This window comes from Balearica regulorum, chromosome 11 (genome assembly GCF_011004875.1).
Source record: "Balearica regulorum gibbericeps isolate bBalReg1 chromosome 11, bBalReg1.pri, whole genome shotgun sequence".
Taxonomy (NCBI): Eukaryota; Metazoa; Chordata; class Aves; order Gruiformes; family Gruidae; genus Balearica; species Balearica regulorum.
Window position 1 is genome coordinate 16,345,788 of NC_046194.1, and position 243,793 is coordinate 16,589,580.

Here is a 243,793-nt window from a genome sequence, read left to right on the forward strand (position 1 = left end):
CTCCAAGACAGTAGGATTCCTCATGAAGTTGGGGCAGGAGGGGGTTGTATTTTGGGGGAGGTTTTTTTGGGTGTCTTGGTCGTGTAGTGTCCCGTCTCGCCCACCCCCCCCCCAACCTTGGCACACAATGTTAGTGGGGAGGCAAACACACACACAGTTCCGTTGTTAGGGTTCTGCTAACACAGAATTTGTGGCCCCGGAGTGGCTGGCAGGAGGGAAAGGCCGTGCACGTCCCTGTGCTGCCCATTAAACCTGCATCGTCCCAGCGCACCGCCATGGCTGCTCTGCAGTGTCCCGTCACCGTACATGAGCCCAGACGTGGCAGGTGTCAATCAAATGTATCTCGGAGGTGGTGGTTGGGGGTCAGGGGCCTTGGGGGGGGGTGGGGGGATTGGTGGTGGTTTTGGTGGGTTTGTGGGGTTTTTTTGACAAGGCTTGGTAGGAAGGCAGCCAAGGCAGAGTCGTTTTCTGGCATTGCTGTGGCTTTGAAAGCAAGTCCAACAAAAGAGGGTTGGGAAGGGGTTTGGGGGGGTTATGGGGGCAGTGGGTGTCCCGGCTGGGGCTGTGCCATGGACACAGCCCTGGGCTGCGCAGACAGGGAGGGCGGGGGGGGACGGACACCCCTGTCCCCGCTCACAGCCTCTCAGTGAGGAGCACAGGGGGTTTGCAAGGATGTTTACATGTTAGATTGGCCTTGCTAAAATGAGACATAAAATGCACTTTATCACGTGCCCCCCCCCTTTATTCTCAGCACCCCCAGCCGCTAGCCTAGCTACTGGGGTGGGGGGGGTGCAGCTGCCGCACGGGTAGAGCCGTGTTTTCCAGACATGCTCCAAAGGACAAAATCCCACAGTCCCTTTTTTTGGGGCTTGCTTGGTCCCTGCTCCGTCTGCCTCCAGGCTGGGGGAAGGTCGAGTCAGGGCAATGGGATTTTCACCTTATACTGTCGCTCTCAAAAAAAAAAAAAAAAAAGAATAAATAAATCTCTTTATTCAGGTTGATTTGTATTTGTTTACCTCGGTGTTAGCGATGACCTGTGTTTTTGGGACACATTTGGAATTGGGGGTTGCTGGTCACACCCACTTACAAGAAAACACACACGTGACTTGTTGGTGACAAGCGGACTGTAGGACGGTGACCGATGGCACCTGCGTCGGGCTCCAGTGTCGGTGTCGACCTATTAGTCATTAATTTTCTGAGGCTTTCTAGTACACAAGTACCTATATACTATATCTCTCTATATATATAGATATACAGAGCTATGTATTTTAAATATACGTATATATGTATGTACATGTATATCTATATATAAATATATATATAGGCTACACAATTTCAGACCTCTGAAAACACAGGCAGCTTTAATTAATAAAGTCTTGCACTTTTAGCATATTTGTACATATAAGCTAAAGCCTGGTGGGTGTAATCAGGCTGGTTTGACAAACACAGTGAAAAGTTATTGTACATATTGTATATATTCCATGTAAAAAAAAAAAAGGAAAATAAGAAAAAAATCTTAGAATTGAGTATAAATCTTGGTTTATTTTATATGATGTTGAATATAGATACATTTATAAATGTTACTATTCTTAAAAGTATTTTGTAATGGGAAAAAGGAAGTGTCTTATGAAGATGAACAGTAAAGATTTTATTCTTGTCTTGAATCTATGTCCCTGCACAGCTCCATTGAATGGGAGCCCGTGCATTTTGGCAAGCTTTAAACAGATTGTACATAGTATTTAAAAAAAAAAAAAAGAAAAGAAAAAAGAATTAAAATAATACTTGTAAGACCTCTTACACAATACGTGCTGTTGTCATTCCCTGGGTGGTATGGGGATTAGAATCTGCTCCCCAGAGCCGCAGCCATGGCGAACACGTGTACGAACAGGTGAAGGGATGGAGCTCAAGACAAAGACTGGGATTTCCATGACCAGAGCCAGAAGCAATAGGGGCAACGGATAAATTTGAAAGAAGGAGGCATCAGAGTCCATGTACACATTTGCACACTCTAAATGTTTTAATTTGGATGCCAAACCTGAGTGACAGTAGCCTTCCTGGGCTCACGCACTTCCCGTCTCAGCACTGAGGCACGCTCAGGCTCTACGCGAGGCTGAACTAGTCCCGGGCTTCAAAGTCCGGGTCTGCTCTTCATTTTTCCTCCACTTCGGGGGAGGCTGGCATCCAAGCATGGATTTTGGCTTCGTCCTTGATTTGGAAAGCCCTGACTAAACATGGCTTTAACATGACTAATGCTCTTGCAGGAACTTCTGAAACAGTCCATGAGGAGAAATAATAGTGCCTCAAACACGGATTTATTTTTTTTTTCTTAAATGAAACAAATTTTTATTTAAGATCCCATTTGTCTTACAGTACTTCAGCATACAATACGTTGTATAAAAAGCCAACCCGCCAACACAAACGTGTTGCCTTCTTGGTAAAGTGACAAAGCTATAGCAAAAAAGACAAAATAGCCTATTTTTCTGGAAACAAATTGGAATATTTCTTTTTCTTTTAGTCCAGATAACAACTGCAATCGCAGTCAAGAACCTTGTATGGTACAACTGGATGAGAAACTTCTAATCAAATAAACACACAGTTATTTGAGTCACTATGTAGCAAACTCTTCTGAAAATACATTATTACCTAGCCATTAGCGTGATGAACAAGTGGCTTGTTTTAGGAATGGATGGAAACAGAGTGCTTTCTCTGAACCACACGGCAGCGACCACTTCCACGTCCCAGGAAAGGCTACTGGTTGAATTACAAACAGTTCTCCCCCGTGGTTGAAAGGGCTCATATTTTTATCACTATTAGTTCAGCCATTCTCTCACCTTGGGTGTTGAAGCCCTGAACTGGGCGCACAGAGAGGTGGAACAGCCAGCTCCTCACGGTGCTCCGGCTGCCACCGCTCACCTGGAGCGCAGGGAACGGTGACGGGCTCCTGGGCAGCACGCTCCCTACAGAAGACAGAGGGACGGTGGCAGCTCTGCTGGCCGTCCCCCTTGGCTAACAGTGACGCTTAAGAAAAGGCTGCTTACGTGCATAGCGACAGTAACAATGGCCTGGTTGCTAGAAAGGGCCGTGCAGCCTGCGCTAACGGCCACCGAGAACGTTTTGGGGTAAATAACCACGTCACACTGGTGACAGTGCAACAGGTAGTACAATTTTAAAACTATAAACAGCATCGCTAGTTTTAGTGATCTATATCCTGCCTACAACTATTTTGTACCAAGTGGTGCACGTCCATTTATTTCCTATGACTGAACCAAAAAAATAAAGACAGATAACTTCATGAAAACTGTGATAGAAAAAAAATAACATGGATATGTGAAATGACACATCAGTACTCACTTAACCAAGCTGCTTCCTGTTCGTGAATGAACTGTTCAAAGTTCAAAAACACTTCGAAAGAACTTCCAAGTTAGAGTTTGAATGGAAAGTCCCCCCTGGGGAAGTAGGTGAGTAATTCTGGGTCAGACGCTCTGCAACTGCCAGCCTCCTTGCTAGTACTTCTGCTTAATTCCCAGCTACATGTGGCAGCTGACCTGCAACAGAAGCGTGCACACCCGCCACCTCCTAACGCAATGGGATGTGCAGCTGGGTTCATCTTTGCATCACCAAGAACTCCAGATGGCCAAAAAGCTCTGTCACACGGGAGCCCACCCTGACTGCGTAAGGCTTTAAAGTCAAGGCATCAAACTTCGGGACTGAAAAGGGGGAAAGAGCTTCTTTTGCTCTAGCCTCCCCGATCCCCGCTAAGCCTGTGTGTATTCGTTAGCCAGCCTATCTCCGCAATAGGAAAGGGAAGGAAAGGAGCTAAACTCCAGAATTACTCCATCACACACAAAGCACAAGTGTCCCTCAATGTTACGCACACAGTGGAAGCAGCCCAGCAAACACACCTCTGGGTCGCGCTCCTTGGAATCACCCGGCATTTGCTACATTTCGATCTCCCCAGAGGATCGGCCAGTGATCCGCACGCTCCAGAAGGAAGAACTTGCCAGTTAGGCAAATGACCGAGTGCTGCCAGCCTGCTGGAAGGGACGTCCCTGCACCCTCCGTTCTGCTGGGGCTGGAGGCCTGGCCACTCCAGTCTTGCAGGATCAACCTGCAGGTGTGTTGCAGGAATGACTTAAACACATTACCCTTTTTGGGAGAAAATATAAAAAAACTGAACAGAAAACTCATGCAGTTAATAGAAGTTAGTGTTCCCCTACATATCCTAACTTCTCCCCTTAAATATATATTTTTTTAATATATATATATGCTGGTAATCTCTCTTTATACATAGATATGATAGCTGACAAGAGCTACTACATAATTGGCAATGGCTCTACAGTCTCTTGGATTGACACTAATAGAAAATGGTATTTTAAAAAGGTGCCCAGTTTTGCATAACCAAACCAAGTAGTGTCACAAGGCTACTGTATTTTGCAGTCAAAGTGCAGTCTTCTGCACTTTGATCTTAACATCCTGGCTCTCAACCAAAACATTTCATTGAGTTTTAAGACTTTCATACCTCCGTGCTACCTTGCTTAGCAAATAGTTCATACCTTTGACTACTTCTTGAAATTAATATCCATCATAAACCTACAAAAGCTTTTTGGATGGACAGCTGCCTCTGTTTTCATGGGGCTCCACTAATTTCAGCATGGCTATTTGCAGAAGAATTACTCGCTGAGCAAACCTTATCTGAGTACGTCCTGGACTAGAACAACAGTATCGTCTACTCTGTATTTCTAAAACAACATTAGGAAAACAGTGAGTAAATACATTTTAAAAATAACACAGTGTTGCCCTACTTTGCCTCAGAATATCCATATGAATGGATAAATTAGTTTTTATATTTTACGCATAAAAATACAAATCAGTATTATATTGTATCAAGTGTAATTACTTTGTGAAGGCTTCTGAAAAAAGCTTCCTCATTTCTCAGATATATGATATAGTTTTTGGAGTTACTGTTCATTTTTTACTTTTTTTTTTTTTACATTAATACCTGAGAGCATGGGGGAGAATAAAATAAATAATTCATAAATTCATTGCTCCTGATCAAAACTGTATTCTTTAGAAGCAGCATGGGAACTTTAACACCAACAGCAATGATGGTATTTCACCAAGTGTTTGTAACATGTCAGAATTTCATTTTATTCTTCATTCATATTATTGCAAAAAAAGCCTCAGTGAATGACACCATTCCCATTCTGCTTCTGTACAAAAAACATGCACAGTATAAAAAATAATGCTGCTCTGCAGAGAAAGATTGTCATACAGGCTTTAGAAACAGCCATTTGTAACTAGCAGAGAGTCCCAGTTTACTTTGTTGTTAAAATAAAAGCTCTTTCTCTAAAGCCATTCTTGTACCAGCTACCAAAGGTTCAAGGTCAACATTTATCAGCATTAATGCTGGCAGAGCTTGCCTCCACAGGATCTTTACTGTATCATTTTTTATATACTAAAAATTTCAAGTCAGATTCCAGAGGATTTTCTTGTTTCCATGAATCCTGGCAGATAGCAAATACTACAGCAGCAATAAGAGAGCTATAGAAAAGAAAGAATAATTACTGGGTTGAGGTATGGACTCAGGGTAGGCAAAGGAGCAACTGCAGTCTGTCCCCAGCACTTCAACAGTCAGCATTCAGCTAACTATGAAGCAGCTAAAGACGGTCTGTGCTTGGGTTTTCCAAACACAAGCAAAACTATACATTCCATCAACACGCTCCTAAGCGGCCAACAATGGCTTCTCTCACAAGATGAATGACAACCACCAAGCGGTCAGACAGATTTAGCCACTGCTTTCCCTTGATTTCTACAATCTATACGAGCTTTTGCATCCATGTGCAGCCTGGATGACCGAACAAGCTTCCATCCTTTTCACCTGTACTGTAGGAGGATTGGTATGAAAATGGGAAAGAGAACTCATACACAGGCTGAGCTAGAAAAGCAGGAAACCAGCTGTTTGCTGCAAAAACTGAGACAGGGCCTGGGAGAATGCAGTCTGCAAACTGCTGATGAGGGGCTGGAATCTGCAAGAGTCCAGGACCATCGGTAACACCAAAGCAGAGGAACTGAAAGCAGGGCAACTTTCTTCTCTAACCTCACCCTCTTGCACCTACCATAGCTTCTATTCTTAGTCTTCACCTTGCTTTGATCGCAGTCCACATCTCAGTTTGGAAATAACTAATTAAACTAACCTGGAAGACAATCTCTAAGCTGTCGATACTCCTTTTAAGTGAAAATGGCTGGAAGTCATTCCCTTATCACTGTAATAGCACTGAACCTGGAGAGCACACACTGTAACAGCTGTCATTCAGACAGGTTTGCAATAGGTCACATCCAGTATTTCCAAGTAATGTTGCATATTTTAATAATATGGTAAAGACAGTTTATTATTCAGTCCCTTTTTTGGAGTGAAACTTATGAACAATGCAAGAAAGTGATTGTGCTTCAAACTATTTTTATTTACATTACATACCAGTATTCTGACAGTTAAAGCTATCTCTTCAAACTTCATTCCCTATTTAAACACCAGAGTCAATTTCCACACCCACAACCTTCATTTGTAAGCGCTTTATGTGGTTAATTCCGAGTCAAAGGTAAAGAAAATTACACTCTGGTTCTTGCTTTAAGTTGTAAGTTTTTAGCACTCTCTATTCTAACTTTTATGTCATGAGGTTTCTCAAAAAATCTCACAAAGGCTGGCTCATTTAATAAGGATGCCAGAATCTGTTCAAAGGCAAAAGACCACTCATGGTTCCCTCTCAATCTCTGTGCTCTACTGCCTTCAGTCTGCTCAGAACTGTTTTCCTCCTGCCCTTTTCTGGGGATTTCAGCAGGCACCTCCGTAACAGCAACTGGACTTTGGACCGGTGATGTGGGACTCTGCAGTCTTCTCCCAACTTCTTCCATTTTCAGCAGGAGGCTGGTAACCACCGCTATAGCCCGATATAACAGTTCCTCCTCGGGATCCCCATGGAACAGATTGTACAGAGTTTTTGAGAATTGGATGAACTGAGACTACAGAGAGATATAAAGGAGACTATTCAGCAAACAGCAACACAACTGTCCTGTTTCACTGCACACTGTGATCAAAATCCAGTGCTGGCTGCTGCCAGGCACCTGGTACAACAACCACTCTAATAACAATACGGGTGTGGACCAGCCCTGATAAACCTAAGTGTGTCTGAAAGTCCCTCTCTTCATAAGCTTACAGTTACAGCAGTTTAAAAAAACAAAAAACAAAAACCAAAACACCCACAGTCTAATGATTAATGTGAAGGTCTGAAATTTAAGAGATCCTACAAATCCTTTAGAAAACTACTAATCGGACTTAAAGGATAAACAGCAGTCAAAAACAGACTTACATAAGACTCAGACAGTTTACCTGATTCATTCTTGGCAAATCCTTAATGTTTTCTTCTTTTTTAAGAAGTTCATCTTGCCATTGCTTCAGATATGCCTGAATGTCAACCCTCCCCTTCCCTACTTGACAAAGAAGAAGAAAAAAAAAAAGTGAACAAACAAGAACTAGGAGCTTCCCATGAGGGATGATGAGCAAAAGAACTGGCATCCTCAGTGTCATTCCTTCTCAACAGAGTGGTGGGGCCAAGGACCAAATACGATCAGAGTTTACTTTTACCTCTCGCCCCCCAGGACTATACTTATAAAAGCAGATATAATGTTAGCACCACACTAGAGCTGACGGTACTCAGTACACTTTGTCACCACACACTTTCCCAGCTCTACTCCCCTAAAAGACGGTTACCAAACGTGTCTCCAGGATTCTTTACCTTTTTCTGGGCTGCTCTTCAGGGAGTAACTTTCAAGACTATCCCCAACAGATGAAACTACAGTTTAGGAAGAGAAAAAGAAGAAAGATTTATTTACTTGAGAAAGGAGGACCAATGGTTCACTTCCTTTTATCAAAAATTCCTTCCTTAAGGAGCAAGACCCTCACTAACCCCTATGTTCTCAACACAGATTAGGCCAAGAAGAAACCACATAGTAAGATTTGTATACTTTCTATAAAAATAGAAGCCACCATGAGGCTGGAGATCATGAAAGAAACTGCAATCAGTTATATCAAGCAAATGATCTTCACAATGTTCATGGCCCATGTCTCGAACACTGGTGAGAACAGTACACATATATTACAGATAAGGTACTTTTAGATAGTTTTAAAAATCCAAAAAGGATCTGTCTTCTGAAGAAGTAAAAACACACAGCTTTCCAAACAGAACATTTGATCAACTCCATAAACTTAGACCCCACAAAACTTTTTTCAGCTTATTTGGTTTAACATGGAAGCAAAGGATTTTGAAATGCTTGCTTATGTGCCTCAAAATAATTATGGATTTGGATATTTTATTTCTTGAGGTAGGAAATATCATCCCTTTATGCCTTGAACGCAAAAGTGAAACGGCCATCTCTTCAACAACCATTGCAACAGGTGGCCTGCTATGCTAAAAAGTGCTGACCAAATACACTCCCCTATTTCCATGTAAACACCCGTGGCCTTTGAATTCAATCATCAGACTAGCTAGCCACAAATTCTGTGCTACTTTATGAAAATGTAACTACCTACAGAAGATCTTTGCAGATTATTCTTGTTAACAGTGATATGATTTACTGGATTTACTAGTTTTCAGAAGAGAGCTCGCCATTTTTCACCACAAGATAATTAATAGATTCCTCCTAATATTCTACAGACAAAGCCCTGCACTCTGGAGCTTACCACTGAGTTGGCTGAAGTGGATCAGTTCTTCTTTTGAAAGATCACCACCTTTGGAAGGGCTCAGAGATTCTACTTCAGTAAACGCTGCAGTAAATAAATGAATAAAGTGGTTTTGTGGTTCCCAAGCATTACCAAAGCAGTGATAAAACGCAAAAGCTTTGTACAGACAAATGGTCCCTATGAAGAGAAATGGTGTTGGAGCAGATGAAGTCCTTCCCAAAGAATACATGACTCTGGAAGAAATACACATCTGTATTCAGCTATTGGACTACACTGTAGCCAGGACTGGTGACAACAGGAAGAAAAGTAAAGCTAAGAAAAAAAAAAAAAAAAGCAAAGATGATACAAGCCAGGAACAGCCCTCCCCAAATGCCACCGCCTCTCACGTACCTGGAGGGATGTGCAACTTAAAAAGAAGCTTGAGTTTGTCAGTGAAACTTCCATTATACATGGTATCTGTTAGAGGAAAGAGGCAAGACAGTCTGTTCAGCTGGACCAAACTTTTCCTCACCCTCTCAACCTAAAGAAACAGAACCCAGGTAGGTTGGAAGCGGGCATGTGTCCCACCTTACATCAAGTATAATTAGAGATGAAGCTTAAGGAAGTATCACCTGCAGCTGAGTCTGGGGTTTGCCTAGAGGAAAGAACACTAATAATGTCTATGATTTACTAAAATAAAACCATAGCACCAAAGAAATATAGCGCTAACATCTTCTCAGCATTTTCCCTTAAATTCTTGTTTCCTGAACAACATTACTTTGAAAACAAGATTAAAGGAACAGAGTAGTAAGTCAAGAAAACTTTCAGTTCCCCAGAGATATCAGGCATTGGTCATCTTGCACAATTTGTGTATGAGACAGCTTAATATGAGGAAGCATTTATCATCAACCAAACAGACTGGGCAATGAGATCACACCATTTCCTAATTTTCTGATATTTTGATGGTAAAGCAATATTTAAATTTCATCTCAAATAGGAGATTATTCTCCAGGGGATTAACGTCTCAGAAAAATTACTAGTTTGTAAAGCCTTGTGCTACCTATTTCATGGTGAAATACAGACAAGAAAATGAAAGCACAGTTCCATAACTTAAAGCCTTTATCATACACCTAAATAGTGTAGCTCCCACTCTCAAGCTTATAAATACATTTCAAGCATTTGACTTGCCATTCAAACAGTCTTTGCATTTAATGTCATATGATAAAAATCATATGTCTAGTCTAGTCTCCTTAGGCTCTTTATATAGTACATGGAAGGTGATACACTCCAGGACTACTCCCAAGATGGAGTTCCCTTGTGAGTGTGCTACATATATATGTTGCTCTCGTACCAAGAACACAGGCAAATTGTTTGAAGTTTATAAGGCAATCGGAGCTCTCATCCATCAGTCTGAATGTCCACAATGCAAGCGAGTCTCTGTTTGCACAGTGTGACCAAGGGCTCAAGAGATGACAGAGAACCCTGAATTGCTGGCAATCAATCCGATACTGGTCAAGATACGGCAGGCTGGCATCATGATGTTGTAAGACGGGACTATTTACATTCCAATAACAGGAAAGAAAGTGCTCCTTCTGCAAGGGAAATATAAAAATGTTAGATTTTCTGAGACAAGTCGTCTCTCTGGGTGAAAAATGTGGGAAGTTAACTATGTAATTTGATTTAAAGCTGACATGTAAAACATATGTTGAATCTAGCTTTTATCTCAATTTGTTAAAACTGTTTCACACTCATAACACCGTTCACCATTAAGATGGATGTTTGTTAAGTGAGGAAAATAGCACATTACCTTGAATAATTCATAAAGCTCTTCAAGATCACTAGGACTGAATTTTACATCCTGGGACACAACACGTAGCTAAAACAAAATCCAGAGAAAATTAATTAATGAGTCTTCCCTCCTTGGAATAAGCCTGTAGAATAAAGTTATGCGAGACTTAACCTTACATTAAAACTGTTTGAATATTCCAGGTTTTGGCATGTTACAATTAGGAGTAAGAATAGAACTTATTTTTAAAAGCAATCAGAAGATTATAGACTGAAAGAAATAATTTTTCAAAAAAAAAAAGGGGGGGGGGAGCTTAAAGCTAGTTATGTTACTTGCATATATGGAGACTACACTATGAAACCCAGGAGATAAAACTCAAATATTTATAACGATATAACATATAGCTTCCTTTAAAGGGCAAATGCATGTACAGCTCTCAACAGCTCTCAACAGTGAAGCCGAATCCTCATTTTTTAAATTAAAAAAAATACAAATTGTTCACAGCTTTGTTTTTTAAAAAACAAGTTAGCTACAAAACCAGGTTCCATCTTCACAAAACATACATTTTGTAAAAGTTATCATCTTAGCAACAGCATTTAGTATCAGTTGCTACAAGCCACATTTACTACAGAAAGAAGCACTGCTTCTTAAACAGGCTAGTATTATCATCAGTTGTTGGAAATGAGCCACTGAAGAAAACAGGCAAAGGAAGCACCTTCCAACCTCCACCTTCATTCAGGAATCTGAACTTGAAGGATGATGTTGGCAGCTGAAGAGCTACCACACGCATTACCAGACATTCACACACAGCACAGACAAAAAGCAACCCTTGTCTCACTCTTCAGTGACATTTGGGATTGCTTCCCAGAGTAAAAATGCAGGTGATTAACTGTTCTACTGTAGCACTGTGGACATTTTACAGTGCTCTATGCGTCCAAGAGAAATGCATTAACAATTTAACAACAGCTAGAAGTATAGGTCAGCCTGTTCCAATCAATGCAAAGTGTCAGAGATATGCCAGCTTTTAGAAGTTGTCTGCGATGGTGTTACTTGTAAGAAGACCAGAAGGTCATGCTGTGATTCACAGACTGAAAACGTCACAGGCCAAACCTCAGTTCACAGACACCCTGCAGACAACAGGAATTTCAGTGTATAAAATTACATATTTGGCCCTTGAAAATGTGGCTCTTCCCAGAATTTTCCAAAAGAACGAATTTTATCAGAGGGAAGGGTTTAGCTCTTCCAAGTCACTCACCACATTCTGCTTGGTCGTAGCTTCTAACGTCTGAATCACATAAAGCCTGTTCCTGCAGCGCATGCTCTCAACATCCTCATATCGAATATCGCCATATCGCTAAGAAGAAAAGCATCGTTCCATGAAATCAACTGTTGCTAGACACATCTAAGCAGACATTTTTGTCTTTCTTGCATCTAAATACAATGCAGGTATGGACACAAAAGAACCTCCCAGAAACTGAGAAAAAAATCATTTATTAGAGCAATAATTCTCCCTAAATAACATAACTTTTAAAAGGGCAGGTGTTTCAAAGAGTGATGGAGAAAGAAGGAACTGGAGTAGTTCACTGTGTGGGAATACAAAGCAAGGGATTTTACCATGTGTCGGCTCTATATCCAACTCTGCTATCACATGGTGACTACTGCTGCAGGGTAGCAAAGTCTAAGATGTGTAAGTTGTCATCAGGGCTTGCAGTTCACTCTAGTGAACTTTAGAAATTAGCTGAAGTAATTTCTGAGCCATTCCTAGCTACCTCTGGAATTTCGGAAGGACAGGGAAGGTGTCTGTGCATTGGAGTAGAATAAATACATCTATCTTTAAAGAAAAGTAGGATAGCAGCCAAAAACTAGAAACAAGTTCCCAGAGAAATCATGGAACAAATTATCAAACAATTAAAATCTAAATAGAAACAGATAAGATAAATCAAAACAGGCCAACATTCTTTATCAAGATGATGTGAAATCAATTAAATTTCCTTCTATGAGGAAATTCAGTCTAGTGGGTAGAACTGCAACAGTGGATAAGATACATCTTTACTGCTCTAAGGTTTCTGACACTCTTCAGCAACACATGCAACCAGGATGACAGGGCCTAACCACGATCATCAGGCACTATGTGCACAACTGGTTCTATTAAACTCTGAGAACAAATGAGCGGCAAACAACCAAACCAGCAGGACTTTCAGACCAAACTTTTTTCGCAGTGTGTTTTGTTCTCATTTTCGGCAATGCACTCACAACAAGATATGAAAAACTGGAACACAGTCATAAAGAGTCTGAGCACATAACCTTTGAGAAGAGGTCAGAGAAACTGGTTATGTTGAAGCTAGGAAAAAAAAAAAAAGATCAGAGTTGAAAGGGTAAGTGATGAACAACCACTACCTAACAGCAACATTCAAAAGCCAAACCAAATCAGAGGCTATTGCTTTGGACCAGTTACCTGCCTGCAAAGGCAGGGGAAGGAGAAAGGGAGCTTCTTTTGCTTTGTCTTTCAGTAATGATTCCATCTCTGTGAAAGCTTCAGATTACACTTCAGAATGCAATATACAGCACTTCATTATTTACCATCTCTCTTTACTCTTCGAGTATTCTTTACTCTGCAAGTATTCACCCTCACTATGAGATCTCCCCATGACAAGAAAGATCCCTAACAGTTTGCAACTCTTCTTACAAGAATCATAAAGCGTTTCACAAACGTGGTTCTTCAGTATAACATTCTTGTGAAACAATACTGATAGCAGATGCACAGACTTTTTATATGGTTAGCTCAATGCTGTGAAGACACTTCAAGAGAACTCGATTTTCTGATTCTTGTCTTTGTTCATCCCACTAAAGGCAAAGCCCTCTTCTCAGTAAAAATCAATAGAGAAAGGTCCTAAATTATATAAATTACAGTTAGTTAATCTTTTCTGAGCCAAGTCCAGGACATTTTTCAAAAAGAGATGTATTGTGGATCTTTCACTAGAAACAAATGACAGAGAAAAAGAGAAAAAAATAGAGAAAAAGAATCATATAGATAAAAGAAACCAGCTAACAGAAAAAACAAAATGTGAACAAATCTCTCTTCTCTCAGCTTGGCTTTCACTTCAGGTGAGCTAAACAGAAATATCTACAAATGGATTCATACTCTGATACAAATCATGCCAAAGAAGGAAACATTAAAATCTGAGGACAAAAGGAAAAGGAGAAGTTAGACCTATTTCCTCCCCAATGCAGAGCTGCAAAGCTAGACACTGCAGAAATCAAACTTGAAAATTGAAAGAAAGTGCTCAAAAAGATCATAACTGGTCTTCCCCACCCAATACATCTCTAAACAGTCACTTAACCCATACAGTAAACTACTCAAGTACAGAGCTACCTGCACGGGTTATTATGTCAAATGTTACCACTATCTGCAATGTGCAGTAATCAGTCTCAAATTAGCAAATGCAAGGGCTGCTTCTGCTATACTTTGTCATTTAGTTGACATACTAATAAGTAAATGAGGGATGGCAATACATAACCTGTGATGAACCTAGGGAGCTCCATTCAGGACAGCCTAGCAAGCACATTCCAAACAGTTAAAAAACCAAAACAAATCTATCCCATAACATACAGGGTTTTCAGCGAGGCACAACAAAATACAGAGCCCAATTTCTACCAATCTAGACAGAATTTTAATTCTAGTTTGTACAGTGCAGCTGCACTATTTTCAGGGTAGCCCATGCAATGTAAACACTGCATGGGATGCAAAAACATACCCACAAGAACACATACTTCATTTGATTCTCGGATCAAATCAGTAATGTCCACTTTTGGATGGTCACTCTTTGTATCACTGAGGTTGGAGCCCTGCTGCACAGCTTGAGGCAAAGGACTGTCTTTGTTAGTGACACTGTCAAAAAATCTGCACAAAGCAAAACACACGAGAAATCATCAGGAACCAGTTTATGACAGCAAAACAATAACATCAGCATCTACTGAAGAAAAAGTGTGCAGAGAATGGGAAATAGCAAAGAATATCACCATGAGTAGCACAAATATGCTGTAATAGTTAGCTATACAAACATGGGAACTGGCTACCCAGATAAGGTTGTAGAGCTTCTAGCCTGGGGACTTTCTCAGACCCAGCTAGACAATACCATGGCTGATGTGATCTAGTAATACTCTTCTGAGTGGGACATTAGACTAGAGACTTGCCAAGGTCCCTTCCACTTGGCATTCCCCTGGTTCTCTAATCCATCTAGCAAGGTTGTACGACATAACTGGGAGAGGGGAAAAGAAGACTGTCCTGAACTGTGACCAAGGCAATCTTTATTCCCTCGGACGCATAAGCCAAGACATGCTTGATCACACCTACATGCCCATCACACCTACATGCCCAGAGTAAAGAAATCCATCATGGAGGCTGGTCAACTGCTTTGCCAACATCGAGGAACATGTATCTACAGACTGATGGCTTCCTTTTCCTTGAGGAGAGGCAAACTACTGTAATGATTTTTTTTTTAAATATACCAGCATGCTGCAGGCTGGATTAACTGTGCAACAGGAGTATTGCAGCCAGATAAAATGTTGAAAGCAACAGTTCCAAAGGAGTTTGTAATAATCATCAAAAATCTTGGGTGTCAAGTGGAAACAGCAGCCTGTTTAGTTCAAGGGAAAATTAAAATTTCACTAGACTTCTAGATTTTAAATCTTAACATATTTAAGCTGGGTGAATGTGCTCTTACTGTTCAGTTTTTTAAGTGTTAAATATTTAAATGAGTACAGCCGGGTTTTACAATAAATACCACGCTGTATGGTCTCTTATAATAAAAATCACACTTTCCTCATTAATTCTGTAGCTCTTACCCTATTCAAACATGCAACATTTAAAAGTGTCACTAAAAGGAAATTCTTATTATCAGTTCTTAACAGTCATAACTTGGTGCCAGCACAGTCATTTTTGCTGTTTTAATACTCCATAATTCACAATCACAGCAGCAACAACGGAATTTAGGTAGGTAGTTTTACTTGCGATACATAGTTTAAAACGCACTTTTTGTTGCATATTTGAATTTATTCTTCAAATGCTAATATAGAACAAACATCTGGTCATGATTGTCCTCATCGCATGTTTTTTGTCTTATTTCTATTTTAAGTCATGAGCAGCGGAGGAGCCAGTAGCCTAAACTACAACTACTGAGGTGTAGAATATGTTGTCACTAAGTTGATCCCCAAACCGTTTGGAACAGTTGTAGTGTGCTGTAGATTACCTCATCATTAAGGAAAGCCACCTTCTCTAAGTGATTTAAATTCCAGGCAAAAACCACATTGCTTTTACTTTAAAATACACAAAATAGCAATGGTTTTAGAAGAGGATGAGATTTTCAGAGGATCCAGGCACACTTTCCAGTCACCCCTTCCAGAATTTCGGCCTGAGATAACACTTAATTCCTTTGAAGCCTTTGGAAATCTTGGTCAGATGTCTTCTCAGCTGCCCCAGAATGACTTATCTATTTGCACTTATAGTAGCTGCTATGCAGCCCATAAGAATAACAGTTACACTGATACCTGTTGAGAACAGTGACTGCTTCTGCATCATCCTTACAAGTCAGCAACTTCTCCATGTTGTATTCCAGCACTGCGAGACCCAGCTGCAAGATTGCCTTTATTCCATCATAGAAGAAACAGTCCACCACATTGACTGCACTTTCAATAGGCAGCACACTGATAAAAAGGGTAAGGAACCAGGAGAGAGAGACCGAGGAGAAAAAAGTCATGTCCGTCATGTGGTCTGTCAACTGAGGCAGATGAACCCTGATGAGCTCCTCAAACACTGCCTGATCTACCAAGGCACCTGCAGGGAAAGGATAACAAAACCACCACCCAAATCTTAATACAGAGAAGCATACTTTTTGCAGAGCACTGGCCAGAAATAAAGCCCCATCCTTATGCAACTTTGTTGTAAATCAAACACTGGCCTAGCTGCATGGAACCATTGGCTTTGTTCCCCATGCTGGAAGCGATGCGCTCTATGCCTGGGTTCACAGCCTTGCTGCATGCTATAAAGTGTGTTAGCACTTTTGTGAGTGTGTGGCTACTTCCAATGACTCTCCTGACAGCCAATACACCCTCTCTGCAATTAGAGAAAAACTTCACATCCAATCTTCTTCTAGCATACGCAACTACAAGTACTGAGCATGAGATCAAAGACTAAGTCTGGACTTGGATGGAGTAATGCTTTTTCCTTTATTTAAGCTGACTAAGTTTCAAATAAATAGTATGAACTGCAGTTATAATTCCAAAAGAACAGTATAATAGTCTATTTGACTGCTTCCTGAGTAGTTATGCCTAGAGTAATAACAGTATCTGAAAATCATATCCACTCCTGCTTAAGGAATCATCTTGGGACATTCTCTGTAACTTCCATTTTCTACTTCACAATACTGAACCAAATGCAACAGTTTCTCTCCACTGTTCAGCCTTCAGCTCATTCCTTACATTTGTTCTTAATGAATGATCATTTACATTCAATTCTAGACAGATAAAAAGACAGACGGATGTTACCAATGATTCGACGATTGAAATAATCGGGTAGCATCCTTTCACACACAGCAACCAAAAGCCAGAATGCTTCCTCTTCCTTAGCATATAGCAGAAGTACTGATGTCAAAATATTCATTGCCTGTAATATTTAAACAGGAAAGGAAGCATTTACGAGGAAAGATGATGAAAACACAACTGTTGTCATTTGTTAAAATTTGTATTTCTGAAAGCACTTTACAGCACATTTTTAGAGTGCTAGGATAACCTACAGCCGTAACCAGTATAAGACTTTTACCTCTGTATTATTTAATACAAAGCATAGTATTTAAACTACATAAAAATATTTTTAACTGCTAAAAGTCTAGTAAGAATGCAAAGGCATATATGAAGTGGACATGACAGCATTTATCAACAAATTCAAGCACAATGTAAAAACTCATGTTACATAGTAGGACAAAATAAGCAAAGTAAGTGAACCACTGAGCAAGAAACCATTACATATTTATGTGATTGATTTTATGAGGTGCCACTACACTGCCATCATGAACTAATATTTAGACAACCAACACTAAGAGTCTCAAAACAGCTGTACCTGACAATATCCAATTTGGGGATTCCTGTATGCATACGCTGTAAGAACTCTCCTGAGTGCAGAAATTCCTGTGTCACTTTGAAAAGCAGGATGCTCAGGTAAGGAGCGACGTAAATCTCGTTCAATTTCATCAGTAGCTAAAGTGCATGTTCCTAAGGACTTTTCCACCAGCTCAGTGTAATAACCAGGGTTGGATGCCATATCATTTACAGCACCTGCCAATACATTGTATTGCACAGTATTAGAGGACAACAGTAAAGTATCTACGTGACTGTCTGCAGTTTCTATAAAATTTTTCAGTGACTATTGAGGTACCCCATGAGTCACCAGATGTTACTGCAGTAATGTATGAGTAATTCTACTGAAATTCATGGAATTACTCCCAAATGAAAACAGAAAAGCAAAATAACATAAGGCTTGGAGGAAATCTAAGTTACTTTCCATTATAAAGTTGATTTTTACTTACTTGTTTCATCGGGGGGGGGGGGGAAGCTTCCTTTCACCTACAATTTTGCCCAAGTTTTCTGGCAAACACAATACCTTTCCATCTGTAAAGCTGGGAACAGATTAGAAAAACTGGGCAAAGGACTGATATTTACCTAATTAATCCTGTAACTTTTATGTCAACACCTTCCATGACAGAGATGTTGGTCTGGTTACAGAAGCATAAATGCCTATGTAAATGCTCAAAGAACACTAGCAAAGATAAATCTATGCTCACATGTCCTCAAAAGGAACTACCACACAGTGGGCTGAGTGAAGAGTATCAAATGCATTTGGTACAATAAACAGATCCTCTGGAACAGCAGAAAGCTCTGCCCCGGGGAACACAGCGAGTACAGCTAGCAGACTAGGTCCTGGGTGCCTCCTCAAAACATGCAGCTCATTTTCTGAATCTGACATGGGCTTCTTGTATGTATGACCATGATCAAGTTGGTGGCTGCTGCTTTTCTAAGTGTTTCAGTGAATGGGAACAGAAAGCACACAGAGGTGTTATAAAGCAGTATCTTAATCCCCTGGGCCTCCCTTCCTCAAGTTAAGTCCTCTGACACAGGTGTGTTCTACAGAATAAAGCCACAAAAGTACATTCACAGCTTTGGCAAGAGATCCCATGTGTGTAAGACAGTCCACAATTCCTGTACATGTCACTCTTTAAACCAAGCAACAGCATATAGGAAAGAGCTGCTGCTAACTGGGGCCAAATTCTCTGCCAGGAAAACATTTTTCTTGTGTCTGGTAAGCTTTCTGAGAGGATAGTGTTAAATCAAAACAATTGAAACACAGTCCCACAAATATGCTTTTCATTTTAGCAAATAAAGAGGCTTTGCTGAAACTGACTGTCCCCTGGAACAGCATGTATTCTTATCGTAACTTCTCAGTTGAGTTTGTTGTAAAAAGAAGCAGATGCAGATTTAGTTTGAATCAATGCAAAACAAAATAATAGACAAAATCATCCTGTTCATCATTTTGAGCTGTCTTCAGAAAGGTTTGGAGATGTTGCCAGAGGTAAGAGCATTTTTTGTCAGACTACGTTCAGTCAGTAACTAGAATATCTGTACAGTAGAGTCCACAAAACTGAATCAATTATATTTGCTATGCAATACCTGAGAAGAGTAGCCAGAGCTCTCCTCTTAATGCCTCCGGGATCCCTCTTACAACCAGGTCTCGAGTCTTCTTTGTTCGAAACATACTGACACCATGTCCCCGTTCGACAAAGAGGATGTTCCAGGACTGTTCTTTCATTTTTTCTTTCAACTATGAAAAGCAGAAGACAACAAGCATTAAGTATACTGGAAGATTTTCCTCGTGTTTCAGAGAACAGAACCAACTTTTGCTCTCAGTTTTGTTCATATAAACTGGAAATGACGGCATGGGCATCCATATTGATATGTGAAATGAATGCTGATGCAAATCAGAGCAAAATCTAACCTGTGTATGGTATAAGTTTGGCTATAAGTTTGGCATACAATGCCATCTCCTACATGGCCTACTACTCTTTAAAGTGTATTATTACAAGAATATCTATACCAGATCAGATCAAAGGTAAATCTAAGCCAGTATCCCATCTGACAGAAACCAACAGCAAGTGCCACAGGACAGTAAGGTCAAGTAAACATCTGCAAAATCCTCCGCCATCCTCCAGCAAACAGAAGCACAAGCACCTCTCCTCAGCAGAGGCAATCTCTCTGAATTTAACAACAGACAGCAGATTTTTCCCTGCAAATTGCTTTCTGAACCCAGACAAACCTGCTGCCTTCTAACTTCACTTGAAGCCCCCTTGGTGCTGTATTAAGACACTCCTTTTCACCTTTTTTTCAAGTCACTCCCAAGTTCAACTTTTTCCTTACTTCCCACTTGAGAATGACTCCAACCCATAAACAGCAAGCTGGATTTTAATTTTAGAATGAAGTCATCACCATCTATTTGTTATGTTTTATTCTTCACTATTCTGCTAAACTTATTTAAAAAAAAATCACTAGCTATTTGTTACTTCTAGATTGAATAATTTGCAACTTTGACAGCACATCACCAAAAACTACCTAATTATCAAAGGACCACGAAGTACTAGGGACTTAAAAGGAGTCAATGAACGGTTATAAAGCAGTAAGACAGCTAATCAGTGCAAGGTGCAACTGTGCAGACAAATTCTGCCATCATATTTCTCCTGAGGTGTTCCAAAAATGCATTGCCAGCGTAATGGATAAGAAAGTTCAACACTTGACATAATTCCTATAGCAAAAAAACCTGAGGTACATTAAAACTTCCTCTTGTAAGATTCTTTTCAGCTATTTGCATGTAAATATATACATATGTTTGTATGATGCATAGATACATACAAACAAATCTGCTTATTGTAACTTGGATCAATTTTGAAATATCCCATTTTTTGTTGCTGCTTTGTGATAAACAGCGTAAGATTCTTTTGGTAAAGAGTAAATCAATAGAAGAAGGAAAAAGGATGAAATTGAATGAAAGCAGTAGAAAAGACAACCAGGAAAAATAGGTTGAAGAGAAGGTTCAGATTGCTGATGTGTGGTGGCAGGTTTCTCTGTGCTAATTTGAGAGCTTTAATATGAGAAAAAGTATTTGGCCACGACGGTGCAATGAAATCAAGCAAGTGATTATCTGCGAAGTCAACTCACTGTCACAGACATCTGCTTAATTACTCTGATAAATTAACAGATTTCGATTTCAACATGTCTATGAACTGTTCTTTGCTAACAGCAATAAAAATGTACTAACTCTGTTACAGATGAAATAATATCCCACAGAAACTCAACAGGCGAAACAGGTTGCTTCCTTTTTTTTTTTTTTGATTCATCATGCTTTGTTGCATTATATTAGTTGACAGATTTGGAACAGAATGTCTACAAATGGCAGAAAGCACACAGAGGGATGGCATGACATCAGTGTAATTATTCTCCCACAATTTCTCAGTCTTTCCTCAGTTTATTTAAATGAGTTCCAAATAGCACTAGGAGAGAATCGATAATCAGGAAAATTTGCAGGAGAATGAAGTCTAGTTCAATTAAGGAAGGGAACTAAAAGATGAAAACACTTATGCCCATATAGGTTTTACATTTAATCAAATATTTATCAACCAGAGAGAATGTTTCTACAAACTAGCAATTATTATCAACGAAGAAGACAATAGGGTATGCATCTGAACTTCAGTAGGGCCAGCCACATAAGTAAAACATGCTTCACAAAATGAAAACTGGTAAAAATTCCCTGTTCAGACAAAACTGAAGTTACAGACATTTTACATGCAAAGTAGAAGGAGACTGAGATAGTAGAAATAGTGAAATAGATCTTTGTAAAGTACAAGATTATGGATAAACTATTCATTATGCACCTAAAATGCAATTCAATTTCTCTGAAGCAAAGCAACTGATGATCAGGTGCTCCAACTCATGCAAGGCTCCAGGGCTGAGACAGGATGAACATCGTCACTACATTTTCTGTGCATGCAGCAGTAAGATTTAATATTGTTAAAGCAATTAAAGGTGCTGAAAGCAAAAGCAGATTTTCTCCACTTTTGTTCAAGACAGAACAAAAAAATCTGGATTCCCTTTTCTCCTGCCCAAAGGGTGTTTATTTTCTGATATTTCTAATGTCAAAAATTCCATATCTTAATTTACTCACTGCTGCAAAAAGACTTAATTTGAAAATAAAACCTTTCTGTCTTCTTGCACACACTATGGAGAAGCAAAAATAGGATGCCCTGCTGCAAAAACAATTAAAGAAACATTCTCCTGAGCATAACTTTGTTAGACAGAAGTACAAACGAATGAAGCAAGGAAGACATTAAGTCAATTTTTTGATAAGGTTCTCCTTGCTCCCAAAGAGTTTGTAGTGACTTTCTATCTTGACAATTCAGATAGATACAAAACATGTTCACTATCACAAAACAAACAGCCAACTCTTCCCCGAGGGGTGGGAAAGCAGGAGGAATTAGCTCCATGAAGATAAGGCATATCATTATTAAACAAGATGAGCAGAAAATTGAATGGAGCCATGAAGAAGCACCCTGTGGACTCCAAATGCAGAAAATGCAGATGAAAGAAGGTTGGCAAAGCCCCAGAGGAAATCAGCAGCCTTGCTGGAATACATTTTGAATATACTTCAGTCCTTTCCAATTAGATTCCAAAAACTGCTGGCCATTTTATTCCTTACCATTTTAGAGTCTAGATTCTCAGCATCCTGAGGGTGGTAGACAGTCATTAGGGCTTCTGTACTGACAGTTTTGCTGTTATCTCTCTGACCCATCTTTGATGGTCCTGCATCAAAATCCTTTGGACTGTCAGAGGCAGAACTAGCTGCAACCTTGAAAAAAAATTTAACAGTGGTAGTCATAAGTGCCAAACAATCCTGCAAGAAGTAGCACTGATACCAGAAACCATTTTGCTTCTGGACCATCATTATTTATTATATTAAGTTACAGGTACCAGATACAGACTTCCAAAATAAATGAGAACCGGCAATCCCTGCTGTGCACAGCTGGGCTTTCAGGAGGCTGCATTTAAAAAAAGAAAAACAAAATGCATCTCCGCAGCCAAAAACTTAAATATGAAAGGACAAATACTCATAATGAGAACTGTAATAGATAGGGAGATCTGACTGTCCATCACCACTGAAGTCAAAAGAAAAACATTAATTTAAATGCAGCCATATACTGAACTATACAGAAATGTGAGAGCATTTAAAAACCAGCATTAGAACCTGGATTGTTTTTCAAAACCTGATGGAAAACTAAGTAAAAGAACCCAAAATAGAATGCATTCATAGTAGCACCACTGTTTAACACATTCTCTTTCATATGGGCACAGAGTTATTTATTTTTCCACACCTTAAAACCAGAGGTACATGACTTAGCATGGTAAATCACAATGATGCTGATATAACCCAAAATAAGATAATCTAAAACGGCATGCCCCTGAGCACCAGACCTTATCACTCAGGTCTCCCAGGGCTCTGCTGTACCCTTATCAGCTGAGCATTTCTGCTGATATCAAACTATCTTGCTTTTATTATTCATTTTTGCCTTTTAACCCTTAAGAATCAAAATCCCAAGGTAGAGATTTTGCTGATACACTGATTATTTTCTACCAAAAGGCATTTATTTGTACACTTCTCCGCTCTTAGAACTGTCACTTTAGAGGCTACTCCAGCTGATTGTATTTAAATTTTTTTCAGGGAAAAATCTTCAGGGAAGAAATACAGCAAAAACAATAAGTAATGCTTGTTAGGGATGTTTTGTTGTTGCTTTCTTATTTCTTATGTATGAAACTACACATACAGATTTCTTCACATCTAGAAACAACCTTACAATCCTTCCATCAACTTCTTGAGCAAAACCCAACACAGCTACACTTAATTTTCCATCTGACTGCTGGACTTGTGTTTTAATGTGAAGGGCCTGAAGGCAAGAACATGTTCATGGGAACATGATTTTTAAAAGAGGAAAAAAAAAAAAAAGATTTAGACAACTTGAAACTTAGAGGTACAGCAGACATTGTTACCCATCTTGTGTCTAGATTCAGGCTTAAATATAAATGTGTTGCATTACACAGCAAAACACTGACAATGATGCATAAACTCTTAGTGAGACTACCCAAACTTATTCCTAGGAACAGGTACTAACAAATTAGAATTAGCAGAGCAGCTACCTCTGTATTCATGATGTGTTGTGGACTTGAAGTTGCATTGCATTTCATTCTGAGCTTTGCCACAAGCTGTTTGAAATCTCTAACCTCCGTGAAACGAAAAGCTGTTTTTCCTTTAGTACTAATGCTGACTCCTCTGTTGGCTGGATCTGCCTTATCCACCCCTGTGACCTATGGAAGCAAGGATGCAAAAATTAGGCAACAAATTTTACCAGCTTACTTCTAAAAGAGAAAACCTGTTAAAAATACATCTGTACAGGAAACAGCAGTATGAAGCACCACACAAGCAGATTTAGTAACACTAGTAACAAACTCACTACTTTAAAGCTCAGTGGTCTGGAGCTACTTAACACAAGGTAATAAGTATTACGCGATAGATTTTCGACAGAGTACCAAAGATCTTTGAAAAGGTTTTCCCAGTTGTGAGTGATGAGCTTATCTGAAAATCTTGCCAACTTCTACCTGCTGAAGCTGTTACTTTTATTCTTACAATCCAAAAGCAGACAAAACATGGCTTTTGCAAGTAATCAAATGAAACAAGTTTCACAAGAATTAATTCCACTGAGAATATCCTTTCAAAGACAACTGTCACAACACATGACAGCTGGAGCTGATTTTAATTGCCATGATGGAACAGTTATAGATTAGAGCAGTTAATACAGTTTAATAATGCAAGTACAAGTGAGACAATCATGAATAGCTACACTTGCTGCCGTTGCTGATGCTTTTACTTTATTATAGGCAAAGAATGAAAGACCACAAAAAGAAAGTAACTCTGCGGTACTGCAGAACAAATAATGAGGGCCTGACAATCCACAAGAATAAATCTAGAGTCAGCTACTTTAACACAGCCTCTTCTTGTTTTTTGCAGGTTATGGAAGACTCTATTGTTTGCAGGATTATTTATAGACAATCGAACAAATTACTTTATCTGGGTGGGGAACACCAAACATATTGCTGAAATTAGCTCAGCTCATGCTCCTATGTCAGGTGTCTTATGTCAGGCAGTACGTACACAGAGTATGTACAGCAATTACAGAACCTGGTTAATTTTAAGGCTATTGTAAAATATGTCTGGGTGCTGATGAAAAGCTTTTAACACTGGAAGACTGGAATGTGGCAATGTCCCATATCACATGAAGTCAACAGAGGGAGGGAGAAAGGTTGGGCTTTTTTCCAGAAGTTATTCCACAGCCTAGCTATAGTACTCTATAGAAATATGAATGCTATGTCCTTCACAATACTGTCCTTATTCAGTTTGTTGAGCCTATCAGCTGTAATAGCATTGATACTTGTTCACTGACGACTGTCAATGGATTTTCCTATAGACTTTTGAACAGACAGCACTGTTCAACTGCTGCAAAAAGAATTGCACTACTGAGCTAAGAAACACGGTAGACTGATTATTAATCTTTAAGATCCTCTACCCTCCAATTCTTTACTTTTTATCTTGAGAATCTCTCATTAACTCAACTTCAAGAATTAAGCATAAGCTTTTTCATTTAAAAAATAAAGTATTAAAAAATTTGGATTCTGTACCCAGCTACAGAAATCAGAGAAAATAGAAAAGGGAAAGAGGATACAGGCAAAAAGGCTGAAACATGAAAGCAGGTCTATAAACCTACAAACAGTATTCCTACATGCAGTATCCAAGGTAGGGGTAACCACATGACATCATGTAAAGTAAGCAGATTCTAATGCAAATCTGCTAAACCGGCATTAAACTACACAAGTGCAAAACTTCTGGTACAACTGGGTCCAACTTGTAGTTGGCATTACCTCTCTTAATGGAATGATTACACTGCACAGGCTGCCATCCTGGCTAGCAAAGCAGATGTAGTTTTCTGAAATGCACATTTTCCCGTGGGTGTTGTAATGACTGAAAGGAACCCATAGGAAGCACTCGTGAACTTCCTTCAAGGTCTCTTCTTTGGGTAGCCTGAAGAATGCACTGAACTGCTCACTGTGGGCTCGGCTCTCTAGGCCTCTAGATTAAAAACAAAACAAAAAACAGGGTAGGAGAAACAAAAGAAAAATTAAGTAAGTTTAAAATGTCTTTACAAACGCAAAAGTTAAAAATACCTTGGGAAAAGACAGTAAAACATCACGGTCTCCCATAATCTGTGGGGTTGATCTGGAGGGTTCAATGTTTTGCTTGAAGAGGGCAGGACCACACCTATCTATATACACCCGCTTAACAAAATACTTAAATACTTCACTAAACAGGACTAGATTCAAGGATGTTCTTACACAGTGAAGCACTTTGCTGAATCAGGGCCTACAGGCAGTGCAGAAAAACATACTTATAGCCTAATCTGCTGTGGTTCCCCATCCATCAGTATAGTCCATTTAAACCTAAAATGAGTTTTGGCTTGACAGAGGTTAATTAGGTAGAAAAGTAGCATACGTTGTAAACATCTGCCATGGGCTAATTCTTCACAGGTGACTGCAGCCAGAAACAACGTTTTGTTTGTAGAGCAACATCCCAAAACTAAATAGATTTTTTTTTTTTCTTAAATGGAGCTTTAAGTAGGAACAATCATTAGAAAAATACTTTATCGTAATTTCTGATTTGCAGATGGGTGACATTTTCCAACAAAGATTTAGTCCCTTTATGTGAATTTAAATTTCCTACCAACCGAGTTGCTTCTCCTGGTTACTTTTCACAGTAAATAGCTGTGGTCCACAGATCAAACCTGAACATCTGAATGAGAATTTGGACAGCTCTCTGAGGAAAAGGCAACATTTGCTTCAACAGAAACCAGAACTGAAGAGAAACCATAAAATTACTACAAGGAATAATCACATACCTTCCTTGAGCAGGAAGGGACCCTAACTATCAGGTTACTTAAATACACATCTTTCCCATGCCTAAAATACTGTCATAAACAAGGAAAGCCATGCACCCATCTGCAACTCATTGATTTTATCAGCTATCTTCAGTGGCAGAAAAGCCAGGCAGTTATTATTTAGACATGTTTATTAAATTATTTATTCTCCACCTTATCCTTCCTCATCAGGTTTCTTTGGAGACACTACAGCTTCAGTCTTAATTTTCTAATCCTAAATGCTGCTAGAATGCCTTTTAAAAATTCAAACTGCTAAAAACCCTATAGTTGAAGGCCAGCTCTGAAGGTTTGATAACTTCCTGCCTTCATACAGACTTTTGATATTGCAAAGTAACAGTAAATTACAATGCCTCACATTGCTTTGATCCCAAATTTTAATGAGACACTCGTTTAAGAGAACACCAGCTTTGCTGACATTTACGTATCTCCTTGAGACAAGGATTCTCTTCCCCTCTGCCTAATAAGTACTGGGCCCAGAGCAGATAGACTCTAAGGAATATATTACCTCTTAGTGATCTGCAGGGGGTCATGAAGGACTACGTCATTTTCAAATGTCTCCTTGTCAAAAAGTCTCCTAACAGCATAGTTTGCCAGCTGCTCCATGAGAAGGAACGTTTCGTTAATGTGCAGAAACATGGAAAAATAGTGATCTTCCCCATGGGAGCACACATGAATGCTCTCTGTCAGAATCACATTGGAAGTCTTCTCAAGTTTCGATATTTCATCCCAGGAGATAGTAAGTTTTACTGAAAATACAAATACAAGCATGTTTGAGTAACTTTTCGTTAGCTGCTACCCTCACACTAAAACCAGAAAAGTACTAGTCAACAGCACTAATAAAATATAATTAAGCAATACAATTAAATGATAACCCACTTGGAAAAGGCTACAAACTCACAGGCACAAAACCTCACTCTTTTTCACAATTCCTATAAAATAATTCCATCAGAAAGAATTTTATAGAAAGAAAAACATTAGAAGATACACCATGTATGAAAAGACAAGCTTACATCACCTTTTTTTTGCTCTCATGTGAAACTGCAAATTGCAAACACCATCATAGATGCTACCCCACTTTAACAGTTTATCAATGGGGCTTCTTAAAGTAAATTGATCATGTACTGGCATTTAGAGGAACCATGCCCACTAGCTATGACATTTCCCAATATAAATGAAAATTAGCTCAGAAAGGATCCTACTTTCTATATGCTTTCTAGATTTCACATAAATACAGTTATAGCTCACACTATTAGAGGCATTTGTTTGGGCATTTCAAACTAATGTTACGCAGGGGGAAAAAAAAAAATATGTGTGCAATTATCACCAGTGCATAGTGCACCCATGTGAAATACTAAGTCTGTGTGCGAAGAAATAACTTTAAACCTCACAAGCTCAATTAATATGCAGCATGAACTGAAGATGATGGACAACTTTTAGTTACAGTCAACTGCAACAGGTCTGCCTTCTCTCTGAAGCTTATACAGAGGAAGAAAACTAGTGGACATTGCGTAGTAAGTTACACAAATGTACTCATTGCCATAAAGTATTTTATGTTTGCAGTTTTTTCTATCCTGCTCACATGGCAAAATAGCTCCCTTAGGACATAGGAAGAATCCTTCCAAATCTGAAAGATAAACAGTAAAATGTAAAGGGACTAGGCTTAGTATCGAGGCTTACTTACTTTCTGCTCCCAGCAAAAATGAGTAAAAGCTAAGGAAGTTGGTACTAAGATAAAGCCATCCTTGACAGGGCACTCTGCCCTTCCAGTAACTGCACGAGTAGTAAGTAACCAACTTCTCCTGCTCTGGCAATCCAAAACACTTTTCAAACTTCATAAGACCTTCACGAAACTTCTCAGGATCATCTTCTTTTACAAAAGAACCTTTTCCCTCTTCAGCAATCAAACCCTAAACCAAAAGAATCGGTTACTTTACATATGTATCCATGTGGGTGGATGTCATATATGTCCCCTGCATAGCTACAGCACAGCATTCTCCTAACAGGACAGTTTTAGAAGAGGAAGAATACTCTGAGGATCAAAACACAGGTCACAAATCAAATGGGTTATTTCAGACTCATGCACCAAGCTTCCCATACAGCTTAGGCAAGACACAAATTCCCAGATCCCCTCTTCTAAAATAGATATATTTTCCTCACTTAATCACAAGAATTCCTGGGCTAAATATTTAGCATATATAAAGTGAACTGTTGCACATTCAGAAAAAAATACCATATACTTCCCAGGTATTATTAAAATAATTGTGAAATAATTTATCATCAGTTTTAGACCACTATCTAAAGGCATCTGGTGCATCATTTACCAAGAAGAATTTATGTCAAACAACATTACTTAACTGTGGGGCTGATAAACAGGAACAGTGGAGTGTGTTGTGGCTAATAGCTGCGTACTACCCAATCAGAAGTATGTAGCATTACGGTGCTGTCCTTTCATATTCTGAAGAGGACATATTATTCATGTATGTTGAGAGGAAAAAAATACTTAGCCTTTCCCAGTTAGCCATGTGCCTGTTACTTACTCTTATTTTTCCCTGGACAAAGCTTGTAATATCTTCATTTGAATCAAATACCGATAAAGTCTTCATAACATTGTGTTCTAACCAGTCCCAGTGTTCTGTTATTTCTTCTCTGCTGGATCCTGATTGAAAGAGAAAGTTAGTATTACTTAAAACTAGAACAGACTTTAATCATTTCACTAAAAATATTAATCAAGAGAATACTTCGCAAATTCCCGATTCACAGAGTAATTTAGATACACAAGTCCAAATCACAAGTCTCAAATTTATTGTCCAACTCCTGTGTACACTAAAAATGTATTTGGTGTACATTAAAAATATGCACTGCTGTGTTTTTATCTTTCAAGCCCTTTATGCAGTTTATTTCTAGCCTTCACATCCAGAAGCATCTCAGCTTTGTCAGCATTGTGTGGCCCAGTGCCGAAGTCTGACTTGGACTGACAGTTCCTTCAGTCCAGCAGCACCTCTCCAACATGGATAGCAGAGCAGAGCATCACTAGAACACTCCCAGGCTAATGGTCTAGAAGGTGCCAAATGTGAGATCAAATTCATGAGACTAAGAAGAAAATGAAATCCGGGCCTTTGATATCCTCAGCTTTGATCACTGGCCCACGACAGTTTCCAGATTAGAAGTCCAAGACTTAGACCTGCTGTGCAAAATTCCTTCTAACGTGTAAGGATGTAAAGAATACATCACTGTAACCAGGAAGGTAGCAAAGATTTCTCTTTGAATACACGAAACAACCATTTGTGCTGCTTACAACAATCAATCAATTGCTACTTACTTGTGCTCAGTATGTGTCATGGTTTTACCTCATTCCCTGTCAAGTCACATTTTAACTATATTTCTAACCACACTAAAGCTTAGGCAAACACCGTTCAGGAAACAATGTCATCCTACCTAAAATAAAGTGCCGCTTATGCTGTCATTCCAAACAATGCATTGTTTTTATGCAGTTGCAGGCTTCTACAAGAGGACAGAAGCACAGCTGCACCCCTTATGGAAAACATATACTAAAACTAACTCCTGACGCAGGAAAAAAGGCTCATTGATTCATACAAGCTGAACAATCCTTGAATCAATGTTTGGTACCACCAGAATCAGTATTTTTTCCTTCTGGACCCTCTGGGACTCAAACACATGGGAATAAAGACTGTTTTCTTTTCTTTCATTACATATGTACAAGAGGAGGAGTAACTTAAAAAAAACTGTTATCAATAACCATAAGGAATGTAGAAACCATAGAGCCAAGATAAAATTCAATGTTCCAAAAATATAAATACTGCATTTTCAAACACCTCAGAGAGAAGCCAACCTTGTTACTTTATTTACTTTACACTGCTTTGTAATCTAGGTTTCAGAGAGCTGGCAGCTACTATATGGTGAATATGGTGAATGCCACCGCAACTTTACAGCAAAGAAAAACCTGTCTCACCTGAACTTTCCAGAAATACATTTAGGTTACTTTGAATACAAAGCAACACTCTTACCCACTAGCTACTTTTATAATTAGAGGAACATGGTAGGGCAACTTCAAAACACTTATGATAATTCCTCTTACTCTTTTCACATATTCAATTACCAATTATGCAAGTGGTAACAGGTAATAAGCAGAGATGATAGTAGTGAAACAGTAGAGGTCCAGCAAATTCAAAAGGTGGTTCTTTAAAGACAGGTGGCTCCCCATCAGATGGTGGGAGACAGGGAGAGAGAAGGAAAAAATATACATAGGTTTGAATAAAGGGATTCTAGAATATAAACTAATTGGCAGTTTCATCCTCCACAGGAATGCTCGCAAATGCAATCAGTCAGTGTAATCACATACTATCAATACCCCTAAGCAAGAACACACTTTTAACAATTTCTTTTTTTTTTTTCTCAATTTACTTTGTAAAGACTAATTAAACAGCTTTCAGTGGACTCCACAGAATTAAAGTTGTCTTGGGAATGAATAGAAATTGCTCTAAATATCATTAAATAGTCAGACTGCACCACACAAGGTGGATTTGCAACACTTTAAAAAATTATACAAAGAGTAATTAACATAGCAATTAAATTGCAAACTAATTATTTTTCTCTGACTACTCATGTAGACCAATTATTTGAGTCACAGTGTGAATCAGAGGCACAGATGTGACACAGTAAAGATGAAACTTTTTAATACATTTTTAAATGATTTAGAAGCACTGTTTCAGACCCTCAATATGTAATAGCAAGAACAAATTGTAGTCTCTTCAATTTCTTCACTTCACAGAAGGAACAATCTGTTTTCTAACATAAAGTACAACTATATTATGTAGCCTTTTGTTGTAAAGTATACTTACACAGCACAGAATTGATATAAATTCAGTCCTAAGGTGAAGACTACTCTTTGTGTTTTCCCAAGGGCTGACCTGATGGCATTAGAATTCCCCAGAGTATATTTCCAACATACTTATCAAAGTACCTTTTTGATAGCCTGTCACCATCAGTTCTGACTTCTTCAGTAGTCCTAAAATTTTATTTACTGCCAACTCACAAACTGTTCAAATTCTATCAACTTCATAATGCTGCCATTTTAAAGTGACATGTAAATCATTATTAAACAGTTCTCTCACTGACTACTGCCCTTCAGAGAAGTCCTTGTAGAACATGAACAGGAACAGATTAGCACTGCAGCATGAAATGTGTGAACTATTAACTAAGCATCTAAAAGGAAAAATCTGTATTTTGAAGGTAGCTAACTGTATAGAAAACCAGCAAGAGGCACAATTTCTCATTTAAGGCAAAGCCATGAAGATTCATAATAAAGTGATAACAGCAAAATCCAATGTAACGACAGCATAGCACTTACTGATGGAATTACTCATGCATGTAAGTGTTTGCAGAACGGTAGATTTCCTGCAAAGCTCATCTTTTGCCACAGGCAACTAAAGGGAAGGCCTAGAGCCCAGAGAAGTCTAGATGGAGTCTTGTTTCTTTAAGGAACACTACTAATTTAAAAAAAAAAATTAAAACATGAAAAACTTAACTAAAATATATGGTTCTTTTTCACTGTGATTACAGACATTTTGAGAGTTTTCAAAAAGCCTAAGAAATAGATTAATTCCACAACAGTGACTCTTAGCATTAGACCACATGATAATATTCATTAATTTCAATGTAAAGACAAGACCATGCCTTGGAAGAAAAACCAATGATGTCTATAAATAAAAGAGACCTCTCAACTTTTGGAATGGAGGTCTCTTTGGACACTCAGTAGTTAAGCAGCCTGTAAAAAGGAATTAAGACTTTATTTTCAGCAGAAGCTGCAAAACTTAAAAAAAACAAAACAAACAACACAACAAAATAAACCCATGCACGCTATCAAAAAGCATGCTCTAGGAAAAAAATCACATACTCCACTCTCAAGGTCAATTTTCTTTTCCATTTCCTACTGATTCATAATGCAACATGAAAAAGAGAAAGAACTTCTCATGCTACGAAAGCAACAGATATGAGGAAGACTTCAGCTCCGGCCATGACTGAGAACCTGGCTCATTTTAACAAGCAAAGATAAAGTAAAAAACATTAGGATAAGCAGCTCCTGTTATTCCTACCTACAGCACACTTAGTACTCCCCAAGGTCAATTTATCCCTATCATCCTGAACTGGGTCAAGTTATACCTGCAGCTTACAGAAGAAAAGATGGTGCCTCTGCTATTGTGAGAGAGCACCAAGGCAGTTCTTCAGTACCTGACAGACTGCTGCAGAGAGCGGGCAATCAAAGTCGTAATATGAAGAGTCCATAGGTATATTCTGAAAAACTGGAACCACACACTACTGTCAATCTCAGGTTTCCAAGTGATTTTAAACCATTTAGAGGTCACAGGAATGAATAACGATATGAGAGGATTAACCCAAAAATGGATCCCATGCTTGGTACCCTCATTTTTCACTATATATACTCAATTATCTTCTAAATCATAGTACATACCGCATGCAATGGACCAGTAGACTTGAGAGTCTGGTGTCTGATGCAGGATGCGAAATGGGGCGACTTTCGATGTAGAATCCAATACCGCATCTAATGTTCCCACAAGAAGACCTGTTGCATTCAAGAAAACGTATACAGCATAGTGAAACTAGGTTTTTGAAATGTACACTGACTTCTGATTCCTTTCTTAGCGAAAAAGAATGCTACTAATAAACTCTGAGAAAATAAGAAGCACAAAAGAGTAAAGCAAAAAGTGCTCCCAGAGGAACCTCTTTGGGAGGTGATGATATTTTCATCCAGTAAAAGCCATTATAAACACAAAATGAGGGTGAAAGTTTTTTGAGATGACCCCCTTGGAAGCGATAGGCACATAGTATATGGTAAACCAGAGGACAACCTGAAACCTTAACATGGTAGTTCCAAGCCTTCAATGAGCACAAGCAGTACTTGAACTATCTCTTAGTCATTTGTCGTTGTCCTGTTTTCCAGTCACAGGAAGTAGCTCTTAGGAAACTGTAATTCCATTACATCTGATATTTATAAAAATCTCACTGTTTTTACAAGAGAATACCATACCATACTTTCTGTACATACAAAAGTATTGCTGCTTATACCACACTACAGCTAGAAAATGCCTGCCATGCTTTATAAACAGTCTATCAGATGACTCCTACATAAAGTATGGAACACTAATATTTCATCCTACCATCACATGCATAAAGTGCATTATTCCCATATAGATTATACACCCAAGATACAATGGCCATGTCACCTCCCTGCCACTAAATACTGAATTAGCTCCTATTAAACAGGGTTCAGATCAAAATATACAAATTAATGAGACATACTTCATCTCTCCATAACTGGGAGCAAGAAGTTTCCTGAGAAAATGAGTATGCATTTTATCTTGGCTGCCAAAATTATTCTCTCTGCACAGTAATAAAAACATTAGCCTAAATATCTTAAAAGTTCTTTTCAAATCTAAGAATCAGGGAATTCTAAAAGAAAAAAAATCCATACAGAAAAAATACAAGCTTTTGGATCCTGATGCGCAAGTAGAACTTTTTCTTCTTGTTATAACAGAAACAAAAATACAAGCAACAATATCTTATGTTTCCTTCCTGTACTTCCTATGCTTGCCATCCTTCTAGCATGGCCACATAAAGAGAAAGTTCAACTAAAGCAAAGCTGCCAAAGCAATCACATGCAGCTTGTATTCTACTACAGAAGAAATGCAAAATAAGAGATGAGAATACCCCCAAAAATATGAGAGATGCAGTTACTCAACGAGATGCTGTAAAGTCTGTTCCACAAACCTGCTGAGATCACGGATGCAGGGTATTCCCAAAAAACCATTGTTAGGGTAGAGAGCTTGTATGCAAAGTTAATATATCCTTATAGCACCTCAAGTACCCTTCCATGTTTAATGGAAAATGATCTTTTGATTCAAGTTTTTGATATTCCATAGAAGCATTAGATTTAGATCATTTCATCCCTCAAAATTTATTCAGGAATTTTAGGTTGGCTTCTGGTACTTTTTGTTCCACTTCCTTTCCAGTAACCCCTTCTCAAATTCCGGAAAATATCAATTGTGAGAGAACACAAGAAAGCAAAGTAAGACAAAATTGAGGAGTTTACGTAATCGTGCTCAGAACACGGTTTTCCCAAAGATACACTTTCAGCACAGAACCTGTGTAACTACCTTACCGTGGCTATTCAAGTTTCAGAATGCTTTTGCTTCTCTTCAAAAAAGTGGAAATGAATAATAATACTGGAAAATACAAAAAACCCCAAAGACATTACATGAATCAAAAATACTATCTTGTCTTATCTGCAATTCAGATTGTAAGTTACTGTTGGAAAGTACAATTTTTTTCGTCATTTCTAACTGAAGTCAAACACTGAACAGGTGATAACATTTCTTTCTGTTTAAAGAGCTTTGGCTTACTGAACGAGTCATAACACTGAGCTGATCTCAAAGTCAGCTTTGCTTAAGGAAGTGTTTTATTATTTCATTCACAATTGTCCTAATATCATTTTCTGTTATGATATTCAGTACAAGGACACTAGTCACCATTTTTAAGGTTGATGCGACTGCTCAGCTTGAGAGAACGATTACAACAGTGCACTAGAAAGCAGCACTAAATGCCCTAACAGTTGGAAGGTCATTAGATTTTAGACACAATAAACTACATCAGGTTAGTATCAGTCACTTCAACAGTCCCACTAGCCAATACTGCTTTGTCCATGAATGTAATATAGACTACAGGTTTGCGCTTAAGTTGATAAGTACTCAGAATGTTACAAACTAATTCCACGGCTATGGTCACTGGCATAATTGCGAGGAATCAGCAGAGTCTAACCTTTTTACACTAGTTCTGAAAGTGCTCTAGGAGCTGTGAATTTTTTTAATACTGTATTCTCAGTCAGGGTTTCCATAACTACAAGTTGTTGGGTGCTTTCAGCAAGCACTCCCTTTTATTGCTATTTCTCAATGGGAAACCAAGACTTGTGTTCACCCAGGCAAGCAGGACCACTGGCGAGCGGTTTGCTGGCACTCTGCTAACTCCGTTCACACAAGCCTACTAAAGAATGATTCACTTCCAGGGTTGCAGAGATTTAAAATTCACCTGTATAATGACATTAATTGTAAAATAAGGGAGTAGATAACAAAAGACATCAGTAATTGCTCAGCCCAGACACTAGCCTTATGTCCCTAAGGGAGGCAAGGGGAAAAAGCAGCTCAGGCCATACTTGCCAAACCCTCACTAATGAAACGTGGTACATGTTGCTCGCAAACAACCAACTTTAGGGACAACCTACAGAAGGTCATCTACTCTCATCTCTGTTCAAAGCTAGACCCCACAGCTTCTACAGGGGATTCCACCTAAATCATCCTCTTGCCTCACTCAGGAAACGATTTCAGCTGTAGATATGGAAGGTGATGCACACTGACACAAAGAAATGGCTCTGCTTTTAGAATACATTTTCAGTTTCATAGCTACTTAAGTAAAACTACTGGGAAATACCCTAGATACTTAAATAAATAGGGTAAAATACCCTAGAAAATAAAATAAAGGGCAAGGAATCCAGAAGAGCTTTGAAGTAAGGACGTGTTCCTCCCAAAAGGCTCTAAAATAGTTGGTTAACAAAATACCAACACTAGCTGCAGAGACATGCACCAAAACATAGGAGCAATGAATTTTGCTCAGTTGTACCGATTTATGGCAATAAAGCCATTATGTTACATGAAAATAACTGCCCAGCATTTTGCCATTTGACGGCAACATCACTTTGTTCTTCTATATTTATTTCACCAACTACATCAAGAGAGTACTAATATTCACCTTTTTGGGGGTCCCCTTCAACTCACAATCTCAAAGATTATTTTTTTTTTCCTGGAATAGCTGTCAGTTACATCTCTTTTACTGAAGACAATCTTCTTGATTTTAAATACATATATGATACTCAGCAATCTGACTACTTCCTATCCTTTGTGGGACTAGTGTAATGTAGAATAAGCTCCATTTTACTGATGAAGAATTGGAAGCAAAGAAACCATGCTGTTGTCTTTTTTTAAAAGAGCACTATTGTTCTGAAGCAAAGTTAGTACAAGTCTGTTCTCTCCTCTAATGCATCACAGTACCTTTGAGGTCAATAATTAATTATATTAAATCTGTATTAGGCAGTCTCCTGATTTTCTGCATTAGAAGTGTTAAGGGACATAAAATATTTATAAGACCGTAAGCGTTCCTTACAAACAGAAATGTTCTATTAGCGCAACACTGGTCAGCACCATTATACTAAGGATTTTGAAAAGTAGACACTTCGATGGACAACTGAGTTCTCACTCTTAGTTTATTTACACCATTGTAAAAAGGAGCTGTTTGAAAATACTGTAAAAGCTTTCCCTGAGTGGCAACAACTGCAGAAAGTGATATTCTGCAGCTACAGTCAGCTTCATTTCGGCACTAACTGCTCATCTCTACACTCTGAAGAATTCAAAGGCTAATCAGAGCAGAACCAAAGGGGGAAAAATACTGTAAAACGACTAAGTTTGTGATAGATAGTTGTGGTGGGTTGACCTTGGCTGGAGGCCAGGGGCCCACCAAGCTACTCTACCACTCCCCTCCTCAGCTGGACAGAGAGAGAAAAAATGTGACGAAAGGGTCAAGATAAGGACAGGGAGATCACTCGGATCATCACACGTTGTCTCTGCCACTCCTTCCTCCTCAGGGGGAAGACTCCTCACGCTCTTCCCCTGCTCCAGCATGGGGTCCCTCCCACAGGAGACAGTCCTCCACAAACTTCTCCAACGTGAGTCCTTCCCCCAGGCTGCAGTTCTTCACAAACTGCTCCAGCGTGGGTCCCTCCCACAGGGTGCAGACCTTCAGGAACAGACTGCTCCAGCATGGGTCCCCCATGGCGTCACAAGTCCTGCCAGCAAACCTGCTCCAGCCTGGGCTACTCTTTCCATGGCTCCACAGGTCCTGCCAGGAGCCTGCTCCAGTGTGGGCTTCCCACGGGGCCACAGCCTCCTTTGGGCATCCACCTGCTCCAGCATGGGGTCCTCCAGGGGCTGCAGGTGGAATCTCTGCTCCCCATCATCCTTCCTCCATGGGCTGCAGGGAGACAGCCTGCCTTACCATGGTCTTCTCCAAAGGCTGCAGGGGAATCTCTGCTGTGGCACCTGGCGCACCTCCTCCCTCTCCTTCTTCAATGACCTTAGTGTCTGCACAGTTGTTCCTCTCACTGTATTTTTCAGCAAAACCTCTTTAAAAAGATCAGAAGATGCAGGTCCATTGAAACCAAAACACCATAGCAGATGGTATGTAACTTCCACAAAGGCTTCTCCAGTGCAGGATATAATCTCAAGGGAGAAATACACATCCAGAGTGTACTGTTGCCAAATTACAATGCAGGAGACCCAACCAGTAAATCCCTACTACAGTAAATATTTAATTTACAGAGACAGCATAAAGCTTCATTTCCTAAGAGCAAATAGTTTTACAGAGCATTTTGGTTCAGGTTTTTTTTTAAAAAAAAAGACTGAAGCCCCAGTTTTCACTAGATAAACTAAGATACAAATACACACCAAATAAACCAGGAAAAGCCATCATCTCTGTGTATTTGATTCAAAACACATCAATGTCAACTTATGAATAAGAGCCTTTTTTTCTATTTCCTCAAATTAAGCACAGAACTCTTTTTTTGCTTAATTTTATTTCCCAAGTGAACTTGATCTCATGACTAAGAAATCACAGCTTAATGAAATACTGAGCATGGGCTGAGATGCAAATGTTCTTAGTCAATTGAGATGTAAAACAGGTTAGTTTAAGCCTTCAGTAAAAAAAAAAGATTTAATCTCCATTTACAATAACTCAAGTGCATTATGGTCAGTGGTTATGACTCAGGTAAGACAACAGTAACTGATTAAAGTAAGGTGTGTATCCACTGTGGCAATCTATCTTGCCTATCTGTGACAATAAAGATATCCTTGAAAGAAGGGAAAATTAGAAACACAACTCTGAAAAAAAGGTAAGTATTAGTCTCCTTGGTAGGTAAAGTGTCGCAAATATCACAGCTCCTCCTTATCTTCGCTTCTGTACAGCTAAAAAGCTGTATAACACGAATTGGGAAGCATGTGCTGGTCATTTCCCTGCCTGTAATCCCCAAATGTAAATATGCTTCTTAAAAGAGTGGTGTTATTTGTCTCACAAATATATGCACTGGAAAATACTTACAGCTGCTGAAAAAAAATATGCAGCAGAGATCACTTCAGATCTTCACTAACCAGCATGTTTTCCTTTTGATTCCCATCACAGTTGAGGACTCACAGCAAGCAAGCCACACCAAAAGCTCAGTGTGCTAAAACTAAAAAATAAATGATTTCTGACATTTATTCTATTACTGTATATTTAGTTAGGTTACAGCACAGACCTTTAAGTTTTGAAAAGCAAACATAATCTTTGCTGCAAACCAAATCTACCTACAGCGCAAGTTTCCTCAGTTCCTGCAGTTCCTACCAAAAAAAATTTCTTTAAGTTTGTACAAAGATCACCAAGTACTTTTTTAATTGGTCCAACAGGAAATTCTGTTAGAGACAAGGTCCTTGCTGTTGACATCCACTACTTAATAATACTTTAACATTACTCCTTTGGACAGATATCAGATAAGGAGAATTTCCCCAGAGCGCACATACAAGCCTAGCTCTTTCTCCCCTTCCTCCAAACTCATATGCCTGCAAGCTAGCTTAGCAATGGCGCAGACAAGCTACATCTTTTAAAAAGCAGGAGTACCAGCAAGGGCCTTCTGCAGACTCAGGATGGCAATAACTGCCGCAGGAAATCCAGGACTTGAAGAGTCAGGGGTTTTTTCCTACCTTTCCAAGCATGGCATATACAACAAGCAGGGAAGACTAGTCCCAACCATGTACTTCATTGATAGGTTTTCTCCTCTCACAGTTGCATTTTGCTTAAATTTCTCAAGCAGAAAGAGTCAAATTGAAACAATGGAAGCACAAAACAAATAATTTGTTTGTTCACATTTTAGTCAAAGACTGGTATTTTATGACACCAAATACTCATTTGTATAACTACTCCAGGAATACCCATCTCCTAATTAAGGTCTTGCCTAAACTATAACCAAAGCAACATCTTTGCGACCAACATGCTTATCTCACTAGACTTTGGTTATGGCACGTGCATTCACAAGACAGGTTTTGTGTCACCATAAACGCACTTCAGCACATGGGCCATTTTGCCTAACTATATTCTTATCAATACACTCTAGAAAACCTCAGTAGCTCTCCCATACTGGCTCTGCAGAAGACAGAACAACCAGAGGACACGGTCACACGGTTGCACTGCCAGACATACAGCAATATACTTTGGGACAGTACATGCTGAATTATCCGATGTAGAACCAGTCAAACAGGTTACTGTATTTGTATCCTTAGGTGAGGTCTAACAAAGGAAAGAGAACCAAATGTAAAGCTAAACAGGCGCATGCCTGTTTAGAGAGCCGAGGCCAAGTAAAACCAGCACAAGATATTTTTGTCCATTTTTATGCACACTAGCCAACTCAGAACTATGCTGTGTGTGGACACAAGCCCTAAGAGCTAACTGTATCATCTACAGATTACAAATTGGTGCAGAAGGGTCATACAACCAAACCCAACTGCAGCCTTCTTTCTAAACCTAGGACAGCACCAGAATTCCCAGCCTTCCTTCAGGTGTCTCTGCTGTCATCTACCTTTTTCTCCTTGGTCTGTACCTTCTCCAGCTGTTGGCTGCCTCCTCACAACTCACATCTGCCCTCCTTAAAGTCTGTCTTACCATGGGTACTCCTGTATTCCTGGGAATCCTTTACTACTGCCTCCTCAGCCAGTCCCCATTACTGCTATTCAAACCCTGCAGCAATGTTCATCTTTCTTCCCATTCCTGCCTTGAGGCATTGCCCCTCTCTTCCTCAAGACTTACTCTCGCACTGCTGGCTGCCTCTTTCACGCCCAGTCCCCCAATGCTGCCAGTAGCCTGTAGCCTTGTCTCACCAGCTGAAAAATGCTGTACAGGAGAACAAGACTTTACTTGGCACGTTTGCGATGACCTCATAAGATAATAGCTGTTCATTGGTTTCTTTTTTAAAGTAAGCACTAATTTTCTTGAGTGACACATAGCAATAAAAAATTAAAATGAGACAGAGCAAATTAAACTAGCTTATACCTAGGAGGTGTGAATATTTTCAAGCTTGCAAGCACAAATGTAACTGCATTTTTTCCAATTTTATTGTTACTCTTTCTTAACCACAATTTTAATTCAATAACATCTTTTTGTTTTGGTCCAGTGAAAAACACAACTTGCGCAGATGAAATCTGTATGAATCTAGCATTATAAGAAAAGCTACAGAAATAAAATGTGCAATGCCACATTAAAAAAAAAACACACTAGAGGAACTATCCCATTCAAGTGTTCTTCCACGCTGTCAAATGCCATCAAGGACAGAATAGTGACAGAAGCCTCACCTTCAACAAAAATGGAAGGGCACTAGGAGGCCCCAGCTGTCTGTCCAACTGTAAGCTTATGAGGATGTTTTTAAATGAACATCTAATTCTAGTTCTTATCTTTTCACTTTAGTCACAGTTCTTAAATTAATTTTATCACACAGAAAGACAACCTTCATACCAACTCAGCTTCCTTGGCTTCCAAAGATACCCTAGTCTGATGACCACAAGACTTCCAAGGTTGCAAAATATCGTCCTTGGTTCTAAGCTGAAGCCAAACATTATCTATCTATCTATAATATCATTATATGCCTAGAAAAGAATCTGGGATTTTGTGATGCTTTCTGTTTACACTTTCCTTGTGCCCTGCAAGTGGTTCAGATGCCAATGGAGAATGCCCCACCTCCAGCTGGGAGGGCTATTTCCACATCTGCAATTCATCAGCCAAAAGTTTGGACTTTGTGTTTTTATCCAGTAGAAAGAATAAATGTTTCACCAAGACAACTATGCTTCATGCTTAATATAGCTTGCTTTATGATGACAGAGTTAGAGAGAACCTAAAAAAACCCACAGAGATACAACTCATGCAAGACACCCAAGAACCCTATACCACCCAGCAACAACTTTACTCTGCTTCCCTGCAGCATTTCTCCTTGACAGGGTCAATGTCAGATGCCACCAGACTATGGAGAAGTCAGTTCCAGTCTGAACAGCTACCACCACAACAGAGGTCTCAGTGGTAGCTGGGGTCCCTGCAGCGCGTAACAATACAAACAGACAAGAATTAAGAATAGAAGCTCAGGTCCATACCTTGAAGTTCTTGTGAAACAGACAAAGTTCATTATATGGTGGTCAATGCCCTGTCACTTTCCTGACCCACCCCTCCTGAAAAGCTTCGTCAAATCATACACTTGTTTTTAAAGTAAGTGATCAGAAATGCTTTAGCAGGAGCTCATTTCAAGCAGCCTGAGATGCATGCAGGAAAAGGGATTTGGAAACGAGCATCTTGCCAAAGCAAGACAGATGCATCATTTCTTCTGACATCTCTTCCAATAAACTGTAAATCTAACTCTGCCAGGGTGTCCTTCGGCGCAAAGGGCCGTTAAGGCAGTACCAAGTATTGGGCTAGGCTCACCTCAGCTCTACACACCCCCCAAGGGCGGCAGCTGCCCCCAAGCACCCACTGCCCCAGCCCTGTCAGGATGCACATCCCCACGGGCTGCTCCGCACCTGGGCGCCGTGCTGCCATGGGCACCAGCAGGCCCCGTCCCACACGGAGCGTGCCAGAAACTTCATCAAACCTTCCTTTTCCCAGCGGGATGTCCTTCGAAATGCTTCCCTCATGCAAGGTAAAGGGAGGGTGGACGCAATAGGAGGAAAAAGAGAACCGCGTGAGAAACCCCATGAAGGTCAAGGGCTCCAAAACTCGGCCAGGCCTCCCCTCCTCCCTGCCCCTCTGGAGCGGGGGGGTCCCAGGACCGGCAAACGGCCATCCTTCCCCCCCTCCCTTCCTCCGGCCCCTTCTCCCGCCGTCCCCTGAGGGACCGGGCCTGAGGCGGCCCCGCCCCGCCGCCGAGCCGAGGGGAGACCCTGCCCCGGCCCCCGGGGGGGGCAGTACCTGCCAGCCCGCCTCCGCCCTCCTCGCCGTAGCCCCGCCGCCTCTGCAGCACGAAGTACTGGTTGGAGCGCTCCTGCACCCACAGCTTGAGGGCATTTTTCAGCAGCACCTCCTCAGGCTTTAGCCACATCGTAGCGGACCCCTCACTCCCCGCCGCCGCCCATACCCGCAGCGCCGCCCGGCCTCCCGCTCCCACGCACACAGCCCGGCTGCCAAGCGCCACCGCGGGGGGGGTGGGGGTGTGTGCCCCGCCCCGAGGCATGCTGGGAATTGTAGTCCTCTCGGCCCGCTGGCCGCGCAGCGCCCCCGCCTGAGGACTACAGCTCCCGTCGGGCCTTGCACGGCCCCCCCGCCTCCTGCGTCGTGTGGCAGCAGCTTGCCCGGCCGTCAGGGGCGGCCGGAGGGGGGACGGGGAGACTACGCTGACAGCCCCCCGCGGGCCGGGAGTTGTGGCTCCTTCTGTCCCACAGGCTCGGGGAGAGACTCTTCCTTCCGCTCCCCTCACACGGCACCTCCCCTGCCCCTCTCCGGGAACTGTGCGGCCCCCATCTCGCTCCTGTCAGGCAGGGCCGCAGCGGGCTCGGACTTCCGCGACGGGCTTCCAGCGCGTCCCTAAAACGCCTTCATAACGCGGGTTGGATACCTTTGTGGCCTCTCTGCCAATGAGAGAAGGCCTATTTTCAGTTTTGGCCCATTTTCAGCACAGAAGACAGACGTCACCAGAGACTCGGTTTGGCTTTTACATTTGTTCTCCTGTCAGCACTAAGCCTTAGGCTACAGCAAGAGACTGAGGTGCAGAAAAAACCTACATGAAAAACCTGCCACGCAAGGAAGGGAGCCATGACCTCCACCGACTACAGCACCCCAGTCACAGCGCCCCGTGCATGTCCCCTCCCCGGTCACAGACCACACTGGGAGCAGAAGAGCGGCCCCACCAGCTAGAGCAGCAGACATATGGTCAACGTTGCCTGTTTACATTTCACATTATAAAAAGACAATCTGCCTCATTGCTTCTATCACCCAACATGGTTCAGCACTAATTTGCAGTAAAGTAGACATCGTGGTTGCCTTAACAACAACTTGACTCATAGTCTCAGTATTTTAATGATTTGTCTGCAAGACCTTCAGCATTTGTGCTCCATGACTAGCTCAGATTATTTCCAGACTCACTTTATCAGTTGTTCTGCACTAGAATAAATCAATCTATCCTGTTAAGGAAGAAGACAGCAGCTTTCATACTTGTAGGGACTGCACTTGAGTATCTGTTCTTACTACTGTCTTCTGTTGCTGTCACCTCATTTAAAGAGCAGTTATCTCTCAGCCAGGTTCCAAAAAAAAAAAAAAAACAAAAAACAACAAAACAAAACAAACAGGTGCTAGAACTATTCTGCCACATGTATCTGGCAGCCAAGGACTTCCCAAGGCTGTGGGGCAACCTCAGGACTCGTTTTCCATGAGCGCTGGTCAGCACAGCATCACTTCCAGCTCCCCATGATGTCACGATCACAGCCACCCAGCTGCTCAGTATGCCCATTATTAAGCCCCCTCTCTTGCTGTTTCTTCTCCAGTCTTTTCACTATGTCCCAGAGAGCTCCACATCTCTCCCTGAGGCCTTACACTCTGCTTCCTAAATGGTATCTTTTGGTGCTGACCAAAACCACAAAGAAAAACCTTCCAAGAATGGAAGCCCCACTGCCGCCTCTGCTCCAGGTCACCGGTGCTGAGGACTTCTCAGAGTTACCATCTTTTCCCACCTCCATTGAAGATTCATCCTGGTCCTGACACAACCTGTCATTCGGTACAAATGGAGCGAGGAGGACATTCCCATTTCCCAGGAACTTCCCTGCAGTTTGCTGTCCTGTCGGATCCTTCCCTTAGTACTCTCTTTCCAGCATAATTGACCTTCTGAAGATTTTTAAGAATAATGCTTTATTGATTGTGTATCATACAAAAAATTCAGCACATGGTTGTTTAAACTCGGCCTCTACTTTGAGCTCTTTCTAAAAAAATTATGCACGTCATGCACTAACTATAGGTTGCCAACGTGGCACTTTTGCTTTATCCTGTCTTCCTTTCATCAGTCCCAAATGTACTTGACTACCAAAAATGCTTCTGCCAGCACCGATCTATTTGCAAGCACAGGCACAGCGGGATTTTTTCCAAGCACCCACAGAAAGATGTTTGGCAATGCCTGTCCAGTTCCAGCTGTGTAAGGAACCGCCTACCCAAAGGCACCAGTGTGAAAGCAGAAATGCGTGTACAATCACATTTAACTCACTGGAAGGCTTCAAAACTGGGTGAATTGCACTGGTATGAGACTTTTTTCTTTTCTTCCAGTCACGCATTACACCACAGCAAGAGAAGCTGTAGTATTAAAAGGTTTTACTTTTGGGACTGAAGATAGATAGATGGGATAGATTTAACTAATACTACTATTCTTTTTACCTGGTTTTATAACAGAGTAGGAAGCAACATATTTCTGCTGCTTTACCTTTACTAGAAAGGAAAAAGGAATTAAGAGTCATCAGCCAGCATGTGGTAACTAACACAGATAAAACATTAATGAGACAAGGCGAACAACTAGATATACTAGCACATCGCTCTCTGTGAGGCCGTTTCTTCAGTCCCCCCACTTGAAGTGACTGAGAGTAACAGATATTAGCATGTTTCTGGAGATTTACCAGCTGAGCCAATAGAGTGATTCCTGCATGAATGCTGCTCTTGTAAGAGCATTCCCAGAAGGAGTGTTTACCATTTCATTTTCCCCAATTAGTCTAGTCCTTGGATAGGGAATACCAATTAAGGATCTAACACAGGTCTTCTAATTCCAATGCTAATTGTAAGGAGAGATGCCCTGGGCATTTCCAACCCAGAGCTTGGCTTTTGGTATATTAGCACATACGTTGCTTTCTTATGTAAGATTCAAACTTTGTTAATTGGATCAAAACTTAACAGTAAAATGTCATTGCTTGGAAAATGTGTTTTGTTTTCCTGTCCCTTAGTTCAAGGTCTTGAATGTCTGTCTTTTTTCCAGTTCCCTCAGGCACTGGATTCTTAACCAAATACTATTAAGATGCAAAGAGTGTCCCTCAATTGGCTTGGAGAAATTTATTTATAGGCGCTTATTCTTTCTTAATCAGTGCACAATCATCCTATAGTCTAATCAATGCATTCTACAGCAACAGAGATCCATTTAGTGCTGCAGAATTTTTCTTTCACTGTATTAAAGACCTCCTAGAAATGGTAGATTACTTCCCTCAAGTAACCATAGCCAGGATTATATAAATAAATAGCTATATAAATAAATTTTGGCTTCACTCTGTATAACCAGTTGAGCAACCAGTGCAGAGAATTACATAGTTGTTAATTCACAGTGAGTGAACAAAAGCCAAAATTAAATTACCAAAGCCAGTGGATTTTCTTTCATCTATTCTAAAATGCCAGCCATTACACCCCTGCGGGCAGGGAACTATTCAAATCTGCATGGGAAAAACATCAGTCTAAACCTGGTTGAAAAGGCAGGGCTACCTGCTGAGCTGGTGTATGTTAAACACAGACTGAAATTCCATTAAATCACACAGCCAAGGTAGATGTGTATATTTATTCTGTCCAACTGTTTGGTCATTTGACAAGTACAGATCTTTCCATGTAAAGACTGAGATGGACCAAGTCTCTCCAGTTTATGGGAAGAGTCCAGCTCCAAGTGCTTGACTCAGAAGTGCTTTTATGTGTTTGCAGCCCCTCACCACAAGTCCTGCTTTTCCCTTAAGCAAAAATCTCAACTGTAACTACATTTCTATAGGAACACCTGAAATTTTTCCTCAATATGAGAAAATGGTATCATTTTAGTTTGGGATTTAAAATAAAATCCCACTGCTGTAAAGCCTGGTTTACAAGAAAGCACAGTAATCCAGCACCAGGTGACATGGCTTCCTCTCCTGCAGGGATAAAATAATAAATAAATCTTTCTCAGTCCCCCTTTGAGAGCATGCAAGCATTTGAGTGAAGTGTCTAGATTAGAGCTCTCCTGGGGGAGACATAAATGACAGAGTGAGTAAACACTTGGAGATGATGCTGGAGCCTGTTCTGTTTTCTCTATGGGGGCAGAGTAATTGACATGTCTGTGTGACTCAATGGGAATATTAACAGAATCAAGAGACACACATTTTAGCAACCGTTACCACTCGTGGGCACATAATTTCCAGCATCTTACGTGCAAACGTTAGTGTATATATAGCAAAACCCAGGATTATTGCACAGTAACAGCAAGCTTGCATTGCATTTCAGGAACAGCCCTATCCCCAGGTACATTCCTGTTTGCCTCTTGCTTAGAGGAAAGTGTCTATCATGCCATACTGCACATATATATAATATATATATAACATATAACAGAGCCATTCAAGCCAATAACATCAGGAGAAAAAAAAAATCTGCTGCACAGTGCTCTGAGCAGGGTCAGCTAAAAGCAGCTGCTATCCAAGGAAATTTGAGAATACCAAGTGAGAGTGGAGCTCTGAAATTTCTTTAAAGCAGATAGAACTGTAGCAATGTTCTCAAAGGGGAAAACCTCTACAGAGTTCACTGAAATAAGTGTTTTTTTCAAAGTCAGATAGCAACAGACCCAAGTTCAGTATCATAGACTGCATGCATGAAACTTGTACACTTTCATTTTTTAACCAACACCCCTTGCATAGCCAATACTTACAAATGAATCTATGAATAAAGCACCCCAAATGTATAGAACAGAAGAAAAAAGCCAAAACACTTTTCAATGTATTGAACTGATCTGAATCCCCCTTCCTCCACCCCCCCACCCCCCCTTTTTTTTTAGGGTCTTGTTCCTATTAAACCCAGATGACTGGCAAATGATTTCATGAGAGCATATCATTGTGAAATTCTAATACATTACAGCTTAAACACCACAATAAATTGATAAAAGCTTTTTGAAATAAAATTAAGCATTCAGGGGTTGTATACTTACTGCTTGACTTACTGCTTTCTGTATTTCACATCTGAAGTGCAGAGCAGAAAGGTGATCACAGCAAAATATCGCTTTGGAGTGAAGTCTGATTATACTCAGCTTTGCAATTTGAGCCCATAACCAGCCTCCGCTTCCTAGACCAGACTTGGATCTGAGCTAAAAAGAAGCACAAAACTACTACCAAACTGCCCAGGGAAGTGACCAGTTTTTACTACATCTAGTAGCATAGTACAGAACAAAGGGCATTTAATTGTTTTTAAAATGCTCTGTCTTACAAAGCAAGACTTACAAGCAAACTTTTGAGCAACCCGACAGAGGAAAGTGAGATGCAAGCTGTGCCAGCTGAAGAGATCATGAAGGACTGCTGTCTGTCAAATACACCCCCAAGAACAACAGTTCAGAGGTGTATCGAGCAGCTCGCTGAACATCAGCTAAGCTGCTTGGCTTTTCTTTTATATAGAGTTGTATTGGGTCTGGCTGAGATGGAGTTAATTCTCCACACAGCAGCCCTCATGGTGCTGGGCTGTGTAGTGGTAGCTACTAGGCTTAAGCCTCTCAACACAGTTTCAATCCACGTAACAGTAGCACCCTTATTCCAACTAGCTGGAGCAGGCACTGCTACTTTTTGGCCTCCCAAAACTGAATGAGTTTTGGGGTTGTGGGACAGGGCAAATTCAGCATCTGTTTCCATACAAGAGTTTAATTTAATGTCAGTCAGGGTCATCAAAATATAGTTTTATTTACATTTTCATATTCAAATTCAATACAAATCATGAAATATTTACAACAATTTTAATTGTACTATAGATAAGAAAATGCATTGCTTTTTCCCTCCAGATTCAATAGTACTTTATTGCAGGCTTTAAGACAAAGTTCTGCTAACATTAGAAACAAGCCATAGATACAGAAATTAAAAAAAAAAATAAATAAAGTGCATCTGTAAGATGTCCTTAGTTCCCTTCGCTGGGCAAGGCCCTACACTTACTATTGAGGCACCCAGTGTTCCTCCTCGACCCCAGTTCAACTCCCCACAGATAGCAGACAACTTCTCCAATTATCTGTTACATTTACAGGACATCAGCTCTCCCTCCAGCTTTAGCACACAGGCAAGACAATGCACAGCAGCAGTCCAGCATTTTTCAGAGGCCAAATCATTTTCTGAACAAAACACAACAGATCCTTTGGGAAGAATCTATCTTTTCATCTGTAGTTCAGTTTTCCTGAAGTCATCCCAGACTCTCAAAGCCAGGACTTCAGCATGTTGCTGGTGCTAAAGACAGTTTTAACTCCAAAAATCATGGAGGATCTTTCAGACTGATATTATAATAGGCTTGAAAAGTTTCTACAATTGTTCCTTTTACAGTATTGTGCAAGTCAGATTTGGCCTGTCAGCTTGAAGTTCTTTTTTTTTTCCCTTTAGAAACGTGTGGTTGGGGGGTTGGAGTTGAGAGGTAGAGAGTCAATCGGTTTACTAGAGAACCAAAGACACTGTGGACAAAATCCAGTTCGACAGGCACTAGTTCATACTTTCTCCTATCAAATTAGTGCACAGAAATATTAAATACAGTGCTGCTTTAAACTAAACTGTCTGGTAAATAAGTATTAGACCAGATCAAAATCTATTTGTTTACAATGAAAATCCACTTGAATTAAAACAATAAACAACAAAAAAACCCAAGTCAAAAGAATTCCCAGTAGAGACAGCTACAAAGAATCTTCTCCTTACTTAAATGACTCAAACACTGAAGAGAAGCTTTGCTGAAGATGGAACTTGTTTTAGTGTTAAAATCTGATGGTTTTCTTTATATTTAAGACAACTTTATCTGAAGAGTGCTAAAACTAAATTCCACATGGGAGATGCAGTTTTAAGAATGGCAAACCATACAATTATGATTTGAACAAGTCTATTTGATCTCAGCATTGCCAAGGCAATACTTTTCTGTTACAGTCTTGCAATGTTTGGTATACATGCCATGGCAGTAGGCAGCTCCTTGCAGAAGGCTTGCACCATGTTGCTGGGCATGTTCTTAGGACCTGACTTCACGAAGTTGTGTTTCATCTGCCTCAAAACTTGGGTTGTCAACGTGGGGAAGGACATTCATAGCAGAGGGCTGGGATTCGTTGTTTACAAGATGCATGTTGTCATCTGTCCAGAACAAAAGCAAGAAAAGACAAGTTAAGACATATTGTAGACAAGCTTTATTACCTTAAAGCAAACCACATTTATTTCCACAAGCCCCCTGCAGTGGTCTTTTCCCAGCAGAGTGGGAAATCCAAGACCATCCTCCAACTGCCACTTGTGCTGCCCCTCATTAGTTTGTGAGTCCATTCTTGATACTACCTGTCACTTCTAGAGGTATCTGCTCAACTCTGGGGTTCACTTCTCACTAGTACTGAGCAAGCCTAGGTTGTGTGCTCAAGTGGCAGGTGGCCATGTGAGGCTACGAAATCCAATTATAAGGAGATTGGCAATTCTCATATAGCTTTAGGGCTGCTGAAGACGGGCATCAGGAACAACTTCTAGAGAGTAGGTTCAGGATAAACTGTGGGACACAGGCTGATTCAGAGAGGAAGGCCTTCTCCCTACAGACTAACCTTGTTCAGCTGATGTTAGTGTGTGTCCTTGCCACTCAAAGTGAGAATACCTGAGGACCTGAGCCATATAACTAATCCAGCATCACTTCAATCACTTACAGGGATGGAATTTCAGCTTGTAGTGTTCAGCTTGTATGAAGTGCCCTCTGCTCTACTGGGGTGCCTAAACAGGGCACTCCCATACACACGTCACTTGCTGGAGCAACATGTCACACAGGAGGCAGGCAGCAAATCCCAGGCTTTTCTATCAGCTTTGCTTCCTGCAGGAAATCTAAGCGGACACAGCCAGAGCATCCCTTTTGCCTCTGAAAGCTTCCCCACTTAATCCTTTTCCCAAGGCCATTCCACAATCCAGGAAACAGTTACTTTTGTTTGTTTACCTGGAACCTTTCCATTTTTAAAATCAACAGCAGCAATGAGTGTGTGTTGGCAAAGTTGGGCACTAAAAAGACATTTTCCATTGATTTGCTCCTGTTCAAAAAAAAAAAATAAGGTACTGATAGCCTTTTCCAATTAAAATTCTCTAAAAGTGTTCAAGGATGACTCAGCCTTGGCAAAATCTTAACTTCAATTGAAGTATTTGTCATCTCTATTTTGCATCATCTAAGCCAGAGCAGGATTGACTCCCCAAAAGTGTTCTGTAAGTAATTAACTACTTAAAGTAGACAGATCTGGTGGCAAAGCAACCCTCACTCATCCAAACGAAATCTCCAAAGAGACAACATGAGGGATGTCTTTAGAAAAATCTCTTTGGCCTTTAAGTAGTAAAGGCCTCTGATTTTCAGCTACTCTTTTTGTAGACTTCAAGTTTTAATTCACATTTAGGTTGCGTTTCATTTGAAAACAGAGACCAAATGTCAGAGCCAAGTGCTAAAACAAAAGTGAAGATTAAGATTACCCTGAAAAACAAGGTATTCAAGCACTGTGAGATGTTACTAAGACTCCTCTAATTCACGGCATAAACAATGAAATACAATGCAATCTAGCAAGACAGATGAAACAGTAGACGCACTTTCTGATGGTGCATGTTCCTCCAGAACAGATTCATCTGCTCCTTGTACAGAAGCGTATCCAGATGATGCAGTTTCACTATGACTATCTTCTTCATTAGCTGTAGAGACATTTGATGTCCCACCAGACACTGCTGCTTGCACAGACTCAGCCCCTTCTTCTGCATCCACCTTTGTGGAAAAAAAAAAAAAAAAGAACAGTTACAACTTTGTGGGAGGCTTCATCTCTCCAGGACACCAATGCCTGCAAGGACTGCAGTCTAGTGAAGTTTTACCCAGAAAAAAAATTAAAATTGAAAACCAGCTCTGCTGTTAACCTCCAGCATCATAGTGGAAAACCAGTTACTGCCTAAGGGAGCAGGAAGTTTAGATGCAGCTTCTCCATTCTTCAGCCAGCTCTTCACTTTTACTACCTAGTACCAGGAAAAGAGATTATTCCTTCCACTCTATGCAGATCTCCCTCCCCCAGGCAAACTCTGGCATACATTTTAGCTGGTCCAGGCAGTGTCAGGCATTGGCAACATCTTCCCTTGGTACCTGCCACAACAAGCAGCTGGAAAACACATCAGAAATTCCTATGTATCCTAGAAAGTCATGTGGCTCCAGGACAGCCATACATGCCAACACACTCACTTTTCAAGGACTCCGGGTACTTAGTACCTGGTTTCAGGGACCATATTAGTTGTCAAAGTCTGCCTAAAGCTTTGAGAAACACCCTTAGCTGCAAGCACAAGAACTAAGAGCAATTCTTCAGTCATGCATTACAATCAATTTTGGCTGACATTCTGCCCAAGGCTGTAGATGATACCAACTCAGACCAGGTCAGCTGCAGGCTTTGCTGAAGGGCACACAGCAATTAGTCCTGTAGCATCTTTCCACTGACACGACAACGCCCGTGCTTATCATCTGCGCTCTAGAGGCAGCATGAAATAGCTCAGTATGTGGTTACTACGCTAGCGTTAATACTGATAATGGCATCCGCTGCTAAAAAAAGACTACTGGCTTACCTCAACACCCAAAACCTTGAGTATGTCACATTTGCACATCGGGCACGTCCTGTGTTCCAGAAGCCAGGGGTCAATACAGTTCTTGTGGAATAGGTGGCTGGTGGAGGAAAGTAACCAACGAGTTAGGTTTCACACCAGGAAAACTATTTATGAGGCAGCTATGAAGACCAATTAATAAATTCTTGGTGTTTCTAAGTTCTAGAATGGATTACCTTATTTTGCCACAAGTTTCAGTTGAAAGTTATGGATAGTTGATCTCTCAACCTGTAGCTGGTTTATGCTTATTAGTATCTCTATACAACTTGCTAGAATTCAGCATTATCATCTTTGCTACATCAGTCTTAAGCTTTTTTTTTTGAATCTGTGTACATCCTCAGCTGATAACTTAACTAATACAAATATTGACATCTCAGCCTTAGCTTTAAGGTTAACTTCTGTCATGCAGATGCAGTGCTAAATAGCACTTGTTTCTCTTAAAACTACATAGAAAAATAATCTCAGAGTTATGCCCTCAAGATAAACTATACTCCCACACATTTACTTTGTCTATGCAGTCACTGTATTCCAAGTAGATACTTGGCAGGCTGTGTACCCAAGAAAGTAAATATAGTTCAGCCATTGCAGATGCAAATGTGAGCTTCTGTGAAGACACTCAATTCCACAATGGGTCTGAATTAGGCCACAGATTTAGGAGAATGAACTCAAATCCTGTAATCTGCCTGTTCTCTCAGCCTGAATAGAAATAGCAAGGCAGACAGGCACTGCTCAATATTAATCAGTACTCTATTATGAGACAAGTACAGAGATCACCACATCCGGTGCTCAGTATCCTATGCCCCAGTATGATACCAGGATTCTCCAATTCAGCCCACATATTCAGCACCTCCTTCCAGCTGCACTGACCTAACATCTAGAGTACAACCTGAAACTTCCTTGATGTGTGACTATTTTAAGTACTTGGACTTAATACTGGTCTTGTGTACCTCTGCTATAATAAATACCGTCAGTTTGACTATCTAGACAAGAATGCCTTCTGCAAATACACACGCCCCGGATACTTAGATACCACTGATGTGACTCACAGGAGCATTCGATTGCTTGTTTCTTTCATGGACATAGTTAAATGCTTTCAACAAGTAGGGTCTCAGTGTTGAGGTCAACCACCAACATCAAGTAGGTTCTTGCAGTAAATATAACTCATATGAGAGAGAATTTAATATGGTTGATACTGGCAGAGATCACCACTGGTGAAGATTATCAAGTAAAATGCAGTCATCTTAAGCAAGTGCCTCTTAGAGCTACATTTGGGCCAAAGAAGAATGAAACACCACAAGTGTGTGTAAAAGTAGTCTCAGAACAAAGCATAATGCAGCAAATTTATATATAAAGAATATATTCAAAAGAAGTTACTCTTAACCCAATAAGTCATGCTTTGTTTGTGAGGTTATATCAAGATAAGCAGGTTTTATAGGGAAACAGAGAAGTCAGGTCTCCTATCAGCCAAAAGTATCTAGAGCCTACTTCTGTACTCATGAGACTTCATTACTACCCACTAGCATAAACCTGACAAGACAGCTGAATAATCATTAAGACACATGCCTGAAAGCTTATCCACTTTTGGTTTTTTTCTAAACTATTAAGTATTAAATCCAGGAAGTTTGATGGCAAAATCTTAACAAGCCAACTTCTTGATATCAAAACAGCTTAGAAGTCCCGCTGCTTGGGAGCGGAGAAAGCTTTTGCAGAACCATAAGCTTGTTCAAAGGTAACTCCAGCTCAGATTTGATAGCGTTTGACAAATAGCACTGCTCAGCACATGATAGCAGTTACAGATTTTTTCCATTCATCAAAATTTTTCCAAGTGCCCTTTTTTTTTTTAAACCCTCCCCAAGGGTTACAAAACCTCTTCCCATACAAAATTCATGCAGTTCACATTGCAGCCCTCTGATTTTAGGGGCTTTGCCAGAGCAGTCCTATTCAGCAGGCACGGGGGGAAGTCCCACAGAACAAGTTTCCTTAAGCCCTGAAAAGGCTTCACTGCTCATTTTACAAGCAATCAAATTACAAGTCTTAGTGCTACAATATCAAACTTCCACAGAAGCACAGCAATGAGATCTAACAGTAGAGAATTCTAGAAAAAAATAACTGCTATCACTCTATTTTGGTCTCCATTTCAGATGATGCATACAAAATAGAAACGCTTTCTTCTAAACTACCAAGGTTAGCGTGGTTTAACAAGTTCAGCAGGAGCATGACCCTCTCAGTAACCAGTAAACTAAGTGACAAGGGGACAGAGTTTTGCCAGTTATGTGCAATTTAGAGGTAACATTCTTATACAGCAGCAAAGGAAGCAATCTTTAAAAAGCCCTGGCATCCCCTGGAGAGGCACTGTGGTCTGCCAAGTTATACTTGTCAATCCACTCACAGGGAAAGTTATGAACGTAGGCCATCGGGGCACACTACAGTGTGTATTTACACAGTTCCTGTTATTCAAAATGCTGTTTGACAGAGATTCAAGAATTCTTGCTGTGCAACAGCTTGATTAAAGTTTGATCAGCTTTGTTAGCATAGCAGAAGGAACAACCAGTAAGAGGCATGCTTCCAGATTTTGGATTAAGGGGCAGTTTGGAAGACAACTTACTTGCAAGTCAGAATACGCACTACTTCGTTCGGCTTGTACAGCTCAATGCACACAACACAGCTATCTCCATCAGGACCAGTTTCCTAAAGTGGTGAAATGAGTTTACAGCGTTAACAGACTTTGAAAACTTCCTTTGAACTACAGTCAGATTTACTGCAGACAGAGGGGTCTAATTAATCTAAGATAGCTCCCATACATAATCTTATATAAATGCATTGTGTGGATTACTCATAGTCAAGCTGACAATTTAACAGAGGCATTGGAAGTTTAATCCCGTGGTTTGGAAGTCGAGCTGCAAACCATCATTGGATTATTTGAGGCACTGCTGTAGAGGTTTAGAAACTGCTACTTCTGGTTTTAGTTACTAAAAGAATAGCCAAGGAAGCTGATTAGATATTCTAGTTTACCTTTAAGTATCCCAAGCTGGCAAACTAGCACCTGTTACCTCAGCAAGAGTACAAGCAAGCAGCTAAAAAACAAATCTGATTTACAAGAATGCACAAATTGGAAAGTCTTGCACCCTGGAAACAACCTGATCTGAAGGAGGAATCATCTCTGCAACAGGCATTTATGGGCTCAGAAAGACTTCTGCATCTAGTTGCAGTACTAAGGTCCATGCTCTGGGTTCTGTGCACAGGGTGTGCCATAACGCTCGGGAAGTTATAGGATCAGTCATACCTTGTCCCCTTGCTTCAGGGTGCGCAGCTGTAACTGTTCAATGGCCTTCTTAGCCCTGGCCTTTAGTTGTCGCTGTAAGAAAAAGCGGTCCTGGTTAAACACAGTCATTTTTTCTCTGAAGTGGTGGTTATTAATACCACCAAGGTGCCTACCACAAGCAAACATTAGTTTTATAGCCCACATGTTATGAAAACAAGCCAAATAAGCATGACCATACTATTTAGTGACAACATGAAACAGAGTTTCAGGACATACTGATGTGGTTATTTACTCTGGATGACACACCAACAAGGCATTTGCATATGCTTTGGTTTTACCTAACCTTTTCACAAAACACAGGAATTTCAAGGGTTTCTTCTTTGAGAAGATGTAAGACAATACCTTGATCAGATTAGACCGAGCCAAAACAAACAGAACCCTTCAAATTGACTTGGTATGGAAGACTGAACATTGAGGCCAACAATCGATAATTTTAACTACTCACTTTATGACAACTTCCTGCCAAACTCACACCCTGATGGAAGGTGTGATTCTTTACCAATCAGCTCAGCTACCACCAACGCACCCCAGAACTAGCCCTCTGCCATGTCTGCTTTACAGAGCACACAAACAGCTCAGGAGCCTCCTAGCACCAACTGCTCCTATCGAGTGGAAGAATGCAGTTTTATCTCAATATTGGTTCAAAGTAACATGCACAAAGGGGAGCGAAGAAAAAAGAAAAAAGAATAAAGGCTCAGAGCTATTTTTTCCTTTCCCCATGACACAAGGTGTGAAACAAACCAGGCGACTAGCCCCAGGTGGATTACAGGGCAGCTTTAACAAAAGCTGAGGAGGAAGCATTCCCCTTCATGCAATAATTTGCTTGCTGCTGTCAGGATAGCAGGGCAGAGAAGAGCAGACAGCAGAAGCCCAGCTTGCCTGGCAACTGTTGCTGTCCAGCTGTCACTGCAAAGCATTTCATTAGCACAGGAGCCAACATCTCTGTTTAAAGGTCACAGGTTGGTGCTGTTCCACCAACACAAAGAATATGACTGTCCTCTCCCTCCCCAGCGCACTTACTGCCTCAGGACACAGAGGTGCATCAGGCAGCTCTGGCAGTGCCATCCCAACACGGCACTTCTCTTAGGGACAGACCAGACTCAAGTTTCACAGCTAACCAAAAATCTTCTTCCCAATTCAGCTGCTCAGTGCACGGTTAGCTTCCCAGCATTACTTCCCCATATGCTTTTTAGTTCAGTTAGTTCAGGGACTTTTTGCAAGGGTATGTAATGATAAGACAAGAGACAATGGCTTTAAACTGAAAGAGGGCAGATTTAGATTAGATATTAGGAGGAAATTTTTTACGATGAGGGTGGTGAGGCACTGGAACAGGTTGCCCAGAGAAGCTGTGGATGCCCCATCCCTGGCAGTGTTCAAGGCCAGGTTGGATGGGGCTTTGGGCAACCTGGTCTAGTGGAGGGTGTCCCTGCCCATGGCAGGGCAGTTGGAACTAGATGGTCTTTAAGGTCCCTTCCAACCCAAGCCATTCAATGATATTTTTTTTTCTACAAAAATCTTTTCTGGGATGAAGGTGCAGTGCTGGTGGCACAAGTACAGAAGGAACCAGTGGGCAGAGGGCTGCTGCTGACAACTAACAAATTCAGTGAGAATTGGTAATTCAAGATTCCTTGTGCTGAAGCAGTTAATGGCAAACAAGTTGATTTACATGGGCTGCTGGACCCTGTCAGTTTTGGTGAAAAATGACCTATTTGTGTATCGGCATTGTTTTGGGGTCCTAAGATATAGCATCAATGTGTATGCTTTTAGGAGTGATAGCTATTAACAACTATCAAGGAAGAGACCTATAAAATCCAAAGGTGAAGGATGCAAACAAGTTTTCAGGTATTTTTTTTAGGAACAAACACTAGTCAAGTTTTCTTTGAAGCTTATAAAGTTCTTCTGCTTAAGACATCAATATATGTTTCTGTAGGTCACTTAAGATTAACTTTAGAATGATGTTCCCCTTGTCAATGTTTCAGACTGAAGCCGCAGAGAAGCAACCACATACTCATCTCAATAAACACTGAGGCCCCCAAAAGTTTCAGCAGCAAATATGGTAACATCAACAGAGCAAGAATGCAGAAATATTAGTAGTTCTGGCTGCATGTGGGAAGTATCTGTCACCACTACTTGTTATTAATTGAAAGCTAAAGTTTCTAGGACGGTACTCCCTCATGCAGTATCTAATCTACACATCTGATGTCAAGCCAAGCATATTGACAGGACCCAACTGGCTGTATTGTTAATAATTCACTGAAACAATATTTTAAGTTTTGCCTGGGTACAAGTTTAATTGCTCTTCATGAAATGCACCACTGGCAAGGTCACCTTTAACATTGATTTTGGGAAGTGCAGCAGAACACTCCTCAGAGGAGATGGAGAAAGGTTGCAAGAAGCAGCTTTGTATTGAATAGCCTACCAGGAGATCCAGGATACTCAGGCTTGGAACATCAAAGCATTTTGTGAAACCAAGTTTTTCAAGAAAACATTCAATGTTAATGATGTTAAAAGTCTAAAAGCCCCAACCCAGCAACTCTAGGAAAAAAAACGCTAAGTTGAGGTAGGAAAAAAAAAAAAGAATCAAGATATTACAAAACTGGCCAGGTCCTGGCTCCTATCCAGGCTCTGGCATGTTGAGGTAAAGAGGTACCTAACATATAAAATCAGGTTTGTTGTTGTTTAGTACCCAGTCTTCCCTAGTCTAACACTGCTAATTTGATCTCCAACCCTTTCAGCATAAGGGTGCCTTCCTAGCACCCTGCGAGCACAGTCGTGGCAATGCAGACAGGCAAGTTCTAAGGAAGTCAGCAATTCCTGCTTTTCTCCTGTAAGCTAAGGAAGTTCTTCCCCACAGGTAGCTACTGCCATGAAAAGAGTTTTGAATTCTGGAAGGTTGAGCAACTCACCTCCTCCAAAGCCATTAATTAGGTCATTTCTCTGCTGCAACATCTAATCTTTATGAAATCAATGGAAGTGAAGACTTGAGCTTAAATTAGAAACCAGGCCACAGATAACATCATTGGCCATTTTGCATTATTAAGAAAGGTTAATATATTAAGGAACTGAATTTACCAGTACTCTGCTGACTAGAAAGGTAGCAAGCCACCTACCATACTTGCCTTGTTTTTCCACCTTCTTGCTCACAGACCTCATGATGCAGTAAGCAATCACAGAGGTGGGGACTTGAATTTCAAGAATAAGAATAGTAGGTTGTAAACAGTTTAGCTAGTTGGCTCATGAGGAAAAAGCTACTCTATTTTAACTCAGTTAGGACAGATGTGCTACTAAACTTATGTTTTCGCTTGGACCACAAGACAATATGACTGGTTCTTCTCAATAGTCACTCAACTTTGAGGAAACCCTTTGCACAGTTTCCATTACTGACTTATATGCAATTCCTGCTCAAGCTGAGTGAGAGACAGCTGCTGCCTTTGAGAAAAGTCTGAAAAGAACACGTTTAAAGCCTAGGTTATATGCGATCAAGTCATCCAGAAAAAGTGCCTTCACCAGGAGAAGCAAGTAGTCATATCAAGAAGTACAGAAACTGTATTGGCAAATGGTGAAGTTTAAGGTACTCAAACAGCCTGACTGCCTATAAAATTCCTATAAAACACGGAATTGCTTCAGAAAGCACTGAAGTCTGAACATTTTTCTCAAGCCAAAAGAAAAGGAAAAAATATATTGCCAATAGGGTAATACCTGGAAGCCATCCAATTCAAGCAGGGGTCACTACTAGTCCCAATGCATGAATGAAACTCGTATCTAGTCAAGCTCTTCTTTTCAAGAAGCCTTTGAAGAAGAGACAAAGCATCTAGAAAATGGTCTCCCCTCTTTCTGTTCTACCCCTTAGTAAGCACGTGGGACTCAAGCTTCATTACCCTTTTCACTCCACGGCAAGAGCTCTGCTGGGGCTGTGGCTCAGACTACAAGAACAAGCCAGATACTCAGCAACCTGAACAGACAGGAGACAAGCTGCAGAGCATCATTATCACATATCACAATTAGGTCATCATAGCACTCTGGTAGAGCAATTCCAAAGTGTTCATTTTTGTTCAAGTGGTAGACTGACAATTTAAAAGACTCCTCACACAATAGTAATATAATCCCACAGGGAAGGTCAAAAAAGCAGACAGATATATTGAAGAGTAGTAACACTGGATAAAGGGATGCATTCGGAACAGCAGTTCACTTCTGAAAGAGAGAAAATTTGTAATACTTAACTATGAACACACTTGACTGCTTCCTAAAGACACCTCCCAAAAGAATGTATAACCCTTAGACATCTGTGCAATAAAGAAAGACAAAACACACTCCTTTATCCACCAAACAGACTGAAGTCCAGGCAATCCGACTTTCCAAAGGGCTGAACTATGACAGGAAAGCTCCCCATGTAGCATGCAAGCTGATCACTTGTTTGACTAATATTCACTATTTCATGGAGCCAAAGCAGGTAAGAGTCTCAAGCTTTGGATATATGTTGAAAATCCAATCAGCTGGCTAACAGGGAACACTGTAGCATCACCTTTCAGTAGTTTGCCTTCACTAACAAGAACTTACTTGTTATTCTTTGCATATCTAATCATTATGAGGTCAGGTTTTAGATGCCATGGTATAAAAACAATTGAAAACCATTCTGGATTGTCTTCAGTTTTATTTTTACAAAACAGTGCATTTTTACCCCCTGATAGCAGAGAAGCTTTCTTCTATTCTTATACTTTATAAAGCACTTTTTAAAGCTCCTTAATTTCAGTTCAGCTGAAATCATGTGGAACTGACATGTCATTTATCAATGTTATTTTTCAAGCTACAGTAAAGTCCTAGTGCACATTGAGCCCAAGACAGAAATAGTTTGTGAAGGTGCTAGCCAAGCAGACTGGATTTTCCCAGTACTGTCTACCACCGAGACATTAATAACATTTGTAGCTCACTGAAAGCCTGATAACTCAGAAGAAAGCTGGACTTCCACAACTGCTCTGTTAAATACCTTTGAAGCAGGGAAAAAAAAAATCATGTGATTTGATAAAAAGTGTCTTTTGCAGACCAGCTTCAAGGGCACCCAGTTTTTCCTGCCCAGGTTTGTTTAGCATTAAACAGAGCTCTCTTACTAGGGTAGATGGCAAGGAATGAAAGAGTGAATCCATCAGCAGGAGACAGCATGCATCTCTGTCCACAGCTGTCAGCAAGCAGAGAACAAGTTAGAGCTCCATGCCATCCCTCAGGAAAGATACTACAGACACAACTCTGCAGGACATCCAGGAGTGGCAGTGCTCCATCTCACAGGCACATGACAGCTTCCAATACTGCTCTTTCTACTATTCCCTTACTATACCCTTACTCCCTTATTGTATCCTCATGCCACTTCCAGGTGTGACATAACACCAGAACATGCATATGGGCTAAAACAAAGCACTTAGAGGAAGCCTAGTCCAGAAGTTGAGGCAGACACAGCTTAGATGAGGCCCAAATACAGTTTCAGCTCACTGTTAGATCTCTAGTCTCAGTAGGATTACACCTAAAAGTATTTCAGAACACAAACTGGATTGAGTTAGGTTCTGTGATTACCAGAGGGAACCCAGCATTCAACTCTGGCCAATATTTGAACCCAGCATTCAACTCTGGCCAATATTGCTGTCAGTCACCAGTTCTGCATGTTAACATTTTAAAGAAGGCAGTCCTAAAATATTACAGAAGCCTGAAACTGGCCTGAATTTCTACACCTGTGTCCAACTTCTAACTCCATCACCTTATTTCAGAAGGATCTTCTCAAGGGGCCTGAAATCTCCAGGACAGCAGAGAAGCTGTAAGGCAGGTCTTCTGCAATGGCAGAGAGGTCTCCACTTCTTTAGCTATCTAACCACTAATCCAGAAATAATTCAAATACTCTGAGCCCAGCTAGAGCAAGATGCTCATGCTATTGCTGTCTGTAGGAGAGGACTAACAACTCTGGAAGAAGTGTACAGGTAGCTCCTACAAGAAGCACTGCAAAGACCAATGGTCTCCTTTGCATCACAGCTCTAAGGGCAAGGTTGAAGTACGTACTCGCATCTGAGCCACTCTGATCCTGTTCCTGCTGCTGCCCATCGCTTTGGACAGATATCACACCGGGACCTTCTCCTCACTTTTAAGGCTTTTGCTTAAGCCCCGACATAGCAGGTATAAGGCAGGTCTGATCAGACTGAAGACAAAGCTGTAAGCATTAGTCCTATCAGCTGATCAGATTATTGCACAGAAGAGAGTTACCTGGAAACTTAACTCATTAGCAACTCCCTGCCTAGGGTTTAAAAAGAACACAATTTAACAGTGCTTTTTCTCAACTCCTAATTGAGCCTGTGGCTGCAATTCTCACAAAGCCTTTCAGTCGGAAAGCAGCTTTCAGCAAGCAGCAGTTTCCCCAGCATGAAAGGCTGCCAAAGTCATGCACCGTTTTGCAGACACATTTGCAGTCGTGTCTCACATCAGAGCTAGCACATAGGCAGTGCTACGTGGGAAGTGTGAGGGTCAGCTAAAAGCAGCCGAGCGCTCTCACTGCCTCCAGTACATCAGCGTTATGGCTGCACTGCAGTTCAGGGAGTTAAATTTGTAGCAGACAAAGTGAACTAAACACGAGCAGTTGCATTCTCCAGACAGTTTACTTTTTGCTGTTTCTTTGGAAAGTTTTAAGATATATCTCTTAACATTTTAAAGATCACACTCCTTCCTGTAGAATGAACAAATTCAGTAATTTTGGTGCTCAACCAGTATTTTTTCCCTCAAGATCCACAGCACAGAGGCTCAGGGGTATACAAAAACAATGGCATGCACAAACTCACCTGATTCTTGGATTGGGCCCTTGCAATTCTGAATCTCCGAGCAGAATAAAAAATGAAGTAGCCCATGGTTGCTGCTGTGACAATGAAAAATGACACCGAGATGAAGAAGATGGAGTATTGATTCATCCAAGGCCCGTGCTTTTTCCCCACTTCAATAACCATTGTCACTTTCATGCCACTCTCGATCCGGTGCAAGATCTCCATGCCTTTCAGGTTGCCAATCATAATTGCAACGATGCTTTCAGCACCTGCAAAGGAGAAGGGGAATCCATGCTCAGTTCCCAGGTGTTGCATGAAAGTGTCACTGTCTTCGATGTTCCAGTTCAAGTGCTAAAGAACAGACTGGAAAATTTCTAACTGGCATTTGCAGATTCAACATGAGCTGATGAAATAAGTTTCATCTCCATGTGCTTGTTCAGCTGAAAAGTATGTTCTGTTACCTATGAGCTGCATAAGTGAACCATATTTAGAATTCATTCCTCTCCATACCACTCCTCACTCCCATATGGGACATGCATTGTCATTATTTTAGACTCAACACTTTGACAATTTACATTTTAACATGCCTTTGGACTACACGAAGTTAAAAATAAATCCTATACAGAGTGAGGTCGCTAGGGATTGCAGTATCTCCAGGGATGCCATGTACACAGCTGGTGGCTTAGGGACCCTTCCTGTAATGGATCTGACTCCCTCCCTGCTCCACTGCTGCTACTTAACATCTCTTTTCTAAATTTGACAACGCTGTTGAGTACTTCCCCAGACACGGAGCCATCAAAGCCACAGATCAGCCTTTGCTTCTGTATCTTCAGAAGCAGCTGAGAAATGTTTGAGTGAAATTTGGTTGTGAACTATAAATGTTGTTGTGAGTTTCTAATGCGAATTCAGAGGGAAGCAAACATGGAGGTGTGCTCCGCTTTTAAACAGTTGGTGGCAGATGGCAAACTCCATCCAGATTTTAACAACAGATTTCATTTAGTCAGTTGAACATCATGACAAACCATCAGAGGAACCAAGAGGTTTATGGTAGGAAGAAATTTTAAGCAGTCTGGTCACCAAGTACAGGCCAGAGCAAAGCTGCTTTCATTTTGGTGAGAAGCTCTTGAGGACACTTCATACTATTTGTAGGAACTTCAGGCAATCCCAATATAACAGAAAGGCTCTTAAGAGAAAAGAGGGAGAAAGGGAGAAAGGGAGACAAGTAAATTGTCGTTGGCCTCTCTCTAAACTAAATACAAGAAAAGTGGATTCAAAAACTAGCTGGTCAGGAATCTCACTGGATTAAACCATCAGCTGCACAACATTCGTAATAGATACTACATGGTGACGGAATTAAGGGTGTTACAGAAGTGCTATTTTTAGCTAACCTCGCAGCCAACACTTTTTGATGGGGAGAGCAATTTTTTTCCTCCATTAAGAGAAACCTTATCCTAATTTCAGCTATCAAAAAGCCTAGAATTGGTGTTAAACCACAAAGGCTCTCATTTGAGAAAGCACATACTAGTTTTCCAGTTTGTTCACATAATGTCTTTGATCCAACATGGCTAAGCATGATGTCTAGCAACTCTCTTCAGTGTTACTAAACTCATCTTTTATTCAGAAAGCTCCTTGTAATGAGAAATACATCACAAAAGATGAGGGGAAAAAAGTTTAAAAAAAACCAGCCAGACTGCAACTACTGCCTTTTATGATGAACTAGGGCTTATACATCAGTTATAAAATAAGCTCGAGTCAAGTGTTAGAAACAAGTAAAGAATTAAGCAGGGGTCAAGTCAGAAGCTGAGACTTATTTTCATAAACATGGAAGAATGTGTGGAAGAACAGGCTGTGACAACAAGAAAATAAAAAGCCTGCCAAAAAAAAAGGCAAAAAAGCTTGTTCTGTCTTACTCCACTTCTGCATGTCTTGCTAGTCAAATATAGCTTGTGGTTATGCATAATACAAGATGTAGCATAGGGACTCCTGTTAATGAAATGTCACCATCAGCCTGCAAAACCACTTCAGCTACTAAGCCATCAGTTATGAACAAGAAAGAAAAAAGAAAAATCTCCCATTTCAGTTTCAGGCTAATCAACTCACCAGGATGTCATTAGATGACAGTTTTAAGTCTTTTCCTGACACTTCCTCCTCCCCCCCCCGCAAGACTTCTCTTGCAATTTCAGCTCTGCTTTAAACACATGTGAGTGTCAGCCGGTGGCTTTGACTCTGGAGCAAGAAGGGCAGAAGTGAGAGTGGTCATTTCCATCAGCACCTGCTCTACTCCCCCACTTTGGAGCACATCCCCACTGCCATACCTCAGCATCCATCCTCAATATTTTGTAGTGGAAACTCTTAGGACCAACAATTCTTTTCTAAAGGCAATTACAGGTGAGCTAACCTGACATCACATGAAGTTAACCAAATGCCTTGCGCCATCAACAGGGGAAAGGAATCCAGAAATTGCTCCTAATTTCTAGCCACCAGTAGCACAGGAGTTTAGTTACTTCAGAAGCTCCTTTTGGCCAGGGACTAAACAAGGCTCTGGCACCATCACACAGGGCCTGTCATGGGGCCATCACCCTTACCTGGCAGAAAACAAGGCCTCCTTTGCCTGCCAAGAAGAGATTCAATGATGCCCTATTAGCCTGAAGCTAAGATAGAAGCCCAAAATCCATGTTTAGGACTACTGCTGTGTTTCTAGAATAAAACCAGCTAGGATCACCCCCACCCACTGCTTCCTGAGCTGCTAGAGGGTCCCATCATGACAGGTACCAAAACATGTTCCTGTGGCCTGGAAACCACTAACCTAGACAGAGGCTCCTGACAGCGCATGGGCATCTTAATGGAAACAAGCTATTTGAGGGGACACTTCCAGAGGTGTCTCAAGCACAGCAGCTGCCCTGAACTCTCAGCTTCCCTCCCACACACACGCTCCAGCAAAGCAAGAAGTCAAATAGTTGTATGTGGAAAAAAAAAAAAAATAATCACAGAAACCCAAGTTCCTCACCTAGGCTCAGCTTTTGTAATTCAGGTGAAGCTTTCTGTAACAGTTTTTATGGGACATTAGAAGCTGAGATTAAGCTGCTGCCTGTTTAGCTAATAATGGGCTCACTGCTAAACAGAAGCTGGACCTGTTTAGTTAAACATTTCCCAGCCTCTCTCTCCTTTCTCATCTCCTGTGAAATTGGAAGGGGAAAGTTATTCAAGTCTTTAGACAAATACAATCTGCCTCGGTAGATGTGGAGCTTTGCAGAAGATACGTCCCAAATCATAAGGCAGCACGCTGGTCAAAATCTGAAGGATGCTGTTTTGCAGAGACAGGTTGGCACAGACAAAGCACAAGAACTTAAATGGTTTGTTGGGGTGGGGGGAAGAGCTGGGACACAAGCACATTCAGCACACAAGGAAACTGCACAACTGAGATCAAAATTTTACCTTCTATATCAGGTTTACTCAGATGCAGAGTGGAGTTTCATCTATTTATACCAATATAAATACCAGTATTAAACTCCGCCCTGCAAAGACTTCACTTGCTCTACCATTACACTTCTGCTCCCTGTAAACATGAAGTTACAGGTTTGACGATTCAGCAGAGAAATGCAGCGTGCAAGAGATGCACAGAACTGGGAGTATTAACTTTTGCACAGTAAACACCTGCTTTGTCACATTCATTAAGGGGATTATGGTAATCCAGTGCTACTCTTGCATATGCTACAGATAAGTCTATTCTGAACCAAGGAAATTGTAGGTCCTGGAGAACAGTCACCCCACAATATTTAGCAGACTACAATATAACCTAATCAATGCCTTAAGAGCAATCATTTTTAGCTAAAAATCATGATCTGTCCATGCATTAAAGCACATTGAGGCAAGGATTAGGCCAACCAAATCCCCTGATTCAAAACAAAGTATGGCAAAGCATTGCTTACCTGATTCAGATTAAGCATATACAACATACAGGATAACCAGAACTTTAGCTCTTTGACCCCTTGCATATGTGTAAGTCAAAGACGAGTAAGCCGCTGTGTGCCATTGCTAAGTATGGGAGGACTCCATGGCATACCTCAAGGCAACACTTGCAGATCCATGATAGAGCATAGCGTTAATGCCTCCATGGTCTCCGTATCTTGCACAGCTATCATCTAAATCCTCTCCCCACAGAAGCAGCTGGGAAGAGAGTCACAGTGTCTTCAGGGTGAACAAAGCTGCAAGCCGATTCCCACAGGAGGTGGGATTTTCAGACCTATTTTTTTTTTTTTCCCTTCATCCCCCTTGCAAAAGTAGTGAGAAACCCTACCAGCTTAGAGGAACTACCTCCTTCCCAGGCATATTACAAATACAACTTCTAGAAACACTACGAGCAGGTTTCTCTGGGTGTTGCAGTGATTTTTTTTATTTTTAAATTAAAAGGGAATTGGTTTTCCATAGATATTGATTATTAATATCCAGTAATAAGCATTCCTTTCTCACTTCTCTGTTGGGACCTGTTGAAGTTGTCCACCCTTTCAGGTAGTTACACTACAGCTTCCAGGTGGTATGGAGTTCACAAAGCATCAAGGAGATTCAGAGACTAAGGAATACACCGGGTTTTGCAGTAATTAGAGGCTACATGAGTGAAAGCTTTCTGTCCAGTCCCCAAAACTCACTACTGTTAAAGCCTTTCTATAAAGCTGAAAGAGAAAATAAAGCTTTAGAAGGGAGCTACACCAGCTACTCCAGGTAGTGTAGCAGAGTAAGACTTAAAAACCCAGAGACTACAGCCACAGCACGCAGACTTACAGGAAAGTTCTGCCCACAAGAGCCTCTGCAATGGTGACACTGAGCTTGCTCATGGACTTGACTTAGGCACTGCCTAAGCTTTCACAGCAGCCAGCCCTTCCGAGACAGCTTTGGTAAGCAAATCCTCACCTGGAGAGAGCAGGGTGTTGCTATAGCAGTGTGTTTTCCAGGGTAAAATCCTGCCTCCCGGACGCCCCGGTGCAGACTCCTACAAGTTGAAACAGGCCCATGCGCAGCAGCGGGCTCAAGAGAAGGAAACGGGCCGTTTTGTGCATGTGGTCCACAGAGCCGCAACCAGTTTGAAGTTAAACTTTGCTGTTGCACTTTCAGATCTTTGCCTTTTCTTCCAGATGTTAGAAAAAAAGAAAGCTTTGCCCTGTGTTAATCTTAATGTAGCTTTTGCATTGTGCATTCAATAAAACTGAAGCACAACCCAGAAATGGGAGGAAAGGGAGCACCTCCAGTAATTTAAGTCTCTGCTGTGTTAACAAGACCCCCTCAAGTTACAAAGGCCATATTTAAGTTCCCCAGCTAATTAACCACCAGAAAACAAGTTTAGTTTTAAGGAAATTATTTTCAGCATTTGAATTTAAGGAATCTTTATTGCAATACCACATTTCTTATTCACCACTTGAGTTTCATAACCAACAAAACCAAACCGGCTCAGGCTGCTGCCCACAACACCAGCATTAAAACTGTACACTGTTTCCTGGTGCAGCCCATTTTAAGGTCTAACATACTAGTAGCTAACAGAAAACATTATGTGCCTTCAAAGCTTAAGCAAAAAAATTCAATTATGAGACTTACTATCTCTGCACACTTTTCCCTCCTCCAGCACTGACTTCGATAGCCCACCTATCACCTCAGAGAACATTAATTCAGTCTAAGAGAAATATCTAACATTTTCTGTTCACTACTCTGAGGTAACACTGACAAACACCGTGTATGTTTTCCCAAATCTTGTCAGGCTCTGGCAAAGCTTTTTGCAGTGCATAATTAACTTCCAGCTGTTTAACAGCTTTGCATGTCATGGAAACCAACCCAAGAACTCCAGCTCCAAGTCAGCTCCACTAACCTTACTTAAAATTGGTTTCTCAGCTCATCCAGTCATTGGAACCGTTTTGCATTGTTTCAACTTTCTTTAAATCAGCCAGATTCAGCTTCAGTTAAGTCATGAAAGACCCTTTCACTTATGTTTAAAGGCCGCAGTGTAACCTGGGGCAAATTCTACAGATCTTTATTTTCTCAGATAGCAAAAGCCAAACCCCTCTAATGTCTCCATCACCATTTACCAAGAACAGGCTGTAAAACAGCATGACTGGACCCTTTCCCTTTGGGAGCAGACCTAGCTACAACATAGTTTGCTGAAAAAAAATTAGGAAGGCAATAGTTTTGTAGGCATTAAGAAAAGATAAAGCATGGTAAGTAGGCAAGTTCAAACAAGGAAAAAAGCTTGCATGCTGTACACAAGCTCCAACATTTCAGATTTCCCCTTCTTTGAAAGTCTGAAGTTCTGCATCATCTTTAAGCAGCGTGAAATCAAGCACATGGAGTTTTGCCAGCATTATTTCATTTTGTCCAGAGAGCGCCTTGTGCAACCAACACATCTGCTGTGGCACAGCGGCGGCTTCCTCTCTCCGGGAACCAGCCCAGCTCACCCCAGGGCTTGCCTAACGCTTCGCTCGGGTATACCCACAAACAGTCCTTGGTGGTATCAGCAACCCATTTCAACAATATTTTAACCTAATAGCCAAAAAACCCACTGAGTTTTCCTTAGGATTCAACTGGGGTTTTAATATTGACAAACAGAAGTTTCACAGAAGTCACTCAAAGGGGAAGGAAAAGAAACAGTACAGTAATTCTTAACTTTCTATCTGAAAGTTAAAGGATCTCTTCCCCTGTGTAGAAGGGGTTTTCTGACAGGCTAGCCATGGCTACCTGACTGGAAGTTGTTTAATTATCACAGTAGCAGAGTGAGTCCAGATAAACTAAGATTTTTTTTTTTTTAAAAAAGGATCATCTTTTTATTTTACGAACAGCAATGCAGTAGACAACTGATGAACTGTTTTCTCTGAATGCTTTAAAAGGACTGAGAAATGCAGGATGCAGTTATTAACAGATTAAAGGCTGCAGGCATTCTGCTACAGCTGAGTAAGTTCTGCCAGAGAACTGCTACAGGATGAAGGATTTTATTTTCAAAGCACTTGCATGATCTTGCAGAGAAGTCTTCAGAGAATGCAGTCGTGCAAGAAGCGTTCAGAGTATCACGGCAATAACCCTTCACACCCCCCCTTTCCGCAGCTATACAAAGCCCCAGCTGACCACCACATAAGCCACATGCTCAGAAAAAGCAGAATGGAAGAAATTACTTTTGATTTTGATTGCTTCACAATTCTGCAAAAAGCAGACTTCAGAGTTTGAATTCTCAAGGAAAAGTTAGGCTCTTCTTAACCACAGCAGAATCACTAGCTGAAGACTCTTTAGGGTGATGAAATAAACACTCTGGCCTTGGTCAGATATGACCAGATCTTTGCTTTTATCTACATGATATGATGCTTGCAGCACAGATCAGCACTAGCTGTGCCTTCAGCCTTAGTCAAAGGAGCTAGCAGTATTCCCCTGGCATGCCTCCAGCCCCCAACATCAGCAAAAAGGCATCAGATCAAGCCACCTCCTGTACTTTAACATGAAAGACACTGTCAGTTGACTCTCCAACAATTTCCTACCAGATTAGCACACCTGGCTCTTCGAGCACATAAGAAAAATATTTGATATACTGCCTTTCAGGTTTAAAAAAGAGTTAAGACATAACATTTTGAATATTGCTTATCTCACTGTATTGAAATAGTAATAAACGGGATTTCTGGTGGTTATTGAACAGGCTGGTACAATTTTACTGTTATCTGTTACAGTAGAAAGGAAAATAAACTAAGACCATACACAGACTGCGCCGATATTACGGACATGATGTAATTTATCTCAGATGAAAGGCCAGCGCTGCACACAAGTCATTGTGTCTTGGCACCACACCACGCTACGGGTGCAAGGGCGATACCTCAGAGAAGTACTATGAAACCAGACGCCTGCATGCTCTCTGGTCCAATCAATGGGACAACGTCGGCAAAAAAAAAAAGTAATGATTGCTGTCATCCACATGCACAAGGCCAAGTCTAATCAGGAACGCAGATCTGACTGAGCAGCACCTATCCCAGCACTCACCCTCCATCACAGACACTGTCAGAGGAAGCATCTTCCTCATGCCTTTATTGCCCTGCGATAAGCTCTCCCCTTTGCAAGAGAGAAGGGTGACTGAACTCAGTTCCAGGAGCAATTCAAGCCTGGATAAGCTGACATCTAGGTAGGCTTGTCCCTCCCCGCTTCTCCTGCTCTGCATGCTTTCCACCCCAAACATTACTGGCACCAAGATAAAAGAATTGCTCACTTCCAGGCTACTTTGCAGTTATTTAAAGCAACTGCCCCTTATGACCCCAGCTTTTTTTGATTGAACTGTCTTCTTGCTCACACTATCACCTAAGCTTAATGAAATCTGCTTTCAGCTTGCTTTACTTGGCAGCTGGCACTATGCCTGATCCTCAAAGTACAGAGGTAAACATGCAACAGTAAGACACTTGAAAAAAGTTGCAAAAATTGGCAGGAGCACTCAGGAGTAGTAAGCAATAGCCAGAACTTGAAAAAGTTTAAAAAACAGTGGGGTGGGAAGGAGCATTACAGAGAAATTTAGAGATGAGAGCAAGCCTTAGAAGATCCTCAGCATGGTGAGGACAGAAGAGAGGGAAAACCCCCTGCTAACAGGTGGTTGGGTTGTGCAAAGGAAACACATATTTTGGAGAATCCAATTTGCTTAGAAACATATACCACCATATGCTCTTCACCAACACTACATTTATTAATGAACTACGCTGCTTGCGAACTGCCACCCATGTTTGTCTACAGAGATTCTCCAGTAAGGTTGGCCTCCAGATCGGTCACCCAGCAGTTACTGTGGGTAAGGAAGATGGGGAAGCATGGGGAAACTTTTACCAAACAAGCCGGGTGTCCAAAGGAGCACATCAAGGCCAAATGTAGTTTTACATGACATGAGCTTTTATTTGCCAAGTGAATGCAACAATTACCAGCTCTTTTTTTTTTCCTTCTGAGCCTTTGAGAGTTACGTAAATGCTGCCGGGCCCTAAATCTTAGAACATTTAGAACATGAAATCATCCTTTAAAACAGCAGCCAAGGCAGTATGCTTCTTAAGGGCACCGAAATGAATGAGATCTGTAGGACAGCACTCTTCTCGTGCTGTTTGGTCAGGGGCACTTGCAGGAGTAAAGTATCATCTTTCAATCTAGCAAACAGCATCTAAAACCCTCTGGAGAAAAAGCAATCAACATTCCCTAACGACAACTCTTCGGTGAATTTACTCAACCGCTTTCGGCAATTTTGATTTAGTAAATACATTGCTCACCCTCTTCAAATGAGATTGAGCTCATAGCTCGTGTTGAGAGCAAGGGTTATTAGCTAAGTGCTCACTGGAAACAAGTAAGTTTGAGAAAGCTAATGATAAAATAATGTAAGTCAGCATGGTGTAAGCCAGAAGGCATCTGTCTGCAGAAAGATGACAGGTCACATTTGATGCAGTGGGGAACAATGACCACTGTTTGCTCACTGGCACATTCAAGACTGGAAGCAAACAAGCACCGTCATTGTTTTAGGGCCGTATGTCCCACACAATAAAGCCTCTGCTACCACAGCTGTCACTGAGGATTTTAATTCATCCTGGCACATTTCAGCAGCCCAGTAAACCCAAAGAGCAAGGGCACCTCGCAGACCTGTTCCAGGCTACCTAGGGGCTGGTGCCTGCCCTGCAGTTTTCCATGGCACAGAGGCACCTAAATTAGACCAAAAAGAGCAAGGGCAGGGATCAGAAGTTGCCAGTAGCACCAATTAGTCTATCCTGCTTCTCTGCTTCTCACGCTTGCTCACAGACCTCTGCGCTGTGGGCAACCCCAACTCACTATCACCCCCCACACACCCTGCAGGTGGGAGATCCGGGGCAGCAGCCAGACCCCGCGTACCACAGCCAGTTGTCTGAATGCCACTATAGCCGTGACATTAATTTACTCTAAACCAGGCAGCCAGCAGAACCAAATTGAGCACAGGAAGACAAAGTTGCAGCACATACACATGAAACAGCTTTTCTCAGATTCAAAGAGCTACGAACTCCAGGCACTGCAGACTGCAAACACGATGCAGGCACAGTGGATCCATTCAAGTTCCTTCTCAAGTAGGAGCTGCTGGTAGGAAGGGCTAAAACATCTGCAGAGCCTCACCTGGCCATGGCCCAGGAACATGGGAGAGGAAGTGTCATTAGTTAGACCTCACGTCCTTACTCCTCACCTCAGGTGTGCTCAGTGCAAGTCTTCCCTCACTGCAAAGGGAAGGTGCATCATTTTGTGTTGTTTACACAACATTTACCAAGTCAGCACAGCCTGCCTTGGGATTACTGTTCTGTCTCAATCTTTAACAGGACGAGTTTTACAGGTCACATCAGCCTTTTAATATCATGGCAAAGTTTTAGCTTGTTTCTGAAGACCACGCCTCACACAAAATTGGCGCAGAGCACAATTACACACTTCTGCTATACACTATTTCCTCGAAGCAGACGGAAATCAGCCTTCACCTCAGTGAAATTCCTGCAGAGTAAGTTAAGTGGTAGTGCCACATATTTAACCTTTCCTTCGCCTTTCACCCACTGATGCAAGTTTACACTTGAACCAGATCTTGTTAGCCTGAGACACGCCGTTACTGTTTGAGCCAGAATTATTTAGCTGTGTTCCTCCAGAATAAGCCCTCCACAGATCAGGTGATGTGCTTCTCAAGGCTAGAGTTACACAACAAGAGAGAAACCAAAGAAAGTTATTATAACAGTTTTCTGACCTGCGAAGAATCCTTCTTTACCAGCTACAGGGAAATACTTAACACCAAAGAACCCTTTCCATGGTTACCTCCATACCCTGACACCAAAGCCACCTAACAGCCTGGTTCTATCTTAAGTCAAGGTCCACCTTTAAAACAAACCAACTCTTGTGCACTTTTCCCCCCCACATGCTGCTGTTTTTTTCTCCAATCAAATGTCTTTTTCAGAAGGTCAATATAGATTACAAAGAGGTGCAATTATAAGCACACAGAACTGTACTTTGAAACCTCGCTCAGCCTGCCACAGAGCGGTACCATCTTCTCAAAATGAGCACAATTAAAACTCAAGTTTACTAATTGATACAGTTTTGTGCTTATAAAAGTACAAAGTAAATATTACTTTGGACTCCATTAAATCCTTGACATTCTATGTGTTAGAGAGATTAGGCAGGGTTTGATCATAGCCAAATCAGATATTAATTGCATTCTGTTGTACTGCTAGGATGGTTTGGGTTTTGGTGTTTTTTAAAGTTGGCATACCAAAGTGTTTTCATACAGAGCACCAATATAAGCAATAAAGAATTCGTCAGACTAAACATGATGATTGTAAGAAAAGAAGTCTCTGGAAGCAGGATGATCAGGACAAACACTGCTGTCAAGTACAGGCATGTTTAAGTCTCTGAACAAGAAAGCTGCTTCAAAAGCCAAGCTTGACAGCTGCAGAAAGAGGCACACTGTACTTTCAGATACGCTTCTGTTAATAATTTTGTGTTCTGTTGCTACCAAAGTTCTGCAAAGAAAAGCACGTTGGGTCATACATTTTATCAAAGCCCACCCACAGGGATCTTCCTATTCGGCCAGGCAGGTGACAGATCCCATGCCCGGCTGTGGAGAGGAAAGCTCTGGGCTGCAGCGCAGGCAACGGGAGATGCTCTCCCAGGCAGGTCAGGGGATGGGAAAGCCCTGAGGCTTCACTCCCCCTAACCACAAAGCCACCTCCTGCTACTTCCAACTGCCTCAGCTTGGAGAAACTGTTGGGCTTCGTTTGGTTTCACTTCACGGCATAATGATGGCCCAGTTAAAGCAGAAACAAAGCCAGTTAGGAAACCCAGATTGTGGTTAGCACAGCTACAGACGTTACAGCAACAGCGGGGGTTGTAGTTGCACAAACCCCGTTCTTTAATGAGCGGGACTGTCTTCACCACTGTCTCCAGAAGAGCTGGAGCATCCAGTGCCACCACAGGAGGCCAGAAGAGATGACCCATCCCAAAGCACAGTTCAGCAAAGGCCAATATGACGAGCTCTTATCTCTTAATTTTGAGCTCAGCCTGCAGCACTATACCCCATCAGTATTATACATGGAATATCCTACACTTGGCAAGACAGATGAAGTTGATCACTTGTAGCTGGCTTCCTCTTAGCCATGCTGTGTTGAAACCCTGCAACGTTTGTCAAGTTTGCCTGGAGAGCATTGGCTCCCAGCAGGGACACACGGCACGAGTGGCCCAAGCACAGCCTGCCACCAAAGCCACATGAGCAGAAGGAGGAGTATCGCTGTGGAAAGAGGTGAAACAGGGACTCGCAGATGACCTCGACAATGCAAAGAGGTAACTCAAGTCCAGAGAGGAAGAAGAGGGAGGGTGGAATGGGAGAGTGAGGGACTAAAACAAGGACAAGGAATAAAAGCAACAGCAGCAGCAAGCTTAGCCCAGTAATTGTGCTAGGACATGGCAAGGAGAGGTCACGCAGATGAAATAAGCAGTTTGACAGAAGCTGTCTTCTCCAAGAAATCCCTGTCTTGTTTGTCTGCAGTTCAGCTGGGAAGTTCCAACATGCCCTCGAGCCCGTAACCCATCATGTAGGATAATCAGGACAGCTAGAGCCACTCTGACATAAATCCCTCAGCAGTAAGCTTAGACAGCACGGGGAAGGAGGGAGCTCCTCTTGGAGCAGACCCTGCAGAGAGCAGATGGCTCATTTCACGAGGCAGCTCCTAGCAATATTAGGATGCTGTAGGTCTCCCAGCAGCCAGGATGGAAGAGAGGACAGGAGCACATATACCTTCCCACCAAGAACAGGTTCACCAGTGCCCTACCCAGGTCAGCAGTGCCAAAGGAGCTCCTCAGAGCTGCAGGATTAGGCAGGCACACAGTGAACAGGGTTCAGGGCAGGGATGCTACTGTGAGTTCAGCAAGAGGAACTTGCCCTCTGACAGCCAGATCTCAATAGCATTTGTCAGCAGATGATTTGGTTACATAAGAAAGCTCTGCCTCAGAAAGGCCAGAGCCCATCTAGATTGTATGTTTTAAATTCTTTAAGCAGAATACAGTCAGTCATACAGCTCATTAAGATTGCACACAATGAAACTCCAGAGGCAGCTACTGTTTCCTTGTCTCACCAGAACACTTACCTCCACAACTAACACACAGAAATCCTCTCCGCCCCTCCTAAGAGGGGTGCTGCAAGGATATAATTATTTTTGAAACTAGTTAAAGCTTTAAGACTCACTATTCATCTGCACCCTTGCCTTTCTCTCCAGAAGACGTGGCTTCCCAAAGCAGTGCCACTTAGCAGAATACCAACACACCCGCGAGGTGCGTGCACATCAATCCAACGGCCGAGGGCCACCAAAGCCAGCTCGCCCTGCCCCACCACAGGCAGGGCACCCGCTCCGGCTGCTGCCAGAGGCAGTTAGACAGCTCTTGGCCCAGGGCTGTTTCTCAGGGAATACTAGCCTGAAATTGAGCCAAATCTCATTCTTAATTTGAAAGATGGGCAGCTCAGAAAATAAGAACGCTGCTGGCAAGTAGGAGGGTTTCTTCAGTGAGAGAAGAGAGGCTCTGTCATCGGCCCCTGCAAAATGGAAACAACCTTTAAAGGGCTGTAGCCGCTTGCGCTAGAAGTGGCATCTTGCTAGTGAAAAGCGACCTATGGAAGACTCTCATACTCTGCCGATTTCTGAGCTGGTTAGCGTGCAGGACACGGAGAAAAACTGCGCCCGAGTGTGGAAACCCAGCCTATTTCTGGGCCCAAATCTACTCCACAGACTTTACAGGCTTTAAAAACCCCAGCATCCATCAACTCTGGGCAGCTACCTGGTCACGCTAGAAACCCAAACAAACCGGAGGCACTATTCCCACCTTCAGCCCGACACACCTGCAGCCAGTGCCCAGCCCACCCAGGCCAGAAAGCTCAGGCAGCCGCCTGCTCGCCCTCAGCCCACAACAGCAGCCTCAGCTATCAGACATCGTTACTCATTAATCGGAGAAAATTCAACAACAGCAGCGCCTTGAACAGCACCGGCTCGTCCGGGCAGAAACTCTTCTTGTGCGGGAGAGCCGGAAAGAAATTCGGTCTCTCACTGAGCATCAAAGCTGGGTACACCCTCAGCTGGGGTTAACCCAAGACGTGCCCCGTTCTCGCACCCTGCAGAGGGGCGGGAAGGGGCAGCTCCCACCGTAGGGTCCCTTCTCTTTCTCAGCCCCCCCCCCCTCCTTTCCAGCCAGCCGGCGGCTGCCGGGCCCCGCGGGGGCTCACCGTGGTGGGACATGGGCAGCACCTCGTTGCCGGTGCCGCGGTAGTTGTAGATGACGGCGGCCGTAGCGCCGCGTTCCGCGGCCAACCGGATCTTGTCGGCGAAGGAGCAGCCGCCGCCGCGCTGGATGAGGGCGAACCAGCCCGGGGAGCCGCCGCCGGCGCCGGGCGGGGGGGCCCCGCTGAAGTTGGTGCGGGCGCTGCAGGCGTTGAAGGAGTCGCGGCCGTCGGGCAGCACCAGCAGCCCCGCGGCCGCCTGCAGCGGCGAGTCCTGCCCGTACAGGCCGCTCTCGCTCGCCTCCCAACCGCTCCGGTTGTGGTTCGCGCCGTCCTCCCACGACACGTTCAGCCAGGCGGTCCACACCGCCACCGCCGCCGCCCCGCGGGGACCCGGCAGCGGGACGGCGCAGAACAGCGCGGCCAGCGCCAGCAGCGCGGCCCCCGACGACATCCCGGCACGGCACAGCCCGGGCCCGCCGCCGCCTAAAATCGCCGCGGCCCCGCCGCCGCCACCGCCCACGGGGGAGGAGCGGGGCCGCCCGCGCCGCGGCACGGCCTCCCCCCCCGCCTCCCCCGCCGCGGGAACTCCGTCGGGAGCTCCCGGGCCCGCCCCTCCCCCCGCAGCCGGCGCAGGAGCCAGGGGGTGGTGGGGGGGGGTGGGGGGGAGTGCCGAGCGCTGCAGCCACGGGCGATGGAGGGGGGCACGGGGGGTCCCCCTCGCCGGATCGCCTCCCAGGGCAGCGAGTCACCATCCCAGGTTGCTTCCCGGGGGGAGGATGCGGTGGGTCGCCCACCCGGCTCACCTCTCAGAAGGGATGGTTCCTCCTGACCGTCCCCTCTCAGGGGCGATGGGTGATCCCCGGATCGCTCCCAGGAAGGGTGGGTCACCCCCCTCCCAGCACAGTGGGTGACCCTCCTCCAGACTGCCTCCCCCGCAGTGTCCCCCCCCCCGAGCACCGGGGGTCCCAGCCCTGAAGGGGCCACCCCACAGCAGAGCCGCAGCACGGCAACACCAGCCCCCGGTGCCCAGCCGTGACCCAGCGCGCTTCGGACCGTTGAGTTAATATTTGCTGAACGCTCAGCAACATGCGGTATCAGTCCTGCCTGAAAGTGGTTTGTAGAGTACCAGGTTAGCTTTGTTAACTCACTGGCCATTGTTCTCCCTGTCATTAGACATACACTATAAACCTGCCGCTTCAACCCAAACCGCCTTTTCCTATTTTTGTATTAGTAGTGTTTGCATAGTTAATTATTATGTGATCTATGTAACTCGCAATGAAAATTCGCGTTTCTTCAGGGAGAGCTCTGCAGATAATTTTCGGGCAGCCAGTTTGCATTCGGAAATCTCTTGCTCCGGCGCATACACGTTTTTGCTAGGTTGTCCCGCATCAGGCAGCGCAGTCAGACCGCTTGCAGAATCGCTACAAACGTGAGTGTGACACGCTGTAGAGCCCCGCCAGGGAATTTGAGGCAAGAAAGGAAGGTAACAGGAGAATCAAGAACATTTTGAGCTTCTCTTCTCCACAGAGCCGCTCTTCTGATCGAGAGGCCCTGTTCCTATCGGCTGCTCTGCAGGATTGCCCCCAGCACCGGGAGCCCCTCAGACACATCCCCAAACGGCCGCATGTCACTACGTGCAGGCTGAGTCTCTGGATGGGAGCTCCTCATTTAGAAGGGATCATTGCTGTGCAGTGACTACATGGCACAAGTTCAGCTGCTGCCTATGCAATCACCTACAAAATCAGTGTAAACACAAAGTTAAAGCCTTTCTGATACCAGTTGGCACTGCTTAGTTTTTAACACAGGCTTTTGGCTGATCCTGAATCCACGTGGCTGATAACCGATAACTCGGCGTCGATCTGTGGCGCACGTTTTCCTTCACTTGCACCTGTGCGGAGTGCAGGACCACGAGCGTTACGCAGTCAAACCCGACTCGGGTTTGAACATCTACCTGGGGGCAGGGGCTTTGAAACCAACCCACTCCACCGGTGTCCACCCCTGCCAGCACAGCGTCTACGGGTTTCTGTAGCTCAGTAGCACAGGGAGATCAGCACTTGGTTTTGCTGCTGAAATAGCAGCGTGCAGAGCAGGTAATGAAGAGCAGATGAAGCAATTTGCTAAAGATCAATATTGCTATGCAAAGCTTACTAAGTGAACCCTTTTGTCCTAACCTAAACAACTTCTCATTTTCTCATTCCACATCTATGTAGACAACTTATTTCAACAGTGACATCTCTAGCTATAATAAGAAGTATATCTGTGAGCAATCAGAAAGACGTGGGTTTTTTTTGGTCTGAAACCTGCTCCACGTAGGTGCAGGGAACAACTTCACAACACTCTGAAAATATAACCAAGCTTTATGCAACAGTCAGCAGCTGAACCACTCAGCTTCAAATGCCTCCAAAGCTTTGGGGATGCTTAGCTCTGGCATTTTCACTGAGACAAAATTGGACCAAAGACAAATATTGGAACCTCCTTGGACTACAGAACTTCCTATAGTTCTGGGGATTTTGAGTATAAGGCTTAGCCACAGTCTCTTACACATGATTATGATAAAGCGACAGCACGGGCGCAGATGTTGCAGCTGCAGGCGTCTCTGCGGCAGGCGGGCTGCCGGGGAGCAGACCTGCAGGGCACCGCGGCGGCTCTGTGCCGGGACGCAGCTCTCAGCAGCTCCAGCCTGGCTTTGGGTGGTAGTAACTAACTTCACTGCTCTTCGGCAACCGTTGGGAAATGTGCACGCTGCCCAGGCTGCTGCCGGGTGGCAAAGCGTCCCCAACACTTTTGGTATTCTCACCAAAATGAACATGGAGCCTAAATGTGAACTTCTCGCCATGCAGTGCAGAGAGCGGTAACAAGAAATGGAGTGGCTCTAAATGTGATGGCGGACATTTCGCTGCCATGGCGTTATTTTGGTAACATGTTTCCAAACTTGACTCCTCGCTCAAGTAATGTTTCCACTCGCTTGACAATAACCGAGTAAGCCAATGGCAGGCACAAACAGAGAACTTCTTCACTGTGGTTGAGGAATTTCTCAGGCTAGGAAGCAAAGGAAGTCGAGTGTTTGTATTGAGGCAAAAAAGTGGAGCTTGTGCTGACAGTAGTCAGCCCTTCTGAGCAAGCCCTGGAAGACACCAGCCTTGCAAGGAAGGCCACCTTCCTTGGCAGGGAAGCCACTTGCAAGAGGCCAACGGTCAAGGTGGGCCAGCACAACTGAGAGGAGCTGGGTGAGGTGGCTGGGACAGCGGCAGAGCACAGAGGGACACCCCAGCAGAGTTAAAACGATATGTTTCAAAACCAGCATGTCAATTATACCTATTTTAAGCTGCATATCTCACTTTCTGGGCTCTCATTCGTTAAATCTTCTTCCAGAATGGTAATTAATAAACAGATCTGCAGCCTCACTGAAGTGTATCCTTTACTCGTGTTTGAAAAAATATGGTTTGTCTGATGGCTTTCAGCTCAGTTATCCCTAATTCACAACAGAAAAGGTGAGTATTGGGTAGTGATTAAAAATAGTTACGGCTACCGGGAAGCCTGGAGAGACTAGGCAAGAGGAGGGTTGATAGGGGGTTTTTTGCTGTGGGGTTTTTTTTTTTCTTCCCTTACATAAAAAGCTGAGATTTTATAATTTGGAGAAAGCACATTTTGTTTTGGAGAAAGAGGCCAGACATTGTAGTGGCTGTCCCATGTAGTACAATGTATTAACAAGTGGTGCAACTTCTGCTACGTTTGTTTGTGAGAGCTTTCTAAAAGTTTCTGAAGTCAAAAGCACTGTAGCCCATGGTGACTACAGACGTGAGAATTATAGGGTAAGAGGCATTAATGGGGTCCCACAAAATCAGAAGCAGAATTACATCTAAAATAGGTAAAGCATTAAGGCATTTCTGGCATAGATCTGATTTTTTTTTTAACCTTAAAAGATTTTTTGTTATTTAAAAACTTATGTTGTATAATTTTGCTTTCCATTTTTTCCCCATGGCTACTGGTGGAGGCTCAGAGAAGTTGAGAAAGTAGGGCATGACTTTCAGATGAACAAAGTGAAACCCTGGGAATGCTGTCACCGCCTTCTACAGGGATGGACCCTGTCATTATCTGGAGCTTTATCTTATTTAAGTAAATATTTAAACATCCTTTTTCAAGATGAAAAAAAAAAAAGTGTATGTTAAATATTGCTTTTTAATGTCAAGCCAGATCACTCAGGGCATCTTGCTGATGAGAGACCTGTATGTTCATGTCCTTCAAAACTGCCATTGTTTCTAATTCAAGTACCCAGCTCTGGATCTCTGCCTTTGGAGGAAAGCTCACAAGGACGCAACAAATCTCTGTTAGGGCAAAGCACTACAGGGGCCAGCACTGAACCCTCAGCATATGGATCTGAACCGTGTCTCTGGGCCTGCTCCACTGAACAATGAAGTGGAAAGGAGAAGCACTTATAAAAATGGAAAAAGCAATCAAAAGGAGTGCCCTAAAACGAAACCCAGGACCGAATGTCATGGGACAAAAAAATCCATGAACAAACATTACCCTGAATCACAAGTTAAAGACAACAGATGTTGCATTTCCTTGTCCAAAACCAGCTCATGCCCATGACCAGCAACAGGGGGGCTTGGGCAGGTGACTTGCTCCAGAGCAGGCAACGGTATGGGCTACAGCATCCCAAGTTTTTAAGCTAGGTGAAAAAAAAAAAATAAGGTATGAGAATGGAGCTTGGAGACCTTTGCTGCTTTCCAAAGATGACAGAGTCAGGCTGGAGAAGGTGTAGAGGCTGTAAACCTCCCGACCTCCTGCCCGCGGGGTGTAGGAGCTTCCAGGAGGATGTGACTAGATGCAGAAAACACACGGAGGTTGCCAGTTCCAGCTAAGTTTCAGTATGAATCTAGGAGCTTGTTTGGCTCTTAACACAACTTGGAAACTCCAGCTTACAACTCTCTGGTCATGGAACATGGGAAAAAACAGTGCATCAGATCGCCCTGTGCGCTGGCACCGAACGCTTTCCCTCGGCTAGCCAGATGTGCACAAGAGTCCCCGGTGCCAGGGAAGCAAACATTGTTTCTCCATATTTCTGGCACAGTGGGACCAATTGTTGTGACAGCGCTACATGTGCCCTCTACTACCCCAGACAATATGGGTAAAATTCTGCCAGCAGAGGCTGAAGGTACAGAAAAGATGGATGCTCGTACACTGACCAAAGTTCACATTCACTCTTCCGCCCATCAAAGACACTTGCAATTTCATGAAATCATGTTTTCCATCTTTCATTTCAAAGGAAGCTGGTTGATAAATAGAAATAAGCAATATCTAGGAGATGCAAGCAAATTAAAGTGAAGATAAAAGCATTACCCACAGGTGTCTACAAAGAGCCTTGAGCAAAAAAAAAAAAATCATCTACAATTCCTCTGAAAAACTAAAACAAGAACAAAAGAAAACATACAAGAAAGGCCAGAACTTGCCAGACAACACGTACTTTGGGTCTGGTTTGGTTTCACATGGAGCTGAAGCATGATGCTACTCAGGCCTGTTGATTCAGTGGTGGTCTTTGTTCAGTGACAGTGGAGTTTCCAAGCAGGGGACTGAATCAGTGGTTTCCTTCCCCTGCAGTGCGTTGGGCAACCTCCATCCAGCCTGGGGACCGAGATTTTCCATATAATGCATGTAATGCAGTTGACCAACTGAGGAGCATCAGGTGACTGGAAGTCTGAACACATCCTCAAGAGCAGAACATACTGGCACTTGGCCCTTTGAGGAAGAAACAACTCCAAGTCAAAATGTTTGCCCTTTCTGGATTTGCTTGTACGTACGCATAAACTATGGGGCTGCAGATCGCAGCTACTCACAGAAATCAGTAGCGCAGCCCTGAGGAGCTTTGCCATCCAAGGTACAGTGTGCCCAGTTTCAGTTCTGACCTTATCTCCACCAAATCTGCACAGCCTCTGTGAAAAGCCCTCACTACCTCCATCAGGGAAAGCTCAGCAGTGACTCCAGCTGGTCCTGAAAACCTGGTTTACCCTTCCTTCCTTCCTTCCTTCCTTCCTTCCTTCCTTCCTTCCTTCCTTCCTTCCTTCCTTCCTCCCTCCCTCCCTCCCTCCCTCCCGCAAGAGCTGCTGACATGCTGCAGAGGCACCTGCCACCCCAGCAGAGACTGTCCCTGGAAAGGGGACCGGGAGGAGGAAAGAAGCATTAGAGAAAAGCATTCAAAGGGAAAAACCAAGGAGGAGCAAATCCTCTCGGGGAAGCTGTGTGAGATTTAGGATTTCAGTGCTTGGACCTAGCTGGCGGCTGGGGGGGTTACGGGATTGCCAAGGTCCCCGAGGGCCACCCAGCACCAGGCAGCCGTCATGGATCGCAGCCAGGAGTGGTCGGCACTCGTTCCCTTTCTGGGAGGACAATGGAACTGTCTAAACCAAAGATCAGCTCTAGACTAAGCAACGTGTTTCAGGACATACTTTTTTTCCCTGAGATTTATTTTTGGCACACCACTTCAAAGCACGATGGGCCTGAACTGCAAAGTCAAGAGCTAGAGGCGCTGCTCCTCCTTGCCTCAGAGGATGGAGACCTCGCACGGTGGTTTGGGCTCAGCGAGGTCTTCAGGTGGATGCTTCTTTCAACATCTCCTCCTCTTTGAGACGGAAGAAATTGTAAAACCACAGATGGTTTTTCCTCTGCCCCTTTTGCATCTTTACTCAACTGATGCAAAGGTGCTCACGGCCACGGCTTGGGAGAACGCTGGGGAGAGGGCAGCCCACTGCCTGCAAGATCTCCAAGCATGAAATGGACCATATCCATAGCAAATAATGTTATTTATAGATCTCTCTGATTTATGTACAGATAAGATTTGTATTTCAGGGTTTTTTCATTAACATTTTCATTCTTCAGGGGATGCACATGGTCACACAACGCAAGGTGATCCTTTTACGGCTCCACCAACCCATCTGGAAAACTGCGTAGAAAGCAGCCGTAGATTTTAACTGAAAACAGCAACTACTACAGGCCAATTGATGGCCCATTTTAAAATATCTTTTAAATTACTTCTAAAACAACAAATTTACAATATTTAGGATTAATTTCTAAGAGAGATAGTAATAAATGCACCTATAAAAAAGGTGGTGTAGCTTATTGCACGCTTGCTGACTCAACATTTCCATGTATTAATGGCGCAGTCTGCGGTCCACTGAAATCCGAAGAAGCACTTCCACTGATTTTGCAAGGTTTAAGATTTTTTTTTTTCCCCTGTAAAGATCCTGTATAAATCCTTAGTTAGAAAGCCAGCTGGACTAGGAGTTAAGTAGACAGGACAGTAATTTGCAATAGGAGCTTTAAAAGAAACAAAAGGCTGATCCAGAAAGAGACTTAGTGAAATTTGGGTCCAAAAGACATTCTGAAAACCTCTGATCAGATGCTGCTTCAATCACCTCCAAAATCTGAAGTTGGCTCATTTTTGGTTTGGTTTTCAAAGGAAACCAGGTATGCAGTCATAAAGTTTTCCTTTCTGTCCTCATCCCTCCTCCTTCCCCATCTCCTCCCTGCAGATAACTTTCCTGCTTTCCTACACTGACAACCAATTTCAACCAAATTCAGCCTAAAGCTTGGAATATTCAAGGAGAAGATTCCCACAAGGGTTTTTTTTTAACATCAGCAGCTGGTTAGAGGACAGAAACCCCCGTCAGTTCCTGCAGGTCCCTCAGGAGAGACAGAGACCTGAGGTTCAGCAGCCACTTGCTGTCTTTGGAGTGCCAGCTCCTGACTCTGCCCAGGGAGAGGTCCACCCGCGAGACTGGGGTGCATTAGTTCGAAGAACAGGGAAGCCAAAGGACTCTCGAGCTTGTGGTGGGAACAAGAGGTGAAATCACAGGAAAGGGGGAAAAGAAGAAAATGTTACCCATGTGGAGTCAGAGGGGGTATAGGGACACAGGTTTGAGGACAAAAATCCCGCTGTGTTAGTTGTTTGGCTCACCAAACTATTTATTTACTTCAAGCACCCGGTGTCCTGCTTCTACCTGTGCACCGGTCTGGGTAGGGCCAGCGATCGGCTCTGCTTTCCTGCAGCGCCCCGAGCACAAACGGCGTATTGCACGCCAGCACAGCCTGAACCTCGGGCATCTTCAAGGAAGCAAGAAAATGGGAAGCAAGAAAATGGGAAGCAAGAAAACAGGTGATAAAAGGAACCAAACACAGCACTTCCCTCGTGTGAGTCAGCGCACTGAGCTCTTGGAGAAAAAGGTCTCCGCTACACCCTCTGTGGTTTGCCAGGAGGGACCGTCCCAAAATACGGTGAGAGACAATGCACAAGATGCTTAAATCCAGCTGGGTTCCGAGCTCTGAGTCTTGGCCTGAGCGACACCCAGAACCACAGAAGCCTTCGAGGAGATGAGAATTTAAACTCAATCTGTCTTGAGCATTTTCTTCTTAGCTATTTAGGCCCAGCTCTTTGCTCAGGTACTACTACGCTCAAGCAGATCGTGGTTTGCCTCGTTGGCTTTCATCGATGCTTCTGAGGTGTTCCACAGCAGTGCCAGTGTGGACCAGAGGCACCAGGAGCTGACCCTCACCAGCCCACTCCACCATGCCCCCCAGGACTCATTTCACTCATATCTGAGGTGGCCAGCACCTTCTTTTTCTCTTCAGTTTTTGGGCTGTAACAATTAACACAACTTCAGCTGCAATGGTGTGTCTGATAAGAGAGGTTACACTGATAAGCGACTGAGGACAGCTGTGCATCTCCTATAATATATTACATGACTGTAATTAGAAACCAGATTGATTGACTTGATTAGATGCAGATATTTCTTTTGATCTTTGTTTCCAGCAGGTTAAACAGAGGATGCTACCTTTCTCTTTTTAGGGGAAATGGTCAGCCAGCAGGTTGGCTTCTTTTTCTGATTCTGGCAGTTAAAGTTGTGCAAAGCCTCTCCTGAGCTTTGCTAACAGAGGAAGCTCGTGAGAGAGTGTGCTGGGTTTGGCTGGGGTGGAGTTAATTTTCTGCGCAGTAGCTGGTGTGGGGCTGTGGGTTGGAGTTGTGCTGGAAACAGTGTCAGTAACACAGGGATGTTTTCGTCACTGCTGAGCAGTGCTGACACAGAGTCGAGGCCTTTTCTGCTCCTCACAGCACCCCACCAGTGAGAGGGCTGGGGGTGCACAAGGAGTTGGGAGGGGACACAGCCGGGACAGCTGACCCCGACTGGCCAAAGGGATATTCCATACCATATGACGTCATTAGCAGCATGTAAAACTGAGGGGAAAAAGAAGGAAGGGTGAGACGTTCAGGGTGATGGAGTTTGTCTTCCCAAGTCGCCATTACGTGTGATGGAGCCCTGCTTTCCTGGAGATGGCTGAACACCTGCCTGCCCATGGGAAGTGGGGAATGAATTCCTTGGCTTGCATTGCTAGTGTGCACGGCTTTTGCTTACCTATGAAACTGTCTTTATCTCAACTCATGAGTTTTCTCACTTTTACCCCTCTGATTCTCTCTCCCATCCTGCCATGGGGGGAGTGTGCGAGTGGCTGTGTGGGGCTTAGTTGCCAGCTGGGGTTAAACCACAACAGAGAGCCACGCTGTGGTGCCAGGACAACCTTCTGCTGGTTTTCCACAGAAGCAGAATCCAGGCTCCCTGTATTTGTTCACCAAGTTTACGGCTGAACGAGTGGGTCACAGTAGGTAGTTGCCTGAAATAAACCCAGCCCTCATCACATTGATTACCTTGGAAGCTAAAGAAACAGTACTAAATGCCAGCGGGGTGAGGTCCTGGGCTTTGCAGGCTCTGTGTTCTGGGGGATCTGGAAAATCCCAGACCTGAAGGCAGCTCCCTGGCAGCCTGCGCTCTGGGGAGGTGAGCACAACCAGCAGGGATTTTTATGGCTGCTCAGGAGCCTTTCTGGAAGGAAAAGGCTGTCTGCTCTGGAGATTGGACAGTCCAACCGAGCTCTGAGCAGAGAGCTCTGGAGACAACTGCCCAGGGCTGTGTGCGGTCAGGGTTGGAGTATCTCCAAGGATGGAGACTGCACAACGTCTCTAAGCAACCTGCCACACTGACCAGTCACCCTCACAGTGAAGGTTTTTTCTTCTGTAATTTCTTGTTTGTACCCATTGCCTCTATTTCTTTCACTGAGCACCACTGAGAGGAGTCTGTCTCCAGCATATTTACCCTCCCTGGCCCCATCAGGAATTTGTACACATGGGTGAGAACCCCTCAAGCCTTCTCCAGACGGACTCGCCCCAGCTCTCCCAGCCTCTCCTTGCAGTGAGGGCTCCCACTGGTGAAGGGCTGTGTGCTTCACCCTTCCTGCCCCCACCCTCCCGGCATCCCCACCTCTCCCTGCAGCAAAGACGTGAAGCCACTTGGACAATTTTCTCGGACAATAAAAGGAGGAATTTAGTCTGTACCGTGAGAACATCAACTTCACGGAGGCATCTGGACTGCTGTTAGCAGAGCCGCTTACGTCCCAAGGAATAAATGAAAAGGGAAGTTTGCGGCATCTGCTTTGCATGGATGTTCTTGGAAGTTTGTTCGTTTCCACCTGCGGGTCCCACAGGCTGTTCAAAGCCAGGACAGGGATCACAGGTTCTTCTATAGTAAACAGAGGAGATAATTCCAAAGGTGGTGTAAAACAGGAATGACTCTGAAGATCAAATAAGCAATGATATTTCAGAGAGTTAAGATGAGGAACCTGAGCAAGATTTTATAACAGCTTTCAAAACAAAAGATAAAACCAAACTCCATTGTCAGGCATTTAGCCCACAAGTTTATAGCATGTATTGCACCAACAGCTAATAAGATCCTATCTCACAATACTTCTGAGATAACAAAAGTTAGACTTTGAGGCTACAGAATATCCTAGAAACAAGTTGGAAGCAAACACAGATCCACAACAATTTTTTTCAATTATAGTCAGGATTGCCAATTATTTCTATTGTACAAACGGAGATGCCCGATACCTGCTTGCTCCCGTTGTACAACAGTTCTGCCAGGGTACTGTTCCTCATGAGTCTTGGAGGCTTTAACCGGTAAGAGAGTTCCCTTTCACTGGGTCACGCCCAATCCCTTGGAGAAAACCTTTCAGAACACGCTTGATATTTTAGCTTAGCTGCTGTATTGGACTAGTATCCAAGCGGCAGCAATAATGGTGTTTTAATTTAAATTTTTTTTTTTTAAATACTATCTCCAGTCTTCTATTTTTTTCTTGTAAATGAACAGGAAAAAAAGGAAAGAAATCATAGTGACAAGAGGATACAGCTCTCTACTGGCCCGTGCCAGCAGTGCTCACAAAGCACAGGCCCAAACCAGCTGCTCAGTGACTTCGCAGAGTACCATGATTCTGCTACTGTCTGTGGTTTGGTATTTGTTATTAAAAAGGAGCCCTCAAATACCTTGTTTAAATTTGGCTATGTTTCAAAAAAGTTGATAATTCCTGGAATTTCCATTTAAGTTTCAAGGAGTGGTGCTGGAACTAGGTTGTTACAGGTGCATATTCCATTTCCTTTCCAGAGAAAAGCAAGTGAGTGCTGGAACTACTAAAAAGAGACATTTTTCTTCTAGCAAAAGCTTAATCTCTGTACCAGTGGATCAATTTAACTTCATGCAAATAAGACACAAACACCTACAGAAAATCTCTCAGATTAAAGTAGAGCATTTTCCCACCAGTGATTTTTTGTAATCAGAGAGGAATGGGAAAGTTGTTACTAATATCCTGACCTCTAAAATTTTCCATAGTAAAAGCTATTAGTCTATCACTTTTATCTTACGTGTGTGTAATAAACCAATACCCAGTAACAGGTAAAACTGATGACAGGTAGAAGGAACTGTGGTAGAGGATGAGGAAGGAGCCACCGAGAGGGGAGGTTTTCACTTTGTTCCTTCCCAGCAACTTTAAATTACCAACGTTTCCTGCACACCTGGACTTTGCCCAGAACAAACTATTGCATTGCTGTAACACTGAGCGGGTGTTTTATGGGGTGAAATACATACATAATATTGTACTGTTGTAACAGAAAATCAGGTTAGCTAGAAAGCTCTATTGATTTTATGTTACAGTCAGCAGGAAGGGAGGAGGGCGGTGGGAAACTGCGGCCAAGGCTCCAAGGCCTAATAAATAACCGAGGTGATGGGATTCCTACAGCCCTGCACGGCAGCAGAGCAATGCAGACGGATGGCTGAAGATGTCAGGGCTGGTCCCAACCAAGAGCTGGCCGATAAATCATCTCCAAGCACTCGCTGGCTGTGCTGCAATGTCCACCCCTCTCCCAGGCATTTTCCGTTCTACCTAAAGAACGTACGGCTCCGCTCTTTGCACCGAAGGAAACAGAGAGAGGATGCTTCTCCTATACTGATTAGACGAAGAGTTCGTCTCACTGAAGTATTTTGCCCTGACCGTGTTTAACACACTGATTTATAAACCCTCTTTGCCACCAAATACATCGTAACATCCACTTTATTCCTGTAGGCCAACTCTAGGAAATAGTCCTATAAAAATCACAATTTGTCTTTGAGAAAACTAAATGAATTAAATTAAGGAAGATGTGACTTCGTGTCCGTGAAATACACTCTCGAGTGATATGTCTGTTGCTGTCAGAATTAAAAAAAATCTTTTTAGTTTTAAAAGAAAAAAAAATCTGAAAAATGAGGGTCTGCTTTCAGAGCTCATCCTAAATAATTACCTTATTTCTGGAGTCTAGTCCGACTGTCGGGTCTGTGACACCCGTTACCCAGCGTGTCTGAAGGAGGTTCCACCCCATCCTCCTCTGCTGACCTGGGGGAATGGGCCGCCCTGCTCCCGCCGTCCTCCTGCCCCGGCCCAGCTGGGGTCACCACCGCTGGCAAGAAACGCGGCTGGCACGGATTCTGTGGCTACATAAAGCCAGTACAATTCTTTCTTTATTCATCCGGTGTTAGTATGAGCTGGCACGCTCCAAAACCAAGTTAAAAACCCAAGTTAATCTGAATCTTGACATGCTGGCCACTGAAGTCTAAATCACTTTCTCCAGAGGTAGAACAAAAGCTTTGGTTTATCGGCTACACACTTCCAGTAAAACATTTAAGCTCCACTTGCAAACACGAGCTCTATCATGAGATCAGGAGAGTCAAAACCGGCTGCGTAGTACAACACGCCACTGCACTTCCAGTGCCGTACGGCACATGTTTTATTCTGCCGTGCAATACCTTGTTTAGGATGCTGGGATTTTTTTTGAGCTAAGCCTTGCCTCACGCGACACTTTGGTTGGTGAAGCACCTGGGATGCTCCTACAGGTGCATAACTGAGGCTGAGCAGCTCGACAGCTGGTGTTGGCTGAGTCCTGTGAACTGCCCGGGTTTGGGCTCCACAGCTAGAAACCCCCTGAAGCAACCCAAACCAGCACGGGGATGTGCTCAGTAAAACACCGGCTCATCTCCACATTACAAATTGCTCCGTTTGCTCACAAAATCAGACAAGCAAGACTTAAGGCAAAGGATTCCTCGTGCAGCTCCACTAAAGCGTATTTCACGGAATTAGCTATGTGTACATGTGCTTTGTGCTAAAATGCTTATTAGACAGGTTGACCTAGAGGAACACACAGAGAAATAAAAGCCAAGCAATATGGTGTCACAGTTAGCTTCTCAGTTCTTTCCTAATGACAGATTCACAGCTACCAGGGCCAGAACGGGCCATCACAATCATTTTGTCTAACCTTTCATTAAGGAATTAGGGAACCCCAGAAGAGGCTGAGATCAGCCACTATTCAGAGAGGATTACAGCAATTTAGGGGGAAAAACCCAACAAGATCTGGCTTGCAATCTGCAAAGCATATACCTGTGCCGCAGACACTTGCAGGTTCATTTGTGTCCTCTAACCTCAAAAATAACCTAGTGCCTTCAAAGCAGACTCTATGGGTTTCTCTAGGTCACTGTCTAAAATAATCTGTGCGCTGTACGAGTAAAAACCGGTACTAACTTCAGAGACTCACCAGTTTGGCTGCGCTGTGCCAACCTCAGAACCGAACAGCAGAGTATTTCTTACCAAGCGCTGAAATCAAGACTCAAATTACATAATACTTTTTTTTTTTCCCCATTGAATTTTTTGATTAAAGCATCATCCACAAACACAACTGCTTCCTTATAGCCCGGCTACGCTGTCCTGGACCAAGCTTTAGAGAAATGATCAGGTTTCAGTGCTTCACGCTGCAATACTCACCAAGATGCGACATCAGGACGGTGCCATTGCCTTTGTCGGGTGCATTGTAGATCACAGCTGCTGTTGCTCCTCTTCTGGCTGCCACCTGAATTTTTTCAGCAAAACTGCAATTGCCTCTTTCAATCAGTGCTACCCACGGCGGTTTTGCAACGGTGAACTGGGTATTTGCGTCGCAGGCTTGAAGATTTGCAGATTTAGGAATGGCCACGAGCCCCCGAGCACCAAGCAGAGGAGAATTTAATCCGTACCGGCCACATTTGCACTGCTCGGACACAGACCTATTGCTAGTGCTGTTGAAATAAAATAAACTTAGAGAGGCACTCACAGAAAATGCCTCTGTAGTCTTGAAGAAAATACTAACGACCACGGGGAGGCAGAAAAAACTGAACTTATTTGCTTGCATCATTGCTTATTCATCTAAGCACAAAACGTAGAGGGCTTGAGGTATTTTCGGCTGCTGGTGGTGGTTGTTAGCTCGCAGCCTGCTGAGGAGTTTGAAATTACAGTTCCACCAAGAACTTGACACCACCCTGGTAAGTCCTCAAGGTGTCAGAGAGCTTGTCAGGAGTGGGGGCTGGGATGGGACACAGGTGACACCACCTTCAGCCCTAAGCTTCTGCTCCTTTTTCACAACGCACCCTTCTCCCCCTCCTCCTCTCCCGTTACTGCACAAATTCCAGCTTTGATGATGCTTCCTGAGAGAGCGCTCGAGCCTCCTGCTCCTATTTCAACCTGGATGTCAGAGGACCAGGTCATCTTTCATTCAGTGATGTAAGCTCAGGGTTCTCGCTTCACAATGCAATCTGTGATGTAATGACCTTGTTAAAAAGGTCAAAAGTGGATGGAGGGGAATATTCAAAAAAATTTACCCATCTTACGGACTAAGATAACGGAGTAATTCCCCGCATTTCTCCTTTCAGATTCTTTCAGTCGTCTACTCTGCCAGGTCCAGCTTCTTCTGGTGTTCGTAGCGAACTGACTTTAACATTGATTTATACCAATGCCAGAGATGTAGAATCACCTGAACTGATCACAGAAGCAAACTACCTCTTTCAGCCCATTTTCACACTCCGGCTTACTTTTGTCTGAATGATTATCACACAACTCTGTTTCTGGATGTGGGCTCGAGAGATTCTTTCTTTGAATTCAATGTTGTATTCTGTAACAATTACTAGTATCAAGTCTTGATTTCTTATATTAGAACAGAAAAAGGAAAACCTTACTAAAGTCAGAAGTCTGTAGTCCGTAATGAAAATAAAGGAGAGATTGTAAAGTCATCAAGACCTTTTTCCCATTTTTCCTGCAACAGTCATGCTGCACAGAGCATTGAAAGCCAAGAGAAGCTGCAATTGGTGGCACGTATTTTGATGGAAGCTCGACCTAGTTCTCCTATAAAGATTCTTTAAAAGAGTAAACATGACTGTGCAGAAGATTCTTGGAAAACTGAAACAGCTTTCAGAAGTGAAAAGAAAATGCAAAGAACTTGAAAGAAATAATCCAAGACGTTTACATATATTAATTCATTTATTTACATTCTCCAGTTCGCAATGTTGCACTAGTTCTACATCACATTAATTCAAAACTGATCTTACCTCTAAGATCTATGACTTAGCAAGTTTTATATACTCAAAAGTACCATTAGCTACATACAGTTTACTCTCCTCTGATTTTCTTTGAAATTAATGCTGGAAACATAAGAAACATGCAAATGTAAGATTTCAGAGTACAGTTCTTTGGTCAGGTATGAATTCTACAGTTAGGAAATGTGCTCTAATAGTATTTTACCCTTAGCAGTGGCAATACACAGCAGCAAGAAAGGTGATTCCTATGACATTTTGCAGGAGTAAAGATTCTGTATCTTGGTTTAACATGGCAAAATTAATATGCTTTGACAGACTCAGGATCAAAAATACTTTCATTTTCTACTTGTGTCAATAAACACCAAGTGAAATAAAACAGCAAGTAGTTTCTCTGCAGAGAGGACCTCCTCCCCAGTGCTACAGTGCTGGTTTGGCAGGGAGGAGGGAGACAGAGTGGAGGGAACCACATATTAACACTGGAACACTTCAGAAACTGAAGTTGACATACAAAGTTCAGTGTAACTTATGGGGATGGGATAAGTGCCTCTACAGAATGACCCAGAGTACTGAAATTCCAAGTCTACTACTGGCATTGAATATTCTCTAGCAGCACACAGAGAGCCTGTGCTTCTAACATTAGCTCTTCATTCCACAAGAGTAAATATCTCTCCTTCGCAGCTTTTGCCATGAAAAATTTCAATCAACACTTCTGTAAAATAAAATCACATACTTTAAAGTCTCAAGCGCATATTAGACATATTCCACATCATTCTGATATTTCTTTTAGAGTTAGGAAGTCCTAACATGGACGATGAAATGATTAATGCTACATGTTTAAAGTGTAGTAAGCAGTGCAATGCGGCAAACAGCCTTTGCTGCATTTCTCCTGCATGGGACAGATGGAGAGGCTGGAACAACTGAACAGAGCGGCTCTGTGTCAGTGCTAGCCACGTCAGTACTTTCGTACAAAGATAATTAGTTTTAAAATTGCTTCTAGAAATAATGGTTTCATTAAAATTAGACTTCGACCTGAAGTGTATCTAAATAAAAAATACCGGCTGACACAGTCAGCATGGCTCAGTTTGGTACACGAAGTGCTGGTGCTTATCTCTCTCACTCTAAAGCAATGGCCTCTCATCTTCACATAGCCACGAGCGACAAAATTACACAAATAACATATTGCAAGCAACACCATGCTCTTCTTGGGCTGGTCTGTTTTCATTTTGCCTTCTGAGGCAAGGTTACAACATGCTCTGAGAGGCATGGGTTGACAAACATTGCTCTAGAACTAATACTATATGATCCACACAAAATATAAACATACAATACATAGTCACATTTAATTAATTTTCAGTCCCTGTGCAATTTAAGTTAAACTTTTCTCATTAATATATTTTTAAACTGTAAACCACACTAGAGAGACAGAATAATTGTATCAATTTCTTCAGAATGTTAAGGCTTTTACTTTTTATCTGAAGTTGCCTCTCAACTTGTACTATAATTGAGACAATTACATTTCTCCTTCAATTACCATTAACTGAAGTTAGGGTACAGAATTGAAGTACTTGAAGACAAAGTACACTGTCCCCAGGGCAGACAAGTGAGCTACTAGCTGAAAGAGATACTCCCCAATTACCAACAGGCTGCTAAAACGTGCCTAGAAGTTTTCCACAAAATAATAAATCTGTTCCTATAAATTAACTCTGTGGGCTTTGGTCAATAGTGGTACCATTTAATTGGCAAGCTTCCATAATGGAATCCATTCTTCTCAAAGAATTGAACCGAGACCAGCATTTCACGTGGACAAGATGTCAAATAGCAACGTGTTTTAGCTCCTGCTTGAGAATAATTTCTTAAGGATCCAGTCATACGAATGATTTGAGGTTGTTTGGCATGGGGGGAAAAAGCGGGACTTGGTTCTGAACTCAGCAGAAGCCAGGTGCTACTTAGTACATAGGCAAAAAGTTGACAGAATTTCAGAGTTTCTTGCTCTTGTGGAAGCAGCAGCTTCTTGCAGCTGCTGAGTTCCTTCATGAACTCACAGTACAGCTATTACTAAAAAGAAAGGGGTCAGCGGTGAACAAGAGAAAAAAACCCTAATGCTGTGACAAACTGTGTATCCTGCCATGCTAAGCACTCCTTAAAGACAGTTTTTCTCTTGCAAAGCTAGAAGCAAGTTCCACTAACAAAGTTTCCTTTTTTTTTAAATACTTCTTTTTTTTAATTAATAAATAAAATATGTTAAAAACCTTTGAGTGCTACACTCACTACCCAACACTGTATATACAAAAGCAGACATATAAAAACACAGCAGTTGACCTTGCTCAGGTAAAAAGAACTGAAAGTGGCCTCTTGGACCACTGGGTCCAGTCCCCAGTACTAAAGGCACCACGGTATTCAATCCCTTTCACAAACACAGTAAGCTTCAAGCCTAAAGAGCAGTTAGGCTACCCCTAGTACCTCCCACTAAAAGATCACTATAGAACATAACAGCTCCAATCCTAAAAATTATTCTAATTTCCACCCTAAATGTATATCACAGCCAGTTAATTCTTTTGCAAACATTGCCTTTAATATTGGGAAAGCCCGCCTCTCTTCTCAGTTCTCACCCTGACATATACATTTCCTGTGTATATATGTGCACAGGCAGAGAAAGAGAGATGATGATCATACTTAAACTCCTTGGTATCCTATCAAAAGACAAGCTCACTGTATTGCCTGTTCATCCTTCTTGAACATAAGTGACCAAGACATTGTGTAATCTGTTTCAAGACTGCCAAAAAATAAAGGCAACAATCATCCCTCTCAGTTACATGGATGACTGTTACAATTTCTCTACGAATCATAATTTTACATTTGCGTCTGCTAGTTCTAGAAAAGTGCAATGTGTAGAGGGTGTATTCAAATTACAGCAATTTTATTTCCCTCCTTTTGAACAATATAAATTTGAAAAATAAGTTATTAAATTACACCGCATCCAGCACACCAGGTTCCACTGTCTTGTAGATTTTGCTCAGAAAGACTTCCACCTTATCATCACCCAAGTGACACATGTCCAAGATGCAGACAACATGTTTGCCGTCTAGATCCATCGCTGCTTTTACAATTTCATCTAGAAGTTAAGAAAAGGTGATTTAATATATATACAGTAAAAAGATATACTGAATTGACATTGTTTTCCATCCAGCAACGTGCATGTATTCAAGCTCCTTTCAGTGAAAAACCGCACTCTAACTTAAATGCTGACCCACTGGGATTTATATTTTTTTGGTAGAATTTTATTAGTAAATTCAGTCACTAAAAATGACAGCATCAGAACTGAGATATGGAAAAGCTGAAATATGAATTACTTAACCACTGGTGATTCTCAGATTTCATAGTATTATTCAAGGAAAAATAACGATGTATTTAAATAAATCAGATCTGTCCATATAAACATGCGGGAAAACATGACGCTTATATAGCACTTGGCAGTATGATACACGTTAATAGTGTTCACCATGCTTGTTGTGAGGTGCCAGTAATTAGAAGCATAATCTGAAGGAAAATAATTCAATAGCAGGGAAATACTTCAGTTTATAGGTACTGTAGGCTGTGTTAAAGCAGCTGTTCAAAGTGACATCAGTGAAACAGATTGACTGATTGACAGTTGTGTCACTCTATTTCAAAGCAGATCAAGCCAAATATTCACATACTCAGCCACACAGACTGACTTCTATGTCGCTATAATTTTGCATCAACAAATAACTGCAAATACTGTCTAGGTCCCTTATGAGTTTGTGGTTTGGATATTAAAATACTATCTTCAGAGTATGAGAACAGTTCCAGTAAAAACTGCCTTGAAAGTTCAGTATTACATCTATTTACTAAAGGTGGGCACACAGAATTCACATATCTTTCACTGAAGAGGTGAACGATGTCTGGCCTACAACAGAGATTTCCAAAGAGGATTAACTCTTGCACTGAAAAATAAAACAAGAAACGATAAATGAGTGATGTCAGCAAAAGTCAGTCTCACTTGAAAGTCGAAACATGTCACAAGGCCTTCCGTTGCTGGTGGTCTTCTGCTGACATGCAGAGATATAATTCATGCAAGACAACAACGTATCATTTTCCATGTCTTCTAGTTGAAATAAGTGAGGATCTTCAGGACAAAACAGTGGAAGAAATGCAACATCTATTGCTACATCATGGTTTATACCTGTTGAAAAAAAAATATTTGCTAGCAGAAAACTTTACGTTCAAGCCCATTAAAAACTTCATGCACCATTTCTCCTTTTTTTCTAAAACCCGAACTATTGCAGGCTGAACACTGATTTCTATTTACTTGCTCTTTGTCCATTCATTAATAACTGATGTCTAAAAATACATTTCAATATATATATGTATATATATTTATACTCAAGCACATTCAAATTGATAGGATGTTATAATGTACTGTGATTTAAGTCTAACAATTGTGTTAGCTCAGAAAATATTAAACCAACACTGGAAGCCACTTCACACTCCTTTTTATCTTTATCGCTGTGACAAAGGCAGATAAATTAATTTTATAACCAGTGTATACAGTATTTGGTGCAGTATTTGTGCTACTTTTGTCTTGAGTATTATACTGTAAGGATTCTAACGACTGTAAATATTCAAACACCTTCTCTGCAAGTCGCCCTTAGCAAATAACAGAAACTTAAATTACAGGAACTTAACAAAAGCATCATTAAGCCAGGCCATTTCCTTCTCCTTTTAATGGGAAAACAAACAGATTAATATCCCACAGTAATGCTAACAAACAGATACACATCAAGTTGCATATTTATGTTTTATCAAATAAGGATCAATCAACTGACGCTTTGTGCTAATTAGAAGGAGCAGAGAGCAGTTGATGAGTACAGCTAAAATACAGCCCTTAATTTTCTAGCATGGAAAAAAGGCACTTTAGGAGCAACAGTACTCAAAAAATAACTCAAAGAGATTAAAGCTCAAAAGAAGCATTTATAGTTGTCCTTTTCCCTTTAAGAACACTGACTTGTTTCCGATGAATACCTCTCCAGCAGGAAAGCCAGCTGACAATCAAGTGCAATTGAATAATTTACCTGATTATGTCAGACTGGTAGAACTAGTGAACAGGACCTACCTCTAATTGTGATAATCAATAGCTTAAGGACTAGATACATTCTTCAAATGATACACATAAACCTAAACACAAAATTGCAATTATATGAAAAGTGATACTAGAAACAAGATATTCAGCTATTTCATTTAAAGGTATTTTTTAATGAGAATTACAGCTTGCCAGTAAAAAATTATCCTAAGTCATGACTCTAACAAAAATACAAAATGTCAATAATTTTTTTTTAAACGTGCAATCAATGGATTAATTTAGAGAAATCTATCCAGTTTCTGACAAACCTTCAGGTCATTGTCAGGTTAATGCAGCAAAGAGCTAAGATCTTACAGTGCTCTGGCTTAACCTTTTTTAGAAGCCGAGCTACCAGGTACTTACCCAGAACTGTCACTTCATAATACCCAAGGCCACTAGCACTTTTAAACTCATCGATATTTTTATCTGTTCTGGTTTCTTTTTGCTGATACACTGCTGCATGAAGGTTGTACTGTTGCATAAGTAAGTCTTTGTGCACATAATCAAATTTACGTGGGATGCTTTCTGGGAAAATTGTGCTGTGATGCAAATATTTCATTAACTTGTCTTTCACTTGTGCCCACAGGTCACTCTGCCACGAATCACAAGTTCCTCCAGTTTCTTCGGTTTCAGGTATATCACTCATTCCTTCTCGGTCTGTTATAAACACAGAAAATATTCATGCTCCTAGAATCATATCACTTCTCTGCTAGATGAGAAATATTTTTATTAGAATATTTCAGTTATGAAGACATGGCAGAACGTTCGAAACGTACAACACAGTGGATCAAACTTGGGTTGGAATGCGAGTAAACTGATAACTTTAGGGGTTATACTTGTATAAAAAGACTTATTTTACCACATGAAGAGCATCATCATGGCTTGTTTTTGGAGAGCACATAACGTGTTTAATGAACAACCAGAAGCCAGGAAAACAAGTTTAAAATGGGTACAAGTGAAGGTAAACTTTTCCATCCCTTGCACAACAGCTATGTGCTTACATTGAGGACGACGCTACATTTAAAATTTCTTGCTATACAGTCAATGATAGCGCCATTCTTCTTTCCTATCACATGTACCTAGAGGATTGTTAATGATAAAAGCTTATATAACCACCACTTCCAATTTTGAAGGCACGTGTAAAACCCCAGCTTTTGAGCTTATCAGAAATCTCATTTCAAAATATTACCAGTATAGCCTTGTATCTCCTCCACCTCCTGTGAAACAACTTCTCATCAAGTACCTTCTGAACTGGGTATATTATCCACTGCGACATTTCTCTATAAACATGTGCTTTTTACTTTACTTCTTTTTAGTGTCATAATTGCTATGAAGGAGTATCAGGATGTTCAAAAACGAAGAAACCAGAATGTACACAGACAGACTTGATACAACATATGCAAGAACATACAACAAGGGAAATAAGAGTTTTGCTGCACCGAATTAAAGAACAAAGGACAGCAGATTTAAAGAAAATTGACACTAATAATGAAATTGAAAAGTGTGCTCTGGATTGCATAAAGCAGTCTGCAGTATTTTTCTCACAGAACTGGAATTCATCATAAAGGGGCACATGGAAGCTGCTACACAAAGAAACGGTTTTTCTCACCATGTTACTTGGAGAATTACAGGATTCTCTACAAGCATGAAGACTTACTACTAAACATTTGGCAAATAAAATACAATAAAGTTTCAGAATATAAGTAGTGGGATTAAAAAAAAACCCTTTCTCTTTCTAAAACTTAAGAATCTGACTGCGCTTTAGAAGAAAAATAAGGCAAATGTTTGAACTCCTCTAGCTACAGAGAGCCTCTCGGCAGCAAAGACTACTTCCTTCGTTAAACCCATCAAAACTATAAAAATGGCTATGGTGAACATTTAAACATACGATTTCCCACAAAAAGCAATTGAGATGAACCCTATTTTGAGTTCAGTTAGCAGAAGGATTTTTTTTTTTTAAATCTATTGTATAATTACTGTATATTTCATGTTCCCATAAATAGCTTCTAAAGGCAGCTAAGGGTAGTTTCCCTTGCTCGTATTTTTTTTTTTTTTAAAAAGCTCTATCTGGGACCATAGTAACAACACTGTGAAGCTCAGAGCAACACTTTTCCATTCTATATGGTACCTACAACCTGCATATCAGTAAATGGAAAAATGAGTATATGACATGTAAGTAATTGATATACAATCTTAGAATACTGCAAAAAAAAGTATCTTCAAAATCTGAAGGAACACAACATAGAAAAGTGTTCACTTTGATACATGCACCATAATTAGTAGGCTTGCTAAGCAAAATATAAACATGCTGTTATTTAGATAAAACTAGCATCAGCTAAACAATTAGTATTTGATGTCAGACTAATAATATTGTCAGTAGGACTGACGTAATGTGAGAAAAATATGTGCATATGTTTAGTAGCTACATTTACTAACAAATTCGTATAATTATTGCATACTTACATTAGATGAGAGACCGATTCATTTATTTTGGACTACACTCAAAGTATCAGCCAACTGAAGTTAAATAGGGTTTCACACGCAGTGAGGAAATAGCAGTGTAAACGATATTTTAATTTAAAAATAAAAGTATCTAAATACATCTGTATTTTAGATATAAATAACTAAATAAAAGTATCTAAATATAAGTAATGCAAGATTTCTTTACTACAGTTAAAAAATGAGGCATGTATTTCACTGTACATCTTCAGATCCTTTTTTTTTTCATTGAAACCACATACATGCATTCATCATATGAGATCTACACAATATCCCAACAATTCTAGAGAGAGTAACAGCATAGCACAATAAACACTACAGCTACCAGAAACTCCTGTAAAAATAGTTTCAGGTGAGAACACTCAATCTGATTTCTTGTTTTTAAAAGCAACAAGATATTTCACTGGTGACTAACAACTAATAAAGTATCAAACTTGCTTATGGATATGTTTTCTTACTTTGGAAGAACAGATCTCTACATAGTACCTGAGGGTGCTCTTTCTCTGGAATAAAACTTCACTTTAAACAGTTACCTGTACAATTTTTTCTCCAATTTGAAAGCTTCTTCATCATTTCAGTCTCTTAATAAATTCAGCATTTGGGAAAAATCACTGTAATTTCTATTGCTTTCAAGCAGCACAACGGAGTAGATCATCATCAATAGGCTACAAAGACAACCTATTGTGGTCATTACTAAATTAAGATGAACTGCAGCCTTGCAAAAATAAAAGGATGGACAACATTACACATAATATAGCTATAGATATAAATTGGCAGATGTTAAAGTTGGGACAGATGCTAGTAGTAGTAGACGAACTTTTAGATAAAATAACATGACTCAGAGTATATTCAGTTAGTTTCGAAAGGAGGGAAACATGTCAAAATATTTGCATGAAATAAAAAACAGACCAAGCTGCACATAATGACAACTGACAAATTAGACTTCTTTCTTCATCCAAAAATAGATATCAAGAAACTAACTGCATGGAACACGAGTTTATTTTTCAATGGCAGAGGAAAAAAGGAAAAAAAATAATATTAACTTGGAAAAATCCCTAAACCGAACATCATTCTTATTACTGGCTTGTATGTTTCATACATTTCCTCCCCACATATTGCATTTGTCTTTTTAATTAGGTACTCACATAGCTCTGGGGCTACCTTCCCGGAGAAGGACAACTTTATCACATGCAGATCACTTTTAGCAAGAAAACTGCCAACAGAAAATGTGAGGTCTTATGCTACTACGTGCTTCTGAGGTACAAAACTAACTTAAAAATTGGATAAAGCAACACTGAGAATTTATTCCCCATACTGGAATACAGCCCAACAGTGTCCTTCCAGCCATCCTTTAGAGCACATCAGGGACATGACTGAGCAGAACGACATTAACAATACGTTGCTACAGTGGCTCCCTAGAGGTTGGTGCAGCCAGATGTACAGAAGTGCTGTCTTGACAAACAAGGGTTATAAGGATATCTTTGTTGCCTGTTTTGGACCTGAAGAGAAGAAGTAGGCTTAAACCTCCTAAAGTTAATGTAACAACTATTTGCAACGTACCTGTGCTGTACTGTAAACTGTCTGATACAGCCTGTCCATTTTTATCTTGCACAAAATCTTCATGTTGAAATTCATCCAAGCTATAAAAAGAAAGTTATAGTATACATATATTTAAAACCTATTTAACCTCAAACACTCTGCAGCAAAAGTTCAAACCTTGACAGATTTCTAGTGATGATACAAGCTCAAATGAGCGAGCACTAGTACCTGGTTTCATATTATGAGACTTGTAATATAGCAGCTTGACATAATGAGACCTACTAGGCTCAGTAAATCAGTTTGAAGAGCTTAGGACAAGAACTGCTGTATTTCTTTGCTTTATGAAGTAGATGGTAAAGTATTTTACACTGAAAAAACAGTGTTTGTTGCCCTCTACTGGGCATCTACTAGAAATAGCCTGTGACAGTAAAAGCTGAACATCACAGATGGCCAACAGGTTTATGACTTGATTCTAAAAAACGGTTGCACAGCATGCTGCTGCATTTTCCTATCAGCACCCTTCAGCAGTCAAAAACAAAGCATGAATGGAGCTGCATCATCAGTCCAGAATACAAAATGATAGAGAAATTGCAAATACACATTTTCCTTTGGACATACTACCCTGTTGTAGCAAACAGTTCAATCAAGCAAACTAGACTTTTGTTATACTTTCATTTTTAACCATGAAAGTTTGAAGTAACGGTAAGCAACTGTTCTGTAACAATCTCTAATTAATTACCTAGGATGTTATTAGGAGAAAAATGTAACAGTTACACTGCAGCCACAACATGGTAAAATAAGCTCTTAGGCCCATTTATTTGTTTCTTCTTTGCTCCATTCCTCTTACTATAAATTCACCATGACGTCTGAATAAACTTAGGAAAAATACTATCTTGATTATCTTGCATCACACCCAACTGAGACATAAGACCTTGTTAAGGTATCATTAAAATTCCAGACTACCAAAGTAGTTACTAATAAAACATTGTAACTGCAAATACACAGGGACAATATAGACAGTGAAAAAGGAATCAAAGACAAATATGCTGTTTAGCAGGACATTCTGTAGTTCAGTCATAAGGATTTATAGGGTAGTTTTTTTCAATTTTTCCCATTTCATACTAGGATATATCGTGAAAATTTCATGTCAATGTTTCATAACAAATGGAAAATATCTAAAATCTAGGGAAAAGATAAAAGGAAATACATTGTGGGTTTTGAGTATGTACATTTTATGAAAGTGCATTTTATGAAATGCACTATCATCATAGTGTGGGCTAAGTACTGGAGGTACCTTATCATCTCCAGCTCTATAGGAACAAAAGAATCCTGACATAAGCAGCACAGACTGCACAATTGAAGTTTCAGCCACCTAATTTTGTAAACGAAAAAAGCTGCCACGCAGAGAACTTTAAACCAGCACGACCCTACTGGCTTCCCACCACCCGCCCAAGCTTCTGAGCAGAATTGTGTTGAAAATGTCGGTAAATGAAAATTTGTATATGTTTCTAATTTTGCAGTCCTGGGCAATCTCAGAAAGATACATGCAAGATGTCATATCTAAGTTTGTGGAGTGGTATTTTTGTTTTGTGACGAAAGGCAGCAGGGAAGTTTGTCTCTTTCTAAAATGATAATTCAGTAATTACATTGTGCTTCCTATGGCATTACTTCTAGACAAAAGAATGTTTCCATGAAAATAATATCTTATGAAGAATTAATTCCTTTTACAAGAGCCATCATGGAAAGTAATTACTGTGTATGCATAACCATAAATTAAACATTTACATACCAGCTGTATTAATACATTTTCAAGTCATTAGAAGACATTTTCAAAAGTATTAACAAAAATAGTCTAATTAAAAATTAATGCCCACAAAACTAATTCTCAGTTTCGAGACTTGGACTTCTCAAAACAAGAGACATGAAAATCTAGCACAATGTTAGGAAAGGCTTGCTCAGAAATCAACATGTCAAGTTAGATACATGCCAACTTCCCTCTTTGTTAAAGTGGAGGATTAAACCAAGTCACACGGCTGACAAGTTGATATAATGGAAATGGTTTCTTTTTCTTTTGAAATTATCTAGTTTTGGTCATGAATAGGGTCTGATTTAGAGCTAATAGAGCCTCCGAAAAACATGAAAATAACTTGTCACAATTTTTCCCAACATCTTTCACAGATCTGTAGCTGGGATGATTTCTTCTACCTGCCTGACATGTTATTCCTACAGAACTGCTTTGTGCTTGATGTGTGTACAGCGTAACTTGAGCTAGGTTCCTAAGGCAAACCTACTTGTCTATACACACAGTTTACATGTGTCTTTGCCAGCCAGTATGTCTGCAAGCCACCTGATAACCCAAATCCTTCCATTGACTGCAATATGCTGTGGCTGTTGTACACCAAAACACCCACAGTTCTATTCTGCCCACGCCAGCTTTACGAGAACTTGTGCCATGACAAATTTGCTATTCCCAGCCTGCTTTCCACAGACTCCCCTTTTCACAGATGCCCACTTGCAAAAAAAAGCCTATATGCAGTATTTACAGATGAACTGGTATTCACCTTTTCAGTTGTTTTACTTTAAAGTATTGACAATGAAAATAACATTAATAAAAAATAGATAGCAGATTAATACTTTTAGAAAATATTGGGAAAATAAGCAGGTCTAGTACTTCACACCTATTTTCTAAGCACTGGGACTAAATGGGATAAAAAGAACTAAGAAAGCAAATAGTTACAACTTGTAGCTGTGCCCAAATGATGCAAGGGACTCAAGTGCTTCAAAACAACCAAAACAAAGCATCCCACTCACTGACATAACTGGTAAAAGCCTTGTTTTATAGATTGGTTTGAAATCAACTTAACTCAACTGTCATGACACCATTATGGTATATGCATCTACCATGGCAAGTAACAGAGAAATTAATTTGACGAGTCTACACAAATTGATTGTTGATATCTACCAATTTCTCCCTGAAAAATTCTGATTTATGTGAAAAAGGGGTCTGATGGAAACATCAAATTCTGTGAAACTTTCAGTTGTGCAAACCTCAAGCTGAATTTCCCCATATTATAGAATCCCCATCTCTTAGCTCTTATCAGAGGGGAGGGAAAAAGGAGAAAAGGGTGTAAGTTACATAAACATTTAGAATTGAAACTGCAAGGATAGAAGCATACAAACAAGCTACTTTCAAGCAGTGCAGAACGTGAGCATGTAGCGCACCAGCAACTCCACAGTAACTGCAGTGCTAAACTTACAAAGATTAAAATGCTAAGAAAACTACTGCGATTTTTTTTTTCATTTCCACATAAAAACAAGCCTTTCTGAAATTCCTGATCTTTTCTCATTCACAATAAACTATCAAACTGCTTTGGGGTATATTAAATGCTTAGAATACATTTATGTTGAATGCCTCTACTAGCAAGGATATAAATATCAACAACAATATTAATCAGTATCCTCTTACCTTGTTCTTTCTGAAACCCGTAATAATCAGATAAATAAGTTACCTCAGAAATGTAGGAACTGAGGCTGTCGATAAAGAGCCTTAAAATAAGCTTTTACTGTTTAAAAAAAAAACAACTTAAAAAAATGCAACCACATGCTGAAAAACTGCACAAAATACTTGATGCAAAAATAATCTAAGCCAGAATATGTACTTCAAAATATATCTCTACTGTTATTATTTCATCAACTTATTAAAATACTTCAGTGAGAGCTGACGTTCTGCTGCTTCTAAGCAACAGAACAGAAAACAATGCAATTTTAAGGTACTTCAGGCTAACTTTCTATTTTTCTTCTGCAATTTGGAGAATTCAGCACAACTTCATAGTTAATTACAGAAACACACAAGTTACCTTTTAATTATATAGAGTGAAACAGCTTTCCATAATCCAACACAGACTTTCTCCTCCTTTAGTTGGGGTTCTAGCACTAATGGCATAGAGTGGACACACAGGTAGCGAGGAGAGTAGCAGATTGAGAAAAGCAGAGAACAAAGTAAACATGCCTTAACTTTTTGCTTCACTTTTAAGAAATGGGGAGAAAACATTCTTCCCACCCTCCACCCCCAAGAAAAAATGGAACATTTCTCATCAAGTGAAAGGAAATAGGATTCCTCACATTCCAAAAAAACCTCCTGATTTTCCTATGGATTTGTGCCACAACTCCGTGCAAACTCCTGCACCACCTGCAGAGATGTGACCTCAAAGCCAGGTGTCACACTTTCAATGAATGGGCTGCAGAGCCAGGCAACCATTTCCCCTAGAAAATGCAGTAACTACCAAGATGACCAGAGGAAACAACAGATATGTGGCTCAAAAGAGCCTCATTTATCCCACAGAAAAAGCTTTTGCAAATTAGCTTTCAAGAAATGTTTTTCAAGAAAATAGGCATGCTTGTAGAGCAGTGATACTAGCAGAATGGTCAACTCCATCATTACTATTGTTGCTATATCCCTAGCACCATGATTTTTTCTTTTAGTGGAGAGGGAAGAGGTGCTAAGAGTAAACTAACAAGGCAACTGAGGAGCATAGGTACTCATGAAACAAGCCCAAATCACTGCTGCCAAAAACTCTAAACATCCAAAGTTACTGACACCAAAGAGTTCAAGCATTCAAGTTACTCAAGCTGTGTTTGGAACAAATGACCAGAATTTATGGCCCTTAAACAAAATGCACGAAGGAAAGTCACTTTTTACCCCAGACTAGCAAACATCAACACTCGTTCAGTTTTCTTAATAATTTCCCCTTTGTAGTTATTTCATTAGGTTCCAGACTTGTCAGGGCTCTGGATTTGAAATTCCTACCTGGATTTTTTTGAAAAGATCCCTCTATAGAACCAAACCTAGCTCAATAAAGACTGAGTGTTAGGTAGTGGAAGGAGCCAAGTAGCTTCTCAGGGACAACGACACTTACACCTCTGTAGCACCAAGGACGATGCATAGCTCAACGACCACTAGCAAATCCATTGTTGCTATTACACTGTTCATTCTGCTTGCTAATCAAGCATCCCTCCCTCCTACCTTTGACTTTCCTACTTGAACTGTAATCTCTCTGAAACAGACTACATATATCACTCTGCTTACCATGATGGACCTGTTACTACATATTCGCTAACTAGCACTAGTAACATTAAAATCTTTAATAACACAGTCAAAATTATGCTTCAGAATAAAATAATCCAATATATTTGAACTAGAATGAGTGCAGAGAAAGTGAATAGAAAATATTAAACTCTACCCTCATCTGTTCTTTCATTTCATTTCCATACAGATTCTTGACCTGTAAAAGTTTCTCTTCAAATATCTTTGTTTCATCATTGCAATTATTTAACAAAATTAACTTCACATGACTTACCCAAGTTTTCTTCTTGCAGACCGTGTGAAATAGGGGTAAGATGATACAGGAGTAACAGACGCACTTCCCCTTAAAATAGGAAATTCACTTTTATTTTACAGTATTTAGTTAAATAGAAACACACAAAGCAAAGACCATGCATGGTTTTGTTTCAGGTAAAACAAACCTTATCTCTTATACAAGCAGATATTGTATCTTGAACCTAATACAGTTATATCAGACAAATTATGTTGTCTTACTCCATTTCCTTATATCATGCTGCTATCTTTTGTCTATGTCTGACTAGATGCAATACAATTTCATGAAATCCAACCACAAGCAGAGCCGTAGTACCACAAGTTATTTTGAGCTGTTAGATTAGCACATGACCACCATCAACTTGCCTTTCTGACAGCAAGTTACAGCTACATGCAGTACATTCCATTAACCAGAAAGAAAAAAAATAACTATGTTCGAACTTAAGGAATGGGTATGCCAGATCCTGATTCTGCATTTCAGTGAAGACATTTTAGTTCCTCACATCACTGTAACTGTTGCTTGTTCTACAGCTATGTCACTAAACTATATATGGTTCAAGGATTAACTACTTTTATTTCAAATCTGTGAGATTAACAACAAAGTAGCATAAATATTAATTAGAAAAGAGCACTGCAAACCAGATACCTATTTTAATCATTCTTTCATTAGCCTGAACAGTATAATTGTCACCACCTGATGCTAGAAAAGGACCTAACTACCTTTCAAAGATTAAACTACATACGCTTTTAAAGCTTTCTTATATATTTTCTATGGCCTGGGCTCTGAACTGATTTCCAGAAAAACTTTTTAGAAGATCCACTACATATTTATGAAGAGAGCTTACTGTTCTGCATCTGTATTTAATCTGCGTGGTATCTTTCTCTTGACTGAACTCTTTTTTGACAGTAGAGCTTGGTGCTGATGTTCCCCAGGAGTGCAATGTGGCCCCACAAAAGACTTAACTTCTTTATTTTGAAGGTTGGTGGTTTTTCCCTTGTGAACACAGTCTTCTTTGGACACAGCAGAACTTTCAAGAGACTGAGAAGTATCCTTCTGCAACAACAGAGTTTCAAAGCACTTAAAGTTATTGTTTTCAACTCAAAAACCTGTGAGTTTTAAAGTAACTTTTAAAGGAACAGAACAATTTACCCCACCTTCTGAAAGTCATGTTATATCTAGTAGAAATTATCTTCTAATCATATTAATATGGTAACTTCTGTCTAGAAAGTGACAGTGAGCATGTCGCAGTAGCTGACTCTCCCACATTCTACTTTACATTAGGTTATCCAGTCAGTCAAACTAGTAACTTCTAAACAGTTATGTAGTTTCATGGAGGATTGTCAACAACTTTCACAAAAGCAGTGAATCATCGCTTTTTAAAAAGTTCTAAATTAGGACTTTCAAAAATTTTGCCTTCAAAATAGCAAACAAAATTAATCAAGAGACAATGTAACTAGGTTCTGAACTTAAATGCAAGACTCTGCATTCTAATTACGATCGTAGTTGCTTAAGTGCCATAGCATTAATTCTCAAAACACTGTACCTGAACAAGTTCTACTCCTGAGGTTTCTTCAGGTGCATTGCTACAACTGATGTATCTTATGGCACTAATTAGTCCCTGAACAGCAATGCGCTTGTGTTCTCTGTAGTGCAAGTCTTCAATCTCTTTCCCTGTTTCACCTATGGCTTTCAAAACTGATTCAACTGCAAAAAAGAAATTTCCATAAACAAGTTTTAAGGAAACACAATACCAAAATGTCTGAATGCAAGGCTCAAAAGAAAAGATAATTTGTTGTTAAATATTAAATTGATTTAAAATTACATTTTTGAAGAATTTAAAATCTTTTTGTTCATATCACATGAAAAAAAAATAAACATTTTAGCTCACAAGCATCTTTTAGTATGCATTATCAGAGTTTACAATTTCTGTTTTAGGTGAAATTTTTAATTCACTGTATTCTTCAGTATAACTCTCTTTAATTCTGATTTAGCCCAATATTCAGAGTAAAACTGCTGGGCAAATCTGGTGCTCATGTAAGCTGCTACAGTTCTCCTGCAGCTAACAGTGCCATGATACTTTCCGTAACATGAGGATTTAGTCTATGAAACATTTAGTCACCAAAGGGAGTTTTTCTTAAATGACATTACAAATTTGTGTAATCACTAATAGTAAGTGTGTTGCTTTTTAACTCATGCTTTAAATGCTTGAACTGAAAAAGGCTACAAATCTTAAAGATGTTTGAGGGTAAGATACCTTTATTGTTTTTACAATATTTCAAAAAGTTATTTGGAGGTCGTGGAAAAGGATAATAGCCACCAATGACAGTTTTCTTCATTTGATCAGCTTCGCTTTGTGTTTTAGTCCACTGAATGAAGTTTTTCACTTTGGTATCCTTGGTGTATGGCTGGCCCTTGTGCCACCCTTTAAAAAAAAAAAAAAAAAAAAAAAAAATCAGGTATCAAAACCAAAGCAGGTTACTGTCGTCCATTCTCATCTTGAAACTCTCCTGAACACTACGTAGAAAGAACGAATTAAGAAAAACTGGACTAGAGAATACATAAGACATCTTTCCAGTAGTCAACAGTGTTTTATGAAATGAGTATCTTGAATTCCCTAACACTTGCATTTGACACTGAAAATTAGACAAGTGTTAAGTAATAGAAAGAAATAAAACAGCTAGCAAAAACACCACTAGAATACTTTCTCACAGGAGCATACGAAACAATAAAATTATCAGAAATTGTTTTATTAGCAGGAAAGAGCAGATAAATCAACTTCATAGGGTTCAGCAAAGATTATCCCTGACAGGTAATGGGCAAGGTACATATTCATTGTTGGCTGGTTTAAAACAAGATATGGACTAAATACCAGTTTTATCAAATAAATTGTAATCTGACCAGGTTTAGGTCTAACCTTTAACTGAAATAGAACTTATCCAATGGTTTGCTGTAGTTCTCATTTAGGACCCGAACAGACATAACATGAACTAGAGGTAGGGTGGGGGATAGCTTAAGTATTTAATTAGAAAATTAAGCACAAAATATACTGAAGAAAAGTAAAGGAAAAAACCAACCTCTCAAACCCTTCATTTAGGAGTAAATTAGATCATTAAAAACCTATTTACAAAAAGACTATCTTGCTTTGCTAGTCCAGTTAAGCACGGAACACCCTACCCAGCTTGTCAGGAAAGACCACGTGCATAGAACTAACTATGTTCAGGTACTTTTTTAGCACATATTTTTCTCTATTCCTACTTGTCAGTGGAAAGATTCAAACTGGGTGACTGATATGTTAGGAACACAGAAGAAATAAGCTCAATAAACAAACACAGGAAAGACACTCCTATTACATCTTATACTCCCTCGCAATTAGGCCAGTAGATCACTCACCCGCAACACTGCTATAATCTGCCTCCTGATTCAAGGGCAAATATACTATAAACAGCTGCGCCTGCTCCTGCCTGTGACATGCTGACTGGTGGTACCTAATGTACAGTCTCACAGGACTGTAATGAGTACTGTAACTGCAGGTGGGAGTATTCAAACGAGACTATCTAGAAGGAACGCTCCTTCAGTGCAGTCCAGCACCACATCCCTTCCCAACCATGTGGTCTGCATAAGGGCCCTGCACACTGGGAAAGATGAAACATAATAGCTCTCCAACTATTTGGTGAAAAAGATTAGCTAAGATAAATTTAGGACAGCTATACTTTTTTTTTTTTTTTTTTTTTGTAATAAGGAAATCTGTAAGCCAGAAAAGCTGCAAGTGATTTTTAACATTTTTAAGGAAGTGGTAATCTGCATTGCTACACTATCAAAGGATTCTGAAAGAATTAATAAACATATGACTTAACCTAATAATACTTAGGTACTTTTCATAAGATACTCCTGTGAATGCCTCAGAAGAATGCAATCTGCCGCCTTCTTTTTGCGATGGTATTTCATTATTAACTCAAAGTAATTTCTGACAGGGAAACTAATGCTATGCACTGATTTTTTTGTTGTAAAATGAAAATATCCTTTCCAAAGAAGTAAGATAAGAACTACATAAAACTAAAACTAGTTTAAGTTACCTGTAATGAATATTTGACTTTCATTCGAAGTTGTAAGGTAAATTGTGCTGGAAGGATTCTCGGTGAGGTCCCGTACCACTCTCATCTGTGTACACACCAAATATGTCACTGGAGGAAAAAAAACCAAAACAACTTCAGTTTTTTTCCTGATATTTCATTGACTTCAGAATGTCAAGACTGACACACACTGGATTAATAAGTGCTCTAAACAAGGTATTCTAGTTCTTAACCCTACAAATGCTTCAGCATGTATTGAGCCTCCGTTATAAATTACAACATGGAAATGTAATTGAATTTTCAATTTAATAATTGTGCAAGGAAATTTTAGCATATATATTAGGACTAAAACATGAGATACTTCATCAGGTAGGATATCAATGAAAAAAACCTGTAAAGATATGGATATTAGATGGCTGTGTTTCTTAGGAATAAAAAGCATAAAATCATGGAAAGCACAAGAAATCATGACATGCTACTGCAAAACTTCTAAATAGAGTACAAACTCACTGTGCTGTTAATATCTCAGTTAAACACTGGAATGTCATTTTTTGCCATTTCCCCAGAACACACAAGATGAATGCGGCCATAATCTTAACAGGGTTGTACAGCTGGTCCTGCATCATATGATATAAAAAATGCACGTGACACCAACCAGTGTTAATGGAAGGATGAGTGCTTGGAGGAGAAGAGAAAGAAGGCAAGAAGAAATATTTAAAGCTCTTTTAAAATCCTTAATTAAGGATTCCCCAGTTTGAAATTCATCACTCTTCGCTCACATGCAATAACTAACACAGCTGAGTGATGACTGCTGTTTGGCAAAAAAATATTTATTCAAAGAAATGAAGCTTTTCCACTTTCACCTCTCCCTTCCTCCAATCCTCTTAAATTATTCTTGTCTATTAAAAAAATACTTATTTATAGGACAAAAGGAGTAATAGATTTGACCAGCTGCCACCTTTATTTGCCTCTCTGATGCAAGAGATGTTGCCCCAGGTGCTTCACTTAAGTTTCTGTTTGAATTCAATAAGATCAGATGAGCCCCAGGCCCAGCTGCCCACCTATTTGTTTAGACTAACTGGCAGATTGCAATATCATAAGGGTTTCAAATACTTCAACTATTTTTTTAAATTTTTAAATTTTAACTTCTGATTAGCTACTATCTCCTTGAGGAGATAAACCATGGCAATTTTTTATTCAGGGGCAATTATACTCAGAATTTGAAATTGGCAACCAACTAGAAAAACACTATAAATCATTATTAATAAGTATTATAAAGATCAATACTTGGGTGAATACGTTCAAACACATCTGGCTGCGAAGTTGCAAATAATTCCAGTATGAACGGTTGGTCTGAGGTCCCATCAATGGCATGTGCCCAGCGATAGAGCCAGAAGTCTTCACTGTGTTCTATATAAACAAATTAAGAAAAACATATAAGCATTTATTCAGAAAGTTTAAAATTGTTTGATAAATTCTGAAAGTCATATTTATAGAAACACCTCTCTTTCTTGCTCGCTCAGCCCTTCCTACAAATGTCACAAGACCAATAACATCACAGGAATGATTGTTTGGTAAGTCATCCAGTTCTGACCTAAAAGCAAAACAGAACAAAAGTGTGAGTATTTATTAAAAACGAAACATAAAGTTTTCTCAGAAACTTTTCAAAAAACATTTCCAATTAACATTCAGTGTAATGTTGTGAAATTTAAGTTTCAGCCTGACAACCAATAAGATTCTGTTTTACCTTGTGACAAACCGATATTTAACTTCAGGTAATCCCCACTCTGGCTTAACCATTTCTTCTGGAATAATACTGATTTTAGTAGGAGGATCTCGAACATTAAGGCTGATTTCTAACATACACACACACAAAAAAAAAAGTCAGTAACATTTAAGGCAAGAATACAACTTAAAAAAATAATAGTAAAAATAAAAAACCGAAAACCAACCCTGCAAAAAAACCCAAGGTAAAGTTTCTTGAATGAAGTATTCCAACTTTGTGTCACTGCTTGTGAAATTACTAACCAATTCCTCTGACATTTCCATCAAAATAAAGTAAGGAATTCAGGTACAGCATTCAACAATACAATTTTACAATCTGAGCAATGTTAAACTTTCCAACTCCTTACATGAGCCCATTAGTCTGATCCAGCCAGACATTTTAAAAAGGAGCAACAGAAATTAATACTACAATACTCATGAGAACCAAAGTACTTTTTATGGTAGCTTCATTCTCAAATGTCACCAAGATCTAAAATTGACTTGCAGACAATGAAGTAAAACAGAACTAGCAGATGAGAACTTCCACATCTGATACCAGTTCAGATAGTTATTAATGTGATAGAAATATGCCATGGAGGAAAACAAAATGTCTTCTCATGTCTATTCTATAGCACTTGAAAAAATTAATTTAGGAAGCAGAATGTTTAGATGCTGAATAACAAACATCGTGGAGCACTGGGAGAAGCAAGGGGTTCTGCAAACAGATAAAAAATACAGGAGGAACAGCTTCAGCATCTAGAATACACAAGGTGGTACTCTATTGTCTCTCTCATAAGAAGCCAAATCTTGCTGGTATGAAAAAGACAGATTCTGATGAAGTTTCTACAAGATGCTAGGGTTTGGGTAAGGGATTATTCAAATGATGCACCCAGAAGAGTAATTAAATAGGTATTAATAATGTATACAATTGTTTACACAATTATATCCAGCCCCTCACCCTAGCGGTGCAACATTCAGGAGGTGGTGTACTTGAAATCAGACCTTCTACTTCAGAATTTTCTTTTGGGTGCTGCTTTCTAGAAATGTATTTGGAGGACAATTGTGGATTTGCATACAGCATTTTAGGACAGTATTTCAGAGAAAATTCTGAAAACAAAATTTTCCCATGCATCAAAACTATTTCATCATTTTGAGTTTAGATGGACATCATATACTCAACTCAGGACTATACCCTAGGATGATTCAGAAGCTAAAGTCAGTCCAGGCTATTCAAAACAGCAGTTTTCATTAGTACCACATAAATTCAGTGATTTGTGAAATGCTCACATTGCCTAGCAGTGAAATTCAAGGTGTTGGTACTAACTAAGCTCCAAGGATTTTAGGTCCTGAAACAGCACCTCTCAGTATGTCATACAATGCTGCAGCTGCACACAGAAGCAAGCAATGCAGAACTCATTTCACAGAAATCTAGGAATATGTCAGAAGCATACTGTCTTGCAAGAACTCTTGATTTGGAAAGCTCTTTCCCTTGTGCCCTTCATCTACAACCATTCATCTGTAAATGTTGTAAAATGTAAGCAAACACCAGAAAGTTGGGATTTGATGGAATTACAAATTGGAAATAGATGATGAAAAACGTAATTGTTACTTAAGCAATTCAGTGTAAATGATTGCTTTAACTTTTGGAGCACTCATTGTGTATGCTTAAAAAAACCTGAAATATTGCCCCATATTGAACATATAGAAAGATATTTATCTTATCGGAGTAATTAGCAAAGCATTATATTTCACTTCATCTGAACAAAAAAACCCCCAAACCAAACACCCATGCATCAGGAGTTGCATAAAATTGATTTTATAACTGCTCTAGAAAATGTTCTTGATATTTTGTTCTCTTTAGACTCTTCTTAGATGATATATGGGCATAAGATCCATCAATGCATGGTATTATGTGCTTTGTAAGCTCATATTAAGACAAAATTCTGATCTTTGTGCTGAGAAAAGAAATAAGATACTGTACATACATTGATATGAACCAAAGACTACAGTTTATCTACGGTCTGAAAAAACACCATGGCACTTTACTATAGACTGACTTTTAATTCTTCTGTTACACATCTATTACCATTTACAGCCCACTGGCCTAATTTTCCATTATGATCTCTTCTTTAACATTTGTACCCCCAAAATGCTTGCACAAATCAGTAGTGTTGTGTGAATGAAGCCATTAAAATGAAGTGGTATTTGCCCATAGTCACTTCAGACGGCATATTTTATTCTGTCCTTTTCCTGTAGAAAGGCTGTGTGGCAATTATAATTGTTTTCTAGGCTGGCTTATAATCATCATTAGCTTTCCTCACAAACTTCCATTCCTGGCTAAACATTTCCCTCTCCTGCCAACTTATCACAAATATTAAGATCTGGCTATAAGGCAAAGATAAATTAGGCAGAGAATACACTGCTTCTAGCAGTGAAAATATTGTTTATTTTTGCGCACTGTAGCAACCACATTAGGAAACTGTCATCGTTAATAAGTTATACATACATCATCCTTCACTAAAACACACATATTTGCTTCTTTCAAGGAAGTTATTTGAATTTTCTGAATGTTGGCTGTTGTTTTGTTCTGAGTATAAAAGCACAAAAGGGGAAAGAAATCATGTTCAGCAAAGTAGGAGAGAAAAAAAAAGTGTTGACCAAATCCAGTTTGATTTTTATATATATATATTTATCTATATATCTCCAATTGTTATATTGCAGCACTTGTATTTCTGTAGCATAGCTCCTTTCAGTATCTTTCACACCATGCAACTGCGAGTAAGAAAATACTTTCTCATAGCCAAGGAATATTCTTCATATATGCACTCCCACAGTGGTGCTGTTTCAGCAGAGATAGCAATCATCAATGCAACTTTTTATTCAGAGCAGTTTTGCAGATACTCTGGGCCTTGATCATATGCACTACGATCTAAAGTCAGATCAGGTGACAATGTGCTTCAGTGACCTGGAAGGTGTGAACAGTGCACAACCGATACCTGTTTCAGGAAGTAGAACCACATTTAAATTCAGTACTAGAGACCTGTCTTTATAAACCCAATACTTGAAATGAGGGATTAGATTTTTATTTATTTATTTTTTAAATAAAGGTTTTAACTTAGTGGCAATAACCTTTGCAGACATGATCCAAATATAAACACGGAACAATAAGAACTTGGATGCTAAGACACCTTTCAGAGCTAATATTTAAGGACATATACCTTATCAATTAGTCTCAGCAATGGATCACTGTCTATTTTCCTTCTATGAAGAGCTACCTTTTTACAGCTATATTTCCTTGAATCAAAACAGGTTTCTGCAATACTTAACCAATTGTAGCAAATCTCTTCATCTGTGAATCCCCTGGGGTTGGCTGTGTTTTAAATGGGTAACTGGTTTTGATAGCATACTGTTCAAGAAGTAGTACCGTGCCAACCTTCATACTGTTATACCATTCAGGACATAATGAATTCCACAAAACCATTGACATCATGCCTGAACCGTCAGCAACTTCAAAGTAAGCCTAAAGAAAAAAGAGACAAAATACATTCATCTTTTATTTACCATCACTCTGGCATGTATTTATTTTGGATAATGCATCAGCTACTTGACTCATGAACAATTTCTCTGATGATTACAAATAGATACAGAGTATGCTCCAAAACTTGTACTGAATACTGGAGTTGAAGAAATCCCTGGTTTCCACACAAGAATTGTTCCACAACTACCCCAGCCCAAACTCTTATCTTTCCAGTGCTCTGTAATAGTAGGTGACGCCAGTTTCACTCTATGGTTTTTGGAGGAGGTTGGGAAAATACCATGCACAAGAACCAATACTAAAAAGATTCTTCTTTATCAGAGAGAATGTTGTATTTAGAATAACATTACAAAATACCCATGAAGAAAAAGCATATTTTGGAAGTTGAGACGTTACAGGACCATTTGCTAACCATTCTTCATCAAAACATGATACAAGTCTAATTTTCAAGAAAAAAAAAAATAATGCAGATAACAATCTGCATTGCAAATCAGTATCTTTTAATTTAAGTTTTTCTTACGACAAAGATTTCCACCTGATTTATTTTAACTGGGCAAACTTTGAATCCATAACTGAGCTGATCAGTGAGCAGTGAAGAATTTTAAACAGTCTTACAATGGTCTTAAAAGGTAGCAATCCATTGGCAAAAAACCCCAACAACTCAGCTCTATCAAAATGCTTCATTTTATCCATTCACCTGTCAGCCTCAATCATCTGCTTTCGTTCATACTACCATCCGCTCTCTTTAATGTATCACCATTCCTGAACATATCTAACACCTTGTGTTTTACCCCCTTGCTGCTGCTTCTTGCTCCTCTTTTCCTTATTCCAAGTTCAATACAGAGATTATACAAAACAACACTTGTTAGTTCATTCTAATTTTCCTAATTAGTCATGAGCCATGCATCCTTGAAAGTAAACCATTATATCATAGAATCTTTTGTTATCCCTTTGGTTTTTATCCAATAACAATAATTCAACACACAACACTAGCTAAAGAAGAAATGCATACAGCAAAAAGCATGTAAAATCTGTCTCCTGACTTCTTGAGCTAAATCAACTCTGGGTATTAACTCTACAATACCAGAAAACGTGACTGATGAACTGTCCTAAAAGTTAGGAGTATCAGCTAGACTGGCTACTGAGAAGCACCTCCAATAGAGACCCAGATTTATCTCCATGTGCAAAGGGAATGGAAACTTGCAATAAGGGACCACCACAGCCCTTTGTTAAGAGGTTTCATACCTGTCTCTCCCCATGGAAGAATTCATATGAGTTATTGGAGTGCTTTATAAAAAGTGTTGCCTTCCTGTACAGGGTCTGACTGGGATGGAGTTAATTTTCTTTGTACCAGCCTGCATGGTGCTGTGTTTTAGATCTGTGACTAAGCGCTGATGACACACCAATGTTTTAGCTGTTGCTGAACAGGACTTGCAGAGTGTCAAGGTCTTTCTCTGTTTCTCACTCTGCCACCCCAGCGAGTAAGCTACGGACCGGCAAGAGGCTGGGAGAGGATGCAGCTGAGACAGCTGACCTGAGCTGACCTCAGGGATATTCCATGCCATCTAACATCATCCTCAGATATAAAATGGGATGCTGGTTTTCCCAAAGAACTCTCTGTTCAGAGACTAGCTGGGCATCGGTCTGCTGGTGAGAGGTGGTGAGCAATTGCCTTTGCATCACTTGTTTGCCTTTTTTTTCCCCCCTTCACCTTATTAAATTGTCTTTATCTCAACCCATGGGTTTCTCCTTGCTTTTGCTCTTCCAATCCTCTCCCCCACTCCCCTGGAGGGGGCAGTGCAGAGCAAATAACCAGCTGGTGAGTGCTTAGTTGCTGGCTGGGACCAACCCACCACACCTCCTGTCTCCATTTCCAAGAAGCTCACACAAAAATATCACAAGTAAAACACATTAGCAAAATCATTAAGAATTTTACAGTAAAACAATCTATCTGGAAGTCACCAGGTGAGAGAATTAGGGGATACAAATTGTTAACATTTGTTTGCCTTCTTTTTTTTTTTGACAAGACAGACTAACTCCAACTTCCAAAGCATAAGGACCAGAAATATTTAGGCTGTTAAGCTACTAAAAACTCCAAATATTTTTTTTTCCACAAAAAGCTCAATTGAACTATAGTAACTGAAACACACTTACCGAAGTTTGTACATACGATCACTAAATTCACCATTTCCTACTCTAAAGGGCTCATCTTTTTGTAAAGGTAGCATTTTTAATATAAAGTACCTACAACATAAATCTTAATTTCATGTGCTTACTATACAGGAAGAAAGACTTCCAAATATCCTACAGCCATTTGTTTGAGTGTTAACCTATGTATTTATCCCTCTTTACCTGATAAGGCATATCCATTTTTTTCTCTGGTTTCCCGTAGTACCTTAGTCTAGATTTGTGCAGTACTCTCACAAGAAGTGGATGGAAGTGAACTCTGCTTCTCCAGATCATTTCCAGCTGACCAAGAGAAGTCAGCTTGGAGACTGAGGTTAAAGAAAAAAAAAAAAAGAGTGTTCATGATTGAACATTTAAATTTTCAGTAGTAAAGTGCACAGGCCAGGATGTCACATGTATTTTCTTAATGTTTCTAACATTTAAAAAGGCTCATTTTCTGATACTATTCACCATGAAATCCTGTTCTGAGCTATCTGCACACAGGATTTTGTTTTTTTTTTTTTTTTAATTGAAAGAGCGATGGCACATTTAAAATGGCACAGAAGCGTTGTCAGATGAGCAGAAGAGCTATTACAAAAGCCAGAGGCCTTGGCCTACATGGGCATCACGCTTGTGAGGAAGGCCTGCTTATCCCTGCCTCCTCAGCAGGCTTTGTGGACTGGCCTGAGCCCCTCAACACTGACTGCATTTTGGGTGGCAGCTTCCAGCCCCACAGACTATCTAAGAGACCACTACTGGAACAGAGGTTTTTGACACCTCAGAAGACTGCATGCAAGCAGCGCAGCTACGTATTTTCAGTCAACGTTTTGTAAAGTTTAAAAACCCTCTCACAGTAACACGAACACCTAAACTGCGATACGTATGGCACACTCGTATTGGTGCCTAACGCAACCGGAGGGTCACTTCTACTAGGGAGCTCGGCCCAGCTGCACAAGACACTCAAGCAACCGCGCCTTCTCATCTTTGCGGGTGCCTTTGGACGGCTTCAGCAGCACAGGCCTCCATAGGCCGCTCGGCTGCCTCTGGGCCGGTTTCCACCTCCATCCCCTTCCTCTACAGCCGCCTCCTCTCCGCTTACCGTCGACGTCCACCTGCGCCTGGGGCTTGTCTGCCACCCACATGTCTCCGTAGGGATCCTCGTTGTTCCACAGCGGCAGGTAATGCTTCTTGTCCCCGCGGAGGGGCGGCGGGCGGTGGCGGGGAAGGGCGGCGGGGGGTCCGGGCCCCCCCACCCGCTCCAGCCCCTCCAGACAGAGGAAGCCATAGTTGAGACGTTTCTCGTCGTACAGGTAGGAGCAGCGCGTGAGGCGCAGGCGCGCGCCGGCGCGCAGGTGCGCGCGCTGCACCAGGCCGTTGAGGCGCGGCGCCAGGTAGCATCGCTCCTGGCACGCGCCGTCCGCCAGAGTCACGTCGTACCAGTACTGCGGGGCGGCGGGCGGCGGCGCCTCGGCCAGGTACCGCTCCACCGCCACCACCGTGACGGGGGGCGGCTCCGCGGGGGCCACGCTCAGCTGGGAGGAGCCCCGTACTTCCTCAAAGACCCTCTGGAGCCAGGAGGCCCCGCCGCTCGCCGGCCCCGCCGCCGCCACCGCCGCTCCCCGCCTCTCCTCGGCGGGGCGGGCGCTACCGCCCCGTTCCGCGGTAGGGTCCTGCATGACAGCTTCCTCGCGGCCCCTCCCCCCGCGCCGCGCCGCCGAGGAGCGAAAGCCGGGCCCCGGGGCCGCTGCTGGGGAGGGGGAGGGCGGCCGGAGACGGCGGCCTCGGCCTCCTGCTGTCACGGGCTGAGCCAGGGCGCCGCCATGGCGCGCGCGGGGGCGGGGCTGGTGCGCGCGCGTCCCGCGGGCCATTCAAAGCTCCCAACGGTCGCGGAGGGGGAGGGGTGGAGCCGGCGGCGGGGCGGGCGGGCGGGGGGGGGAAGACGGTGACAGGAAGGCGGCGGCGGCAGCGGGGAGAGCGGGCTTGGTTGGGGCGGGGGGGAAAGGAGGAAGCGGAGGCCCGGGGAAGCGGTGGGAGGAGCAGCCGCGGGCCGCCGGCAATAAATAGGCGGGTAGCGGCGGGGAGAAGGGGCTTCCGAGGCGTTGGGGGGCGCCGCCACCCCCGGTTCGGGGTACCCCGGGGCTGGTTCCTCGGGGCTGACCTGCTGCCCGCCCCAGTCTTCTTCCCAGCTCGCCGTGGGTACGGCTTGGCAGCCGGGCCTGCAGCCTTCTGAATAGCAAATACTCCCTGCGTGCCGTTAGGGACTTTTTGCTGCACCTGATCCTGGTTCCCTTTTAATTTAAGTGCATGTATAATACTCATTATTGCTCCTACCTCAAGATGAATGTGTTCCTAGTTGTAATGGGGGTGTGTCACATGCTCCTAAAATTGTATTTATCTTTTTTCCTAGTTGCAGCATGTTGGTAATCATAATATCATCCTGCTGTTGAAAAAGTCTCCTGGATTGTTTCCAACAGCAATGGTTGAGTTTCTATCTATTAGGAGAAATTCTAACTAGTGTCCCTAAGCGTGTGACCTTTTTAAATTTTATTATTGATTCTCATCCCACTGCTACTATCGAGATCATCCTATTGTTCTTTATGATCACTTATGATATTTGTGAAACTTCTGGGGATTAGGAACTTTGCATTTAATACTTTATTAGCACTTGCTAACACATGTATTTTTTTCTCAGAGGAAACATTAGGCTATAAAGCAGCAGGACAGAGTGAGGAGAGAGGGGTAAAGATGAAGAGGCAGAAAGAGGAAGAAGAGAAGCAGTTTCCAGTATTTATAGTGTCACTGGTCCAAATAGCCTTTGGACATCCAGAAGGCCAACGTGGGGCTGCAGCTTAGGCAGAGCTGTCTCACGTGCTGGGCCAGAAGCCGTTCTCTGAGCTCACAGCTTGAGAATAATTGTATTCTTAGTCTCTGCCTTTGCTGCTGTGGAGCATATGCCGTAGGGAAATCGGAAAACCTGTTGCTTGAACCATTTAAAACAGACTGGAAAACTAGACAAGGGGGTATAAAACCCAAGCCTTTTCTGGCCTTTAGACTGCCCTAGGCATGGTATGAGTTTATGGGTTTTATGTAACAATGCACTCCTTAGAGAGAAAATTTAAAACAAATCAGTCATTCCTTGATGTTTATGTTGAAGCCAAGGTATTGAGAAAAAACTTCAAGATGGTGTCTTTTTTCCCTGGTAAACACATGATCTGTTGTGTGGACCTATATAATGGCATTTACGATTTAAAAAAAATGAACATGACCCAAACACCTTTTTACTGAGGTTACACCGGATGTGATTTCACATCACATCTGAGCCTTACCTGGAGAGCTGTGGTGTAGCCTTTTTTTCAGCTATTAAATGAATTTGTAGGTATAATGAGGAAATCTATGGACTGTTCCCAGCCTCTCTCCACTTTTGTCTGTGCTTGTGATATGACTTGCAGAAGAAAGGTATTTTATTTATAGCAGAGGTAATTGTTACATATACATCTGTTGTCAGGATTTTTTTATTATTTGAAGTCACTGTTGTTTCAGTCATGAAAACTATGAAGCTGTAGCTTTAGTGGAGTGATAATGGACTGACAGTAGAGTTAATACTTTATAATTTTGGATAAATTTGTATGCATTGCAGTTTCAGATACAACATAGTTCCCTCTGTTAGGAACTTGCTCCTGTTACCTTCTTTCTCACCAGCAGAGGTCTAGCTAACATACCAATTTCAAAACTGGAACAGGGTAAATGTCTTCTGCTGACAGCACACCAACAGGATGTTTTAATGACTGGTTATGTCTGTAAGTTCCTCTAGATGTGATTTCCCTGCCGCACCTGGACAGTGGAATGGATGTGATTGAATTAGAAACTGGAAGTTCTGAAACACTTGGAGATTCAGTAATGAATGGTGATGAGCTATCAGCAGATGGCTGTATCAGAATCATGAAAACTAAGAGCTGTGTGTTAAGTTGAGCCTGTTCCATCGGGGCATGTAAGAATTTCATTGAAGACAATATGATTTTTCATATACATACAACTAAGCGTGCTGAACCGTACCAGTGTCAGCCTCTAGTGAATCAATACATAGTCTCAAATTCTCAGACATAATTAGCAGCCAAATATCTCAGGTTTTATGTACAACACACCTTAAGAAAAACAGCACTTAGCCTCTATAGCAATGCCAGTGAGGCATGGGCTACGCTGAACAGGAGGACTTTATTACATGCTGTTAAACGTAACATTTAATATATGTTGGAGAAATGAAAGGCATAAAAGAATAAAAGGTGATGCTGTAGATTAAAAAAGAAATTAGTTATTGTGCAAGATCATAAAGCTTACTGTAAAACACATTTGTTCCCCACAAAGTGTTTTGAGGACAAAAATGGAAAAGCCTTTCTAATACATTTCACCATTATCTCCTAGGTCCTTTTGTTAAATCAACTTAGAAAATAACAGGAAGTGATTAAATAATGCTAAAATAACATTCGAGGTGATTACCCAGCAGACATCCTCTTGCCCTTTAATCAGCTCTATGTACTTTGACGAGCAGTTCAAGAAAGTGGTGGGCTATCAGCAGGAAGATCTCTTTCTTACACTTTTGTTATGTGGAACCTCAATTTATTGCACAGGTTTTAGAATCTAGAGAAGTCTTTTATATAGATTGCAGGTTTGCTCATGTTTCATTTAACTTAAATACAGCTGTCTAAACGTGGAACTGAACTGGTGAGCTAGCTTTTATGATGGTCTTTGGAGAAACAGTTTCATTCCAGAGCAATTTGGTACCATGAAACAAACTGCTTTTAAATGTAAAACAAAGCTAAAATAAAAATGCCATTTCATTTAAGCTCCGATAGCAATAGATAGTACAAAGCTATTTACACTTTGCTTGATACATTACATACCTTGTATTGTGTGTATAGCTATATCTTACTGGCTAGCTCTACTGTTTGGCAAATAGTTGTAAGTTAAAGAAGATATTTTTAGTTTTTTGTTATTTTGAGACAAAACCCCAAATGCTTTCATTTTGGACTGGGATTGTTTTGTTTGTAAAAGGGTGTTTTGTGATGGTGAGATATAAACTGTTTTATCTATGCCTTTAGGTGCAACATGGATAATACAACTTCATCAGGGCAATTCTACTGTAAAGTCACAGTAAGTTTGAAGAGTTCTTAAGGCGAGGCAATTTCTGCCAGGGAGAGAGGAATTCTCTATGTTCCTTATTAGCGCCTGCTAATGGTTGCCTTCTTATGTTGGCTAAAATTTAGTGGCCATCTCACTATTGCCTTTTGGCACCAATATGTTCATTTTGTGCAGCACCTTACAGAATATACAGCACAAAAACCGATGCAGGCTTAGAATATATAGGGCTGGAATGAAGTGTGTGTGTGGAGGAGGAGGGGACTAAGTAAATTATGTATTAGCTTGATCCTGGCTGCTACCTCAAGAAAGGGCAAGTCGAGGACTGGTCTTATCTGTTGACATCAGAAAGTTGTTCTGCAGTCCAGTATGCACCTCTTCCATGATGTGCTTGTATGCCAGAAGCTCTATCAGATGAATCGATACATGGATGGATGCTCCTGTTGTCTCCAAGCAGGTTCAGTTTCTTGCAATCTGCAACCTTCTGTTTTCTTAATAGTATTTTAATTGAACAACTCAAGATGGGGAGCAGGGGAGGATCATAAGCAAGGATGATGAGAGAGATACTAATTTTATTTTGTTGTAAATAAATTGAATTTTACTTAGTACTCACACAAACGAGTGCCATAGTTGGCCCCAATTTGCTTTTTGTTTAGTCAGTATTTGCCACAGAATATGCCTATATTTAAGGGTAGGACTACTCTTGATTGCTGGCACACCACTGATTAAATGGGTGTGCTGCCTACCTGCATGTCAATCAATGCCAATGAGCGAGGGCTGGGGAGGAGATTTTAGTTACTAGCCCATGCAACACTTCTTCTGACATTCCTTATAGCACCTGCCATGGGGATCAAGCTTAGTATATGTATTGGATAAAAATACAAATAATGTTTTAGTACTGGTTTAGACAGAGTAGATTGACACCCAAACCTAGTAATTGCAGGTTAGTTTTAGAATTGCCTTTATTTGCTCTCATCTATAGGCATTTTGTCCAGTTTTACTTTGCCTGCAGACTTCTGTCAGGTGTCACTTGTTCAGATTTCAACAACTGCAGTTTCCTTTCTGACATCACCTTAGTGCTGTTTTTTTGGCAGGGCTATGTGGTCTGAGCCCAGAACTGCAACTGCAGGCAAACGTTTTTTTATGACCCGGCCATACAGGCTGGAGCAGCATGCCTGCTAGGAGTCTGGGAGAGAGGTTCTTGTGAGAAGTTAGATTGACCGCATGTGAACCTTCATTTTTAACATAGCCAAAAAATGGAGAAGTCTTAATAGGGGTGGCAAATGAGCTTCTCTTTTCACAGGAATGGTAAAAGGTACAAAGACCAGTTTATTGACCATTTCCATGCATCCTGGTTCCTGAATTTTTTTTTTTTTTTTATAAAAAGCCTGCCAGTTTGCTTATCTGTCTGTTTTGTTGCAATGGGAGAAGTTCCTTTCTGTCTTTTTGTAAAAAAGAAACATGGACAAGACAAATACTGTCCCTGGCATTTTTTCCTGGAAACTGTAGAATCACCGTGGCTAAAATTAAGGGGGAAAAAAAATGAACTGGTAATAGTCAATACAGAAGGTGGAAACTGTAGCCTGCTTTGAAAAAAATCCAACAGTATTAGAAGCAAGGGAAAAGACAGGGTCTTAAGAAGATCAGCACTTTTCACTGTACATGTTACTAACCTTTGGCAAGGTAACAGATATCTACAGTGAGAAAATCAGAAACGATCACCTCAAAAGAGTAAACACTTGGATCCTCACTGCAGTTCTTTTCATATATATATGGGGCTGGGTACAAGATTTTTCATGCTCATTCTAGAAAACAATACTTTTTCTTTCTTGGTAAGTTTTTTCCACAACATTAATGGCATCTTCCAGTCCACTAATAATGCATGTATGAATCACTGTACTTTTTTTTTTTTTATAGCAGTCATCTGTGCAGAATTGAATCACAGGTGAAGAAGGAAGCCAGAATTCTTGCTCTTCTCTACTTACTACAATTATTCCTGATTTTAAAGGCAGTAAGCAAATAAAAAGGAGATAAAATTTCCTGTCCAACAGACAGAATTGTACTGGAACTCAAGCCTGATATATTTCTTCTTGTGCTGGGGAGTGAAACTCATTCGAAGTAACTGGTATCAAATAATCCAACTGTACTGTATCACTGAAGCTTAGAAATAACTTTTGGTGGAAAGAACAGTAATGATTGGTAAAACAGCTATCTACGCAATCAAGCAACCATGATATCTTTAAACTTACAACACAGATCCCACTCAGTACATCAAGTGCCGGAAACAACATGCTCTGCTACCTTAAAAGAGATCTAACATTGATGAAAGATACTCTTAATTTTAAAAAATTAAGAGAAATCTTGTCTCATGCCTTTACCCTTTCCAACTCCCAACACTGGCATAAATGGCAACTTTCCTAATTCTTAAGTGGTACAGCTACAATGTGCTATCACACCTCACCTTATGTATAGCAATAAATTTTATACGTGGCAACAAAGACTGCATGAGCATACCTGAGAAAAAGTGAACTGGGCTAACTTGGCATTGCGGCTGACACGCATGCATAAAAGCCAGTTCTTGTAGCGTCAATGACTGCAAGCTATCATTTTGCTCTAGTTCCACTGCCCTCATCCCACTGGGTATTTGTGTAAAGAGAAAGGTGGAAGTACAGGAATTCATTTGTGAAGCTCATTAGCAGCATGCACAGCACAGCGCTGGCTGTCACCCTTACTAGCACTCTGTCTAGGTTGAACTCTCACACTGTCACCTCAACATCTTTATCCCTGCAAGGAAATATATTCATTTTGTCTCTATAGGCAGATGTAGATGTTTCCCTACGGGTACTGACTGGATTTGGAAAACAATAGCAAAGCTTTCTATGATTTTTACAATAGCTTATGCCAATATAACAGAATTTTACAAGCACAATACTAGTTTTGATTTTCAGAGTATTATTTATTACTGTTTCAGTTGTACAATTTCAACAGTAGGGAACAATACATAATGTACAGTACATAGCTTGCGTTGTTCCCAGGTTTTAAAGTCACATGTCAAGGTTCAGGCTGCAGAATAGAGTTCACCATTCCTAAAACGAAAGCAGGCACATACAGTACTATCTTGCCGCAGTATTAGCACGATCTTGTTTGGCAAATAGAACATTAGGAGCACCACCTGCCATTAGGATACTGCATGTACCAAACAATTACTGACAATGGATCCTTAATGTTCTGCCCCTGTAGCATTTGTTCCCATCAAAGTGACATCACTAGAAAAACAGTATTAAACAGTTCACTCCTTGGTTTTAAAAGTTACTGAAAGAGTGTAGCTAGAGAAACACTTCACAAAATGAAACTACAAATCTGATACACATTTTGCATAGTTAAATCTATGTCAGGATAAACTTGGGTCTCTGGAATTTATTTTTTTCTTCCAGCCTTTGAACTTTTGCTTTGAGCTGAACAGTTATTCAGAACACACTTTCATTCAGTGTTCAGACCACCCGGCCACTCCAGATGATACCTTTCCATTTCTTTGGTTACTTTCTTTTGCTTAACATCTCTTAACATTTTTTTATTCCTCCTACAGCAATACACTGTTCCAGACATCCACTCCCTCCCCTTTGACTACTCCTATTTATTTTCTTCAGCCTTTTCCTCCTCTTCAGTCACTCTTCTCAACATCTCTGGGCTCTTTCTCATCTTCAACCATTCTGATTTTCTCTTGATAAAGAGAAAATGCCGGTGTCATCTTGTTGCATCCAGTTGCTGTTGCTATTGCTATTTGCAATACCACTTCTAAGTCCTTTAAAAGCATTCACCTCTAAGGGCCTCATTCTTTCCATATTTACACATGGATCTAACCCAAATAATTCCAACGGTTTTACATGCAAAGTGATACATGAAAATCCAACCCACTGCCTTGAATCATCGCTGGAAAGAACAGAGAGCTAATAGAGGGAAACAGAATGAAAAATTAAAATCTCAATGTAATAGTACACTTTCCTTCTCTTGAACTTGCTTTTTTTTCCCCTCTTGGTATGGAGCTAAACATCTTTACAGTCTGTCAACTTGCTGTCACACTTTTCTGTAACAATAATATTAAACAAATTTGATCATATTTGCTTCTTTAATCTGCTGGTATGGGTTGTTCTAAATTCCCACTGTTCTCTGCTAAATTCTTTTTAACTAGTGCCTAGCATCAGGAAAAATCTGCCTCCTACCTGTTAACACCAAAATGGGAGAGGGAAAAAATTCATATGCGTCCCATGTAATGCAGAAGCTGCTGAGAAAAGCACGCTTTAAAAAATATTATACGGCAGCCTGGATAACTGATTGCTTATAGCATGAGCAGTTTTGCACACCTACAGAGTACAAAATGAAAGCTGTTCTTTCTTCACAGTCTCTTAGACTTTTTTTTTTAAGTCAAAAGTCAGTTGTATTTCTGATTGTCTGCAAATTATTTTTTGCCTGTAATTGTAACTTTCTTCTGTTAGAGGTTTGGGTTTGCTTGGTTTTCGTTGGGGTTTTTTTGGTGAACTTTGAACAAAACAAGCCCAGTGTTCGGTAGCAAAGGGAGCCAAGCCATGTTTTGCTTATTTGCCCCAGTCCTAGCATTGGCAACCGGTAGTAACATTACTACAAACAGAGAGAGACCTTCTGTTTTCACACAGCTCTGCCCGAGCACAGTATACCATTCAGATATTAAGTCTGCACACAAGCTGATTACTTGCATACATTAAGAACCACTTTGAGTATTTAACTGCACATATTTTTTAATATGGCCTTAGGCTTATTTTTCTGCAAGTCAAAACATTTAAAAGCAAAATACTTCATTGAAAACACTATACATTTTGAGATAAGCTAGTGCTCATGAAAAGTGCTAGGTTAATAACTTTGGAAAGTGCAGTCCTCCACACAGCCAAAGAACACAGACAGCAACAGCACAGGCATCTCTGATCTCCCTGCAGCAGCTGAGGTGCCAAGGAGGGAAGGGTGATTAGCCCTTAGTTTCTCTGCTGACATATACCAGGATACCAGTTCTGGAGCTGATGGGTGCAATCGGAGCACCTCTCAGTCACAGCACGACTGCTAACACTAACTCAACCTGACATACTGTACAAAACAGCTACAATTTTATTTCTCCCCTTCTTAGTCAACTTTGAATCATCATTCTTGAGGTAGATGACCAGATATTCCAACACACTTTCCCTGCACCTTTCAGTATCATATATTTCAAGTAAAAAATACCTATTTTCAAACACTGTAGCTAGCGATTTCTCTTTTGCCTACAGTGTCATCCATACTGTATCATGTCTGGAATGAGTTCTTTTGTATTACTTTTGATGCTTTACATTTTCAAAGCACATCCAAAAATCAGCTAAATGAGGATTCCATTAAACCCTACAATTTAATCATAGTATATGATTATATATAATGTATATATATTATATCTGTATAGTTTTATGGCCAAGTTACAAGCCCCTGAGAACAGAGTTTATGCAGAAACACTGGCACCAATAACACTAGTGGATGCAGCTTTATTTAGATGTAATTAGCATAGAAAGCACCTGAAATTATATTTTCTATTTATAATAGATTAACTCTTTGGATATTTTCATAACTACATTAAGAATACATTTGTTAATCTTAACATCTGTTGTGGAAAGATTAGATTTACACACAAATACATGAAGACTTGATGCTGAAAGAGCAAGGAGGGAAGAAAAGAAGGTGCCTGATCCTACGCCCTTATATACATGGGTAATGCCTTTAAATCAGCTCCTACAAGTGTGGGTCGCACATCTGAATAAAACAGGTTCAGATCCATAATGCTTTTTGCATATATGATTTTGACAAACCACTATTTAAACTATTTTTACAAATACATTCTACAGTTACTGTGTCTACAGGCTCAGGCATCCAGCCCTGAGAGAAACGTGAATTCTGTCCCCTGCATTTTGTAAAATCTACCAGATGGGGCACATGTCTACAAGTAGCTGCTTTTACAGCTCTGCAGGGAAATGCACCCAGCACAGGATACGATCCCTTAAGCGCCCCAATCCGCGTTAGGCCCCATCGTAAACAGTTGCTGTTTCACTGATGATAAGACTTGGACAAGTGAGTCTTGGTGAAACAGTACCAGCTTGCTTAAAATGCAAAACAAGCCAAAAACCAGTTCAAACTAGATTCCAATTTGTCAGCCAACTTGTGGTTTTATATCTACCTGCAGATGTTGCTGTCCAAAAAAGGAAGAGACTTCAGTTCAAGATAACTATATTACATCATCTGCAAAAATGAAACTGTACATTTTTCAGAGTTCAGGAGTTTCTTATATTGGCTACATTCTTCACTGAAGTTGTTCTCTCCTAACACTGTGAATACAATCTTGGTTTGCAACATATTTTAGAAGACAAACTAAACATGTTTGCAGTACTTTGACAGGAAAATGGAATTCTTTCCAAATTGAAAGAATATGAATTTTGATAAGTTAATAATGGCAAAACCTTTGTAGGTAAAAAGTGCAAATTTGTGTATATTACCTCCAAGCATTTTACACTGCTACCTACAGTGAATTTCAAAGCATCCTTCATTTTGATGTGATTTACCAGTTGAATAGTACATTTTGACCAAGAGTCATAAAGTATATTTGACTGCTGCCTCCTGACTGCACAGATGCAAAGAACACCTTAAAAGGGAAAAAAAAAAAAAAAGATATGCTACTGTCAGTTTACATTTAGAAGAATATTTTTACCCATGCCACAGCCCCTACAAGGATATATATCTCACAATTCAATTTTAATCCCATGAGTAACTTTTTAAAGTGAAACTGTGCTTGTGGTACAATAGGAATATATTTTTTTGTATATTTCTTTTCCTATTCAGAAAGACACAAGAGAACATTTTAAAATAATTAATGCAAACAGTTTTAGGGTCCCAGTTTTCTAAATACATCAGTGGGACTAAGCAGGTTTCACAGAACATTTATCAAGAACTGCTATATGCAAGAAATCATATTTGATTTTCCATACCCTAGTGCCTGCAATATCTGAAATATTAGAGTGTGTTTTTTTCTCCCTGCTGGCTGCTCTGAATTGCCTATAATTTCAGCAGCCCAGGAGAGGCAGTCCTAGAGTTGGGCATTATCAGGGCTGGCTCACTAGCCATCCCCACTGCACCTGCTGTGCTGGAGCTGGGCCAGTTAGCAATGTCTCTATTTGTTATCAGCTCTGATAGCAGTTAAGGCTGGCTGGAATAGGAGTTGTAACAGAGCTGGCTAAACTACAGTGGTGTGAAAATGAGGAACGTCCATAGTGAATGCTTTCTGGGGTCAGTGCCTACATTTGCTTTGAGTGGGGAAGTTATACTAAGGTGAGAAATAACCAATGTAAAAATAAAGTTACAAAAATTAAATAGTCTTAGCATCATAGTCAACTATTACCCAGTTTTTGCTAAATCACCACACTGTAGTCATCTCTGTACCTTGTCATTTCTTTCACATAGAAATTTTAGCTTCTGAGCTTTCTTGTGCATAAATACTCCTTCCAGATTTCCCGTTTCCACAGAGCGTAGTTCGATCGCCTTCTCTCCCCAGCCCATGACCTGATTAGATTGAAGGTAAGCTAAAAGAAAAAAAGAAAACAAAACAAAAAAAGATTTGATACTGTTTAACAGCTGAAAGACTGATTCTTGCCTCAATTATGTCAATATGGATCTGAAGCATTTCTCTCTGATAAAATGCAAATAATTCAGAATATATTTTGAAGTTTAAACAAAAAGCCTTGGGAACAGTAACTCAATTTCAGTTTCTCCTTTCAGACTAATTTTGCACTCTAGACATAAATCTTAAGTTTGCTACTATTGTATATTTTCAAATCACAAAAGGTTGAAGGAAACCTCTGAAAGGCATCTTGTTTAATCCCCACCCCCCAAAGCAGAGCCAAATTAGACAAGGTTACTGGGGACCTTGTCCAGACATGTTTTGATGGATATTTCACAACGTCTCTGAGCCCCTGCTGCAATGCATCACTACTTTCATGTTTAAAAATGTCTTCCTAATACCTAATTGGAATTTCTCTTGGTGCAGCTTGTGCCCATTTTGCCGCTCATCCTTTCACTGTACATGTCCAAGAAGAAGTCTTGACTCTGTCTTCTCTTTACCCTCCCATTAGGAAGTTAGGTTTCTATTTTCTGCAAAGTTCAGCTTAGTCTGAAACCTAAATACTTTTGAATCTGAGACTATGGCATGTTTACTTTGGCGTCCATAGCTACAGTATTCCCATCACTGGTTATGTGCACTATCTCCAAAACCAAGATATTCCAGCGCTGTGGAAGCTTACTATGTTACTCCCTTTAAATCTGGCAATTAGATGAGAAATCGGAATAGTGATGAAGGAGTTAACACCACAGATTTCAAATTAGGCACAGTTTCAACGATTAGTGCATGTATGGGCTTCCAAGATAAAAACACATTAGTTATGCTCTATTGATAGTGCTCAGAAATTGTTCTTCTTGCTCAAATATGAACTATTATTTCATTAGTCAAAGAATTCTGGTGCTCTGAAATGATCTAGTGGGAATATGTGCATTTGACTGGTTTTTAGCTTCAGTGGACAGTGCTTCCCTCCCCTGCGTTATTAGTGTGAGCAGTGTCTGTTCTTAAAACTTTCTGTGTTTAGATTTTTGTCTGAAAATTAAACTTTCAGTACACACTGATATAGGAAGCAAGAGCCTGCGATCCTACTTTAGAAGGACAGCAGAAAATAAAGGCAATGTACGGTTTTTTGATTTACTATTAGCTTGGAACCCTTGCTTTATGATTCTTGTCAGAACAAGTATATGAAAATTATACCTCCTTGGAAACATGTGTGGTTTGGCTACAGTGTTGTGATTTTAGTTCCCTTAAATCCTACAAATTTCCCATGAATCTGTTTAGTATAATTTCCTCTCAGTTATTCATTGTGCACGCTGAGCTGAGAGCAAGAAAAGTGTTTCCCAGTATCTCAGTCATGTGGAAAGAGGAAGAAACCATCCTGTTTGAAAAGCAAAACAGCAGTGAGCAATGAGCACAAGTGGGAGAAGAGAAGCGGGGGAAGGGTATTTTCTAAAAACCAAACACCCTAAATCAATACATTTTAAAATCTTTTCTTTAGCCTTCAGTTCCCATGCTGTACAACAGGGCATGACTGCTGTAGGCTGTGAGGAAGACTGTCATGAACGTTTCTGGACCACTGCAGCAGTAGCATGATGAGCCCCAGGGCAGCACCCATGCAGTGTGCAGTTGGTATTTAAAAGGTTGGCCCAGACCACACGTAAAGTGAAGAAGATAAAAATGATACATACTCAGACATTTGCTATTTTTTGTAACAACTGACACCACATTAATCTTTTCAAACTTCACTTTCGAACAGCGACAGAGGCACACTATGGTTCTGGGGGGGTGAGACAGCGAGGCAGGTGCATATATATAACCAGCATGAAAGCATTCTACGGCAACGCTACTTAATATAGGTCATATAGGTCCAGCAACAAAGACCTAATCCACTTACAAGTTTCCTTATCTTTTCCAGTACACGAAATCTGCACTCAAGTTGTCTAGAGACAACTGAGGTCTAGAGAACAAGTCTTAAGAAGAGCAGCTGAGGGCACTGGGTGGTTTAACCTGGAGAAAAGGAGGCCGAGGCGGAGGAGACCTTATTGCTCCCTACAGCTACCTGAAAGGAGATTGTAGCCAGGTGAGTGTTGGTCTCTTCTGCCAAGTAACAAACGACAGAACAAGAGGAAATGGCCTCAAGTTGTGCCAGGGGAGGTTTAGATTGGAAATTAGGAAAAAAATCTTCACCGAAAGGGTTGTCAGTCATTGGAAGAGGCTGCCCAGGGAAGTGGTTGAGTCACCATCCCTTGAGGAATTTAAAAGACGCGTAGATGTGGTGCTTAGGGGCATGGTTTAGTGGTGGACTTGGCAGTACTAGGTTAACGGCTGGACTTGATGACTGTAAAGGTGTTTCCTAATCTAAATAATTCTGTGATTCTAATATGCTATGTCAGTACCAGCTATATCTATGCCTTTGGCAGATTTCAGTTTGATAGCATCCTTGCAGGTCTCAGTAACAGCTTAATTAGGCTCTGTTACAACTTTTAGGTCGTCCGGGATAGAAAGCCCTGGATGACTGGACCACTACTGCTATTGTTCATAAGAGACCTGATCTCCAAGCACTATTACAATAGGAACATAATAAAACAGATATACCAAGTTCGGCCACTGATGCTCTGCTGCCAGGGCCAATATACTGAGAACTTGTCAACTGACAATGGCAAATTTCAGTTGAAATACAAATAGCACAAAAACTCATTCTTGTAGCAGAACCAAAAAGTTCTTTCTCAAATTGTATCTGTGGAATAACATGCCAACAAAAAGGTGCCATTATACCATTTGTGGGGTTGTCCAGTTCTAAGGATTTATCTATACATGGAAATTAATTTGGAGGATAGCAGGCTGTGAATTCAAAGGTCAGCACCAAGTCTTGATAATCTTCCCGTGTGGGAACACTTAAAAGTGTTTCATGTGAAATGAATTGAGGGTAGATTAGATACCTAGAATAAAGTTGTCTTACTCTGGAACAAAATACCATGAGCAACTTAGGAATAGTTATTTTGAGTCCACTTTCCACCTCAACAAGCTTTAGATAAAAATATCCTATGCTTCCAGCTGGCAGCATATAAGGGTGTTTATATTACAAACAATGCAAGATTGTACTGATTTCTAGCAACCCTAGACTTAGACAGCCACTCTGGTCCTTTGGACAGTAACTCAGCAGAAACGGCACATACTGACTCAGACTGACGTGCTGGTATTGGTTAACGTACTGGAACAAAGTTATTCAGAGTTACCTGAAGCTCCCCTGCTTCAGCCAGATTACTGCATATCTTAAAAGACCTACAGTTATGCATGAGCTGTGGTTCTTCTTAGACCATCTACACCAGCATTACTCCCTGGACATCAAAGAATATATGCCATAAAGTTAGTATAGCAAAGTGAGCTCAAAATCAGTTTCTTAACATCGTGAAAGCATTAGCAACACTCTAAACTTGGGGCGAGACTGGGTATTTCCTGTTTACATTGTGTATTAACATTGAGTAGAGCCCCCATTCAGGGAAGTGTTGAGGGTTCAAGGGTTGGGGGAGGCAGGAAACGTGAAAGAAATTACTGATCCGTATTGGATCCATTAACCGCTAAGTGTCACTGACGTGAGCTAACGATCTCAGTCTCACACCAGTAGCATACTCACAGTCTGAATGGGACAAGTGCGCTTGGTACCACAGAACCCAGGTACCACTACAATCTTACTTCCCTTCTTAACCTTTCTTTTCTTTTTTTAAACACTTGCCCTTCAAAAGTCCCTTTTCCGATCTCCTGTACTGAATTTGTCTTAGTTCCCTAAGCAGCTATTCCCAACTGACCTCTGCATGAGAGCAGAATCAGGCCAGCATTTAGCAAAAGAAAATCTTAAAATTGGGCTTTTCTGATTAGCGTTACAGAAATAGGGCAGGAAGGGTCCTTAATGCACCTTCTCTTCCATCCATATCTCCATGCCACATCAGTATCACTTCTGACAGTTGTTTGTCTAACCTGACTTTAAAGACCTCTAGTGATGGAGACTCCAAAAATTCCCCAAGGCAAATGATTCCAGATAAGCCAAGAAGTTCGAAATGAACAAACTGAACATGAATTTAAAGAGTCTGACCCACTTTTGCGTGCCCCAGTCATGATATCAAACTCCATTTCACAGGGTAAAAGAGAGCGTTCACTGCTTTACTGAAATTCAATGAAAAAAGCTACTGAAGCTTTTGTATACATGTTTGAGAGAATTGCTTCAGGCAAGCACGCAGCTGGGCATAAACATTAAAAGGAGAATATCCAATGATGACTTTGCCGACAGTAAAAGATACCAGCTGTTAGAGACCATACAGATCTTAAAACTGAGTATGCTTCTACAGAACCCTTCCTTGGCCCTTCAGTCAAACCCAGTATGAAATCATGCCTTTTATTGGTTCCCCACTCTTTGGGGGAAGCACGCTTTTTTATTTTTAGACAAATGGAAAGGAGATATACATGTTGAGGATTGGGAGTGGAAATAACCCACAGAAATACCAACAGTGTCCTGTGATGTAACAAAGCTTGTTCCCACTAAAACCCAGCCTCGAGCTCTCCAGTGATGCTGCTGATCACTGATTAGGGACTGATTAGCTACTTCCATGTACTTCTGTCTGTTGCTCCTGCTTTAAAACTTACTGCCCCCAAAGTTAAGCAATTTTGGGTAGGAAAACTGAGGAAGGAGTCAGTAACTTCTCTTATGGAACTCTGTTAATTAGTTTTTACTGCTATTATTTATGTTACCTGGATAGAAGTGGGTATTTTTTTCCTCCAGTCGCAGCTGTGGAGAACTTTTACTAAATAAGAGAGGCTAGACAGTCAAAATCAAGAAGGAAAAAAAACCCCTAAGGCTGAATAAAGTCACAAATGGGCAAACTAGGAAGGTGGCCATGGAAGGCAGGTGTTTTTCTGCGGTATGTTTGTTAGATTGCACTGGACAAAGCGCTAACACACCCAGTTCCCTAACCACCCCAAGCAAGCCAGGAATACATTTATGACAATCTTTTTTTCTCAACATGTATGTTTCTATGCATCTCCATTCCAAAGCTTCTCTGCTTCCAGTTGTTGCTGACTCCTTTGTAATTATTCCAGTAGAACCGATAACCCAAGCCAGAAACGTATGTGGGGTGACAGTTTGCTTGTTTGAATGCTTTTTGCTGTTTCCTGGGGAAAAAGTGCAGGAGCTAAGAATTGTTCAGATACGAGCAGGCATTTTCCGTGCATCGGCTGGACAGCAACTATTTCAAGAACTGGTGAGTATGTTGATGGAGCACTGAGGCAGTAATTCAACCACCCTTTGGTAATGCTGTCCGTTTCTCTATATAACATCCTTTTTGCTTCCAATATGTACATGGCAAACAAAATAAGGACTTTTATTGGTTCCTCACTCTGGGAATATCCAGTTTTGTGCCAACCCTCTAAAACTCACACAAAAGGGCAAAAACGGTCCCAGATCTTATTAACTTGATGTTTCTTAAAGCCCTTTAAAATCATGTTTTATAGAAAGAAAACATTATAGCTATATTATATTTGTATTTAGCCCCACATATGTGAAATATCTTTCAGATTAAACATAGATAGAGTACTTCTACAATTTTAATTTCCCACGGGATTTGAGTTTCCTCTCTCCAATTTCTTATTAACAGATCGGTCACAGAGGTCCCAACTTAAAAACTATAAGAGTTAGCTATATTTAGATTCCCTGCCCTAAATCCATCAATTATAATACAAACTATTTTTTCTTTTTTTTTGTAGTCAAGATATTCTCACCAACTACAAAAGTTTTCTTTCAAAATTATTGCTTAAAGAACTCAAGAAATGAGCAAAGGATGACTAGAGAGCACCCTGGGGTTAACACAAGACCCTTCTATCTCCGAAACACAGAGTGAAAATTTTGAGATAAGCTCATACAGACTTTAGGAGGTCTGAAATGGGCCTGGAAATTCCAGGAAAACAGGATCTCTTACAAAACTTTCAAGTTCCCCCTAAGTTTGGCCATGCAAATAACACTGTTATTCATGCTTCTCTCATAATAGTTAATGTTTTTGTCTGGACCCAAGAATTTCAAAGGATCAAGAAAATTAATAGGAGCTAGTGGGAAACAATTATTAAAATAATAATACTTAGACATCTTTGTTTAAAGTTTGAGTTGTGTGTTGAGTTATAAGTTGGGTTAATTTGTTTTTAGTGGAAATGTGATTCCAATCAGAAGTCAAATTCATCTTGTACCATATCACCAAGATTGGCAATTTCTGTTCCAAAGAAATCCATTTCTGAGATACCAGAAGTGCTGCAGAAACGTAAGGGTTCTCAGTTAACATACTGGAAAATTTTCAAATGACAACTGAGAGGGGCTGTTTGGAGCCTGCCTCCCTTCATCTGTGGAATCTGCAGACGTATAAACAACGAAAGAGACAGATGGATGGAGACAGACACCTTTCCTTCCAGAGAAAACCTACAGTCTTACTTCCTGAGCGCTGGGAGAAATTCTACGAAGAGCTAGCTGTTTGCTCACCGCTCCTAACCTTACCGTCCAAAACATTCTGTCTAACTCGCCCTCTGCTTCCTCAGCAGGATGTTTCATTATACCTGTCCCTGGATGGGCACCCCCTTCCCATCTGGTGGTGCCCATTTCTCTAGACAGAAAATCTAGAGAAAATCTAAACTATTCACATAGATGAGACTCTGAACTTCTGTCTGGTAAAATTCACCAGACAGAATGCCACCCTCAGAAGCATCTTCTCCATCCTCTTCCTATTTAACCGCCCTAAAATACTGTAATAAAAATGCCTAGGCAATTTTGTACTGATAGCTTTCCATGCGTATGATTATCATAGTGGTGTGCTGAAGCACAGGAGAAATAGCTGCATGAGCATGTGGAAATGGCATTCCTTCTATTAAGATATAATCAATCTTGAGAAATTGAGAATATCATGCCTAGCCAGATGTATACCTAAGGATGTTTTAAATTAGAGTAATTAACTGGCACAAAAGATCACATATTCAGCAGGTCCAAAGTGGTGAAGCTTTATTCACTTCAATGCCAGCTGGGTATGCGCAAGGACATTTTTACTGAAGTTAAGGCAGTGCGATTTCCAGGCTGTGAGAATCTTTACAAACCTCTCTCCTATCTGTGGGCCTGATGATTCAGTACTTTCAGCAAGATGAGGAAGAAGCCCTCAAGCTCCCTCTGCTCCACTTCTGAGGCATTCCTGCAAACTCTACATCAAGTGAAAAAGCTTCGAGAGCAATCAGTGCCCAGTGACACAAACTGCAAATTTCCAAGTAGGAGTCACAGATCTATGCAACACTTCTTGCAATATCCCCCTTTCTACAGCAGGATGTAAGAAAGTCCTTTGTTCCTTATTGGTCCTCCACCTTTGAAACACACTATCTATCTAGTAACAGTGACTCTTTTGGACATAGCATATAGTAAGAATAATACAACTAGATAAGCCTGTAATAGTTAAAAATAACAACCATGGCTTAAGAAGTATTAAGCATGAGCTTAGGGTTAATCTCTGGCAGGACACTTACATAAATGCAGCTGATTTTAAAATTGTTTCTTCCCAAGCCAGGAAAAAGGAGTTCTAACCAATGAAGTACATGTGGGAAAACAAAGAAGAGTTTAAATACTAATGAAAATCATGTATCGTATATGTACACCAGAAAGTGGATAAGACATTACAGTTTGAAGAAAACGTTCATGTTAAGTAAGCTTGCTACTTTTAGTAAGGCCTAAGGAAGTATGTCCCATAACGACACGCTGCTTGAAAGCTTCTGTCTCCTTCAGATAGCATTCTTCAGTGCAGCTTCCAATTATGTTCAATATTTCTCATTAGAACTCCTCTTACCCTGGCTGAGTAATTGCTTTTTTACTATTGATTATTTCTTATGGTGTTTCTAACTAATTCAGAGGGGATGTAAAATTTCAACATATCAAAACCCATTAGATATTCCTATAAAGAACGGAGAATTGACTTGATACACTTTAATTACGCCCTGCAGCTCTGAATATGGGCTGAAAATTTGAGACAGAGCTATTGAGTGAAGGGCAGGGAACACGCTATAGTTAGCTTATAACCTTATAACTGTTTTTGGAAACTGAAGCAGTTTTGTTGCTGAATTTTATTGAAACAGTGAAAAAAAAAAAAAAAAAGTTGTGTTGTAGCGATTTGTGTTCCAGAGGTGGGCTTCTCACCCTCAGCACTATTGAAAACCCTCTACAAATGTCAAACCTGGCATTTACTCAGAGGTGTTATTCTACTGATTTTAATGGACTTTTCCTAAAACTACCCAGCTAGAAGTGAAAGGAGAAAGGTGAACATCCTCAATTTTTCACTGCAGCATCCAGTTTCTGCCAAGCTAATAATATGCTTTTGTACAATCTAAGTGTCTTGGGCTTTTTTGGTTTGTTGGTATGTTTGTTTTAAGATGCAGAAGAACAGGAGTGAGCCAGAAAAGAAATTAAAAACAACAAATAATAAAACTCTGCCTGTGCTGTTCTTGGTTTTCCCCACACTGTTAACTTGAAGCCCCTCTGGGGAAGGTGAAACAAACAGCTGTCCTGGCTACAATACAATCACAGAATCTCCTCCTACAAAGCCAACTGCAAGCATGGAGAGACTGAGAATCTATTAGAAATACCCTGGGCTGGCAGCACTGTGAATTTAAACGGACAAACTTCAGGGGCCATTTCGCCGCAGTTACAGATCTCTTCAGTAACTGACCTCTCCGTAGCTGTGAATTTTAAAATAAAGCGCTATAGGCTATGAACAATCAAAGTAGGAAACAAGGGCACCTTTTATTCACCTGTAATTCACGTCATTCTCTCTGAAAACTGGTGGTAAGCTGCACCCTCAGTGAAGTCTGGCCGTATAAGTCAAGGTATGATGCAATAAACAGCGTGACAAGAGTACAAACTCTGTGATGTTCCAAATGTGAAGACCCTACTGCAATCATTGGCTGTCTTAACACAAACATACATAAATCTGTTCACTCTTTGCACATCCAGTTTGCTCAGAAGTTGCTTTATGTGCCATACAACCACTTTCATATGGATACAAACCTCATAAAGAAGTCAGGCTTCATGCAGCAGAATCTTCTATTTAATAAAGTGCTATTTTTCATACATACCTACAGACGCTGGCATTTCTCCCCACTGCAAAACAGTCTCCTTTGTGAAATGCCCGTATATATCAATGTAGATGCCTTCATCTTCATAGGTGAGTAAAAGCTCCATTCCGCTGGTATTCGGGAGGATGATAATGGCATGTGGGCGAATTGTCCCCTGGATCTAGAATCATATTTTACTACGATTTATATCAGAAAATGGTCTGCAATTTTAGCGACTACATCTAGCTAGCTTGGCAGAGCAATAAAAAGAACCAGCTCATGGCTCATGGAAAGTGAAAGAAATGCCTGTTTTCAGCAAGGCTGCATAGTTTGCTAGCTGGCCTCCGAAACAGGCTTTCTCCCCTCCTCCCCCCTTGGAATATGACAGTAGGTTTGCAAACAATTCAACGTTCCGTATTTCACTTTATATCTACCAGTATTAATTGGTTTCAAGAAGCCATGGAGCCACTGAGACACAATAATATTTACTTACTCACTCACAAAACACTTGCAGTATATCAATAGAAGAAAGGTGAAATAAATTTGAATTCAGAATTATTTCAGAAGATGGAGGAAGGACAAAAGCTTCCACATTCCAGGAAATCAGTGCTTTCACTTTCCATGATATTTCCCTATCCCCACTCACAAGCTAAACCTGTGAATTTAACAATATTTACAGCAAGCTGAAAAGTTACCTGGACCTTTCAAATACAAGCCACTCAATCCTTCCCTTCCCACATCCTTCACTAAGACCAGTTGCCCATTGAAATGCTGCGCAGCATATGTTTTCTGCATGCCCCAGAAACAGTGCATTTCACTCACACAAATTATTTTAACAGCTGTTCAATGCACTAGAATCTCTCCCAGAAGCCAACATGTCCCAAGTGAAAAAAAAAAAACCAAAAACCAAAAACCCTAAGTATATAACCATGAAGGTGGAGTTCTATGAAAGCGTTTTTGAAAGAAAAAGAGGACAGCCTTAAAAAACAATAACAAAGCATTTCCTTGTTTAAAGCGCTACTCAAAACAAGATGTTAAATAGTAAATTAAACCACCACAATTAATATTTTTATAGGAAGCATATGACTGGAGTTTCTACACATTTTCACAAGCCAGCAACACACAGCTCTTTCTTTCTTCAAGCACATAAATGTATGCACACCGTAAGGGCACAACGAACAGTAAAAGAAGCACTGAAGCTGTACTTGCCAAACTGAATACACTCAGGCCAACCACTTGACTCCGTGCCTCCGCAACAACTATCCGTAACACTAGAACGGGTATCCAGAGTCGCAGAGCAATTTTAATGCGTTGCCTTGGTACTCGCATGAGCGATCGAAGCAGGTAAGAGATGAAGAAAGAGGTGGGGAACCAGGAAAAGAGGCTACCAGAAAGCAAGAGTATCTACAGTCAGCCTGTTAAAAGTCTGGTCTGTTGCCACCACAAAGCTCCCCGAGAGAATTATCCAATTCTAGCAGATCCTCTTTAAAATAATAAAATACCAAAAAAGATAGAGCTACTGTAGCAGCAGATTTATTTCAGGTCTAAGACTCTAAAGGGAAAAATATATTTTTAGTACATGCTAACTTTTGGTTGAAGAGTCAGTCTTAAAGGTGCCCCACATATTCAGGACAGTCACCTGGGAAATCTCTCTCATCAGGTAAGTAATTATTTTTGCAGCCTGTTGAAAAAACTAAAGCCTCTAAGAAGGTTCACTTTTTTCTTTGCCTTTTTTATCTTGGGCAATTATGCTAATGATCTTCTTGACAAGTCATTATTCACCTTGCTTAGCAACCAGCTTCCAAGGATGGCACCATGCTTAGATTTATAAATGGACGTGAATTTTTCATAGTTTCCTAATTAACAAAGCTACTAATTGTAAGATTAAATAAACCCTCTAACAAAACAAATATTAAGTCCCTTAAAAAAACCAACACCCAACACAGAAATAAACAGTACAAGCTTTTAGTGGGTGATTGAACAGTTTGCTCTGAACAGCTAGAAAAGTTAGTTTAATTAAGTTTATAAACTTAACAGCCATCCTCAAACTTTGCATCCATCAGAAACATAGGTCTGACAGAATTTGAAGGCTGTCGCTTGTCAGGGCAGCAGAGTGATCAAGTGGCTTGCACGGGCAGCGTGGGTTTTCTTTTGGTTTGAAAATGTGGGGCTGAGAGTGGAGAGAATGAAATTAAAAAATAAGAGTTCAAGGCACAGGCTGCAACATGCAGATCTAGGGTGAGATTTCTCCAGCCCTCCTGAGCGTAAACTTGGGACACATTGCCTGGGGATACTGGAGGCCACGGCACCAGGACGAGCTAACCCTCTGCCCCTCTGGGGCTCTGTTGACTTCAGGGAGGTTTTCAAGAGCACACACAAGTTTCCCTGCCAGGAGCGTCCCGTCAGACTGGAGCCGTGGGAACCTGCTAGTTTTCTGGACCTAAGCCCCCAAATTTCTCTGGCTTTTGGGACTCCGAGCTTTGAAAAGAACTATCTAGAACATTTAAAAAATAAGCAGACCAAAAAAAAAGATTAAAACCCAAGCACAGACTTCATATTGGACAGCCCTATGCCAGCCATTCACTTCTGCAGGGGAACTACTTTGCTGTTATCTGAGCTTCAGCCAGAATTTAGTGATCACCTGTCACCTCGATGAACAGATGCACAATGCAACATGTACATGTCAACCTGAAATCAACTTCTTCATGCCAACTGCTTGACAATCTAATGAGAAAATCCCGAGGAAAATGTAAACGTTCTTTTGAATTTAAGGACTGATTTCACAGGCAACTGAATGGCAAGAAGATCAGCAAATTTATCTAGTCTGGAAGTTGGCTTTCTGCAAAATCATGACTGAAAGGCAAATCGCATTTTGCACACAAAGCCTGGATCTGTAATCGTGTAAAACAAATGCAACTTTGCTCCACGGTGAGGAAATTGGGATTATGGGTGCACATGTATACCTGGCTCCTCCAGCTACAGGTACTCATTCATGCAAGGCTAACAGGCTTGAACGGATCAAGATTAAAATAGGTTGCAACAGTCTTTGTAATCCAGGCCAAATTTCAGCTCAAATCAGTGATAATTTAGTTAGCTTGTTAGCAAGATTGAAAAGCACAGTGGCAGATTGTAGAAGTCATCTAAATTAATGTAGATATTATTGTGTCTTTGTTTAAGAAGTCCTAAATTTCCAGGATAAATCAATTAAAAATAGTATTGTCCATACAACAGGCTTTCTGACATTAAGCCATTAAAATTGATACTCTAAATGTGATAAAAGCCCTTTAACAGAACTTCAGTGTTATAAGCACGTGAAAAGTGGTTTTCTATTAGCTGGCATCCAATTATTATTCTCTTATCCTGTCTTCTGAAATACAACAAAACTCTTAACCTGATCATCATCAATATACAGCCCAAAGAACTGAGGCATTTATGTAATTTTTTGGAGTGTCTTACGTGTGTTGGAAGGTACAGGTCATACACAGATCCAGAGTCCACATCAATAGCGTGAAAGCCTACTAGTGAGCCATATATGACTTTTAATCTTTGTCCATTTTCAATGGTCAGGTCAACCGACAGTGGTTTGTGATGAAGAGAGGTAAAGGACTGGAAAAAGAAAAATACGCTATGTAACACAATAAAGCCGTTGGTTTACAGATCTACATATATGATCTTAAGAATTTTCAAAACTCAAAAGTTAGACGGCTGTTTTTGTTAAACAGCACGTTACATGTAAGGAGCCAAGTATCCACCGTCCACTGCACTGCGAGGAGAGCTGGATAGTTCACTTGTGTTTTGAAAAAAATTTAGATTCTAGAAACGGACTAGGCAAATTTAGGCTGAGTACCATTCATGTTCAACTTCCTTCTCTTTTGAGGGAAATCAGCATCAACTTTGTGAACTCAAATGTACATTTTGGCACAGCACTGAAACAAGTTATTCACATCTAACAGAATCATGACTGTGACAGTTTTATGCCTGCCATCTCCAATGTATGTCAAATGAGCTATGCTTTCTTTAAAAGAATACTCATTTTATCTTTAACTAGAAATAAATGTTATACAAAGCAACAAAAAGCAAAAGTGAAGAGTAGACGAGAAACAGTGATACATCTGAACCAAAGTGAAGTTCCACTTACCTTAAAAGCCATGAATTTGTGATAAGGCTTTGGAGCCCATGCATAAACCTCCACTGAGTTTTTCAAAGCAATTACAAGGAATTTGATTCTCTCATATTTTACTGTAATACAAGAATAACAATTCCTTAGGTACCAGACAAACACTTAAATCAAAGACCATCTCATCACATGAAATAATTTCAATGGACTACTTGTAGAAGTAGACATTATTCAGCAAGGGAGACTAATAGATTCTGGACATCACTGTTTAATATCACCAGTGACAAAACCTTGACTGAAAACCTATAGTTCATTTACTCTCGGTAAGGCCAGATGACTGTTAACAACATTTATATATTGCTTTTCATACATCTATTAAAAAAAATAATCTTACTAGTCAGAAAAAAAGGTCTTGACCCTGCAGCTAAGCCAACCTACTTTATTTTTTAAGTGTGAACATGCACCAACATTGCAGGTGGTGAATAAGCTACTTTTGGAGAAATGGTGGTTGTTGGCTGAACAATTCTGTACCACTCTGCAGGATGAATTTTCATTTCACTGCTCATGTGTAGAGTTAAATCCCCATGTGCTAGTGTGGGCGAAGGAATCCCATGTTTCTGAGATGAGTAAGCATTTAAGAGATGAGCAATTTCTCAAAGTTGATTAAGGTCATGTTGAGCCCATCAAGAATAAATGAAGACTCATGCATTGAAAATTAAGGCTTCTTTGTACGTCGTGTTTTCACTCTGCCAGAGACAAGCATTTGCTTTGGAAACAGAACGCTAGGGCATGGCATCCCAACACATTCACCCTTCATTTTACATTTTATATTTGTGCTTGGCAGGGATTTTTAAAAGATGCAGGTGTTACGCTACTGAAGTAAGATTTGTTTTCTGTGGGAGGAGAGCTTCATCAGCCCTTGCTGCTTACAAAAGGAGCAGTTCACACTGGCCAAACATATAGCAGAGGCATGGAGGGTGGATAAGGATGGACACTGGTTAGGGAAAATCTCACATAGGCAGAGAAAGGAAAAAACACAAAAACCCAAACCAAAAAAAACGAACAAACTCCACCAAAATGCAGAACAGCGCATCCTTTTCCTCTTCTATCTGGGCAAATGGCTGTAAAACCAAAGGCCAAGATACAAGAAGATTCAAACAACAGCAGCTGTTTTGTCAAAGAAGTAAGAGTGGCTCGTCATTATGTAAACACAAAAGCTCTGACCAAAAGTTTGCCTAATTTTAGGATAACTATTTTATTTTTTAAAAAAAACCAAAACAAACCACACCAAACCCAAAGATGAGCAACTGAAGTGGAATACGTGGGTGCTTAGCTATAACACAAAGAAAGTAGCGACACACATCAGTTTCACATTCTGTCTTGGATTTACCCCTTGCCACTTTTAAAGCCATGAGATATAAAAGCAAAAAAAAAGTCAAGCAAGGTATTTATGAGAGCCAGCCACCTCGCCAGCTCCTGCATTCCTTGACATCATTTCTCTATCTGACTTTGAAAAAAGTGCAACTTTCATCTACCATCTTTCACCAAAGCAAAACTTGCGCTATACATCATCACACCCCTTCACGCAGTTAAATGACAGGAACTATCACAATACTGATGTTCAAGAACAAACTGCCTGAAAGCCAAATAAAAGCAAGATGGTTTTTCAACTGCGACGGTACCATTTCCAGTGTGTAAGTTTAAACAAAGGTATATTCAGGGTTTTTTATGATCTAGAGACAGGGATGAGCTGTAGCACATCCAATCTGATCTACCTATGGACATCCTACAAATATGATTTACTAGCACTTTACTAGTCCAGTTTCTTAGCAGTTACTCAGGGCCAGGAGGGAAGCTGAATAGCATAGAGGTGGAAAACATCTGTCTAATTAAAACTTTAATTAAACCGCTGACTGAGCAATGGACCAGGGCTGGCACTCCTTTCCTCAGCTGTCACAGGGAATACTTGTAACAACATCCAGTGACTGCTGCAAGAAGAGATGCTTCCTGGAATGACAGGCAGCAAAGCATCTGCCATGTAAAACAAGGAGATTTGAAAGAAATCAGAGATATTCGGGCCAATACAACACTGAAACAGAGCTGAAGAAAAATGCCGATGTCATGAGATACAACAGGATGATTAAGCAGCTCTTCAAGGAAAACACAAAAAGCCCTTACCGACTTTGTAGTGTACACAGCCTTCCAGGTCACCCACAGACACCCAGCCTTGCCGCTTCTCCACCTCTGGATCATTGCGCAAAATTTTATTTCTCAGCCATGATAAGTAATATACCCTCAACTTATTCTTCTTCCCTAGGATTTGGAAATAAAAGAGACATAATGCTTTAACTCACTGAAGTACAAACTTTCCCACACTTTGAAAAAGCCAGAGTTTTGTGACCTTGAGTACAGCGGGTTTTTGTGCCTCGTCAAGGTGAGAGAAGAGTCCAGCAGCACAAAAGAAAAGCCCTGTGTGATGGCGACGCGCAGGAGGGAACTGGAAGATGAGCCATCCTGTGGCAGTAGGCACATGTGCACTTACCTTGGGACTCAAGCCTGATGCAAGATTTTCACACCTGACTGAAATTCTTCCCTCAGGCCAAAGAACAGGTCTCTATAGACACGTGTATCATCAAAAATAATCACGCTATCTGGCATTTACTCCTTGATGTGAAGGAAGGAACACAGGTATGGCCTACAATGGCCATTTTGAGTGACTGATTTGGTTCTAATTAACTGACAATCTTCATTACAAGTAGCTATTTTCTTTTGGATGCCTTTCCAGGTGAGAATTACTTTATCATCTTTCATGTCAGTCAGTCTTTCTGTTGCTTTAGTGTGTAAGAACATCTGGTCAACAGCAGTCTGGGATCACAGCTTAGTCTACAAGAGCAGAACTGTGCCACACAAACAACTGGACCTGGAAATACGGTACAAACAGCTCTCACCATCACCTATGGTGAGTCTGGATAGGACACGAGAAGCTGCCATTCCTTGCTGGACCTACATCTCTGACCTCGTCATGTTCTAAGTATCCTTTGAGGCCACTCTCATCCACGGGAAATAAGGGCCTCAGTACCTTGCAGTCCAAGCTGTTTGTCAGCAGAGGTTGAAGATGCTACTCCATTTAATGTTACTGATGCTGTCATGGTACGGCTCATACATCTTGTTGAACACAGAATGAGGTTATTTAATGATATTTTAATAGAATTGCACTTAGATGCTCACCCATCACAGAAACAAGCCAACAGACTGACAAACTATAACTTGCCGAGAATCAGTTCATTTTAAGGATATGAAACACTTCATACTTCCCACAAACCATTTTACATATTAACCAGGTAATGAAATATCCGAAAGCCTCTCTGAAATTAGAATGTAAATGTTAAAAATTCAAGAGAGTTTTCCTATTAAAAAGAATAACTGTCCTGTGATTTTCTGTAAGAGGAAATTCCTCAACCTAGTTTATAACCTAATTCTTCTTTTTAATTGCTTCCAACCCCAATGAAGGTCAGATACTTTTAGACACTGAACTAACCTGATATAGTAATTAGCACATTGAGTCCTTCCAGAACATCCATTTGCTGGAATCGTCTCCTTGTAATCAGTGAATAAACTCTTCCTTGACCACTTCTGTCCAGCAGCCACAATCCATTCTCTGTTCCCACCAGTAAATTTACTCCTGTAGATACACGGAAAAAAATACCGCATAAATCACCTAATGATTCAGAGGGCACCAAATGTTCATTGTTTTGAGAATGGATTCTTAGTTAGTCTCACTTAATGGTACCTGATAATTTCTCTGTTCCTCTGTGGACGACCTTACAGAAGAATTAATAGAAAAAAAAAAAACGATCTCACGATTACAGTTCTTATCCAGTAGAACACTTACATGCCCATGTAACTTGAAGGATGAGTAGTTCCGCTGAAGTCAATGTTGATTTAAACAAAAAGGAAAATGCTTTGCAAACTCGAACTTCTCAGGTGACCTTGGCAAGTGCCTGTGAGCACTGCTAAAGTCCCAGTCCAGCATCATGCCACTGGCAACATAGGAGATCCAATTAAATGATCTAAGGGTCTCCATCAATTAAAAAAACCAAACCAAACAAACAAAAAAATCCCTCTTTCCCCAAATACAACACTCAAATCACAGGAGGACCAAACTCGTGCGAACAAGGGCTGCTGTTACGAGGAAGTGGAGTGTTTGTTTGAAAACGGTCTGTGTTTTGCAAGAATGCTTTCAAATGCCCATTTAAAGGAGTGAATCCATCTGAAATCCAAATGTTCCCAAGGAAGCAAAGGTTATTGACATCAGAGGATGTCAAAAATTGTGATCAGCTGGCATGACAGCTACGTGTCCTAATCAGCAGGTTCTAAAGAAACGACATGAGATTTCCTGCTGTAACAAGCAACCTCCTCCACTGGCAATGCTCTGACGAGTACCTGGTGCTCTCCAGGCTCAACACACATTTAATTACAGACCTGGCCACACAGCTCTGTTCTTAACTTAAAATCTTGGACTCCTACAAACATACATTACGCAAAATCTGTGAAGCTGTAAACTGGAAATCTACATCTCCTTTGGATAACGTTTCATCTACTTCATTCATTTTCCATTCCAGACTCAAAAAGTGAGGAGGAGCAAAAGGCTGGATGAGTTCCATAGAATACATCTGTTCTTCTGAAGCAGAAAGGTGGTTAAAACAACTCAAGAGATTAGCTACTTTGAGACTGGGACAAGGTCTATAGTTGTTGAAAACTGGTCTGACTACACCCATCTTGGTTTTACACCATGTGACCCTGTAAAAAGAGTGATCCAGCGAGGTTCTGAGTCGGCACTGACAACAGGAACTAAGGAAGCCAAGCTTTTGGAAAGACTGATGTCTGTCCTTCTTCAGAATCTTGGAATATCTAACACACATGATAGCGAAAGGCTTCAGGTTTGGATTATCTCCACTGGGTCAGGGCTCAGTGTGATCAGCTGTAGTCGTATGCAGCTAACACAAGAGTAAGTACCATGAGCTGCATAAATTACTAAAACATTTGCAACTTTTGGCGCTTCCAGTGAGCACACTTCCACTTCGGTGCTCGATCAAAACATTTTCTCATTCTGATGCACAAAATCCTTTGCAACTGTAAGTCATCTGTTTGCCATCTTCTACCAGGAAGGCAGTGTCATGCGAGTGACGCAGGTATCTACTCTGTGATCCACGCCAGGACTTTCAGACAGGAGAAGTGCAATACAACTGTGAAATCTGCCTGGCGTATACTGCCAGCCTCTCCTGCTGCTGCCTTCCCTCCGTACACATGCCCAATTACTTCTGAGCTTACCCCACAAGGCAGCACAAAGGACCTCTGAGTTGAATTTCTTCTTGTATTTACGAATTTCTGGACTGTCACTCTGCGGGCGGATATTTGTTGGGTTGACGTTGACAACGGAGCCCTTCCTTGCATTTTCTCTCCTGACAGGCTCAGGTTTTGCACTGGATGCTAGAATGGAAGACATGCAATTGTGAAACATGCAAGTGTTTGGCTACGTCCTACATTTGACCTGTTTATGGCACAATGAAAGAAACCCCACAGGGGTGAGAGAACACCTCAGGAGCATTATGTAGCCAAAGGAAAAAAACATACATCTGGAAAATTCCTCAGGCATTCCTGAGTAAGCACTGTGGTTAACACAGCAGCACAGTAGAGAAAGCCACATCTGGAAGATAAGCAGAAGCAGTACAATGAAAATTCATAGCAATGTGGAGTTTCGGTTTCTGGAGATGTTACTGACAGTTTCCATCTCCAAGCAATAGGCCCTCCCCGCTCCCAGAAAAAAAAAAAAAAAAAGAAACCAGGAGTGACACTATATGAGAAGAGCAAAGCATACTCACGAGAACTACAGGAAGGTCCTACAGGACTGGTGGGAGGGGTGATTGGCAGAAGTCTAGGATCTATGAATGCAGTAAACGATGCTGTAGATGACGTACTGCTCTTTGAAGGTGTGCTTTCAGTGCATGGGGTCTACAATGAAAAACAAGAGCTGCTTCAGGAAGATGATACTAGGGGAGCAGACAGCAATGCACAGCCTCTGAGGTTCAGAAGAAATGGCACATGGCACACTTAGACATGATGAACAGTCTTAAAGCAGTAGATAGATGGTGCAAATTTAGTGACAGAAGAGGAGGCCTGAGCAGGCAGTTGTGTGGGGATGCTGAGCCAGGCACTGCACCGAAACAACCTGTCCCCAGAAGAAGAGCAAGTCGATCACTCCCGGCTGTCTCATCTGCAACAGGGCATTGCTCAAATCTCTTTGCAGCAAGGAGGACACTGCTGCCTCAAGTAAGGCAGTTTAGGATGTGACCCCTGACAGAGCTGTTATCTGCCTCCAGTGACACACTTCTGCCCAAGAGACCCTCTGGAGTCCCTTCAGGGCTGCCGAGACATCCTGTCCCGGCCCCTCCGCTCTCCCACCGGACACTTGGATGGAAGAAAGCCAGGGATGATGAGCAGAGGCTGACAAGAGCTGACATGACAGGTAAAAGACCAGAGAGAACAACTTCTGACTTCTAAGGGGAGGGAAAAAAAGGAAGTAAAGAAAAGGGAGCAGAGAGAGATGGGGGCAAACAAGTGGAACAATAAAAGCTGTTACGGAGCTCAAGATTTCTTATCCGTCCCCTAGGTAAAACTTTTAAAGAAAAGAAGAGATGTGGTAAAAAAAAATCTCATCATAAAAAGAGATAGGATAAATGAAGTTAAAAGGCTCTAATCACAGGCTCCTAAGGGCTGGAGGAGAATGATGGTACAACTCATTCAATCTGTAATTTATCTCTTACCTTATGCAGAGGTTTGTTCTGAGGTTCCTGGCTAGTCAGTGGCACTTTTGGTTGGTTCACAGAAGAGTCTGAAATTTGGCTTTGCTGGAGGAGATCTGGCAGGAGATAGTTCTGGTTGTTTACGCTCCAGAGGCCTTCTTGGGTGCTAGAAATTTGTTTCCCTAAAATCTGATCCTGCACGTGAGAACATATAGTTAAACTCCACATTTGGCATACTTCCAATGCACTATGCAACTTCTGTTAATGCAGACAATAAATAATGAGCATATGGGGAGGGGTGCTCTGCGTGATGCATCATGTAAAGACAAACCCTATGGAAATTTTACAATTAAAAAAAAAAACCACAAAAGTGTGTGGCAAACACCTGAGACATCAACACTGGCTTCCACTCCTGAAGTCCTCCACAAATGTTCCTCATCTATGTTACCTCAACCACAGGTAAAGAAGCAACGTCATCCTCAGAGACACTTGAGACAGAATCAAATGACTTGTCCTAATGTTACAGATCTGACCTCCACCTAGCACAGTAGGTACTTCTCAGTTCTGGACCTGCAGTTAGTTCAAAGCCCCTTACCATTCCTTTCACTGCTACTTTCCACCTAGTGAATTACGAAATCTTATTCTAGAATGATGACATTCAGTAGGACCCAGTATCAGCTTTTCCAGTACAATGATGTTTGGTACTGCAGACCTCCTTACAGGATCCCACCAGCTTCAAGGAAATACTTGTAAACTCTGTAAGATGTGAGGCACCACACAAGCTCTCTCTCCCCAAATGGCACAAAATATGGAGTCAGAGGTTGGTTTCTGGGCATACATGGCTAGAAGCTTCGAGAGGAAGAAAGATGGGGTATGTAAAGCAAGTGGTGTCCCAGATGGGGAGGGCACTGCAGAGGGATCTATCCCTGGCCATGATGGGTCAGGGTACCTGAACACCATCGGCACTGGAATATAGAGAGCGAGAGGAGCCAAGTAGTACACTAGAAAATTCCTCCTGAGTTACACAGAAGCAAAAAGCACCACCAAACTCGAACTGGTTGAATTCAAGGCAAGTCTGTAGGTTATACTGACTTTGACAAACAACCTACTCAAATCAGATCAGCTTTTTTGAATGCTGGCCAAAATATGGTGAAAAAAGTAGATAATTCTAAATAAAAGACATTTGTGTTTTAAAAGCCAAGTAATTAACTAGAAATCAAATTGATGCTCTAAGTATTTTACATTTTAATTTAAATATAAAAAACCCACACCAAACCAAAACATACATGTCAGTATTAGAGATTAGGGAATCAAGCAAGTATGAGCCTTTTTTGTCCAGTTTTGAGTCGGATTCAGCTGAACTGAACCAAACTCCCATTTGAATCATTTTGGCAGTTTGGGACACCCTAACCACGTCAAACCAGTTCATGCTGATGGGCCAGGGAACGGGATGTTGGAAGAAGTCGTAGAGACTCATGATGGCTGTGGTTGGTGAAACAGAGGTGGGAGGAACGGATAGGATTCTCCATGAGAAGGAGGGTGAAGACTGGAAGGCATCAGAGATTTGTGAGCAGAGGCTGCAGCCATCTGTCTGTTCTCCCTCCTGCATTGTCCTCCCCAAACGCACCAAAAAACACGACCTCCACTCTTTTCCATCCTCCCTCATGCTCAGTCTGGGACTCAAAGACCCCATCCTCCTCCTTTCCCTCAAGCAGTCTACTTCCAATGCCCAAATATCAGGGGAAAGGGAAAGTACAGGGATGGTTTTGCCACAAGAGAAATACTGAGTTTGCCCTGTTTATAATTCCTTCTCCGACGGAGGGTCTTTTCTCCTTGAGGATGGTGTGACAAAGGCAATGCGAGACTCCTTCCGCAGTCAGGAAGGATGTCACTCTGGTCTGAAGCTTAGAAATCACACCAGAGGTAAAGAAAACTCCTTGCTCTTCCTAGCCCTGCCACAGCTCACACAACCAGTTCTGCGAAAAACACCAGTTTCATAGCAATTTATTTCCCCTACCTGTGAAATGAGAGTACACTCAGTAATATGTGAGAAGTGCTCTGATGCTGAGTGCAAGTCTTATTACTGTGATTTTTTTTTTTGTTTTGTTTTCAACCACAATGAACATTGTTCTGCTTTGTCTGTCTTCATCTTTTCTGCACTAATATTCATCACAGGGGAAAATCCACATGACTTGAAGTCTCTACTAGAAACTACAGCTGGGAAGAAAGCTTAACATGACATATGATAGGAGATGTATTTTTGCTAAGTCAGTAGGGAGAGATGAAGTGGTTTTCCCCTCTTCTGGTAATATTTTAAGTAGTAAGAGGTAGTTCTCTTTAAATCTGAATAAAAAAGGTCAAGATTTTTAAAAATAGCAACAATGCACACCAACAACGATTGGCTTTTTGCAACCTGCCCAGTGCCTTCAAGAAATACATTGACATCAGAAACTACTACCAGGTCAATAACAAGGACAAATAAAGAAGTGCAATTTTGTACCTAAATGTAAGCATTTTTATAGGATGCACAAAACCTGAAACTACACATTTTTTTCAAGCTTTATAGCTATAATTTGCAATGTCAGAGCAGGACTTCAGAGTGAAAATGCTGCCAAGAAGAAATGGATACAGCGTTTATCATGCACACTAACGATCTGACTCCCCCCCACTGTACCCACCCCCTTACAAATGGCCAAATTACCTTCTGTTCTGCGACGGTGCTTTGGGGTTTCAGTTCAATTCCATCTGGTACTCTCGTCCTTGAGAAATCTGCCACTCTGCTGCTTAGCAGTTGCCTGGTAACAAACTCCAATTAATGAACAGAACTACTTCAAGGGAAAAAAAAATCCAGAGCCCAAAAACCAAAAAAACCCCCAACATATACATGTTCAAAAGTAAGCATAATTAACATTCACTAGTTACACTTAAAGGTTCTTGTACAAAAGCAAGCTGATTAGTCTGTGGATGTGCGTGAACGGACTTGAGCCTGAGGAGCACTCACACACAGCAGGAAGCTCTCCCCACCTTGAAGGGGAGCATCCCTTCATCTCCCCGCGTTTCACCTGTCGTTTTTCAGACACTGCATAGCTCAGGAAAGTGAGAGCTGGTCCCTCAAGCTGTCACTTGAGAAGTGCCCACTTCAAAACTTCTCCTGTCTCCCCTCACACACTACTCTGCAGGGTCCAGTCATGACCACCCTGCTCTCCAGAGAAAGAGATTCAGCTACACTTGCACGGGTAAGAGCCGCTGCTCCCCTATATACTGGTATCAGGGACCTCTCTGCCAGTGCCTACTGGGACAGGCTACGGTGAAATTTCATACTGTGAATCAGTCCCTGAAACATGGACATCCTCACCTTACATACAAAGCAACAAAAAAAAATGTTGCCCAGTGCACATAGAGACAAAAGAATGTAAGAGCTGCAGGACTGGCTGGGGCCAAAAGCCCACCTAGCCCAGTATCCTGTCTGTCTACAGTGCTGTAGAGCCACAACTGCTAGGAGAGTGCAAGGGCTGTTTGTGTTTTTTAAAATGTTGCCCAATGCGATAACAAAGAACGTTTGGTGAGAGAGTTACCGACTTAAGGTGGTTGTGAAGGAGTAGAAGTTTTTGTGGCTTTTTTTGTTGTTTAATTTTTGGTTTTGGGTCCTCCTCCTTCTATGGGAGAGGTAAATACTTGCATACTAAACTTAGAAAGAATGGCAAGATACAGAGTAGGATCAATGGTGAATACAAGGACCTGTTCTTACCAGGAAAGCAAGCAACAGCTGATCTTCAATGATGACAACCTCCCACCTACCAGGGGGAGAAAGTAATTCCTAGCCAAGCACACACCTGCACCCACCTCATTCAAATTGTGGTGGGGAACAGCATATAAAGAGCAGAGAGAGGAAACTGAACCACACAAAATGAATCCCAGGAAACTCAGTGGTTTAGGAGGATTATGAATGCTGCAGGCATCGGAGGAAGAAGCACTCTCAGTAGAGCAGGAGAAATTAGCAGCAATGGAATAGATAAGCTATACAAGCGGGTAAGATGCTGGATCACGTACACTGACACCCTTTCCTTAAAACAAAAACCTGGTGTGTGCAAGGAAGAATTCTGGCTCATCTCACCGAAAAGAAAAACAAGACTGAATGTTGTTTTACTGGTGAAAGACAGCTGCCCTTAGTCCTGGCTTCCTCAGAAATGAGCCTTCTCAGGGTGGTTAACAGGATTCGTCCAAGAGAACATGAAGCCCTTTCTCTTGCACATGTGCACGTCCCAAGTCTAGTCCTACTGGGCACCTCTGTGAAAGCTGGAGCGTGGACATCAAAAGCTGTTGCACAGCCCAGGCAAGAATAAGAAAACACAGATTGTTTTCAATAGCCAACTAAAACTTGTGCCAAGGTGTCTCAGCCAAAGCCCACACAGAAACACTCCTACAGACTGCAAGGGGCTTCAGATCCTGCATTCACATGCTTTGGATAGCAAGAAAAACAAAACCCTTCACTTTATCCAGAATATGCAAAAGTTCCAATGCTGGCTGCCACTTACACTTTGATCACTATCCTTTTTGCTATTTACTTGGTAGTAAATCAGGACGTATTTTCCAAAGTATCTATCTTTTTAATATAAATGACTTTCAGCCGAGGTAAAGGGACTTTGATTAATAGACAAGATTATACTTTTGCTTTTACAGGAGTTCTTGTGGTGGCTGTGTGCACAGGAGGCAAACCTGATGGGGATCGTCCTGCTAATTCCACTTCTCTAGAGGACCGGTGGATCTCACACACAGAGGAGATGCAAATAACACATGCAGATTTCCAAAGGCAGTGATACCACTCCTTCAAATCATTACAGCATGCAAGGATCACAGCAATCTAACACTTACACAGCAAAGTCATTGCTACAGGGCAAATCCATATTTTTATGTAGAGTCTTTCTGAGGTCTAGGATGAATTCTATGACCTAGAGTGAATAAAACTTTTTACAGATCAGAATAAGGTGGTTTGGAAGAGGAACAGTAAGAAAATAAAGGCTTTACAGTAAAAAGACAGATCTTTCAGGTGCACTGAATAAGCTACAAGATTTTTAACATTCTCCCTCCTCATCCCTCAGCTTTGAAAATGAACTTCAGAAATGCAAATCAGGAGCATATGCAGGTGCAAAAACTCTACCTTCTTCAGAGCAGCATAGGGGAAGGGACTGGTACCAGGCCAACACAATAGCTTGCCAACAGTGCTACAAATCTGTGCATCTCTTCCTGAAGACTGACAAAACCGCATATGTAATTGTGTCAGAAGAGCAAGAGCCGCATCCCAGAGAGCTCTGTGGCCCTGCTTCAACGTAAATCCTAGAACTTGAATTAAACTGAAGACTATTTGCAAGTGAATTAGAAGTTTTATTCATCAATACTAAAAAATGATTTTGTCTGCTGTTCCAAACAGCAGGGCTGGCCAACTGATCCCCTGACTCTCCCTTGGACTAGCAAGCTATTCACGCTCCATTATTTCTCAGCAGAATACACATTCTGTGCGACAGGTAAAACACCACAAGATGTCAGTCACAAAATCAACAAGAGAAACTGGAAAGCTAGAGAGAAACAGTTCACGTGAGAACAGCTTGGTACAAGCCACAGCATCATCTGGCAACCGCAGAAATTGTGCAAAATAGCAATGTTAAAAATACAGCAACTTTTACAAAAACAAATCCTGCTTACACTATCCCCTCGTTACAAACAGCCCTGGTGAAGGAATCAACTTTTCAGTGGGAATTATTTCTCTTGGAGTGAACAGACTATCTGAATACAAGGGCCATGTTTGCCTTGCTTTTTTCACTGCAACTTGTTTTTAGCATGAAGGTGTAGTTTCCTTTCCATCTCCTTTTTTTTCTTTCAAAAATTCCATTTAAACATAGATCAATGTAACGTAATCTCTATAAAAGCACTACCTATTGATATTCAGTTAAAACAAGACATCTCATTGTCCCAGGGCAGCAAGTCAAAGCTTATTACACTGCATACACCTGATGGAGCAAACATTTACCCCCAGGAATTCATTATAGTGCAATTAAACTGCTTAATTACCACTAACATAAATGACTGATAGTAACTTCAGAGGGGAGGTAGTATTTATGTATGCCAACTTTTTCCAGATATTTAGGAGTGTGTAATAAGAAAATAATTTAAAAAAAAAAAATCAAGCCAACCCTGTGTGGTTTGTGTCATCTTCATCACTGCTGCTGACTTCGTCACTTGATGAGGAATAGTCTGCTGCTTTTAAGAATGAGCTGGCACCGTCCTTTCCCTTGGCAAAGGAGCCTGAACTCTAAGTAAAGAAAACCCAGTTGATTTTTTTTTTTTAACTCATGGAAGAACCCATCGCTAAACAGCATGTGCAGTATTTTACTGTCCCAGCAAACATAGTTATCATCACTTCCACACCAAAAAAGCTTTATTAGGAAGTTGATGCTTTTGTTGGTCCATCACAAGTGGGTATTTCACACAGGAAAGTGACCTAAGCCATAACACTTGGTTTTCCTAAAAGTTGAAAGGTGACTAACTTTAGTCAGTATGTTATTTTGAATCTCAAACATTTATGATTCAGTTTTTGCACTTTGCAGGACCACAGAAATACTTCCTTTTTTCTCATAAGAAAAGGAGTGCTCTGCACCAGGACTGCAGGATCACACCAGCCTGAGTTCTGCTCCAGCCCTGGGTTACCTCGGGGCTCACGGGGCCACGCCTGAGCACCGGCTCTGCCTGTGCTGACCAGGTACGAACCGCTTCGGGCTGGAAAGACAATACTGACACAGCCACGGCTCGCTCCCACAGGGCGGTCAGACTTCCCAGTCCTCCAGGAACTCATATAAAGGCCTCCCACGTCACTGGCAATGGCCTAAATACAGAGTCTTCTTCAAACCTCCAGTCCCTGATAAGCCAGGAGGCACTGGGGACTCCAGCAAGCTGCCGCTGTCCCCTGCTGCCCCGCTCTGCATCCCCTGGAGCCACCCAGGCCTGCCTGTGAAGTTTTAAAACGCCAAGCATCCCACAAACTTGTGAAGTGCCAAGCATCCCGCATATGAGCTCCTTCATGAGGCACCGTGAGCTCCAGTTGTCTAATAGGCATCCCTGCCTCTCCCCCCCTAAAAACTACCACCAAAGAAGAGAAATGCCTCAGTAAGTAAGACAGAGGAGTAGCAATCATCCTTTCCACCAGTGACACGTCAGCAAATGGAGAGCTAGGGCAGTCCTGAGCGTGACACAGCCTGGTGAGCACATATTCCAGGCAGTTACACAGTGGATATTTGCACAACCCACAGACATGATCTTGACTTCGGGTTGCATGACAAGTGATCAATGACTTCCTGAAATAGTAAAGATATATCCTTCCTTTCTAAAGATTTACGATCAGGCAGGTTCAGGAAAATTGAACTCTCTGCCGCCGACCTGAGCTGGACACAAGTCAGACCTGGACCAAAAGCTGAGGGGACACATTAATGCAGCAGTAAGCTTGAGCCAGCCCCACGTGGCCTCTCAAATGGACTCATTAGCTAACAAACTCAAACACCAACAGAGGAGCTGTCTGCATAGACATGCCCTTAGTGAAAACTATGAACAAATAAAAAATATCAGTGGATTTAAAAGAACCTACTGCAATCTGCCCTGGATGAGATATTTTTTCAGACTTCTTAGGCAGCTGCAAGTGGTTCTGGGACAAAGCATTCTCTGCCTTGGCCGGTCCTGGATTCCCTGGGAAAAAAAGAAAAAAAATAAAAAAGTTTATTTTTTTTAAATGCATGTGCAGCAGAGTGAGAGAGGAGACCAGTAAGACAAGCACATATAGTTATCACTCAAAGCAGACAGCAGGCTCTGCTGACAAATTTCTTTCTTCTCTTTGTTGCAAAGGGAAATCTTTGCAATTGTTTCCCAGTGGTTCTGGATGCCACAGTATTATGTATATAAATCTATACTGGTGCAGCTTAATGCTGCAAGATTAAGACAAGCAGACCGAAGCCTTGGCAACATACTCCCACTGTGCACCAGCAACAGTTCATTGACTGGCAGGCAGCTTGCAAGGGAAAAGGCTGAGGGCATGCCAATCCCCTCCTCTGGTCCCCTTCTTGAGGGGGGACAGCTCATCACATCAGCAACCGCCAGGTATATTCCAGCCCTGAAGGTGCCACCCAGCTATATTCCTGTGACTGCAGACAGGGGTCAGGGAGAAGGTATAAGAGCCTGGGCCCCCAGTGCACACGTTCATGAGCAAACAGATGTGGTGCCAAGATCTGGCCTTCATAAAACTGTTGCACAAAAACAGTCTGAAGGATCTGATTCCCTAAGCCCAACTGGGCTGGGGGCAAACAGCTGCTCTAAACTTCACTCATGAGCATGGGGTCAAGCTAAAAGCAGAAGAGGATTCACCACTTCCCATGGCAGCACAGGCAGAACCATTTTCCAGTCCCTGCTTCCCTTGGGGCACATGGAGTGTCACTTCTCAGCTCCCACTTCCACTGTGTGGCATGGGGAAGTAGCTAATAACAGCCCTCATTTTAGCAGAGAGAGCTGGCCCCGGCCACAGGCCAACTCAGCGTCAGGTGGCACCTTATGACACTCTGCCCAAGGTCAGGTATGCTTCCCTCCCAGGTGGCTTGGGGACCTACACTTGCCACCATGCTTGCACAGCTATTGAATACCCAAGCAAACTAGACTAGAGGAGCTGGAGTCCATCTGCACACGCTGACGCCATGTTAGGAGTGATCCTTGCAAGTAATCAAGTGAATCGTCCCTTTCAATGCCCCCGCTGTCCACATAGCTACCTGGGAAGAACAAAAGCAGCCTTGGAGAGGTGCTGTCTTCTGCACACAATTCCTGATATAAGCGGAGGGAAGGAAAACAGATGTCCCCACATCTTGCCCTGGGACACACCAGCCACCACCTCGTTCAGCAATTTCTCCCATGACAATCCCCATGCTACCAACAGGACTCCTTGCAAGTTAAGGGGATAGAATTCAAGCTCACACAAATTAGGATTTGTATTTGGTAACTGAGATAGTTTTATCGCAATGGCTTCACGTATTCATGCGTTTTGCAAAGCTTTTATAATTCAGAATTCCTTATTGGTCAACGAGTACCTAAGCAACTTAGAAGAAGTATTAAAGTATTTATAGCCCTTTCCTGCCCAATTCATTATCCCTGTGGCTTTGGGAAAGCAACAAACTCTTTCTGGAACACCATATGCCAGAACAAGCTGTAATTTAATGACACTTAAGAACCCAAGGAGACAGTTTAAACCACAAGGGAGGTTTTCTATTCTTTCCATTGCTGGTGAGGTTTTCATTTCCCCATGCCAAAATAGCACAGGAGTTACACATCACGCAGACACTGCAAAGTTGAGCTGGGCTGTTGCACGTTGTTCATCACTACGCTGTTATTCAAACATAAAATGACGTAAGGGCAAAAAGAAACAAAACCCAAGCAGTTTAAAGTGTGCTTTGGATTTCTCTTGAAGTAAAGCTTCCTCTTCTGTGTAATTAGTGAAAGCAAAACTGGCTCGATTGTGTAAGTGTAATAAATAAGCAACTTGTTCTTCATTTATCAAGAGGTTGCAAATTAACAATGTAAGCCTCAATTTAAAAATAAATGACCTCAGCAGCTCACTGGTGTGGTTTCAGAACATTTTTAGCATCCACCCTGCTTTGAATTGGGCGTGATTCCTCATGTCCTCCATCTTTAGTAGTCAACCTGGACGCAAATCATCATAACACACCACTGCTTTGCAAGCTGCTACGCAAGAAACTGCCCTACAGTTGACCCTCAGAAAACGCCCGTAGGAATAACAATAGAGGGGCAAAGCTGTCCACTTCTGCTCCATGTCCCCATCTACCAGAACCTCATGTCAAGTCTCAGGAACCAGAGTCAGTACTGCAAAAAATCTGCACAACCATGAGCAAGGCCACTGTGTTCCTACGCTGCTACCAGTGGTACCAAGATACCTTACAAAGTTGCACTTTGCTTAAATTGGATGAGGCTATCTCTACCTTTTAACTTCTTTTGCCTTTTTTTCCAGTTCCACTATCTTTCTGCAAATAAAAGAATACTGGAGGAATGTTTCATAAGATGCTGTACAGAGAGTCTTACGCTTCCTTCAGCCAGTACGCTATTAGAGTGCAGAAACAGTGTACAGCAACTGCTCATCTATATCATCTTACTAGTGGGCAATGCAAAAAAAGCAGCATATGGTTATGCAGAAAATGCCAATGGGTGAATATTGGTGTTGAATTACATCTGAATGTCTGTAATATTGGCTCTGCTGAGTTTCAATGGTGTCAGTAAGTGCAACTGATTTTTTTTTTTCAATTCTTAATTGAGGCAATTCAAATTTTCTACAGGGAAATACGTTCACAGTCACTTTTTGACTCAAAAGAGGAAGCGTTTACATTTTAGGAAAATGGAACCATAAGATCCAGAGGGCTTTCAAAAGCCTATCACCAGAAGACATCATTAAAAAAAGAAAATCCCACTCGCAACACAGCACTTGACACTCTGCAGAAGCCCGTTTCACATGATAGGAATTTTGCGCATTTTGACTGATGAATCTTTGACTTAGGAATCACCTGAGGTTGACCAGCTGCTCTGATGAGATCCCATCTCCCACTGCTTGTTGCCAGGAGTGCTGCTGCTGCTGTTTAGCTTCAGAGCATGTCCCCCGGGGGATGACTGATGAGTGTTACTAAACAGAAAGACAAAAAGCAGATCAGACTATCTTGCATGCAGGAACACGGACTGGAACGGACCTCCTAGGTGACTGAATCGAGTTCCCTGCTGTTACTGTATGATATAATGCTCCTGATAAACAAAAATTTTATATTCATTGCTGCACCAAGCAGGGCCACCCAGTAGTGAGAGAAGATGGAGGGGGCAGTTTCCTCTGGGCAGTCATTCTGGAAGATTACAGACTCCCAAGTCATTACAAAATATTCTAACACATGTACTTCTCCCTTGGCCTCTTCAGATCTGTGACACTCCTGATTTCAAAATCTCATGGCTTTTAGAAATAGTGAAACCTGCTCCAGCACGCTCTTAGAAGATACATAATCACCCACTTATCAACGGAGAAAGGAACGCATCAGACAGTAAAACAAGCTGCCAAGCTTACGAAGTAAAACAGTGGCTCACCTAGAAACCCAGGCTCAGAAGCCACACACTTGTAACGCTGTGGTTTACTTACATCTTTCTTTTTTGCTTTGCCTCCTATAATTCCTAAGTAGAAAGCATTTAGGGCTTGACTTCACTTGAAAGTTATTTCAGATGATGTTTCTGACTCTGGCTCATCAGCAGTGCTGCACATTATTTTGGTATGTCAGCTAAATCTACTTCCCTTTCAAATCTCTCCAACCCTTGTTTCTCATAGCATTATGTTCCCTGATTAGACATCCAGTGGGGGCTACCCTTTACCGCTGAGCTCTCTGCATCCTTGGTCTTTTCTCCTGGGATAAGGAAAAAGCACACTAGCCTTAAGGGCAGACTGCCAAAACAGTCAAGATATGTCTACAGACAGCCTGTTCAAGCTACTACCAGGCAAAACAAAACTACAGGCACAAGGTATAAGTGCCTATACAGGGAGCTGGGGCCAGATCCCCACTCGCCAAAGTATCCAGGCACCTAACTCCCCTTCGAAACAAACAGTGTCGGCGCTGATGTACAGCATCTGCAAGAGCATCCAGGCAGCCCCGATCAACACCGCTCCCTCCTGCCACCATCAGTGCCAATAGACTCGGATCTTAAGTAACCTGTACCTTCATCAGCCGCTTCCTCTAATGTGAGGGAAAGTAAAGCATCACCAAATCACAAGTTAAATGACTGCACAACGCGCTGCCTGTTAATTGGGAAATCGGTGCACAACTTGCATGCAACCCACTCGGGCATGCCAAACAAGCTGAACCAAATGAAACAACTCATTGCAGGAATTAGTACAGATGGAACAGCTCTTATGTATTGCAAATACTTCTTTCCAGCAGAAGACAGAACTACCGTGAATGAAAAGGAGGAGGAGATCTACAAGAGGCTTGTTTCTCTTTAAATCAGTTATGTCAATCATTAAAAGGAAGCTGGCTTAGACACTTCCTTCAGGTTTAAGATCAGGAAGTTTGATTAGTTATTTTTGTGAACAAACTGACTCAAAAGACAAAATTGTAACTGCTATTGAATGAAGTATGAACTCATGTCAGTTTTGGTGGCACTGAAGTTATGGCTTTGTTTTTAATAAATTGGCTTTAGTTTTCCTATCAACAATAAATCAGCACTAGTATAAGTATAAAATGCTTAAAAGCTTACCTTGAAAGACATCTCTGATGGCCAGGCTGATCCCTGTTGTAAAATTTAGAGGTTGTCCTTTCTGGAACCTTAAGGATTTAATCAAATGTTTTAAGTTTGCTAGTGATATTTTAGACTCAAGTAATAAAGCTAATGCTTACCCTGTATCAATGCAAAAATAAGACTAACCAACATAAACCAATAATGCTTCAGTGGGACCTGTGGAGAGATCTTCCATGATATCAATACTGGAAGCTGCAAGTCAGCAGCACATGCTTCCAACTTGCTCCAAGCCTGTGCAATCTATCAGGGTGCAGACTGCAAGTGGTTTGCACCATTCCCTAGAGGCAGCATTAATCCTGGTCAGTATTTAAAGTAGAGAGGGAAAACATATGCAGTCACTTAATGCAGCTTTCTCTAAGCGGTGGATGCTTATGTTGCTTCCAAAGGGCTGGAGGAAGAGACACAGCCCAACTGCAAAGTAATAAAATGGATACATGCATGCATACCCATACACATCCCCACACAAATATTTTGTACTTATTCTTAGGAATTCTGCTAAAAAGAGAAATACATCATCGCCTGAATTATACAAACTAATGAGTTTTTCTGCAAGAAGCCAGATTTTTCACAGAAAGGGCAGCTACGAGTACTTGGTCTAACAAAAGAAGCATATCTGCATTCGCAAATCCCGCAGATACACACACATAAACTCAGAACACTGACCTGCTCATAAATGCATATTTTCTTTCTAGAGAAAACTGAGACCCAGTTAATGTACAAAGCAATTAATTTTTCACTCAGTTTCATGAAGTCCAGGGGATGGATACTACAGAGTGGAAGAGAACTGAGCAGAGCGCTATTAACCACCGACAGTGCCAAACACCCCGAGTTTCACATACCTTTGGGGGTTGTTCTTCATTTTGACTCACGCTCCAGAATACGTCATCCTGCACAGGGCTGAGTGGTGTCGTCACCATATCTGACAGTGAACTGCTGTGGTACACGTCCTTACTAGCCCGGAAATTTTCACACTTGAAACAAATGAAATACATGTTGAATTGTACTTCCCTGCGTATGTAACAGGTCCCAGTCCCAACAGATATCAATGGTTCTGTTTGTGAGATCAAATTTTTAGTATATGCACAAGGAGTATTGTGTTTAGATACAGCCCAGCTCACCTTGTTCACTGTGAAGTTATTCATTTCCAGCATATTAGCATGTTAGGCACAAATATTTCAAGGTGAAGGGTACAATGAAAAGAAATAGGAAAAACATCTATGCTGTACATGTATTTCCCCTTCTTAAATCTATGGAGAAGCTAACAGGCCATTGGCAGTGCAGAGTGAACTACTTAACTGGATGATGCAAAAATTCCTATTGAGTAAGTATATTTCATTCAAACCTGACCAATGTTTCCATTTCAGAATTTAGATAGTATAATCACTGGGGGAACACCCCTCCTCTAAGTTAGATGTTGACTTCCAAACTAGTCTTTGCAAGCCCACCATCAACCTAGAGCCAATGGAGACAAACTGCCAGCTGGAAGTGCTTTCAAGTCTGCAATGGTTATGAGGGTGCCCTGGCCCTCCGCTGTAACAGATTTTTCAATTACTTGGAAAAAATCAAACTTAGAATGTAGTAAGAAATAAGAAACTATGCTCAGACTACACCTCATGGGTAGTCATGCCCAGGTGCTCCCATTGTGGCTGCCTGTGTTTAAAAGATATCTTCAAACGTGTCAAATTAGAGCATTAGGATAGCAAATGCCCTATCCACGGGGGGGAGAGAGGGGAGGGAAGCAATCAAATCACTTCCTTACAGAGTCTTCATTCCAAGGGAACATTAAATAAGCAGTGTAAATCTCAAACTAAAATACTTGAATTTTGGTCCTCTGATTCTTTCTGTATCTGAAAGAAAACAAGAAAAGAAAAAAAAAGAAAAGAGAAAAGAAGGAAAGGTCCCTTAAATTCTACACACTAATGATCTATTACACCAGTGTCTTCCACAGGGGAAGAAAGGCAGAGAGCTAAAAATGCCAACTGAATGTACTGATCCTCCCTGAAATGAGAAATCCTCTTGGACACAAGACTGAGGCAGAACACACGGAAACGCTGTGTCAGCTGGGCCCATCTCCAGGGATTGCTATGCTAGAACCAATTTGATGTTACAGATGTAGAAAAGATATTAGAGAAATGCCTGAAGCTATACCACTTTGTGCTTTATCGTGTCAGACCTCCCATGCAAAGCAGGACCGGGGCTCTCCGGAAACACCTGCAGCAGCAGGAATGCCGTGGGCTGACGTCCTTCCCACGTCGGGAGGGAGCCCGTGCCCCGTCATGCAAACACACCTCTGCTGGGAGGCACCTCTTTCTCAAACGCACGGCAAGACCAGCATCCCCACTGCTTGCAGGCCTAAGAAAGAGGCTGGCAATTTTTGAGTCAAAGTTTTAACTCTTGTGTCCTGATTGAGTTATCACAACTCAGATCAGAGACAGCTGCAGTTCAGTTTCCTCAAAGAATGACTCAGACAAATATTTGACTGATTTATCAGCCAAAATCTGTAAAATTCTCCAGTTCCCCAGTCCTGAAAAGGAAAACACGGTAACTGACAATGGCACACAGCTTTTCAATAATGTAACATGATTGTGAATTTCCTGTAACTCTACAAGACTAATTATTTCATGGGAACAATGTTCAAAATCACTTAAATAGTGACAGGTACTAATTCTAACACTAGTTAAAGATGCCAAACATTCATTCAAATGTCCTGTCATAACCTCCCAGACCAGCATGGCAAAGTCAACTGTTGAAAAGCAGTCTGAGAAGTTCACCTAGTTAACTATTCAGGTGCTTTTTCTGCCTTTTTGGGACAATATGTTCTGTTGACTCCTTTTACAGAAAATAGCTTTTTCAGCAGTTATAACATCTCATTTTGTCAAAATTACTTTTTTGTCCAACATGATTGTCACTAATAATAGTTTTTAGTTAACCAGAATTATTTCAACAGCAAAGTGTTCCCCTGAAATGATTCATCGTGGGCATAGGAATAGGTTTTATAGCAAGTGTATTATTATCAGAATATAAGAAGATTATTTTTTTTTTCCCTTGCCATTTTTTTAAAAACAAGATACTTAGATTTCTTCCTAAATTCCAGCTTTTGAGTCCTGAATACTACCAGAAAACTATCTGTGCTTAAAAGCAGTGATGAGCTTTGCTGAATATAAGTGACTGGGTGAATCCAAAAAAACTCTGTAGATGGTACCCACATACCTTCTCTGGGCAGAGAGAGAGCAGTACATCGGTTCCATGTAAAGCCAAGAAGTGACGCCTGTTTTGGGATGATTTCTGTAGGACCTACAAGACCTTGCAATTCCACAGCAAGCCACAAATGTCTTGGACAACCCCCAAAATCACAGTGTTTGATATTCCCCTTAAGTTTTACAAATAAAATAATCTGTATGGGGGAAAACAATTAAAAAAACCCCAACCCTAACTGATTCTAAACTATTCAGACTTGAGCCTTAAATTATTTTTATTGTAAGTAATACTGAAAGAGCAGCAGCTCCTCTCATGCACAGAAAGCACTGGTAACAAAGCGTTATCATCTCCTATGTGTCTTCAAACCACAAAGGCACACTTAACAGAGCTAAGGAAAAGGCCCCTTTGCTCCCTGAAATTATAACATAAGCGGATATAGTACGAAAGACTGATTACTAGAGTTAGATTTAAAAAATTTAGGAGCAAGAAGTTTTAAAAAGACAGGCTGCGCTGCTTTTTGGAGAATGTCTAAGTTACTAATTTGAACTGAATCTGCATGCAGGGGGTAGGTAAGTGCAACTGTTGTTACAAAACAGCATGCGGAAAAGGATTTTCTTAAACTTCTGAGCAGATCTGCTCTGGGATACTGGGTCAGTCCACGGCCTAATGCACAGTTAGTTCTTCTAATACTGTTGGCTTTCTTGTTCTGTTCCAGCCACATTACTCCAGACAATAAAGGAGATCTAGCTAACAAATCCTACAGGAAAACCACAGAGTCAATTAAAAAATGGAGTTCATTTCAGATATGAGCTAAATTCCTCCACTAGCCAGGCAGCAGGAGATGCTGGGCAGAGAAACAGCCTCAGTGACTTTGTTCAAGACGTCTCTGTGAACTTCTGCAGTTAGCCCAGAAGGGCTTATCCCACATCACCACAACCAGAGTGCCAGATCTGCCACCGCGCTGCAGCCAATGCAAACCAGGTACAAAACAGGTGGAAATGGTACACTGATCTGGTAATATCTCACATTTCCCTTACCAAACAGATAAGATGCTAAGAAGTCATGCTCCCTGCACCTCAGGGGCTGGGTTAAGACTTCCAGTGAAATAGTTTTGAGAGAGATTTGGGCAACCAGGACGTGCCACAGAATCTCACAGAATACGATCGTTTAAAATAAGAAGCCATTTCTGTCTGAGCAGAGCAGTGATGACAGACGAACCCTCTCAGACAAACCTGGCTGGAAGTTCTTCAGCACAGACATCTGTGATGAATTCAGCTTGTGTTTTAACTCCACAGTTCACTTTTATTTTAAATCAACAAGGCACCCACGTATCGAACTTCACAAGTATATTGCTGTGAGTCTTTTAATCTCCAGGTGACTAACTGGCCCATCAGTCTTATTGCTGTAACACTTCATACAGTTAATGCAGGCAGCATATCCAAGCAGGTCACTATTAACATCAACAGCTGCTGCCAACCGGCAAAAGGAACCACAACCCTTCAGAAGATTTAAAAATTACCCATTGAAGTTCATCTGGTCTCCATGCTAACACAGCAGGTATGAGTACAGATCAGCTTTTCCCTGTCCACACGGTCTCTATCAGCTGGAGCACTGACTTGTGAGCGGGTAACAGGGCAGCTACCAGCAGGGAGTGAAATCACACGGTAACAACTGCATATCACTTGCTCCTACTAGCCTTAAATAACACCATCGCTTTAAACAGCATAAAAATTTCATAGTGTAGTTTCCATCAAGGAACGTGGAAGAGGTTGGTAAATACCGCTTCATTGCTCACCACTCCCCTAAGCAGCTGGGAGAGGTACTACCAAACAGAGAGGCACCGAGAGGGTGCAAAGGAGTGGAGTGACTTGTCCTAGGTGATGCAGCCAGCCCTTCAGTGGGTAAGGAATTGGCTGGATAGTCAACAGCTCAATGTCCAGATAGAGAAGAGTGATGAGTGGTGGCTCTCGGAGGTCTGTATTGGGACCAGTACTGCTTAATATCTTCATCAATGACATAGACAGTGGGATTGAGTGCACCCTTAGCAAATTTGCAGAGGACACAAAGGCAAATGGTGAGGTTGACATGCCTGAGGGACAGGATGCCATTCAGAGGAACCAGGACAAGCTCGAGAAGCAGGCCCATGTGAACATTGTGAAGTTCAATAAGGCCAAGTGCAAGGTCCTGCACCTGGGTTGGGGCAACCCCTGGTATCAATACAGGCTGGAGGATGAAGGATTCAGAACAGCCCTGAGGGGAAGGACTTGGGGGTATTGGTGGATGGAAAGCTGGACATGAGCCGGCAATGTATGCTCACAGCCCAGAAAGCCAACCGTCTCCTGGGCTGCATCAAAAGCAGCGTGACCAGCAGGTCAAGGGAGGGGATTCTCCCCTTGTACTCCGCTCTCGTGAGACCGCACCTGGAGTACTGTGTCCAGCTCTGGGGTCCTCAGTACAGGAAAGACTTGGAGCTGTTGGAGCGAGTCCAGAGGAGGTCAACAAAGATGATCAGAGGGCTGGAGCACCTCTCCTATGAGGACAAGCTGAGTTGGGGTTGTTCAGCCTGGAGAAGAGAAGGCTCTGGGAAGACCTTATTGCAGCCTTTCAGTACCTAAAGGGGGCTTGTGAGAAAGATGGGGACAGACTTTTTAATAGGGCCTGTAGCAACAGGACAAGGAGTCATGGTTTTAAACTAAAAGAGGGTAGATTTAGATTAGATATAAGGAAGAAATTTTTCACAGTGAGAGTGGTGAAACACCAGAACAGGTTGCCCAGGGAGGTGGTAGATGCCCCCATCCCTGGAGACATTCAGGTTCAGGCTGGATGGGGCTCCGAGAACCTGATCTGATTGAAGATCATTGCAGGAGGGTTGGACTAGATGACCTTTAAAGGTCCCTTCCAACCCAAACCATTCTGTGATTCTATGACCTTCCATGCAGGATGTACACCAGAAGCTCATGCCAAGCAAGATTTCAGTGGCCAGCAATGAGCTGAAGTAAATCTGGGGATAATACAATCTAACCTTATAGTAATAACCCATTATCACAGGTAACCTCCAAGAAGTACAAGGGTCCACGCTGCTGCTAGGGCTCAGCGGTGAGGCAGCATGACATGCTCTGAAAGCAGCTGAGCTGAAACTAATAACCCACCCTCCTCTGTGGTCTGATCTTCCCCCGTTGACTCTGAGATCCCATGCATGAGGAAAGAGGCCGCGAGATGCTACAGCAGCACACAACTCCTAAGCCTGTTCCAAATGCTGCTCTGCCACGGGTACCACTAACTAAATCAAACAGAAGCAACTGGGGAGATGGGTCAGAAGGTGTACATCCATCCACCCATCCACTCAGGAGTCCAGCACAAACTGAGAGCTGCTAAGACTAAAACAAGCACTATAACTGTATATCCTCATTGAGGGGACGAATGAATACACGAATGAAATGCTGTGGGGAACTGTGAAGGCATTTAGTCCTGCCACTATGTTTTCAAAGCAAGTGGAGATTTCCAGCTTAAATGAGCTGTGCTCACACTCAACATAGTTTATTCCATTTCTACTTGCTGCCTTTTTTGCATGCTTACAGTCCCTGGAGAAAAAAGTAACTGCAGTCCAAGCTACTTATTTCATACACTGTGACAGAGTAGGACGTTGAAAGGAAGCCAAGGTTTCGGGCACACTGTGAGAACCCTAAATCACCTCTCCTAGAACTGGCAGAAATAGCAGGAGCTAAAATGTTTTGAGAGAAGGATTCCAACGCAGAATTGTATGAGAGTGCTTTCACTGTATAGGTACTGTTCAGGTACCACTTCTACTTCTAATACTGAAATTTTTCAAGTCACAGATCTTCTGGGCTCTATCCACAGGCAAAATCTGACTCTGCATTGGTCCTTATTGCATCTCCATACACTTCTAGACTATTTCATGAGATCGCTAACAATCTTGCTTGTGTATATAGTCTTCAGGAATAAAAATTCTGGCTTTGGACTCGTTTTTTAAAGTGCCACATGTATTTATGGTGCCATATAAATAATACATCACCCAGGGACTGCAACAGCGGAAGTCATTCAGATTTTCTGTACAACATCTAAGAGTAGTATCACGGAATCAGCAATGAGGCATCAAGTATATAAAAATAACAGTTATCTAACCCTGATCTGCAGTGCCTAAGTATAATTCCATGTAGAACTTAGCAGCACGTGGTGGCATTAAAAACCTCTGAGCTGGTTTGCACATGCCTCAGTCATTTGTGCCACAAGCGAAGGAAATCAGGTTTCCAATGCACTGTTCTGCTTAGGAACCACCCATGCTTTCTCCTCCCCACCTAGGCAGCGGTACCATACCTGTACTAACACGGCTCTCTGTGGCGCGGGGGTGCAAGGGCTGGAACTGCTGCCAGACCCCATCCTGGCATGTGGTGTGGCTTCATGCCCCAACACCGCTGGCCACTGGAGGGAAGGCTGGATGCTGTCACTTTTCTTTTTTCGGTCCTCGGCCTGAGAATGAGAAAAGCAGCAGCATGTTGCACACTGAGCCTCAGGCTTTGCAGCCTGGATGTTCCCCAACAGCAGCACAGTTCACATCGACTCTGATGGACCTCCCCATCGGGAAGAGGTCATCCCTGGCGCAATATGACCGTTACTGCCTCTCCATTTGCAACCGTTCCTTTTCCATCAAGTTTCCAAACTGCAGCAAGGAAAAGGCCCTGAGCTGCCATCTGCTGTGTTCTAGGCCATCCCATTTGCTGCAGGCTGGGATTTTACCTGGGAGGAATCATCTGTCTGTATTTACTTATCTTGGACAACATGCAGCTTGTTTTGCTGTGCACTTATTGCCCCCTTCTACAGCATTGACATTACTGCATGCTGCTTTCTACTTTGAAACACTTAACACTATTTCTTGGTGTGTTACTTGCACTATGGAAAATACTGAGGAACATGATCTAGAAGGAATAAAGGTCCTTTTATTTCCTGAGGGTATTGCTCATTACAAAAATCTTTATCCTATGGTTTTGACCCCGTTACTCTTTCCAGTTTCATTCAACATGACTAATTCCCATTCTCTAGTGTAAATCTTTAGCATATCCTCTGATTCAGCAGCCTAGAAACAGCTCTACACAGTAAGCTAGAGATTAATGCCATAAACACACTGTTATCTGTGTCTGGGTGGGCATTCTTAATGGTATCTCTCACTATCTGGATGTTTGTGCCTATGTCATGAAGGCAAGCATATTCTTAACACAGCCTAGGAAACTACTGAGGAGATGGAAAATGATTCAACTTAGTCTCACAGATCTTGATTGGGGAAAAAAAGAACACACACACACAAAAAAAAATCACAAAAAACCCTTATTAAAACAAGCAACCACAGCCAAATACCATGAAATTCCAACCCCAGTGAACTTGATCGTTATACTACTCTTGAGGCCAGATTTTCATTACTTGCAACTCCTGATAATGAAAGGCAATTTTTACCATAAGCAAGAAAGAAAATGTAAAAATTAGAGTGGTTTCACTAAGCTAGATGTGATAATTTACCTACCACATCTGCGCCCCAAGGGTGCTTGAATGCAATATATTATGATCCAGATGCAAACTCATGCAGCCAACACTGGGCTCCCAGAACTGACGCCAGCCCCTAGCCAGGCACCGAACTAGCGCAGCATCAAGCCCAAGGTAGGAGTCCTTGACTCTCAGTTCATTATCTCCAGTGCCGCTGGGACTAGACACAGCAGAGAGTGAACTCACATCTGCACGCACCGGGGGAAACCGGCCCTGACCTGCCTGCGACAGGATGAGTGCAGTGGCAAAGACAAGGAACTCCCATGAAAAGGTTCTGTGGCCCCAAATATTAAACTTGAGGCTTTGAAGGGCTTTAGGGTTTTTTGTTTGGTTGGTTTTAATGCTTCAATGCAAAAATAATTCTGGAGAGTTTTTGTGTATCAGCAATTGGTCCTGCAAATGCCACTAAGCCCAAAAAAAGTATGCAAATAAACCTGATCCTCAGTAGGCTACCTCTATCCCCACGTACATCTCTTCCAACAGAGAAACTAGCATCTCTTTGGCTAATAAACTGGGACAGATCAATATCAACAAGAACAAATTCACTGAATTAACACTGTTACAATCAGTCAAAACTATAAAGCATTTTTACATTGTGAACAATTATGACTGCTGATGTAATTACGAAGTCTCAAACTTCAAAAAAAAAAAAAGCAACCTTGTACCACTAATTATGATTTTAGTGGAAGGATTGTGACTTCCAAGAAGTTCTGAGATTAAATAAGTAATACTGTAAAATAATTTGTCCTTAAAACTAGAGTATATCATGGTAACCATAACGACACAAGCCTCGTGCTGTGAACCTAAAAGGCAGGCAGCACTTTATCTGCAATTAGTGATATTTTATTTCACCACTAAATTAAAAGTTAACAGTGACTGCACACTAAATTCCATAATACATGTCATTCTGCTACAAAGGAGTCATTTACAAAACACATGCCAAAACCAGAGATGAGTATTTAAACTGACATTTGCAGTTCTTCTGACTTCTAACTAAAATGAAGTAGAAAAAGAAAGTTAAATTAACACAAATGACTTGCATTTTCTCCCCACCCACTGAAAGCCTACCAAAGACAAAGCATTTCTATTGACTTTGATGTAGTGTATTAAGTAAAAGCAGCTTACTTCTCTGTCCACACTCAATTTACTCCCCAGCTGGAATAAGACCCAGCCCTTCATCATCAAACAAATACCGATTTCAAGAGGAGTTCATTCAAATTTCAGTAATGGTTTGTTTAATCAGTCAATGCAACAAAGCCTTTGGAGCTAGGGCATTTGGTTTTTCAACAGTTAAGTTATACTTTTAACAGAATTATTCTCATGTTTTCACAAACTACTATTCTAACAAGGAGCTTAGTACCTTTTGTTTTCATAGAATCATGGACTGGTTTGGGCAGGAAGGGACCTCAAAGCCCATCCAGTTCCAACCCCCCCTGCCATGGGCAGGGACACCCTCCACTAGACCACGTTGCCCAAAGCCCCATCCAACCTGGCCTTAAACACTGCCAGGGATGGGGCATCTACAGCTTCTCTGGGCAATGTGTGCCAGTGCCTCACCACCCTCATAGAGAAGAATTTCTTCGTAACATTTCATCTAAATCTACCCTCCTTCAGCTTAAAGCCATTACTCCTTGTCCTGTCGCTATATGCCCTTGTAAACAATTTCATATTGCTGTCTAGTTGTTTGCAGACTTTATTCAGTTATTAAAATTCAGCATTTCAACAATCCTAGCAGTTTCATTTAACTGTTTATCAATATAGAAAATTTCAGCTAAGGAACCAGTTGCAGCATGCACACACACAAAATTGGTGACAAAGAAGGCACTTGCTTAAAGACTGCAGCAAGATGCTAAAAAGCAGCGCTCTACATTCCTCCTACATACATATGCATGAGCTCTCCTCATGTCTTTGCTTGGGTGCTTTGGGAAGATGCTTTGCCATGAATGCAGAGACCATCACATCTACCCGAGGAGGCACCTGCAAGCTACTGAGATTTTTGCCATCAACCCAGGCTTTAGTAACGCAACGAATCAAACCCGCTGGGCTCAAAAGTTGGGATTGTATCAAAAAGAAAAATAAGTGTGCTAGGAATGACGAGATAACATATGTGAAATGGACCCGTAGCTTTTCACAATATGATAACAGTAAGCACAACAGGTTGGTGGGCAGAAATACTTTCAGACTTAGCAAAGGAGTGAAATGGATTACAATGCTTAATTGAGGACTATATGTGGCTACCCCTGATCCATCAAATCTTACCTACTTAAAATCCTGGGAGAAAAAGAAGAAGAAAAGATAGCACAGCCTGACGTTGAGGCACAGAGATCTGTGCTTGGGAGGCATGACACTGTTCTGTGTCTGGGTCAGTTTTGTGAACCCTAAAATCAGGTGAAGTCATCTGTTAAAACCTCAGATGATACTACCTTAATTCATTTATCTTTGGAACACACCTGGTTGACCAGAAGGACCCTGTTCCTCCATGCACCACTCAAACCCTTCTCTGAACTTGAGTCGAATTAACAGAGCAACCTTTCATTTCCCTTATCCTCTACATGAATGGAAAACAAAAGCTTCACTATAGCAAGACACAAGTCAAGCTCCAGATTTATGTTTAAAGATCAGTCTGTTCTCTGTTTCAGCATTACCACAGCATCATAAACTGCAAAGCAACAAAATGTTACATTGGCCGAGACAGTACCTCTTTGCTTGTACTGCTTGATGGAGGATGCAGTGCTAAATTTGAACTCTTGGAAGGCTCCTTCTTCTTCTGCTTGTGGTCATGCTGGAGAGACAGCAGCTGTGTCTGATCTTTGGGGAGAGTTCGGTGCACCTTCCTGTTGTGTGGCACATCTTCCACCTTCTAAAAGCAAAGAGCAATGAACCTCAGAGAGAACAATGTCCTGGAGGACAACCAAGTTGACTGCTGGAAACACTGGCTTTTCAAAGAACAAAGTGAGTGTAACTCCAGCAGGGCTCACAGAAGTGCCACAACCCCGAGCAATAGGAAGCATAAAGTGATCCCAAACACTCTCTGTTTGACTTTTGAGACAGCACATCAGAAAACCGTGGGTTTTTTTGCTTTTTACTTTCCCAAAAACCAGAGGGCTTTAATCAAAGACTCCATGCTTCTGTTTGATTACAAAGCAGTTTGCTGCTGAAACATTAGAAAAACATTGTGGCCAAGGTGTCAGACTTGACAATGAGACTTCAGCATTAAAATTAACCTCTTCTCCATTTTCACTTGTGAAAGAGAAACAGTCTTGGTTAAAACCCGAACAGAAACTGGAGACTGAAGATTTACACTTAGGTTGAGCTGATGCTGGAAGCTTTCAGCGTAAAGGTATTTTAAATCAGATTGAAGCCACTGAAGCCCATTTCAGCATGGAGAGATGGCAGGGACAGAAGTGGGAGAGGCAGTGTCATTACTATAGATAAGGAGGATGACTCAGTAACTGTAAGCTAACTTGAAAGAAGGCTGAATCTGCGAACAAGAGGCAGTAATTGTATTAAAAAAGTCCCTCTCTGGCCTGTGACTCAGAGAATGGGAACACCCTCAGGGATCTGAGGAAGACATCAGCTACAGGAACAGGGACCCGCAAATTGCTGTCACCACTCTTTCATACCTGCTTCTTTTCTGACTTCCGCTGTCCATCTACTATGAACCGTTCATCTTCCACAGCCCTTTTGTCGTCCTTACACCTCTCCTCCTTCCTCTGAGTGGCCTTGGCCTCTGGCCACCTCTGCTCACACTCCTGCTGCCTTCGTAGCTCCTGCTCTCGCCTCTGATGCTGGAAGAGAGCCAGGGAATAACATTGCTTATTTTACTTTACTTCTGTACCCACCAATTACTTAAGCCAGTGTTCATTAATCACAAGGCCTGTCTCCTGCTATGCAGCCACTAACTGGGGACACTCGAAACGCTGCGCAGCAGAAGCAGACAGCCACAAGCTGCCACCACAATGACTGCCAAACCTGAAGCGAAACCTTTGCCCTTTTGGCAGCCGAGGGCAGATTTGCCGTTCATTTAAGCAGGCGTGTGAGATCTCTGTGATGGCTGGCAGCTAATCTAATGACAAATGTCTTCCTGTCGTTTTGAGAAGGAAGGGTTTTTCCAGAGTCCACCCCCCCGCATTTTGCTGGAGCAGAACTATGCTTCACAAATGCCAGCTCCAGAGTGTTTGCACAATGCTTGAATTTCATCAGATACTCATGAGAAGAGACACACTGGTGATTTAGCAATGCCTCCAACACCATAGCATGTCAGACAGCTGAAATGGCAGCAACTATCTTGTAACACTGAAAACAGAAGCAGGGCCAGGACTCTGGATCAGACAGACTCCGAATTGGGCAACGCACACAAGAAATATCAGGATCTCTCATCCCACCTGCCTGGGCTTCCACCGCCAAACAAACTCAAGCAAAATGTCCTTCCTCTTCTGCTCCCAAAGCTCAGGGCAGGTTGTCAGCAGGAAAAGGACAGAGCCCTCTCAAAATCATTGTGTTCAAAAGTAACACAGTTCTCCCGAGGCTAAAGATTACAACCCAGGTTGTGCTGAAAATTAACACAGCCTTCTTTGCCTTTCAAAGCCTACTCTCTACAGGCGTATTTTCTATTTGTGATGAGACATAGAACAACAATACAAGTCAGTCCCTACATCCTCCAGCCGCCGCCTCTGCTCTTTCTGCTGGTCGATGCGCTTCTGCCGCTCTGTCAGCAGCTGCTTCTTGTACTTCTCCTGGTCCTTCAGCTGCTGCTGCTGGCGATGAGGGTCAGAACGGTTTTTGTTCTCCTGCTGCAGCCTCAGAAATTCGCGACGGAGAGTCGACTCCCCCGGGAGATTAACTATGGAGCTGAAAGAAAGGGGCGGTTTGTACATTACTAAACGTAACATTAAAGAGAGAATACAAGGTGCATTGGGAATTGGTGTCCTGTGTTAGCAAATTAAGATGTTCCGGTAAATCCCCAGCATGTTGACTATGCATCTGCGCTTACTGTGCTACAAAACAGCCTGAAGCTGATTATTGGGTCCTTCATTTGAGAGTTTTCTCCCTATTGCAATGAAACTAAGCAGCAGCTCATTACAAACATCTACTCTGCAGTTATATTTGAGAGCTACAAAACAGTTAAAGTTACCAGAGGGGATACAGGAAATAAGGGATTCAGAGCAAGTTAGGAAAGCCATTCTGGCTGAGGAGGGCTGCCTTCAATGAGAACAGCTTGGGCAGTCAAATTTTTTATTCCAGTAATAAAATTAACCTTGGTTCTCCTTCATCTTCATTCAGCTCATCATCTTCCTCCTCACTTCCACTGTAATCATAGTCCGTTTCTTCTAAAAAAAGAGAACAATAAACAAACCCCAGTGGAGGATGCTGTTATTTAAGATATGATCTTGAACTTTCTTTCTGAGCACTCAGCCTGAACTACATGTAGCTCAGCAAGAATTTAAAAGCCACAGGTTGCACTGGGAAGCTGAGGGGAGGCGAGACATCCACGTACATAATTCAAAATCTAGTTCAGATAATGTTTTAGGGCAGCTCCTTTACACACTCCCACCTTTTCCCTTGACTGACTGTATTGGTTTTGCAAGACTAACCTATTTCCATCATCTGAAATAAATTAGGCTAAACCCACAGAGAAATCCAACCCCCATAACAGCACCAGCAGAGGGGTTCTTCAGAAAGAAATTTAGATAGGACACGAAAGACTCGCACTGCCCTTCTCTGCTGCTATCTACCTCTTGTACGGCTAAGCTGAGGCCTTCAGTAAGTCCAGGTTTCCTTTTGTATTGAAGTGAATAATTAAAAAAAAAGAAACAGGGATAATAAATTAATGCTAGCTTTAGCACAGCCATTCAGAAGCTGACCCATACTTTTAAAGTTCTCTTCAAGACTAATATGAGGGCAGCTTTTAATGGATAATTTCAAACTCGTCCTACTCTGCATTGCTGGCATGCTAAAGTGGGACTTCATTTTTTTTTTTTTTTGAAGTCACTATTTTGAAGTGTATAGTCTGGCAATTTCACACTGTTCTCCCTTTCAGGGGAGCTTTGATTAAAAATAGCACTTTTCAGGTCAAAATATAACTATCTATCAACAAGTGATTGTTACCATTGCATTTCCCCCCGCCTCTGCCCCCAAGGGCATTTGTGAGAAACTCTAATTCTTTCCATTAGAATGTGCTTTGAGATTCACAGCTGAAAGAGGTGGTGGTATTTGCAACTAATATTGGAGTCGTTAAACCTACACTGCATCAGCAATTTCATTTTAGGCACAAATAGTCCTGTTGTCAAATCAATACTTGGAGTTTCTAAGTCACTTTCCAACTATATCGTGCTTCCCAAGTTTGCCCTCATAGTCGCTGATCTTCACAGTGCCCCTGCCAGTACAAAATATAAAGAAGAGGAAGAGGGGAGAGGGCAGGAAAAATCCATGGTCAACAGGCTACGGCACTCTCTGCACTTTGCAAAGCCCTTGATCTGCTGTGCACAGGCATTCGCATAAGTATCATCCTCACTCCAGCACTGCTTCTTCCAGGTTTTGCTCTGAAGAGTAAAGCTAGCATTTGGAACAAACTCAGATTCTCTCTTTTTCTTCAGCCACCCTGTGAAGTAGATGATTCATTATACCCATTTGTGTTTTGCTGGAGCTTGGAGGCCTTCTCGAGGTCTCTTTTGTGCACTCCACTGCAAAATGCTTAAAGAGCACCTCTGCCCCAAAGAACTCACAAGCTAAAATTACATGGAGGTGCAACAGGTAAATTAAATGGATCAGGGACAGACAGATGAATTAAGAGACTAGGAAATGCTTGTTGAGTACTATTTAGATACTCAAAAAAGTAGGGACCTAAACTTTAATTAGACTCCTCACTCACATTAGCATTAAGGTTGCTCTCAGTGAATCAGGGTCAGTCAGGCTCCAAGGACTTTAGCACTTAAACACCATTAAGGACCTGGGCTTTGGCAAAGAGATCTTCAAAATAGTCCCACTGCTGTCAAGGACAACACTTCCTCACAGTTTTCATGGTTCTAGTATTTCAGTTGCATCTGCCTTGCACTCTGCTGCCAGAATTGGAAGAGGACCTACTCTCTGCAGTGTCTTTTATTTTGTTTTTGCCATGTTACCCTTTTCTCCTTTTTTCTTCCTGGTCCTGTCCAGGTGGTCTTTCAGCATGATGCGCACTTGCCGTTCATTCTGCATGTCTCGGATGAAAGAATGCTTAAGCAAGGTTTCAGTGGACGGACGATGCAAATAATTTTTGACAAGACAGCTTTCAACAAAGTTTAGGAATTTCTTTGACCTGAAAGAAATAGAAAAGTGGAAGAAAACACTCAACTTGTATGTCAAGCACTACCCCTGAGTGATGGAAAGCACTAACTTTGCAGGGTTTCCTTTTGCACTGGAACTGTGTGAAACAACTTGAGTTTTGCCACCAGTGTGCCTCCTGAGACCAGCACAGTGCTGAGGATGAATGACGGAGAACTCCACCCCAACCACCCTCTCAGTGGAGTAACCCTGAATTTACATCTGGATCCACAAAACCACAATCTCGCCAATGCAACTCTTTAAAAACTGCCCTTACCCTTTGATATGGTGAAGATTTTCTTTATGCATTCATTTAAAAAGACAAAATAATTCTCTGTAGGCCACAGTGACTGCCATTGGCCCCACAATGACCACGCGGTCTTCTGACAAAGCGCTGACCCAAGCCTTGCCTATACTGCACCTTCAGCCATCCACGCCAGACTCTTGCAATGAGTGCTGCAGTTTAGGCAGAGTTCAAAAGAAAGGTGTTGCTTCTCAAAGGTAAACTACCTCTGCACTTGTGGCTTAACCCATCACTAGAAACAGCCTAGGAATGACCTCATAGATCACTGTAGGATTTAACAAGGTCATTGTCTCTGGACCAGAGTGCTCAAAATCCTTCTGAGCCCAATGCAGCAAAAATAGAGTTTTTACAAATCTCTTTACCATTTTCTGGATTTCAACTTTGGGGGCGGGTTCCGTGGGATGAGGAAGAGCGCTCTCATGGGGTGCATGTCACACAGGGCTGCAAAGGAAACCACAAGCTATTGAAGGGTGCATGTCCCACCCCGCGTCCCTCCCACAGCCTGACCACGCTGACCCAGCTGGGCCAGGAGCCTCGTTCTCTCAACAGAGAGGAGCAGTCCTCCACAAACACTCCCACTTCCAACAGCACAGCATCCGCCGCAGAACCACACCATTAGTCAACGAAATTCGCACTACAGCCAAGAAATAAAGTCTCCGAGGACACAGAGATCTTTCACGACAATGAACTGTTATTGCCAGTTAAAAGAGATTTGAAAGAAAGGCTGCATGGCAGGAACAAGTACAACTTTCTTCATATTTTTTATATATAAGGCTTCAGAAGGATGTAAAAAAAGCTCACCTTTCTCATAGACCACAAAGGGTGTTTTTGCATAAATAGAAGTTAAAGTTGGGATCAAAATACTTAGTAGTTTATTATGTCTGGGTCATGATTCAGATAAACAATAAGTTAAATTTTAACCAAACTCTTAGCTATGTTGTTCATGGCACGAAAGAAAATGCAGGATGAAGAAAATTTGATGCAAAGCGGAGAGTTCATAAACTGCATCGCTGGCACAGGGCGTAATGACTAAGCACACATTTAATCTAGTCTGTGTTTCAGGAAGTGAGCACCATTATCAGACAATCTGCAACAGATTCTACTCATGCATTCAGATGCTGGTTTCTCTCCAGCCCAATGTACTTCTCTTTAGCGTTACTGTTGTGGAAAGTTGAAGCTACAAAGAACTCTGCAGAAAGTAAATACCATTGCATCTCATCCATCCCAGGTGTTTTGTTTGGAATTATGAGTGTACTCCGTCTGTCACGGAGAAATATCGAAGGTCAGAGGTCTTCCTTCACAAAACAGAGCTACTGAATGACAACTAAAAGGAACTATATGGAGGCTGATTTCTTATGATATACAGGTGTTCAGCAGTGATCCTCTTAACAGGAATGGCCTTACAGCATGACAGAACCAGTAAAAGTGAGAAGACTGTGGCCTGGCAAAGCCTTCACTGCCTTCTATTAATTTCTCTGCCTGCATCCACCTGCTGTCATTTCTCACATCTGGGTTCTGCACTGGACTTTTTCCTTTGTATTTTCAATAGCACGTGGAGATGGGGGGCAGGAGAAGTTTGGTTTCTAGCTATGGGTCCCAGACACTGTTGTACTACAGTAAACAAAACACAATGCAGCAGAATGTAATCCATATTATTTCCCTGCCAAAACTAGCGAAACAATCAAATACAAGCAGCACGAGGAATTAGCATGCAAAGCTACAAAGTCTCTCTCAAAGAAAACTCCCCATGGACTCATGTCTCAGGACTAAAGCTTCAGCTAGGCTGAAGCACAGTGTCTGAAAGCGCTCCTGAACTCCAGCTGGCTCCTGAGCACTGCTAAAAACCAAGTCTGACGGGAGAACAGCCAAGCGTGTTTTCGAAAAAACACAGCCTACGTGCTCTCAGGCTCAGGCCAGAGTATAATTTATTTCATCTCCTGTGCTCTCAGCAGTGACCGGATACCCCATCACATCACATCTGCTTTGCGGGCGCTGGGGCAAAGCAACCAGTCCTCCATGGAAACGCACGAGGTCTTTGCATCCACGCTGCAGCCACTGATGTCTGCCCGACGGCTGCGAGATGCTAACCGGAGGAGTAAGGGGGACAGCTGGCAGGCGAGGGCAGGCTGCAAAACTATGGCATTCTGCTGTCCTGATGAGAATGTGGTTATGGACCAAAGCCATTACGTGAGCAAATACAGCAAATACAAATTCATCCCAAAACCTGTGAGAATCAAATCAGTCCCAGAATTAAAATATAACCTTTAGGCCTGTAGCTTCTCCCACTGCCCTATTTTTTTTTCTAGTGACCTAAACCCAAAGCCACTCTTGACATTTTTTTCTGCTAATGTGTCAATCACTTCTGCTTAGCTGTACCCACAGGCAGTGATCAACAAAGTGATGCTAACAAGAGCTCTAAGAAAACAATTTTTGTTTCCCTAGGAAATGAAGGCCAAGAATAGAAATATAGACTTTAAAGGGTCTAAAAGGAAGACAAAAGCGAAAGAGTCCAAATGAGAAAAAGTCATAGATTATTTTTAAAGATAGAACCAAAACCAGAGTTTGGTACATCTGTGCATTAGCCAAGCATGAGTTATTTTAAAACAAAACATGTTCACAAAGCATAGACACCCCCACCTTTATACCAAATCACTTACGAGGAGCTCCTTCGGCCATTTCAATAGCAGTGATTCCCAGAGACCATAGGTCACTCTGCAGGAAAAGAAACATTGCACGTTGCAACTTTCAGCATTTCAGCTTCTTTTTCTGTTTGTTTTCTTTTGGGTTTGGGATTTTTTGTTTGTTTTTACAATTTCCCTAGATTTCTCCTGGATTGGGTCATTTTAGTTGGAGTGACATACATTCTGCTCCCTCCCATTCCCTACTGAGCTTTTAGGAAATGTGCTAATCGCCAGAAGCTTCCCATTTCCCATGCAACTCTGAACAGCTGATTCATCATTTAAGCAGCCAGCCCCAAAATGCAGACCTTCTGCATTCAAAAAAACAGAGCCAGAATATAGCAGGCACCGTTTAAATATATGTCTTAAATCTTTTAAACTGTTTTCATGAGGCAGTGAGACACAGCAGTGCCTCAACCCTTGCTCCTGGCCAAAAAAAATCTTGGTCTTAATGCTTATTTCAGGGCAGTCATTGCTGAGTTTCTACATTGATGGAAGAGAAATTATAGTCAGGCGTTGGAGTCTGACGTTTTCTGTCTACTAAATCTCCTGTCACATGTTTTGGGCACATGAAAGGAGAGCACATCATGCAGTCAGATTTATGCCACAGCGTATGTTCAGCTAACTTCAAGTGGAGTTTCCTTCATCAGGTTATCTGGACACTAAGGGCCAGGTTTTGATCACAGAAGGTAAATCAGACACACTACTAGTGACTGTAAAAACTTCACAGGTTTCCACCTGATTAATCATGTGCATTATTTTACTATTTTTTCTGTCTAAATGTAGCCAGATGAGAGCCATGTGATCAAACCCATTTGCAGGGCTTCTCTAAAACTGTCTTTTAAAAAAGGAGTGACAGAAGACAAACCTTCAAAGATTAGAAGCAGTATACCACTATGTGAACAGCAGCTCGTACCCAGCCTGGCACTCTAACTAAATTCGACTTTACCAACAGAACCTTCTCAGTCCAGCTGCTCTGAACTGCTTTACGCAAGCTGAAAACCAGTTCACATTATAGCTTGTGGAGGGATTTGACAACAAAACTGGCGGGAATCAAACAGATTCACAATCCTGCCTTGTTACTAAGTAAATGACTGAAAATTAGTAAAATCTTCTAGGGGTAGTACCACAGGTTTGGGGGACAATGGGAGAAACAACCAGGCTACAAAGAATTTTGGTTTGGAGCTTCAAAGTGGGAGAGGCAGACAGCAGTGCTTCTAAAGGTCAGTGTGTATATATACATATTTATGCATGTATATATATTTTTATATATATTTATATCAAATATATTTGTTATAATTTTTTATTTTATTTCTTTTTAAATCAGAGCTGGAACAGAAAGAATTTACAGAGTGGCCTCCTGCTACTTTACTCATCATATCAGCTATAAATCTCTGTAGAAAAGACCGGCCCCATGCCACCTTCTGAGTCATAGCACTGTCTGCATAAGTGCTTCCAAAACCCTCTGCTGATCAGTTTTAAACTACCACCTGCAGAGCCTAGTCGGAAGCAGACATAAATGCTAGCAGATGAACTGTGATTTTCACTGAAGGCAAAGAAACCTCAAGAAATAGAGGCGCACGTTCCTAATGCTTCTATCTTCTGAAAAGGAAACCAGCTGGGGACAGGGAATGAAGACAAGAGATTAATTTCATGAGGTTTCAGTAGAAGCTTTACACGGTATGAAAAATAAAATAAAATCCAAGAACATTCTTTGGACATGACTGACAGTCACACATCGTGACCTCACTCTGCCAGTGCAGCACAGAAGGTCTCAACAAGGGAGAATCACAGCATCTGAATCACTAGGAAAATGTAAGCTATCACAGGTTCTTCTAATAAATATTTCTGAAGCCACAACTAGAACGAGAGGTGCAAAGTGGCAAGCAAGAGAGCACCTGAACCAAGAGAGTGACAGGAGGGACACTCAGAAGATGGCTGCTCAGAAAGCCATCCCTGGAAAACATCTTGCATGGTAAGTGTAGGCAAACAAATGACAACACTGCTGGAAACAAGCCAGAGGACAAAGAATAAACTTCATAAGTCTCTTTGGAACAGCCTCAGCATATTATAAAAGTTAGGAGGAGAACCAGAAAAAGCGTTTGATAGCTGTTCTTGGGCTCCCCAGTACAAGGAAGTCATGGACATACTGGAGTGGGTGCAGCAAAGGGCCACAAAGATGTTTAAGGGATTGGAACTGGGAGGCTCTGGGCTGGGATAGATGGAACCATTCAGTCTGGAGAAGGGAAGGCTCTGGGGGATCTTATACATGCATACAAATTCCTGATGGGAAGGGAGTAAGGAAGACCAAGCCAGACTTCTGAGTGGCGCCCAGTGACTGGACAAGAGGCAGTGGGCACAAACTGAAATACAGAAATTCTATGCCTTCTCACCTCAGCCAGCCTGCGAATGACCAGAAATCATTCTGGGATGATGGGAAACCTCTTGCAGTCACGTGCTCATAAATGAGTGAAGTGATGCTAATTACCACCAACTAACTCAGGATTTGCAGCTGAGTACAGAGTAAAACAGCTCTATCACAGTGGAAAGCAGTAACTTGTCATATTAGTATTACACTATTTCAAGTATTCCTTCCAAATTTACCTCTTCCTTTCTTTTCTATCCTGACCTGTAACCTCTGTATTTCAGGTGGGGTTTTTTGCACAGAAGTTCATTAAAGTGTATTTCATGTATTAACAATTCACAAAAAAATATTCATAATGAAACTCCACTCTTAAAAAGAGCCACTACCCACATATTACAAATACTTCTGTTTGTACAGTTATAATACGATTGCAGTTTAAGGGGAAGGATGTTTGAACTTTTCAAATGCAGTACTTGAGCAGGATTTCAGCAATAACCTGCACGTTTTGCTACCTTATGCAAAGTTGTAATGCTTACCCTGTAATCATACGTAGAGTCTGGGTTTTCCTCACAAGCAATGACCTCAGGCGCCATCCAATATGGTGTGCCAATAAACGTGTTTCTTCTCCCAATAGTCCTATCCAGTTGGGCGCTTACACCAAAATCCACTGAAAAGTCAAGCAGAGGTAAAGAAGTTAATGAAGAGTTGTATCCATGTAGTAGAGTGTTTGCTTGGTTACTTTCGCAGTTTAGAATACCCAACCTTTGGGCTACAATGCATCTCAAATCTGAGTTCCTCCAGTGCATCTTGTCCAACAGCTGAAATTTAATTGCCTTTTTTTTTTTTTTCATTTTAACAGAAGAATCAAATAAACAGCATGCTAAATCTGCCATGAAGGTTACATCAGACATGAATTACTCTAGGAAGACATTACAGAATAATTTATGCTTAATCTAAATGCTACATTGAGTACGACTTGAGATCTTTAACTAATATCCGAAAGGAAAAATAGCATCTATGGACAAGGCAAATTTGGATGTATCTAATATGGCCATTTGTGAAAGCTGGAAAGAACTATCATATCACTTCATTTTGATGTGTTTGGAATAACTCCTTCCTTACATTCATAGACTATCTCAGAACAAGCTAGAGAGTATACTAGTTTATTCTGATCTTAGACTCACTATAATGAGAGAATTGTGTGGTGCACTTTGTGCTGAAAAGGCTGCTACTTTCATCACGATTAGTTTTGTCCAGATACGAAGAAGGGCCCGTACAACCAATAATTATGTGATTGTATTTTTCTTTGAACAAACCTCTAAGATACACTAATTGGATCCACTGGGCATAGCACCTGAGTGCTATTCACAGAGAAGACAAAGTAGCAGAGAAAAGAACGGACTGAAATGAGATAGCTCTATGGTTACCATCAAGAGGTAGATCTTCTCAATTACGTTACCTCATTTAAGATCATCTGCAAACCACAATCATTTGTACTCCTATAATTTAATGTACCTGTTTAGCAAACCTTCTCCAACAACAAGTTGGACCTGACCTTTGGGATCATCATGCACTCTGTGCTTCTGATGGGAAATGTGCACACTTACACAGAAGTGGAACGGAACTGGATGGAGGACCTCTTGGGTTTCTAGCTTCTTTAAGACACACGAGCTAAATCTCTCTGGAAACTACTGTTTGTGGGGTTTTTTTTAATTCTTGTACTTAGTAATCTGTTTCGTCTTTACCCAGAGTTAGAAAGGTTTAACTTTCTTGTCAACCATGTGAAGAACGGTGGGACTAGTAGCTATACAAGACTGTAAACACACACAAACCCCTCATCTTGCCAGTTTTAAGAGGGAACAGTTGAAAACTAGTACCTATCCTTTAGACACTACAAGCAAAATCCTGTCTTCATTTAATACAACAGCAAAACTCCCTCTGACTTCAGTGAAGCCAGGATTTCGCCATAAGGTTAAACCATAATGAGATTTAAAGTACTTATTTTTACTGGCTCCAGCCAAACATCCTACCCCACATCCACAGGCCATGCTTATTATTTTTGTTCTCTGACTCTACAATGAATTCTTTCAATTAACGAGAGAGGGAGTGTAAAAATCATCCCAAATAAGAGAAGTGCTTCCCTTGAGAGTGCTCCTTTAAATCATTGCCACGCGTTCTCTGTGATGTCGTCCCAAAACATGAAAGACATCCCCTCCTCAAGAGGGATATGTACTGGAGTTTAATCTTCGGAAGTCAGAAGTTGTCAACACTGACATGCCACAGCTAGAAAAGGAAATAAACTGTCCGACATTTTTGAGAGATGACTATTAGTAAGAGCTACTCATGAGTGGTAGCCCTTACACAATTTCACCTATTGTCAGATTTATGAAAATCTCTTAAAACCACTTCCCTTAGAGAAATGGATTAGCATACTTTATTCCCTCAACTTTTTTAGTGTGGATGTCTTTGCATGCCAAAATCTGCTGTGAAGCCCAAAAGTGCTGTGACTTCACAGAATCATAGACTGCTTTGGGTTGGAAGGGACCTCAAAGATCATCTAGTTTCAAGGTCCCTGCCATTGGCAGGGAAACCCTCCACTAGACCAGGTTGCCCAAAGCCCCATCCAGCCTGGCCTTGAACACTTCCAGGGAGGGGGCATCCACAGCTTCTCTGGGCAACCTGTTCCAATGTCTCACCACCCTCACAGGGAAGAATTCCTTCCTAATATCTAATCTAAATCTACCCTCTTTTAGCTCAAACCCATTACCCCTTGTCCTGTCACTACACTCCCTGATAAACAGTCCCTCCCCAGCTTTCTTGTAGTCTCCTTCAGGTACTGGAAGGCTGCTGTAAAGCCCCCCCGCTCCAGAGCCTTCTCTTCTGCAGGCTGAACAACCCCAACTCTCTCAGCCTGTCCTCATAGGAGAGGTGCTCCAGCCCTCTGATCATCTTCGTGGGCCTCCTCTGGACTTGCTCCAACAGCTCTGCATCCTTCTTATGTTGGGGACCCCAGAGCTGGACGCAGTACTCCAGGTGGGGTGTCACAAGAGCGGAGTAGAGGGGCAGAATCCTCTCCCTCAACCTGCTGGTCACGCTGCTTTTGATACAGCCCAGGACACGGTTGGCTTTCTGGGCTGCAAGTGCCAACTCATGTTGAGCTTCTCGTCAATCAATACCTCCAAGTCCTCCTCAGAGCTGCTCTCAATCCATTCTCCGCCCAGCCTTTAGTTGTGCTTGGGATTGCAAGACTTACTAGACAGCTTGTACGTTTGACTGCCCAGAAGTAGCTGTATTCCCCACAGGCTGTGAGTGACATCCTTGCAGAACATGTTACATTTGCAGCTCTTTCTACATGACAGACACCTTATAAACACAGGCATTAATGCTACTTGACATACTTGTTGCTCTTAGGTGATTGAAGGTTCTTTCCAAGATGGAAATCTTAAATTTTTACAAACAGGTTTCTAGCACAAATTTAAGGAAACTTACCCAGTTTTACTTCTGCATTTTCTGTGAGAAGAACATTCTGTCCTTTAATATCTCGATGGATGACATGGTGAGCATGAAGATGTGCCAAACCCTAAAAGAAAAACAGACTTTCCTTATTTTTTCTTTCTACCATTATCATGAGTGTGGCATTGTTGCCTTTTTACACTTTTACCCTTCTCAGACTTTATTCATAGGAAAGTCCTTTAGATGTTATCAGCAACATGAAGACCCCAGTTTCAGGGAGGAGAGAGAAGTTTGATTGCCTTCTTTACCCACAGGCCTGACAGTAGTGGAGCATCTCTGAAGTCAAGTGGGAAGAGAACAAGGTAACAACATTTTAAACTTCTGTCTCAGAATCAAGGGATGCCTCCTTATACTATGTGTTAAAAGCAAACAAAAGAGGGAAAGAGCAATGTAGAATTCTCTGTGTGAGGACCAGAGACAGCAGGTGGCTGACCACAGTGGCTTAAATTCTGCATTCAGCAAAACCATATTCAATGGTAAGTGGACCACAGAAAGTTCAAAGTACCATGTCAGACCTTTTTTTGAATGCAGCAAATACTGTTTTCATTCAGCTAATATCTGCAATATCCTGTCTCTTCCTTCGTTCCAAAATTGTCCATGGTTAAACTAGCATACATATAAAGGAACACACTGAAATAATCCATTATAGTAAGCCAGGGGATGCTTCACTCAACATGCTTAGCCTCTGTAATATTAACGACTTCAAACAGAGCTTCCGCCCAGCTTCTAAATCTTCCAGAGGGGAACATTGTCAATCCATGTGCAAATGGGTCATTTTGTTTTGAAACAAGCATGATTAAATCCAATTTCTTGTTTTACACTAGCAGGCTGTCATGGTTTTCAGTTGCATGAGTGTAAACCAAATGTTTTAACATCAATTGCTTTAATAGAGATATTATAGCCACACAAATGAAAAGCAACCTGACTACACCATTAAGATTTTATTATTTTTTTTTCAGAAGAGCTCTCCCCACGCTCTCCAGCTATAGTTATTACAATCTGCAGTCTAATGCCAAACCCCTGTAAGATGGCCAATGTTCTCTACTGAGCACGCTTCTCAACTCCTCTGCTCCAGAAGCAAAGATTTACCCCTATTCAAGCATTACTTTGGCACGCCATTTGAATTCCAGCTCCCAGAATACACATTTATCTTACCATTATTTAGAAAAGAAGTAGAACTCCATTACAAGGAAGATGGATCAGTAACTCTGTAATGGGTTTTGAATTTAGAATGACAGGTTCCAATATTATTTTTTTTTCCAGGCTAGTTCACTAGATTACACTTGGGAATTGTTTTATCCTCTGTACTTCGCAGGAACAAAAACAAACAAACAAAAAGTTATAAGCCTGCACAGAATGAAATATAGACCCAAGAATTGTCTTGGGGAATATTGCCCCAGCAGGGCAACTTTTAAGATTTTGGAATGCTGTTTAGTCAACACTGCTTCTAATAGCACGGAAAAGAGGCCCCTGAGCGTGTGCAGGTGAAGGAATTATGAACAGAAAGATCTTACACAGCATGAATAGCTGAAGCAATGAGCAGTAAGATCTCCTGATGTGGAGACAGACTTACTGAAAACAGAAAATGTATTTACTTTTCTAGATGCCTAGAATCTGGACTTGCAGAAGATGGCTATTTGCCATAGGAAACAGGAATTTTCTGTTCTTCATACAGAAAATGGGATTAGCTACAATAATATGGGATGTCAAGCAGCCATCATGCTGGCTCTGTGGGCTCTTCTGAACTCAAAGACCACAGCCCATGAGCCTCATGGATCAAAACTTTCAAACAATAATGCTCATTAGTGACCTACATTAGCGACCAAAGGCTTGGAAAGGCCTTTTTGTTGCAAACAAGCAACAAAACTCTGTTGTCAGGACTCACCCTGAGAACCTCTCTGCAGATGTAGGCAATCCAATCTTCCTTGAAACAGTTCCCTTTTGTCTTCTTTACCAGGTCAGTGACAGAGCCCGCACCGCAGTACTCCATCACCAACTGCAGGAAGACAAACGCAATACACTTTTACCACAGCGCTAACAGGGTGCCAGCAGAGATACCACGTGCAAATACCCACTCCACCACAATCAAGGTGTGGCAAACTACACGCGACCTTCACGGATGCCAAGTGACATAAAATCTCATTTCCTGAATCACACACATTGCTGAATAAATAAAAATCCGAGTAGTGCTCCTCTCCTATTGCAGGTTATGGGTACTTTTTTTTTTTTTTTTTTAGAAATTACAAAAATCAGAAAAACAAGATCCAATAGCAGTGAAAAACATAGGAATTTTAAAAAAAAAAATCTTCAAAAATCTTGCAGCCAAAATAATTGGGGGATTCATTTATCTTCTTTGCTTTATTGCCAATTCCTCTGTTCCCTTTTTTATTTTCCAACTGAAAAAAAGGAAGGGAAACCAACAAGAAAAAGGAGAGGAGGGGAAGAGGACAAACTCCCTTTCAGTTTTGTTAAAAAAAAAATATTCTGAAACATTTAATTTGGAAAAAAAAAGCTCAAACAACAAATCAGAACGACAGCACAAGTCACAAGTATCTATGCCCATCCTCAGAGGAAATCATAGGGAATGGAAGACATATAGGGAGGAACAATTTTTCTCTTTTATATGTTATTCTTCAGAACAATGACTTAAGAGTTTCACTGAGCCAGAGGCCATGCCAAGCATACTGGAGCTCTGAAGAAAGGAGCTGCAGATCCGACGAACAGAAACGACACTGAACACTTACCCAGAGCTGATCATCTTGGCCTGCAGGACTTTTCTTTACAAATGCACCATAATATGTAGCAATATTCCGGTGATGGGAGTACTTTTTTAGCATATTTATCTCCAGCTTGATTTCTTCCTCTTCATTCTGTAGCAAAAGAGAGCAGAAGTCTCCTTAGGTGACCAGAGATCCCTGAGCTCCAGGGCTGCCCAGAGCTGCAGGGCAACCTCTGTCTTTGGAGGCTTTCAACACCCAGATGAAACCAGCCCTGAGCAACCTTGTTTGATCCCGTGGCTGGCCCTGCTTTGTGCAGAAGGTTGGACCAGAGACCACCTGAGGCTCCCTCCAGCCTCATCCTGTGATGATGAGACTGTAACTGAAGGACAGGCTCTTAAACTGATGACTGAATCACTCTGGTCCATCGGCCTAAATAATGAATTGCTAGGGTTTGACCAAAAATATAAAAAAATGTCCCCATGTGGGTATAACAACCTCATATTGTGTCCTCAGGGGCTGAGACAGGACCTATCACTCCCCCATTTGCAGCTTCTGTATGCAGTAATTTAGTCTTGAAGAAATTAACCAGATCCAAACAAAAATAAAAATATTCCTACCACTCCATTACTTAAATACTTGGAAAAGCACTTAGTGCACACATCAGCCCATTTGTCTTCCCAGTCCTGTGGAGGGTCTTGCTGGGAGGAAATCAAAGCCAAGAAGGAGGAAACACCACAAACCAAACTCCAGAGCCAGCACAGGGTTAGGATCTGCTCCTTCCTTCCAGTTGTGAGGCTACCCCTCCTGGACCATGGAGTTTCTTCCCCCCTCCTAACATCATGCCATCAGTTAAGTCTCTGGCACGCTGGGGGCTAGCACGCCCCTAGACATCTCCTTCCAAGCACGAGCTAGCTCGGTTTTCCCACTGTCTTTGTGTCAGTCTCTTCAAAGCAGACATTCTCTTCTGCCCAATACAGCACCGTGCACAATAAGACAACTAACGGAAACACGAGTTTTAATAATTACATTAGAAGTAAATGCCTGTTTTTAGAGAGAACTGCCTAATCTGAAGAGGTCCTCTCAGAACTAGACTGTTTGCTGTGTTGCCACCAAGAGAAATGGTGCACAATACCCAGCAAAAATGCATGTAGATTTTTCTGTCTCATTTGTTTTAAAAGGAAAGGAATGGTGCTGCAAGGTATCCTTGTATTGGGTAAAAGGAGTATGACAAAGCTGAAAAATAATTTACCTTGCTGCAAAACATCCCAGTCAGCACTTATAGTTGAAGGGGGAAAAAACCAGAAAAAAACAGACAAAAAAAAAAAGGCAGCAAGAACAGCTCAGCCCCACAGGACATTTTTCTGCACTTTTCCACTATTTTCCAGCAACTTTGCCATCGAAGCATTCCTTTAACCATCACAACAGACTGCTTACAAAATCAGCTGCATTGTCCTTTTTACCTGTTGCAAAACATTAAAGCCTGACAGGCTGAAGCCAAATTCCCTCAAGCACATGCATATGATGTGTCTTATTAAACCCGACCACACAAAAATCATTCCCAACAGAACAGAAGGGACCAATAAGTTTTCCCCAGTAACATCAATTCACAGGAGACACATTACCAGACCAAAGCCTCATTGGCTTAAGCTTTAGGAAATGGGAAATGTAAAATAACTCCACTTGAAGCAAAATGAGCTATTTCAGGTTTCAGAACACAGGCTCTCAAGCTGCACGCATTGCACTAGATATTTCATTTATCTTTTGTTTGCAATTAAGGGGAAAGGAGGACGCTTAATCCTCAGCTTGATACAGCCCTGGCTGTCGTATGACTTAATTAGCGAGGGTAAGGAGGAGCCTGGTGCAGCATCTGGAGTCTCCAAGAGAAATCAGAGCTGACTCCCAGACAGCATGCAGGAAATCCCCCATAAGCAAGGTCCTATTTCTCTCTGCACGTGGTCACAATCAAAGGGAGCTGAGAGTTTGTGTTGATGCTTTCTGGGAGGCAAAACAAGGTTCTACTCCCTTTGGGACTCCAAAGAGTGCACGTGAAAGGGTAGAAACAGACAGGGAGGAGAAGGAGGCAGAGGATTAGGAGATGGGAACCATCATCCTGGACCTGACCACAAGGGTCCTGTCACTCATACGAGTTTCTGGTAAAGGATCTTTAAGGAAGGTGGGCAGAAAGCGGGAGAAACAGGGAGGACTCCTTCCCTTCCCCAGCCTCCTACCCACTTCTGCTAGGGGAACTAAACATGTGGAGGGACAACATTACTCTTTATTAAAGGCCTTCCTCAATTTACTTAAGATCTCTTCAGATCTTGAGGTTTTGGGGTTTTTTTAACTCTGCCCATCTGCATGAACTTTGCATTGGTGGAGCGCGACTGAAAAGCTTCCCTGCTACGCCCTCGGCTCCAGCCTGCATCTTTCACAGAGTTCCCCTTGGGGAGCTGGCAGATCTCAACCACTTCCTCAGCTGCTTTTTTAGCTCTTCTTCCTTTGCCCAATTAATTTACTGAATGTGGAACCGTACTGACACAGCTCTTCTCTAAGTACTCTATTCCTCTGCAATCTCGCCTCCACGCTTTTAAAACAAAGATAAGCATGTACCCATTTGTGAGCACAGCCAGAATACCAGGTAGGCTCTTCCACGCCTGCTGGCAAAAGCAAAGAGCTGCACACGTGTAACGCTCCTTTCCCATTACCAGCACGACAATCCAATTCCTGCTTTACCTCGTGTCCTTATCTATTTACCCAGAAGGTCAGAACCTGCTCCCTCCTGCACCTGCCTCTTCCTCCCTTGCCCATCCCTGCCCGTAGAGGCAGTTCCCTGTGCTCGCACACCGCTGTACGCTGCTCAGGAACAGGATGAGAGCCTTGGGAAGACACTGCTTAGATTGGACAGTGGGTTTGCCTGCTGAGCACCACCACTGCTGAGCAGAAAACCTCCGAGCCAAACTCTTGCATCCTTCAAAGACAGAGACGTGACTTCAAATATCAGTCAGTCTGTAAGGTAAAGGGCTACACAGCACAGCAGGTGGGCATTTCACAGACAAAAAGTACTCTGTGTTCCCGGTGCTTGAGTGAGTTTTGGAAAAATTACTCCATTTCACATGGAGAAACCAAGGCAGAAGAATAAATGTGAGCAATTCTGTCCATGACTGAGGCCCAATCAGGAACTGAATCCGGACTTGCTAAGTCTCAGCATACATACATCCTTCAAGCAGGGTGCCTGAGGACAAAAGCACCCTCAACTTTTCAGTGCATGCACACTCTCAGGATTTCCACTTTCCACCACCCCTCCTGTCAGTGTTACCATCAGCCACATCTCCCAGGGGTCTAGAAACTTGCTCATAAATCATACTGCATAAGAAAAGGAAACAAGCTGGGAGATGTGCAGGTGCAAAAAGCTGTTTGCTTTCACAAACCAATGTGCTTCTGGGCACAGATGGCTGTGTGCACTAAGATGACAGGTTCATGATCAAAGGCTGTTTTTGAAGATGTAGACCTATCTGCGATAACATTAGGAAGCCAAGAACTAGAAAGCACACGCCTCTGATTTCAAATGGAAACAAGATCATCAGCTGATAAATCCTCTACCAAGAGATCCCTTAGTACTGGGGCAGTTCTAATGACAAGTTTCTCATTTAAATGTTGTTTTGCTGTCTGGAAAGACTGAAAGCAAGGACACACAGAGGATGACCTGCTACAAAGAGCTCCTTGATCACCTGCACCGACAGCTGAAGAGAAAAGCAGCAAGAATCCAACCTCTTTGCAAGCACTCTGCAAGATAGCAGGAAGCAGAGCCTGCATGGAGAGGCACATGAGCCATCAGCTCCCCTTCACCCATTTCAAAGGGCTCCCCCCGCCCCGTAAAAATGACACGGCAGCACTTCCTGACAGATGTCCAGAGGATTCCGCAATGACCACAGCATCCTGCTGCTGCTCTTAACAAACCAGCCCAGGGCTGCAGCTCCTGACAGCAAATGGCAGATTTGCTCAGCTCTTGGTGTGTCCCAGATCTTAGAGCTGAGCAATCACAGCTGGAGCTGGTCAGGGAATTTCTGATTAAATGATTTCTTGTCAGGGAAAAAAACCCCATAGATTTGGTGAAACAGAATCTTTTGGCAGAAATGTACTGCTTATGATGGAATGTTAGCTGAAAGACAACTTAGGCTGGATTTTCTAGTGATGAAAACAAGATCCTGGGGGAGAGAAACCCACTGCAGAATATCCAAGTAGCAAGGAAGTAGCTCAGAGCCCTAGGATACATGATATCCTTGTTCAATCCTATCCTCTCCCAAGTCAGACAACAGTGACCTGTTACTGAGCAGGTTAGTGACCAAACCACCACCACCCTACACTGGCATGGGGCTCTGTCACTGGCATTGCCTCACTTTGAATGAGAGATCTACTGGAGGCTTGAACTGGGGAGAGTCCTCTAAGCAGGTACATAAATCACAATGCCAAACCAGGCATTTGGCTCTTCTCCACCTTTTTTTTTTTTTTGGAGACAGGTGAAGGGAAAAAGACTGCATTTGTCTTGATTTTATTTTTTTAATCTTCCCGGTTTCTACCACATGAAATTTTCACTCCCCAAGAAAACTGTTCCCTGTGCAGCACTAATCAGATCCTATAACCACCCAAAGATGAAAATGGCCACAGGGGCTAGGAGCCTCCCGTCTCACTGAAGCAGGTTTACTATGACAGCTTCCATTTCTCACAAGCCAAACTCCATGTGAGATGTTGCTCTCAGGTGCAATTTGTAGGCAGGACACTGGAAATGAGGATTTCAATATTTTAAAGACTTTATTTAAGGCCTCAAGCTAGCTTTTCAAGACCAAAGGATCAGAAAATAACTTAAACCTGAGCAGTCTAACAATGCAAGGGAAAAAAAAAACCAACCAACTTAATCCTTGACAGGATCTGAATTTATGACACTGAAATTCTGGAGATTGAGAGGATTTCTACATTACAGTTAGGACCCACTACTGTTGTGAGAGGCTTCAGTAACCAAATGCTATGAAGCAGAGAAAAGCTATTGCTATTTTTGCAGGAGAACTGAGCTTCAAAGATGCCCTGGACATCTACAGCCTCAGCCATAGCCATGCTCCTGCCTACAGCAACTGCAGAGCAGGGATGCGTTGGCTTCAACCACTCCATCTACTCTGCGCTACAAGAGACCAGCAGGACGGTCCCCGGCCAGACGGATCATCTCAGGAGGCCAGCAGTAACCCTATTTCTTGCAGCCACATGGCTCACCCCAAGCGCTCTGGGAATTTGCACTGAGGTGTCTGAAGGGCTCAGAACCACAGCTGCCAACCCCACCCTGCTGCTGCACACAGCCGTCCACAGCCCACTGCACCAAAAGCAGTTGGGGTTTACCGTAACACACTGAGCTGCAAGATGTGGTGGCTGAGGAGAGGACAACCCCAGGGCAGAGCAAACAGCTGCAGGAGGAACCTGCAGCTATGGGCAGGAACTGCATGAATCACTCCTGTGCTGGTCTCCCAACATCTCGCAGAGGCACCGCCGGCAGCCTGGAGGAAGTCAGTGATAAAGCAGAGGACTGCAGCCTGTGCCCTAGCAGCTGAAACACAGGCAACCCTGGATTAAGAAAGTGGAAATAACAGCAGAAAGCCTTGCACTCAGCCTGCACCAAGGGCAGAGAGCAGAAACACTCAAGTACAGCTGAACTGTATTTGTTCAGGGTTTAGTGGGGGAAAAGCACCAGGGAAAACCCCCTTCAGATGGCTGCACCAACATGCTCACCACTCAACTTTTAACCATCACAACTGCTTTCACATTAAGTGACTCAACATGAAAACAGCATGATCTGTTATCATTACCCCTCAAGCAATGGGACAAGTTCCCCAGTATGATGCTAGGCCTACAAAGCAGCAGCAAATCAGATCTAAACAGATGGTTTTTCCTCCCAGAATCATGCAAGTCTATCAACGTGAATTCCTGAAGCTGGACCATAAGGTTGTCCTCCATTTAAATTTTGTTTCCAAGCAAGCAGGCATTACTGGATGCTGCAGTTTGTTGCTTACATACAAAGGAGACTGTGTTATGTATAGTAAAGGGAAGGAAATCTTTCCAAGGTTCCTTTCCTGCAGTTTTTGCTTCAATTGTTTCATCAAGGAAAGGACTGTCACTGGTATTAACATGACAGCCCACAAGTGACATGTTTGGCCAGCCGTCACTCACTGTTGACTGACCCAGCAAAGCATGAAAGCAATCCATACAGCAGCTCTGGACCAGTTCCAAGTTCCTGCCAGGATCTGTCCTGCCAGCTCCTCTGTCAAAGCACAGAGGTGCTCTGATCCCAAGAATCTGTCTGTGACCCAAACCCTACCCCCTCTCCCTTCCAAAATCCACCAGCCTCATGCTTGGTAACTGCCATTTTTTAAAGCCAAAGCACCTGATGATACATGCACCTCTAGAACTAAAAGCAAAAATCCCACCAATCTAATGCAGCACTCATTTAAAAAATGCAGTCTCCTCTTTGCACAGAAGGCAGCAGCCATAGCCAAACCAGCCCTTAGATATGCTTTGTAAAAGCATTACAGTAGCATCTAAGTTCAAAAACCCAATGTGCAATTCAGACCACTTGCTGCTCAGGGCTGGATTCCCACACCATCAGCAGAGAGAACTGTCCTGGACCTGCTCTACGTGACAATGCCCATGCAGACACCAACTTGTTCTGCTGTCTTCCAAGACAATCAAAAGACAGACAAAAACATAGGCAAGGCTTGCTTGTGCTTGCCCAAAACACCACGTGTAGACGTACCACTGGCAGGCTTGGCCCAGAGGACTTGGCCCTGGTTTTTATTTCAGGCGATAACCCTTCCACAACATCGCAAGAGGACTTTATCTTGGAGTTTTGTACTCCATATCTACACTGCCGGACTGACAGAGCGGGGAGCTGGTCGTCAGTGAGACAAGGTGCGTCCTACCAAACCACAGACTTCCAATAAACTCGAGAAGAGGAAGCAGGGAGTCTCCCCAATCTTTCTGGGGCTCAGGCTAACGTGGTCTCAAGGAGGCAAGCTGCTTTGCTACTGGCTGCGCTCTTAAAAGGAGAAACAGAAATCAATACTTAGCAACTTTTTCGACACCCTGTTCCAGCACTGACACCACTTTATAAATGTGAGAGGACAGCGCCAATTAAACTGTCTCCTCCTCTCATCTGTCAAATAACAATCAAAAAGTGCTATATTTGCATTTCTAGCGTGTCCCTGCTTGCTAGCTGTCAGGGTAGCTGCTCTGAGGAATGGCTGGCGCACGACAGGAGAGGATATGATGAAACACAGCAGGGGCAGTGCAGAGCTACAAGTAATCTTTTACTTGCGATCTCTGGAAACAGATAATCAACTAGAAACAAGCAGGAAGAGAGTTCTCCTGTTTCTTATTATAGACTGTCAAAATATGGTAATGCATTCCCTTATTGCTTTGTCACCATTGGTCAGGTACAACTGAAAAATCCGGTTGTATTAACACCTCTCAGTACTTTATAAAACACAAACTGGTGCTCAGCAACCATAATTTATACCACTAGACCATCTTTTATAAGCTATCCATCTTCTCATGATCTGAATATTTATTTTTTCCTTGCACCTTGATAACAACTTTTTGTTTTTAGTTTTGCACTCACCTCAGTAACATTCATCACTTTGATTGCTGCTAGCTGCCCGGTCTTAACATGGCGACCCTGTTAAAATAACAAAAGACTGTAAGTAAAACATGTATTTAAACTAGGTATACAGTAATAAATGAGGCATATAACAACTGGGCTGGAGTACTTGCTTTCAATCATGTATCAACAACCGTTCAGTGATACAAAACTACCAAGGTGAAGTCTGGTGATGCGTTACCAGACCCATACCATGCTCTAAAGTTAACTGAGTTACCTTCGCAGCATTGACTTCCTCCTTTAGCAGAAAGCAAGCAGCAATGCTGGGAGACCTCAGCCGTCAGAGCACAACACGGCATGAGTTTATGGGTCTCCATCCAACTCCTGTTCAACAGGCATCGCTGCCCGTCAAGCCTCCTCTTCTAGGAAGTCTCAGCACAGGCCCAGGGTGACCTAACCAGAACAACCTTCTTGTCCTGCAACCCAGGGCTGAGGGGTGCTGGGGAAGCAAGGCATTGAGTAGCTGGCACTGTCCCCACCTCCCCACCCCACATGTTCTGGCTCACCTCGGGGTGAAGACAAAACTCTGGGTTTCAATACATCAATCTGGCAAACCCCTATGTGGCTGCCAAGAAACTAAAGCTATATGTACTTTCTTGCTTTTTTTTTTTTTAAATAAAAAGGCTTTTCACTGTGAAATGCTTAGTTTTTAAAATTCTTACTGCAGCTGAGTTAACTGTATCTCAGGTACCTCCTAAAAAGTATGCAGAGGCTTTGTATTTAAAATGTAATCTTCTACGTTGGTGGGGAGGAAGTCTCCCAGGGCTTTGACTGCATGTGTGCCTACGTACGCACACACTCTTCACTAGTGAAATGCCCACACCCCACGATCGTTATTATTACAGATAACTGGCAATTTTAGACTAGCTAAGTGGCTAGTTTTTGAAAACAAAGCTAGGAAAAGGGAGGTAATAGGGAATAAAGCTATTATAAGAGCAAACTTGATACTCAGACTGACAAAACGTGGTTCACAAGAACGTATATTAGAAACGCAACCACGAATCTTGCCGTAAATTGCAGTTTCTTGGCTTTGTTGGATCAAGTTGCTCAACAGATGCCACAGATGCAGTGTTTCGCCATGATAACCAACACTAATCTCATACTGGAGGACAGTATCAAAAGATTTGTACAAACAGCGGACTAGCTACACTTCCTAACTCCTCACTTCCATGAAATGTTCAGAAATGGGTTTGAAGCTTTGAGACTGCAATTTTGTTCCTGAAGTACTAGTCTGCAAAGCTGTACATTGAAATAACTAACTGACATCAGTTAAGGAAGCCATAGGAAATCAGGAAATCAAACATGAAATGCTGCAGTTTGCAGACAAAATGATTTGCAGGTGCAATTTACACCTGCAAAATTAAAAGCTAGGTTGATGTCATTTTAAAACCCAGGTCCTATCTGCACAAAATTGCATACAACTGTTATTGCTAAGACCAAGCAATTTTGCATCAAAGAAAAATGATTCCTCATTCTCAGGCGATATGTCACAGTCACGTTTTCTTTTACAGAAAACTAAATCCTGCTGAGTTTTTGTATATTTATAAGTGTCCTCTTTCCATGGAAGCACTCCTGGGATTGCACAGCTTTTTCTCGTAAACTAGAATGATAGGATTTATATATTATCACAGACCTGAGGAGGAAGACAAATGGGACACACCCTCACCAGGCCCACCACAGACACACCATTACGGCTGAGCGCAGATGGGCAGTGTTAGCCCAAGAGATGCTGGTGTTTGGTCAGCATCCATCCCAGCTGACGTCAATCCCAGTGAGCAAGCTTCCTCTGCACAGCCATGGCTCCTTTGTTGGAGGCCATTGTTTGTAAATGTTTCCAGGCATTGAATGTCTTGGCAATATAGCCAGAGAGGGCCTTCCACAAAATATAGTCATGCTAGACACGCTGGCACCCTGATTTAACTCCAGAGGTTGTCTGGAGTCAAGTATGCTGATAATTCCCCGTGTCTGGCCATCACACATAGCAGGCAACCAACCCATCAGGACAAGAAGCCTCTCCTGGGCTGCCGTACCTTCTGCAAAGCATGATGTCAAAAATCAACACCGATTTTCAGAATTACAGTGAAGCATGGAGATGTGCTTCTTTACTGAAAAACTAAATCAATCAATACTAGCCTAGCATTGCACTTGATATTGAATGTTCATAAGAATAAGGAAGGGGGAAAGGCCTGGCATTCAGTTTTGATTTCAAAGTATGATAGCTCATCCAATTGTCCCTGTGTATAAAAGACATCTGTTATTTTGCAGCCAGTTATATCCACTGCATGCAAACCTGCTGCTCTCACTCACTCTTACCATGATGAGTGAGAATACTAAATCCTCAAAAAAAGGTTTGGAAAATGTAGCATTTACGGAAAAGAAAACAGCAAGCCCTTTTGTTTTGTGTGCCATGATTCACCTTTGCACAACAAATGTGTCCCCGTTAACTGAGATGCACAACTCAATTCTGTTCCCGCATTCCTAAAAGCTCCCATGCTGTCTGCAACCTGGCTGACCGCTGGACGAGAGGAGCTCAGTCTGTGCAGAGCGGGCAGGATCAGGCCTCGTGCCTTGTTAACAGTGCCCCATCTTCCTCACGCCGTGCAAAGTTACTACCAACCTGAGGGAACCATCCAACCATCCCTCTGCGCAGGCTCACCTGCAATAAACACTCTCTGGCTGGGTAAAGCAGCCTTTACATGGAAGTAAATTCTGTTAACTACGTGCACTTCGCACACTTACGTCCTTTTAGAACCCTTTATTCTGGAGCAAAACAGAGTGGTTCAATGCACCAGAGAATCCAAACCGTTCTCAACAGGCTGAAAGGAAAGGAGCAGTAAAAACTCATTCCTGTTGGTTTGCTCTAATTCTCAACTCACAACAATTTATTTTCAACAACTGTTATCACACCTTTTGAAGGGAGTCTTTCATGTTTCTTGGTTGTATTAAGCTGGAGAACCTCATCTTCCCCCACCACAAGTTCATGCAGGGTAATGCAGAGGGCTACAGGTTAACCTCAGGAAAAGGTGTGAACACAGAAATATATATATTTACATTTGCCTTTCATCAATTATCTAAAAGTGATTAATTAGTTTAAAAGCAGTATGAAAAAAAAAGTAGCTTGAAGCGTGTAACTAAATATGTATCTACAGCTATATATCTATATAAAACCATTTTCATCGTAACACACTAATTTTACTACCATCTTTGCAGATTTATTTTTTATTACAGTTGTACATTTTCCTAAAGTAAAGGATTCATTGTATCATAGAGCAATAAATCTCAAAAGTCTCTGCACCTGCTAACCTATGCAACAAACAATGTAGCAGAATTACACAGCACACACCATCATTTCTCCTCACCTCTGACATCATCCCAACATACACAAATAAAACCTTTCCTTTAAATATTGCCAAAGGAAAAGGGTCAGTCAGCAGAGACAAAATAACCAGAGAATGCTGGAATCATAGAATCATGGACTGGTTTGGATTGGAAGGCACCTCAAAGCCCATCCAGTTCCAACCCCCTGCCATGGGCAGGGACACCTTCCACTAGACCAGGTTGCCCAAAGCCCCATCCAGCCTGGCCTTGAACACTTCCAGGGAGGGGGCATCCACAGCTTCTCTGGGCAACCTGTGCCAGTGCCTCACCACCCTCACAGGGAAGAATTTCTTTCTAACATCTAATCTAAATCAACCCTCCTTCAGCTTAAACCCATCACCTCTTGTCCTGTCACTACACTCCCTGATAAACAGTCCCTCTCCAGCTTTCTTGTAGGCCCCTTTAGGTACTGGAAGGCCACAATTAGATCTCCCTGGAGCCTTCTCTTCTCCAGGCTGAACAACCCCAACTCTCTCAGCCTGTCCTCACAGGAGAGGTGCTCCAGCCCTCTGATCATCTTTGTGGGACTCCTCTGGACTCACTCCAACAGCTCTATGTCCTTCTTGTACTGGGGACCCCAGAGCTGGATGCAGTACTCCAGGTGGGGTCTCACAAGAGCAGAGCAGAAGAAGAGAATACCCTCCCTCAACCTGCTGGTCACACTGACTTTGATGCAGTCCAGGATATGGCCAGCTTTCTGGGCTGCAAGCGCACACTGCCAGCTCATGTTGAGCTTCTCATCAATCAGTACCCCTAAGTCCTTCTCCTCAGGGCTGCTTTCAATCTATTCCTCACCGAGCCTGTAGTTGTGCTTGGGATTGCATCGACCCACGTGCAGGACCTTGCACTTGGCCTTGTTGAACTTCATGATGTTCGTATGGGCCTGCCTCTGAAGCCTGTCAAGGTCCCTCTGGATGGCATCCCTTCCCTCCAGCGTGTCGACCGCACCACACAGCTTGGTGTTGTCGGCAAACTTGCTGAGGGTGCACTCGATCACACTGTCCATGTTGCCAACACAGATGTTAAACAGTGCTGGTCCCAGTACCGACCCCTGAGGGATGCCACTTGTCACTGTTCTCCACTTGGACATTGAGCCATTGACCACAAGTCTTTGAGTGCGACCATCCAGCCAATTCCTTATCCACCGAGACACCTTATCCACTGGAGACAGCCTAAATTTTATTCTTTCTCCTCCCCTGAACTTCACTGTCTCTTCAGTTAGTTATGAAAAAAAGGGGGAGAAGCAAAGCCACCCAACAGCTCGCCCAAACACCAGCAGTCCCCATAAGCAGTGGTTGCACACCAGCACCCTATTCAACTCAGCACTACCACCCAAAAAAGTGAGTGTGCTATTGCAAGACTCCATGCTAAGAGGGCTGAAGCTTTCAGAGAACACGTGTGTTCATGTGGAGAAGAGCCATCAATGCCTTTGCAGCTTATCTGAGCAGGGTAACATGCTCCACGTTACACTTGCTTTAAAGCACAGACTCTGACTGTGCTGGCCATCAGAACAAAAATCACAGGTTTCTCTCCTTTACATTGGTTTTTCAAATTGTTTCAAGTTCATTTTCTTTGACATCTCTAAAAGCAGTAAACATCCTGAATGCAGCCCTGGGCTTCTTGTTATAACATAGTGAGACTAGCGTCTAAGTACGGAAAGGTTTCAGGGCCTGGCCCCTTACTTTTTCATTTATCAATAAATCTCAGAGGTTAGCCGGAGTTCATGGGAACTCACGCATTGCTACTTTTGCTGAAGCCACAAAGCTGAGCATGTTTGAATTGTTTTAAAAAAGGTGGTGTTTTGATTTTTGTTTAAAGCTCCTAGGAACAACTGACTGTTTTAACTGTTTCCCAACCAAATGACATCAACAGAGGCATTTACCTCCAGCGACAAGACATGCAGGAGTTCACCCTTTTTGATTTAATCCAAAACGGGAGGAAGAACACAGGGCATTGTCTTCCCCACCCTCCGTGCAATCCGCCACTGCCCATCCTCTCCAGATCATTAAAGGGAACCAGCCTGTTGTGATTCAAGATCCTCTGTTGCACGTTTCCTCAGAAACTGGGCAGAGGGCAGGAACGGCCTGTGGGCCCGTCTCCCTAATAAAAGTTTTCATCTTTCACCCAAATGCTCAGTTTGAGAGCAGGTTTCAACTCCGGAGAATGCAGGCAAAACATCCAGCAGCCATCTGCAAATCATCCATATTCCCACCCAAGAATATAGCATTAAACGCTATCAAGCTCATACAGAGCTTAGACATGAACAATTCTGAAGCTCAATGACTTTCTAAAATTGCAGTTCTTGCCTACATTTTGATGAGATATCAAAGCTGGAAGAAATTCTCCCATTAGCTCTGAGTCCAGCTAAATTCCTTGTCTCCTCCAGAAAATATTTCCGCATAAAGTCTGCTGCGGTTGCCAGTTAGTCACTACAGCGACATTCAGCAAACCTGGAGCCAGCATACACATTTTTCAACTCTGCATACTGCTCATTGCAGCCACATTTGTGGAAGATGCTTTATGCCAAAGATCTGGTTCTGATGAGCTCCAACCATGCATTATTTCTGCAGGGAGATATAAGTGGGGTAGGACATATCGCTCAGTGTTGGTTCTATTGGATATGTATTTATCTTTTTAGCTCAATCTGATAAAGGAACCACTTATCTATGCCCTCTACTGAGGGTCAAGACATGGCTTTTTCCATTTACATCAAACGAGTATCAGCATTAGTGGTCCGGCCATTAGCTGATAACGGGGCTTTACACAAGTTAAGTATATTTACATAAAGATTCATTCAGTCATGTACAACACCTCTTCCTGTTAGGTCCAAACAAAAACTTTGGGCAATCCCTGGCTTAGGCCACAATTACAACCAGAGACCCAAGGTCCCAGTGACACACACCTGAGATTGTAATGCTATGGGTGACATGCAGAGAGCTTGGTTTGAAGCTTCCCTCCCAGGTTCTGTACAGCCCTCTCTTCCCAGGGGTGCAAACAGCTCCCGTCAGCTTCTCTCCCCACTTGCGATCCGACAGATTTGAAGTGGACAATTGCACGTCCAGACGATACAACCCAGCTGTCCTGCTACAGTGTTGTGCAGCATGCCAAGGCAGCCCACAGCAGTCCCATCACATGCTTCCTTTTTGGCAATGGGCGCTCATTAACGTCCACGTGTTTCTGGGTCTGTCTGATGTAGCTGTCCCCATTTAACCGCAGCAGGAAAAAGTGCACGTGAAGGGCAGGGACCGCCTGCTGCAGGACACCACGGCAGCACGAAGCTGGTGGTTTTGACTATGCTCAAGTGCCCATCTGTGTCCATGTCCTGTCTGCAACCAGAAGCACAATCTCACTTTTCTCTCCCTTAAAAAGCAGCAGTTTTGGCAAGGCTGTGAGGTGCCTATGTGCAGGGATAACTCCCAGATGCCAGAAGCCTCGGACACTTGGCAGTTTGCACCTCTGTTCCCATGTGGAGGGCAATTTCACACCAAACACACTCTGCCATCAGGCACGCACATGTGCGGTGCACGTAGGTTGTGCACAGGCACAAATAGCTCACAACATCCGCACAAGGCTGCTGGACTCCTGGGTGAAGGGTCATCTGCTAATGTAATCCAGAAACCTGGTAGATACCACAAACTTAACTCTTGGGACCTTCTCTGGGTATTGAAAGCAAGACCTGGCTGTTGGAGGTGGAGGACTTCCATGGCCAGAGGACTTTCTCACCCAGAAGCATTTATTACGGGATAACTGGTGCAGGCTGTGGCCACCCACTCTTTGGGATTGGGGAGAAGGCACAGCTGTTTCGCTGCAAGCTCTTTCTGACAGTGAACTTCAGCAAGCAGGTTTCCTGTTCAAAAGCCTGAAGTTTGAGCCCACCTTGGGTAAATCAGCATGTGGCCCTGCAGCTGCTGGTAGACTGCCAGCTTAGCCTTCTGTGCCCCGAAGGACAGACCCCACCCTTTTGCCCCTCTCCTCTCCACCCTTTCCATCCTGGTAACACAAGGAAAGCCTTTAAGAGACTACGCATCAAATGAACAATGCCCTGCATAGGTTTCCAGGAAACCCTATGTCCTATTTCACATGACCTTAACAAAGTCATGATCCTTCTGTTTCCCTTTCCACCTACACAGGGCTTTTCTACTTAGACCCAGCTCTTTAGAAGCAATGAACAACATTTGCTATCACCAGCCCCCAGAGCCAGCCTGGAAACACCAGCAAGGGCAGCCTCTCATGCAGCTTCAGTCTGCTCCCCAGAGCGTGCCAGTGGGTTAGCATGGCAGGGAGGAGGATCTCGAGAACATAAAACCTGCAGACAAGCTGCTCTTGCACTGCAGTTTAGACACAGCTGCTGTTTTATAGCATACGGCTGCTCACAACAGACATCCTGCTGTCCCTTGGGGCCCTGACTAATGTAAACGAGTGGACAGGGTTTGCGCATCTGGAGCTGGAGTGTTATGATGCTGAGAAGTGTCACCTGAGAAGACAGTTTATAGGAGAGCTCTATCAAGAAGACCAGTCTGTAATCCTCATCTCAGCAACTGACACCACATGAGACAATCCACTGTAGTCATGGATGGAATTCTTCAGCTAAAAATACAGCAGCAATACAAAACTTGAAATGGGACAGGAATAAATTCCAAGGAAGAAGTTATTAAGAGTTTGGAAACGTATAACTTGTTTTTGTTAGTTAATGGTCTGAGGTAGAGCTCAGGGTCAGTTGTGCACTGAATACTCGCCCTGGATTTCAGAAACGATCCACTGATCCATTTCATTCTAAACTATGACATGTAGTCCACATTAATTCTGATAGTCTAAAAAAAAAAAAAAAAAAAAAAAAAGAAAAACCCCCAAAATCCCCACAAACCCCCCCAACCCAACACACATCAGCCTTGGGCAGATAATTACCAATTTCAGAGTCTTTTTTTTTTTTAACCCCCATGGAGAATTCGGGACACTAGCCAGGTGGGAATGCAGCTATAATTTTGATTACAGCTTCACCTTTTTAATCATGCAACTCAGGCCGCAGAAAACCCACTTTGATTGACATTATATAGTTTTGGTGACTCTTCCGTCACAATGTCTGTAGATGTCTGTCGTATTGTGGGGCTGTAAATCAAAGAACTGTATGCCCCTGGAGCATTTCTTCTCTTCTTTGAGATGCTGGGAGATGCTGAGATTTGGAAGTCTGGGCCTTGTTCCAGATCACCTCTAGGGTAGCCCTCAGCTCCATCTCCCAGCTGGAACACACCCTCCTTTCCTTGTAAGTGACTGCTTTCATGCCAGCAGTGCAGGATGCAGGACTTCCGTAAAACCACAAACCAGCTGCATTGACTAAACGCTGACCACGCGGATGCCCTTTCACCCCCACATTTGGCACCCAACTTCCAGACAGTCCTAGGTCTCACTCAGAAACACTTGGCCAGCACAGCCAAATGCTGCATTTCCCCTTCCCTATCCTCCATAAACACCTTCTTTCAACAGCAGCTGAATAGCTTCCTCTGCCATTATTGAGAGGAAGAGCACAGACTGCCGCATCAGAACGAGCTCCTGACGTTACCGCTTCAGCAACAAGAAGGTCCTCTGCTGCTCTCATTATCCACCATCAGACACCGCCAGACAGTCCCTCAGGTTGCACTGGGACTGCTTGATTGACTTAGACCGAACGTTGCCTTCAGAACTGACCATCAATGTGTTCCTACCAAGGAAGGCAAAGCGTGTCACCTAAACACTACAAAATATGATCACCCTTGTCCACAGCTGGTCAGAGCAGTAAGCAATATCAATATGCTGTAAATAATCAATATATACTCTTCAAGGTTTATGGTGGTGGGTTTTTTTCTATGTGCTAATTCCCACTCTACTTTATGATTAGATCGGTTCCAAGAAGTTAGCTAAGATTTACCATTTGCAGTATAGACCATACTATGAAGTTGAATACTATTTAGCATGCCCCAGGTTGTAAAACATTAACAGTAAAATGTAATGTGTGTGCACGTATATGAAGAACAAAAGTTAATTAATAACAGTGTACTTTAAGACAAAGCATGTTACATTAATGAAGAAATATTAGAGATATGTACTATTTATAAAAAAGTGAAAAAAATTTCAAAAATTAAAAATGTTACACTGCACTCCAAACAAAAAAGGATAATTTTGTAAAGATTAGCAAATTTATATAGCAAAAATTACTTTAAAAATCCAGTGAAAAACAAGTTCCTTTCCTGGCAAACACCACTGCCCTATTTCTGTGTAGAACAGGTCATTCTATCCTTCCCGTTGCTTCTTTCTCCCCCCTCATCTCAGGAGTGGGTATTTTGCATTCAAAGTGAAAATACTAGTTTTTTAAAGCTTTTTTAAATGAAGCTTTAGACGTTTCAGAGGTAAGATGTTAAAAAAAATAAATCAAGAATTTCTCTCAGGGCCCCTATTTGTGTCACATGCTTAAACAAACAAAAGTATCACTGTAACTTGTAGCACTATAGAAGACAATGAAGTTGACGGTGGTATAGGAGGACTTCCCATATACTAAAATAGCAACACATTAGCCAAGACAAGAGAGAACGCATAACTTCTGTCAATCACTTAAAATTCTACCCAAGTCCACACTGGCTAGAAGGGAGGGATGGATGGGGGTCATTTCAACAGTACCAGAGCAAACAATCTGGATCTCTGGTGGAAAAGGACAGTTTTTTACCCCTGCTGCAAGTGTCTGTACCACAGCCCTCATGAACTCTAAAACCCAAGAGGCACTAGAAGCAGTTTTTCTGTCCAGTTTGTTTTGGGGTTTTTTTTGTATCCTTTCAGTTCCTATTTCCTCCCATTGTACAAGAGGAAATGCAGATTGTTTGCTTTGCCTAATGTTTGTCTGTGTCTGACTGCAGACCAGTGGGAAAAGAAAACGAAACAAAGGAACAAATTCAAGCCCTTTCACAAACACATATTTGAGTACCTACATTCTTGCAGTATCAGTACGTTCAGCTGATCAGATTACCATCCTTATGCAAAACATGAACCACTCAAGGCTACTACATACTCCATACTACTCTACTCTGTGTAAGACTGGACTAGAGATGGATCTTTTGGGATGTTGAAACCTGCTCCCAAAGAGGTCATTCACATTGCGATTAGCAAGATCAAGCAAAGCACTAAGCACTTTTGAAAATACCATGCTAGTCATAATAGGAAAAAAGGAGTTTTGCCCTCTAATTATATGAAATGGGTGGTGTCCGCAGCAGAACATCTCCTGTAATGTTCTGTGGCTCCGTGCTCATTTGGAGGAATCTGGAAAGCACCCATTCCTGCGGCTTCTCCTTACTCAACTAACATGCACACATGATGCTTTAGACATCCTACTGCTATTTCAAGCTTCTGAACGATGCAAACTATGTGCAAGAAGGAAGAGCAGGAGCATTCCTCCTGTGAAAACGGGGTAGCCCTTGGTGGGTAACAGCTGGAAATCGAGAGCTGCAGCACACAGCAGAGCATCCAGCTCGGAAAGCTAATTTCACAGATGGTCACTGCTCGGGGACAGCGCTGGTTGGGGATACACAGGGTTACCAAAGGCGTAGCTGCTCCTGGTGAAGGACCAGACTCTCACCAACTTTGATCTGGCCCAATCTGTTTTGTATCTGGAGATACTTCAGGAGGGTCTGAGGGGGAGACAAACACTGAAACTCTAGCTGTCCTCTCTTCAGAAAGTCACCCAGGTGCTTGACTTTAGAGGTCACCGCAAGGCCCCTGAACGGGAGCTGCTACCAGCAAGGAAAGAAAAGCAACATTTTGGGGACATACGTGGGTCAAGAGAGCAACTCCGGCAGAAGCACAGTGAATGGGAGGAGAGGTCTGAAAAGCAGGCCGTGCAGTTATCCCCTTTACCTCACACTCCATTTATTGGGCCATAAAACCCGATGTCTTTGAGCCTTAATTTTGTTATTTGTGCAAATAACAGTTTCAACAGCCTTGCCATTCATCCTGGGCTTTGGCATTTGTCACGCCTCTTAACGTCTGTTGAAACACGCTATTGGGTTTCCAGCCTCAGCCATCCCATCACGGCTTGCTACCCCTGCCAGGGGCACAGAGGCTTTCTCCTTCCAGTGGGTGTCCTGCCTTGGAGATGCTGGGGCTGGCGGGTCTGCAGGCAGCCAGCAGCAGGGACCGATGTGGGGCGGCGGGGACGCGGGGTGTTTGCAGCCCCGCAGCTCTTCTTGCTGTGGGCAGGAGGGTTGCAACAGCCCTGGCACAGAGCCAGTCCCGCTCAGCACCTGGGGAGCCCCAGCAATGATTTATGACAAAAGGTCCACCGCATCGAAAGTCTATTCATCCAGAAAAATAAACAGTTTGGGGCGAAAAAAAAGCCTCGGCCTTTGGAAGGCTCTCACTCTGCAGACCAGAGGCCATCAAGAAGCAAAGTCTAGGGAGTGGTACGAATCCTTCCACCCCAGTGAATTTTCGCTGCCTGACTTATGTGCATCCGTTTACAGAAATACAGTGTGCCAGAGAAAATCTGTACGCAGCACATCTCTGCTGGATGAAGTCACAAGCAGTTAAATGTGTCCCACCGGCCTCATCTTGCTGAAAGGAAGTTGGGGCTGGACTGTAGGAGGTCAGCTGGTGGGTGGCCAGACTTTGGAGCAGGAATCCCTCAAAGGAAGGTTTTTTGGCTCACCAGCACTACAAAGCTCTGAAGGTCAAGCTGCGCACAGCGATTACAAACCTCATGTTATGAGAGTCATGTTTTAAGTAATGCAGCCTTCCCAGACACATGCTAATAAAGAAAGGCTTTATTAGCCTTCTATCCCACATAAATATAACACATTAAGCTCTCAGCAATTATATCACTGAATTTTTAAAATCCTTCAGCATTCTCGTGAACAAGTATAACGTAGTTGAATATTCTCTTGCATATACTGCAGAACATGGACAAGGTTCTGCACGGGTGTCATGGTTTAACCCCGTCCGGCAGCTAAGCCCCACACAGCCACTCGCTCGCTCCCCCCCAGTGGGATGGGGGAGAGAATCAGAAGGGTAAAAGTGAGAAAACTCATGGGTTGAGATAAAGACAGTTTAACAGGTAAAGCAAAAAGCCACGCACACAAGCAATGCAAACCAAATCACTTCCCATGGGCAGGCAGGTGTTCAGCCATCTCCAGGAAAGCAGGGCTCCATCACACGTAATAGTGACTTGGGAAGACAAACTCCACCACTGTGAACGTCCCCAGCTTTATATGCTGATCCTGATGTCATATGGTATGGAATATCCCTTTGGCCAGTCGGGGTCAGCTGTTCTGGCTGTGTCCCCTCCCAACTCCTTGTGCACCCCCAGCCCACTCACTGGTGGGGTGGTGTGAAGAGCAGAAGAGGCCTCGACTCTGTCAGCACTGCTCAACAGTGATGAAAACATCCCTGTGTTATCGACACTGTTTTCTGCACAAGTCCAAACCATAGCCTGATATTAGCTATTGTGAAGAAAATTAACTCCACCCCAGCCAGAACCAGCACAATGGGTTAAAATTGTGTCGCTGGGTTTTTTAAAAAGGCTTTTAAGGCAGGCAGAGTACAAGGTTTTAAGGCAGCTCAGGTTGCAAGTTCCAGCCCAGATGATGAGAGCTACAACCACTTTAAAGGTGATTTACTTTTTAATTCCAGTTCTGCTGGTGTTTTTCTTACACAGATTGCAATACCATGTTGGTATGCATCACTCTGCAGCTAACTGTGTGAGACACATGGCACCGCACAGGACAGCCCAACATTAACAACTGGCCTTAAATGGGTTTATCTTTGGGTCTCAGCCTTTCCTTCAGTACTTCATGGAAAATACCCTCCCTACAGCTCTCTTCACCTAAGGTGAATCCTGATGAAGTCAAAAACTCTACTGAGTATCACTGTTGAGTTCAGCAGATCAGAGGTTTGCCTAGGGAAAGGTTTTATTTTTCACACACATACAAAAGTCTTCACAGAGCATTTAACTGAAGAAAAAAGGGCATCTACTCTCAGTGCCTTTTCATTTGGCTCTATTTGCCACATCCTCTCCAAAAATAAAAAGGGAGTTAACAGACACAATTAGTCTGTGAGAAAACACATTGGTCTCCAGATTTCTGAATGAGCTCTGCAAGAGATGAACTACATGGCACTGATCTCGCAGCAGCAGTCAATTCCTATTTCCTTCCAAAATCCTATTGGCCAGATGGTCCACAAAACTCAAGGGAAAATTACTTAAACGTTTGGAAAGGCTTTCAGTATTAAGCTGGTCTCCAAAATGAAACCAGACGAGCCTCTAATTATTCTTAAAAGTAAAGCATACCTTGCTTTTCTAATTAAATTAAAAAGGAGCTGTGCTTCCAAGTTCACTTTCCTAAAGAAAAAAAAATAAATATCTGAATTCGAGAAGAGCCTTGGTGTTATTTTTTCTAAACTGATCTAATCAGCTTCATACAGCAGAAGCTTGGCTGGCAAAGGTTCTCCTCTCGAGCAAACTATAGGTCAGATGTGCAGTTTTAGTTCCTCAACAGCTACAAGCAGTTACTGTTCAATGCCTTATCTTCCAATTTTCTGTATTACTTGTAGGGATCAAAGTCAATCACGGCAGGGAGAGAAATGAACAGTGAATTCTTGAGAGGAAAAAAAAAATACCCCTGCAGAATAATTTCAAGAAAATGGCTAAACACATTATAGCTGAAGAAGCACAGAGCCTTAAGCAATGTAGACTAGCATAATCACCACCACGTATGAAGCAAAAGCAGCAGCTAACCATTGGAAGCACTGGTCACAAAAGGAACCAAGATGTTCCCTGCAATTAACCACTGAACAGCTTTACCAGATTTTTAAACTCTCTTAGCCTCACCCTGTTTAAACAACCCAAGTTCATTTTGTACAGTGTAACATGAAGCAGCGCACTATATAGTGAACCATGCGTTTGGGTAAAACAAAGGCAGAGCCCCAGCACAGGCCGGGGACCCCCCTGCCCTCCTCTGTGCTGCTGGCTATACTTCCGAGTGGTTCCCCACAGGACTTCCCACCAACAGCTGCTGATGCTTTCTCCTAACACTTGGGTTCTTGCATGCAATTCTGGCTCCACTGAAGTCAACAGGAATTTCTGCTGTTGAATTTGCCCCATGAAAGGTCAAATTTCTCAAACAAAATAAATTCCACTTTGCACCAAGTTTTCCACTGAAAAAGTGTACATTTTCAATGCTTTCTCTGTCAGAGAAGGTGCATTCACACTGATCCCGTCACTGGTTTGAGCCAGAGTTTGTGACAGAAGACATTAACCCATGCCATGACTGCAGTGTGTCCATTTGTGTAAACGTATCCAACAACCAACTGCGCTACTACTACCTGAAGTTCACTGCCTTTTGGAAATTAGTCTCTTCATCAAGCTGCAGATGAAGGCCAGATGGAAACAGAGAACACTTGCTATTCTGATTCATTACAGATACATTTACATTCACAGGCATATAGATTTGACTGGATTCCTCTCATTCACCATTTGCCAGTTGGGATGACATATGAAGCTTTCCCAGGCAGCAATGGCATCTCTGTAAACTTGTACACCACCAAATACAATGAAGCCCAAGTACTATGGACAAAAGTGCATGCACATGCACACAAACTCATATATAAATATTCAAAACGATACAACTGAAATCCACTGGCCGAGCCCATGAAACCTCAGGTGTCAACGAAGCTGCACAAGAACTGTTTTCATTATTAAGTCTCAAACCCAGTTCTCATTTTCCAAGCTCTCAACCCTATCCACTCACTTTTAGCTTGTAATGGCAATAGCCTGTCTAACCAGTTGCGTCACATCATAAAGCAGCTGTCAAGAAAGAAAAAACAAAACAGCAAAACAACCTAAACATTCCACAAGGCATTCAGCTAATGCCAGCAGCTTGCTGGAGAAATGTGGAGTAGCAAGTATCTGAAGTCTGGTTCACATATATTATATAAGCTTTAAAAACTGGCATCTCGGCTTTAACATCTTCTTTTAATTGTATTCACTTCAAAATTTACTCTAAAAGCTTAACCATCAACAAGTTTCATAGTAACTTCCTTTTGCAGCTTCTTTGCATATTCCGTCATCCGCATCTAGATGCCAAAATACACCACCAACAGCTCATTGCTCCTTAGGGTAAATCTGGTAATACGCACCAGAGAAAAATTTTCCAGGGTCAGCTAAAACTCTACAGCATTGCCAATGTACATATTTAAATAACAAATTTAAGTAACTAGGTGTCTATTTGCAACAAAAGCCTCTTAAAAAAAAAAATAATCACAGACTATATGAAAACACCATACCAGAAAACCTAGTTCCCAAGTGCTTTGTATTGCCTTCTAGTTTCTGAACCTTTAGGTTCAGGGAGGGACATGGGATTACAGGGAATCGCAAGCTTCCCTCCACTACTAAAGATAGAAGCTTAGCCAGGTTGCTTAAGAAAACAAGGCGTACTGATTGTGCTGCCCTTGCATCCAACCGTGTTTTAACCTGTCAGCCCATTTCAACCAAAACTGACAGACAGAAGTCTGAAAGATGATTCAATTCCTATGTGCTTTGTGAAAATTGGAGACCAAGACAAACTCTCTTCCTCCCGAGAGGAGGGCTCCGGAGCGGGCTCTGCGGTTTCCTACCCGATGCTGCCTGCCAGCTGGCCAGCCAGGGTGCACGTAGCAATCTGCAGCCAGCCGTAGCACCGGCTGCTTCTCGCCCACAGGGCTGCAGAGAGCCACGGGCGCAGCTGCTGAAGTGTCAGGGCAGAGGGGGTGGCTGGGGAGGAAGCGGGGACCGTGGGCATACGTGCTAGCAGAGATCCTAAAGGACTCGGCAAAGGAATTGGGACAGCTGAGGTCAGAGGTGGAAGACAGGATAAGAAAGTATAAACTTGCAAGCAACTGCATTTTGCTAGTTTTACTATTTAGTTTTCCCTCAAAACCCAGGAAGTTTAAACAACTTCAGAATTTACATTAATAGATAAACCCATCTCCCATCAGTCCTTGTAGACTACTTTCCTCCAGTCTTAGCATTAACACCGCAAAAGCATCTTCATTTTTGCACCACTGAGGCCTACAGAGAACATGTATTTGTGACATCTGTTTGCACAAGAAAATAACTGTATTCAATAATAGAAGGGTTACAGAAAACCAAATACCTAACAAGAGGGGGTTCTGAAATTAGTCACTGAGCCACCTTTAGGATTGCCTCCCCAGCACCGATTCTTATTTGCCATTTACTCTGTAATCAAATGAGCACAAGGTGAGCATAAAGCACCAGCATGCCACTGTTTGCATTCTACATCTACTTCGAATAGGTAAAACAAATGACATCATGTGCAAAGGACTGGAAAAAACAAAGTTCCAAATAATTATTTTTAAAGGCCTGGTTCGCACACATGGTTTGACCCAGTTTAATTAGAAATGTATTTCCAGCTCAATTTTGTTAAGTGTGGACATGCCTGCTGGCCTGCTTTGGTTTTGTTCATCATTTCCTTTTCATTGATGCAGCCACACTGGACACCATTTTCCAAAGTGCTCATCTTTTGCATAACTCATCTCCATCCATGCAGTTTCACAGTGGCTTTAACAGAGGAGGAAGGAGGTTATCACTGAGTTCTTTGGAAATTCCCATTTATTTCTGTCACCAGCTTTTTCTTCTTTTAAAAAAAATTTGGTTTAGGAAAGTCAGCAATTAACACTGATTAAAAGGATGACTGGTGTAAGCTTAATATTCATGTGCTTCATGATCCAATGAGAACAGGGGTTTTATCACTAACTGGGACAGCAATCAGGGGTGGGTCCAGCTGTGGTTTTGCCCTCACAGCAGTCAAATGCAAGAACACGTCTCTGTGGCAAAGCAACAGCCTTCTACCTGCTAAAGCTTCCTTTTGTTTTTGCCAAGAAAAAAAAAAAAGTCAAGAAACTATTTTCTGCCAAACCTCAAGAGAGCTGCTGTTCTGCTTCATCACCCGCTCCAGGCACACGCCCCGCTAGGTAACGACACCAGCATCCGTGCAACCTAATCCAGAGCACGTGGGCTAGAAATGCTAAACCTCAGAAATGAATGTCTACGCCGATGGCAAATATGGATATGGCAAACACAACGAGGGGGGAAGGATAAAAAAAGAATTTAAAAAGATAAAGATGTAAAGCCCTCTGCACCGACTCATGTATGTCAAACATGCTTGCTAATAAAGGTTACTTCAGCCAGTGCTGATGCAAACGTGGATGTCCTCCCTGGTAGCCAGGACATGAGCCAGATGTGGCTTATCAGATCACAACCAACTCCTGGAAACACATCTAGAGAACCGCACAGCTAGCAGCCTGCCCTGGGGTGGGAAAAATGCAGAAGCAGCAGCTTCCCCGTTTCTCTTTCTGATCATGCTCCCAGTTTTATAAGGAGATCCCTGTGAATTAAAATGCATGATGCAATCTCTGGGGACTTTGCATATCATGCAATGACTATCGACAGTGAACAGCTTAGATAACAGGGCACTGTGTAACAACATCCATGCTACTTGCGTGGCAATAAAGGAAGCCAGAAAGGAAGGAAAACCCGCTGTTGGCATATGCTCCTGTAATCTGAGGGAACAACCCCTCTGGAAGTTCAGGCAGTGTTTAGGCACAACAGGATTCAACCAGACAGGCTCCCCGTTAATAATGACAGTTTATATAGCACAGTGTCATCTCCATCCCAAACTCCACTGGCACCCGCAATCCCTGTCCAGCTCCCGTGGGAAGGCTCAGCACTGCCTCCATCGCAAGGGCAGCAGAGGCACCTGCAGCCCCACAGTCAAGCCTCTCAGAGTCGGAATAGGTGGTCATCTATGTAATATAAAGAATTACTCTATTTTAATATTAATAACATCAAAAGGGAGAGGCATGTCAGAACTCTGTAATGTAAACAAATGCACGATACAGCAACCACAAAAGCTCAGAAAGCCAAGTTGTCTTGACATTGGAAACCCATCTGCATGACAGATAGGACAAGTGCCACGCAGGCTCCGAGCATCACCCAGGGCTGATAAGGCCATTTCCTTTTGTCCCCAGTCAGAGAACTGTGACTTTGGCAGAAGCAAGAAGCCAAATGACATTACACAACCTAACCAGGAATTTGTTGTGACCAGCTGAACAGCCTCACGAATGCATTAGGTGCTTTGCAAACATACGCAGAAACCCAATCACTCGTGCATGTCTGTACATGCAGACTCCTGTGCCAACACAAAAATACTCTACCTCCAACGTGCAAGCCAGGGATACAGGTCATGCAAAGTCTTCCACCAGGTGGGTACCTAGAAACTAACACGATGCAAAGAAAGGAAGAGAGGAACATAGGAAAGGGTGAATCCTAAATCCTCCCTAACCTTTATTCATCAGCCTGTGGGATCAGAGCCCTGAGTTTCCAGCCTTTGTTTTGCAACTTCCTCTATTCAAAACAGTTCTGACTGAAATCTTTCAAGTATCCAAAAGAAAGGAAAGTTAGTGCATCTCTTTATTCCTTCATCCTTTGTCCATTTTTAGGCATATTAATGGAGAGCAGGCTACAATACATGTAGCTTCTCCAGATGCAACCTCTTTTTCTGCCAAGGAAACTGTCCCAACTGGGCATCCAGCAATCTGCTATGCCCTATGCACACCTACTCAACAGCATGTGATCTGGGAGCTCAACGCATTTGGGAAACATCAGACCTACTTAGGCTGATCTGCACACGCACGAACAGCCCAATGTATCCCAAGCGCACCACATTTACTAGCATGTACCACCTCGACGATGTTCAAGCTGTCCCAGGCTTCGCAACGACTGGGTTCACCAGACACACCCTATGCCTCAAGTGTTAATGTGCCTGCCTGGAAAATTTGGCAGTCTTCCACAGGGAGAGGATGACAAAAAGTGTTCTAATGTCTCTGGAAACAAATCGCCCTTCATCAAAAAGGAATCGCACAGAAGGAATGGTCTGGTGCACCCCAACCATGTACTGGTACTGCCTGTCCTCTTCTGCAGGTCAAAATGCACACACAGGACCCGTTCCTGCTGTCAGCATCTGATGGAAAACTGGAAGACTTCACCACAGCAGGGATACACTGGTCCACAATACCTAACTCTACCCTCTGATATTAATAAAAGGCAGTTGTGTATCTGCTGATGTAATTTGGCTTCTGGGCCCAGAATGTTTGCAAGAAGCCTGTTACGATAAATATTTCATGTTGGACTGAAAAAAGCAAATATTAAAACAAAAACATTTATTCCTGGCTCTTCCCTTTTTCCCTGTAATAAGACATCATCATGGACAATCTATGTAAATAATACATTTGGGAGTCCATTATCTAAGCCATATGCATATTTATTTTATGTTGGTTTTGTTGCATATTTTAGTATAATTGTTCATGGGTTTAAAGCCAAGAGTAAAACAAGAGTAGACAAATCTACTACAGCAGAAATAATCAGTAAATTGGTCGCTCTTTTCTTATTTTTAAATACTAGGAAAAATCCATGCTAAAATTTAGCATAATAAACAAGATAGAAAATTCCTCGAATTCAGTAAAATATTTTCAGAAGGCCACCACACATTTCTCTTCTGCCATTTTCCCCAAAATGTTTCCATTTTTAACAATAGAAATACCAGAAAAAAAAATTTGCATCAAAAATGCTGATATCAGAGGTAGCAACTACACAACTGTAGAGTCTGAAAATGGAATTTAGTCAATCCCAGTATTCAGTAAACCACAACAACAGGTCAGTATTTTGCCAACTTGTCTCACTTTCGGTTCTAAACACTCCGCACAGAATGGAAAGTCCAAAGAATTCACATTAATATTCATGTTTATTTTGGTAATGACAAATTATTTCAGTATGATACTACTTTTTAGTATACAATACTAAACACAATCTATGAAGTATTAAATATCCTGCTAAATTAACATGATGTTCCAATGAAGAAAATGAAATGCAATGTTTTGATGTCTCTGAAAAAAAAGTTTGAAAATGAAAGCCAACTCATTTCTTAACATTTTCCCACTAACATTTCTGTTGAACTCAACATGTCTTGATTTTCAAACAGCATGTTGTTCAGTAAATGGCTGCTAACCAATTCTCACAAATCACCTCCGTAAGTACACTAATTCCTCTTAGCCAGAATCCCAAGATGCTTTACAAAAACAAGGACTGCCTCCATTTTAATAGCTACAGTCATAACGAGAGCTCCATTTCCAGCTAATTCATCTGTTTTCAAGCAATGACGAGAGGCAGAGGCAAGAAGAAAAGTTACATCTCCTGAACCGCAGCTGCCCACGTCAACCCCTCTCTTTATGAAAAAAGTGTATTTCTTGCGCAATGGGAGCACCTAAAAGCACTGCCACAGACCACATGCTAGCTATTACATATTAGCTAATAAAGGTACTGAAAAAGCCACAGTTTGCTACAAACGTTTTCTTGATTTCTCAGTCCCTAAGATCTCAGAAGTTACTAAAGTTTCATGTTTTCATGGGGAAAAAGAAGGGGATGGGGAAGACACAACCTTTGAAAAGGCGCTTCTAAAGTAAATCTTAAAAACCTTTCAGGAATCCCACAAAGTCAGTAGGTTACAAGGGCAGGCTTATAACACACAAGGGCTTTAAAAGTAAGTATACTACAAACAGCTGAAAAATAGTTTCTTCTTTAATTTTATTCCCAAGATTCGTATTCACAGATCTAGGCAGGCCAAAAAAATTACCACTGGCCAGCAGCCTGAGAACAGCTGAACACCAGACAGGAGAAGCACAATTTTATCACGTTTATAGATTTTACAATTGAAATTGGACATTACAGTTTAAAATTACTTACTGGAAATTTCATTATGATGGGACAAGGGGCTGACCTGCATCTGCGTCTACTGACTGAGCAAGCTATTTGACCCCAGCTGACAATGAAAACTGGCTTTTAAACTCCATTTCCCCACAAATGCCTTGGAAAGGCAGGATCAACAATTGTCCATCCAGGCAGCTGCAGTCTGAATAGCTGTGCTACCATCAGACCCAGCCGTGCTTGGCTTTAAAGCCAGCAGGAAGATCATGGCTGGGCCAAACATTGCTTTCCTCCAGAGCACCAAGCTGTGATGCCCCCAAGAAACTCAGAGTAGCATTGTCACAGAGTCCTGCGTGAATCCACGTGGCACTGGGAGATATCACAAGATGTGCTCGCTGGAGGAGATGTTACCAGCAGCAAGCACAAGGACCATGTTGTTAGTGGCACTGGTTCTGCTGCCAGCTACGTTGGCCACTTGTCTTAGAACCACAGACTGCTTTGGGTTGGAAGGGACCTCAAAGCCCATCCAGTTCCACCCCCTGCCATGGGCAGGGACACCCTCCACTAGACCAGGTTGCCCAAAGCCCCATCCAACCTGGCCTTGAACACTGCCAGGGAGGGGGCATCCACAACCTCTCTGGGCAACCTGTTCCAGTGCCTCACCACCCTCACAGGGAAGAATTTCTTCCTTATATCTAATCTAAATCTACTCTCTTGTAGTTTAAAGCCACTACCCCTTGTCCTACCACTCCATGCCCTTGCAAACAGTCCCTCCTCAGCTTTCCTGTAGGCCCCTTTAGGTACTGGAAGGCTGCTATAAGGTCTCCCTGTAGCCTTCTCTTCTCCAGGCTGAACAACCCCAAGTTTCTCAGCCTGTCCTCATAGGAGAGGTGCTCCAGCCCTCTGATCACCTGTCCTGACCACCCCTCTACCTCTATGCCCCACACCTCACATAGCTGGTGGTCTGCACAGTGCTGGCCTCTGTTACTTGCAGGGTAACTCAAGAGAGCATGGAAGAGGCGCTGCGGCGATTGTCCACGGCAGCAAACCATGCCAGGGTAAAGTTGTAGGAACATCCCTTGTTTCAGCACTTCCCATCCCCAGTGCTAAAAGTCTTGCTACCTGACTTGGCAGGCTTCTGTGCAACCTTTACACAGGCATAAATCAGCATGTGGTTTGCAGGACAGCAAATTACCAGGCTCACGACTTCATCTGAACAAACAAAACCAATTCTTCAATGCTATTCACTTCTGTTTGCTCCAGAAAAGCAACACAACAAAGGGCTTGCTACTGCTACGAGTTAGCTCCAGCACTATCCCAAGCACCGAGCACATACGAAACCTCTCTTGCACAAGCATGGCAGTGCTTTTACCTGCTCCTGGATGGCCTTCTCGGGGCAAAAGTTACATCTCTACAGCTACAACTCAGCAGCTGCTAATACAATTGCTTCTCACAGCGTTACTTCATGACATGCCTGCTCTCACACAAGCCAGACTGACCAGGAGGAGTTAGTGCAAGCTCACCGCTGTAATGAAGGTATTTAACCGAGGGCAGGATGAACCATAAATGCATTCTGCAGTTCAAGCAAACCAATATCCATTCTACTTAGAGGAGAAAAACTCACCAGACAGACTGATCAGGTATGGGGAAGATAGAAGAAGGTGAGGGTGGGGAAGTCAGAGGTAGGACAGAGTTCAACCGAGCCCGAGCTCATGGTCACAGAGCCAATGCAGCAGACACCCTATCAGGAGATTTCGGAGCTCAGGTTGCTGAAGTGAAACAGGAGCTAAAACGAACGGCTTTGTTACAGTCCCACTGTGCACAATCACTGGTCTGCGCGTGCTGGAAATGCTGCGCTACATCCAACCCATGGAAAACAGTGATCCATTACGGAGCTCAGCAGGAGAGTTTGCCTATTTGTGGACTGACATTGCTGCTGCTTGATTTTCCAGTGGCACCTGCAACAAAGCACTGCTGCTACAGGATTACTGGAGACCCCACTCAACACATAGGTAAAAAGCCTCCTTCAGAAAAGGATTGCAATTTAGATTTCTAAAACATATCCCAGAAACTATCTTTCAGTCTCCAAGATCTCATCCTGCAGGATTTAACTATTTGGCTCAACATAACGAACTTGTTGAATACTTGAAGAACAAACTATAAAGCATTATTATGGATGATTCTTGTACAAAAATATGGGTTCCTCAGGCATCACACCGTCAAGTTTAAAGCACCAAATGCTGTATCAGTCCATGAAATACAATAACAATAATAACATTTTAAAAAAAACCCCAAGAACAAACAAGCAGGCTATCAATATTTTTAGGAAACCAACTGATATGTTCCTTTTATTATGCTCTAATAGTTTTAGCCAGAGGCATCAAAGAGGGACTTTCAAAAAACGTACATGCATCCTTCAGGTCATTAAAGCAGACGTGGAAAGTACCATTCACATAGAGCTGTAAGAAATAAGGTGATGCGTGCTTGCAAGACACTAAAGTTCTGCAATTCATTGAGAAAAAGGTACAGTTACTAAAGCTGAGTCATCCCAATCATCTCTAAACAATGTACTAAATTTTCTGCTGTTTAAGTAATATCCTAACATTCATTCATTAACTCCAATAGCTCATTACATGCCTGGGAGAGTTTTTAGACTGCAAACAGACAATTTCTTACAAGTTTTCCCCCAACCCCACTGAATTATTTTGAAGAAGAAAGAACACATACAATGAAATACTCCAGAGTAGGTCAGGTATTGCAAAACTCAGGCATGCACAGCGCTGGTCACTGATGTGTGTCTTCACGTAGGCACGATTCTGGATGCTGCTGAGCAGTCAGGAACAGTGAAATCAATGTCACTAGTGAGGTGCTTGAAGTGTAGCAAAGTGCTTGAGTGGGGAAGTAAGAGCTTGAACTATTTCCTACTGTGCTCCTATTATCACCAGTGCATTTTTAGCACGTTCTCTTACCTTCAAAATAGCATGTCCCAGTGCCAACATCTGAAGTGTTATGCAACATGAGCTCAAAACATCACCAGTTTAGGATGAAAATGCATTGCACTCTCCCATATGGACATTCAGGTCCAAAACATGGGGGAGCTGGAAGTGGCAGGCCTGCCAACAAATCATTTGCAAGGATTTTACTACTCTCTAATGGCTGATATGGCACATTTAATTATTGTACATTGCTCTGCTCAGTCAAAGAGTCTTTATTGTATAGAAGCACTCCCCAGCTGAGAGGTTTTTTCACATCCTTACTCTTCTATTTTTGATAAACTAGTCCTACACTTAAGAATCTTAATTGAATTCCTCTGAAATATTCACTAACTAGAACCAGGACTTCATAATTTGCTAATTAATTTCGCCTGTATGATCCATTATATTAAATTCCATGGCTGAATATAGTTCGGCAAATAAGCAGGGAAACCAATATTTTAAAAAACCCCAAAAAACCCAACAAAAACCACCCCCCAGAAAAACAATAACCCTCACAACAAAACCCCCAAAAAACACAAAACAAACCCACGCATGACAAAAACCCACACACTATGGAAGAAAATGCTCCTGGCTCTGACAAATAACTATACAACACACTACCTATTTTATATATATATTTCAAATAAAAGTAATTCCCTCTACTTCTTTTTGTATACTCCAAGCCAGTCATTCACAATCTAGTAGACTGGATTGATAGTAAGTATGTTCTGTCCACTGAGATTTACATGTCCTGTACTCAAATCAAGATTGGAAAAGACCTCTGGGAACATATGGTCCTACCGTCTGGTGAAAGCAGGGACTTAAGTTAGGTTACCCAAGACAATGTCGAACAGCCTGGGATATTTCCAGCAAGGGTGACTCCGCCACCACCCTGGGAAACCTGTTCCAATGGTGACTTGTTCTCACAGTATAGAATTTTGTTCTTACATCCAGATGGAATTTCCCCTGAGCAATCTGCACCTGGTTCCTCTTGTCCTGTGCCTCCCTGTACTTGCATCTTCTATACAGACAATTGTTAAAGCACTTGAAGACCATGACTAGATTGCCCTCAGCCTTCTCTTCTTTAGGTTGAAAAAAACCCAATTCCTTCAGCCTTTCCTCCTCCATGCGTAAAGTTCTTCAACAAAATGTTTTGGTGACCCTCTGTTGGACCTACTCCAGTTTCCCAATGTCTCTGGAACTGGAGAAGCAAAGATGGGACACAGTATTCCAGGTGTGGCCTACAAGAGCAGGGGAAGTAATCGCATTCCCCAGTAGCTTGCTAAGCTCTTGCTGACGCAGCCCAAGGCACAGTTTGCCCTCGTTGCTGTGGACTTCACAGGTGTTACTAACAGAGGTATGAAGAAGTTAAATACTGAAACACCAAACCATGCCGCTCTAGTCTATTAATGATATTACAGCCACGTACACTAAGCTTTCAAGGCAACCCATTCATAAGCACCACAGCATTTCAGATCTTATTGCAACGGTAGTAGCACATATTAAGCTCAGACTTATTCCTGAAAGAGATCCCTGTTGCCAGGATTAGCTGACAATCTCCATTATTTGTTTGCACTACTGAACCAAGGATCTACACAAGAAATTGTTGACTCCATCCAGTACACTGCAGTAATGCTTCTTTATATGCTGCTGCCTAAAATAATTAACTAGTTTTTCATGTGGACAAGATAATCAGCTATGTTACTAAAAACCCAAGTAAAGAAAATGAATAGACAAACAAGCACTTCTACCAGGTGCTTATGAAACAGAAAGTAGCATTTTGTCATTTCTGTAAAGAACAACTGATTTCCCTACTTGACTCATGAAAATCTCAGTGCCTTGAAGGCTATGATCGGCTTGAAAACTGTAACTGACCACAGATGATAACAAAATACCCTAAGATGACATGATATTTTAATGTCTCTGCAGCCATTTGGAGACTCTGAAATTGCATTTCAGCCCTGAGACGCATTCTTCAGAAGGTGGCTACTTCTGACTCATGCCCAGAAGGGACAATTTTGAAGTTTTCAGCTTATACATGTTCACCTTCTGGATTGCACTGAACACAACCGTAATTTTTCTTACATTTAACCTTCCAGTAACTGCCTGAGGTGCTACCATCAATTAAGGTTTTCAATACAGTCCAGAGACTTTAACACTTCATAACTTAGCATGGTCTTGCGATTCTTTCCACATGGTACCAAGTCTCAAAAAATACCCCCTGTTGCTTCCCCCCCCAGCCCCTCCCAACTCGCAACTCGGTCCCAATTGCTTCAGCCAGTTATTCAATGAAATGAATTACAAAGAACTTAGCAGACTTTCAAATTGCTTAAGATAAACTGGAAAGTCATATTTATGCTTCACTATACTCCTGCCACTGTACATCAACAGCAGAGTAACTCATAACTCACATCAACAACCGAAACATGATTCAATGCCAAGAAGCAGCTGTATTTAAAAAAACCCAACAACTAAAAAGCCCTGAGTAAAACACTTCCTTACTCCGACCTGCTTCCGTTACGTACCCAGAGTCTTGTGTGACTACACAGAAATACAAATATTAGCTGGGCAGAGCCACTACAGGGAGGCAGGACTGCTTCCACCTTCTGCTAAGCCTCAGCAACAGCACTGCTTCGTCTCCATCAGTTGCGGTACTGGGAAGCCACTTCTTCCCTTTTGATTCGCGCTGTTCCAAACCACGGCACCCCTCTCAAGTTCCCCGTACCCCTAGACTCCATTAAAGATACAACCATTTTGCACACACAGCAGCTGCAAATCATCAGCCTGCAAGACCACACTCCAAAAAACATCAGCCCCTGGAACTCACCAACGACATGACCTCTCACTCCCTAGGCCACTCAAAAATACCAAGCCCAGGAGAGGGCTAATCCACATTATTAAGACAAAGGAAGTCGAAAGCCCCAGTCAGGTGCCTCCTGACATCAGAAAACAAGCAGATTGCACAGATCCTGCTGATGACCTCATTTGGCCAGTGAAAACTTTTTTTAGAAGGATGAGGGCTCTCAAGGCACAGCTGAATGAGTAGGATTAGGAACAATTCCTCTTTATCTTGATAACTAAAAAAAAAACCAAAGCAACTATAAACTCAGAGTCCCACAGTCTTTTCCAGAGCTCAACAGTAATTGCCTGACCCAAACACTTCAAAAGTGGCACCGACTTGAGTTGCCCCATCTCTCCCTTTCCCCATTCACCCATTAGAAAAATGGCCCTGCACTGAAAATTAAAAGATAGAAAAGCCATTAACAGGCTCCTACTGAAGACATACCTCTCAAAGACTATGAAACAGCTGAAGTCTTCGCAAAAAAAATGTTTCACCCCCTCAACTTACAGTTTAGTTATTACTAAATACACAAGCACAAACCAAGATACAATTGTTCTACATCAAGGGTGACACACGATCACTATGCAGCTCTCCATAGCAATAGAGTCCAACCGTGAAAGGAAAACAAGGCATCCGTACAATTAAACTTCTGGAGTTAACGGGAGTAGGCAAAGAATTATTCAAATCGCAACACTGTCTGGTCTCAGCAGCCGTTCCTACACTTCAGGAGACTGCCTCAGGCACACTAACAGCAGTGTGCATTGCCACAGACATTAGCTTCACAATGCTTTCAAAGATACCACCTTCAACAGTACACTGTGTCACAATAAGGTAGCGACTATTAGCAGATAAAAAAAGATGGTATTTATACATTTCCTAGATCCTTTTCTGCAGTTTTACTGCCATCCCAAACAACCCGATTCAAGCTTCCCCGGGCAGCCTGCAAGGGGGAGTTCCAAGGCACCACAGCTGCAGCCCAGGGAGGAAACCCAAGAATTTGTGGGTGACACCTTCAACAATCTCACGTCCTCCCACATGTCACCAACAGTTACATGATGCAAAACACCGCTCTGCCCAGTCTGAAGGTCCTTACCGAGCAGCAGCTCTAAAAAACCCCAAAAATGCTGGTCCTCATACTTTGGAGAGTAACCCCACGTCCCCCCCCCCACAGTCTTTGTGGTCCCTGGCCTCGAGGGTTCCCAGGAAGACGGACAGCCCTTGCAAAAAGCAGTGCATGGGATGTTGAGAAACTTCTCTTTCCCATATACATTCAACAGTGACGGTGCAGAGACTGGACACAATCTGACCTTCAATGCTTCAAAGTTCAGGAAACAAAGGCATGAAAGCGTAAATACTCGTACTTCTCCGACCACCAGCAAATGCACTACTTCCAACTGACTTCAGAGAACACTCTCTGCTACCACCTTCCATGAGGTTATTCAGAATCGCCCCTCTTGCACAGTATTGTTCTTCAGATTTCAGCTCCCGGAAGCCAGCAATTAACTGAAAAACTCGTCTGTCATTTCAAGAGATAACGAAGCCTAAGTCTCATGACTTCTGGGTACCATCTGATTTTTTTTAATATCTAATTCATACTTTCCAAAAGGCTGAAGTTGCCAGTACTGGCATATTTATGTCCTACTACTTCATAAGTTGTCAAAAAACCTGCTAGCTTTTAGTCAGATTATTATATGCAAATCTCAACTTTATAACATTTCTAGACAGCTCTTGCATTATCACGGGTACAATTTATACCTCTTTCCTTTCATTTAAAAGACATTGAACTGGAACTGGTCTGGAATAATTCAGTATGAACAATACTATCCTTCAATAAATCTGTTAAACATTGTTTTCCAAATCTAATGATGAATCCTCTAAATTTTATTTTCATTTTTATGGAGCTGCATATATTAAAACATACAGCCTTATGAATCATCTTCACAGCCAACCAAGCAACTTAGTACTCTTGGACACAGTTTATTTAGCCTGAAATAAGCTTTGCTTTGATTATGTGCAAACTACTATGCGTATCTATTTCGGAATGCATGGAAGATCCTGAAACCTCTGAACAATAAAAATGTGCTCTAATGACAGGAGCACATTATGTGGGTAGCTGAGATTACTTTATAACTTAAATATTTATGATCACAAAAAAGAAAAACTACAAAATTATTCCAGCATTCCCTAATTCACTCCACAGGTCCTAGCATCGTATAGATTAGAGGACATACTACACAGCAGTGAAAAAGTGAGTACCATAGCCTAACTTTTTACGGCCACTTCAGAAGCAGTTGTTCCATTGCAGCTGCCCTCCTTCAGCGAAAATGGACATTTGCTCTGGTTGCAATGCCAGCACCAGGAAGATGCCACCTGAATACATTCAGCTGGTGCTCAGCATCTTCTGCAGAGGTATTTCCAAAGACACGGGAGTTTTGGACTGTGAAAACTGTACACAACGGAGACTAAGCTGCCTGCCTGTGCTTTGGAGCACGCATTTTGTATCTGTCCACCTCAGCTGTCATCATCTGTCTTCTTCAGAGGCACGGCTCACTGTCATCCTCCTGCAAAAAGCAGCTGCATCCCCTAATAAACCCTCAGCAAAACACCCTACATTCAATGATCATGTGTATTTACATGAACAAAGCCTTCGTTATGGGTGTGCTTGCACAGAGCCAGGGTTACACACAGTCCATCAGCTCTCCATCGCGTGATGCATGTGCACAAAGCTTCCCCTCAGCGCCCTCAGCCTTACAAGACCCCATCTCTCAGTGCCTTGCTTAGTTGTTGCAGCCAGTCCAAGTGCAGAATGAGCCGAGATTCAAATCACCCATTATCCAGAGCTGTCAGACCCTGGTCTCTTGCGTGCTCAGTAGAGAGCAGCCTTTGGGTACAATTTTTAATTGTCATTGTTGATATTTCTTACACATTTTGGCAACTAACATTCTAGTGGACCACACAATAGCTCAAAACATTTTCTTGTGCAACAGAGAAGCAAACTATGTTGCTCCTTCCTGTTTCTGCCATGATTAAGCAGCTGATTCACTCTCAACATCCTTAAAAGATTACTAGATTTAATTTTTTTCTCTCTCAATATAAAATGAATCCAGGCATGAAAAGAAAGGCGACTATTTCAGAGGCCATTTGGGAGCTTTAGGATCTTTTTACAGGTAAAAAAATTTGTGTTTACAGTGACAACAGCACTCTGAACATCTCCTGGCTTCTAATCTGTCCATGTGAACCCCTGAACCTCTATTTTTAATGTAGTAGTACTGACCTCAGTATCTGAATGACAATCTCAGAAACAACACAGACTTAATCACAACAACAAAGAGTTTCATGAGAAAAATCCTGCTTCTGACATAAAAATAAATTTAAAAAATGTAGTATGGGAAAGCAGAAACTCCCCAGAACTGCTTCTGCAGAGGATTTTCCAGAATCTTTGAAAAAGTATGTATAGCTTCAAAGGGAAACCAAAGGTGTCCAAAGGATGGGCATCGAAACGTAATATGCATTTGATGCACTGGAAATCAGAGAAAGACAAACAGCCCTCCTGCATTTCTATACCGGGGCCCCCTTCTGCATTCTACCTGCAATAGGGGAGCGACGCAGAAAGAGCCTGCACCAACACAAAGACTCCTCAGCGGTGGGACCTGATGGAGAAGCAAGACCAGACAGCTTCCTCCAGTGCTGTACTCTTCTGATGCACCTCCAAGGGCTCAGCAGCACGGCCTTTTCCTTCCTCTGTCTTCTTTCTCCGTATGGGAATAACACTGACTCGGTTCCCTATTTTATCATGTCTACTTTCTCTTTAGATCATTCTCAGGAAAGGCTTTACAGTGAAAAGAACACTTTTCTAGGCTAGTTCTTACAGCTAAAGGTGTGTATTGCATAGTATACATAGCATGTTACAGCAGACAACACTTAATTGCTGTAGTTTCTTGACTGGTGGTTCTGCTTTGATATCACAGCGACAAAGGTAATAACGGCAATCAAAAGCTTCATAGCCTGCCTGCAGAGCAGGGTTAATTGACACCTCTGTCTTGAAAGAGTACTGCTGGTTTAGTCTCGGTTGAGCTCTCCATTCAATCCAGGCCAAATTTAGCCATCACCAATGTTAATTTGTGCCAGTCACTTCTTAAATAATTTTGAAAAAGAGAAAATAACCACAGGAGAGAACAAACAGGGCAGAGGGAAGTCAGTGCAAAAGCCAACACACTTATCTCACCTGTGGCAGCAGAGAGACATGAAAACAGGACAGAAGGAAGGGGCACAGAGTTTCACAGATGACACCGTTTTGCATTGCGCAGAAAAGACAGCAAGATAAAACAGGCTATTGCTTGAATAATATTGTCCATCTTCTTAAATGGTGCTCATTTCTGCTTTAGGAAAAACAGCTTTATCAAGAACAGCATCACAAATTGAAAGAGGCATCCAAACCTTATAGACTTGTCCGTATGTCCCATTTCCAACAACCTGCACCAGTTCAAATATTCCCGCAGGGTCCTGCAAAAAGCAGAAGAAATAACATTATTTGCAGCAAAGCAACCACTTCATAATGGAGCATAACTGTATGCAATCAAAATGAAAACATCTGTGGCATGTCCTAACGATCTGTATTACACACTAAAGGGGAAATAGCCAAATAACAGTACAAGAAATATACATTAATATTAAAGTTTTCAGTCAAGTTGCTCAAAACTCTACACACAAAACAACTCGGTGAAGATTTGTAGCATGGCAATATAGCAGGTACAACAAATAAATGGAGATGTGTGAAAAATACAATTCAACAGATTCAGCTTAGCACTAAACTAAGGAATAAACTCCAGGTTTCCTAAGCCTTAAAACACTGAGCTAGCCTAGAGGCTGAGCTGCTGTCTTCTGCTATGAGACACTTTGCACTGGCAATGTAACAAAGGAAAGAGACTAAATAATGGAGTTGAAAAAATACTATATAAAGCACCTGAACCCAATCACCCTACAAAAGGGAAACGTACCATCCCAGCAATCTTAACACTGCAGGTAGGCTGAGAATGCTCAATTGCCCTGTTTTGCAAACATAACAAGGTGAATTTGACTGATGTATTGAAGTCTTGGCTTTGAAGCCAAACTAGACTGCTCTTAATTTACATGATTTATGTGCCAGGTGGTCTGTGTACCATACCACACGAGCCAACTTTCGTCCTACTAGTTTTACCATCAGTTACTCTAAAACCAACCACTGCAGTAGATGTCACTCTCCAATAACAAGGTGCTGCAGTCTTTCAGATACAGGAAGACCATCTTGTTGCAAGGCATGGGCAAGTAAATGTTCACTCCTGCATGACTGAGCACATTAAGAAATCTGTTGCTTCAGTAAAAACTCACTTGAGAGATTTATATAAAAACATTAAGAACTCAAGAGACCAGTTTCTTGGTTTCTGGCTGAGCCATTTATCAGTCCACTCATTTCTTGGGATGATATCATTGAGAGATTTACATAAAACATTATTAACTCCATGTGTCAGTTTTACCACATCTGTTTCAGCAATCTGTCATGTCAGTTGGTGCCTATTGGTACTGCTGAGGGATGCGATACAGAAAAACATTATCTCAGAAGCACAATTTCTATGACCTTGGTTGCAAAACATCTTTTTTTTTTTTTAAGGTATCAAGCTACTTCTGCACTCCGTTTATATGTTATGCTTTTAATATAAATAATGCTTTTTTTCATATCTGATATAGAAACATTTACTTAGGCAAAATCCCAATGGAACCATACAGGCTTTTTTTCCTGAGCAGATTCTACCTTTACCAGCACAACTGTCATGATAAATGGCAATAGCTTTCATTGTCAGAGCAACACAGCACAGACTTCCACAACTGAAAGTACTCATGAGTTAATTTGGCTTTGCCTTTAAGTTAAATGAGTCTTAATCTTACACCACCTGGATTGTCAATGTCAAGACTTTTAAAAAAAAAAACCAAACCCTCAACTAATTAACAATGCATAAACCAGATCAAATAACTTACTTTTGACCCATGCACAGGCCAGTCTGTGACACTTCTCTTCTGTCTCTTATTTTTCAGACAAGATAGTAAGGCATGGCCTTCTAGACTTCAACCCCAATTCCAAAAGCCCTCACCAAAAGGAAATCAACGGGACCACTCCTGTTTGGAGCTAAGCACAGGCATAAGAATGCTTGCAAGACTGGGATCTTTGTGAAGTGCTTTATTCCTTCTCATTTCTTCATTTTTCATGTCCACTAGTCTTGGATATAAACGAGCCATACGCTTTGCTTCAGCAGAACTGAAGTCAGCAATAATCCATTGCCGCTGCTACAGCAGCAGGTGGGTACTACAAACCTCTGCCTTGTGCGCGACCTTCCCATGGAGCTGTGCCTTGGGTTACACACGGTCCAGGCAGTAAAACACATGGCAGTTCTCTGAGGAACCTTCCAGACAAGGGCCTCCATGCACAATACCTACTGTACTCCTCCACGGCAATCACAAGCAGCACCCCATTTCCACACCTCTTCTGCAGAAAATAGCACCACTGCATTCACAGTGCGCAGAACCTACAGGAACCTAAAATACATTTTCAGCTCGGAGCTTGCAACCGTCCCTCTCACTTAAATGCATGCTCTGTCCTCACACTTCTTCTCCAAGCTTATTTATTATGCGAATATAATAATGTGCCTCAAAATCAGCTTCTCTCTCTCTCTCCCTCCAACCATTTTCTTTCTGATTTAGCATCCAAATAGATGCTTCAGACACTCTAGGAAAAACCCAAACAATTACCTAAATAAATGTAGCATTAACTTTAATACAGCAAAAATCCTACCCTGTCCTTGCTAGCCAATTGAGCATTAACATCTCAAGCCTCCACAGCTCTGAGTGCAGCCAAAATACTTGGCCCTCTCTCTCCTTTTAATCAGGACACTGTAGTGAACCGAGCCTTGTTAAGAGTCATAAAGGATATTAATCTGGGCTCTGACTTTGGTCCTTGGATTGCCCTTGTTTGCTTGGATATCAGCACCGCATTGTTCGCTGGCATTCTTCACAACGGGCCACCTTCTTAATTATCTTGGAGTTAGGTATCATCTTTGATGTAGTGCTTCCTCTCAGCTACCACCTAAGCCCTGTGGTCCATCTCACTCTTCACCAGCCAGCCCCTGCCAAATTGCAAGGTTCACTTTGACAGATGCCAAAATCCTGGCCTGAACATTCATCACTTTAAGGTTAATTACTGTAATGCACTGTACCATATGGTGGCCTTCTTGCCTTCCTGCAAGTCATTTGCAAAAGGTAAGAGCAAGACTGCTGACCCAGAGGCACCCAGGCCACATCCATCTCCTCTGCAAGGCAGAATGAAAAACAATGCATGCAGCAAGAGCCCAACCAAAACGCCCTTTTCATAATCTCTGCAGCTAAACAAGACACAGGTGTCTGAAGCTCAAGTTCTTGTACGGGGCCTCCACACCTCACACGTAATGCGGAGATCAGAAGCTTTTTAACCATCTGATGAACCCAGGGCAGGAGCACCCCAACAAGATGCTCCTGCAACATTTGGAAACTACAGCCCAAACCACCTCTTTCCAGGAAAAGGGGAAAGCCCTGGCGAGCACCCATTTGCAGGGGAGCAAGGCCAGCTCATGGATTTTGAAAACAACCCCAATCCCAGTTATGCCTCCCAGCTGGACTTCCTGATAGCAGCAGGGATGGTGGGAGCACAGCTCCGGGCAGCTCCCACCAGCCCCGGGAACACCTAAGACAAGGCAAAGGTAAAACATCTGTCTTGACATAGTGTCTACACAGCCCAGCCTCACCCGCCTCCCATTTTCCGCTAAGCACAAACCCCAAACTAAGGCTGCCGACTTAGTGCTGAAAAGGTTTCCTCTGAAAAGACACAAGTGTCCCCTCCTCTGTCAAGGCTGAAGCTTGCTGTGCTTACAGCCCCGGGAGGGTTTTGACACATAGCCTGCTGTCTGGTTTGCAGCACTCCTGTTTTTCAAACTTACACTGGTTTCTTATCATTTATTTAAGGAGATAAGATTCATCTGCTAAAGCTCTAAAGAAGAGCTTCCATTATTTCATCTTACTGCCCCAAGCAGAGCCAGGTTAAACGCCTGCTTGCCTAGCCAGGAGCCTTGTGCCATCTTCACAAACTTTACTGTCTGCTGCCTTTCTTCTTTCTGTCTCTGGTCTGGAACACCCTCCTCACCATGTGATTATCGCAAAGGCTTCTCCCAGCCGTCTTTTTTTTTTTCTTCTCTCTCTGATATTTTTAGAAAGTAGCTTGCTTTGGTTTCACTGTCTGGGGCTGACTAGTTTTCGTCACAATTGAACTCTTCCCTCTTCTTCTGCGGAGAGTGCCCCAGAAAAAAAAAAAAAAAAAAAAAATCTGCCTTGGTTGGACTGGGTTGATAGGTGGTCAGCTTCTATGGAAAAAAGTGAAGTGGAACTAAGGGGCATCATACACACCCCTGTTAACTGGGGATGTGAAACACTAACAATGTGGCTTTTAATGTGGCCAAAGTTTGGATTATGTTAAAAACCTAAAAACGTAAGAGCGTGATGATAAAAATTCATAGCAAACTAGGCAAATGCTGAGGTTGTTAGCTTTGGAGGGGGAAAAAAAAAAAAAAGCCCAAACTTCAACAAAAAAACCCCACAAAAGCCAAAACCCCACGCACATACTTTCTTCCAGAAAACCCTCACTTCTCATTTGTTTTCTCTCCGCAGCTTCACAGCATTCACATCACCCTCAGGAATATCAGTAGGAATTATTTATTATCTTGGGAGGGGAACGAACCTCCCCGGTGAAATGCGGGGCAGGGCTCCCGTGGGACCATCTCGCCAGCGAACGGAACGCGACCTCTCGGGCTGCATGTAACGGGGCCGGGCGAGCTCCGCGCTGGCGGAGAGGAGCCCAGCTCTACTACCGATCCCAAAGGCTTTTCCACCAGCCGCGCCAGCGGAGCCCTCGCCCCGCTGCCCACTTGTCAAACATCTGGATTTGCGCGTACGGCACCGCTCTCCTCGGCCGCGGGGGCAGGGACACCGCCGGCGCCACCAGCACGGGTGTCCCACGGCCACCGCACAGGGCACCCTGCAGCGCCGGCACCTCTCCCCACGCGCGGCAGAACGAAATCCCCTCAGGTGGGGGGGGGGGGGGGGAATTAAAGTAATCGGGTGAAGCCTTTGCACAGCCGAGCGGCGAGGCTGCAGAGGCGAGGAGCAGCCCCGAGGCCGGGAGTGGGTTTCAGCGCCCGGAGGACGCCGGGGACGAGAAGGGAGCCCCGCCGCAGCCCCCGACGCGGGACGCCTCCCCGCCGCCCCTCCTTACCCGCAGCGCCGCCAGGTCGATGCCGTCTAGGCTGCGGGCGGCGCAGTCCCGGGCCATGGCGCTCCGCCGAGCCGTCAGCGGCGCTCCCGCCGCCCCGAGCTAACGGTCCCGCGGGCGGCCCACGGCGGCCCGGCCGTGCCCCGGCGAGCGCAGGAAGGCGGGCATGCCCGGCGAGCCCTCCCCGCTCAGCGGCCGCGGAAGCAGCCCCCCGCCCGGGCGGCCGCCGTCGGCAACTTTCGCGGAGACAGTTCCTCGGGAAAAGTTTGCGAGGAAGTGACGTGCGGCGCCGCGCCGGGCCGGGCGGGGGTCGGGGGGGAACACCTGCCGCCGGCGGGGGCGGCCGCCGCGCGCTCCCCTCAGGCCCACGGAGGGGGGTTGCGAGCGCTCGCCCCCGCGCGCGTGCTCCCGAGTGAGCCGGGCCGTGCACGCGCCGCCCCACGCGCGTCCGTCCCCCCGCTTCCCCCCGCCGGAACGGCGCGAGGCAGCGCGGGCGGGGAGAGGGGTCGGGGCGCTGCCCGAAGCCCCGGCCGAGGGGTGCCCCGGGCACGGGCAGGGCTGAACCGGGCGGCGGGGAGCGCAGGGGCACGGAGGGAGACGGCACGAGCCCCCGCGCTCCCGCCCGGGAGTTTCGCGCCCAGACGGCGCGCAGTGGGCGAGGGAGATGGCACCAGCCGTTAAAAAAAAAACACCCAAAACCCCCCAAACTAAGCACCACCCCAAAAAACCAACCGAAATTAAATACCCCAACAAACTACATTAAAAAAAAACATTCACACAAACACTTCTAGACCCTTTCCCCAAGGTGATGATCACCACAAAGAGCCCACGGAGGTGACGGCCGCGCTGCTCACAGCACCGTGCTCGGAGCCGCGGGGGAGCCCGGCGCCGCGGTCCCACACGAACCGGGCAGCCGGCAGCAGCTGCAGGCCCCTCACGGTGCGGAGCAGGGTAGCAGCCCCCCTTGGCGAGCCCGTCCCAAAGCGCCGCAGCGAGCTTCGGGAAGGCAGCGCGTTACTATAAACTCGGCTGCTCGTTACAGTCTCTCTCGCCCTGTAATTAGGGCTGCGGAAAGAACATGGTGTACAACCGTATCGTAGTGGAAGGACTTGTGGATATTTCTGGGCCCCGTACGTAGAGACAAAAACCAGTGGAAATGCACATTACTGAGATAAAGCCCTTGAACGTTCCTGAACGATGCTCAGGGCTTGCAGAGACCGAGCAAAGGGGCCAAAATTCTGAATCAGTATTTTCACAATCACGGACGTGAAATCAAGTCAATGTGGCCAAAGCATCTTTGGTGCCCATTAGCACACCGCGCCGGACGCAGTGCCAGCAGTGCAGCGACAGTGTTGTAATAAAGGCATTTGGCAATTTCCTTGAAAGAAATGCCGATGCGTCATTCAGCTTCAAAGTATTCTTTTAAAACAGCCCACACTGGGTACGTTATCTGCTGAAGCGACCCTGGCTTTTTGCTCTCCATCTGTCTCTAGGACGGCACATTGATGTGCCGCTAACAGATTTGAGGCCGATCGCTGCATTAAAGCAGAAGTTTGTTGAAGAACCAAACGTGCATAATGCAGCTGTGCATGACGGGGCAGAAATCCCCACGCAGTGCGAGCCCAGCCCAAGCCCCGCTCCGCGCGCAGCCCAGCCACCCGCTCCCCCTGCGCAGCAATTGGAAAATTCTGGCCCTCGCATCACCTTTGACAAAGTTAAGCTGCGGTTTTGCTCCCTACTATAGCCTTCCTGCCTTGCATAGATCCATCATTAGCCTTTCTGCTTGTGTTATTTCTCACAACCCCTCTTCTCTAACCCTCAGGCCCTCCTTTGTCTCCTGCCACTTTCCACTTCCCTCCTGCTTCCCTGGTGAGAACCGGTGTGAAACTCCCGGCCGTTGTCTACCAATGCCCTCTCTCTCTCCATTCTTAGATTCTTTGCCAAAATTAATCCTCCTGCCTTGCTCGCCTCTGGTGAGTGCTCCAACCTGAGGATTAATTTCCACTTGACAGAAAGCTCTACCCAAAAACCTTAAGAAAATCTGGTTTTAGAAGTATAATATGGCTTGTAGTATTTCTGCGGGCATTTTCTCTTTGCTATATGCATTTATCATCACCTTTCGTTGTTTTCCCTCCAGTGAACCCAGCTGTCGGTTGTTTCTGTGGACGCTCCAGTCCCACTCGCACCACTGCGGGCAGAGCTTCGTAAGCGATTCTCCCCTCGCTGCCGAAGGCGGCAGCGCATCTTTTCCCCATACAGGCCTCGCAGGTCTAACAGAAGCAACAGCTGGTTTTGTCACTGATATTCACAGCAGATCTGTTGAGGGTGAAAAATGCTACTTTTCAGAGCAGAACCAGATTTACAAGCCCCAAGTTCATCACCAGCCTGATGACTGGTTCTGCAGAAACAGAAACTGTGCTGCAAGCGTCCCCCGCGGCCTCGTGCCCTGGTTCTGCTCCAGCCCCCCCCCAAGCACCGCACGGATGGGGCGTTTGTGCTATTGCTGACTCGCAAGCGGGCTGTCACACCTTGCTGTTCCGCATGAAGCCACGTGGCAGAATAACTCCCAGAAATTGGGAAGTTCAATGCCTTGGTGCGACCTGACTGTTAATAAACTAGAAACCCACGTTCATCTTATCAGTGATCAAAGGTTAATAGGATCACTTAAGAATAAATCCAAATTAAAAAACTAAAATCCAAACCCCAACAAGCACAGGAGACCATTAAATGCTATCAGTACGTCTTTCCAACAGCCGCAGTCAAACCCCTGCAGCCAAATTCAGCAACCACAAACCTGAACATAAAAAACCTTTCAGGCGTCTATGTGCATGTAAAGGATGTTTTGCATTAAAAGGGAAGTGCAAGCACGAAGGGGGAAGAACTTCCTTTGTTTCAGCAAAGGAAATGCCATTGTACCCCAGAAGTATGGGGCTAATCCTGAGCTCTTCTGTCTGCATCCCTCCCACCCCCCAACTCAGAGTTGGGTCCATAACAGTACTACTAATAGTAATTGCCCCTGCCAGATGTGACACGCAAAGGAAGAGAGTGTTTAAAGCTGAGGCTCGAATTGACATGCTGGCTTATTTCCTTTAGCGTTGTTTACACTGGGGTCTCAGCTACAGGTGTGAAGCTGGCAGAGAAAAAAAACAGAAAGATAACTCAGAACAGAATTTCTGGTCTGCAGGAAATAAACAGCTTCTTAAAGCGTGGTTTCAGTATGAATTGGACAAGCTGACACTTTTCAGAACTGAAAATTCAGAGAAGTCATTCAGAAAAGCTCAGACACACAGCACCTTCTCCTTGAAATCATCCCCCGATGCTGCTCAGGGAACGGCCATCCCTGCCTGCGGGAACAGCCAGGCTCAGCAGCTCGTGCCACGTCCGTGACTCCAGAGCCAACCCTCTGCGTATACTTCCCAGCATTTGCAGGATCCAAATCCCAGCTCTAGAACAGGGAGCTCAGAAACCCACAGCTCAAGTGAGGCTCTCTGCGGTAGAGGTACGGGGCAAACCCCTCTTCGAGCTTCTTGGTTCGCCTCTCGCAGCTCCGTGGCAGAGCGCCAGAGCCCGACCCCAGCGTGCCGGCCTTCCCCAGGACTCCTCTCTGCAGCGGCTCCCCTGCGCTTGCTCCAGAGTCAGACAGGATCCCTGTAAACACCAGCTTTCCTTGGCACCAAAACATTCCCCATGGGATGCATTTTGCTGGAATTTTTCTTACCTTCTGCGAGGAAACTGCATTCTGCCAGTGCTAGAGGTGCCTGACTGGATCGGTGCAGACTCGGCACCTTTCTCCCAAAATAAGAATCCTTTACAAAATTCCCCGTGATTTTTGTTTTTTATGTGAACTAGAGGTTTTGGATATCTCTTCAGTGCTTCTTTTGGGCACAACCCTTAGCCGAGAGGCAGCCAAGTGAACACAGAAGCCCATGAAATCTGCTTGTAACTACAGACTTCACCCTCCCCTTCCAGAAGCTCTCGCTGGATTGCTCGAAAAGGAAGCTCAATCTTTTCGCCTAATGCTTTCATAAAACATTTTGTCCTCATTTGGTTGCACCAGAACCAGAAGATTACCAGCCGTTAAACGCTGATTACAGGAAAGTCCATGGGTGGCAATGGCCAGCATGGTATTAAGCCCAACACTCATCCATGAGTAGGGTCTCTTGGCTGCTGCTTGAATTCATTACTAGTTACAGCATCATTCTGGAAGTGATTTAGTGTTACTAATGGTTTTTATGAAGTCCTAGAGTACAAAAAAATCTTGATTTATTATGCCAGCCTCTAACTTTAAAGTTGTCCCCTTCCGTTTCCAATTATAGCATGGTTTAGTACTGTGGATGGCTTTGCTAGACTGTCAGGAACAAGATTACACATTGAAAAACTGTCTAGGATTGTGTACAGCCTGGGTACATCTCCATGCTAGCTTGGTGGCAGTCACACGATGCCAGGAGAATTATTTGACAAACACAGAAAAGTAGAAAGAATACTTTCATCAGGTCACACCTTGGAAAATACCAGTACAACTTAGCTCAGCAGCTGCAAAAATTCCTTGGATTGCAGGGGAAAGATTTCAGTTTCAGGCCATGGACACTCAGCTACTTACATTCCAATTTAGTTAAAAGATGCTAAAAGCGATGAACCGCCAACCCCTCCCCCAACCCAATCCACTTCATAACTTCAGTATTTCTGTGACCCATCCCTGCAGTGCTTGGAAATCACAGTAAGATGTCTTTGTTTTCAATGGATTGTTGGATCAGGCTCTGAATATTTCTCATGCTTTCTCCTATTTGAACTAAAGAAAATTCCACTTCATTCCAAACACATTAATGCTGGGCCAGAAATTCATACGTAAACCCAAATAATTTGCACTTTGCAGAGGCTGCTGCATTAGGATTGAGAGACAGCATTACTACCTTGAGTAAACTGGGAATATGAGAAATCCAGATAAACAAACTAAACCAGTCATTTCCCGTACAATACTCGGTAGCACATACAGTAGTTTTCAGCTCTTTAAAAATTAAATAACTTTTTTTCAGTTCCTGGCAGCCGTGCTAGTTCAGTTTCACAGGATATCCAAAATGAGACCAAACAGCTTCCTTCCCAAAGGGCTCCCGAGTGGACAGGCAAGCTGGAAAAAGTGCCTCTCGCTACTGTAATCACAGCCAGGATGTCCACCTCATTTCCCAGGGTAAGACTTAAAATACAGGTCTCCCACAAAACTTGCATTAGTCCAAATGCCGACTCTTGCAGAATTTTTTTTTTTTTTTCCTTTCCAGTTGCACACAAACGAGCCTGAGGAAAGCGTGTCCCAATACATTGCGCATAGCGAGCGAGAGGAACCCTCTCCTTGCAGGACTGATAACCCTCTTTCACTGCATGACCCATGACTTCACAGCATTGTTTCAGCACAGCGCTTTGGAGTTTCTCAAGTAAGAACGCTGCTGCTGGAATTTTCCCGTTTCCCGTCAGCCCAGCACCCATCCCTGCTATCCCTGACAACAGCCACACACACACTTTCAGGGAGAAGAGTCGTATTCTCTGAATGACGATATTTTGCACTTCTGGCTTTTGGACTCTCAGCTCCAATTGAATCCTCAATTGTGATTTTTGTGCAGTAATACACGAATCCTACAGATAACCGTTTCCCTGTGTGAAAGCTATTTCTATTGCATTGTCTCCCCACGAGAGTTTTTCCTACTCTGATTTTCTTTTCTTTCCTACCTCGCCGGGTATTTCACTTTGTCTGCATGCCTAGTACCCGAATATCAACACAGTATCTGCACACTACGGTAATACCAGCGCGCGCAGGCTGGCCAGCAATTTTGCAAAATTAAGAGCAAGATCATTTATTGAAATAAATTGAACTCGTACTTTTTATATTACTATTGTATACTACTGTTGTGCAGCCATCTGCCTAGCTGTAAGTTTTTCCTTTCTCTGCCATCTTCTGCAAAGTTATTTCTTCATTCAAAGTGACAACCATTTTAAATGCTTTGCAAGGAACAGTAGCTTTATGTTACTAGGTCATCAGATCCCAAAGGGGTTTATGAATACCATAATGAATTTCAGCCCAACATCTGTCTGCTCTCTGAAACAGATGCAATTATGGGAAAAAATAGCTGCTGCCTCTTCACAGGCAGATTTCTCAGTAAAAAACTCAAAATACAAAGAAAACCAACATAGCATAGCTTAATTGCTACCGCATTAAATTTATCAGTAAAATATCACATGGCACGTGGTTTTTTTTGGGGGGGAGGGGGGAAAGCAAGACAAGTTGCGGTAACTTTTCTTGCAGAGAGGCAGACGGTTTTTTTGACTTTTAGAAAATCTTGCAGGCATGGTTTTGGTTTTGCCAACCAAATGCTAACCTTGGATGACTCAGACCACGGTTCCCTTTTATCCAAACCACTGAAGGTTGGTGGTTTAGCTAAGAAGGAACTGGTATCTGAATCACTTTTGGTTTAGAGGAATTGTCAGATAAAAGTCTTGGGTGTGGGGTTTTAGGGGCAGAGTGTTGGTTGGCTTTTTGGTCGCCCTCTTCCCCAAAGGAAAAAAAATTCAACAACTTTAAAAGTGGGGACACCTTTGAATGTCTTTCAAAAAGATTATTAAAAAATCAACTTTATTGTATCTTTTTTTTTTAACCTTTTTGATGTCATGTGTCAGTCTGGGTACATCCTCAGTAAATTAAACAGATTTTTTTCAGTCATGTTGCAAGCCCAACCTGTGCCTCACAAAAATTACACAATTTTAATCTTGTCTTGAGCGACAAAAAAAGCCTACCTCATTGCTCAAGTCCCAGTCACATATCTGCAGTTCCCAGGCCCCCTGCTTCTCCTTTTCTTAGAGGAGGAAAAAACTGGCAAAAGAGGAACTGTAATTTATGAGCCCCCATCCAGCCCTCTGGAATAAAACCTGCCCTCTGTGACCTATTAAACATCTTCAGGGAAGTCTCCTCTAGTCTCACTCCAACCTCCATTTAGTTCCAAGTTGCTTTTCTTCTCAGTAGTTTGTCAACTTTGAACATTTCAAACACACTTGGATGCCCCAGTGCAGCGCCCGAGCCTTTCAAATCCTCCTTTTTTCCTCAAGGGAAGTATATCCCGTCTTTGGGCTGTTGCCTAATTTGTGTGTGTGCAACTGCTGGATGGGAGAGGCAAGGGGAAGCTCATGTGAGCCTTGAGCAACAGAGTCCTCTTCCAGCACCAACTCATGAATAAGTCTCTGCCTTTTCCTGTATATCCTTGCCAGTCCTATCTAAACATTCCGTATCTTTGTATATTAATAACCAGCACGTAACTTCCAGCCAAGTTTCAGTTGTGTCTGTAACACCAAGCTCAGGCTGGTAGCAGGCGGCGCGGCTCTCGGGAGGGTCTGTCGGTGTTCTCACCGCGCTTTACAGCCTGTCTGGGAAAGCGGTGGCGAGGTGCACTCGCCTCGATGGTGCTGCTGCACAGCGCAGCTGTCAGCTGGGACTGTAAACATTTTAAAAAATTAAATTTGACAAGTTGTTTAGTGGCTTGGGAAGAATGGGAAGTCTCTCTACATCTGCCAGTCATTCACTGAGACTTATTCATGGAAGTTTTGTGGGCAAGGAATGCGTTTGCACAGGTCCAAGACCGTGGGCATTCACTGTTTTTATTGATAACCTGGAAACAAATACCAAATAATTGCTGCTGAGTTCACAGAGGGCACAAAGAAGCAGCGTGGCAAGTGCCGCAGGCCCGCACTATATAGCGCGCGTGGCTCAGCAACCTAAACTCATTTAAGCAATATTCATCTTAGCGGCAGCTCGCGCCAGGTGACGTGCAAGCCCAGTTTGCACGCGGTGGGGCGGCAGAGCTGAGCACAGCCCCTCCTTCCCGTGCTGGCCTGGCTGCACCCAGCACAGCCTGGACATCGCCCAGAGCACTGAAACCCCGAGGCACTTGCAAACTGCGTAGAAGAGAGCGAGTCTGTGGGAACGTCTTAGTGCAATACGGTGGCAAAAGGGCTGGTGGGATCATGGCTGCATAAGCAGAGAAGAAAGACTAGGGAAGGGACGTTACCCTCCGTACCGCTTTGGCGAGATGGATGCTGGAACAGCAGCCCCAGCATCTTTCTCATAATGCGCAGAGCAGAAATGAAGACTTGGATTCAGTGCGAGGAAGTGGCACAAGAATTAACAACCAAGGACAAAATGGCTTACTGTGCCCACCTTGAACAGCGAAAGGTCTTACCTTATTAAAAAGAGAAGTGACTTTATATTTTCTCCTAAGGAGAAAACAGTAGGCACTTTAATCACAAAAGACATAACGAGTGCCACTAGCTCCAGCAGAAACCAGACAATAACAAAACCCAACAAAGTCAAAGCAGACACTGCCTGTTAACAGACCCGTTGGTTTCCAGTTCTCATGGGTCTCTCACTTTCTGGTTCCTAGGGTAAGTGAAAGGGTGCTCAGAGCTCCCCAAATTACAGCTTTTTTTCAG

The 243,793-nt window shown here is 42.3% G+C and overlaps 4 protein-coding genes and 1 long non-coding RNA gene across 11 annotated transcripts; 1 reads left to right on the forward strand and 4 right to left on the reverse strand.

Annotated features, from left to right (window-relative positions):
* Positions 1 to 6,342: 6,342 nt before the first annotated feature.
* TBC1D8B (TBC1 domain family member 8B) lies at positions 6,343 to 42,967 on the reverse strand. 3 transcript variants are annotated; one of them, XM_075763476.1, is made up of 22 exons: positions 42,740 to 42,852; positions 42,352 to 42,455; positions 33,120 to 33,230; positions 29,167 to 29,285; positions 28,311 to 28,536; positions 27,135 to 27,375; positions 25,560 to 25,767; positions 23,784 to 23,951; positions 22,291 to 22,440; positions 19,218 to 19,368; positions 17,614 to 17,828; positions 17,043 to 17,160; positions 16,047 to 16,332; positions 14,271 to 14,400; positions 11,755 to 11,853; positions 10,521 to 10,589; positions 10,065 to 10,305; positions 9,125 to 9,190; positions 8,735 to 8,818; positions 7,791 to 7,847; positions 7,385 to 7,485; positions 6,343 to 7,017 (listed from the first exon to the last, which is right to left on the reverse strand). In XM_075763476.1, the coding sequence occupies exons 2-22, from the start codon at positions 42,368 to 42,370 to the stop codon at positions 6,607 to 6,609; spliced, it is 3,270 nt and encodes a 1,089-aa protein (XP_075619591.1). In that variant the 5' UTR covers positions 42,371 to 42,455; positions 42,740 to 42,852; the 3' UTR covers positions 6,343 to 6,606. The 3 variants fall into 3 exon arrangements, with proteins under 3 accessions (XP_075619591.1, XP_075619590.1, XP_075619589.1); XM_075763475.1 differs by lacking the exon at positions 42,352 to 42,455 and having other exon boundaries at positions 7,385 to 7,482; positions 42,740 to 42,967; XM_075763474.1 differs by lacking the exon at positions 42,352 to 42,455 and having other exon boundaries at positions 42,740 to 42,950.
* A 5,467-nt stretch (positions 42,968 to 48,434) lies between these two features.
* On the reverse strand, positions 48,435 to 77,225 carry RNF128 (ring finger protein 128). The gene is made up of 7 exons (XM_075763483.1): positions 76,715 to 77,225; positions 62,500 to 62,747; positions 55,652 to 55,723; positions 54,974 to 55,056; positions 52,333 to 52,429; positions 51,328 to 51,496; positions 48,435 to 49,866 (listed from the first exon to the last, which is right to left on the reverse strand). Exons 1-7 carry the CDS (start codon positions 77,160 to 77,162, stop codon positions 49,748 to 49,750), a joined length of 1,236 nt encoding a protein of 411 aa, XP_075619598.1. The 5' UTR covers positions 77,163 to 77,225; the 3' UTR covers positions 48,435 to 49,747.
* Positions 77,226 to 92,385: 15,160 nt separating this feature from the next.
* On the reverse strand, positions 92,386 to 120,378 carry RADX (RPA1 related single stranded DNA binding protein, X-linked). Of its 3 annotated transcripts, none has more exons than XM_075763487.1 (15): positions 119,639 to 120,378; positions 118,726 to 118,868; positions 116,166 to 116,358; positions 112,822 to 112,930; positions 112,577 to 112,668; positions 112,362 to 112,484; positions 111,078 to 111,185; positions 109,259 to 109,426; positions 108,548 to 108,708; positions 107,967 to 108,057; positions 106,987 to 107,056; positions 101,651 to 101,730; positions 97,955 to 98,248; positions 96,473 to 96,655; positions 92,386 to 95,566 (listed from the first exon to the last, which is right to left on the reverse strand). In XM_075763487.1, the coding sequence occupies exons 1-15, from the start codon at positions 120,213 to 120,215 to the stop codon at positions 95,421 to 95,423; spliced, it is 2,538 nt and encodes an 845-aa protein (XP_075619602.1). In that variant the 5' UTR covers positions 120,216 to 120,378; the 3' UTR covers positions 92,386 to 95,420. The 3 variants fall into 3 exon arrangements, with proteins under 3 accessions (XP_075619602.1, XP_075619604.1, XP_075619603.1); XM_075763489.1 differs by having other exon boundaries at positions 106,987 to 107,055; positions 107,849 to 108,057; XM_075763488.1 differs by lacking the exon at positions 92,386 to 95,566 and adding an exon at positions 97,586 to 97,647 and having other exon boundaries at positions 96,521 to 96,655; positions 106,987 to 107,055; positions 107,849 to 108,057.
* Positions 120,379 to 126,607: 6,229 nt separating this feature from the next.
* On the reverse strand, positions 126,608 to 235,785 carry NRK (Nik related kinase). 3 transcript variants are annotated; one of them, XR_012837293.1, is made up of 32 exons: positions 235,331 to 235,785; positions 230,440 to 230,505; positions 199,002 to 199,058; positions 191,372 to 191,497; positions 190,513 to 190,623; positions 188,604 to 188,694; positions 185,651 to 185,781; positions 182,729 to 182,783; positions 180,434 to 180,512; positions 179,587 to 179,762; positions 177,723 to 177,795; positions 177,121 to 177,316; positions 176,089 to 176,253; positions 175,164 to 175,325; positions 171,248 to 171,400; positions 164,554 to 164,685; positions 163,673 to 163,740; positions 161,953 to 162,068; positions 158,991 to 159,088; positions 157,546 to 157,664; positions 154,059 to 154,152; positions 151,379 to 151,552; positions 150,437 to 150,566; positions 149,886 to 150,044; positions 148,093 to 148,236; positions 146,733 to 146,867; positions 144,576 to 144,676; positions 143,894 to 144,043; positions 140,459 to 140,618; positions 131,152 to 131,291; positions 130,212 to 130,357; positions 126,608 to 127,619 (listed from the first exon to the last, which is right to left on the reverse strand). XR_012837293.1 is itself a non-coding variant. In XM_075763491.1 (31 exons), the coding sequence occupies exons 1-31, from the start codon at positions 235,385 to 235,387 to the stop codon at positions 130,274 to 130,276; spliced, it is 3,702 nt and encodes a 1,233-aa protein (XP_075619606.1). In that variant the 5' UTR covers positions 235,388 to 235,785; the 3' UTR covers positions 126,608 to 130,273. The 3 variants fall into 3 exon arrangements, 2 of the variants coding, with proteins under 2 accessions (XP_075619606.1, XP_075619607.1); XM_075763491.1 differs by having other exon boundaries at positions 126,608 to 130,357; XM_075763492.1 differs by lacking the exon at positions 235,331 to 235,785 and adding an exon at positions 232,015 to 232,033 and having other exon boundaries at positions 126,608 to 130,357.
* LOC142603377 (uncharacterized) lies at positions 234,892 to 241,497 on the forward strand. Its single transcript, XR_012837294.1, has 3 exons — positions 234,892 to 235,143; positions 237,465 to 240,512; positions 240,601 to 241,497. It is a non-coding gene; the product is annotated as an uncharacterized LOC142603377 (long non-coding RNA).
* Positions 241,498 to 243,793: the final 2,296 nt, after the last annotated feature.

What these genes read in the sequence shown, in the direction of transcription:
- RADX (XM_075763489.1), bottom strand. Translation starts at nt 120,215, where the DNA reads ATGCAGGACCCTACCGCGGAACGGGGCGGTAGCGCCCGCCCCGCCGAG. An exon ending in AAATATCGGTTTGTCACAAG is followed by an intron (nt 112,669 to 112,821) that starts GTAAAACAGAAT and finishes TTTTGCTTTTAG; the next exon opens with GTCAGAACTGGATGACTTAC. An exon ending in TCTGCAAGAAGAAAACTTGG is followed by an intron (nt 101,731 to 106,986) that starts GTAAGTCATGTG and finishes TTCTTTTTATAG; the next exon opens with CTTGGATGAATTTCAACATG.
- RNF128 (XM_075763483.1), bottom strand. Translation starts at nt 77,162, where the DNA reads ATGTCGTCGGGGGCCGCGCTGCTGGCGCTGGCCGCGCTGTTCTGCGCC. An exon ending in GTGCGTATTCTGACTTGCAA is followed by an intron (nt 52,430 to 54,973) that starts GTAAGTTGTCTT and finishes TTCCTCCACCAG; the next exon opens with CCACCTATTCCACAAGAACT. An exon ending in TCAAGGTTTTGGGTGTTGAG is followed by an intron (nt 51,497 to 52,332) that starts GTAAGCCAGTAG and finishes TTTTCCACAAAG; the next exon opens with GTGGATGCAGAAGAAGGGGC.
- TBC1D8B (XM_075763474.1), bottom strand. Translation starts at nt 42,869, where the DNA reads ATGTGGCTAAAGCCTGAGGAGGTGCTGCTGAAAAATGCCCTCAAGCTG. An exon ending in TAAGTTGCACATCCCTCCAG is followed by an intron (nt 8,819 to 9,124) that starts GTACGTGAGAGG and finishes TATTTACTGCAG; the next exon opens with CGTTTACTGAAGTAGAATCT. An exon ending in GAAGAGCAGCCCAGAAAAAG is followed by an intron (nt 7,486 to 7,790) that starts GTAAAGAATCCT and finishes TTCTTTGTCAAG; the next exon opens with TAGGGAAGGGGAGGGTTGAC.
- NRK (XM_075763491.1), bottom strand. Translation starts at nt 235,387, where the DNA reads ATGGCCCGGGACTGCGCCGCCCGCAGCCTAGACGGCATCGACCTGGCG. An exon ending in AATGGCCGAAGGAGCTCCTC is followed by an intron (nt 180,513 to 182,728) that starts GTAAGTGATTTG and finishes TTTCCTTTGCAG; the next exon opens with CCCTGTGTGACATGCACCCC. An exon ending in AGGACCTTCCTGTAGTTCTC is followed by an intron (nt 150,045 to 150,436) that starts GTGAGTATGCTT and finishes CTTCCATTCTAG; the next exon opens with CATCCAGTGCAAAACCTGAG.